We start from the raw sequence: 288,358 nt of genomic DNA, 5'->3' as shown, positions 1-288,358 counted from the left end.
ATTTTTGTGTTCAGGCGAATACTTATTCTCCTATTGGTCTGTCCAATGTATGTGGCAGGACATGATGCGCAGGGGACTTCATATATGCCTTCGTTTTCCAAGTCAATTTTATCTTTGGGGTTTCTTAGGATGGCTGCTATTTTTCTGTCTGTTTTGAAGGCAGTCTTGATGTGATACCTGTGTAGTATCTTATTGATTTTGTCTGTAGTACCTCTTATGTAGGGCAGGACAGCTGTTCCATAGGTCTGTTCATCTTCTAGGTCTCCATTATGTCTCCGTGTGTTTTTGTGGATCAGGCCTGTGATTTTGCTTTTGTGGAAGCCGTTGGCTGTCAGTACTTTAGTCAGGGTGCATAGTTCAGTCTTTATATGTCAGTCTTGTCTGCCAGGCATTTGGTTCTGGCAGTTAAGTGTTTTGGCCACGGAGTTTATCTGTGCTGGGTGGTGGTGGGATTGGGCATTGAGGTAGCAGTTGGTGTGTGTTTTCTTCTGGTATATGGTGTGTCCTAGTGTGCCGTCTGTTTTTTTTTTGTAGATTAGTACATCTAGGAATGGTAGTTGTTTGTTTGTTTCCGTTTCCATGGTGAATTTGATTTTGGGGTGTGTGCTGTTTAGGTGTGTTAGGAAATTGTTTAGGTTTTCTTTCCCATGGGCCAAATAACAAATGTGTCGTCGATGTATCTTAACCATATGTTTGGGTTTGTGGGTGGCATTGGCTAGGGCTCTGGATTCGAATTCTTCCATGAAAAGGTTTGCAATGGTGGGTGACAGTGGTGATCCCATAGGGGCTCCTTCAATTTGTTTGTATCTTTGTCCTTTGTATATGAAATATGTGTTGGTTAAGCAGTGTTCTGCTAGTTCCATGAGGTGTTTTTGATGATTTCAAGAGTTTCTTTTATCGGGACTTGGGTGAATAGTGAAACCATGTTGAAACTTACAAGCAGATCTTTTTGTTCTATGTGTAGATCTTTGATCATTTCCAAGAGGTGGTATGAGTTTTGTACATGTGAAGCTGCTGCTTCACCATGGGGCTGTAGCTGCTTTGCTAGGTATTTGGCTAGGTTTTGTAGTGGTGCTCCTCTGGAGCTGACTATGAGTCTGAGAGGTATGCCTTCTTTGTGTATTTTTGGGAGGCCGTATAGTTTGGGGCATCTGGAAGTTTTTTCTCTTGGGATGATCGTCTGTTGGATCTCTTTGCTCATGTTGCTGGTTATGCTGGTTGTCTTCTTGGTTATTTTTGGTTATGTGGTTGGGTCTGTGTTTATGGGTTTGTATGTGGAGTCTTGGAGTAGGTCTGTCAATTTTGTTTCGTAGTCTTTTCTAACCATTACTACTGTGGCATTACCTTTATCTGCTGGAACTATGATTATGCTGCTGCCGTTCCTTAGGGCTTGTAGGGCTTTTAGTTCCTCTTTGTGTAAGTTGCTTTTGGGTGGTTTAAAAGCACATCTATAATGATGTGGGAAAATACCCGAACAAAGATGAATACCATACATATAAATACCCTTTCAACTTCCAGCTTCTCATAGGTTTTGTCTGGCTGTTTAGTCCCCCCGTAGAGGTCTGATATTTATTTTCTTAAGTTTTCATGGGTATTTATATGTATGGTATTCAGCTTTATTTGGGTATTTTCCCACGTCATTATAGTTCTGCTTTTGAACCACCATATGAAGTCCCCTGCGCATCATGCCCTTCCACATACATTGGGCATACCAATAGGAGAATAAGTACCCACCTGGATGAACACAAAAATGCAGTAAAAAAGCTGGAACACACTTCCTCACTAGTCCAACACATGAAAGTGCAAGGGATTTCGTATTCTCCTTGGTTTTCTAACTCGATTTTGTCTTTAGGGTTTCTTAGCATGGTGGATATTTTTCTGTTTGTGCAGAATGTTGTTTTAATGTTGTGTTTTTGGAGGATCTTGCTGATTTTGTCTGTAGTGCCTTTTATATATGGGAGGAGGGCTTTGCTGTTCTCTTGTTCTCTGTCTTGGATTTTGGTTGGGGTTTCTTTTTGGATTAGGTGGGTAATCTTCTTTCTTTGGAATCCATTGGCTGTTAGTACGTTGGTGAGAGTGTGTAGTTCGGTTTTTAGGTGTTGTTCGTCGGCTAAGCATTTTGTTCTGGAGATGAGTGTCTCGGCTACGGAATTGATCTGTGCTGGGTGGTGGTGTGAGAGTGCGTGTAGATAGCGGTTTGTATGTGTTTTCTTCTGGTAGATGGTGTGTCCTAGGGAGCCATTGGATTTTTGTATACCAAGACATCTAGGAAGGGAAGTTGATTGTTAGCTTCTGTTTCCATGGTGAATTGTATTTTGGGGTGTAGGCTGTTGAGGTGTGTGAGGAAGTTGTTCAGTTTTTCTTTCCTGTGTGGCCAGATTATGAAGGTGTCATCTACGTAGCTGAGCCAGAGTTTGGGTTTGTGATCATATTTTTCTAGAGCTTGTGTTTCGAAGTGTTCCATGTAGAGGTTTGCGATGACAGGTGAGAGGGGTGATCCCATGGGTGCTCCTTCTATTTGTTTGTATTTTTGTCCATTGTAAGTGAAGTATGTATTGGATAGGCAGTGGTTGGTCAGATCTAGGATGTGCTTGGGGGGGTTGTATTTGTTTTGGATGGCTGTCAAGCCTTCTTTTATTGGCACTTGGGTGAAGAGGGATATGACATCGAAGCTCACTAGTAGGTCGCTGGGTTGTAAGTTTTGTTTCTTTATGATCTCAATGAACTGGAATGAGTTTCTTACATGTGAGTTGATGGATTCTGCATAGGGCTGTAGTTGTTTGGCGAGAAATTTAGGTTTGTAGAGGTGAGCCTATGGAGCTGACTATTGGTCTAAGTGGGGTTCCTTCTTTGTGTATCTTGGGGAGACCATAAAGCTTAGGGCATCTGGATGATTTTGATACACAAGGCTCCAGAGAAAGAGTTGGAATATTTCGCAAAAATACAAACTCTCCACTGACATGGTAGAAAGTTGGCCTGACATGTTTGTATTAACAAAATAAAAAAACCAAAAGTATGAAGTTATTAGAAGAGACCTTAGAGTCTTCTAATGCAAGCCACTGCCCAAGAGAAAACCCTTTACCATTTCAGACAAATGGTTGTCCAATCTTTTAAGTTTTAAGACCAATAATAAAAATATTACCGAACAAATTAGAAACAAGAAAAAAGAAAGAATAGAAGAAGCTGGACATGCAATAAAAAAAGAATAGAAATGGGAGGGGGGGGGAGAGAGCAAGATATAAAGAAAGGAATAAAGATATACAGGTAGCCTTCAACATATGACCAATCATTAGTAACTGATTGAAATTATGATGAACCTCCCTGGGGTACTTACAATCCATATTCAAAGTTCTGATACTTGCCCTCACATGACTGGACTTTGGGTGCTCAGCAAACAAGCCGAATTTACTGACATTTGCCACATCCCATGATCATACATCTGTATTTTTTCAGTTCATTTTTGGCAAAACCACTGGTTCACTTAACAATTGTAGCATTCACTTAATGACTGCAGATTCACTTAATGATTGCAATTATTTTTTTAATGACTGCTGCAAAAAAGTTAATCAAATTGGGTTTGATCACAGAGGCAGCCTGATTTAGGACCATTATGAATTACAATTGTGATGGGTAGGCTCCATTATAGTCATAATTTGAGAATGATCTGTAAAGAAGTAGCTTCCAATACTCCTCATTTCACTTATAAGTATATTTTAGTGCCCCCCTCCTCTCTCGGGGTAGGAATGTTTTTAAAGGGTTTTCACCCACCAATAAATATAGATTCTGGTTTTCTCAAATCAGCCAGTTTATACATTTCAGCAAACTTTGTCAATTTTATAAATAATTTCTTCATGGTAATCTTTCCATTTTTCTGTTTACAATAAACTTGCCCCAGTAATCATATATTGAAATACTCTTTTATGACTGTTTATCCATCAATCCTAAACGGAAACTTTCTAGCCTCAATTGAGTATTAATCTTTAAGATCCACTAGCCTAGCTCATGTTGACAGTCTGTGATCTCCTGTATGCTGCTTCCATTTGTGGAACTTAGGTAAATTTGTCCTATGGAGAAAAAAATTATTCTGAAGGGAAATATAGTGACAGAATTTTCAAATATTTCAAGACTATGCAAAGTTAGGGAAGGAATAATTTATCTTTCTTGTCTACTGGGAATAAGGCAAAGAAAAATATTTTGATTTAAAAAAATTGCAAGAAGCTAAATTATCATTAATATTGTAACAAAAAATAAATCTTCCAAACCAGAAGAGCAGGTTGATGATTCAGAAACTCATTTAAAGAATTTAAAGGGTAAGACAGCTCAGATTTACAATGGCTGGGACCATTACAAAGAGGTAAATCACCAACTTTTGATGGGGTTTGCATTTAGGGTGGCTCTTTATTTTTTAAAACTTTATTGAGTCTGTTCGGAAGGACATTATGACTTTCATTTGCTTCCATCTTCCATGAAGCAAGAAATCATTGCTGAGTTTTTATAAGTATGAACTCTGGGAGTTGGAAAAAAGGAATGATTATATGAGATCTCTTATTTAATGAAAGCCTGATAAAAGAGGAAAAAACTGAAATGTAGTTGATAGAAATGGGGGGGTTTCTTTTGTCAATATAGTTCACGTGTGTCAGATAATATATTTGATTCTGACAACAGCCTTATGTTCCTATGAGAAATAACTATTTTTAAAAATACAATGGAATGAATTAGAAATATTATCTCAATAGAGAAATCCTGGATTCATATTCATATCCTCTGCCGTTTTAAAAATCACTTTCTTCCCCCCTTCCTTTGCCTCCAGCTTCAAGATGGAGAATAATTACCCTTCTCACAAGGGAGTCAAGCAGCCTCATTAATGGTTTGTAAAGTGCTTGGCAATCATCAGACTAAGGACAGAACCTTGACAAATTATTTTTAGCCATTGAAGAAAGCTCAGTTTCTAGAGATACTAGAGGCAGAAGGAGGATGTGTGTGTGTGTGTTGTTGTTGTTGTTCTTCCATCAGTTAGATGCCAGTGCAGTTGAAACTTCCTGTGCATCTGCATATTCCTTCAAGCAATTATTTGGTCTCCCAGTTTTCTGGAAAGATAAAGTATATGTAGACTGCAATATGATACATCTATATTAATGGCTACCTTGATCACTTGGAATGGATAACCAAAAAAAAAAGCAGGACAGTTGGAAAGAGAATATGAAATAACATTTTTGGTGGGAATACATGAACATTGTTGAAATATATATATTGGGATTACAATGGATAGGTTTTTTTTCAGCAAGGTTCAGAGATCTCCATCAAAATTGTTGTTTAATATTGCTGTTTCCATTGTTGTGCTTTTGGATAGACCACTAGGGAGAAAACATTGTATTTTGAAGGGGAAACCCAACATCTGAATTCAAGTTTAAGCTTAAACCTGTGGGCAAATTAGTATCTCCCAGGGATGCATGTGCAACCTCTTTTTACCTCTCTGCAGCCTGACCTATTTCACAGGGGTGGTATGGGAATAAACACGCTCAATGTTGTATACATTATCATTATAATAGCAGGTAAAAAAGGCCAGAGGCCAATAGTCTCCTTCAGTTATCCTATTTTCACCCACACCCAAACCCTCTTCAACAGGCCATTTACATGAATGGTTTCTACATTTGTAAATGAATTTTCTTTCTTTGTCTTCTTTTCTGCAGTCTCCTGCACATTAATATCTGAAGTGTCTCAGGTCTGCAAAGCAGACAGAAGGAGAGGCTTTTGAGAGGGCTGGAATTTGATCCACTGGTTGTGTCCCATTGGTTTCAATTTGCAAGTGCATAGTTATTATCAAATATTCCTCCTAGTTTGCTAACAAAATAGCCATTGAAGATTTACGGGGGGGGTGGGGAGGATCCTAGTCAAAAACCAATACAACTATCTGGATCCTTGTCTGGATTAAAGCAGTAAACCATCCTTCTTTTGTACAACACTGTGCTTTGATGTTATGGAGAACAGATTTTGTTTGTTGCATCAACCATGTTTAACTACAGTTAATTTAAACCACCAGGAATGCAGAGTTCCCACATCCTGCTAAGCCATAAATCATGGCTTACAAATCAGTATCTTGAGCTCATCTATTGCATTAATCCAAAAGCAAACAACCCACTTTATGACTTATTGCAATGGACAATCTAGCTACTCTGATCTGTACCCTTGGTTATGATTTAACCGAGCTAAATCAAACAGGATGTGTGAGCCCCTGCAAAATGTTTTATAAATGCATATCGAACTTATGGCAATCAAAATTAACTCTTAAATCTGGACTGTTTCCACAAACCAATAAGCAATAGTTTGCCTAGTTATGGCTTAGTGAATAAATACTGTAATACTGATTGGTTATAGTCACTGTGACCAAATGTGGTCTAGTATTAAAGACACCAGGCTAGAAAAGAGGCGTCTATGATTTTTAGTTCCACTTTAGCCAGCTGGGTGACCTTGGGCAAGTCACTTTCTCTCATCCCAATCACCTCATGGAGTTGTTGTGTGGAAAATAGAAGGAGGAAGTTGTGTTGGATACATTCACTATCTTGAATAGAATAGAATTCTTTATTGGCCAAGTATGATTGGACACACAAGGAATTGTTTGTAAAAAAAATAAAAATAAAAGTGGGATATGAATAAATAAGCAAAGGTAGTATCAATAATCAACTGGAGAATCACTTGAACACCATCAGCACCGACAAATTCACCATCAGTCAGTTGCAAAATATAGCCCTATTCCATACCTCTAACATCATCAAACATCCACATCTGCCTATTCCTGGTCCTTGGGAAAGACTTGATAGGTGGACAAAAATGCCAAATCCAGTCTAAATATCTGGATGACTGTGTAACAAACCATATAATGGTTAGGAAAAAATTAATATAATGCATTAAGCCAAAAATAATCAGACCACATTATGGCTTAAAAAGAAGTATCAGCATCTAAAGGATGTGACCACAATTGTCTTTTATGCAGCTGTGCTGTTTGTTTATTCTTATGCATGGGAGTGAGCTGAGGTACAAACTGAATTTTGTTGCTTGCTTTGGGCTCAAGAGTTTTTAAATGGTGACTCAACTATCCCTGAGGCTGTGTGTATATGTACTTTTGAAGTGAAACCTTGAATTGGTTCTGCAATGATCAGTATGAGCACTTGGAGGCCAGCTTCCTTAGTTACAGAAAACCAGCTTATTGAAATTCACTCCTACTTTAAAGATGAAGATATATTTCCATGATATGTTTTGGACATGGCTAATACAGTTTTCTTGCAACCATGGCAACTGTGGTCATTTGTGTCCTGAGAAGAGAAACCTACCTATACTAGTAACATCTAATGTAAGGTTGCCAAATAGCCACAGTTGCCATGGTTGCAAGAAATATATATTGGAAATATACCTTTAACTTTAAAATAAAAGTGAATTTTAATAAGCTGGTCTTCTGGGTGCAAAAGTATGGTATTTACTGCTACTTCTAGTGGCTCAGATTTAGCTGACCTTACTCATTTATTCTTCTTTCACTTGTGCTATTATGCAGAATGCTTCTTCTCCCACAATGAATTCTGTTTATTCCATGTTGATATGCTTGACTGCCACTGGAAGGAAGTATGTTCTTGTTCAGGTGCTTTATCTGTCAAGGGGAAACCAATAAGCATAAGTCAAGTCAACCATTGCCATACTTCACTTGCCCTCCATTGCTTCTCCTCAGCTCTCACTCGATCTTCCTGCTACCTCTTAACAAGCCATTTTTAAAAAAATCCAGGGCCGGTACAGTGAATTAATCAAATATTTTTATGAACATAAATATAAAAACCATATTTTCTATAGAGCAAACAGGATTTTGTTTGAAAGAACCTAGAGAGGAGACAAGTAGCCCTTTTAAGATTCTTCTCCTTTCTCCAAAGTTTCCTTTTCATTTGTCTGTTTGGAAAAGTCCCATTAGACATATTAAGCATGAACTAGGGATGAACAGTATGGTTATAAATAGGACAGAAAACAATCCCTCATCCAATCATAAAGGCTATTGAAGAAAGGACAATGAGGTTAATTTATATCAGAATAGAATCCCTCCTTAATCCCATGGGAGAGAAATGTATGGAAATGCAGAAACTGTGAGGGCAGAATCTATCCAAAATGTGTGAAATTAAGGGAAAAATGGAACCCAATCTATGAGAAATCAGAAGGAATGTACCCCTTTTAAGAGAGATTTAACCTGGAAATAAGGAGAAACTTTCTGACAGTGAGAACAATCAACCAAAGGAACAGCTTGCCCTCGGAAGTTGTGGGAGCGCCATCAGTTGAGATTTTCAAGAAGAGATAGGACTGCCATTTGTCAGAAATGGTGTAGGGTCTCCCACTTGGGCGGGGGGGTGGACTAGATGACCTACAAGGTCCCTTCCAACTCTGATTATCTGTATCTGTATCTGTAAACTCCATTTAATATAACAAACTGACTGGGTTTTTCACTTTGTGGTAGTCATGATTTTGCCCTGGGCTCACACAAAAGATTAAAAAAAACATAAGCATTGGTTTATAAACTCTAAAATTTCTTGTCATTAATAGTGAAGGGCAGGGGTGGGATTCAAATTTTTTAACAACCAGTTCTGTGGGCGTGGCTAGTTGGTGGGCGTGGCTTGGTGGTCATGTTATTGGCTGGGCATGGCCAACTCAATATCACATTGAGGCATGCATCTCCTCGCCTGGCCTCTCAAGACTGTGAGATGCTGTAACAGTCGTAAGTGTGAAAAATGGTCATAAGTCACTTTTTTCAGTGCCATTGTAACTTTAAATGGTCACTTCACACAAGCAAAGTACTAGCAAAGGAAGGGAAAAAAACTCCAGAGAAGTTCCTGAGACAGGAAGTCTAGTCCTGCAAAGAATGTAATAAGGGTTAACGGAGAGGCAGTTTCTGTAAGCAACACCAGAATGTTTCCTTCCTACCTTCCTTACAGGATTAGACCAGTAATTTCTTCTAACAACTGGTTCTCCGAACTGCTTAGAATGTTAACAACTGGTTCTAGCAAATAGGTGTGAACTGGTAGAATCCCACCCCTGGTGATGGGCACAAAAGTATCAGAAAGGCTTGTGCCTCAGAGGAGATACAGAATGACTAGACTCCAATATGAGGAGCATACATCCTTTGTTATAAAGGACAGCCCTTTATTTCAGAAAGCTATTCTTTACATGTACTTATTTTTCAAAAATTCACTTTTGTCCTTTAAATTGGTCATTTAACTTTTGATGTACAAATCATACCACTTAATGAAGTCTTTCACGTTTATGTGAAAAATATGGAAACTGAATTGTGTTTTTAAAATCAATGTACATATACTGTTTGAGTCTATTTTTTTTAATTAGAATATGCATTTTTGTAAAGCATTGTTTGGTTTTACTTTTGAATTTTCTTTTCTATAGCGAAGTTATAAACATAAACAATTTTTTTATTCTCAAGAACCTCTTTCAGATTTTCCCCTTTGTCAGATTTGTCCTTTCTTTCCAAGAAAGTATTGTCATCATGCCCTACATGCAAGTGTCAACTAAACTATTGTACCTCAAACTAGTCAACATAAGTTGACTGAAAAAATAGTCTTGGCTTTGCAGAATCAAGAGAATAGATTTGGCTCGAAGTACCAAAATATTGGAATCAAGCATGAGATAGAAGCCACACTGTGGGATGGAGAAAGAGTCACACATATACTGTAGGTATGCTGTTGCTGTGGCAACCAGTCATGAGAAGATGAGAGATGGAAACATCTACTCTGACATTTTCTTCCTGTTCTTCTTACCTCTTCTTCCATGTATATATCACCCTGTAATCAGGCAAAAGCTGGATGGAGTAGGAGGCATAATATAGGAAGAAGGCTTCCCACAACTTTTTTTTTTTGTGGTACCCAAAATAAATGTTCTCTATTGCTAGTATTTTCAGTAAAATAAGAGAACAATTACCCAAAATGCCAATTCCAAAAAGAAAAGAACATTTAGTTCTTCTAAGTATGCCCACTACTGCTCCTCTTATAATAAAGGATAGTATTGTGAAAATACTATGTAAAAATAGGCTGGATTCACACAACATATAAAACCAATGTAGTTTTCTCTCTTAAGGTTTGGTAGGATGTGTCAGTCTCATCACCATGAAAACCAAGGCTATTGTATATTATTCAATAAACTACAGTTAAGCAAACCACAGCTTACTATACTTTATAATAAGAATATAACTATAGAATTCTGATTGTTTTTTGTTTTCCAATCATACTGAAAATGGGATACTGAATTGTTTAATTTTGAAAACAGCTACTATTTGGGTTTGTTTTTTTAATCTATGAATATGCAATTCTTTCAGTACATAATTAAAGAGATCCTTCTAAATTAGGTAGTGACTGAATGCCCTGGCTCCTTATTTAATACTTATCCCTAGTTTCTAAGTCAGCAGTAGAAAGCCCAAGAGCCACATAAGATGCCTCATCCCCTTTTCATGGGTAATGGACATACCAAGATTTTGCAAAATCGCTTAGGCTGTTATATTCTGTTCAATAAAGATGTTTAGGATTACAACCATAAAATTCAAGTTTTACACATGCTTAGCATTAAATAGAAATAAGCTTGGAACATGTATGCCCTAAACTGGTTTGTTTTAGATTTTTGGTATTGGCAGATATCAGATCTATCATACTGATTTTTTCCTTTACACTTCTAGTACTATTTTCCTTTCAGATTACCCCTCCTTCTCTCTTTCTCTACTGACCTAGTTTTCCTCCATTTCTGGAAAGTAAAAGATATGCAGCTAGTATAGTACTGCAAGGTATCTCATGGGAATCACACCCCCAAGACGTATGTTAAATTAGTAAGTCTCTACAAATCTAGGAAATTTAAAGAGAGAGAAATGTAGTTGAAAGAGGTATCCTCTAGTGGACATGGGGCTTTGTCTTTTCAATGAAACTGTTTTTTCCGCCCATTTCTATCCTCAATAATAAAAAAAGGATGTGTCAAAATTGTACTTGGCCTAACAAGAGGTTTATCTGAGTAAAATTTGCAGTTCACAAATTCTTAATTAATACACAATTTGATGATATTTATTTATCTATTTTAATCTATTTTATATATAGTACATCCACACACACACACACACACACACACACACACACACACATTTTACACATCCCATCTACCCAAGAAATTCTGGGAGGCAAACAATAATTAAAGATTAAAACAAATTATGTAGATCAATTAACAGAAAACTGGGTCAAGGTCTCTAAAAATCACATTGTCAACTAATCTAACAATCTATATCTACACCAGAGTTCCATTAACATCTGGAAATGTAAGTAAGCTGGAAATGTGTCACTGCATAAGTGTCTCATGACATACTGTACTCATGAGTCTTATCCATTGAACCTCAAGCCATTCCTCAATTATTTATTCATCACAAAATCCAATTCATAGGCTGATCACTCAGTAATAATAAAATAATAAATTATATTGATTGATTGATTAGCTCAGTAGTCAATTCTCTAGTCCTCATAAACAGTTGACTCTGTGAATGATACTGTAGTGTCTAAAAATTAGTATGAGCATTTTGGTATATTGACAAGCCAATGACTCACATTTTACTGTATATGAGAATAGGTAAAGGTAAAAAGGTAAAGGTTTCCCCTATTCAGCCATATCCAATTCTATAGGCTGTGCTCATCCCCATTCCTGGCTGAAGGAGCTAGCATTGGCCGAAGATGTTTTCATGGTCATGTGGCTGGCATGACTATACAACAAGGCATGTGGAATGCTGTTACTTTCCCACCAAAGTGGTACCTATTAATCTACTTGTATTTTCATGCTGTCAAACTGCCAGGTTGGCAGGAGCTGGTGCAGGAATGGGGGTTCACCTCATCATGCGATGCTTGGGTCTTGAACTGCTAACCTTCTGGTCAACAATCCCTCATCTTAACCATTAGTTTATCCAATTCTGTATATATTTGTTTATGGTTGACTACAGCTAATGCAGGCCTTTGATGACAGGAAAACTGTTTCTAAGATTTTGTCATTTTGTGGCTATTTCATACATGCATCAGTTGACCTTTCAATTACTAACTGATTAATTTGAACTGAGATGTTTTTCATTATAATAAATGATAATAATTTCCTCAAGGTCACTTATATGGGTGATAGAGGAATATGTATGTGCTAAAGGCATCTACTGCTGAACCTTGAGGTAAACTACAGTATCATTGTTAAAAGAAGTATGAGATTTTGCCATTCTTTTCAATTTAGTTTCGATAAGATGTACAGGACAGTATCTGTGGAGATTTTCAATCATCAGCTCATGGTTGTCCCAAAGTTGTTTTTCAAAAGACAACTGGACTTTCTTCGTTTTTCCTTGAAAATGTTTCCCTTCTCATTCAGCTGAAGAAACTGTTGATTCTTCAGAACTGAAGGTGCTTCTTGAATGAGAAGCAAAACATTTTCAAGGAAAAAACCAAGAAAGTCCACTTGCCTTTCGAAAAGCCCCTTTATGCACAGGAAATTCTTTCCATTATTTATGTTGTCATCTGACAAGTGTCTTGGAGCAGGAAGATTAAATTCTTAATTATCATTGCTAAAATAATTGTTAAATTTACTCTTCATTAATTTATCTAATTATATTTTTAAATGTACATAAGTGACTATTCATCACATCTTCTGGAAATAAATTCCCCAAGTTAGATACTGCATGATGAAATATAACTGTGACTTTGATTTTGCACTAAGCAATGAAATGGTTAATTTAATTTTCATTTAGCTTATTGTATAAGTATAACCATGCTTTCTAAACTGAGGTTTGAGATAAAAATTCAGGCAATTGTGCTCTGTTTTATAAATTGGATGAATGAACCATAGCATAATAAAAGTGTAAGCTGCATGTAACTGAGAAGGCTGAATTACAAAGTGAGTGGGCACAATTACTTATGGAGCAAGGTTTAGTTCAGGGTTGTCAAACTGGTAGCCCACGGGCCAAATGCATCTTGTGCAGGCTGCCCATGCCCAACCCAGCTTCGCGAATGGGAAAAACATTGCGAAACATCAGGTGAAGGCAATATGACAAGGCAAGTTTGACCCCGATGGTTTAGTTGGTTTCTTTTTCATTTTTCTTTTTCTTTAACCATGAGAAGTCCATTTACATGTTCCTTTGTTTCCCATCTAAAAATACTAAGAATCTTATCCATTTTCAGTGATCATAGGGGGGACTTTATATATAAAGCGTGGTTAAATCAGAAAAAAAATATTTTTAAAAAAAAACCTAATGGAGTTCTTGAGTTCCATATGATTAGTGAAACCTGATGTGTCTTAATTGGTACAAAGTTCCAAGCATAAAAGGCTACTAAAAGGGGCTTGGATGTATACATACATTATAACTACTACTCATTTTATTGCTCTTAAAATTTGTTCATAATTTATTCAGGTTGTTGATTCAATTTCCTACCTGATATGTGATACTTTATATTTTTAAATATAATACATAGAGCTGTTTTTAGCATTTGTCGGACATCTTAATCTCGTAAATTAGTCAAGCGTAGGGTTTTCTTCTTTGTCCTATTATTATTGCTTTTTTTAATTTTTATTTTTCCATCATCTTCTTACAGCTGCATGTGAGGGGATATAATTTTTGCTTTTAGCCCAAAATAGCAGCTGATCACAGCTGCATGCTCCTGGATACAAAGGGCATCTCTGTGCCAGGCACCCATGTATATCCCTAACAGTCAGGTCTTATGGTAATGTATCAGAAATAAAAAAACTGACCTTTGCAGATCTATGAGAAGATCTGTTTTGACTAACAATGCAAGAATACAGGAGACCTGCAGACACAATAGAGTAACTTATTTTCTCCAGACCTTTTGAGAGTATATTTACAATACTGCAAAATGTTAACATGGAAGCTTGTTTTGAAATTAATGTTCATTCACAGATTGAAATATGGACATATTGTTTGTGTGTTTCTGAACTGTATCCCATGGATCTGTAGTTTTAAGTAACTGGTTAATCTATTTGTACAGAAAGATCTATAGCATCCTTCAGAAAAAATCCTGTGGCAATTTGCATTACACAGAAAAGTTAACATGCAGATACAAGGAATCAAGCCAATCATAAAGCGGAAAAGTAGAAAATGCAGTAAGCCCTTAAAAGCTAGATGACAATTATCAGTAGAACAAAAATTATGTTGAACAGTAAAGGATTTTGCCTGGTACTTAAAGAACCTAAAAGTCCCAAAGAGATCTTTTTGGGAAGATCATTCCAAAAGGATTGTATTACTATTTGGACAAGGACAGTCTTAATTTTATTTTTGATAGATTAGTACATTGCATAGACAGGTTATATGCATACCTTTTTTGCTATAACGATAACGTTGTGAAATAAGTTAAACTGAGATATACCTGAAATAATGGCCCAAAGTTACTCAGTGAGCTTCCACAATTGAAGGAGATCTTGAACCTGGGTTTCCCTGGTCCTATGCTAACATTTGACACCTAGTGAACTACTACCTTGTTAACTAGTTATGTAAAAATAGTGATGTAGAATCACAAACCATTATTTGAAAACTGTAGGAGATATACAATTAGCTATATGTTGATTGATTGATCACCATCAACTCAATGTCAACTCTTAATTAATAAATTGATTTTCTCCATGTCAGTCTACACCTAACATAGTTTGTCAAGTCTTCCAATCAACTATCCCCATTTGAGTCCATCCACCTTGCTGCTGGTCATCCTCTCCTCTTTCCTTCTACCTTTCACAGTGTAAGGGCCTTGTCAAAAAAAGTTCATTCTTCACATAATGTATAAGTAGAATTCTTGAGGCTGATCTTTGTACCTTTAATGAGAATTCTGTATTGATTTGTTCCTTCTTCCCTTGTGTCTCTCCTGTTCAATGTTTCAAGAGAAATTAAATTACTTGTCCCATCTTCCCCAGTTACTGCCCATCTAAAGGACCTTAACATTGTCATTTCCAGCATGGAAAACTGGTTGGGATGATGAGAACTATAATCAAGGGATCCAACTCCTGGGCCACAGACCAATATCAGTCCGTGACATGCTAGAAACCAGGCTGCACAGCTACAGAAGAGTGGCACATGAGCAAGCAAAACTTCATCATTTGTCACTGCTCCACAGCATTAGCATCACTGCCTCAGCTCCACCTCAGATCATCAGGCATTAAATTCTCATAGGAGCACGAACTCTGGTATTAACTGCGTGTGTAAGGATCTACCTAGGCTGCGTGCTATTTCTCCCCCCACCCACCAATCTGTGGAAAAATTGTCTTTCACAAAATCAGTCCCTGTTCCAAAAAAGGTTGGGGACTTCTGCTATAATCCATATCTAAGGGATCCCACTTTATGGTGTGGTAGTTTGTTCGTCAAATAATTCCTCTGCCTTTTCCCTTGAGGTACCAATGTTGCATTTTCAGAAGCAGTGTGCAGCTAATTTTTTGAACTACCCTGTTTCTCCAACAATACGTCCTCCCCCAATAGGAAGTCCCAGCATGTTTTATAGGCATGAAATGAAATTAAGCCCCTCCCCCCAAATTAAGGCCTATATTAAAACATGCGAAATGGGGGGGAATGGCATGGGGGGGCTTGCTGTTAGGAAGTACTTTTGTTGCACACCTGGATATGGTGCTGCCTGCGTTGACCCTGATACAAAGTGCCCCACCAACGCCGAGATCAACATCCAAGCCATCGCCGCCTGCCTGCCCGAAGATGCAAGGGGGGGATTAAGTCACCCCCGAAAAGACGGCCTAGCCATTTTTTCGGGGCTCAAAAAAATATAAGACACGGCCTTATTATATGAGAAACACGGTAGCAAAAGCCTTAGCAGTAATGGTCAACTCTAACAATCAGCTATGATTAAGGAAGATTAACTGTTTTAGTCTGATGTTCAGATTAACTAATGGAGGTTTGTACCTAGTAATCCAGAATGTTTTTTTTAAATAATTCACATGTACCATACTATTTTCTACTGTTGTATGAAAATAAAAATGGTTTCTGATCCGCTTTATCACATAAACAGGAAGAATTTGACAGAAGGTAAGGACAATGTTTCTCTCTTCTCTTTAGCAGGTTGCTGGATTAAGCATCAATGGAAGAAAAACTTCACTGGATTACTCAATATTGTAATATTGGAACTGAGATCATAACAGAGCAGAGATTCCAAGGAAGAGAAAGAAAAGATAGAATGATGTCTCCATATATTTTAAGATGTTCTATCATGCAGAATTGCTAGCAATTTTTTGTTGCCAGGATAATTTTTTTTGGTGAGGCTAGCAAAGTCAAGAGGAGACAATAAATTAGCACATAGGCAAACTAATTATCTTTAGGCCAATCAGCTTTTCTTTAATATTATTCAGGGGATTAAAACTGCACTTGTATTCTGTTCTTTGATATAGTTTGATGCTGTCTGTATCTTAAAATGGAACGTAATCTTAATGTAAAAAAAAGTAATAAAATAAATAATCAGCAGTTTGTGTGATGAATGAACCCTGTTAATGTTTTAGGTTCTAAAGTTGATGTGAATATGTTTTCTGTAAGTGTACTTTGTTTGAGACATAACTAATTCAAATCTTGGACTTGCCAAAAACCTGCATATAATACCTTATCTTTTGATTGACAAGAAAGTGGGTTTTTTTCTTTTTTATATAACAGTTTTATTGCTTTGGTATAGAAAATATAAATATAAAATACAAAGAAGAAATGTAAGAAATATTGCAAACAAGTATGACTAGAATGCATGATAATGAAAGTAACAGTTAAATGTGACAAAACTGTGGATTGTAGTAATGCAAATCTCTCTTGCATTACTGATTCAAATAGGAAGAAGATGCTTCAAGATAGATGATTCCTAGCACTGTCCATCAAAATGTTTTGTATAAATGTTTTGTATGTTGTGCTTTCTGGCTTAATAGATTTTTTGCGTAGAAAACAAAAATGGAAAGGGCGAGAAAGGGTCATGCACAAGTTACTAAAACTTAATTATTATCTATATCTCTATAGATTTTGTGAATGATGTAAAACAATAGAATAAAAGCCGCATTTGTAAGGACCCAAGTTAAGATGGAATATAGCAAATATTTAGGTGTATAGGACTGAATGATACTCCTTCTTGTCCCAAATTTTTAAAAACATCAAAAATCTGTTGGAGTATTAAAACTGTGCTATATATGAGTAAATAACCTTTGTTGAAGGAAATTGTTTATGACTTCAATACTTCAAGGTAAAAACACTAAAACTTTAGGTAAATTTCTGCACCCAAGAGTTCTTACTGTTTGGAAAATTATACCTTACACAACAAAAATATTGCTATTCTAAACACATTTTCCTTAATATCTGAGTATCTATCTTTTTTCCACAACTTGGACTACCTATTACATTATATAAGCTCTTAAATTTGGGGTGGTTCAAGAAGATCAGTTCTAAAAGGAAGAGGATAGCTAAGTACCAAGCTCCAAAGTTGAAGAATTATTTTTACCTAGCATGTAAAAATATCAAACATGATTTATTATTTTGAATTGGCATGCCCAATTTAAAAGAGGAAAATCTTACTCAGAAATGCTTTTTTTCTAGCCAAACAGGAACTCAAATGTGATGTTTGACAAAGTGACATGAAGAGAAGAGAAGGGAGTGTTGGCAATTAAATTTCACAACTCTTTAGTAATAAGGAATATTCTTGCTGCAGCAGCGATTTGATTTATGTATTCAGATTCAGCTTGCTAGCTCAAAATTAATTGAGCTGTTTGCTTAGCTTTCTTTTTAAAGTCAAATCTCTCCTACAATATGACATTAGTTGAGAATTAGAGAAGAGCTGTTCTTTGCACCATAATAATTTCCAGGTCTGAGAGTTAGCAAGACAAATATAATGCAAGTTTTGAGAGAAAATAGATGTTTCAGTAGAATACATTTATGTTAAGCAACATGATAGAGAGTGAACACTAGAACCTGTCCATTTGTAGGAAATATAATGCTTTGAACTCAGATGGTAGCCTAAGAACTTGATGGCTAGTCAAGGATGTAAATCTTCAGCCATCTCACCATAATCAACAAAGCTGCATGTTCTCATGAGAAAATCCTCTTGAAACTCCAGGATGAAACTGAATCTTGTTTAAAGCAGCTGGATTTTCTTACTATCTGTATGTAAGATTACTGCTATGATGAGTTTATTGATAGAAAAGGACAGAGCCAGAGAAAATGGAACAGGAGCTCCGCCTTCCCTTCTGGAGTGGAGTGACTAGAATAGTAATAAAGAGATGAAAGAAGGGGGAGGGGAAGAATTTAAAAAAAAAAAAAACCTAAAGCTGCAACACAGAAATTTCTTGCCTGCCAGTCCTTTGAGGATTATTATCAAGGTATTGCTATGTCAAAGAATGTTGTAGTTCTGCACTTATAGTTTAGAATTTGTGGCCTTTATTTTAATTAAAAGTAGATTAGAATACATACTTCTGGATTGGTTGTTGGTACTGCATATTTCAATTCAAACTGGTGCTGATAATTAATAGTACTTCTAGGATTTTATTTGTTTATTAAACAAATTTATATGGCTGCCCAACTCACACAAAGGCAGTTTACAACATTAAAAATCCATAACATCATAATCCCACCCCCCAACCTACAGCAGCAATAACAATATTAAATCAACCACTTGATTATCTCCATCTTCATTTGTGGTCCCGAGTCCCAATGATAAAACCATGTCTTCAAGGGGCTTTTGGTAAAGCAACAGGGTGGAGGCCAATTGTACCCAAATGAGACAAGACTTTGGCATTAGAACTCAGCATCAACATCCAAAGTCTCAAATTACCCAGGAAGATGATAGATGATCAGGGAAGAAATAATAAAGTCCAGCATTGATATTACATGGTCCACCAATGCTGATGTTGCTTTCCATGGAATTTCTTCTTTTCTTTCCATTTAAATTATTATACAACTGTGCTTTAAATCATGAGGCCAGTAAGATGTTGAATCACTTGTTCCATCAATAATATTTTGGATAAATCACAATTTATGAGTTGGCAGCTTTATGTATCCATATTACAATTTTCAGATGTTGATATTGTATGTATAACATGGGCTAGTGGCATGACCAGCTGTGACTCAGATGCCAAGGAAACTGTTCTGAGAGTCTCAGGCGGACATGTCCAAAGTAATTGTGGGCACTTAACACCAGAGGCTAATTTTGATCAGCAATCATCAAGAGTATCTTCAGTCAGAAGGCATGGAACAAAAGATGGAGCATGATCCAATCTATGAGCAGTGTTCCGAACTAGCAAGCTCGTAAGCCTGCGAACCTGACTGGCCTTTCCACAAGCAGGCTCGTAATCCTGCACATTTGATTGGTCCGTTAACAGCGGGTCGTGATTGGTCATTCTGGACTGATCTGATTGGCTAGTTAACGGGCTGCCGCGATTGGACGCTGCAAGCGCGGCAAACTTAAACCATTGACGCTTTGACAGCAGCCAGCTCTATAAAAGGAGCTGCTGCTGCCATTCTCTTTGCTCTGTTTCCTGAAGTCACAAATAAAGAGTTGGAGTCACTATTCGATGTCTCGTCTCCGTTATTGCGCCCACTCTCTGAGATAGAACACTGGCGATGAGGGTGGGATGCGGAGACGATAAGAGCTGACTGAACACTCGCGAAGTATTGACAGAGCACGTGGCTGACAACGTGCAGAAAACAGCAGAATGACCAGCAGCGGAATACCACCCGCTCCGTTTGATCCAGCTAACGAAGATTGGGACTCATATATGGACAGGTTCCAAATGTTCCTGGAAACCAACAATCTGAAGGATGCTATGCCTAGCAAGAAACGCGTGGTGTTCCTAACGCATTGCGGACCCGCCGTTTTCAAAATGGCAAAGGCGCTAGCGAAACCGGCTGAAGTCAAAACTATGGATTGGGACACCCTCGCTCCCATTCTCAGGGCTCATTACGCCCCAGCAGTTCCAACCCTCATCAGAAGACACGAGTTTTACCAGAGGGACCAATGGGAAAGCGAGAGCATCGGGGACTTTGTAGCTGACCTAAGAAATTTGGGTGGACTATGTGGCTTCGCGAATCTGGAAGAAGCCATGAGAGATCGGATTGTCCTGGGTCTAAGAGACCTCACCATCCAAAGCAAGATTATGGCAAAAGGAGATATCGCCCTCGCAGATGCCATAGCGGATGCTACTGCAGCAGAAGCAACCAGGAAGTCAGCAGCCCGAATGCGCCGAGCGAATGGGTCCAACCGCCAACTCGCCAGCGACATCGCAACACCCCCAGAGAGACACACAACAACAGCCCACCACGAAGACATCGAGTCCTCATCAGAAGGTGAAGAGGAAGAAGTCAACAGACTCAGATCAGAGCGCGACCAGCGAGACCAGCGAGGTCGTAAACCCAATTTTCAATGCGCCGGTTGCGGGGGAAACCACCCACGAGCAGATTGCAGGTTTCTAGACGCCATCTGTCATTCCTGTGGTAAAAGGGGCCACATCGCCAAGGTCTGCAGAAGTAAACGAGTATCCAGCCCCAAGAGGAACGAAAATACTTTCCGGCAGACAGCGGGCAACCACCCATCAAACCGGGACCGCTCAAACACCCAGTGGAGCCCGTACAACAGAAACCGAATGCTTGCCACCACTACCAGATGAGAGGAGGCACATCAGACCATCACCATCGGCCACGCCTCATCAGTGGATGCAAAAAAAATCCGGGTAAAGGTCACCATCGAAGACAGACCGTGCATCACGGAAGTCGACTCCGGGTCGTCCCTATCAATGGTCTCCTGGAAAACTCTCAAGCAACTGATCCCTGACATCCGCCGCCAGGATCTCAGCACCCAGAGACTTATATTAAAGGACTACCAAGGCAATCGAATCCCGGTTGCTGGTTCCAGTCACGTCCAGGTCTCGCTTTAAAGACCACACCGCAACTCTACCTCTCACCGTCGTTGACAGAGACCGACCCAGTTTATTGGGATTACAGTGGTTCGCGCCATTAGGAATCGAATTGGCAGGCATCAACCAGACTGTAAGCGAAGACTGGGAGGCGGCCCTCATCCGGGATTTTCAAGACGTCTTCACCGAGCAATTAGGCAAGTACAAGGGGTCCCCCATTTCGTTTAATCTCTGCCCTGATATCGCACCCATCCATCTAAAGCCACGCCGAGTTCCCTTTGCTCTCAAACCAAAAATTGACGAGCAATTGGACAAATTAATAGCACATGGCGTGTTAGAACCCATCGACCACGCCCGATGGGAGACCCCAATTGTAACCCCCATAAAACCTGATGGATCCCTGAGAATCTGTGGGGATTACAAGGCCACCCTGAATCACGCGCTTCAACAGAGCGCCTATCCCAGGGGTGGGCAAACTTTTTGGCTCGGGGGCCTCATTGACTTTTAAAATTTGACAGACGGGCCGCTACCTGGTGTCGAAATGCCTGTCATTACAAGTCAAAATCAAATGAATGCAATCATTCAATCATTCACATCAAACCTTAATTCTTCGGCGGGCCGGATTAAAAAGACCAACGGGCCGGATGTGGCCCTCGGGCCGTAGTTTGCCCACCCCTGGCCTATCCAGTACCCGTGGTCCAACACCTTCTTCATTCGCTCGGGGGCGGAATTGTATTCGCTAAGCTTGACCTGGCCCAAGCGTATCAGCAGCTGCCAGTAGACGCAAAGACCGCAGAAGCCCAAACTATAGTCACGCACAGGGGTGCCTTCAAATGTAATAGACTCCAGTTCGGAGTAAGCGTAGCACCTGGCATTTTTCAAAGTTTGATGGAAAGGTTGCTACAGGGCATAAAAGGAGTTGTACCCTATTTTGATGATGTATTGATAGCCGCCCCTACACGAAGTCAATTAGAAAAACGCCTAAGAACTGTCCTACAAAAGTTCCAGGACGCAGGACTCAAAGTCAAGAAGGACAAGTGCCAATTATGCACTGAGAGGGTTGAATTTCTTGGTTACCTTCTTGACAAACAAGGTATTCACCCTACCGAAAAGAAATTAGCAGCTATTAAAAACGCTCCAAGACCCAGAAACAAGACAGACCTCCAAGCCTTCCTGGGCCTCATTAACTTTTATAACATCTTCCTACCCCAGAAGGCGACTGTTGCTGAACCCCTGCATAGGCTCCTCAACAAGAAGGCTTCCTGGTTTTGGGGATGTCAAGAGGAGCAAGCTTTCCAACAAGTCAAAGACCTTCTAACATCTGATGCAGTGTTAATCCAATATAACAAGAAACTACCCTTGGCTGTGACTTGTGAGGCTTCACCTTTTGGAGTAGGAGCCATCCTGAGCCACGTTCTACCAAATGGTACGGAGGCGCCTATCGCATTCTTTTCAAGAACTTTGTCTAAAACTGAAAGGAACTATAGTCAATTAGATAAAGAAGCCCTTGCTATTGTATCCGCAATTAAAAGGTTCCACGAATACGTATATGGACGATCCTTTTCCATAATCACAGACCACAAGCCATTGCTTGGCATTTTAGCAGGGGATAAACCAACTCCCCACATCCTATCACCGAGAATGACACGATGGTAGGAGTTCTTAGCTGCCTATGACTACCAGTTAAGACATCGACCGGGGAAAGCCATTCCCCATGCTGACGCCTTAAGCCGTTCACCATTGCCTGAGTTCCTAGACGACCCAGCTCCTATGCTATCCACGTTACAAATTGAGATGCTTCCCTCACCTCCACTAACTGCGCAGGATATCGCATTAGAAACAAAAAAAGACCCTTGTCTGACGCGAGTCCTCAGCTGGGTGGAGAGGGGATAGCCAGAAATCGAACCCAACAACAAGTTCAAACCCTTCAAAAACAGAACAGACAGAACTTTTCTCCCAAAAGGGGTGCGTGTTATGGGGAGACCGAGTAGCCATTCCAGAAAAACTTCAACGCAGAGTCCTGAAAGTGCTGCACGATGGACACCTGGGCATCGTACGAATGAAAGCACTGGCAAGGAGCTACGCCTGGTGGCCAGGTATGGACAGACAAATCGAAGCCTGGGTTGCCACCTGTAGCAAATGCCAAGAAACACGTTCAGCTCCACCAAAAGCATCCCCAACGGAATGGGAAACGCCCAGGGGTCCATGGTCCCGCATCCACATCGATTTTGCGGGACCTACAAAAGGACATACTTTTCTAATAACAGTAGACGCCTACTCGAACTGGCTCGAGGTGAACAAGATGAAGACCACCACCACAGAAGCGGTCATCAAAAAATTAAACAGACTGTTTGCAACGCACGGATTTCCAGATGTCTTGGTTTCTGACAATGGCCCGCAGTTTACCGCCTTGGCGTTTGAACAATACCTAGCGGACCGGGGGATACGCCACACCTTGACATCACCTGCTCACCCAGCGGCCAATGGCAGGGCTGAACGAATGGTTCAGTTTACTAAAACAACCCTACACAAAATGGACCAAGGAAACATTCACGACACAGTCACCAGGATGCTCCTTCTCCAACATATTACACCGAACAGCACCACAAACAAAAGCCCAGCCGAACTCCTGATGGGCAGAAAACTTAGATCACATCTGGACCGCCTACACCCTGCCTACACCCCAGAAAAGCCCCTGGGTTCCAGCAGCAAACATCGCACATTTAAGGTAGGAGACCTCGTATTCGCTAAGAACTTTACAGGTGACCCATTGTGGGTCACTGCCAAGATAACACAAATTACGGGCCCCCGTTCCTACTGATTAGAAACCACAGATGGAAGATTGTGGAAACGCCACATCGACCAGCTGCATTCAAGGCTGACAACTACCCCCTCCACGAACTCTGAAATCGAAACCAGAGGGGGAAGGGAAACCGAGGATTTTGAAAACGAACTAACACCTGCTCCAAGACACGCAAACCCACAGTTCGCACAATCAAGCCCAGCATACTCACCTGATGTAGAGGACCCGTGGCAGATGGTCACTTCTCCAGGCAACAGCAGCCGAGCGGGGTCAGCGAGTTCAGAGGACCCAGACGACAGGAACGAGGGTAATGTTGAAGGCATCCCCGAGTCACCTCCAAGGATACCCAGCATAGAAGCCAGGTCACCGTTAAACAATCCACCAGAACCAGAATCCGAGCAAAGGCAGGTTGAACAACGCAAATCAGGTAGACAGGTGCGAAGACCTGCCTACCTGCACGAATACATCACCCCACCCCTGAGACGGAACCTAGAGGGAGGGGTGTTCAACCTAGCAGGCTCGTAAGCCTGCGAACCTGACTGGCCTTTCCACATGCAGGCTCGTAATCCTGCACATTTGATTGGTCCGTTAACAGCGGGTCGTGATTGGTCATTCTGGACTGATCTGATTGGCTAGTTAACGGGCTGCCGCGATTGGACGCTCCAAGCGCGGCAAACTTAAACCATTGGACGCTTTGACACCAGCCAGCTCTATAAAAGGAACTGCTGCTGCCATTCTCTTTGCTCTGTTTCCTGAAGTCACAAATAAAGAGTTGGAGTCACTATTCGATGTCTCGTCTCCGTTATTGCGCCCACTCTCCGAGATAGAACAAGGAGAACAATAGTGTTCTGCTTGTCTTCTTGACTGAAAAGGGTATTCCCAATTTTGATTGGCTTCACTGGCATAGGGTTTTCTTAAAAGCCATCACTAGCTCGGTTTTTCTTATTGGAAAACTGAAATCCTGGACTCTCAATCTGAGACTGTGTTCCTTTGCCATCCAAAAACTCTGTCTAAATATCTGGCCCCATATTGCCTATGTATCCACCCATGTCATCTGAACCTCTGGACTATGACCTGGCTAGTCTTCTGCAAAGTCTTTCTGAAGACTTTGATCACTTGAAATTTGTTGTAGACAAACTCGCCAGGGATTTAGGACTTTTTGAGTAACATATGCACCAGAGGTGATATTCAGCCAGTTCGCACCAGTTCGGGCAAACCGGTAGCGAGAATTTGGCATGGGTTGCCGGATTGGTAGTGACTTCTGGCTGGCCATGCCCTAAAACGGTCCCAGCTCGCTTGCTTGCACCACCCACCCTCTTGCTGCTCGCTTGCCAGGCCTGCACGCCGCTCACCCCGCCCATCCGAAGCCCACCTTATAAAAACACTTCGCCACGTGGCCCTATCACTTGCACATGCTAGTCTGTTCTGCGGCTTGCCTGCTTAGGCTGATTTGAGTCTACTCTGAATTGAATCTACTCTTCCCCAATGGACCTTCTGGCCTCCTCCTGCCTACAGGACCAGGTAAGCACTGACTCGTTAGCCCCCGCTGCCCGGCCCCAGCCCTGGGCTTCCCAAACCCCCGGCACTCCTTCCCGCCCCCTGGCCTCAGCCCCAGGCTTCTGAAACCAGAGTCTGCTCCTTCCCATTGCCCGGCCTTGCCCAGGGCTTCCGGCAGCCTCCGGCGGCTGTGGCCAACATCCCAGGGCCTTGTGTAGCTGGCCAAGCCGCAGCAATTGCTTGCACCGCGATCGCCATGCTTCCGAAGCCCCAGCGCTTCTTCCCACCACTCAGCCTCACCCTGGGCCTCTGGCAGCCTCCGCCAGCCATGGCCTACAGCCCAGGATCTTGCATAGCTGGCCAAGCCACGGCGATCAATTGTGGGATGGCCACTACTCATTGTGGCCGCCCTCCCCCAAGGGCTTCTAAAAGCCCTCAGAAGTCCTTGCTGGACAGATGGGGCCTGTAGGCCCCAGCCTAGCCAGCCTTGTTAAACTAACCCACCTCCCTCTCCCCCCAGCCTCCAGCAAGCACCTACTTCCTTCAGAAGCCTTCTCCTGATTCTCAAATGGCTGCTTGTAAATTTGCCTCCTCCCTTGCTTGTGCTGCCTGTCTCTGCATCCAGCTCATCAGTGAGCAACTGATTCTGCTTTCTTCAGTTGGGTAAGTAAGTGGGCTTATTTTTCCTCATGAGTTAAACCAAGGGTCTTCAAATTTGGCAAGTTTAAGACTTGTGGACTTCAACTCCCAGTATTCCTGAGCTAACATGACTGGAGGAGGAATTCTGGGAATTGAAGTCCACAAGTTTTAAACCTGTCAAGTTTGAAGTCCCCTGATTTAAAAAAAAACAGCAAGTGTGTTAATTTTTTTTTAAGGAAATAGTCATATAAAATTTAGGAAATTTTAGCTGCTTTTCTATTTTTAGAAAGCAGCTGCTTTGTGAGATTGTCATTGTGTGTGTGTGTATGGAAGTTCTTTTAAATTGTGTGAAATGTTATGTGCCTATAAATTAAAGCTATATTTTTAGATTTTTCCAGCTGTATCTGCTTTGTGAGTGTGTAGTTTTCAGTTGTGTGGGGAGTGTGTTTTCAGTTGTGTAGTTTTGTGGGTCTGCTTCCAATCCAGTCATGTTACAGTGTGACTTTTCAGTTGTGTAGTTATGATAATAACATGTCCTAGCATTTTTTGATGTTGATGCTTGCAGCATGCAGGGGACATTTTACGAGAAGTCCAGCTGCTTTTATGAGACAAGCAACTTTACTTTCTGAGAAAATTAGTAACTTCTTTTGGGGTATAATACTTTGCCATTATTAAAGCTGGTTTTAACATGTTGAGATTTCTGGAGCTAAGCCTGCTTCATGGGTTTCAAGTATTCATGAGTGCCCCGCTTTTGTTCTTGCCTGGGTCTTTTGTCTTTCCTATCATGGTGGTTAATTCTGCCAGGAAAGAGGAAAGGGACTTCCAGGTAATTCCACCTTAATAATGGCTGCACTTAAGTGTTGCTTTTTGTTGTGGTGCTTTTTTGCCTGAGGGTTTCTTAAAGGCAGAAGGGCTGAGATTTCTGGTGTGAGGTTTTTGGTCCTTGGGGAAACAATCATGTATCCAGGGTTTTTATTGCAGTGGCTTTGTCTGAGGATTAAGTAAAAAACTGGTTTTTATCTGCAGTATTTGGGGGGTGGGTATGCTCCCAAAGTTATCTATGCATTAACAATGATCAAATACTAATAATATTTGCTTATCCTTTTTACTGAACCTTCGTTATATAATTGATGTTTTCTTTTATACTTTTACATTTCTAACTTCTGTTTCTGTGAGTTAGCCATTGATAAAAGAAATCCTATGTTAAAAAGTATTCTAAGCCTTCTCCTTGATTTTAAATTTGTAATTGTTAATTTATTCATTTCTGCACATTCTAATATTTTTATTCATTTTCATATCTTTGTTTTTCCACTGTTCTGCAAACACAATTCTAGCAGCTGTTAACATGTGTAAAATTAAATATGTATTCTACCCAACAAAATATTTCTTGTTTTGAATCCATATGTTGTTTTACCATTGTTTTAACCATGACACCACTACAGGCTACTTGCCTTATACTGACCTAAATACTGAACCTAATTCATATATTCAGTGAACTGACTGAGGAATAAATTTCAGAAAAAGAAATCAGTATTGCTCTGTGAATGTACCTATGAAATTCATTCTTATTGATCTAACTTCTTAGATGATGTTGGAAGAATTATCCTTCTGGGTTCAGTTCCAAGTGGGGAAGAAAGACACTGGAAACATGGTGATTGGGGACCTCTGCATTAGGGCAAAGTGGGTGAAATTGAAGATATACACCATTTTTATCGTTCTTATGTAAATACTTGTGTGTACCTGCTTTATTTGTGTATACTTGTTTTATTCTTATTTAAGTAGTAAGTGCACGAAATTAAAAACTTAACAAAATATCTTCTTTCTGCAGGTCATTCATTAGGGCAAAGTAGTCAGTGGCGTTGAAGACACACAGCACTTTTATCATTCTTTTTTTTTTTTTTTTTTTTGTAAATTTTATTTGAGTTTTCACAAAGAAATACAAATAAAACATCTTTTTGAAAGGAGCGTAATCCCGGATTACATTTCTTCGTACAGACACAAATTCAATTTCATGCTCATTTTTATATTCTATTCCATATCTTATTACTGTTTTACATTTTCTACATAGCTTCTCCCCTCTTTTAGTTAATTTTATTTTATTTATTTCATCCCAATTCAAATCATTATATTTATACTTTTTGTCTGTCCTGTTTCAATTTCATATTATCTTTTCTCATTAAACTAAGTTTCTCCTGTAGTTGCTGATTGGAGTATGACACCTTTATATCTTTTAATTTTATCCATTAAACTCTTATTTAAGCTTCAATATATACCTTAAAGTTATAACATTCAATATAATACATAACTTCCATTTGGATTCTGCTTGTAAATTCTTAAAATACACACTATATTCTTAAAAAAAAGATTATAAATATATGTAGTTAAAACAACACATTCCATTCCAATTCATTTCTATCATTAATGTTAATATTCATTAAAATCTTAACTTCTTTAACATTACTTTTCAGTTAAATATCATACTTCTATGAGAACAGTTATAAGCTTTCCATAATTAATTCCACCCCCTCACTTATATTTTATAAAACATTAACTAATTAAAATGTTCCCGTCCCTTCCTAATTCAATTCTCTCATTTATTTTATTTTATTAACAAACATTTCATTGGATTACAGTGACTATTTTATCCCTCATTTTAATCATACATTGTTTCCAATTTTCTAAAATTATTTCTATTACTAATATAACAATACGATCTTATGTACCTTTACAGAATCCCTTTTTCAGTTAAATTTTCACCCATTATCTCTAAATAGGCCCTGTTTCTCTATATCTTGTTTCTGTCCTTTGTAACTTCTTTTCCTTTCCTTCTTCCCTCTCTTCTTCTCTCTCCCCTTTTTACCCCCTTGTCTCTCTACCTCTATTTCTCTCTTCTGTATTCCCCTCTTCTGTTGCTTTCCAATATTATACTTATTTTTCGAACCATTTTTCTTTTCTTTGGCTGTTTTTTTAAGTCTTAAATTCTCCATTCTCTTCCCCCCCACCCTTTCCTTTTTCTTCCCCACATAGAATTACTTGTTCATTAAAGATGGCTTCTTCTTTGTCCCAGTCTTCTTGTTTTGCAGACGTTTCTTGTTGTTTCTCATAGTTCCAAATCTCCATTTCTAAGAATTGAAAAACAAAGCCAAAAGAACCTCTCCCTTCTTGTGCATCTTCTTTGCACTTTTTAAGTTCCATTTTCAATTCATCCAGAAGTAGTGCCATTGTATAAATTTTTAAACAACCACCCGATTGATTTTAGTCATTCAAATGCAATAACCGAGAATCCAAAGATCACCAAGTAATCCAAATACACGCAAACTGTTTCTTTTTGCTTTTTTTTACTTTCTCTTCCCTTCCTCTACTATTTAGTTGCCAAATTTCAGTCAAAATGTATCTTTTAGCAGTCTTGTTGAAGTTTTACTGTAGATTCCTTTTAATTCCAGGCAGTCTCCTCCCTTTTTTCCAGATCCTGCCCTTTTATTCTTTTTCTCTCCTTTCCTGCTTATAAAAAAATTTTAGTGTCCAGAAATCTTTATTATCCCTTTGACATTTTATTTTATTTTCAGCTTAATTTCCTGTTGATGTCAAAGCGGATTTTTTTTCCGATTTCTTATTTAAGTCTCTTAGTTGTCAGTATAGGGAAAGGGAGAGAAGAAGAAAAAAACTTTTCCCTTTTCGCTTTCCTTCGCTGCTTCCAACTCTTCTTTGGGAACGATGTTATTTTTTTTTTAGTTTAAATTCCAGGATACCTTAGTTGTTGCTTTTGCAATTTAACCCGGTCAGCCAGAACTTTCAGTTCTTATCTTCCTCCTGCACATTCTTTTCCGGTCGAGTTCTTCTTTGAGGTGGCCATTTCTGACCACCGCTGCAACTGCCTTCAGGAAAGGGAGTAATGGCCAGCTGAGGAGGAGAGATGCGGCTCTCCTCAACCCTGCTGGCAGTCTCCCCCCTCTTCACCACCTCTACGGGGTGGCTTAGCCCCGAAACCAGCCTGCTCGGGGTGCTCCAGCGGCAAGCCCAGACCAAAACCGTGCATGATCATGGATTTCTGTCTGTTGCCGAAGAAGCTCAAACCGGAAGTCCAGCACTTTTATCATTCTTATGTAAGTACTTGTGTGTACCTCCTCCATTGTTTTTTGTACTTGCTTTATTCTTATTTAAGTGCATGAAATAATAAAATAACTTTTTGTATATCTTCTTTAGGACAAAGAAGTCAGTGATGTCGACTTGGCTATGCCCAGCCAGTCACATGACCGCCAAGCCACACCCACCAAATAAGCCACACCCACCCAATCACATGGTCTCTAGGCCACACCCACCAAATAAGCCACACCCACAGAACTGGTAGTAAAAAAAATTGAATCCCATCACTGATATGCACATATGCCCTGTGCGCCACTGTCTGCATTTGCATAATCCTGAATAAAGCTTTTTGCAAAATATTCCTGGGTGTGTTTGTGTGTATGTATGTATGTGCACATGCACATGTATGACCTGGCGCAGAACAGCTATCTCTATCCACCAGGAATTTTCCATTTTCATGCAATTGGTGACACTTATGCATAGAGTGATAGGATCAATAATAGCCCCAAATTGTTGGGGTTTGCCAACAATATTCTCTCTTTTCTGACTAAGGCATTTGTTTTTCTAAATCAAACACTATCGTTTTCAGGGGTTCTTGGAGCTCTCTGAACTTGATTGTTTTCTTGCAGACGTTTCATCCCTCTTAACTATGTAACATCATCAGTGCTAGTAAGCAGTGCTGTTTGCTGTCAGTTTATATTCTGGTGTATCACCTGTCTCTGGGTGGAGGCGGTCTTAGAGATTCTTTGGTTGGGCTGTTTGGTGATAGCTCTTTGCAAGTGTCTTGATTGGGGTATTGCTCACTTGATTGTTGGTCTGAAGTTGACTTTAGAATTAATCTATGCTGATCTACATGCTGATTACTGGTGGAGAGGTGCTGGAATCTTTTTCTTTTGGGGGCTGGTTGATTATCTCTTTTACATGGTCTATAGATGTTGTTAATGTCTATGTCTCTGTTGAAAACAAGCAAGCTCAGAGAGCACCAAGGACCCTTCATTTCAACCTCAGTTACAAATATTCTTTATTGATAGTATCACTTTCAAATCAATACATCTCATTTGATTTGATAGGAAGGAAAACTACAACTAAGCATAATTACCATTGCTGTAAACGTAACAATCTTCTATTTTCAGAAGTTGTCTATCTTTCTGGGACATGTAACTGGATTCTACCTCTCAAGTCCCATGGCTGCTGTAGTGTACACTCAACACCAATTCTGTTCATTGCCAAACCAGTACAATCCAGGCTGGAATATATTATGTCCACTTCAGGGAGAACACAGGAGATAAATAATATAGGGATATCAAAATCAAGGCCCGTGGGCCAAATACAGCCCATGAGGTGCTAAAATCCAACTCACAGGGCTGGCCTGGAACTATCAAAGGACTAGCCCACAGTGCCTATGGTGGCTAAAACAGGCTGTGCGTGCCCCCCCGCCTCATTTTCACCCTCCATGGCCTCCTGCACCACTCTGCCAGCTGAAAATGGGCCCAAAAAAATGGAGCAAAATTGAACTAGAAATGGGCCAGGAAAAGGCCAAAAAATGGCCTTAAAAGGGCCAGAAAATGGGCTGGCAATGGGCCAGAAAGGGGCAAAAAAACAGCCCAAAAACTGGGCCAAAAATTGCAGGAAAAATGGACTGAAAACAGGCTGAAAATGTCCAGCAGAATGCTGCAGGAAGCCATTGAGGGTGAAAACAATGCATAGGGGAGCCAAACCGCAGACCACCTGCACCCCGTTTTGGCCAGGAGTGTGCTGCAGGAGGCATCCAGCTCTTCCCCTGCCCCCCACCCAGCAGCCCGTGGAGGAGAACTACAATGCTGATCCAGCCCTCAAAGAAATCCAGTTTGACACCCCTGATATAGAAATTGCCCTTATTGTAAAATACCTATTCAGATACATGGAAATCAACTATTTAAAATATCAAAAGCAAAGTTTCATTTTTAAAATGTACCATCCAGTTTTGGCAGTGAATTACCTGCATTTCCATCATATTGTGATATAGCTGGAAGTCCAGTACGCCTTTATCTCAAAGCAAATCTCCTTGATCACCTTATGATTTAGCAGTTCAAAAGCATGCAGATGTGAGTAGATAAATAAGTACCACTTCAGCAGAAAGATAACAGCATGCAATTGCGAGTAGATAAATAAGTACCACTTCAGTGGGAAGATAACAGCATTATTGGATAGGGTGATGGGAAACACTTTCTTGATATTGTTTGGGCACTACATTTGGAAGAATAAAGGAATAGCTGAGAGCTCTCTCTTTGAAACTATCCTTCCCCCGCATGAAGTTTTTTTTTATATTGTTGCCTTCTGATGCTTTAACTACAACATTCATAATTGCCCAGAAAACAACTACCTTGCTTAGTAGAGTTTGTGAGAGCTGCAGTCCAATAAATCAGAACATAGCCTGTTGTTGAGACCTGTTCTAGAGATTCAGTGACTTAGTTCCAACAATGGAAGAAGCTATCACACAATTCTTTGCTTTGAGTTAACTATACTGTGTGGCATCCTCTCATTTTGATTTAAAAACCATGATTTAACACGTATGATCCCACTGTCATTTTCCTAATAAACTGCAGTTCATAATTTACCAAAGTATGAAAACATAGTTCATACCTAAAGCATTGGGTAAAATGTTGAAAGAACTTTCTTACTTGAACTGACTTTAAGAATTCTGACTGACCTTTTGAGTAGGCCGCAGGATTTGTGGAGGGGGGTGTATTTCATTTTCATATCAAAATTTGAAGCTGTGGTCTAAAAGTCCAAATAAATAATTGGTATGGTAACAGGAAAAAAAACCATACCACATGCTGTTTTAAGACAGAAACTGTCAATTGTTATATTATCAGATATGGCCAGGTCTTTCCATGGATACTATGGGGCCGTTATACAGCTTATATCTAAGTAGCCACACCAAGTAAGTGCACAAATATATGTAATAACAACATAGATTGAATCTGAAATTGATCATTCCTAGCACAAACTAAATGAAATGAATGAGATTTAAATGAATCTACTCTATGCATTCAATTTTAAAATACATTTTAAGCACTAGATGTTAAATGGTAGATCCTTTTATTTAAACCCAAACAATTCCAATAATATATTGACTAGAAGAGAGAAATAAGAGATATGACAGTCTTAAGCATAAGGTATATGTGAGGCATAAGATTTTTCAGCAACTCACTTAAAACCTGTGCGTTAATCAGCAATCTAGGATTTTGGAGAGAAATGCAGGGAGCAAGTGCAATCGAGAGATCCGAAAAACAGATAAAGACAGGTAGGATATTGTATCAAGATGGAACTAGGATCAAGAAAATGTGAGCAGCCTTAAGGGTTCCAAGATCATGGATAGATCAGTGAGAATTACAGCATACCTCAATAAAATCTCATCTTATCATCTCATTCTTTTTCTATTTCTGCCTTTTCCTAGTACAATGCCCTCCAGATATAGTAGAATGTAATTTATGTCATCTTGTTTTCAATTACCTGTGACCTGGAACATAGTGGCAGAGCATATGTTTTACACACAGAAAGTCTCAGACTCAATTCAGCCCATATTCAGTAATGAAATATATATAAAGATTAACTATGGCTTTGCAAGGTTGTAAATAAAAAATAAAAAACTAATAATTTTAAAAGTGAAATAATAAAACCAGGATTTAAGATTTACATGAAACTTCTAGGTGATATCCTCCATCTCCACGAATATTATCAATATGCCATTTACATATCTCCATCCTGGGTGAAGTGAGTGATGCAATGGAGATTCTTTTGTGATGCATGGAAGCTGGATGGTTGGGGAACAATAAGAACTCTGGATAGGGAACAACAAACTTCAACTGAACCCCCAATAAGTCAGAGTGGCTGTGGGCGGGCCCTTCTGTATCCTGGAGTATATCATCACTGTAACAGGGGAGTGTCCTTTTGGACTCACAGCTCCTACTCAAAGAGCAAGTAGCGGCCCTAGCCAGGAGAGCCTTTGCTCCATGTTGTGTGCTAATTATATTAGATAGGGAGGCTCTCCACTGGTCACTCATGCCCTGGTAATCTCCCAATTGGATATTGCAATGCAATAGATGAGGTTACCATCTAGATGAGGTTACCATCTAGATCAGGGATCCCCAACCTTTTTACGCCGCGGCCCGGTACCGGCATCAGCTGGGCGCCGCGGCCCGGTACCGGCATCAACTGGGCGCCGCCATCTTTTTTTGACGAAAAAGTGCTTCCGGTGACCTCACCGGAAGCACTTTTTCGTCAAAAAAGATGGCTTTCTACCCAGAAAAGCTCACCGGAAGCGCTGGCGCCGCCATCTTTTTTTGATGAAAAAGTGCTTCCGGTGAGCTTTCTACCCGGAAAAGCTCACCGGAAGCACTTTTTTACCAAAAAAAGATGGCGGCGCCCAGCAACCAGCGGCCCGGTAAGAGTTGTTCCGCGGACCGGCGGTTGGGGACCCCTGATCTAGATTATCCAGAAGCTTCAGCTGTGCAGATCCAGCAATAAGAACCATACTGGGTAACGAAGAAGAACACATGTAACACCCTTGCTACACAAACTGCGCTGGCTTAGCAGTCTGCTTCCAGATCCAATTCAAGTATTGGCCAACATCTTAAAGCCCTACATGCCATAGGACCAAGTTACCTACAGAACCAGTTTCATCCCATCCCATCAGCCTGTTACACTCAGTCTGGCAGGGAAGACCCCGCTAGTCAAAAAAAATTCAGTTGGTGGGCTCTAGAAGGAGTGCCTTCTCTATTGCTCCCTCCACTTTGGGAAACATCCTGCCCCCAGAACTGGGGAAAGCCCCCAGTCTCTTGGCCTTTCATAAAGGGGTCAAAACTTGGACCTGCAGCCTTGCCTGGGGGCGGGGAGAGCACAGAGGATCATGCAACCATGGGGCTGGCTAGTCCTTTGAGAGCTCTGCCACCTGTAATATTCCAATGTTAAATGGCCATTATATGATTTCCCCCCACTTTTTTATGTTTAATTTTTTAATCATAATGTTAATTTTATTGTATTGCAAACTGCCCAGAACCCCTCTTTGAGCAATTAGAAATATGAAATTTTACATATAGATGTACATACACTGTTGAATCAAAGCTGGCTTCTTAAACATTAAATTCTCCAGAATGCACTATAAAAGCATACTGTAATAACATTAAAAATATAATTGTACAATTATTGTGAATTATGTAATTTGCCTCAGGAACCAGGTCATGAAACAAATGTCACATCATATCACTTGCATGATGATGTCATTATAGCTATGAGGCCCCGCCCTCCTATGGATGCTAACAAGAGAGTTCTTAGACTGAGTCTGTTCTGTCAACCTACCACTTAATTTATGACTTCCCAATGGTAAACTAAACCAACCAATGGTTTAATTTGACATAGACTGTCTTTTTGTATTCCTAAATCCTTAGTTGCATGACACCCACCTCTTTTTTTTTTTTAAGAGAGAGAGAGAGACAGTCAGCGTAGCATATAGCTTCTCTGTTTCTCTTGGTAAGCTTCCAAAAATCTTACAAAATGAATCAAATTAAGGACCTTACTAAATGGCAGCAGAAAGATTGTGGGTTGAAGCCCAGGTTTGCTACAATCATATAATAAGTACAGAACTTATAGGGTGAGAGATATTCCTGTTTTTGGTATCAGTACCAATCTGCTTGTGAGGAACCCAGATATGGGTTACATTAATTGAAATAATAAATATATAATTGGTTATATTAATTGAAATAATTAGAATTAGAATTCTTTATTGGCCAAGTATGATTGGACACACAAGGAATTTGTCTTGGTACAAATGCTCTCAATATACATAAAAGAAAAAATACATTCGTCAAGAGTCAAGAATCATAAGGTACAACACTTAATAATAGTCATAGGGTGCAATAAGCAATCAAATCATACTAGGAAACAATCAATATAAATTGTAAGGATATAAGTGACAAAGTTATAGTCATACAGTCACAAGTGGGAGGGGATGGGTGATAAGGAGTGATGAGAAGATTAATAGTAATAGTAGTGCAGACTTTGTAAATAGTTGGACAGTGTTGAGGGAATTATTTGTTTAGCAGAGTGATGGTGTTTGAGGAAAAATTGTCTTTGTATCTAGTTGTTCTGGTATGCAGTATTGCATCATTTTGAGGGAAGGAGTTGAAACAGTTTATGTCCGGGATGTGAGGGCTCTCTAAATATTTTCACAGCCCTCTTTTTGACTCTTGCAGTATACAGGTCCTCGATTGAAGGCAGGTGGGTAGTAATTGTTTTTTTCTGCAGTCCTAATTATCCTCTGAAGTCTGTGTCTGTCCTGTTGGGTTGCAGAACCAACCAGACAGTTATAGAGGTGTGGATGACAGACTCAATTAATTCCTCTGTAGAACTATTTCAGCAGCTCCTTTGGCAGTTTGAGCTTTTTGAGTTGGCACAGAAAGAACATTCTTTGTTGTGCTTTTTTGATGATGTTTTTGATGTTAGGTGTCCATTTTAGACCATGTGATATAATAGAACCTAGAAATTTGAAGGTCTCTACTGTTGATACTGTGTTGTCTAGTATTCTAAGTGGTGGTAGTATGGGAGGGTTTCTTCTAAAGTCTACCACCATGTCATGCCCTTGGTAGAGTCGGACTCTGAGGGAGAGAAGGAACAGCCAACAGGGTATGGAGGTGTGGCTGGCTCCAGAGGTTGTGGAGGATGCTGGGGAAGGGCAGAGGCCGGCTGGGCAGTCAGAGGAAGAACCCATCCCCTCTGCATCCTAGGACATGCAGGAAGGAACGGAGAAGGAAACAACTTGGCTTACAAGAGAGGAAGCGGCCATGATCCTCCTCATTGGTTGTCGTTGGGGAGACTAGTATGTAAGAGACATGATTACAACACAGCGTTGCCAGAAGCAAAGCGTGTTTTATCTTGGGCTGAAGTTATCTTGGTTGGTGTCCTTCCAACAGACTGTGCCTTGTTATCTCCTTGAATTTGGTAATACTTATCCTGTTCCATTGAGGAAATTTTGTCATTGTAGTTTGTTTGGTTTTTTATTTCACCTCTATCTGCTCATTAAGTTCGGACTGTATTGCTTTCTTTTGAAGACTATTTTTGAGTTCGTTGCATCTCCAACTGAGAATTATTGAACAGTGGTGCCAAGTTGGAGGCATTAAAGGACATTTATTTATGTTTTGGATTTTGTTACGTTTGTGTTACACTCCAGGTCATCATACACCATTTCTACAGTTTTGAGTGTGTTCAGTTCCAGATTGTTCCAGTGATACGACAAGGCAAGTTGTACAACCTCCTATCTGTATGTAGATTCGTCGTTGTCTCGAATGAGAACAATCATTGTTGTGTTGTCTGCAAATAAATACACATATATAAATACCATACTAAGTAAAGGAAATAAAAGTTCTCTGACCTGCTGATTACTTTCTAATAATCAAACTCAAAGTACTTCTTTTCTCAGCTGAGTTTCCATGCACTATTAAAAGATGTTACAAAAGAAAAATATTTGGGGAAATAAGGAGATATAGAAGAGACCTGCAGAGGATGTGAATGGTATTGTTATCTTCAATTCCATCAATTTTTTGGCTATACTATAGAAATAATTTGCCATTGCTTTTTTGCTTTTGTTTTTTTTTAATTTCCAGCATAAAATCCTGGCATTTCCTAGTAGTCTCCCATCCAAATATTATTCAGCTGCAACTCTGCTTAGCTTCCAGACAAATCTGAGAAGATACTGCCATCTGCTGAGACAGAGAAGAACAGGTTTTTTTTAATGGACCTTCTTATGGAGAATCACCTTATAATTGGCAACAAGTGAGTCTCCATAAGCAGAGAGCATTCTTCGTTGCAACTTGTTATATCCTGTGCTTGTTGACCACAAAGAAAATAGAAATAGCTAGCATTCTCATCTTTTATGAGGTTTTATGTGTACATGTGTAAATGTACATTTGCATACCTTGCAGTACAGCAGTGTTATATCCACAAACCTTGCAGTACAGCGGTGTTATATCAGTGATGTAAACCTGATGTTATTTTGTCAATTCCGAGCCCTAGAATTCAGCACTGCAGTTAAGGTTTCCTTGCTTGGGATTTGCGTGATGTAGGAACTTAGCCATCATTATACATAGTATATGAATGCCACTATTAAAATAAACTGTACAGAGCACCATATCCATAATTAAAGTAAATTGTTTCTTTGTTGCATGCTCTGCCTTGGTTCATGCAACATACTAAACCAAAATGTGATTTGTATCTCTCATAAGAATATAAGTGTGATTCAATAACTTTTAGCTGAATCCCGAATAGGAGTCCCATTTTTTCTCTAAGGAAGATATTACAACTTTAACCAAGATATGAATAACAGAAATTTGGAACGTATCTCACTCATGCTTGAAAATTCATTAAAGTGTGGGAAAACATCTCAAATGAACCACTATCACCAGAGTTTTCAAGTTGTCACACGAAATGGTACAAAATTCACCTATTCAGGTATGGGTCATTGAATGATGACATTTCAAACTGTACACAAGCATGGGTGGATCCATTCAAATCTCATGTGAAAACAAGTCAAGTCATCTGTCTATTAATGAAGCAGCCAGAGACAATAGAGAATCCTTTCTCTGAGAAATGTGGATTCTTTCTCTGCCAAGGCAGAAAAAATATCATCTCCAGAGGGGCAATACAGCTCCATTACCAGGAAGAAGTCCCCCTGGGGAATTGATGAGCGGGTAAAGGCCTGCCTTCTCTTTCATTGCCTCCTTCTTTCAGAGGAGAAACAGATGTAGAATAACTTTCTCTAATTTTCCATCATGGGAGGGAGGGGAAGGCAATTAAAGACTGCTTTTCATAAAGATTTGAGTCTGGGGTTCTATCATTCCAAGCTGCTGCTGGACTTGTACAGTTGAATACTCCTACATATAATAAATGTGTAAAAAAAAATAATGTAGAAAGGGAAAAGATGGCAGACTAAGCTGTGATCATGTGCCTCAATGTCAAAAATAAATTTGTATTTAAAGGACAAATCAGTTCTACAGAGGAATTATTGAGTCTGTCATCTGTACCTCTATAACTGTCTGGTTTGGTTCTGCAACCCAACAAGACAGACACAGGCTTCAGAGGATAATTAGAACTACAGAAAAAACAATTACTAACCATTTGCTTTCCATCAACGACCTGTATACTGCACAAGTTAAAAAGAGGGCTGTGAAAATATTTACAGACCCCTCATATCCCGGACATAAATTGTTTCAACTCCTACCATCAAAACAACACTATAGAGCATTGCACACCAGAAGAAGACACAAGAACAGTTTTTTTCCTGAATGCCATCACTCTGCTAAACAAATAATTCTCTCAACCCTGTTCAACTATTACAAAGTCTGCACTACTATTAATCTTCTCATCACTCCTTATCACCCATCCCCTCCCACTTGTGACTTTATGACTTGTTGCTTGTGTCAGCTTTGAAATTCAGCTGCCACATTTTTTTTTAAGAGAGTTGGAGGAGTTGAAAAGTTCAAGGTTATTCTCTATGGCGTATTAGGAAATTCCAGTGGCAGTTAATTGGTTCTCATGATTTATGAAGTATAGAAGTGGGAGGAGAGAAGGTGGATTCTGTGTAACGTGAAAAATTTTCACTTTGGGAAATTGCCTTTGACATGCCAGATCTGTTTCTAAATAAATCAATTGGAGAGAAAATGTCTCAGAGTGATTGATATCATGGATACTTTCTGGATGCCTTACAGCTTGTATCCTAATAATTTTATTGACTGTTTCCTATTATGATTTGATTGCTTATTGTACCCTATGACTATTATTAAGTGTTGTACCTTATGATTCTTGACTCTTGATGAATGTATCTTTTCTTTTAAGTATACTGAGAGCATTTGCACCAAGACAAATTCCTTGTGTGTCCAATCACACTTGGCCAATAAACAGCCAAAAAGTTGTCACAAACATGAATGAGATTTGTCTTTTTGAAAAATGTAATTAAAACATTTTTTAAAAAAAGAATTATATTCTATTTTAACAAATCTGATACATGTAGGCTTGACTTATAACCAGTTGCTTAGTGACCATTCAAAGTCCCGCCCTCCAAAGGTACTTACAACCCAGTTCCAAAGTTCCAATGTCCACCCACACCCACACCAGAGATCACATGACTGCAACTGGTCCATATTTACGGTCCGTCTGCGATGTCCCCTGGTCAGGTGATTTCATTTTAACACTTTTGCCAAATAGTGAACAATGGGTTCACTTTACTGTCACAGCACTTACTTTACAATCACTTTTGTCATTTTATAACTACAGTGTTCACTTAATGAGTGCCACACAAATTTATCTGGTCATGTGATGGCTCGTATAAAATAGGCAGTAGGAAGAACAGAGGCAACACAGAGCAACATTCAGCAGAAACTTTATTTAAAAATAAACGGTTGCCGCAGCTGCCACAAGCTAACAGGACAGCCAGCTGACAGGCAACAGCTGATGCCATTTGACAGCTCCATTTTATAGTCAGCTGTCAAAAGGCATCAGCCAATAGGAGTGGTTGCATTCCCACTGGAAACGCAGACCTGAGTGAGAACTGCTCAGAAAAGTCTTAGAATGCAATACTCCTTTCTCCCTGAATGAAGCATGTGTAGTCTTTTAAGTATGTTGGGCGCCTGCACAGTCGACCAGATCTTCTCAGTTCTGCTTGGGCTGCCGAAGGATGAGGATCCTCTGCTGGGCATGGAGTCTCCGGTGATGGCAGCATGAGAACCTCGGCCTCTGATGACGCAGGGTGTGGTGTGGTCGACTTCTCGGGTAGGTCGGCATTGTCTTCGGGACCACGGGGACTTGCTTTGGGCGATGTTGGGCTCATAGCGATTAAGTCGTCTGGAGGGCCACCTGTGGGAGTAGTCCAACGCCCCCTCAATTGATCAACATGGCGGCACCAAATGCGGCTGTCCTGTAACTGAACCCTATATGATTTAGGGCCAGTTATTGCCACAATTCAACCAGGTAGCCATAAGGGGTGGCATGCATAGTTCCTGGCATAGACCTGGTCATGCTCTACAAAACTTCTGGCCTGGCTATTGGAACCCAATGGTGTGGCAGGGGCATAATTTGGATGGAGTCTATCCAGGGTAGTCCTCAAACATCGGCCCATCAGAAGTTCTGCTGGGGAGCAATTGGTGGCAGCACTGGGGGTAGTGTGTGAATTAAAGAGGTACCTAGCTAGTCTAGAGTGCCAATCAGCAGGTCCAAGCCTTTCCAGGGCCTCCTTTGTAGATCTGACAGTTCTCCTGGCTTGTCCATTACTAGCTGGGTAGAAAGGAGCTGTCAGGGCATGCCTTATTCCTTAGTAAGGAATACCTCAAATGCATAGGATGTAAATTGAGGGCCATTGTCTGACACTATGGTGGTTGGTAGGCCATGGGTAGCAAAGGTTCACAAAAGGGCCTTCACAACTGCTTCAGAAGTGGTGGTGGGCATTAAGGCTTTGAGAAGGAATCCACTATCACCAAGAATGTTCGCCCCTGGAAGGGGCCTGCCAGATCAATATGGAGTCTAGATCAAGGGGACCCTGAGCTTTCCCATTTTCTTGGAGTGGATGCAGGAGGGGCAGGTCTGGTGACCTGACACGGTTGGCAAGTATTCACCCAACTAGTAATCTAGGCACCCATGCCAGGCCACCACATGTAACTGCATGCTAGCACTATCATCCTAACAATCCCAGGGTGACCCTCATGAAGTACCTTTAAAACAGGAGTCTGAAGCTATGAAGGAATGACCACCCTGCTGCCCCATAGCAGGTATCCTTGTAGAGCTGACAATTCTTGCTTGTGGATTTTAAAAGGCAAGAATTCAGGTGAAAAGGGGCCTTTAGGTCACTCCTTTCCTACCCAGTCAAGGACTTAGGATATTACCTTGTCCTTGGCAGATTGGGCAGCGATGTCAAAGAATGTGATGGGCAGGTTGAGGTCTTTGATCAGGAACACAGCATTGATTGGTGCTGGGTCTTCCACTGGGGTAGGCAGGAGGCAACGGCTGAGAGCATCTGCATGGCTGAGGTGCTTGCCTGCTCGATGTGATAACATGTAGGAGTATGCTGCTAGAAACAAAGTCCACCTGGTCATCCTTGGAGACAAAATCTGAGGTGTTTGCCTATTGCCTGGCAGGAGTCCCAAGAGGGGGTTATGGTCAGTGATAAGTTCAAAATGGTGACCATAGAGGAATTTGTGAAAGTTCTTTACTGATGCAACTGTGGCTAAAGCCTCCTTGTTAATTTGGCTATAGTTACATTCAGTTTGAGAAAATATTCTTGAGAAAAAGGCAATTGGTGCCTCATAGCCGTTGGATAATCTGTGGCTAAATACAGCACCAATGCTGAATGGTGAAGCGTCTGACACCAAGACTAAAGGAAGGTCCTTGTTGAACTGGACCAAGACTGAATCTGAAGTTAGCAATGATTTGACAGCCTTGAAAGCAAAGGTTTCTTTAGGGCCCCAATGCCAAGTGGTATGTTTATCTAAGAGTGTTTAAAGTGGCTCTGCTACAGAAGCCTTGAGGAGCAAAAAGGAGGCATAAAAATTAAGCAGTCCCAGAAAAGGCTGAAGTTCAGTCTTGTTTGATGGGGTGGGGACATCGTGGATTTCACATACCTTCTATTCTATTGGGTGGATGCCAGAGGTGTCAATTTTGTAACCCAGGAATTCAACTTGTGGTGTGGCAATGATGCACTTTTCCTTCTTTAATTTGAGGCCTGCTTTTCTGAAACAATCGAGAACCCTTCAAACTCTTTGCATTAGTTGAGGTTTGTCAGAGGCAGAAATTAATATGTCATCTAAATAAGGTATTCTTGTAATAACCTCTCCATTAATGACTGAAAAATTCCTGGGGCCACATTGACCCCAAATTGAAGATGCTTGCATCTGACGGTGCCTGTGAGTTACGATGGTCTGTAACTCAGCAGCTGTGTTGTCAACAGGCAGCTGCTGTTATGCTTGGGACATATCTAATTTTGCAAAAATGGTCCCTGGTTCGAATGAATGCAGAAGATGTTGGTTCACTGGGACTGGGTATGCACTGATATGCAAATATTTATTGATTGAGTGCTTATAATCAGCGCAAATTCTTAAGATGCCATCTTTCTTGAGAGGTGTGACTATAGGTGTTTCCATTTTGCAAAGTCCACAGGCTCTAAAATCCCCTGGGTAATTAGCTTATCCAGTTCCTTGTCCAGCTTTGGGCAGATGGCAAAAAACACTCTGCGAGGCTTCGTGCGAATTGGAACTGCTAGGGCAGTGATCCCCAACCTTTTTTATGCTGCGGCCCGGTGCCGGCATCAGCTGGGCACCGCGGCGTCCCGGCATCAGCTGGCGCGCCATCTTTTTTGATGAAAAAGTGCTTCCGGTGACTTCACCGGAAGCACTTTTCATCAAAAAGATGGTAGCGCCAGCGCTTCGATGAGCTTTTCCGGGTAGAAATGGCTTTCTACCGGAAAAGCTCACGAAGCGCTAGCGCCGCCATCTTTGATGAAAAGCTTCCGGTGAGCTTTCTACCCGAAAAGCTCACCGGAAGCACTTTTCATCAAAAAGATGGCGGCGCCAGCAAACCAGTGGCCCGGTAGGATTTGTTCCACGGACCGGTACCGGTCCACGGACCGGTGGTTGGGGACCCCTGTGCTAGGGGGTCTAAATTGAATGAAATTGGGGTTCCCACATAACACCTAAGGTTCTCGCTGAATACATCAGCATAGTCGTTAAATAAGGCATCCACCTCTTGGTTGTTAATAGAGTGAATGCCTCCTATATAAAAGCCAAGGGCAGGGAACCAGTCCAGCCCCAGCAGACTAGGAAGGACCCTATCTACTACAACTAAAGGCAAGTGATCCTTAAAATTTTGAAAATGAATGGAAAACTTGCCTTTTCCAATGACTGGAATAGGTCTGCCCTGGTAATCACGCAGAATTAGATGGCAGTCTTGAAGCCTCTCCTTTGCCATGTGAGGGAGGATTCGCTTCAAGGTGCTCATGAGATGATGGAGAGTGCTGAGCCAGTGTCTACCTCCATCTTGTAAGGTTACCTTCTAAGAAAATAATGATACTTATTTTGTTAGATTTTTTTGTTTAGTGAGTTAGCTTGGAAGCAGTCTTCTACTTGCTTCTGGAAATGTTGTATTGGCTGAGGGAATTGCTGTTGGGGCTGGTTGAAAGTTTTCCCAGCCTGACAAATTCTGGCCAAGTGACCTTTCTTTTGGTATTTTAAACAAATGGCATTCCTGAACTTGCAGGATGCCCTGAGGTGATATCCCCCACAATTCAGCCAGATAGGATGAGACCATGGGGGCTGATTGGTGGTAGACCAGTTTTTTTTCTCTGAGAGGCTTTTGGCTATCTGAGGCGATTGATATCACCAGCTTCGTCAGAGCTTTCCTCAGGGAAGGCTTCATCATAGTGAACAGCTGAGCTACGGTGGCTGACAGGGTTTCCTTGAATCTCTGCCACTGAGAGCAGAGCAGCTTGAGATTCTTCTATAGCTATTTTAAGGGTGAGATCACCTTTAGCGAGAAGGTGTCTCTGCAGTCTTAGGTCCCTCACCCCACAGACTAATTGGCCTAATAGCATATCATCAAGGTGGTCCCTAAACCCGCAATGTAAGGCAGCTGTTCTCAGCGCTGCCATATACATGCTAATCGTCTCTCCCTAAGCCTGGGTCCATCTTTTAAAAGCATGATGCCTGGTGATTAGAGAGTGTTTAGGGCAGTGGTTCCCAAACTTTTTCAGTCCACCACCCCCTTGGTGCTACAAACTCATCCTCGGTGCCCCCAACCCAGGGATGAGATTCAAATTTCTATGGCCGTGGCCTAATTTGAGGGTGTGGTTTGCTGGTCATGTGACTGGGTGGGTGTGACTTGCTGGTCACGTGACTGGCTGGCATGGCTTGCTGGTCACATGACCGGGTAGGTGTGGTTTGGTGGGCATGTGACTGGGTGGGCGTGGCCAGGTGACTGGCAAACCAAATACAAGTGGTCCTCAATTAATGGCCGGTTGTTTAGCAAGTCTTCTAATTTATGATTGGTCTCCCCAGAGCTACTCGACCTGTTTTTGGAGTTTTGACAGCCATGCACACACATACACACACACTCCCTTCTAATCCTGCTGGAGCAGGTCATTGGACTAGAATTGGCAAAGCATCTCTGATTAGATTCTAGTAATGAATAGAATCTAATCAGAGATGCTTTGCCAATTCTTGTTGATTTGTTTTATTTGTATTTCTTTATTTTATGTTGCTGAATTGCATTGACATGTGTGTCCCTTCTTGTGCACAATCCAGAAGCTTTTGTGATTCTTCACAGCAAAAATTACCAACCTCTGGCTTTGCTCTACTTTTCAAACATGCCGCCACTGCTGCGTTCTAGGTGCTGGCCCTGCAGGTCCACCCCATTGAGCCCACTGTGCCAGAGGAACCTGCCCAAGCAAGTCTGAGCGGAGTGGTGCACCAAGTCAATGGGGTGAGCCTGAGAGAGGGAAAGAAAGAGAGAGAAAAGAAAGAGAGAGAGAAAGAGAGAAGGAAGAAAAGAAAGAGAAAAGGGAAAGAAAGGAAAAGAGACAAAGAAAGGGGGGATGGAAGGAAGGGACAGAAAGAAAAAGAAATAAAGAAGGAGGGAGGGAGGAGAAAGATAATGAGATATCTATTCTAGTCCAATCATCTGCTCCAGCAGGTTTAGAAGGGAGTGTGTGTGTGTGTTCTTGTAATTTACTAGTACATTTTGGTTTTGCCTTCTTCAGAATTGACACTGTAATACATTGGGGAAACGTAATTTTTTAGGGTGGAGATCCAGTCCAATGGATCCTGTTTAAAGCCTCAACAAAATGTGAGAGCTTCCATGTTGACCATGTTTTGCCCACAAAACCTTTAATAGAAGCCAAAGATGTTTCAGTGTGCTGGCAAAGATGTTTCAATGTGGAAAAGGGCCTCAGTCTAAACTAGGCCTCATTTCAATCTGATGCATCAGCTCTCTCTCTCTCTCTCTCTCTCTCTCTCTCTCTCTCTCTCCCTCCCCCTCCCTCCCTCCCTCCCTCCCTCCCAGACTGGCTTTGCTCTACTTTCCTGATGTGCCTGCGGGGCCAGCGCTTCAAACATGGATGGATGGATAGAGAGAGACAGAGAGACAGAGAGAGACAGGTAGGTAGATAGGTAGGTAGGTAGATATATTGGTAGGTAGGTAGGTAGATCTATATTGGTAGGTAGGTAGGTAGGTAAGTAGACAGAAAGGCAGGCAGGCAGGCAAGTAGGTAGGTAGGTAGGAAGGCAGGCAGACAGACAGACCTTTTAGATGGATGTATGGATAGACAGACAGACAGACAGACAGACAGAATGCAACAGCAGCGGCACTTTGGGAAAGTAGAGCAAAGCCAGAGTGGGAATTGAAATCCACACAATTTGCCAAGGTTGAGAAACACAGGCTGAATATATCAACCCAGCCATTATGGTTTAGAGTTTAGCATGCTGTTTGATTCTGGCTTAGTCATTAAACCATGGCTAAGATCTTCCTGCTCCTTAATGCAGCTGCCCCTCTGCCCCTTCTCCAGCCCCGTGCCCAATTTGGCATCCAATTTTGCAATGCCAACCTCCCCGGGGCAGCGATGTTGCCGACTTGACCTTCTTTGCTTCGACCCAAAGTCCACTTCCATAGGGCCAAGCAAGGGGAGGCACTCTGCACACACTCAGAGACTCCCAACTTCAGGGAAGCGCTCCGCCCATCTTTATGCTCCACCCAGAAGAGGAAGGCGTGAGGAAACAGCCCAGACCGGCAGTGGGAATGATCGCTTGGAAAACAAGCAAGCAAGCAAGCGCAGGGCTCAGTTGGAAGAACCAGGCTGCAGAGGGAGGCTAGGTTCTAGGTCCAGCTCAGCCATGTAGAGCTGAACCGAACTGAGCCATGTGCCTTGGAGAGCTGCAGCTGCACCCACCCACATCCTGCGCGCAAGCCCAGCTGTCTGGAGAGGCAGAGGCTGGCCGGGCACTGCACGCTCCCTTGTTCTCCTCCAGGGAAGGGGCCCTAACGCCGGACCACTCACCCCTTCCACTACACGCCTTGGGAGGGTTTTGCTCTCTGGCCTTCTGGCACACCTCCGCCGCTTCCACTGGAGAGGGCAGTCTGCAAGCTAAGGTGCCCCCTTTCCGCCACCTCCCCCCTCCTCCCCCCCAGGCTTGGCGAGGCTCGCCGTGCGCGGGTTCCGCATTTTAGACGCCACATGCAGGTTCCGCATTCGAGCAGTGAAACAGTCAAGGGGGTGAGCCTGCAGGCCGGCACCTCAAACGCCCCCCTGCTGCCTCTTAGTGCCGCCCTAAGGCATCCCACCACCCACCAGGAGGCGATACTGCCCACTTTGGGAACCACTGGTTTAGGGGAACAATGATTACAAAGGATTTCCTGCAATTCCTCCCAGGGCACAGTCTTTACTGACTGAGGAGCCAGCAACACGGTAGCAGTATCAAATACAGTAGCTCCACAAAAACTTCAAAAGTAAGCCTTTTTTCTGTGGGCAGTGATCTCGGCTAGGTCGGTGGCGTCCAGGAAACAGTCGAAATGATTTATATAGGATTTCCATGTCTCCGATGTCAGTCTGAAAGGCGAGAATGCGGGGGTCATCTCATCTGCAGGTCGTGGCGGTGCTGCTGAGAGAATATTTCCTTCATGCTCGCGAACAGTGACAATCAGCTCGAATAGTGACTTTCAGCTCAAGTAGTGACTTACAGCTCAGTGACTGTGCTCAGGTGCCTCTTTAGCTGAATCCCATCCTCATCACCAGTATAAAATGGGCAGTGTGAAGAACGCAGAGCAACATTCAGCAGAAACTTTATTTAAAAATAAAGGGTCGCCACAGCTGCCGCAAGCTAACAGGACAGCTGGCGGACAGGCAACAGCTGATGCCGTTTGTCAGTTCCCTTTTATAGTCAGCTGTCAAACGGCATCAGCCAATAGGAGAGGTCCGCGTTCCCACTGGAAATGCAGACTTGACTCAGCAAAGTCGTAGAACACAATAGCTCGCTTTATGACCATCACAACTTTCAACTGTAGTAGGAATATGCATATTAAGGATTACCTTTATGCAATTTAATTCCTCTTGGAAGCCATTTGTGGACTATAATTCTGCATGTGGATTTGTATCACACCTGAAATGTAAGTTACTCTAAAAATATTACATTATGCCTAATTTTTTGTATTGAGGATAGCTTTGTCAAATCAGTAATTAGCAAAGGTAGCAAGAATGTAAGTACAGGTATGTGTGTATATATTATTGGTTGGTTGGTGGGTTGGTTGGATGGTTGGATGGTTGGTTTGGAAAATTTATATAGCTGCTTACTCCGCCCACAGGTTACAAACAATAAAAACACAATATAGAAAATAAAATAAACATAAGAAATAATAAACCCCCTCCTAACCATTCCGGCGACAACACAGACTCAAATAAGCCATGTATAAGATATATAAGAATTATCAATTATAATGAACGTTAGTAAAAGTTTCTACATAACCATTTATTCCAATAGATGATTCTTAGTATATTGGTTACATTTTTAATTGTTCTGTTTTCAGTAATACTTAAAATAAATTTAAGGTATCTTTACATTAATGGTACTTTTAAAAAGAAATTGTAATTTTTCCCCCAAAAAACCACTCTTTTTATTTCCTCTTTCCTTACCATTTCTTTCTTTCTTTTTTCCTATGATTGTACAAGAAGAAAATGAAAAAGGATTGTACTTGACATGTTTGATTAGACTCTTCTTTTCAAGTACAGAGACATTTGGTTACAAGATTTTTTTCAGTCAAGTAGCATCCTGAAGTGGAACACTCAAACCCCTGATGTGGTACTTCAGTGAACACTAGGATTATGAAGTTCCTGTCCTTTGGACAACTGCATTATTCTTTTTTTTAACAGAAAATGTGCATGAGTAGGTAACTTGAGACTCCATACCATGCACACCTCCCAAATTCTTTTTAACCACAGATTGCCAAAAATTTCTGTCATGATTTTCCACAGTTCTAAAATGTATGGAAGTAAAGGTATATGTGATATGTTGGAATTAATGTAGCTTTAAAACAATCCCTATCTGCAAAATGGAAGTGATTAAAATTTATATAATTAATACATTAATAGTTCTCTCTCTCTCTCTATTTTCATCATTACTTCATTTATTGAAGCCCTATATGTGGTCATTTGTATCCAATATTAATATGGATGCCATGAGACAAAAGAATAGTATACTGAACAATACTATTTACAGATAACAGATAATCAGAGTTGGAAGGGACCTTGTAGGTCATCTAGTCCAACCCCCCGCCCAAGCGGGAGACCCTACACCATTTCTGACAAATGGCAGTCCAATCTCTTCTTGAAAGTCTCAAGTGATGGCGCTCCCCCAACTTCCGAGGGCAAGCTGTTCCATTTGTTGATTGTTCTCACTGTCAGAAAGTTTCTCCTTATTTCCAGGTTAAATCTCTCCTTGTTCAGTTTCCATCCATTATTCCTTGTCTGGCCTACAGGAGCTTCAGAAAATAGCTTGACCCCTTCCTCCCTGTGGCAGCCCCTCAAATATTGGAAGACCACTATCATGTCTCCCCTGGTCCTTCTCTTTACTAGACTAGCTAAGCCCAAATTATTATACAATTTTTATTATTGTATAATATAGCCTACAAAGAGAATACAAAAGTAAATAGTAGGGAAATTCAGGTAGGGGAAATGGATAGTGGAGGAAAGCAAGGGGAAAAAAAAAAAAAAGATATCGACTTTCAACTTTCTATAACAACAAATCTTTCTAATTGGTAAAACCCAAAATCAAAGTTTCATTTTTTTTTCCACCAAGCACAAAATCTAGAAGTGGTTTCCAAATAGAAAACCACAAAACATATTTGTATTATTTTTTCTTTAATCAAAACAGTCAATTTAGCCACCTCGGCTAATTCCATCAGTTTTTCCATCCATTGTGGGGATCAAAGTGTCCTTTTTTTCCATTAAGCCCAAAACAATAATGAAAAAAAAACAGATTTGCTTATTAATTGTTTATTTTAGTTTAAATATGTCAGTAACGTTGTCTTCCACAATCTCATCTTGAAATGAAAGAAAACAAATGCAATTGCTGATGAGAAGGTGATTTGGTTTTCTTGATCATCTCTTTTGAATGATGTGTAGACATTGTTTATCTATGATCCTGTTGATGACCAATTTGTCTGAATTTCCGGATTCCAGGAATGCTCTGGAGTTTTTGGTTTGGTCTGGAATATTCATATTTTCCTTGTTTAAACTATTGTCAAGTATATCCATGTGTTGTGAAATTAAGGAATTTTTATCATGTCTTCTAAACTGCTAGTTGGTGTTCTTGATTAGCTTTCTTTTTTCAATTCAGGTTGTACCCAGTTAATAATTCTAGCACCATATCATATAAGGCATAAACCAGTATTAACATCTTTGATGGTATTTCCACCACTCAGTTTTGTCTTTAGCAAACTTTTTTCATTCTTTGGATGTATTCTTTACTAACCACTGACAATTGCCTGGGCAAATCCCTGCAGTCTTTCTGAGCAAGATTTCAGAAATAGTTTATTTAGTCTGATTATAAGTCTATTGTTTTGTTGAAAAAAAGGTATATTTTCAAGAAAATCCCTGCAGTCTTTCTGAGCAAGATTTTAGGAATAGTTTATTTAGTCTGATTATAATTCTATTGTTTTGTTGAAAAAAATGTATATTTTCAAGAAAAAAATTATGAATAGACAGACATGCACATTTCTTCATGTTTCTTTAAAAAAATGGTTTAATAAATTTTACAAGCAATATTCTACAAAGTCTGTTTGAATCCCATTCCTATCAAGGCATGCGATTTTGTAGTCTAAATCTATCTAATTACTTGTGAATATGCAGAAAGAAAGGCAAGAATATTTTTATTAATTACAGATTTTTCTCCAGAACACAAATGGTGTTCTCTGTGTTGTAATAATAAGGAATTTGTAGGATGATTGGATGATAATGATTTTTGAATGAGAGGGATGAAAAAAGTAAATATGGATTACCATTTGTCAGAAATGGTATAGGGTCTCCTGTTTGGGCAGGGGTGGGTGGGGTTGGACTAGATGAACTACAAAATCCCTTCCAACTCTGTTAATCTGAATCTGAACCTCTCAGTTTAATTTTATATCTTTATCATTCTGGTCACCTGCTGCCACATAGTGGACACTAATGGTACTATCATTTTGTCACTTGAAAATTCTGAAATGAAAATCAAGCTCTTAATCATTATCTTTATGGTAGTTTTACAAAATGAAAGTGAAAGCATTATTTGCATTCTTTAATGATAGCTGACAACAAGCCACCCAGAACAGTTCTGCTCATGTAAAGTAATCGTACTGGGAATATATCATAGAGTAATAATATACTGTACAATACATTACTGAAAATTAGGTCAAATTTTGAATAGATTGTAGCAGATCATACTTGAAATATTGCATACAGTTTTGGTTGCCACAATATAAAAAAGATGTAAAGATGATGAGATGATGGAAAGAATGTAGAGAAGAGCAACAAAGATGATTAGGAAACTGGAGGCTAAAACATATGAAGAATAATACGTAGTTGCAGGAATTGGGTATGTCTAGTTTAATGAAAAAAGGCCACAGAGGATTGGGGATGAGATGATAGCAGTGCTTCATTATCTAAGGGGCTGCCACAAAGAAGAGAGGGTCAACCCTCTTCTCCAAAGCAGAAGGCAGAACAAGAAACAATGGATGGACACTAATCAAGGAGAGAAGCAACCTAGAACTAAGGAGAAATTTCTTGACATTTAGAAAAATGAATCAATGCAACAGCTTGTCTCCAGAAGATGTAGATACACACACACAATTTTAAATTTTCTTTAAAACCTCAAGTGTATGTATATAGACCTAATGTTACAGCTTTCACACCCAGACAAAAAAACAAACAAACAGGCTACCAAAAAAAAATGAAAGCAGAAATTTGCTGCTATCTGGTTGTCATTCAATTTTTCCAGCCTAGATATAATGACACCGTGGTTAATATGGTTACTGGATCTAGATAATTTGTGGTTAAGACAGTATTTTAAAGGATGCTATCCAAAGGTCAATTTAAACATACTCAACTTAATTGGTGTTCTGTGCATCATAGACTCTTGACATATCATTAGTCAATCATCACTTCTAAACTCCAGACAAAGATATGAGTAATGTCCCTCAAATAGCAGCATTTCTTTTTCCCATTATTGTTACACACATACAAGCAAACATACTTTTATAAATACATGAGCATAATGGGAACATAGAACAGTTCAAAGGGTGACCATACATTATATTTCACTTCAGTGAGAGAAACTATGGTGAAATCATGCTGCCCAGTCCTCTACAAAGACAACTGGGATATCATGGCGTCTTCTGTTTGCACGTCATGGAAACCTTAGACAGCCACCATCTTGAATCATTTTAATCAGATGCTCTAAATGAACACAAACATAATCTCCAGGTTAAGATGATCCAAGATGGCAGGAAGCTTTTCAGATCTAGATAATATGCTAAATCTGCAATATCAGTTAAAGTGGTACACTAGGAAGGGGGTTTAAATAACACTGTTGTGTAGCCTTGCTGAGGTTTCCAATAAAGCATTTAGTCAAGCAAGCCAAGATATACTGTCCAAGCCAGGACTGCTACCAGGGGAGACCTTAAGCAAGTTTGGAATCCATTCTTCCAATTGACTTCCTCCTGTAGATTGCTGAGAGCAATTCTTAAAGTACCTGTTGTTGTTTTTTTGTAGTCTTATTTTTTTGTGCAGTTAGGAGATGGGGAATGTACAAGGAAGTTTCATATGGAAGACACTGTTAGGAATTTTTCTCAAGTGGAATAATCTGTAAGTCATCACCTGATTCCTTAAACCAGGATTATCAAACTCGTGGCATCACAGTGGCGTGATAGCCGCATCACATGAGGTATCAGGACTTTCCCCCTCTTTGCTACACCAGGTGGGGGCGGAGCCAGCATGTGACACATCCAGCCTGCAGGCTGCGAGTTTGACACCTTGCCTTAAACCAAAGGTATGCCCTTAAAGAACCTGCTTCCATTGAACCTAAAATTGCTAAGGTATCAGAAGGTTCTCTGGGACAAAAAAAAGGTGAAATCAAAATTCATTTGTTTGAAAACTTGAGGAAGAATACTTGAAAAAAGATATGTGTATATAATAGCTTTTTCTTTAAAACTCCTAGTTGACTGAGTAAGGAGAAAAGAAGAATAGGAAAAGACAGAAAGTAAAGTATTAAAATGCAGAGAAAGTTAATGAGAAGGGCAGCCAAAATCAGAGGAGATGGCAAATGAAGACTGACCACCAAGCTAAGGACACGATAACCTACTGTATCTAGCCTCAGGCTAATTAATGTAAACATTAAATCCTCTGCATATAGAAAAATAATTCTCTTGCATGGGAAAATTTAAAATGTAGGAATTATTATTATTATTATTATTATTATTATTATTATTATTATTATTATTATTATTATTATTATTATTATTATTATTATTATTATTATTATTATTATTATTATTATTATTATTATATGCTCTATTCAATAATGCATACCAAATAAAAAATATACATTAATTCTTAATTTGGAGGATGAGGATATTATTCTTTCACGAATCTTCCCTCTGAAAGAGTTACAATTGGCTGCCATCAGTCAAGTTAACTGCTCCACACTGTTTGTCCAGCTGAGGGGCTCTAAAGGGTTCTTCCCCTACACTCAGATCTAGCAAAAATCCAAGAGGAAGTGCTTTGATTTTCTTGATCAAAGCTCAAAAGCAGAGACTCTAAACTCCCTCCAAAAAAACCCTTAAAGATCTGAAATAAAACAAGAGATAGTTGTACAGCTGTGCAGTCCTGCCCATGAGGAATGATTTAGTGGCACATTCGCTTTTCAAAACAATGCAGATAAAAGTCCAGATATGAAAAAGAAAAACACATGAAAGTGACACTTTATACATACAGCATTCAAAACATCGCTGAAATGCTGTACCCTCTAATTGAACTAGTTGCCTGCTATCCACTGGGTAAGAAGATTTTTTCCCCTTAATTTATGGTGAATACACTGCAAAAAAACTGAAATTAGAGCATATTTGGCTTCCTAATTAGATACTTTTAGAAAGTTCCAAACTCAAGAGGAAACCTCTGATACTTTTTGGAATTGGAGAGCTTTTTAAAGCAATTGTTTAGAACTTGTTCATTTAATAGTGGTTATTTATTTATAGCAGACTTGGGCATTTTATGGCCTGCAAGCAGGGGTGGGATTCTACCAGTTTCGCACCTATTCGGTAGAACCGGTTGTTAACATTCTAAGCAGTTCGGAGAACCGGTTGTTAGAAGAAATTACTGGTCTAATCCTGTAAGGAAGGCAGGAAGGAAACATTCTGGTGTTGCTTACAGAAACTGCCTCTCCATTAACCCTTATTACATTCTTGGCAGGACTAGACTTCCTGTCTCTGGAACTTCTCTGGAGTTTTTGTCCCCTCCTTTGCTGATACTTTGCTTGTGTGGAGTGACCATTTAAAGTTACAATGGCAGTGACAAAAGTGACTTTTTTCACACTTACAACTGTTGCAGCATCCCCACAGTCATGAGAGGCCAGGTGAGGAGATGTGTGCCTTGATGTGAGTGATATTGAATTGGCCACGCCCAGCCAATAACATGAGCACCAAGCCATGCCCACCAACTTAGCCATGCCCACAGAACCGGTTGTTAAAAAAATTGAATCCCACCCCTGCCTCCAAGCATATCCAGCCTGCTGGTGGTCCCAATCTGACCCATGACACTGATGGTGTTGGCTGTGTTGGAGATATTAGCAGCAGGGTTTGTGGGGCAGTGGTGAGATTCAAAAAAAATTATTACCGGTTCTGTGGGCATGGCTTGTTGGTCATGGCTTGGTGGGAAGGATACTGCAAAATCCCCATTCTCTCCCCATCCCCACTAACCTTCTTTCCAGCTCCGTTTATTTTATTTATTATTTATTTTTATTTATTTATTTGATTTGCCAATTGTTTACAAGATAATAATTATAAGTGTATACATAGTTGTGAATACATGAAATGGGTACATATAAGAAAAATAAAAGAAGAATAAGAGAAACAATAGGACAGGGACGGTAGGCACGTTGGTGCGCTTATGCACGCCCCTACAGACCTCTTAGGAAAGGGGTGAGGTCAATAGTAGACAGTCTAAGGTTAAAGTTTTTGGGGTTTGGGGAAGAAACTACAGAGTCGGGTAGAGTATTCCAGACATTGACCACTCTATTGCTGAAGTCTTATTTCCTGCAATCAAGTTTGGTGCGGTTAACTTTGAGTTTGTATCTATTGTGTGCTCTTGTGTTGTTATGGTTGAAGCTGAAGTATTCATTGACAGGTAGGACATTGCAATGTATGATTTTATATACCATGCTTAAATCAGACCGAAGACGGCGTAATTCAAGGTTTTCTAGTTCTAGAATTTCAAGTCTGGTGGCATAGGGTATTCTACAACGAGTAGAGGAGTGGAGAACTCTTCTTGTGAAATATTTCTGGACTTTCTCAATTGTGCTAATATCAGATACGTAATGTGGGTTCCAGACTGATGAACTGTATTCGAGTATTGGTCTAGCAAATGTTTTGTATGCTCTGGTTAGTAGTGTGATATTACCAGAGAAAAAGCTACGTAGGATTAGGTTAATGCCTTTTTGGCTATGTAGTTGCAGTGGGCTCTAGCACTTAGATCATTAGAGGTGAGTATTCCAAGGTCCTTTACAGAGCTTGGGTCATCAACAAGATCTTGACTATTCAGCTTGTATTTTATTTTCTGATTTTTTTTGCCAATATGTAAGACAGAGCATTTATTTGTTGAGATTTGAAGTTGCCATTTGTTTGACCATTCTGATACATAGTCAAGATCTTTTTGTAGGGTAGCAGTATTGTCTGTGGTATTGAACAGCTTTACATCATCAGCGAAAAAACGCAATTGCTCTTAATATGATCACAGAGGTCATTTATGTAGAGTATGAAGAGAGTTGGTCCTAGAACACTGCCTTGGGGGACACCACTATTGACAGGTACAGAATTTGATAGGACGCTCCCAATTTTGACCATTTGTTGTCTGTTTGCCAGGAATGCTTCTATCCAGTTATTCAGTTGTCCAGAGATACCATAGGATTTTATTTTTAGGAGTAGTTTGTCGTGTACCACTGAATCAAAGGCTTTACAGAAGTCTATGTAGATTGCGTCTATTGCTTTGCCCTGGTCGAGTTGTGTCGTCCATATGTTTTTGCAGTGTAAGAGTTGCAGATTACAGGATAGTTTTTTTCTGAAACCAAATTGTTTATTGGAGAGTAGGTTGTTTGTCTCTAAGTGGAGGATGATGGATTGGTTAATAATTGATTCCATGACTTTACAGGTGACGCAGCATAAGGAGATTGGTCTGTAATTTTCAACTAGGCTTGGGTCTCCCTTTTTGAAGATGGGGATGACTGTGGCTTGTGACCATAGGTTAGGCAAGGAGCTGGTCCTGAAAGATTTTTCAAAGATTATGCTTAGAGGTTTGGCTATGGCAGTGGATAGCTTTTTTAAGAAGTAGGCACATATTCCATCCGGTCCAATAGATAGAGATGGTTTTAGATTGCGTAGTGCTTTTTCAACATTGTCTTCTGTAAAATCGATATGTATTAGATCATTGTTGTTATCTATGGTACGGCTAGGAAATACTGGGCATGATCCATTGCTGTTTACAAATACTGAGCCGAAGAATGTGTTAAAGATGTTGGCTTTAATGGTGTCGTCGTTGCAGTCTTTACCATCAGGTCCTATCAAGGGTGGGATAGACCTTGAGTCTTTTAGTTTGTTGTTTACAAAATTGTAAAAAGCACGGGTGGAATTGGTGCTTAGAAGGTTTTCCTCTTGTTTAATGTGATAATTGATGCATTCGGTCTTTATCTGGTGGCATAAATTTTTGTGTCGGCTTTTGAAATTGGCAACGTGACCAGATTTGTTTTTCCGCCAGAGTGATCTCTTTTTGGATTGAAGTTTCCTTATTGTTATGGGTAATCTGCTTTTTTGTTTTGTTTTGGGAGTTGTTGTTGGTACATATAGTTTGATGACTCTTTTGACTTCAAGTAAAAATATGTTGTAATGGTCTTCAACAGTGTTGCATCCAGTGAATAGAGATTGCCAATCAAGGGATGAGAGATCGTTGTCTATAAGATCATAGTTGCCTTTTTGAAGTTACAATTGGGGATTACATCATTGTGGTGATTTTTGTGTGGGCGTATGTTGAGACAAAAGTCAATCATATTGTGGTCACTGCTGGAAAAGGGTTCTTTAGTTTGTATTCCGTAAATTAAATTCAAACTATTGCAGAAGATGAGATCGAGGCAGTTGTTTAGTCTAGTGTTGTTGGTTACTAGTTGTTCCAGTCCCAGATTTGTAATAGCATTGTAGAAGGTTGTGTGTATGATTTCAGTTGTACAATCATTTAGGGTCCAGTCAATATGAGGTAGATTGAAATCGCCAAGAAAGATAAAAGGGTATGGGCAGGATGCAGCCCATGTTAGTAATGTATTTAGCTTGTTTACATGTTCGATGTCATAATCAGGTGCTCTGTAACATAGTAAGAATCGAATTGTGATATTTAAGGATAGTTCACAGATGATGGTCTCAGGAAGAGCAAGCTCCTGGGTAACTTGGATATTTTTAGATGTAAGGACTTTTTATAGAAGATAGCAACACCACCTCCTCTACGAATTTCACGATCTGATCGGTAAACATGATAGTCTCTTACTGTGGTAATGGAGTCAGGGAGAGATGCATTGAGCCATGTTTCACAGACAAATATAATGTCGAATTTAGCCATATTTAGTAGGAGGAAAAATTCAGGTATTTTATTCACGAGGCTTCTTGCATTGAGTAGTTTGCATTTAAGACCAGCCATAGTTGGAATTGAGGTAGTTAGGGGCGTGCATGCCTAGTCTTGGGTGATGGTGGATCGGTTGAGGTAGGGTTGTGGTTGAGGGTTAAAGCTGAGTTGCGGGTTGTGTGGCTTACTTTTGATACAGTCAGCATGGTAGTCAATGTACAGGTCCTTCTCTCCATTGTCTAGACGTTTTTTGAGTTCGGTGCGGAGTACACGGGAGCGGGCACGTTGCTGTATGGTTAGGTCAGGGCGACAACGGAGGTTCTTATGGTTGGTGTTGGTTTTGGCGAGTGAATTTATAGTGTAAATGAATTTACTCATTGGATGATTCCAGGTATTGAATAAATTGCTTGGTTAATCCCAAGCAGTCATGATGAGCGTATTTTTTACACAGAGAACATTTGATGGAGTTTTCATTATCCTTTAGATTTTTGTAGCATTTAAGGCATGTGCAGGAGTCTTGTGGTTCATTGGTGGGGATTATCTTCTCTTTAGGTTGTGGTTTGGCATTGGATTTTCTTTTTGGCAGGGTAGGTTTGTTAAGATAGTACGTTGATTGAATTAATTAAAGGAACAATTTTGGGTAATCTATATAGCCAATATCAGACCAATCAATCAATTGCAGTAATCTCTCTAGTCAGATAATATTCCTGAGCAACAATCAGCCTAATCAATTAATTACTCTAATCACTAATCAATTAATTACACTAATCATTAATCACACTGTTCATTTAAATTCACTAAATCATTGGTTTTACTATTCAATTAAATTACATGAATCTTGATCTTTTAAACTAGTCAGTAATCACACTATTTGCACTAAACACTCTAATCACACTAATCAATTAAAACAATAAATCAATTAAACCATTAATAAAATATTTTATAGAAATTGATTATCTAATCGTTGATATAGGTGATGAGGTAGAAAAGTTGTAAGTTTTGAGGTAATGAATTAATCAGTCTTTGATTAAAGTAATGAGGTAGTATTAAGAGTCTGCAAGGAAAGGGTTAATTGTTTTACTAGCAGCTGTAGTTGACTGAATGAGAGGAATTTATTGCTCTTTGTAATAGCAGATTGCTATTACTCTGTAAACAAAAGGTTGTAACACAATGTTCAAAGGGTTTTTGAAATAGAGTAAAACTTGCTGAATTAAACACTTTGTCTACAATCAATATGTTTCTGAATAAGATTGTTTTGCAATAGTTTCTTAAAGCTCTTCAAGTTGAGTAGTAGTAAAAATACAGTCCAGAAGTTTGGGTTAACCAATCCAATCTGTCCTTTACTTTTAACTAAATCTGACAGTAACTCCAGATCGTTAATCGCAGCTATTTTCCTCCTTAGAGTCCCACTTTCCAAGGAAAATTCCACTGCAGAAATTGGAGTGATTTTTTTACCAAGATTAAGCACGCTGTTACAAGATCTTTCCTTTCTTTTTTACTTCTGTCACAGCTTTGATTTAGCCATGCTAAGTCTCTTTTTAGTTCGGATGGAGAGATTTTCTTCGAGTCAGTCTCAAAAGCATTCCTCTGCCGTCCAGGGTGACTTTTGGCTACTAAGAGCCTCAGGGCTTTTTCCTCCCTCGTTTTTTTTTTTTTTCTGCCAGCTGACCAATGTGGCGGTGAAAACTGCGTGGGGGATATTAAAGGAAATGCATTGTCTGGCGTGGAAGATAACTTCTATCAGCTGTGTGAGGGATTTAAATGAAGGTAGGTTGTTAGAACTCCGCAGGCAGGCTCCGAGTGAAGGAAAGGGCTTCACTTCTCTGGGGAAGGAGAGGAGGGCTCCGGATCTGTTAGCAGGAATATTTGGGCTCCACAGCTTCAGAATCTAGCATTTTGGGGCTTGTTTTTTGGACTCAGGTTTACTCATGGTTACTGGTGTAACAGCAGCTTTAAAAGTGGTTTCTGGTGCAGGTGATGGCTTTATAGGGAGATAGTGGTCCAGGAGCGAGAGCTTCACCTTCTTAGTTGGGCGTCGCCATCTGTGTAGGGCAACCAAAGAAGACCCAGCCAATCAGCTGGGACTCAATGGGAGGCAGATAATAGAGGGGTGCCAGGCCAGTCAGAGGTGGTATTTGCCGGTTCTCTGAACTACTCAAAATTTCCACTACCAGTTCTCCAGAACTGGTCAAAACCTGCTGAATACCACTCTGTTGTGGGGGCAGCAATGGTGGGGCAGCAGCAGTGGGAGGTGGGGTCTCAGCAGCAGAGACTGGGTAGCAGAGATGGGTAATGGCATCAGAGACAGATAATGATACAGCATCTGCAGCAGGGGACAGGGCTGTGGCAGGCCAGCACCCCTCCACAACAGTCCCAGTTTCTCAAATGGCCCCTTTTGAAAATTAATTGCCCATCCCTGACTTAAAGGCTGGTTCCAACTTTCTAATGACCAGGTACTTGAATCATGAAACAGCTTGCCAATTACTACTGTACTGTAGAAGAGCATGACTTTGCACATATAACCTATTTAACTTGTTCAGAAGAGAGGCATTTTACCTACTTTCTGAATGCACAGCGCAGTTTTATATACAGGTAGCTCTTGTTTAGGTAGCTCTTCTTTGCTTCTCCTAAGGCCATTTTGGCACCTCAGCGCTCCTGTAACTGGCCCTGCACTCTGCTACTAAATAGGCAGCCAAGATTAGTGCCTGAAGGACCCCATCTCGTCACTGGGAGTCCAAGTGCCCCTCAGCAGGCAGCGGGCGAGGCTTCACAGGGGACCTTGGCAGAAAATGGGCTTCACAGGGGACCAGTCTAGAGGTCAGAGCCGGCTCTGCCTTAAGGAGGCCAGGGGCATAGTTGGGGTTCCTGCAAAGAGAGGCTCAGGCAGGCCCAGTCCCCATGCAGCGCCACGATACATGAGCTGCTTCTTGTGCTGCATGGCTACCCGGATGGCCTCTTAATGGGTACCCCATTAACCTGCAGGTGGGTGCCCCTTGCCTCTCCCCTCCCAGGCCCAGCCACTCCTCACCTGGCCTGAGAAGGTAAGACCAATGGTGGGGGAGGGAGACCAGCAGTTCCCGGCCCACCATGCACAGCCAAAGGGCCACAGTGAGGCTTGACCACCTTTTAGGCCTGCCTCTCCTGCAACTTGACTGAGTGGGTGGATGCAGAGTCCTTCCCAAACACGGATTTTGTCCACCGGCCTGGCTTCCCTTTCCAAGCCTGCTTTCGGTGAAGCTGAGCACTGGTGAGGGCTGGCTTTTGCTAGGTTTGTCTGGATGTCGGGGGACAGACAGGAGCCTGGGGAGGAAGCCGATTTCCCACTGATAGCTGGACAAACCTAGACAAAAAGCCAGCCCTCATCTGTGCCCAGCTTCACCTACAGGGGGCTTGGAAAGGGAAGTTGTGAGCTTCCGCCTGCATCAAGCGACACTGGGGAGGGAGAGCACAAGCAGCGGGAGGAGGGAAGCCAGGCAAAGGGGCGAGCAGGGAGCATCCGCAGCATGCTGTAGCACATGCACTTTCCCTCAGCCTAGCAGACTTTCTAAGGGAGAGAGAGAGGGAGAGAGAGAGAAATCCGATTCAACCTCTGTCTGTCTATGTGAGTGTGTGTGTGTGTGTGTGTGAGAGAGAGAGAGAGAGAGAGAGAGAGAGAGAGAGATCCGATCCAACCTCTGTCTGTCTGTCTGTGTGAGTGTGTGTGAGAGAGAGGGGAGAGAGAGGGAGATCTGATCCAATCTCAAAGAGTTATATGAGGGCTGGCAGCAATGTGCTCTCTCTCTCTCTCGCTCTCTCTCTCTCGCTCTCTCTCCCCCTTCTTTCTTTCAATCTCTCTCTCTCTCTCTCTCTCTCTCTCTCACACACACACACACACACACACACACAGGTTAGATCATTTTTCCCTCCTGCCCCACCCGCCAGAGACTCCTGGATTCCATCCCCAACCCCACCTGGCCTATACAGGAACCACCCACGCGAGAGACATAGAATTGGTCACATCCATTCAGTCACATGACCCCACCCAGCCATGCTCACCCAGCCGGTCATTGGTAGAACCGGTTGTTAAATTATTTCAATCCCACCGCTGGTTTGTTCTCTTTTTTGTAAAGTATAGCTTACAGCTAAGTTTGCTGGAGAAGCGTGTTATGTGTCATCCACTACTAGTGAGAGCTTTAAAACTATAGAATTAGTCTTGCAATATTTTCTTCTACCTTTTAGAAAAAGGCATTTACAGGCCTAAAATTTGAGGTTCCTTCACTTTTTTGCTTTGCGTGGCTGAATTGATTGGCCAGTACTTTCACCCCCAGAGCCTAATTTTAATAAGCATGTGGTCTTGTGTAACTGCACATGTATAATTTGTATGACTACCAATTCCGTAATCACAGCTCTGCACTATGGCTTGTTTCAAGTCTCCTGCTATAAACAGAAATATGATTTTCAGCTGCTCCTACGTTTAATACACTGGAGTACGGCATTTGATTGTCTTATAAACAAAGCAAGGATCATGTTGTCTCGGTTAATGTATGACCTCAGAGCAACAACTGCGTCTGGAAACAAATAGCATAGTTATGACTAAATTTTACATGCCTGTAATACAAAAGCATTTCCGCTATAGATTTTATCCTGATGCCAAGTAGATGTGTTGTACTGCAAACTCTCATTTTCCTCTGGGGATGATGAAACATCTGGAGATCGTTGCCTTAAAGGTGGCTGCTGTAAATATGATACTGAAGAAAGAAATGTCTTGAAACAAGTTGCTACGTTCATACAACCTTGCAGCTTTCTTTGCAATTGCAAAGAATACTATTTGATAGCACCAACCTCCACTATTTCCAAGCCCTTGTGTTTGGTTCTGCTTTTGTTGAAGTTTTGCTTCTTCCCAAGATTTTACTTTAAAATCCCCTTTCCATTATAGCTATGGAATATAATATTTTATTAGAATAACATGGTTCCTGTAACTATGGGTGCTTTCACAAGTACAGAGTTCTTATGAGTAGTCAGAAAGCATAGTTTCCAAAAAGTTAGACCCTTGCCTCACTTTGTAAAAATAATTCTTTACTTAATTATTTATAATTTCAGCCAGCATCCAGTTATCTGATCTGAAAGCTTAGCAAAAGGAAAAATGATAAATTAGTCTTCTCTAAAAGTATGAAAATGATAATGCGACAACAATAGGCAAACTAGCAAACTCAATCCCACAGAACCCCTTCACACAAGGAGAGGATCAGATATTGCCTTGTGCCTGGATGGTTACTCCAAACAAGGAAACTACAGGATAGCAGTCATACCAAGTAGGCATACCAAGAGCATCAAGCTCTCAACCACAACAGAGCCTTTAAGGACACTAGGTTGGACCATCTCATTTTCTAATTACCTTTGGATTTACATTTATTTTACAATTTAACAGAGATCTTCCAAACAGAAAGCTGGAAAAGCTACCTGATGAGTAAAATTTCATCCCAAAATAGAAGAAAAGCAAACAGCAGTTTAAAGAATTGTTTTTAAAAATATAAAATAAATAACAAAAAAAACTAAATGAAAATTTAATTTAAGAAAGCTTTAAATGCAATAAAGGACCAGGTGAATTTAGAAAATTTGGACTTTTGCTAAGGTTTTATTAAAAAATGAATTAACAGAACAAATTTTCTGTGGGAATACAAATGGTTTAGACTCAAGAAAGACATTATTAGTTGAAAATTTAAAACAAAGCAAATGAAATCTGAGATGTCGTGAATATAGAAATGGGCCACTAGAAGAGATTAAAATTCTAGGCAGGAAAAGCAAAATGGACTCTATAAAATGATAGACAAAGGTACAACGTTTCAGATATTCCAGGGTATTTTTGATGCACTGGAAGAGAAAGAAATTTGATATCAATATTTGCTGCACCTCTAGATGTATTTTTTGAAGAAATTTATAAAGAAAAAATGACTAACCTTATAAGCTTAATAGTTAACTTTATAATCTTAGTACTTCTTTGGTCCATTTACTAGTATTATACTATTTTTTCTTTTTTTCCTCTTTGGTTCGTTTGTTCTTTTGTTCTTTTAAAAACGATTAAAAACATAATAAAACAACAACTGGAAAAAAGCGAACAGCCAGACATGTCCACAAAGTCATTAAAATTTCTGCTTAATCTGGAAATTTTATATTTTATTAAAACTGAAATGCATTGTACAGTGCAATAATTAATATAAGCTAATATGAAAAAACAGCAAAAAAAAGTTATCACACTTATTATCTTGCTTCCGTGTTTTCTTCTAGCATCAGTCTTAGAGGTCCAAACCAGTGGCAACAATTAAAGTACATGCCAAAATTTGGCAGTCTCAGTTATCCAAACATGCTTCATCTATTCAGTAATTTGCTTCTAGTAAAAACTCATGGCCATGATATATTTTATTTATATATTATGATATATATTTATTTATATATCCTGATAAATTGTTTTATGATTAATAAGTTGTCTATTTTATTAAAGAAAGATACCTGAAAGGGATGGTACCAATTGAATAAAACACTTACAAGATCTGTTCTAACTTTGTGAAATGTTTTATAGTTTATAAAAATTATGAGATCAACCAATGACCAGAAATAAACTCCTGTAAATATCCATATGCTAACTTTTAAAAACCAGGGACACTTATAATCAGAACCAGATCTAAACTTAACAGATGTTTTACAGAATGACAACCCTTCTGTCCATATTGTTCATTTTCATCATCCCGAGTGAGATGATGAAAACATTTGTGTTGTCATTTTTTAAAGCTTTTACAGGTTTATTTATTTGTATCCTGATTTTATTATTGTTATAAATAATTCAAGGCAGTGAACCTATACAACACCCTTTCCTCCTCCTATTTTCCCAACATCAACATCCTTATGAGGTGAATTGCTGCCATAGATCGATCTCTGGATCCCTCTCTGGACACAAGTTCAGCGGAGGAAGGTGAGTCAGCAGAGGAAAGCATGGAGCTAGGAGAGTACAAGACTGATGGAGCAGCTTCAGCTGGGACAATTGAAGGAGTGACAGGCTGAGGCTGGACAAGGCCAGTCACAGCTGCAGCAAGTTGGCCAGGAAGTTCCAGGATACATAGAGCAGAAAGGAGACAGGCACAATGCCAGTCAGCTAAGCAACTTGCGAGGAGGCAACCTCACCTCTCATGAAAGACTGCACCAGGGTTGCCTACCTCAATCTGCCCTGAAGACTTGAGCATTGCTGGAGCAAGGTGCCGAGTTCCATGCCTAATGTGCTTGTGTGCTGTATATCCTGACCAATTTGAATCACAGGCTGCTTTCCTGGACTCTGTATGTGCCCATTGCACTCGGTTATCCAATGACTGTTACTGAGCCTGGCATCCAGACTTGTGCAACAGGGTTGCTTTCCAAGGACCTGTTTAGGAGGTTAGAATAAACATCTCTAGAACTCTTGCTATACATGCATGTGGGGAGTGGACAGCACAGTTGGATTGAGAGAGAATGGTTGATTCAAAGGCATCTAGCTGGCTTTCATAACTAAACAGGATTAGAACTCACAGTCTCCTAGTTCCTAGCCTGGTGCCTTAACCACTAGACCAAACTGTCACTTTTAGGCACCAAGGACCATATTCAGGTTTTGAGCGATTTGCTAGGATTCCAAGTCATCCCCCCCCCCCGCCCAAAAAAAAGTAGTCCAGTAAATGTAAAGAAATTGGTGGGGCCAAGAACAAACAAATGTGATTTAAAATAAGGTACCTTATGTTATTAAAATTAAATTAACTTTATATTGTTAGCATGGTAGCTCATTGGTCAGATCATTTTCTACTAATATATGAATTAATGACATCTTAGAAATCTCTGGGACTATAGCCAAGGATTTAAGAAGTATACAAGTTTTGTATCTCTGACTTATGCTACTTCTGAAGCTAAAAAAAGAAAAGAAGAAGAAGACAGATTTTCCTGTTAAATAAAATATGCAAGTGCATCAGGTCTGGTACAAAAGAATGTAGGCAGAGTTGCAAGCAAATCTGTATGTCTTTATTCACATTCTCGTTGAGGCTTCCTGGTGAGTTTTGTGATGAATTGTCTTTTTAATTGCACACTAATTAGTTTACCTTCAGAAATTAACCTTTCCAGGAAGGATTGGCTGCTGTGATAGTAGCATGTTAAAACAATTGGCTTCAACCTGGTGCTCTTCAGTGGTCCTGCTAGCTGACAGTGATGTATAGGACACCTCCACAGGTCTAGTGTTAGCCCTCTGCATGTTTGTGGTGCAATAATATTATCTTTCTTTGGCTGCTGAGCCTCATTTATTTCTGTGCTAAGATTTAACTGTTAAATCTTTCTAAGATTTGCCGTTTGTTACCATGAATCATATTAATATCTCTTTGCGAAGGCTGAGTAAGATTTTTAGACTGAGCTGGAGAAAAAAAACAAGAAAGAGATTTCAGAATGGATTTGCTACAATTTGCTTAAAATAGTAATGTTATTGTAGCAAAAGTAGAATAGTGAGGGTTTTTCTCAGGAAGATATGAAAGCATGGGGATGGAAATTAATGACAACTGAAAGGATAGATTTTGCATTAAAAAAAGCTTTGGGGTACAGTTTTCAATGATCCCTAATTGGAAAAATTTGTCTGAAATCCTGGGAAGCTGCTGTCAGAAGAAACTTGAATTTCAGGCTTAAGTGAACCAAGTTCTCAGCACTTTAGCAAAAATTATTTATTCCTCTATTGGTTGCAAGAAAAAGTGTGTTGGGAAAATAGTAGCAGAAAAAGAAAGACAAGTGTTACTCTCAATGTTTCACCAATTCTGTTCCCAAGCAATTCTTGTGGCTTCAGAAAAAGCATTAGGGCTATCTAATGATGATCTTCCCTGCTGTTAATTAAAGGTAATCCTTAACTCATGCTTAACAACTGCTCAAAGTTATGACCTCGAAAATGCTACTTCCAACCCAGATTCAAAGTTCCAGAAATGTGGCCATGTGACCTGATTGACAATGTCTTGTTCCAGAAACCAGCATTTACTCTTTACAGTTTACCTATAGCAACTTAACGACCTTCATGTTCATTTTGACTGCCACATTCACCCAGGATTTGCTTAACAACTGCTGAAAAAAAGATCATAAAATTGGGTGTGTTCATGTGATAACTTCTTAACGACTGTCAGAATTTACAACTGAAGTTTTGCGGGCTCAGTTATGGTAGAAATTCAAGGGCTAGTTGTATACCTTATTCTGCTGTGTATTTTGCTGTGTATTCAAAATGAATAGTGATTAACATATATGTGTGTGTGAGTTTGAGTGTGCCTGTGCTTGTGTGCAATTGTGCTCACAGTAAAAAATTACAATAAAGCTTATCTTATCTTGCCTTGCCTTACCCTATCTTATCTCATCTTTTATCTTATCTTATTCACATCTATTCTGCTCCTGTTTCCAAGCTTTCCACTGAAAAAAAATTAACTAGATAATCCCATCAACTGGGATCACATATCATGCTAAATGTTAGTTTGATAAAGATGTATCAAATAAGTCACAATTATCTGCGGTCATACAACATGTTAAACAAAACTGAGTTGCAATATCAGTGTCATAGGAGGAACGAAAGTGCTAAAACTCTAACAAGGATGTAAGATCCTATTCACTTCCAATTTGTTGAGTATAATCAGTCTTCATTGTAAAAATAGATGTTTCCAAAAATGTTGGAACTAAAGCTGCACAACTTCCAGTCTGCATGTTTTTTAGAATGAAAAACAAGTTTTCACTTTCTTCCAGGCCTTCCCAGAATAAATTTAGAAAAAGTCTATTTTTATTGTAAACTATTTAAAGAGATTTCAGCATAGTAAACCATATATATATATTAAAATAAATAACTCCCTTGGTTATATTGTTGTCTTCTTTTAATCAATATTCATTTGTTATTGAGTTAGCCATGTGTTACATTATTATCAATATTCTTTTAATGTAATCCAATTTTGTGATTTGTTATTCTAATCCAATGCTTTTCAACATGAGCCATGTTAAGACATGTGGACATGTCTTAAATGGCTAAGGTTAAGAATCAATAAATCTATGTTGTGTTCTATCATAAGAATTATTTTTAAAAGAGAGGGAAAGAATCCCTAATTGTTATAAATTTGTTCTAAAACCTAAGATATTTCCAAAAACTCTAAGTTAGAAGAGAAAAATAAGAGGATTATGTTCAGGATCCTGCCAAGGTATCCAAAAGTGGAATTTAAATTACCAGTGATCTTTATCAAAAGAGTCATTGTCTGACCTCTAGTGGTGATAGTGGAGATGTGCACATACTTGTTTTGGAACTAAGAAATACTGCGTAAGAAAAACTCTTGCCATATGCCATTGTATTTTTGTATTTTTTTTTAGTATTTATTTGATTTGTCAGTCGCTTACAAGATACAGGTATAAGAATAAACATAGTTTTGAAATCATGAGATAGATACTTATAAGAAAAATAAAAAAGAACAGTAGGAACGATTGGTGCACTTATGCATGCCCCCTACAGCAGGGATCCCCAACCTTTTCGACGCCGCGGCCCGGTTCCGGCGTCAGCTGGGCGCCGCGGCCCGGTTCCGGCGTCAGCTGGGCGCCGCCATCTTTTTGATGAAAAATCACTTCCGGTGACGTCACCGGAAGTGATTTTTCGTCAAAAAAAATGGCGGCGCCAGCGCTTCCGGTGAGCTTTTTCGGGTAGAAATGGCTTTCTACCCGGAAAAGCTCACCGGAAGCGCTGGCGCCGCCATCTTTTTTGACGAAAAATTGCTTTTTTACCAAAAAAGATGGCGGCGCCCAGCAACCAGCGGCCCGGTAAGGCTTGTTCCATGCCGGTACCGGTCCGCGGACCGGCGGTTGGGGACCCCTGCCCTACAGGCCTCTGTTTATGTACTATTATGTAAACTATTGTTTACATCATATTTCCACAGTAAGCAAGATGCCTCAAGAAAGCCCATACTCCAGACACGAGTATAATAAATCTAGTCCTATTGTAGCTTTAAAACAATTGGTATTCAAAGGCATGACAAGTTTGAGTGCAGTACTAGAAGGGGTAGATAATGCATAAAGTAGATAAAATAGATTAAAACTGAGGTTAGAGAGTTAATAGCACTAATACATGCCTCCATCATTAAAAATCAAGAAGAATAAGCTTAGACAAATTGAGTCAAACTTTTAGAGAACTTTACCTACATTAAGAAAAAAAGCAACCATTTTTTCAGTTTTCTGTCCTCTGAATTATAAATGAAAAATATTGGAGAATACTAAGTCCAAAGTGGATAATAGAATGAAATTCAGCTTGTTCATGGCTACCAGTAATTCATTAGCTATGGGAGCAAGTTTTCATATTAAAATGAATCCTTCAGGGGACATTAGAAATTAGCCTTCATATTTGATGGTTTTTCAGCATCCCCTGAAAATCCAATATTACATTAATATGTTACTTGTTTTCTATTATGAATCTCAATAAATTGCCATGTACTTACTAACAGCTACCATTATATTTGCCCTTTGCTATATCAATGCAGTAGGTTTAGTTACCTTTTTGGTCATTGACAACCCTCAGTGCAAACTCTTTATTCAGAAAAAGCAAATCTCCCTGCTTGGTCAATTGGAATCTATCTTCTTTTCTGAGGACGGGGGAGGAAAGGAAAGAAAAGGAAAGGAAAGGGAAGGGAAGGGAAGGGAAGGAAAGGAAAGGAAAGGAGTTAAAACACTGCAGTTTTAGAGGGACAAAGGTTGAGGGAGAATCTACATACAAAAAGCAGAAAGAGTACCTTGGGTTAAGTTTAGTGTACATTTTCCCCAGAGGTGGTATTCAGCAAGTTCTGACCAGTTGTGGAGAACTGGTAGTGGAAATTTTGAGTAATTTGGAGAACCGGAAAATCCCACCTCTGACTGGCCCCGCCCCCATCTATTCTCTGCCTCCCGAGTCCCAGCTGATTGGCTGGGTCTTCTTTTGCTGCCCTGCACAGGAGAACAGAGCTGGAAAACAGGTTAGTGGGCTGAGTAGAGAATGGGATTTTGCAGTAACCTTCCCCCTGGAGTGGGGTAGGAATGGAGATTTTACAGTATCCTTCCCCTGCCATGTCCACCAAGCCATGCCCACAGAACTGGTAGTAAAAATTTTTGAATCCCACCACTGATTTTCCCTGTCACTGATCAAGTTTCTTTCCTTGTCTCAGGGAAGGAAGATTCAGACACTCAAGTTAAAGGAAGGGTTCTTACCATGTTAGATACTGAAGCCCAATACATCCCATTTTGTTATGTTGGTTTTTTTTAGAGTGGAAACAAAATGATGCTATTGCCCATGGGAAAAAAAACTAAGAAATTTGCTTTTTATTGACCAGTAAGAACTCAGGATGGCAATGGGTGGGGGAGGTAAGTCTTCCCTCATTTTATCATCACAATAACTGTTCCTTTTTAGGCAGCGAAGTACCTTCTTCTGTCATTGGTGAACACATATATCTTTGAGGAAACTTTTTGAATTCAAATGAATTAAGGCAGGTAAATTCTTAGAAGTCTGCATAAGCCTGCATTTATGCTATATTTTAATCACTGTAACCAACCAAAAGTTACAACAATGAAGAAACATTTTACATAAACAGATTCAGAAATTTCTAGGAATTTTCTTTTTTTTTTCCAGTTTCTAAGGAAATGGAAATATAAAATGATATGGCACACTGGATACAAACACTCCTAAGAAGGGGAATCTAATAAGAAAAATATGGACTATATCAGATTATACACTTTTGTTTTCTAAATTTTCTGCTTCTCAAGCATCCCTGATTAGAATCTAATATTTTTAATTGCTTCTCAATATCCTGATTATTTTCACCATATGGATTTTTTTATCATGTTCCCAACTCTATTTTTAACATTTGCTCAAGAGCATTGACATGGCACCAAAATGAAAGAAAACATCTTCCGAAAACCCAAGCTTTTGGCAGTTTTCACCAATCGGATGCTCTCCAAACATGTTGGATTTCAATGGTGGAAGATTTGGAAAGTTAAAATCCAATTCATCTAAAAGTGCCAGATTGAGGAAGCCTAAATTGTGTATCTTTTCTAAGAAAGGTCCAAATGTGTTTTTAATCAAGAAAATATAATTTTTCCAGAAGAGTTAAAATACAAGAGAGCAATAAAGACAAACAACATGCAGCATTTCAGTCACCATGGAAGGTGATTTGATATCAAATATTTTTCCTGTTAGGAGTGATCCCTCCCCTTGATAAACAATGTTGAGATAATCACAGATGATTCTTACTTCAGAAGTAGCCAGGAAAATATATGTATCTACGCAAATATCCATCCACCCACCCACTCACCCATCCAGGGTTAGTGGCTGGTGAGGGAATACGAAGCAGAACATAAAACAGATACAATTTCATCCTCCAACAACTCAAGTTACTCTCTCTCTCAGCCCAAATTACCTCACAGGACTATTGTTGGGGGTGGGGTAGGCAGAAGAAGTACTATTAGGTATGTTTGCTGCTTTGAGTTATTTATAAAAGTAATAAAAGTGGAATAGAAGAAATATTTTAAAAATCTCACTTTTGATACTTTACTTACTTCCTTACTAGAACCAGCCTTCATTCACTGGAATCATGTCTGTTTTGAACAGAATATACAGTATGTTTTGGACAGATATGTCAATAATTCTGTATGTTTAATTACATTTTCTTCCAAGATAATTCTGCCACTGAACTCAAGTTAAGCATTTATCAATAAAAAAAGGATCCTAGAATGAAGCTGCTGAATTAGAATGTATCTTGTAATATAATCTAATTACTATGGTCTTGCTTTTGATAACTACAAAAGCTAAAGTAGCATAACGCATCTACTGTAGAAGGATAATATTACCACTGTGGACTACGGTAGAAAATGGCTACTTTGTTTTTACCTCATAGATCTTTGTGTAAGAAATGTAAAAATCTTACCTCTTATATTTTATGGCCTCATTGTTTAAAACATTCCCAATTCTCCATTCTTCTTATCTATATAGTAAAATGAACGTCCACCAGCATTCCTATGCTGGCTTGGATAGGCATGCTTGCATCATGTTCTTGAAAGCAACATGATAGATAAAGAGGGATATATTTCATCAAAAGATTGTGGCAGAATATTAAATACATGAGCTTCTTCATAGATAATTATAGATTATGTTCTTGATGTTCTTATTTGAAAACTAACTCAATAAGTAATGGAAAAGAGAGGTTTTTTTAAAAAAATAGTTCATTTAAAATTAACAAAATGCAGATTAAACTAAAGTTATAATGAGGTAGCATTTGTTTATTCATAGAGATTGGATGAAACTGATTTGTTTATTGATTCTCAAAGTTTAGACTTTGTATAGGCTTGTTCTTTTCCTCTGGTAGAAAAATTAAAACCAGTAACCCTAAATTATATATACTACTAATATTGTTAATAAAGCAATTCCAAAATAATAAGCATATTATTTTTTTATCATCACAGTAAGCTAATCTGAGAAGGCACCCCACCAACTGAATAAACAGTTAAAGCTTCCAGAAATTGCATCTCTGAAATCAGATAGCAAATTGCCAAACATTAGGACAAGAATTTTCTACTAATTTCCAACAAGGAACAAAGGAAATCAATGACTTAGCTTTCAAATAAGCTTTGCACAACTACCGCACAATTGCAAATCCATTTTTACTTTTTACCATATACTTCATAAGAAAAATCAAGCCTATTACCTATAATATTATGGTATCTATAGTTAGAAACAAACTATCTTTCATTATATAGAAAAGAAATCAAAAATGTATATGTTTGTGCTGTAGGATCATCCTTATTTATGAGCTTCTAGATAGCAGAGGGGAAAAAAGCATGGGCTCCAAGATCACCACAGATAGAGACTGCAGCCAAGAAATTAAAAGACGTTTGCTCCTGGGGAGGAAAGCTATGGCAAATCTAGACAGCATACTAAAAAGCAAAGACATCACCCTGCCAACAAAAGTACATATAGTCAAGGCTATGGTTTTCCCAGTTGCAATGTATGGCTGTGAAAGTTTGACCATAAGGAAGGCTGAGCACCAAAGAATTGAGGCCTTTGAACTATGGTGCTGGAGAAGACTCCTGCGAGTCCCTTGGATTGCAAGGCGATCAAAACCGGTCAGTCCTAGAAGAGATCAACCCTGACTGTTCTTTAGAAGGCCAGATCCTGAAGATGAAACTCAAATATTTTGGCCACCTAATAAGAAGCAAGGACTCACTGGAGGAGAGCCTAATGCTGGGAAAGATTGAGGGCAATAGAAGAAGGGGACAACAGAGAATGAGGTGGCTGGATGGAGTCACTGAAGCAGTAGGCGTGAGCTTAAATGGACTCCAGAAGATGGTAGAGGACAAGAAGGCCTGGAGGAACATTGTCCATGGGGTCAGGATGGGTTGGACATGACTTCACAACAACAGCACATTCTTTGATAAAGTGGTTTTTATCTATATTTATATCTATATCTAATCTATATCTATATCTATATCATCTATATCTATATCTGTCTCTCTATCTCTCTATCTCTCTATCTCTCTATCTCTCTATCTATCTCTCTATCTCTCTATCTCTCTATCTATCTATCTATCTATCTATCTATCTATCTATCTATCTATCTGGTATTCAGCTTTGTCCGGGTATTTTCCCACGTCATTATAGTTGTGCTTTTAAAGCTGTAACACAGTACAGAAGCCTGATGATGGCAGATGAGATTCTGCCGAAACGTTGCTACAACTTTAAAAGCACAACTATAATGACGTGGGAAAATACCCGAACAAAGCTGAATACCATACATGTAAGTACCCGCGAAAACTTAAGAATATATATATGTATGTATGGATGGATGTATGTATGTATGGATGGATGGATGGATGGATATAAGTATATATGTATATATGAGAGAATATGCTTAATCTACAAACCACAATTAAAGTATGAGCCATGTCTTAGTAAAACATGTTGAATTTAGCTATTACATGCTGGTCTTTGAAGCAAATGTATGCCAGTTATTTCCTGTGTATTGTTCAGAATCATTTTTCACATTAAGAGAGAAAGAAACTTTGCTAATGATTTCATATGTGACAAGGTGTTTGCAGCTTTGTTGGAAAATTTTAGCACTTTAAACAAAGAAGATATGTGGAAAACAGAATGTTTGAGAAGAAAAGTTTATGGACTGTTAGCAATAAAGGATAGCCTTTTTCTTGAATTGTTGATATTGTCTAAGATGGATTCTGTCATATGATTATGCTTATGGAAAGCAAAAAGGACTGGTTTCTGAGTAAACTTAATTAGAACCAAATTGTAAAAACAGAAGCTAAGCTGGCAATTGTTTCCTTTGTAATAAAAAATATTCAAGAAAGACAAAAAGAAACATTTTATTTTAGATCATAGGAGGGAAATACCACAGTTTCCTTCCAATTTTATTTTATTTTTTTGTAAGAAAGATAGAGAATATATATTTCTCCTTTGAAAGACAGTTATACATGTATAGCGATTAAACAAACTGGGAAACAATTCTTTGTATATAGCTTCTGGCTACATCTTAGCCCACCTTGCATATAAATTCCCAAATGGACTCTATGATCCAATATAAACACGTACATTGATCTGTTGATGTGGCTAATTACAAATTTAATATTACTGCTCGTCAACATGTTGCATATTAAAGGTTTTAATTCTTGTTTTTATTTGTATATAATGATTATGGGTTTCCCTTTCCTACCATCATCATTCACTTCCCTCCCCATCACCCACCAATATCATTAAATAGAGCTATGCTGCTGGGAGAACTCATTCGAACATTTTTTCTAATATCTGACTTTCAGTTAGTACTTGATTTAATTTTTGATTGCGTATTTTTTGCTGTTGCACTGATATATTGCAAATCTTGTGGCACCATAGAAATATAAAACAAAAATATATTATAAACTCTTAATCTGCAATAAAATTGTCCTTCCACACCAAAGATTATGCTATATACCCACTCATATTGGAATTTGCTTAGGTTAAAGGAAGATTTTGTTACAATATGTTTTCTTTAAAATTAAAATGAAAAGAAACAATACTATAAATTAAAATGAAAAGAAAAAGGCAATGAATGAAGAATGATAAGAAAGAAAAAATAGACTAAATGGAAATGGGGACAAATAAGAGGCATTTATTTTAAAAAATGCATTATTTTATTCTTAGCAACCTCGTCATCTCAACTTTCTCAACTTTCTCAAAAGTCTTTTTTCAAGGAGATCCAGTTGTTTTTTTTGAAGATTTGTCCTGAAGACATTTCCTTCCTGGTTTTCTCTTTTATTTCCATATGGCCTCATTTAAGGTAAATTCCTTGCAATTTGCCTAAACTGAGTCCATGGAGCTATTAACATGCAGATGTTAACAGCACAGATATAGGAAAAATAGCACCTTGACAGCCTGAAGTTAAAATTCCAGGCTGATTATTAGAGTTAGGGTTAGGGTTTGTGAGATTTTTGGTGCTATCTCTCTGCCTGTCTGCCTCCCTCCTTATCTCTCTCTCTCTTTTCTGCCCCCTCTGTTCTACCCTCTCTGTTATCTGCAAGAAAATAAAAGAACTTTTCCTGAGGTGTGGGTTTAGGGAGACCTTTCATTTCAAGCTCATCAGAGATTGATAAACCAAAACAGCCAAGGGCATGTGAGCGCCTTTGTGTGTGAGCGAGTCTCTCTCTCTCACACACACACACAAGTTGGCAAACATAGACACCACTTCCCATGTCCCAGCCAGAAATCATTGTTCCCATTTCTCTACTGACTTTATGTTAACATTATAAATGAAGACTTTTAAGAAGTAATCCTTCCAAAAAAAAAAAAAAACCTCCCCAAATTATACTATGCTCCCTCAACCCCTCCCAGATTAAGGTGTCTGAAGCTCTCCTTCTCTCCTCTCCAAGGCCTTACTCTTTTAACTTGCTTTTATCTAATTTATCACTGACCCTTAAACAACACATTCAAATAAGGAATCTGCACCCCTTCCCTCCTCTTTTTTCCTCCAATCTTTCACCCTCCCTTAACTTTTTTCCCCTTCTGGAAATAATGCCTCTGACATTCATTAAACAAAGATAAAGAAACAGAAAATGCTTCCTCCGCAAAGTGGCCATATAACTAACCGACAGTTCTGGAAATTTATTTACTAACTGCCCACATAGAATGAAATCTCATATTAATCTACTCCTCTGCCTGTTTCCAAATTGCAATTCATAATCAAAACCACAAAGTAAAGCAAAAAGGTGAGGAAATCTTAACATAGATGATTCCCTGAGCAAAGAACTTTTCTGCAGCATCTCTTCAGGTCAACGGGCTCCAAGTCTTCTTCTTTCCCTTTTCTTTGGCTATCAGAAAGATGGCTTGCATTTAAGGCCATAACCTGACTGCTAAACACATTGCATTAAATAGGAAAGCCTCCTTTTGTGGAATGTGGTTGTAAAATGTAATTTGTGGCCAGGCTTGAAGTTTTACTCCAGGCGGGTTAACATTTAATCACATCTCACAGTTGTAGTCTTTTTATTTTCAAGATGTTCCAAAGCAGAATATAATAAAAGTATGAATTTCTTCAATTAGGATTTGGAAAAAAAAAAAAAAAAATTGAGGGGCGGGGGGAAACACAGCTCAAAAAAATCTTGTTGTGGATGATAGATTTGGATTATACACTTTTCTTTCAAAAGCTAGATCTCAGAAATTTTTGAAATGAAGTTTAAAATTTCAACAATACATAACTATTGTCCTTGCAAACAAAGTAAAATTAATTTTTTCCATCCTATTACTTTTTATAGTAAATACCACTGTGTTTAAGTAAATACTTATTTTCTAATATTAGAATAAATATAACAATTGTTAGCATTTGTGTGTTCAGAATACCTCATATTGATAAATTTATGTATGTTAAGCCATGTTTTGTTTAAACTTAGTTTATTGAATAAGTTATACTTGGTAGTTTTCATGCCACATAGTAACCAAAACCAATCAATCCATGTTAGAATTCAGTGTGATATGTGAAGTGGGCCATCTTAATCATCCTTATCTTATAACATAGATTCATATTCATCCAATGAAGTAGGGATTTGAGGAAAAATTGAGAAGGCAATAGCTTTCCAAAATACCCTGATACAAATGTCTGCTTTCAAATCCTAATACTGTAAATATTGATTTCCTATTTGTCCAACATGTTGCAGACCCACCTGTGCCTTTTTCCCTATTGAGTAAAAATGTCCTTTGAATCCTGTGGAGAAGGAAAAAGCTGCTTGATGACAGGGAGTGACAAGGCCTGTGGATAATGAGGTGATAAAGCAGTTCCTATGTTTTTCTCGAATCAGCTTAAAATAAAAATTTAAAAAATCAGCACTTCCGTTGTAAACTGATAAAATGAACTTCCTCCAGCTGAACAAATGCATTCTGATAGGTATACTGCTCTTGAATTTTCAACATATTCTTCCACACTATTTGGATCACTTGACTGGTACATTTTAGGCTTCTATTTAAAACAAAAGTAGATCTTAAAGATCTATTCTAGCCCTTCTTCTTTTTTAGCTTAGCTTACCGTGTTTCTCCAAAATAAAATAAAAACTTTAAGGATGTGAAAAGTGTTTTATGAGGATTCAGAACTTTCAAAAATATTTTCTATAGATATGGGAGTAGAAATCAGGTGGCTATGTTTATAAATTTCCATTTAACTATTTCATTTCTCTTCTGTAACATTTACAATGCTATTTAAAAACCCACCAAAGTATGATCAGTTAGGAAATGCCCAGTCTGTTATCTTCTCATTTTGAGAAAAGCCTTTATATAGAAGAAACTCCTTCATATAGCAGTTCAACCTAACAATTCTACATAGTTTGACAACTATAATTATCAGTCAGAGGTAGAGATTATCCCTTCTTTTAACAATTGGGGTCAAAGAATATTGAAAGACTGAAGCCAAAATTACAGTAAGTTAATTTAGTTAGTAAAGATACCTAGTTCTCTTTTTCTCTCGATAATTTGCTTTACTGCAAAATGAATTTTTAAAACCAAAACAGTCCCTCCAACACACCCCACATGCTTAGTTGTAGGCCCATTTTTTTTCCAATTTACCATGGTTAAGCAAACCATGGTTTAGCATCTTTTATAAATGCAACACGTATATATGAACTATAGGCTCCAAAATTGTCTAATGAACTTCACAACTGTATAGGAAGACCGAATCAATTTCCTCTAGCTCCCAATCTACCAAAAATTCACTGAGATACTGCATTAAGCTAAAATGAGGTGACCCTTTGTTTGCCTAATTGAGGTTTTGAAACCCGGCCAATGTGGCTTGTAAGTCCTCCGTCCTTAGTTGAATAAACCCAACAATACATGTTGACTAAATCATAGGTTAGCATGACTTTTAATGTAGTTTTCATTGACTTGGTATATGCAAATTCTATGCTACATCAGAATTATGAGAATCCTACACATCTTAGAAGACACCAAATTGAAATCTGTATATTGAATTGTTTTCACAGAGATTACATGCTATTGTTATAATGATGTTGCATACTTTTTCTCTCCTATGGACTCACTATAAACATAAGTTTCCTTGTATTGTCATTTTTTGTAGTTTCCAGAAAACAAAAGAATCTAATGCACATTTTACTCATCTAGAGTATTTTATTTTTAATTCCTTAAAATGTATCAAGAAACAGGCTAGTCCCAAATTCAGTTCACTAGTTATTTTGCATCAAGGCACAGAATTGGAAATCAGCACACATAGGAAATAGCCACATTTGATTCTTCATAACAAACAAAGTATATTACCGAAGTAATGAAACCATTGGTTTTAATAAAAAGAATGCTAAAAAAAAACTTTTAATATTTACAGGGCAAAATTTTGGAAGTTGGAACTCTTCTAATATTCTGCAAAAGTGAGAAGTAAGAGGTTGATTATATCATTAAATGTTGGAAAACAATATGAAAATATTCATCTTGTACACAATTCATTTGGAATATTCTTGACCACATAAAAACTACAAATGTTCAGTTCAATTCAATATTCTTGACCACTTAAGGACTACAAATTTTCAATTCATTTCAGTTCAATACAAACAAGTTTGTAACCAGTACCAAAAATTTATGCTGTCTCAAAACATTTAACGTTGCTTGAAATATGAAAGCTTAGTCTAACATTCATATGTTTTCCACAAATAAAACAGGGTTGAATCTCATTTTAGTGATGCTTAAATCCCAGGATCAATGTAAGAACTTTATAGTGCCTAGGTTTAATTCTACTCGTTAAAGCAAGCCTAATTTAACTAAGAATTCAGTCCTGATCCAGCAATCATTTTGTTTTATATCTACAGCAGAAAGGGGGGTTACTAACTTAACACAGAGAAAAATCCTTCTTTAGTCTGATATAATCAATGTCTCTATTTTAAAAAGTTGAATACACACTTTTTGTTGTTGTTTAAAAATACATTTTTATTTATTTTATGTACTTAGGGTTCCAGATTGCACGGTGAAGGTTAAACAGTATATACAGTTTATATACAGCATATGCAACTTAAATTCATTTACATGAAGCCTACTTTTATTCCCTTTCTCTTCCAGCTAGCTTGAAGAAGATAACAAAGAAAAATACTTTTTTCTTGTGTACAATCTTCCAGTAACAAGGAATATTTCAGTAGTGTTGTATTACAGTTTCCATCATAACCAGTTGTCCAACACTTCTGTATCAGAACAAAGGAGAAAACGCTAGTTCACTGTGCTTTTGTTTTGTTAGCTGTGTTCCAAGACAATCCTCTCACTTCTTCCTAAACACAGTCAAGAGGGAGAATCAATTTGTAATGAAAAATACTGTTTATTGGAAAAAATAGTTTTATTCTTCTTAAAATTTACCTGTTTCTAGTTCATAGGATTCAGAGAATTATGTTTGGGAACTTTCCAATGAAAGTTCTACCCTTCAATCTAAATTCTTTCAAATTCAGATACAACCAACTGGAATTAGTAAAGCAATTCACAGGATGCTATTTTATTTGTAGGTACTGATCATTTCCTTTCTTCAGGCATGGAGAAATGTAAATATCTTTAAATTTCAATTTCAGAGGAGAAAGGGAGACTTACAATGAAGATGTATGCTCCCTCTTCCCCTTAACCACTCAACCTTACTTTCCTGACTTCTACATCCTTACAAGCTTCCTTCAAGCTGATTTTCCCATCTTTTTTTTTTTTTTTGAATGGCTTCAAATGACTTAAATGAAAACAGAAGTTCATTCTACCTCGTGCTATCTAGCAGCTATGTAAAAGTAACTGGAAAAGATATGTGTAAATCTTCCAATCAACTCTGTTCTTTACTCTGCAATGAAACAATCCCTGGAAAAGAAACCCTCTAAACTAGAGACGTTACAGTCTAAAATAACTCTACAATAGGTAGTTGTTTTCTTTTCCCTTTTACAGAGAAAGTTTTCCATTATAAAAGGTTAGCTGACTCAACAGTACTACTAATCTTGATAAATCCTTTTTTTTTTTTTTTCATCTTGTGCCGATCTGGGATACTCCCATTACAGGCCAATATGAATTCTAAAGAGGTTATCATCCTCTGGAAAGATCTATGACATAGGAGAGACTTGTTCCCAAGAGAGAGCTTGCATTTACTGTACTTTTGTCCAAACATCAGTGAGCACTCTACCTTACGAGCTGTACTATAGAAAAAATTAAACTAAAGAAATTCTTGCTGGAAATGTGAGATCTGAATTAGTAACAATGCTTCCTCCTTTTTTATCTGAAAAACATGTTTTCTTTTAGTTAATTTATGTTAATCTCAACCAAATATCAGGTTCCTTACTATCTGCATATGATTATTTTTTATGGTAGAAAGAATATATAAGAATAGAAAGAAATTTCTCATGATTACGGCTTTGTTCTAAGGTTTGTTGGATGCATATCATTTTCCACAATATCTCAACAATGTAGGTATTGACCACACAATAATTTCATTTGTTAATCTTGCTTAACACATCTTTCCTTAAAAATAAGAGGCCTATTTTCCAGTAGTTATCTGAGGCCATATTGCCAGCAGTTTGGAAGAAACCAAACAGTGTATTCGAATTTAAGATGGCATTCAATCATGTTTTTAGAAATATGTTTCACTGAAAGCAGCAAATCAGTGCATATCACAGACACTCCAGGATTTGAAAATATTCATTTGAACTCCAGATGACCTCTTTAAAATATATTTATTTCCTGGGATTAAAAAGTCCTATTCAACAATGCAACTGCAGAATTTTCGGCAAGAAAGGCCTCCAATTATTCATATTTACATCCATCAGGTTGCACTATGCAACACAAAATATATCCTTACTTTCAACTTATTTAGTTGAACAAGATTGATAATTGACTCCTCTAAGATTTCAGACTGATCTAAAAGAAATAAGCATTTCAAACCAAACCTTTTGGAACCTGATCTATAAGATACACTGGATTTTTTTTAAAACTCTCTAGAAGGAAACATTAAATCACTTCTGTATATCCAATGTCACTAGGAATCAACCTCAGATCAAGACAAGCCTCATCTTTTACTCCATTATAAGTGTATTGAATATGTGATTGTAGCTTCTCCTGGCTAACTAAAATCTAACTTTTAATGCCTCTCTAGTGTTTTTTTTTAAGATCTATATGCCTGAAATAAAAATAACCATAATGGTATAGCTGAAATCACACCTAACCCTCAATCAGGATTTGCAGATCAATCCCTGGGTTCTTGGCTTGCAGATAATGTTATAAGTCATATATAACCTTTAAATTCAAAACTAAAAACCATAATTTAGTACAACATTGCATGGGAATCACACTAATGTCCACTTTTGAAAACAAGCTTTAAAGTTTAACTTTTTAAAAATTCCCTGTATCTCTATAAGGAAGTGTTTACATGCATGATATTAAAAGTTTTGAAACTTTATATTTCTGTTGTAATTGTGAGTGCCTAGTGGCTCGAACATACAACTGATTGGAAAATATTTTTTTCACATTCTATGAAAAAATGTACTAGTATTTACACATGCATACAAGGGAATGTGGTTTCATAAAATGTTACAAATCACTTTTCCTCCATACCGTAAATGGTATCTATTTGTAGAAAAAAACGTCATTGCTGCGGAGAAGACTGATCTGAGATGTCATGCAAGGAGATCAAAATCCAGTTGTTGTAGTTTTGTTAATATCAATTGAATTAGACTACCCTAGAAAATTTTGAAAAACATGCCAATAATTCACTGAGTAGCCCTGAGTATTTTGAATGCAGTATCAAAACATGACATTAGAGACAAAGGATTTTCATACACAACTCTGAGCCTCCTTGCAATACATATGAATGCTTTGAAGGTAAAAATAGAAAAAAAAAAAGTCAGATTTAAACCCACTATGCATGTTAAGAAATGTGGGATTGTATTTGCATTATACTTACAAGATCAAATGTACATTCTGTGTCATGTGTGAAAATATTCCTATTGATGCTCTGAACATCCATTGTGAATGCAGTCTAAGCTGATATATCACAATGATTTATACACTTACACCCATACAAATCTCACACATAAAGCAGCTCCATTCCATTAAAAATACAGAACTTGATGTACCTGCAAAACCTGTTCTCATATACATTTCAGCGGAGGGATAATTTAATTTTACAATATTGTTTGTATGTTTGGGTATCTATGTAATTGTTTCTTTATAGGCAATGCATAGGTGCAGCCCTATACATGTACTGTAAACCACATAAGCAACAAGACATCCACAATATTTAGAGTTAAACTATCCTACTCTGCAATCAACAAAGGTTTTTCATAAATTACTGAAAAACCAGCATAGCAATTCTGCAGCATGTTTATAGAAAGATCAGTCTCCAGTTTCAGTCAGACTAACTCACTTGAGTGTGCAATTTCAGTATTCTTTTCATTGTTTGAAAATGTATTTTTCACATTAATTTGCACATACATATACCAGGATTTTACTATTCCTAATATTTGTATTTGTGTGACATACACAGTTCTGCCTGACATGTACAAACAAGTGTGAATACCACTACATCATGTTTGCATGTCTTAAGGGGCATTTTCATTTTTAAGAACTATGAACTAGCAACTGTATGAGCATTTCAGCACAAAAGGGAAGGATCTCTACTGAAATGACTGGGAACAATTCATCTCGAAATCACTTGCTAGAGGTTTATGTGACAGAACATGGTAGTATCTTTTACACAGAATAGAATGAATGTGGGAAGCTGAACAGGTTGGTTTGACTGAGAAGCAGAGTGAGGTTATTTTGGCTTAATATATAAAATGATTTTTTTCCCCTGCCGATTGTCCTTGCCTCTTTTTATTTATTACTTTTCTAATATTTTAATAAAGATGGTAAGCTTATTTGATGTAAAGAAGGAGTGGGGTGAGCAACACTGCAACTGATCCAGAGAACTAGAAGGCAGTTTGTATAACACAGTGCTGTCTGCAGAAAATCAATGCAAGCTTGGTTGTATTGGGGAGGGAACAAGTATGCCTTGCACCACGGGGGTGCAATTTCTCTGTCTCATACACACTCACACCCACATATCCACACCTCTCTTCAGCAGCAATACCCTACAACAGATGGGTCCTTCAGACCTATTCCCGAATACAGAAACTGGATTATGGTGGAAATATAAGATTGGAAGCGGTCCCCTTTCTCCATTTCAACCAATTCTTTATAGATTATTTTAGATCTTTTTCCCCCCTCTTCATTTGTGTGGCTCCTATTTGCAAAACCCAGTGAGAAGTTCAGGAGAGAAACTGAAGAGGTGTGTCAATATTTGGCTTCCATCGAATTCCACATTCTTTTGAATAGTCAGCCTGCAACTAATACTGCATCCTGCTTGGCAAACACAGGGACTCCCTCCTTTATTCTAAGCAAAACTGAACTCATATTTTGAACACCAAAATAAAATAACTGGGCTGGGTGAGGGGGATTTGCAGGTGAAGACAACTGGGGAAAAAATTCCTTTCTCCTTTGCTTTCTTTCATATTCTTCCTGTCACTTTTCTAATCCATCATGAAGGAATTCCAAAGATAATCATCTAGATTTCCCCCCCACCCTGAAAACTCTTTATTTTTATCATTCTATATTCTTGGTATATTTGAGTAAAACTGATTCATATCAAATAAATGCTCAAAACTGGGGGAGGGGAGAGAGAGGAAAGGAGGGAGGGAGGGAGGGAGGGGGGAGAGCTGCCAGCCAGGAAATTCTTAATTCAGCTCTTTCACACAAAGCTTTAAGTTATGTAATGCCCCCAGGAACAACCAGGTTTTCTCATTCTTTCTTTGTTGCTTTCAAATATTTGGGACTCACACAATTCAATGGACAGCTCTTCTGCATAAACACAATAAATGGGGACTGCATAAGGATACCGCATTGCCTGAAAATAAAAACCAGAATATTTCCCTTTCTTCACTGAGAACAATTTTGACAATAAAACATCTCTCACTTAACAAAAATGCAGGCTTATAAGGTGAACAAAACTAACCTAGTAATCCTAAACAGGTTTATTTAGAAATAAGATTCTGTTGAGATCAATCCTTCTTACTCCAGAGTAGATGAGAATATAGTATAACAACCTAAAAAAAAAAGTGTAATTTAGCTGCAAAATTTAAATACCATATAATTAACCAAAATGGGGAATAGTAGAAATTGCAGTGTAGAATTTTTGTGATTGTGTTCTGGATGAGTCTTTTTTTAAAAAAATCATACACATTTCTATACATTCCATATTTGGTTTGTTTCATTGTTGCACTTAGAAATCAATTTGTAAAATTCAAAGTGCCGGAATTTCTTTCTAGATAAAATCTAGCATTTCAATCAATTCATTTCACTCAGCCATCCCAGTAAGATTTTGTTCCTTTCTTTGGGAAAGCCTATTTTAATAATAGATGCAGACAAATATTGGTTTGTAATTCCTAAATATGTTACTGTTTGACTGCACAGTTGAGAATAAAGTCAGTTGATGCATAGCTTACTTATAGATAAAATCATGTAGACTTAAGGGTTTAAGGTCCAGTAATTCCAGAAGGACTTACCTCCTAATTAAATTTGTTTTGCACTTTTAAACAACGTTTTTTGCCTGTGGTCTTTATGGATTGTGTAGCAAGGCCAGATCTATTTAGGGGCAACTGAACTCTTTCTTCCCTGAGATAAGATTTTGAAACTGAAGAGATACATATCTCTCTTACAGTCATAAGGGTCTTGTACTCTCAGAGATGAAGATTTCAATCTGAATTTGGTGATGATTTGATTTTGGTGACACAGAGAAATCTTTAGAAGACAAAGGGGTTTATTACAAATGAAACAATGAAGAACTATTTGCATGAGGGAAGGAGATCACTTGTTTTCTCTGACAAAGACAAAAGAATTCCTCTTTTCTACATTTCACTTTGGAGATCAAATTGTCCACCTGTGTTTCATTCAAATTTACCCCTGGATCCAATTTATTCTTTACAGCAAATGTTTAAACATTACTTTGGGCTACTAATGTCAAGGATCTATTAACCAAAAAACAATTGCTTGAAAAGCTGCAAAAATTTAAACAACTTTTTTTTCCCTTCATGCAGGAAAGATAAGGATTTTGCTTCTACTTTTGGTTTAAAATAATTTTGCCCTGATTTTCTTTATCGAAAGCGGGGGGATAATTTACTGTGGAGACCTTTCTTTTTCTCAAAGTTCTGGTATTGGGGATAAGATTGGCTTTGCTTAAGTTTTAATCAGGAAGTGAATAGAATGGGGAGGGGAGTGATCCTTTGATGAGTTTAATGTGCTGCAGTTGAGAGGCCTTTCCATTTCTCTTCCAAATTAAGGAAGAAAGTTGGGGGCTGGGAAGAGAGCATACTTTTAACTCTGCTAATGGGGGAGGGAGAGAATAGAAGGGTCTTTCACTTGGAGAGGGGAGGGGAGCCTTCTCCAGAAACTTTCTCATTCCCTACAACAACACCCCCCACAGCTTTTCCAAATTTCACAGTATAGAACAAACCACTGCATGTTAAAAGGAAAGGAGACCAGATTTTCTCCAAACAGCCTGTATCTTCTTCTTTTTAACTATTGTTATTGCAGCTTCCTACAATATAAATGTGCAATATGAACAAAAACACTGTATCCCCAACTAAAAGCATAAAAGTTAGATATTTATACTCAGCTTTATTTTCAAGTTACTTTCTCTTACTGTCATCATTTCTTTTTAATCATTTATTTTGGCCCCCTGTAATCATTGTCAAGTAAGATTTTAAATTTATATTTTCAAATGTGTGTAATTTTATTAAGAATTACTGATTAGATGGGCTCTTTAAAACAAAGCCACTTCTATAAATAAAGGAATGTCAGAAATGCCATGTGATGGAGATTTTCAGGATTTTTTAAAAAACAACGAGCTATTTGGGAATCAAAAGTCCATTCTTTTGAAAACTTTTAAGCTTCAAACTTACAGCCACTTGTACATAATTAAATCCCATAATTCCTCCTGAATAGTTATATATTTGATTGCACTTTTTCTATTTAAAAACATTTTTATCTATTTCAGCCAGTCTTACTTTGGGGCAAATGAGTTTAAACATCAATTGCTATTATCACCTGACTTGGAATTAAAGGCCACTGAACCCAAAAAGGTTATTTCCAAGTATATGTACTTAAGATGGCGAGATCATTTTCCTTTTCTTTTCAGAATATATTCTATTTTAACTTTCCCATCCACACTGTTCCCTCTACCAAAGACAAATCGTTGCACACAAACTAATTTAAAATCTTCCATCTAGACATTTTCAAAACCATATCCCCGGAATTTCAGGCTGGGAGGCATGGGGATAGCATGGCCCCCCAGCTGCCAGGTCCAAAGTGGGTGCGTTTTGGAAAGGATGCAGGAGTCTTTGACGCATAGGGACGACGCAGGACAGAGATCCCCATCGGAACCCACGACTAATGCGGGAGTACATGGAAAAGTGCCCATCAAAGTAAATGGATTCCTTACAGGCCCCGGAGTGGTACTGAGCAAGCGTTTGCAAGGCGGAGCGCCCCCCTTTGGGGTCTTCTTCCTCGGGATCTTGGGGGGCCTCCCCTTGGCCTGTTCGACTCGACTTCTCCTGGCACTTCTTTCCGAATCGCTGCTTCCTTTCAGCGGTCTGTTGGCCAGGCTGAGAAGGCCAGCTTTGGAAGTGGGGGGACACCCTTTGGCCTGCTCGGCTCTGCGCAAGACTTTCCCATCCACGTTGAACCCTTTGGCGTAGCACCACAGTTTCGATTGCCTGATAAGCCGGTCGAAATGGGCCCCTCTGCCTGACCCTTCCTCGGAGGTCTGCTGAAGCGCGGCTTCTTCGGTTTTATCACGTTCGCCGGTTCGGACACGATCAGGAATGCTCAGAAAATCGGCCTCTTCGCCTTCCTGGACACCCAACTCCAACGACTCCCTGACGCCTCCGTTCTTTGGCTGCGGTCTTTCGCTAGGGCCTACCGAACGAGCATGCCGAGTCTCCGGTCTGTCCTGCTGAAGCGTAGTGGTGGGAACCGGCTTGAAACTTTCCAAAGTGGAGGCGCGCAACGTCCTGGCCCAAAAGATCAAGTTCGGGTCGGGGCGTAGTGCTTTGGCCACGCTGGGGAGGACTTGGGAAGATGCATTTTGGGGAGGGATGCGGGGAAGGGCGGCCTGTCTGTACCGCGTGCTTTGCACGGAGTCGCCACTGCATAGAGAACTACTTTCTGATCCGGAGGAGCTGCCGTCTTCGCTACTGCAGGAAGATTCGTCCTCCTCTTCGTCGTCGTCTTCCTCCTCCTCCTCCTCATCTTCCGAAGAATCGCTAGAACTTGCCGGGCTTGACGCACCGCTGGAATCTGAATCACTAGAAAAGCCAGCCGATGTACCTTGCCTCTTGGAGCCGGCGATAGAGGCCGAGCGACCTTTCTTGGCCAGGCATCCACAAGTGGAGCGCTTAGGGCGCCCGATCTCCGGCTCGCAAACCGGTTGACCGGTTCCGTGCGCCCTGACTGCCGAGTGTAAGAATTGCAAGTCCCCTGGGTAAGCGTTGAGGACGCCGGCCAGGAGGTGCGCTCTACCGTTCCGGCTGTAGCTTTTGGAAGGCGGCGCGGCTTTCTCGTAACTCCTAGCAAATGGAGCTGCGAAGAGTGCTTCGCGCTTGGCGCAGCCTGCATCCAAACTGGCACGAAAGGCGTGGTGATCGGGTTCGTCATACGCCGGGAGTAACCGGGGCCGATCGAACAGGACCTCGGCTTCCCTCCTTTTGACTTTCCTCTTCCTCTTCCTCTTCCTGGGGGTTAAGGCCTTGCAGGAGGTGCAGAGGGCCTCCAGGTCGGTCTTGGAAATGAGCGAACACTTGACGGCGCGTATTGGCACCGACTGGATGGCTTTGAGAGTGCGCAGCTCCTTCAGGTCGCACCGGCGACTCTGGATGTTGAGGCTTTCCATTTTTTTGCTCACGGCGGCCCGAGGAATGTCCTTAAAAAGGTCGCTGAAGACCTGGGTCAGAGCAAACATCTTCGTGCCGTTAATTTGCAGGTAACCCAGGTTGATGCCGTCGATTTCCTGATAACCAGCTTGGAAATCTCCATTGTAATCCATTGAAGTGGCAGCGGAAGCCGCAGCTGGAGCCATCCCGCAGGTCAGAAACATGTTTAAAATAAAAATAAAAGGTAGGCAGGGAGGACGCCAGTGGGGAGCTAGTAGAAACGGCTCTTCTTCCAACCTCTTCCCATTTCCCATCTATCCCCTTCCCCAAATCAAGCACTCGTCGCTGAGTGAGAAATTTTCCTTTCAAATGCATCTCTTGAGAATGCAGAGCTGCCTCCTCTTTTCTCAGCGCTTTATTCTCCACTCTCTAAACATCCCCAGAGAAGTCCAAAGGAAAAAAATGTCCTCTTCCCTCAGTTATTTTTCCTCCTCCTCCTCCTATCTTTTCTTCTTGGAATCAGATTATCTCACCCATCTCTTAATCAGCCCAATCTTTAAAAACAGGCAGGCAAGCCTTTGAGCAAAGGATCATTGCTGAGCTGCAAAAAGCAGGGTTTTCAATGCCCCCCAGACACCAAACAAAATCCATGGCATGGCTACCTTTTTTTCCTGCTTCTTTCTTTAAGAGACTTGAATACAGTATATTATAGGAAACACCCCACTAAATAATTTTCTCCAGAGTGCATGCTGATTGGGTACTTTAACCTGGTGATGTCACAAAACCCCCAACATTTAACACACCCCTGTGTTAAACCTATATATATATATGTGTGTGTGTATGTATGTACACACACACACACACACACACACACATATACATATAAACCCATTTCATTTAAAAGTCAATCCGATACCCTCCAAGCTGGAAAGGAGTTTCATATACTTCATACATGTTCAGAGAAAATGAATGGGAATATTTTTATATATGTATCCAAACAGGTGTGATTCCATATGTACGTTGGCTTGTTTTCCTGAAACTTAATCGTTCTAATCTTATTTTTGAACTCAAATCTGGAAGACAACTGCAGTTATTACCAATTTTTATAGAATATGTTTATTGATCTTTTCATTTTTTTCAATGAACTGAATCGTTTTCTCTCTGCATAGTCTATAGGTATGTGTGTATAAAACTAAAGGCCTAATTTTAAAAATAATATCTCTTTTTGGAAATGATTTTTGTATTACGGGTGTTGGTATTTTTATTAATTTTAGAATTTGCTCCAATATTTTTATTAATGTTAGAATTTGTCCCAAAATTTTTCTGCTCAAGAATGCCATGCGTTCATGTTTGTCTACAAAAAAAGCTTGTGATACAAGCAACAATTAGCCAAATTTTAAAAATCGATCTTCAACCATTACAGCCTTTATTTAATATTTAAAGATTGGGAGAATGCTCTTAAGGATCAGGGGAATTCTCTTGTAAGATGTATAGATATCCAACTCTCAGAATAATTTTGTTTTAGATTATTATTATTATTATTATTATTATTATTATTATTATTATTATTATTATTATTATTATTATTATTATTATTATTATTATTATTATTATCCTAAGAAGATTATTGCAGTTTTCATCAGTTTATAACTTAAGTTACAATCTTGCATATAATATCCTACAAGTAAGCTGCCTTAAATACAATTGGATAAACTCTTGGATAAATATTCATAGGATTATGTTATATTAAAAACATATTTAGCACATAGTGGAGGAGGCTGAGTTATGCCTGTCCTACATGACATGAAGTAAATGAAAGATCTGTAAAAACACAGAATGTGAGTTTTGTAAAAAAAAATAAAAATAAAAAATATGGATTGATTTTCAGCTCTGTAGCCAAAGCCCAGAGCAGGATATATACAAAACTTAAAATTGAAAAATCCAGTGTGAAAATAAATTCATTTGAACCTGAATAAGAAAAACATTGCTTTCTGATATTACATTGAACGTGCTTTCACACTTCAAACCCTTTTAAAATAGAAGAAAATTAAACGTATCCAGGTACATATCAGATTCCATACATACATTGCCTGATTCATAGCTCACATCAAATATTTTACACACATTGATCTTATCTTTTGCCTGAGTTAATTTCTTTGTAGAATTCTTCATAACATTTTCGTTCTTAGAGTTGCCCTACACACCTTAAGTGATTTCTTCTGTTTGGTAAGTACAAACTATGCTCCTGTAAAACCAATTGCCAGCCAAGCATTTGCCATTGTGTAAAGTATGTCTTTTAATCATTCATACCAATGATGCTTTGAAATTAGAAGTTTTGGCTCTCATAAATATTCTACAAAATCTCTTCCCAGTTCTTTATTTTTAGCGTGAGGGACTTTCCCATCAGATAGGTAAACGTTTGACACTATTTATGAATGTTCTCAGCTTTGATACCTATATGTCTTATAAATCTGCTTCAATATGTAAGGTGTCAAGGGTTATTGATATACATTTTGGCATATGATTCCCATTTGCCTCTGTTGAGCCTACAGGTTGTTGGAGTTAAGAGAAGCACAATTCTAATTGAAGAACTCTTAGTCATATTTACCTTGGTGTAAGTTTTATGTATTTCAGTGAGCTTTAGTTCTGAATAGACCTGTATCATCCTGAACTTGCTAGTTTCAGAGGAATTTATTTTAAGTAAATGTGTTCAGAATCATTAGAATGTTGTAACTTAGGGATACCCAAGCAATGTTTTGTTCCAGTGAAGGAGAATGCATAGGTGATAGTTTTAATTAATCCTATCAAGCCAGTGAAATTGCAATGCAGGACTGGATTTCTAAATGTGCATTTCCTACATCAAGGGTGAAGAAGCTTGCACAAGAACGATAATGTATTGTGTCACAAATTGCTGGAGCAGATGGGTTGTGCCCCTGTAGGAAATTGGGATGTTCAAGCTTGCACACTAGTTGCTCTGTATCCTGGAGGGTGTCAGTTCTCTGTTTCTCTAGCCCTCCTTCTAGACTGAAGTGATAGGCCACAATATAACACAGGACTCAACATACTTTAAACACATTTTACTGAGTTCATCTGGATATTAACCTACTGGTGTCTGGAAATACATTGAATGAGAAAGAAGATGAAGATTTTGGAATTTTTGGTCATACTTCTGTCTGTGCATCTATCTCTTCCTTTTGCAATCATTTATGATAATGGTAAACTTTTGTTGAAACATACTCTGAAGAAAATGAGTTTTCTTTGTACCATAAGGGAATAACCCGGTAGTTGATCTTAATGTTGTCATTTTTACCTCTAAACTAATGCAAGTTGAGCCATAACCTGGCACAAAGTAATGCTGAACATGTTTACAATGAGGATGCACAAGAGCATCCTAATTTTTTTATTCATGATTTGGAAGAACTTGTCCCCTTTCTAAGAATGTGGTAGTGAATCATAAATTTGTATTCTTTCTTTCTTTCTTTCTTTCTTTCTTTCTTTCTTTCTTTCTTTCTTTCTTTCTTTCTTTCTTTCTTTCTTTCTTTCTTTCTTTCTTTCTTTCTTTCTTTCTTTCTTTCTTTCATACCTCAGCTTTCAATTCTAAAGAATGGCTGCTATTCCACTGATGTAGGTTTTAGCTGATATCTTTGAAAGGCTTCTAGAGCTTTCTGTTGCTATTTTTGGAGGTTATTAGTATCTAACTATCTTCCTTCCCTATTGTAACAATGTTTACTCCAATATCTTCTCTCCATAGGTAGACATTTTTCTTCAGAAAATATTATCCACATAGGATTCTTTTTCTTTTAAAAATAATTTAATGGAGATTTGGCAAGAAGTTCAGTTTTACTTGTTAAAAAAGTAAATTTTGAAAAGGAATCGAAATTTCTTTTTGGCTCAGAGTATAAAGTGAGCTACAAACATCAAGCAATATTGAAAGAAAATGCAATAATAAAATTTTCATTTTGCAAAATATGTTACAGTCTAAATCTCTTTCGCAAACAAGATTTTAAAAATGATTAAAATATATTAACATAAAGCCTGACATAGACATCATTGCTTCTGTCTTCTCTATTGAGTTCACTTAAAATTGTGATCCTATTAGTACAATTCTGTCGTCTCAGAAATAATACTGAAATCATTGGGGCATACTCTAGATAAATATGTATAAAATTGCAGCCTGAGTTTCCTTAATATGTAGGTATCCCTTTGTTGTAACAATATTTAGAAACTAACCAAATGATGGTGAATAAAAATGCAATCTTAAATATTAAAGCTTAGTATTATGTCTCTTAATTGAAGCAATTCCTGGTAAGTGACAACTTTGTGAATCATAAAAACAAACAAATAGTAGTGTAAAACAACAATCATAGAGTCCAGCATTTGCATGTTTTTCTAATCATTTATGTAAATAACCCTCCAATTGGTGTTTCCATTGTTTCTAAATACATCCAAAAAACGTGGAAATCAGCAGAGGAAACCTTTACGGCATGAAGAAAGCTACGAAATCTAAATAGTTTTAATTGCCTAAGAAATTCCCTCTTATCTCTCTCCAAATAAAAATCAAATCCTAAAATTTATACCAATCCTTTCATAGAACAGAAAATATTCAGCTGTGTTACACCCTTTGGGTTGAATTGTTGTGATTCTGGCCGATTAAAAGAAGACTCCCACTGCCCTGTTTTTTTCCCTCCCCTTTTTTTCTTTTCCACACAGAGCCGATGAGGGGAGGGGAGGAAGTGAAGGGCCTGTCTTTTTTTTTTTTCAGAAGTGAGAAGATCCCTGATGTTTTTTTTTGTTTTCCTGGGAAGCTGGAGTTGTAAACTGCTTTAATTTTGCAAGCAGCCTGAAGAAGTGGAGTGACGCCAATTTACTTGCTGGGCACAATTCCTTGGGAAACTCTTCTCCTCAAGGTAACTGGAAATCTTGCAACTTGTGCCTCCATCTCCCATTCACCTTGCTTTGCCTTGCGTAGCATATCTTTCCAGAGATGGAACCCATTGTCGTCCCAAATATTGCTTTGTAGGCACTTTGAGGGGTCCCTCCTTGATGAAGATGTCCTATAATTTATAGGTAGGAAATATGAAATGTATTTTGGTGATTGTAAGTAGCATACTTTTAAAAGGAACACATTTCTCAGCAGTGTCCACTTCTTATCAACATCTATTTAGCCAAATAATGGGTACATTTTTAAAAACAAAAAATTGCTCATTTCAATGTGAGTATAATTCTGCTGTTCTGATATCAGTTGATTGGAGATTGTACTGGCACACAATTCAGTAATCTACATTTTGTGTCTTACTTCCTGCAAAGGGTCAGACCTGTGTGTTTAAGCCTAAATCACATAGAAAACAGAAGATGTTAAGAGCAAGATTCGGTTATTAAGCTCATATAATAAAAGTAAACTCAGCTGTGCAAAATTTTCCTGAAGTTTCATAATGCAGGAAAATAAATAGTTGGTGGGGGTTTACAATCCCCTAGTTCTTAAAATTAATCTGCAATTCCTTTTTCCTTTTTCTTGAATAAACTAGGGCTTAGGCACATAGCTTATTTATCCAATTTGGTCATTAAATTAAATCATTTGGAGAGAAATCTACATGCTCTTCCTTAACATTTTCTGTATGAGATGTTTCAAATATTTAACCTAACAATGTGACATGCAAAAGCCTGACAGACACAATCTATACACATCTACTGGAGTGCTAGGGTTGCATTCTTCTGCTAAATGTATCCTTGTGCCCAGCTTTAGTTTTCCTCTGTGTATTATGTGAAGTATCCCTTAGGAGCCATAGAGATCTACTGTGTGCATTGATAGTTCAGGATCACACTCTTCAATGTTAGTCCAGATGTCTAAGTGTGTGTCATTCCTTATATGTCCACCACGTTAAGCAATTGCTACAAAATACACTACTCCAAACTTATTAAGAGTTTGGGAGGATTTAATTTGATTAATTGCTAATATCCATCTGTTTCTGAATCAGTTTTTCCAATACAAATATATCAGACTACAAAACAAAAAAGAGAATAACTACAGCTCAGGGTTGAAATGAGAGGTCCTTAGTGCTGTCTGAGCCTGGTTGTTTTTTTGTTGATATTTCATTACCTAAAGGAGGTAGCATCATCCCAGTTAGTCTAATACGCATGTTACCTAGTTTGGATAATAAACACCTGCAAGAAAACAAAGCTCAAAGAGTACTGAGGACCCCTCAGGCTGAAAACCTTATCACCTCCACATCATTTTAAAAAATGTGCAACCTGAATTGGGCATTAGAACAAATTTTAACATCTTTTGGCATGAGTCAATTTTTGACATGAGAGTTTATTTCACTTTGGGATTTCACATTGCACATAGATCGATAGCTTATACAAAATCATAATACACTGCTTTAGACCCTTATAGATGGAAACAATCCCGAACAAATTCATTAGAATAGTTAACTGCAAATGATTAATTTCCCAAATAAAGGGACCAAACTATTCATCTGTGTAGATATTCCAGCTGTATAGTGTTTCATATGAAAACAGCTGTTTTGCGTCTGTTTGAAACAAAGAGCAGAACTTTCGTTGTCACGTTTCATTTTATCATGTGCATTGCAAAAATGAACAGTGGCCATTTGTTACTTCAGTGTTAGTTTCCTGCAAAGAATAAAAAACCTCATATGCTCAGGTGGAAGGTAAAATAGCCTCACAAAGGGTTTTACGTAAGGTGAAGGAACACAAGCTGTATGCCCTTAAAGGCAGCCTTCCCCAACCTCATGCCTTCAAGATGCTTGGTTTGGGATTAAGGATTTATAGTACAAAACATCTGGAGGGTAGCAGGATGGGAAAGGTTGCCCCAAACTGCTCTTTAAGCATGGAAGTTAAAAATTAATTCAAACTGTGAAAGTTTTGCTTTGATGGGTAACTTTAAAGCCATGATATAACTTGAAAGTTAAACAGCTGAAAAAACAGTAAAGTTTATTTGGATTTTTAAGTAGTACTCTCTCAAGTGTTTCACATACATTAGTTCTGTAATCTGCAAAGTCACCATGTAATGTAAATCAGTATTGTTATCCATGTATTATACTTAACCATTAGTGTCTTGCCTGTGGCCATGTAGCCACTTCTTGGTGACGTAAGTGAAGTACCTTCAACCTATCCCATTAAGCTAGATCTTGGAAATGAGGAATCAAAATAGAAAAGAAAATTCCACATAAAGGAATTGAAATAATTTTGTGAGTTTTTTTTTTTTTAAAGATAAGGGTTCAAAATCTTGCCCTGGATATATTCAGATGTCAGTGTGACTCTCCTGATATGTTAAGTAAATCAATCAGCAGCTATCTTTCTAGGATTTGTTTAAGGAAGACAAAGATACCAGTATAATGAATCTTGGATGTTGTAATCAACATTGTTTAGACTTTTTGATAATGGATGGTTTGGAAACATCCATCTGAAGAACCAATCTATGCTTGGCTGTGAAATTCAATGGTGACCTTGTGCTGGTCACCAACTCTCAATCTAAGTTATCTCACAGGTTGTAGAAATGATAAAAAGGAGGAACAGATAATGTCCACTGCTTTGAGCACCTTGGAGTCAAGGTAGGGTATGAATGTAATAAAACCACACTTTTTTTTTAAGCTGTAAAATAAAGAACAGCAGCCACTGCCAGTAAATCAAATTGTTGAAAAAGAAATATTGGAGTTAATTGGATATTTATGGAGGTCAGATGAGCATCTGCATAAAGCTACAGTCAGCTACAGTAATTTGTTGTCTAGAAAGTGTGAGCAAAGCGCTTCTTGCTCTTGGGTGACCTAGGACCTTTCTTCCAATGGGCAGTCTTATCCAGAAAGGATTTAGGGATTGTTTTCCTCTCAGTCATACTATTTACCTTCTCTGGCAATACCTCTCCATTATCAGAGAGAAATCTTTTCTATTATCTGCTGACGGTGATATCTGGAACCTTGAGATTGAAATCATGTGCTACAACTCACAGTCCACTGAAAATCATTCCCAAGTAAGTTTTCCTAGACCTGAAGCACAAACAAGACTTTCTGTCTCTGTAGAAACAGTATTAAAATATAAAATTCACGTAACTGAGGGACATTGACTTATAAATGTTATAAATCTCATTGGAGAAAAGCATAATGCTGGGAAGGATTGAGGGCAAAAGAAGAAGGGGATGACAGAGAATGAGGTGGATGGATGGAGTCACTGAAGCAGTTGGTCCGAGCTTAAATGGACTCCAGAAGATGGTAGTGGACAGGAAGGCCTGGAGGAACATTGTCCATGGGGTCACGATGGGTCAGACATGACTTCGCAACTAACAACAACAACAAAGATGAATAAAATGTCTGGCCAATGTTAAAAAACATCAGGAAGTGATGCTGAGAAACTTCTCTAGGGGACTAGTGTATGGCTGAGATTCCCTAGTAAGTGGAATCTTCCCTTGAAAGCCATATCCTTAACTATATTATAGAAAAGGCAACTTGGATAAATATCATACATTAAGAGAGAACATAATATTTGGGGAAGCATGTCTATTTTAGATTAAACCTTTAATCTAAATAGACTGAATGTCAATGTAGCAGACAAAACCGAGGTATATTAACAAATAATTCAGTTCTGGTTAATAATTTTGTAACTATTGTAGATCAACTGCAGTTACAGGGCCCAGCCTCATGTTCAGGTTTTTTTTTATAATTATCTAAGCCAGTGTTTCTCAGCCTGAGTAACTCTAAAATGAGTGGACTTCAACTCCCAGAATTTCCCAGCCAGCACCGAACAACATCCACTTTCCACATATGGCTGAACTATGAACTCTTTACATGCCTTTCCATTGGACACATTGATTGGGAGGGGGGTATTGTAATGTGGAGGGCACATGTTTTATTTCTGGTGGCTCAGCTAAGAAGACGAATTAATATCATGCCATTCAGTTACATATAAGCCTATCTGTTCCGATATGAAACTTAATTGGGGCCTTTGTAAAGGGGGGAATTACAGCTTCTACTGGCTCTGTAAAAAAAGAAAATAAAAAATGGTCTTTTTAAAAAAAAAATGGCCTTGATTTTGAAAATCTAACATTTTTCTAACACAGAGTTGGAAGTGTAAATAATCTATACTGGAGAATCGATTTATTCGGTGAAATAAGACTTTGGCTGGTCATAATAAATTGGATTCCAATAAAGGAGAATATTTGTGGCTCGGGATTGAAATGAGGGTTCCTTGGTACTCTGTGATCTTGGTTATTTTCTTGCAGACATTTCATTACCCAAACTAAGTAACATCATCAGGGCTAGTAAGGAGTGGAGTTGACTCTCAGTTTATATTCTAGTGCTTGCCCCGTCAGTGTTGGTTGGGATGGTCTTAGAAATTCTTTAGTTAGACTGGATGACACTAAACAGGCCAATCAAAGAACCTCTAAGTCCACCCACACTGATATTGACAGGCAAGCCACTAGAATATAAACTGAGAACCAGCCTTACTAGCACTGATTATGTTTCTTCGAGTAATTAAACGAATGCAAGAAAACAACTGAATGCCCACTGGACTGAATAGTTTAAAGCTATAATCTGAAGATCACTAAAGTGGTTTAAAGCTATATGATTTCCATGAGAATCAATTGAATGTTTTATCTCTGTCTCTTCCTGTATATGCAGATGTAAATATTGAAGATATTATGCAGCCTTATGTGTGTTAAGAACTACCTTAGTAGATCTGTCAAAGCAAAAATATAGCAAAGGACAAACTTAAGGGAACAGGAACAGGATGTTCCTTCCTTGAATTGGATCCATAAGAGTACCAATTCTCACTTCTAGCAATCCAGTAATACAGTAGATAATGAATTTGATAGTCATGTATGTGGACAATACTTGATGGTACTTATTTGTCTGCATGTTTCCTAGTTGTGTTAATAAAATGTGGTACCCAGAGGTTGGGTGGGGTTTTTTTGTTTTGCATAAAATGAGTATGCAATGTTTTTATGTTTTGGACTGGGAATCCCTGATGCTAATATCAAAATAAGATAAACAGAGGATCTTAAAGAAACATTAAAATCTTATTTACAAACTAAAAATAAATAATGTTGCAGAACAAATTGATCAAGCAAAATAGCTTAATGCTAGCTCTAAAATGTTGTTCTGTAGGATTTGAAGAATTTCAACACGAGGGAAGTTTCAGGTAAATATTATTCCCTTTTAAAAGGCTTAGCTGGAGGCAAACTGCTTCACCGGCAAAAATATTTATGGTATTTTTGAATTCCCTTATGTGGAGATTTTTGTATAAATACCCACAAGGTCATTTTCAGAATAATACAAAATAACTCACCCTTCCCATCATTTTCCTGCTGCATCTGTTTCAATGTTCAACTTGCCTATATTAGTTTAATTTTCCCATTTTGAATTCTTCCCTTTTTAGCCTTAAAAAAATGAATTTACTATAAACAATCTCCAGACTGAGGTCTCCCTCTCTGTCAGACTGGGCCAAGATAAAACTAAATTTGATTTAATTAATTAAAGTGAAATGATGAATTAAATATACTTAATAGCTTTCACATTCAATGTAAAAAGTGCAGTTTGGTGGCACCTTTTGGAAAATGTCAAGGGCTTGTATAGATGTCTTTTTTTTACCTGGAACCCAAAATATCAGAATGAAATTCTGGGTCTTCTCAGAAATATCCCATCTCCAGTTAGGGAGGAAGGAAGGAGAAAACAAGTTTCTGTTCTCAATAATTCTTAGATTTGTTGTTATTGATATTGTGTGGTAGACTGCTGCCTGTACTACACTACTAAGCACAGTCTTGCATTACTAAATTACTAAAACAAAACATATGCATTAAAACGGATTGAGCTCTGTCATTTTGTTTTCAGTGTAGACACATTTTGTGAGGAAGTTGTTTTCATATATACGGAAGAAAAGATACATAGTTAGAAAAACATTAATTGTCTGGCTGCCTACCAGAAGTTTAGAGGTTCAATGCAAGTCCAGAAGTAAAATAAGTCTAAGAAGCATTTATTTGATTTTTTTTTGCTAAGAAAACAATAGTAACGGCTCTACAGAAGACTGTTTTCTTCTTTTATTTAATAATAAAAAAGCTATAAGTTTAGATCTAGTACAGACTTGGGAGTAAGTCCATGAAATCCAACCAGTCTTTATTCCATATAAATGTGCAACAATTGATCTCAGAACCCAGATTTCAGGTGTAATTCTACATTGATGATGAGACTTCTGAACAGGTAAGTCTTAAGGAAATTTCTTAAGCATAGAACAAATCAAAGATCCATCCTAATGTTTAATCCTGACATGGATAGTCTCTCCTCTATTGTTCTTAAGTGAAACAAATGCTCATTTAGATACAGTACATCTTTCTATTGCACTGGAGATAAATTGAACAATATATCATTGGTCATATACAAATAGCTCAATCTTCAAAAACATCGAATTAAGGCTACAGGAGGGGAATGAAATATATGGCAGCTGATGAAATCAAAGCAACTCACTGCTTTTTTCCTTTCAAAAAGGATTATATCATTAGACATATATAGTTGTTTGAAATCAATATTGAGTGAAACTTTAGAATCACGTTTCCTATTTATTTATTTTGTAAGTAGTTAGCAGTTTCAGTAGCAAACGTTTGGCTGAGAAGATGTCAGCTCTTGAATACTGACTGCTCCTTTTTATTTGGGAGTGTGATCATTTGCTGTAGAAAAAAGGCTTGCTTCCAATAAAATATGTTTAGGATTACCTTGTAAATCTTCATTTCATTTTCATTTTAGGATTGTTTATCCCTTTTATACTTGAAAAAGTGTTTTCAGAAGAAAGTTGTCAAAGTCTGCTTCTTTTTCAACCTGCAAATTTGCACAAGAGGACAGTAATATACCAAACATCACTTGGCACCGTATGCTATACAATAAAGGAAAGAAAAAGAAGAAATATTCCTACTCTAAGCAATTTTCAACATAGCATTTTACAGTGGGAAGGGGTAGGAGCAAATATTTTTTCTGCTTCAACTACAATTCATTATGCACTTGAGAAATTCTCTGTACCAAGTCCCTGAAGAGAATTAAAGGAAAAAACAATAAATAATTGTGTTTCTGTGAAATGCTTTACGTCACAATCAAATCAGTTTCCTATTTCAGGAGATATATGTTTATGGAGGAAACAAAACATACATTAAAAAAAAAACTACTGTAACCTGTTTCCAACCTGTTTCCATCTTACATGTTTTTCTGGGAATTTTGTTTTTATTTTTTTTCATTTATATTTCCCCCCATAGTTGTTTTGTAGGAATAGCTTTATTGTCCACCACCATTACTAACATAATTATCTCCTTTCAAAAGAATGAGTTTGTACATTTCCAAGGAAAAATATTCATGCATCAGTCTTCAGGACAGGGGTAAAAGGAACTGTACCATTTTTCTGCCTTCCTTTGACATTTTCCATATTCTACAGTGATTTGTTTCTCAGCTTTTAAAAAAATGGACTCTTTCCTAAGAAAAGTAACATTTATTTTTGCAAGAGAAGACTTGCAAATTTGATGTCAGATGAGAAGGGAACGATTATGGAAGCAATCATCTAAAGCATATTATTTGAGGTGATTAAGAAGTAATTATTGTTCCTTATCTGACTAATAAGAAAATTCTCACATCATTTTACAACTTTTTCCTATCAAAATTGTATTCACAAGTCATTTGGGTTGCAAATATCATTCACTTCAGAGAGTTATTTCTGATTAGACTTGTATAAGTTTGCTTTGTCACAGCTTAATTTTGTATTTATGTCCTCAGAAATAAAATGTATTCTTCCAAATAAATGGCAGGATTAAGACATTCATTTCTCTATTTTAATATTTCCTATATATCTATCTGGATTCTTTTTAATTGAATAGATGATATATGTTCAGTTTTAAAGACGGTTTCTATTTTTGTGTACTCCATTACACAATTTGTTGTTTTAAAGTATTTTACATTAGCATTCTTAAGCTGGTACCTGGACTTAGAATTTTTAGTCCAAGTACATTTAAAAAAGATCCTATGTTGGGGTAATATTTTTTAAGATCTTTTTTTAAAAAAATCTTTACATCAAATTTTAATATTTAAAAAAGAACTTTTGACATTACCCTTATAACCATTTGCTGCTCCTTATGCTCTGGTGGAATTGCTACCAGTTCACTAGTTGTTGTGTACTGCATTATAAAAGATGCAATGAAAACAGGGGATCTTAAGTTAATTATGATTTGTCCCATTAATTTTAATAGGACGTTTCCATGCATGGCTAAGCTTGGTTTTAACCTCATGAGAATGACATGCTTTTTGTATCTTACTTCTGAACATAATACCTCAATATTTGATGGGGAGGTATGTTTCTAGCTGATGAATGAACTACTAACTTAAATATTAGTACCGCTTGTGAAGATTGCAATTTTGCAGATCCAAAATAATAAGCTTTCATTTGGAAATATGAAAAAGCAGTAATATTCTAAATTATAAGTTCTGTTGTCTAAAAAATTATTTTCTCTCCTTGTTTATTCTTCCCAGTTAGATTTGTGATTTGCTTTCTTTTTAGCCTGTTTCTGTTCATCTGCATTTTATGTACTTTAAAAAGTCACCAGTTTTTAATATAATGAAATATATAAATGTTTGATTTAATAGATATTTAAAAGTACTTTCTTAGATCTAATATAAACATTTTTTAAAAAATAATGCAATTGTGGTATATTAAGAAAATAAATTTTTTATCACTTGGGATGTTCTTGAATGATTTAAATTATGTATTTTTGTTAACAAAAAGTATTTTATTTTGCAGAATGGGTCTTGGTTTGTTATGTCCTGTGGCAAATTTCAGTGTGCTATAACTCTGTATGTTTTATTAATGTCTTATTGTTTTGTAATTTTTAAAAATAAAAATTTTATGATCTATAACTATGCAAATGTGTTTATCAACAAGATATATTATAAAATGCAAATTCTATATTTTTGTAGTTCTTTGTAGTCCCTTATTTATCAATTATATTAAATTGTCATCTTTTCATCTCTGGAAATGTATGAGAATTGTAAGCAATAAACATTAATATCGCGATTATAGATGTATTATTTCTAAATTCTTTATAGATTTACCTCTATAGGTATAGAGATAACATCTCTATGCATTATGAGGCAACTCTTAAGACACAAAAACTTATACATTATTAGCAAGATATTTTGTGCATTTTCTTAAAGTTTTTAAGTGGTTGTAAGAACCAAAGAGATGCATATGCTTCCATAGAACTTCATCTTTTTCATTCTACTAAAGGTATGGCTTGCTTCTTTTCTCCTTTCTTCCCTCTTTCATTCTTTCCCTAGTATTTCTCATGCCTTTGTTTTGATTGACAAGGCTGTTAATAGTTTGAATGGATTCTTCTATTTTTCTGTTTTCTATAAGTGCCTGGTATAGAATTTAAGGGGTGATCTGTTGCCTATTGACCTGGGATGGCTATACATTGACCCCCGTGACCTTTGCAGTGAACCTTTGACCCACCCAGAACACTTGAGCTGAGCTTAGTCCAGTTTCAATTGGGCAAAGGATGAAGTTACTGGACTTAGAGGAAGCAAAGAAAGAAGATACAGGGAGGGGGGCAAGAAGCACATTTGCAGAATGGGTAGGAGATGGGATGGAGGGGGGAAAAGCTTTTAATTGATAGCCATGTGTCTTTCAGACATCTAAAAAATATCCTGGGTCTTCAGTTTGGAGAATTTAAAAACCTCTCTCTGGAGTCCTGTGACCAACTTTGCACCAGATAGTTAAAGAATGTGGACAAACTGGGAAAGTATCAGGGAAACTCTCCAGGATAGAGCAAGTATCCAAAAGGTAAGTCAACACTGAAACAGATTGTGATTCAACTCACACTGGTTTGTTTAGCTTAACATTGACTGGCAGTAACTCTCTAGGGTTTCAAACAGGAAAAAGGAGATGCTGGGATATGAATATAAAACAAATATTCCAAGAATTGTAATGCCTATGAAATATTGAAAAAATTGGGATTTTAATTCAAAATTATTTATTCAAAATACAGTCAAATATATTTATTTCAAGATGAGACAACTCATCTTGGAAACCTATAAAGTAGTACAGAGGGGAAAGAACGTATGCTGAGAACCCCCCAATGTTTTAAGAATAGGGCAGGCCAGTTGGCAGCAAACTCTGGCCTCCTCCTCTTTGGCAGTGCTACAATTTGCTCTTTACCTATTTTACTTACTCCTCTCAAATCCTTATGTTCCCCTCACTGTCACCTAAAGGGAGGTGGGAATTCTAGCCTTTCTCTTTCCAGTGATGTCAATTCATTAGCACTCTGCCCAGATAGTATTTGGATTCCCACCTCCCACTATCAATTTAAATCAGTGTTGTCTTAAACTACAAAGAGATTTGCCCAATTCTGTAGTAAAGCATTTCCATGTTTTTATTGTTTTTCCTTTGCTTTCTCATTCAGATCCTCCCAGTTGATCAAACATTAATTTGCCAATGAAGCCTTTCTCTTTCCGATTGACTTGCTTGCATCTCCGTGCATTCTCTTTCATGACTTTTTAAGGTAGAAAGTACCTCCCACAAAATCCTTAATTGATCTTCTCCTTATCTGACACAGAATTATGAACTCAAATTATCTTTTGAATTTCTCAATTCATGTGTCTCTTTGTTCTTCCTTTTCATTCTTTCTTTAATGCACGGACAGCTTTCTCCTCCCATCCTAATTGTTTATCGTTTTTTGTCTCTCGTTTGTTATTACAAATGTAGGCAGAGGCAACTTCAGTTAATTTTGTATCCTGCTTACCACTGAATCAACACCTCACTGATAATAAATTAGTTGCAGTGCATTTTGCTCCTGTTCATGGTTCTGGGTATCCAGCATGCCTTCTTCTAAAAATTAGCAAAGAGGTGAATAAACTTGGAAATTCAATTCTCTCTTGGGGACTAAAAAATATCAGTCCGTGAATTCATCCTTTCTGAAGATCCAGACTTTCTTGCTTTATCCTGGATTATTGTTCCAGGACCCAATGTTTAGACATAGAGAGTTCTGACCATGAAGACATAAGATTTCAGGAAGGGGGGCATTTGGGGAAGATCTGGATTTTTGGAACCTGCAGATGCTTTTAATGGTGAGACTTATGGGTAGCAAGGCTGCACCTGGCCTGTGGACAATAGTTATCTACCCCTAAGAACAAGGGACTTCACTCTTTTATGATTCTTTTTACGTTTAGAAAGGTGTTGAATGAGGGACAATTTCTTGCTAAATCGAAGAGCAGATCTCTGGAAAAAATAAAGTAATAAGTAACAAGAATGAGAGTGAAAATAGAATGATTGCAGGGAAAGATTGAGCTCCACATGAAGAACTTTTAGAAAAAAAGATTAATCTCCAAAGAAAATAAATCAAAAGAGGATGTAGGGAAAGAGGATATGGAAACTGCTTGGAATAGAGTGAAAAGAATTATGCCAAATAAGAGGATGGGGCCTAGTGGGAAGCATGAAAAAAAGATAATTGATGGATGATGAAGAAGACTGTAAATGGGGGAAAAAAGTTGCTAAAAGTGAAAAAAAGAAAAATACTGTAAAATATGTATGTTAAGACAACTGTAATTCCAAAAAAATGTCATCAAAGGCAGTGAGAAATAGTTAAGAGCACAAGAATTGCAAAATGATTTTATGAAAGTAAAAGAAAATAGATGAAAGAGGCTAAATGAGGACCTCCAGCAGAGTGGATGAAACTAAGAACAAAAATTAATGAAATTATATGAGGTAAAACTAACATGAGAGAATGATAGATGGAATGTTTCAGAGGATTGTATAGAAATTATATATAACTGTGTATATAGCGTATATAGCTGTGAAGTGGAAACAAATGCTATTAATGTTAAGAGTCCAAAGAAACAAATAAAAGTTTGTTGAATGCTGTGACAATCTTGAAAAAAATATTAAGAGTGTAGAAGATGCAACTGGAAATATTTTTAAAAATGAATATAGTTTGCTTATAGAACGGCATATGATCTGTTTCATGTGTATATAAAACTGCACCTGTGCCTGATCATTATAAAAATGCAGTCATTGTTCCTGATTACAAAAGAATGGACAGCAGGAGTACAAGCAGAGGGATTAGCTTGTTAAGTGTGCCAGGGAAGATGTTTGGCACAATTCTGATTGAAACGGTATGAAAGGTGTCAATGAGCATAATTTAGGAAGTAATGGTGTGACTTTAAGTTCCCTGTGAAGGTCAGGATTTACTTTTCATCAGGTCACTGAGATATGTATGATTGCGAGGAAGAAACTTTATTATAAATTTGATGACTTTGGAGAAGGTGTATAATAAATTAAGTAAATCTCAATTAGAATTTTTGATGAAAATAATGTTGTAGGGGAATAAATTCTCAACAACTGATCCATCACTGAGCATTCAGCAAGACATGTATATAACACACTTATTGATATTTAATGTACTTATAGTGGGTGTATAAAAATACTTGTTAGATGTTGGTTGGAGATTAGAATGTGTTTACAACTTTGTTTACAAACAATACATGTTATTAATTGAGAATCTAAATGTTTTGCTGTGAATGTCAGATAGATACTACGATAGAGAGAGAAAATGAATTTAAAAATGAAACAATCAAAAATAAAAGGAAAAAGATTTTGTGGAAATGTATAGCAAATTAGTCATTGACCACTATAATCCTTTTTCTTGCAGAGAAGAAATCACTGGGATACCAAGTTGGAGAAAGGCTTAATAATATTAACATGAAAATTATTTACCTCCCATTCTGAATTCTAAAAAAATTGGACTAGCCAAGATTTTGGGTGGGAGAAGAGAAACTAGGAGTTATTTTTACCTTGAATATATACAAATTAGAGGCTAAGAATTTTATGTATTTATTTCTCATTGAATAATCTCAGTACAGTAACTATTTCAATAATAGACTTGTCCATTTTTACTGTATCGCCTGTTTAGACTTGTAACATGTTTAAATTTTACCAGGGGTTTCCAAATTGAAAAGATCTTTAGCCAATTCAATGCCTTGCTGTTGGCTGTTTGAAAGCCAGAGTTCAGAAAATACTTTGACCCTGCTTTTTTTATTATATTGTTGGTTCTATAGAGATCTTAACAGCCTGTTCATTTACCCTCATATAGTAAAATATCCAGGACATACTGATCTCATTTACACAAGTTCTTTGAGCTGACCAGCCAGATTCCCATTTCTTGCTATTAAGTTTTGCTATACAGTTCCACAGGGGTGGGATTCAAATTTTTTAACAACCGGTTCTGTGGGGTGTGGCTTAGTTGTTGGGTGTGGCTTGGTGGTCATGTGACTGGCTGGGCAAGGCCAACTCAACATCCCTCACATCAAGATCCGCATCTCCTCCCCTGGCCTCTCATGACTGTGGGGATGCTGCAACAGTCATAAGTGTGAAAATTGGTCATAAGTCACTTTTTTCAGTGCCATTGTAACTTTGAATGGTCACTCCACACAAGCAAAGTACCAGCAAAGGAGGGGAAAAATAACTCCAGAGAAGTTCCTGAGACAGGAAGTCTAGTCCTGCCACAAATGTAATAAAGGTTAACAGAGAGACAGTTTCTGTAAGCAACACCAGAATGTTTCCTTCCTGCCTTCCTTACAGGATTAGGCCAGTAATTTCTTCTAACAACCGGTTCTCCGAACTGCTTAGAACGTTAACAACCGGTTCTACCGAATAGGTGCGAACTGGTAGAATCCCAACCCTGCAGTTCCACTTTCAAAGCAAGACAGAAATTAATATCTTCTGATTGCCATTACTTAGAGAGTGAAATAAAAATATCAATTACTGTGATTGTGAGGACCATACGAATCAGATTTGTTTAAAATGCCGCTTTACCTTCCAAGGCACTATTCCACTTTCTGGTGATGTTTCCATTAAGCATAGTTCTAGTTTTCACGTTTTCAGCAAATTGTCTAGCAAAGTTGTCATAGCAATCTGAACAGAAATCTCTCTAATCTATACTGCCCTCAAAGAATGGAGATCACTTTAAACAGGGATGCTTTCACAAGGGTGGGAAATACTGAACTAATGAAATAGGCCCAAACATTGGGCTGCACTATTGCTTGCTTAGGCCCTTCACTTTAGGCATATTTCTCTCCATGATCTCTAGGGAGATCTTTGAAGAATATCATTGGAAAAAAAGAGTATAATCCAGTATTTTTCAACCATGGCTATTTTAAGATGTGTGGACTTTAACTCCCAGAATTTCCAGTCAGTATGGCTGATGGAGTATTCTGGAAATTGAAGTTTACAATCTTCAACTGCTAAGTGGAGAAACATTAGAGCAGGGCTGTCAAATTCCTGGCCCTTGGGCCGGATGCGTCATGTGCTGGCCACGCTCACACCCAGTTTAGGGAAGGGGGAAAGTCCTGATTTGTCACGTGACTCCGCCATGACATGAGTTTGACACCCCTGCATTAGATTAATCAATCTTTTTCCAGTTCTCGCAAAGCTCTATATTCCAGAGGCTGACTAGATTCATGGAAAGGTTCCTTATGACTGGGAAATCCTCCATTTTTACAATCTGAGCAATTTTATGATCTGCCTGCCTGCCTGCCTGACACTAGCAATTTTCAACCAGCTGTTGAGTGTTGCTAGTGTTGCTGAGTGACTAAATTAGCAGACCAGCAAAATACTATGGACATAATATATTTAGATTTCAGCAAGGCATTCGACAAAGTAGACTGCAACCTACTTCTTAGTGAGCTAGAAAAAAGTGGAATAGATAGCACCACCACTAGATGGACTCGCAACTGGCTGGCAAACCGTACTCAACGAGTAGTCCTTAATGGGTCTAAGTCTACATGGAGGGAAGTAAGCAGTGGGGTGCCACAAGGTTCCGTCTTAGGCCCAGTACTCTTCAATATCTTCGTTAACAACTTAGATGAGGGAATAGAAGGGGAACTTACCAAATTTGCAGATGATACTAAGCTGGCAGGAATAGCTAACACCCAAGAAGATAGGCTCAAGATCCAGATGGATCTTGACAGACTAGAACACTGGGCCATATCTAATAAAATGAAATTCAAAGTAGAGAAAAGTAAAGTCCTACACTTAGGCAAGAAAAACCAAAAGTACACATAAAGACTGGGTGAAGCCAGGCTCAATAGCAGTAACTGTGAGAGGGATCTTGGAGTCTTAGTGGACAACCAGCTAAATATGAGCCAGCAGTGTGCAGCAGCAGCCAGAAAAGGCTAATGCAATCCTAAATTGTATTAACAGGGATACAATCAAGATCAAGTGAGGTACTAATACCACTCTATGAAGCCTTAGTAAGACCACACCTAGAGTACTGCATCCAGTTTTGGTCACCACATTATAAAAAAGATGTTGAGACTCTAGAAAAAGTACAGAGAAGAGCAACCAGGATGATTAGGGGCCTGGAGGCTAAAACATACATTGAATGGTTGCAGGAACAGGGCTTGGCTAGTCTAATAAAGAGAAGGACCAGGGGAGACATGATAGCAGCCTTCCAATATTTGAGGGGCTGCCACAGGGAGGAAGGGGTCAAGCTATTTTCTAAAGCGCCTGTAGGCCAGACAAGGAATAATGGATGGAAACTGAACAAGGAGAGATTTAATCTGGAAATAAGGAGAAACTTTCTGACAGTGAGAACAATCAACCAATGGAACAGTTTGCCCTCGGAAGTTGTGGGAGCGCCATCACTTGAGACTTTCAAGAAGAGATTGGACTGCCATTTATCACAAATGGTGTAGGGTCTCCCGCTTGGGCGGGGGTTGGACTAGATGACCTATAAGGTCCCTTCCAACTCTGATTATCTGTATCAGCTCCTTCTCAAAGAAGGAAAAGGGGGGGAAGTAAATATGCAAAGAGAAAAATTAATTTAAAAAATGCAAGCCTGCCCTTAGCTGCCTTTACTCAATAAGTGCTAGCTATAACTAGTTTCCATACAAATAATATGTACCATTGATAGAGGGGGAGATCTAATTGGATGCTTCCTGCTTGAAGGAGCAGAAAAGGAAACGCTGAAGGAAATTACATTTATGAAGACCTGTAGTTCTCATTGCTGACCAGCAGAGGTCACTGTTTCCTGCCACAAAATTCCACCTCTGGAAACAATTAAAAAAAAAGAGGAAACAGGAATTGCCTAGACTGCATTTAATTTTCTTTCTCTTTTTTTCATCCTGGAATCAAAACACTACAAAGTCATGATTCAAACCATTTCTCCTTTGAATTCATCCATCAGAGTAGTAGAACATGATTTAAAAAATGGAAATTTTTTCAATGTCAGCCAATCTCTTTTTTAAATCCTGCTTTCTACTTTCCTCTCAGCCTTCAATTTTCCATACTGTCCAGCCAAATATTTAAATCTTAGTTCTTTTCGGGCTGTTCTGGAGGTCCTCCTCTTGTTTAGTTTTTGTTTATTTGCCACTTTTACAAAGAAGAGAGAAGGGGGGAGGGAGGGAGAGAAGGAGATTCAGATTTTATCAAAGATTTCACTTTGGTATAGTTTGGTTTGATGTAAAGATCAATGTATCAGGCTAGAAACCAAGAGACCATGAGTTCTAATCCTATCTCAGACTTGAAGCCAGCCAGGTGACCTTGAGCCAGTCACTTTCTCTCAGCCTTAAAAAGGAAACATGGCAAATCACTTCTAAAAAGTCTTGCCAAGAAATCAGCAGGGACTTGTTCAGACAGTCTCTGAGATTTGGACACTATTGAATGGAAGAAGAAAAAAACAAACTGTTACTTTGACTGCCTGAAGATTGAATAAAGTTGGATATGTAGTTCAATGTTTATGGAGAGTCACGGATATACAGGTAATTCTCGACATATGACTACAGTTGAGCCAAAATTTCTTTTTTTTTTTTAATCAAATTTTATTGATTTTTTAAAGACAAACAAAACATAGGACATAAAGGCATAAAACCTCCTTTCTAAAAAAAATTACTTATAAGTTTTAACAAGGCAAATAAAACATTATTTTTTAAGGCATAGTTCCACATTATCACATTTCCATTTAAGCACATATATATTTTTTCCAAATTTCTCATTATTTCTCCCTTCACTTTTATTTAATTATATTTCTTTCTATCAAGGTTTTATTAATTCTCAATCAAATATAAACATTTATACAGCATAGTTCCAAATTATCACATTTCCATTTAAACACCTATATATCTTTTCCGAATTTCTCATTGTTTCTCCCTTCACTTTTATTCAATTATATTTATTTCTATCAAGGTTTTATTAATTCTCAATCAAACATGAGCACACAAAATACAAAACATAAAACAAGACATAAAAACATAAAACCTTCTTAATTATCATTTGTACATGTCTTTTCCAAATTTCTCATTATTTCTCCCTTTAGTTTTATTCCTCCAAGGTTTTATTAATTCTCAATCAAACATAGCTAACCAAAACACAAAACATAAAACATAAAACTTCTTTTGAAAAGTGGCTTAGCCCTGGGTTACATCTTTTTTTACAGACCTAAAATCAAATTCATGCTCACCTTATATACCATTCTTATCTTATTTATCATTCTATATTTTCTATATAACTTCTCCCTTCTTTTCACTCTCTTAATTATATTTTGTTTATTTCATCTTATTTTAAAATCATTATACTTGCATCTTTTGTCCGTTCTTTTCCAATTATCTATTTATCTCTTCTCTTTAACAAAAAAATTTCCCCTGTACTCACTTTTAAAGTGTGACGCCTTTCTATCTTTCCCCTAAAGTAACACTTAAAGTAATACATAATTTCCGTTCGATTCTGCTTAGTACATTCTACATGCTGCATTTTAAAATAAAAAAATAATAAATTTATAATATAGTTAAATATATAATTTCCATTCTAATTCTAATTCTACTTAATACATTATTTTAAAATAAGAAAATGAAATAGTAAATTTATAATAACATTAAAACAATAATGAATTAAGCTATAACTAAACATTAATCATTTTACACATTCTCTTTAATATTTTATTAAATATTGAGATCTATCATTATTAAACATTTTAATATTTTAATATTTTGTTAAATCTTATAATATTCCAATAGACTATTTCGAATGCAAATACTACAATACTATCTTATGTACTCTTGCAGAATCTTTCTTTAATTATACTCTATCCTTTATCTCTGAAAAAAAATCTGCTTTTTTGCATCTTGTTTCAGACCTTTGTGGCTTTTTTCCCCCTTTTTCCCTCCCTTTCTTCTCCAGTCTGGTCTTTTTGCCCCCCGCCTCCTAACCTCCACCTTTTTAACTTCCCCTCTGTTGTATTTCTCTTTTCTGTTGCTTTCTAACATTGTACCTTTTTTCACCTTATTTTTCTTTTTCTTGGTTGTTTTATTAAATCTTAAATTCTCATTTTTCCTTCCTCTCTTCCTATTTTCTTTCTTAATTGAACTTTTTTTGTCCATTAAAAATGGCTTCTTCTTCTTCTTCTTCTTCTTCTTCTTCTTCTTCTTCTTCTTCTTCTTCTTCTTCTTCTTCTTCTTCTTCTTCTTCTTCTTCTTCTTCTTCTTCTTCTTCTTCTCCTTCTCCTTCTCCTTCTCCTTCTCCTCCTCCTCCTTCTCCTTCTCCTTCTCCTTCTCCTTCTTCCTCATGTATTTGCTGATATGTAAAAACCGCCATTTCTAAAAAGTGGAAGACAGCTCCCAAAGAATCCTTGCCTTCTTGTTCTCTTTCCTTTAATTTTTCATATTCCATTTTTAATTCAACCATAGATAGTGCCATTGTAAAATTTTAAGAACAACCCAGATGTTTTTAATCTTAAAGTAATTCCCAAGTGTCAAAGTTATCAAACAATCCAAACAGACCCAAAATATTTCCTCTTCTTCTCTTTGCAGTTTTTCCTCCTGGGGCAAAATCCCAAAGTATATTTTAAAGCCGTATTACAGTTAATTGCTGATCTTATAATCTTCAAGGCGTCTCCTCCAACAAATTTTTAAAGGTTTTTTTAGTCCTCTCCTTCCCACTTATAACAAAGAGCTTATTTTTACCTTAAAGAAGCAGGTTTTTCAGTGCTCATTTGCTTTCTCCGTAGGGAAGGGGAGTGAACTTTCCTTTCAGCACTTTCACCATTTTAACAACTTCTTTTGGAAACAAATGTATCAATCCAAAAGTCAGGTTTCCAAGGTGTTTAAAAGTATCTTAATGTCCCGGTTCAGCCAAGAAAACTTCTCCTTTTGATTCTTCCTCCTGCACAAATCTTATCCGGTTGAAGATTCCTTTGTGGCTGCCATTTCTGACAGCCGCTCCACCGCCTCAGGAAAAAGGAGTCTAGCTGGCTGGGGAAAGGGGTTGCGATATCCCCAGACCCCTGCCCGGATCTCCTCTATCTTCCGCTGCCCCTCCGGGGTAGCGACAACCCCCAAATCCAGTTGGATCGGGGGTACCTCAGCGACGAGCGCAGCAGGGACCCGCAGAAAAGCGGATTCCTGCCATCGCCGAAGCCTTGCAACCAGAAGTTTGACATCAGTTGAGCCAAAATTTCTGTTGCTAAGCAAGACAGTTATTAAATGAGTTTTGCCCCATTTTATTACCTTTCTCGCCACAGTTGTTAAGTGAATCTAACTGTCATGCCCCTGGGGGAGACTGACTCTGAGGGAGAGGAGGAACAGCCAACAGGGAGTGGAAGTGTGGCTCTGGAGGTTGTGGAGGAGGCTGGGGAAGGGCAGAGGTCGGCTGGGCAGTCAGAGGAGGACCCAGGCACGCAGGGAGGAGAGGATAAGGGAGAAACGTGGTCTACTGGGGAGGAGAGGGCCTTGATCCTCTTGATGGGCTGCAGCTGTGACAACTGGATAAGAGGACGGACATGCGTATGGGCGTGGATATATCTCTTGTATATTGTTCCTCTCTGAATTTGGGGTTCTTCCCAGTATGTGTTCTGATATCTGTGGACATCTTCAAGCCTTTATCTTGTCTGGTTTGTGTTGATTTTTACTCTTTTATAATTTAAATGGCATTTCCTCCTTCTTGTAACTCTTGTGTGGGAGGTTTTTTTTGTCTCCAATCAAGGATATTTGGAGCTTGGAAGAAAAGTGAAGAAATAAAAGGGGCTTCAACTGTTTTTTTGTGACTGTGTTTATTTTGTATCCCACCCTGGGTCATCTAACTTCTCCACTGACTGCTTGTCAGAAAAGTTGATCACATGACTGGAAACACTGCAACCATCATAAATATGAGTCAGTTACCAAGTTTTGATCATGTGGCCATGGAAATGTTGCAAGAGTTGTAAGTGTGAAAAAACGATCATGGGTTCCTTTTTTTCAGTGCCTTGTAACTTCAAATGGTCACTAAATGAACTGTTGTAAGTTGAGGACTGCCTGTAGTAGTAGAGTAGTTAAGATGTTGAATAAGGCGAAGATTCAAATCCACTTTCAAACTTTGGGTTAGTCATATTCTCCCATTCCTTTTTATTGTGTTGTGGGGAAAAAAACTGAGGTAGAAGAACTGAAAAAGAAGTATCGTGTATGGGATCTTAAGCTCCAGGAAGAGTGATTGGCTATAAATATACCAGACAGTGAATACCTTCCCTTGTCATTTGGAAACCCAGATGCCCATAATTTAAATGGAATAAGACTATTGCAGGATGGAGTCAGGCATCTATTATATCTGATATACTTCAGGAAATTCTATTTAGTGTCATTCGAATAATCATTTTCTTGTATGGAAGGGATAGGTTGAGCAGGACAGGTGAAGAACTAGATGAAAAAGTACATCCAGCCCAGAAATGACCAGCAATTTCAAATCCTTGACCTCTGATCCTTTATACTAGAAACCTTAACAGCTTGCCTATGTGAAAGATAAGTTATATGATGTTAAACTGATTGGTTGCCCAGCTGACAGCTCCCTATTGTTTCACTGAGTTAATAAAGAGCTTGTTTGTTAATAAAGAGTTAATAAAGAGTTAATAAAGATCACTCTGTTTCTCTTCCATTCAAACCCACAACACAACACTGGCAGTGAAGGTGGGATCCAATGGACATTGAGACCAGAAAAGAGCTGATCGCTGTCCCATCAAAGAGCCAAACGTCAGAACAATCTACCGTTCATTGCAGCACCATTATCGACCATCAACACACCAGCTTCAGCTTGCCTGGATCACATCAGTATACCAGAAATGGCTGCACTAATGCCGTTATCTCCCTTCAACCCAGCCAACGAAACATGGGACTCTTACATCGTGCGCTTCAAGTGCTTCCTCGAAGCCAATTATATCACCAGCATTTCTGACAATCAAAAGAGGGCAATGTTTGCCAGCTACTGCTGCCCAGACATTTTCAAGATGACCAGAGCTCTCCTCACTCCAGCGGCCATTCAGACGGTACTCTGGGACATGCTGCAGGGCAAGCTGAGAATGCACTACACACCCAAACCATCAAGAATTGCCCATCAACCTGCATTTCACTATCGAAACCAAGCAGAAGGTGAATCGATAAACCAGTACATTGCTGCCCTTAGGAAAGCTGCCTTATACTGCAAATTTAGAGAGTTGGACAATATTCTATTAGATAGAATAGCTTGCGGAGTAAGAGATGTCAAATTGCAGCAGTGTCTACTTGCTAAACCAAATCTAAATCTACAGATGGCACTCAACGAAGCAAAAGCCATGGAAATGTCGAGCCAATCAAAGGTGGAAATCCAAAAGTCAAATAGCTCACCATCTTCAAGAAAGGCAGTTACTATCCACCATGATGATTTAGAGCAGGAAGAGTCAACTGACGATGATGACATCTACAGCATAACGTCATCAAGGAAGCAAAGCACAGTTTTCAAAAGAAAACAGACAGCCTGTATGGGTTGTAGCAACCACTCAAGAGCAGAATGCAGATTCAAAAATGCTATCTGTCAACAGTGTGATAGAAAAGGACACTTTGTTAAAGTCTGTTACACCAGCCAACCTGCCAGCCAACCCTACCATCAAAGGGCACAACAGAAGTCACAGAAGAAAGGAGAAGACTGCTATGCTGTCTCCAAGGGCACCTGCCAAGCTGAGACCTTCATCGGGCAATCCTGCCTCATCCATTCAAAGAAAGTCCATGTGACAGTCCTGATCTAGAGTTCTCCTTGTCGGTTGGAAGTAGATACCATGTCATCAATGACCACTGTATTGTGGAACACCATTCAAAAACTGGTACCAAGACTCTCCAAAAGCCAACTGAGATGTCAGCACCTCCACCTGCGAGACTATCAAGGCAACAGCATTCCAGTCATTGGAGGTGGAACATTCCAAGTCTCATTTAAAAACTTTGTAGGGCCCTGTGGCTGATTGTGGTCAATGGCTCCCTGCCAAGTCTTTTGGGGCTGGACTGGTTTTCCTCTCTAGGCCTGGGAGTTACCAGCATCAACTCCATCAGTAGCGCCAACATGGAGGCCTGATCTGGGAGTTCGGTGATGTTTTCAATTGAGACCTGGGCAAGTATACCGGGACATCCATCTCTTTCAACTTGGACCCTCAAGTTGCCCCAGTACGCCTGAAGCCACGCAGGGTCCCATTTGCTCTATGTTCCAAGGTAGATGAGTAATTAGACAAGCTGATTGCTCAAGGAGTCTTGGAACCTGTTGATCATGCAAATGGGAGATTCCCATCATGACACCTATCAAGCCAGACAACTCAACCCATATTTGCATGGACTGCAAAGACACGCTAAACGAAGAGCTACAACAGAACGCTTATTCAGTACCAGTCGTGCAACACTTATTGCACTCCCTGGGCGAAGGCAAAGTTTTTGCAAAACTGGACCTTGCCCAGGTGTACCAACAATTGCCTGTAGACAATGCCACAGCAGAGGCGCAGACCATTGTTATACATCATGGAGCTTTTAAATGTCACCACCTGCAGTTCGGGGTGAGCGTGGCACAAGGACTGTTCCAGAGCTTCATGGAGTGCCTTTTACAAGGCATTCCAGATGTCATGCCATACTTCAACGATGTCCTAATCTTGGCAACTGACAACAAAGAACTGCTTAACTGACTGAGAGTGGTGCTCAGCCAATTGCAAGAGGTAAGCCTCAAGGTCAAGAAAGAAAAATGTAAAATTGTGGTGCCCCAGGTAGAATCCCTTGGCTACCTTATAGATGCCTCAGGTTTGCACTAAGGCATAGATCCAAGCCATACAGAAAGCTCCAACACCAAAGAATAAAACAGAGTTCCAGGCATTCTTGGGACTCCTTAATTTCTATAGTGTCTTCCTGCCACACAAGGCATCAGTAGCTGAACCCCTGCACTGGCTATTGGACAAGAAGACACCATGGTCCTGGGGCTGGAATGAAGCCGCCATGTTTGCTGCTGTAAAAAAACCTGCTGTCATCAAAAAACGTCTTCATCCAATACAATGAGAACCTCCCACTGGTTCTCACATTTGATGCCTCACCATTTGGCGTAGGAGCAGTCCTAAGCCATAGGCTCCCAAATGGAACAGAGGCTCCAATTGCATTTTATTCCAGGACACTGTCAGCAGAGAAATTATAGTCAGCTTGATAAGGAAGCTTTGGCTCTGGTCACAGAAGTGAAACACGTCCACAACTATCTCTATGGAAGGCACTTCAACCTGGTAACAGATCACAAGCCATTGCTGGGCCTTCTCAATGGGGATTGCCTAACTGATAGGAGCCTCTGTGGCACAGTGGTTAGACTGCAGTACTGCAAGCTACTTCTGCAGCCAGCTGCCTATAGTTCAGCAGTTCAAATCCCACCAGGCTCAAGGTTGACTCAACATTCTATCCTTCTGAGGTGGGTAAAATGAGGACCCAAATTGTTGGGGGCAATATGCTGACTCTGTAAACCACTTAGGGAGGGCTGTAAGGCCCTATAAAGCGGTATATAAGTAAGTGCTATTGCTATTGCCAAATGCCGACCGTCCTGTTACTTTGCATGACTCATTGGACAGTTTTTCTGGCAGCTTACAGCTACAAACTCATTAACCGATCAGGTAAGTCCCTGAGCCATGCTTCCATGCCTGCTTCCAGCCACCATAGAGAACCCGTCCCCAGTCGCCACCATCCTCCTTATTGAGGAACTGCCATCCGGACCCATTACTGCAGCTAAAATTACCAAACAATCTGCAAAAGATCCAGTCCTCACCCAGGTGCTCAACTGGGTGTGGAGGGGATGGCCTAAGGAGTCTGTCAGAGCAGACTTCCTGCCTTTCCACACCCAGCAACACAAACTAACTGCCCAGAAGGGCTTTTTACTCTGGGGAAATCGGGTAATCATCCCACAAAAGCTGTGGCAAGCAGTCCTGAGGTCTTACATGTAGGCCACCCAGGCATCATTAAAATGAAAGCCCTCACCCGCAGCTCTGTTTGGTGGCCTAATATGGACAAAGCCATTGCAGAGTGGGTCACCTCATGCAAATCATCAGGAAATGAGACCAGCACCACCCTCCACTCCAGTGCGCAAGTGGGAGACACCAAAAACATTCTGGTCAAGGGTCCACATCGATTTTGCAGGGCCGTTCCAGGGTCAGACTTTTATGGTGTCGTTGATGCGTATTCCAAATGGCTGGAGGTGGTCTTGATGCCATCAATCACCTCAGAGGCCATCATCAAGGCCTTATTGAAATTGTCCATGACCCACAGAGTACCAAATGTCCTGGTGTCCAACAACGGACCACAATTCATGGTCAACCAGTTCAAGCTATTCCTGGCAAGCCATGGCATGCGCCATGCTCTGATTGCACTTATCTGTCCTGCCAGTAATGGGCAGGCAGAAAGAATGATGCAATCAGCAAAAGAGACACTGGCAAGAATGGGCCCTGGCAACTGGCAAACTCGAATTGCCAAGCACATGTTAGGCCAGCACATCACACCAAGTGCCATGACTAACCGGAGCCCAGCCTAACTTTTAATGGGTCACCTGCTAAGAACTGATCTAGACTGGCTACACCCTGAATACTCTCCAGAGGCACCCCCTGACTCGACCAACCAACTTCGGTCATTTGCTATGGCCGACATAGTCTATGCACACAACTATGCTGGGGATGTCCTCTGGATTCCTGGCTGAATTGTGGCAATCACTGGACTGCAGTCATACAGGGTAGAGCTGAAGGTCACCCGCATATGGCGTCGACACATTGACCAACTGAGTGGCCATTTGAGCACCTCCATTTACCACCAGCTGGAATGGGCTCCACCCAAAACAAACTCTCTGCTGGAGATACCCAAAGACTTTGAGACTTCACCGAGATCAGAGCCCACAACAAACCAAGATGATGACATGATGCAGGTACCTGGAGAACCAGGAGTCAGTCAACGCGGAGTCCCTGTCGAACCGGTTCTATCCATGCTGGAGATGCCTGAGGCCGATTTCCAGACAAGGCCACAGGACAAATCAGGAGCAGCAGCAGCAGCCAACCTTCCTGGTCAAAGTGCTGTTCCAAATGAACTGCGCAGGTCACGGTGGATTTACTGCCACCCCACGTACCTGCATGATTATGTCTGTTAGAAGGATCAATAATCTGTCTTGGTGGGGAGGGGTGTTAAATATTGTAAATAGTTACTTAAACCTTCAGCTGACCTTCACTCAGGTCTACTGTTTAAGTGGGAGAGTTGCTTTAAACGGATTGGTTGCCCGTTGACAGCTCCTTATAAAAGGAGTGCGGTCAGCCATACTTTTTGCTGGTTGTTTCACTGAGTTAATAAAGAGCTTTAGCTGAAGATCGCTCTGTGTCTCTTCCATTTAAACTCACAACACAACAACTGAGGTCTTTTTTCCAGAGCTAACCTTTGAAAATAAGACACATACAGGAAGAAAAAACATGAAATCACTCTTTTTGCAAGGATCTGGACACTATCCCAAAACATTTCTATCATTTTTGGCTATTTTTTATTTATATATATGTGTGTGTGTGTATGTGTGTGTGTATATATATATATATATATATATATATATATATATATATATATATATATATATATATATATATATATATGTATATGTATATACACACACACACTCTCACATCACCACCCAGCACAGATCAATTCCGTAGCCAAGACTCATCTCCAGAACAAAATGCTTAGCCAACGAACAACACCTAAAAACCGAACTACACACTTTCACTAACATACTAACAGCCAATGGATTCCAAAGAAAGAAGATTACCCACCTAATCCAAAAAGAAACCCCAACCAAAATCCAAAACAGAGAACAAGAGAACGGCAAAGCCCTCCTCCCATTTATACAAGGCACTACAGACAAAATCAGCAAGATCCTCCAAAAACACAACATTAAAACAGCATTCTGCACAAACAGAAAAATATCCACCATCCTAAGAAACCCTAAAGACAAAATCGAGTTAGAAAACCAAGGAGTATACGAAATCCCTTGCACCGCTTGCCCCACCACATACATCGGACAAACTAACAGAAGAATAAGTGCACGCATTGAAGAACACAAGAACTCAATCAAAAAAGAAGAACCGACCTCTTCCCTGGTCCAACACCTCAAAGCTACAGGACATGAGATTGACTTTAAAAATACCAGAACTATCGTCAAAACCGAACACTTCAACAACAGAATAATCAGAGAAGCCATAGAGATAGAAAAACGCCCACACAGCATGAATGAATGATACCTCCTGCCTACCAGCCATTTGAAAACCCGCCCTCATGAACAAACGAGTACCTAACATGAAGAATGACACCAGACCCACACGCACGAGGGCCACACAAGATGCTACCACCACACTTCCACGTAGAAAGCAGACTCACCCACACAGAAGATGAGACACGACCACGGACCAGAAGCCGTACCGCAGCTGCATCACTACCCGCTTCAAACCCCTCCGACCTATACATGAAGCGAACTGATGCCCACCATGAAGATGTGGCACGACCACGAACGTGAAGCCAAACAGCAGGATCACAGCGCACCAGCTCAAATCCCCCAGCAACTAAGACTAACCTGAGCACAACTAAGCCCCCACCTGAACAGAACACACCCCAACCAATCAGAACACAGCCAAACCCCCAACCAATGAGAACACACCCCCACCCAATCAGAACACAGCCAAGCCCCCACCCAATCAAGTCACACCCCACTAGCAGTTAAAAGGAAGAAGCAGCTGCAAGCTCACATTACTCTGAGAAGCACAAAGCCGAAGACACAAGCCTGAATATGATGAATGAGACTTCATCAAAACGTTGCCTATATACTTCAAATTTTACGCAGGAGAAAACCCGAATAACCAAAAATCCATATACATATAAACATATAAACATATACATATACATATAATACATATATATATATATATATATATATATATATATATATATATATATATATATATATATATATATATATATATATATATATATATATATATATATATATATATATATATATATATATATATATGTTTTCTGAGGTTCTCATGGTATTTGTATGTGGATCTTTGGTTATTCGGGTTTTCTCCAGCGTAAGATTCAAAGTATCTAGGCAACGTTTCAGCGAGGTCCCACTCGCCATCTTCAGGCTGGTGCTTTCGGCTTAGTGCCAGTGCAAGCAGTGTGTGACCGGAGCTGCCATCTCTATATATACAAGTGGTGGGGGATGGTGTGCTGGGCTGGTTGGCTGTGCTGCAGCCTCTTGATTGGTTGATGGAGTTGATGTTGGTATAATGGGCTGTGTAATGGCCTTTGTTGTAGAGATATCCTGGATCTTATGCTGTCATCTCCTGGGTCGTTAGCCTCTTGTGTTTTAACAGCTTGGGTAATGGGTTGTGTGATGGGCTTGTGAGTTCTTTTGTTGTGGTATCCTGGGTCTTGCGTTGTAAACTCCTGGGTCGTTTGTGTTTTGATATCTTTTCGATTAGCCTCCTGTGTAGTAACAGCTTGGGTAATGGGTTGTGTGATGACCTTGTGAGATTTATTGCTGTGGTATCCTTGGTCTTGTGCTGTGATATCCTGGGTCATTTGCTGTGTTGTGACTTCTTGAGTTCTTGAGGTGTAATTTCTTGAGTTTTCTGATGTGATGTCCTGAGCGGGTGGCTGTGATGTGGCATTTTGGGTTTTAATATGGCTTTGAGTTTGGGGTCTGGGTCTGTGTTCGTTTGGCTTCGAGTTCGTGGTCGTGCCACATCTTCATGGTGGGGGTCAGTTCGCTTCATGTATGGTTCAGAGGAGTTTGAAGTGGGTAGTGATGCAGCTGCAGTGCGGCTTCTGGTCTGTGGTCGTGTCTCATCTTCTGTGTGGGTGTGAGTCTGATTTTTACGTGGAAGTGTGGTGGTGGCATCTTGTGTGGCCCTCATGGGTGTGGGTCTGGTGTCATTTATCATGTTGGGTACTCGTCTGTTCATGAGGGCGGGTTTCCAAATGGCTGGTAAGCGGGAGGTGTCATCTCTTTTATTCATGCTGTGTGGGCGTTTTTCTATCTCTATGGCTTCTCTGATTATTCTGCTGCTGTGGTGTTCAGTTTTGGCGATAGTTCTGGTATTTTTAAAGTCAATCTCATGTCCTGTGGCTTTGAGGTGTTGGACCAGGGAAGAGGTCGGTTCTTCTTTTTTGATTGAGTTCTTATGTTCTTCAACGCGTGCACTTATTCTTCTGTTAGTTTGTCCAATGTATGTGGTGAGGCAGGCAGTGCAGGGGATTTCATATACTCCTTGGTTTTCTAACTCAATTTTGTCTTTAGGGTTTCTTAGGATGGTGGATATTTTTCTGTTTGTGCAGAATGCTGTTTTAATGTTGTGTTTTTGGAGGATCTTGCTGATTTTGTCTGTAGTGCCTTTTATATATGGGAGGAGGGCTTTGCCGTTCTCTTGTTCTCTGTCTTGGATTTTGGTTGGGGTTTCTTTTTGGATTAGGTGGGTGATCTTCTTTCTTTGAAATCCATTGGCTGTTAGTACGTTGGTGAGAGTGTTTAGTTCGGTTTTTAGGTGTTGTTCATCAGCTAAGCATTTTGTTCTGGAGATGAGTGTCTCAGCTACGGAATTGATCTGTGCTGGGTGGTGGTGTGAGAGTGCGTGTAGATAGCGGTTTGTATGTGTTTTCTTTTGGTAGATGGTGTGTATGTAGATGTATGGTGCAAATTGTTAAAGGCAGAATAATCAGAGAAGCCATAGAGATAGAAAAACGCCCACACAGCATGAATAAAAGAGATGACACCTCCCGCTTACCAGCCATTTGGAAACCCGCCCTCATGAACAGACGAGTACCCAACATGATAAATGACACCAGACCCACACCCATGAGGGCCACACAAGATGCCACCACCACACTTCCACGTAAAAATCAGACTCACACCCACACAGAAGATGAGACACGACCACAGACCAGAAGCCGCACTGCAGCTGCATCACTACCCACTTCAAACTCCTCTGAACCATACATGAAGCTAACTGACCCCCCACCATGAAGATGTGGCACGACCACGAACTCGAAGCCAAACGAACACAGACCCAGACCCCAAACTCAAAGCCATATTAAAAACCCAAAATGCCACATCACAGCCACCCGCTCAGGACATCACATCAGAAAACTCAAGAAATTACACCTCAAGAACTCAAGAAGTCACAACACAGCAAATGACCCAGGATATCACAGCACAAGACCAAGGATACCACAGCAATAAATCTCACAAGGTCATCACACAACCCATTACCCAAGCTGTTACTACACAGGAGGCTAATCGAAAAGATATCAAAACACAAACGACCCAGGAGATTACAACGCAAGGCCCAGGATACCACAACAAAAGAACTCACAAGCCCATCACACAACCCATTACCCAAGCCGTTAAAACACAAGAGGCTAACGACCCAGGAGATGACAGCACAAGATCCAGGATATCTCTACAACAAAAGGCCATTACACAGCCCATTATACCAACATCAACTCCATCAACCAATCAAGAGGCTGCAGCACAGCCAACCAGCCCAGCACACCATCCCCCACCACTTGTATATATAGAGAGATGGCAGCTCCGGTCACACACTGCTTGCACTGGCACTAAGCCGAAAGCACCAGCCTGAAGATGGCGAGTGGGACCTCGCCCGAAACGTTGCCTAGATACTTTGAATCTTACGGGAGAAAACCCGAATAACCAAAGATCCACATACAAATACCCCGAGAACCTCAGAAAACATATATATATATATATATATATATATATATATATATATATATATATATATATATATATATATATATATATATATATATATATATATATATATATAATGTTCTGTCCCACCTGTATCCACAGATGAAACTTCAAGTTATATAGTTCAAATACTTTACGTAAACAAAACCAGAGACAGAAGATTCAATTGCTCTGTTATCACAGTCCTTTGGCAATCCTCCTAGAATCTGTCCGGCAATTCTGTATAGTTTGTAAATCACAACGCAGTAATCAGACGCAAATCTTCCAAGGCAAAACTCACTTTGTTTCCAGCAAAGATTTCAAAGTCGTGCGCTCCCTTATATCCTCTAAGAAAGGGCGTGTCAGTCTCATTAATTAATCCTTTGCTGGACGTCTCTTTTCTAATTGAGATTGATGTCTCAATCTTCTCCTAGTTCTGGCATCCAGCCAGCATCCGGCAGTTTCATCTCCGCTTGAAACTTCTGACACGCTTTCCTGATTAACAGTTAACAGTCCAATAAATCAGGTTCATCTCTCAAATCCAACTCCTCTCCCTCTACTTGACTCCCCTCCAAGTCACTTAATAATGCAGGCTCGAATCTCAGTGCCAAATCTTCTTCCTTGCTCGAACCCACATCTGCTGACTGATCAGGTTCAAGTCTCGGAGTCCCAACACTATCCCTCACCGCAGGGTCCTTCCCCCGAGTCTGACGAGCTGGATGCAGTTTCGACGGGAAGTGTTCATGGAACCTCCGGATAAGGTCCGAAGCACGAACCGTGGAAGCATCCACCCAAGAGAGAACCTCCACGCCATCTGCCATCCTCCCGACGAGGTACTGAAAGCGTCCTTTCAACCAGCGAGAATCCTGAACGCTGACAACCGTATCATCAGCGACGGTCTCATCGCTGGGTACCAATGGAGAAGTCGCACCTTCGGGAGAACGGAGTGTACACAATGGGGAGTCAGGAACCAGAAGGGAACGGTGGAAGACAGGATAAATGTGCATGGAATGCGGCAGGGTGAGTCGATATGCAACGGGATTGATGACCGCCTCAATAGGGAATGGACCAATGAAGCGGTGGTCCAACTTCTTAATCGGGCGATCGACCCGAACGTGCTTTGTGGATAACCACACCTTGTCACCCACAGCTAGCGGAGGTGTCGCCCAACGTGAACGATCCGCAAACCATTTGTAGTCCTCCTTCGCCCGTTCCAGTTGTTGAGCCACTAATCGGTCAACCGACTGCAACTCCTCGAGAAATTCTCACGTTTTTGGGACCGGGGAGTCCACAATTGACAACGGGGAAAATCGTGGATGGTAGCCCACGTTCACATAAAACGGCGTTACGCGAGTAGATGTATGGTGCAAATTGTTAAAGGCAAACTCCACCAAAGGGAGGTAAGTCACCCAATCGTTCTGGCAATGGTTGACAAAACATCTCAGATATTGAGTGAGGATGCCAATAACTTTCTCAGTCCCGCCATCAGTCTCCGGATGATGCGCCGACGCCAAACACACCTGCACTTGTAATGCCGTCATGAGGTTTTTCCAAAACTGAGTGGTAAACTGGACACCGCGATCCGAAACCACCCTGTCCGGCAGACCATGTAAACGGAAAACATGCTGCAGAAATAACTGGGCAGTAGTGCGGGCCGATGGCAACTTCCAACGAGGGATAAAATGAGCCATCTTGGTGAGCATGTCAAACACCACGAGTATACCCCGATGACGAGGGTAAGTGCGTCAAAAAGTCCATGGAGATTGCCCCCCATGGTCTACCCGGAGTCAGCAGCGGTTGAAGGAGTCCAGGAGGCGCACCCGACGCGGCCTTCGCTTGTCGACATGTAATACAAGAGGCGACATAAGAAAAAACGTCATGTCGGACTCGCGGCCACCAAAAAGTCCGTGTGATGAGGTGAAGAGTTTTAAAGAAGCCAAAATGGCCAGCAGCAGGATTGTCATGACATTGAGTCATGATGAGGGCTCTAAGCGTCCTGGTGGGTACGTACAATAGTCCTCGATGCTGTAGCAAGCCCTCCTCTAGAGTCCATGGGGAGTCAGGTCCAATTTCCCCCATTCTTTGTTGTGACCAAGCGTCGACGCGCTGCACCTCTCTTACTCGAGCCCTCAAATCCACCGGTTCCTGAATAACAGCCAAAGCTTCCGGTGGCAGAACCGTACGTGGAGGAAGAGGGTTCTCGGGACTATGGTACTCGGGTTTATGAGATAGGGCATCTGCCCTCTGATTTTGTCCACTGGGAACGTATGTGACTGAAAAGTTGAACCTCGCAAAGAACAACGACCACCGAATCTGTCGTTGGTTCAACTTCTTGGCAGTGGACAAATGTTCCAGGTTACGGTGATCCGTCTGAACCTCCACCTTGTGTCGAGCCCCCTCCAGATGATGTCGCCAGGTCTCGAACGCAGCCTTGATGGCCAGCAACTCCTTTTCCCAAATGGTATAATTGCGCTCAGAAGTTGAGAGCTTCCTTGAATAATATGCGCATGGGAAAAAAGGTGTGCCATCTGTTGGGGCTTGTAGCAACACCGCCCCAATAGCTATGTTGGAAGCATCTGTCTCAACCACAAATGGACAATTCGGATCAGGATGCCTCAATATCGGTTTGGCAACAAAGGCTTTCTTTAGAGCCTCAAAAGCCCGTTGCTGCGGAGGCCCCCACTGAAACGGGACCTTCTTGCGAAGGAGCTGGGTGACGGGATCCATCAGCTTGGCAAAGTCCGGGATGAAGGTCCTGTAGTAATTAGCGAACCCCAAGAGACGTTGCACGTCCTTTACTTGATGAGGGGGTTCCCAACTACACAAGGCCTCAACTTTCCTCGGGTTCAGGGCAATGCCCTCGGGAGAGATGATGTGCCCCAAGAACTCTACGGAAGTCTGGAAAAAGAGGCATTTCTCCAGCTTCGGATAGAGTTTATGCTCCCGAAGACGTAATACCTGACGGACTTGGCGAAGGTGGCTATCCCTGGATCGAGAGTAGATCAAAATGTCGTCCAGGTACACCACCACGAACCGATCCAGCATGTCCTGTAAAATGTCATTCATTAAGTGCTGGAAAACCGCGGGAGCGTTGGTCAATCCAAACGGCATTACGGTGTATTCAAAATGTCCGTATCGGGTGCCAAACGCCGTCTTCCACTCGTCCCCCTTGCGCATCCGCACCAGGTTGTAGGCCCCTCGAAGATCGAGCTTGGTGAACACAGTGGCCTCCCTCAACCGCTCCATCAACTCTGGAATGAGCGGCAAGGGATAACTATTACTTATGGTGATGGCGTTCAACTGGCGGTAGTCACAGCACAAACGTAACTCCCCCATCTTCTTTTTCACAAAAAGAACGGGAGCAGAAAGAGGAGACGACGATGGTCTGATAAATCCCTGGGCCAAGTTCTTATCCAGAAACTCTCGAAGAGCAGCCAATTCGGGCTCAGACATGGAATATAATTGCCCCTTGGGCAGTGGAGCATCAGGTAAAAGGTCCACGGGACAGTCATAGGCTTGATGCAGTGGTAACTGATCCACCTCCTTCTCGCTGAAAACGTTGGAGAAGTCCGATAGCTCCGGTGGTATGGAAACAGCGGGGTCAGCGATGTCCTGACCACCGCAGATATGTCTCAGATGATCTACGCACTGGAGACTTGGGAACGAAATGGCATTCTGTGCCCAAGCCACCAAAGGATCGTGCAATCGTAGCCAGGACACGCCGAGAACCAAAGGGAGATGAAGGTCCGAGGTGATATAGAAGCTAATCGCCTCCTCGTGGTCTCCGATTACCAAACACAGTGGCTGGGTAGCAAAGCGAATGGGCCCCGACTTAAGCTCATGCCCGTCAACGGTTTCCACCTTGATGGGTGGTTCCACAGCAACCAAAGGGACATCAAAGCGAGTTGCGAAGGCCCGGTCCATAAAACTAGTTGTAGCCCCCGAGTCCACCAACACAATCGCAGGAATCCCCTCATTCCGGGACTGTAGGAAAACCTGCGTGTCCAAAAGTAAATGCCTGGGAGGGCCAGGGTTCACCTCAGCCGCTTCGGGTGGTGGGGAGATACGTGCCCTACCTAAGGTTTCCCTGAGGTTGGGCCCACCCCATTTTTCTGATGGCCCAGGATTCGATTCTGGCACTGGTCTTCGTGTCCCCCTCCATTTACAAGAACTGGCAAAATGTCCCGGCCCCCCCACAATAAAGGCACAAACCTCCCTGGAACCTTCGCGAGCGTTCCTGCGCTGTCAACCACGGGCGGAGTGCACCCAACTCCATCAGCTCCTCGGTCCTGGTCACAGTATTGTGAAATACCAAGGGCGCGGGTTGTACTGGAGGTTGCGGCCGTGAGTGAAAGGGCGGTTCCGGAACTGGTTGTTTGCTTTTGCGTTGATGAAGCCGGGCGTCAATACGTAGACATTGTATGACCAAGGCATCCAGGGTTAGAGCCCGCTCTGCATGCACCAGCTCATCCTGGATCTCGTCAGCCAAGCCCTCCTGAAAGGCATCCATGTGGGCTGACTCATTCCAAGTAGAGTCCATGCAGAGCAGATGAAACTCCGCAATGAATTCTTGCAAAGGACGTTTCCCCTGACGAATGTCCTTCAAGCGTCTGGCCGCAGTTTGGCTTTTAATGTGATCCTCAAACATGACACGTAATTGCTGCTGGAAACCCTGGTAGTCAGTTAGTAAAGGGCTATCTTGTATCAGCAGAGGAGTAGCCCATCTAGCAGCCGGACCTGATAAGAGGCTAATAATAAACCCCACCTTAGCCCGGTCATCCAGAAAATCTTCATGCCTCAAGGACATAAATAATTGGCATTGTCCCATAAACGCCGGAAACATATCGGTCTGTCCCGAGAATTTATCTGGCACAGATACCGGGCATTTCTTAAGGGGAGGAACTGGGGGAGGAACAGGGGCCTGTAGCTGTGAAAGATGATTTACCAACTGTGTTACCTGGTGTTGCAGAACCTGGTTGTTCTGTAAGAGTTGGTCAATTTGTTGTTGTCGTTGCTCCACCAGTTGCTTCAATTGGGTTGGGTCCATCTTGGTTTAAGATGGTTTAGTTTGGCTGGAAACAATAATGTTCTGTCCCACCTGTATCCACAGATGAAACTTCAAGTTATATAGTTCAAATACTTTACGTAAACAAAACCAGAGACAGAAGATTCAATTGCTCTGTTATCACAGTCCTTTGGCAATCCTCCTAGAATCTGTCCGGCAATTCTGTATAGTTCGTAAATCACAACGCAGTAATCAGACGCAAATCTTTCCAAGGCAAAACTCACTTTGTTTCCAGCAAAGATTTCAAAGTCGTGCGCTCCCTTATATCCTCTAAGAAAGGGCGTGTCAGTCTCATTAATTAATCCTTTGCTGGACGTCTCTTTTCTAATTGAGATTGACGTCTCAATCTTCTCCTAGTTCTGGCATCCAGCCAGCATCCGGCAATTTCATCTCCGCTTGAAACTTCCGACACGCTTTCCTGATTAACAGTTAACACTGATTAGGGAAGTAGATTCAGTGGACTCTGAATCCTCCAATAAATCAGGCTCATATCTCAAATCCAACTCCTCTCCCTCTACTTGACTCCCCACTAAGTCACTTAATAATGCAGGCTCGAATCTCAGTGCCAAATCTTCTTCCTCGCTCGAACCCACATCTGCTGACTGATCAGGCTCGAATCTCAGTGCCAGATCGTCATTGTAGTTCTTTTAAAGTTGTAGCAACGTCAGCAACCCCACATCTGCTGACTGATCAGGTTCAAGTCTCATCCTGATTGGTCACAAGTTTGCTGTGTTCTGCTTGATGGGTGTCTCTGATATCTTCTGTCTGTTTTTGGCTCTTTTTGTATCTTGATTGGCTGGCAGCATTGTGTTACTTTAATGGAGGCCTTTAGTTGCAGCTTGGCTCGGGTAAATGGACGGCTATCATTAGTTAGGAAGCTGGGTTTCATCTGGGTGCCTGGTTGGGGTGTGTTTGAGCTGGAGGTATCAGGGGATCTGTTTGTGCCCAGGTGTTTGCCTGGCTTGTGGTCTGGAGATTTTTGTTTGTGAGTGCAGGCTTCAGTGCGGACAGGCCTGGTGGAATCATCTCTTCTGTTCCACTTTCTGGAAAACTTTTTCCAGCCTGAGAGTCTACTGATGACTCTGTAGCTAGGGTTTGAAAAAGTGGCAGGGGTTTGGTGCAAAGAGCCATGATTCCACCAGGCCAATGTCAATCATTTGGAAGCCTGCACTCACAAACAAAAAAATCTCCACACCACAAGCCAGGCAAACACCTGGGCACAAACAGATCCCCTGATCACCTCCAGCTCAAACACACCCCAACCAGGCACCCAGATGAAACCCAGCTTCCTAACTAATGATAGCCGCCCATTTACCAAGCCAAGCTGCACTAAAGGCCTCCATTAAAGTAACACAATGCTGCCAGCCAATCAAGATACAAAAGAGCCAAAAACAGACAGAAGATATCAGAGACACCCATCAAGCAGAACACAGCAAACTCCGAGACCAATAAACACAGACCAAGACTCCCAACCAATCAGGATGAAGAAAAAGCCATTCTGGCACAGCAATAGGCTGCCCCAAATTTAAATCTGAAACCACTGTAAAAGTCTGACCCACAGACGGACACACATAGAAGCCTGATGATGGCAGATGAGATTCTGCTGAAACGCTGCTATACAACTTTAAAAGAACTACAATGACGTGGGAAAATACCTAATCTAAGCCGAACACCATATATATATATATATATATATATATATATATATATATATATATATATATATATATATATATATATATATATATAGTTTTGTGGTACTTACATGTATGGCCTTCAGCTTTGTTCGGGTATTTTCCCACGTCATAGTAGTGGTGCTTTTAAAGTTGTAGCAACGTTTCAGTAGAATCTCATCTGCCATCATCAGTGCAAATGCCTGGCAGACAAGACACACATAAAGACTGAACTATGCACCCTGATTAAAGTACTGACAGCCAACGGCTTCCACAAAAGCAAAATCACCGGCTTGATCCACAAAAACACACTGAGACATAATGGAGATCTAGAAGATGAACAGACCTATAGAACAGCTGTCCTGCCCTACATAAGAGGTACTACAGACAAAATCAGTAAGATACTACACAGGTATCACATCAAGACTGCCTTCAAACCAGACAGAAAAACAGCAGCCATCCTAAGAAACCCCAAAGATAAAATTGACCTGGAAAACCAAGGCATATATGAAGTCCCCTGTGCATCATGCTCTGCCACATACGTTGGACAGACCAATGGAAGAATAAGTACCCGCCTAGATGTACACAAAAATGCAGTAAAAAAGCTGGAACACACTTCCTCACTAGTCCAACACATGAAAGCCACAGGTCATAGCATCAACTTCAATAGCACCAAAACCCTAGCCACTACAGAAAACCCCAGCTACAGAATTATCAGAGAAGCCATAGAGATTGAAAAAAGACCTGAAAGCATGAATAGAAGAGATGACTCTACCAGACTGTCAATTATCTGGAAGCCTGTACTCTCAAACAAAAAATTCTCCACACCACAAGCCAGGTAAACACCTGGGCACAAACAGATCCCTCCGATACCTCCAGCTCAAACACACCCCAACCAGGCACCCAGATGAAACCTAGCTTCCTAATAAATGATAGCCGTCTGTTTACTCGGAGCCAAGCCACACTAAAAGCCTCCAATACAGGAAAAACAATGTTGCCAGCCAATCAAGACAAAAAAAGCTACAAAACAGACAGAAGATATTCGAAACACCAATCAAGCAGAACACAGCAAACTCCAAGACCGATAAACACAGACCAAGACTCCCAATCAATCAGGATGAAGAAAAAAACATTCTGGCACAGCAGTAGGCTAGCACCAAATTTAAAACAGAAATGGCTGTGAAAGTCTGACTCATAGACGAACACTATATAGAAGCCTGATGATGGCAGATGAGATTCTGCCGAAACGTTGCTACAACTTTAAAAGCACAACTATAATGACGTGAGAAAATACCCGAACAAAGCTGAATACCATACATATAAATACCCGTGAAAACTTAAGAATGAAAATATATATATATATATATATATATATATATATATATATATATATATATATATATATATATATATATGAATAGGTATATGTATATATATGTGTGTGTGTGTGTGTGTGTGTGTGTACACACACACACACACATATACATATATACATATACCTATTCCTATACATATATATATATATATATATATATATATATATATATATATATATATATATATATATATATATATATATATATGCATGCATGCATACATACATACATACATACATACATACATACATAAGCAATTGTGGAAAATACAGAAAAAATACAGCATAGGTACATAGAAGCTTTTGAATAGTAATGCCAAGACATCTATCACTTACCTGGTACTCTAGATGTTCTGAAATACAGCTTTCTTTCTTTCTTTCTTTCTTTCTTTCTTTCTTTCTTTCTTTCTTTCTTTCTTTCTTTCTTTCTTTCTTTCTTTCTTTCTTTCTTTTCTTTCTTTCTTTCTTCTTCATCTTTATTACCTTTATAAGTAATTCAAGGTGATAAACATAATACTCCTCTCTCTTTCTATTTTCTGTTAGGTAGGTTGGGTTGAAGGAGAGTGGCTGGCCCAAAATCACCCAGTCAGCTTTCATGTCTAAGGAACTCACAGTCTCCTAGTTTCTATCTAGACCAGTTCTTAAAACACAAGTTCAAATTGCTCTAATACAGCTCCCATAACTTCACACGCCTAAGGCTATATTAGAATTTAGTTGAAAGGGAAAATTTTTGTAATGTGTGGAGGAAAAAAAATGCTTCTCTGTAAATGTCCAATTAGCACATGAAAATTAGCCAGTTAAACTTATACTGAGCTATGTCCGTTAATGGAATTAAATAAATAGCATTTAGTAGCTAACACATCTAAAGAGCAGCAGAATTGGGAAAACTGCCAAAACAAATGATTGATTATATTCATGTTTAGATTCAGTGAAGGTTTTAAGCATCCTGATAAATTAGTTGTTCTTATTTTTATTGCATTCAATAATGATCAAGTTAGTTTCCTCTAAATCAAAGGGATTCAGTGGCATATATGTTGTCTTATAAGATCCAAGTGTAGATTTACACCCATAGGTTTTGTGGGTTTTTTTGTCAGTTGACTTTTTAAACTATGTTATTGGTCATTGCTTTTTGTTTTGCCATTTTTGACATAACTACCTGGGTTTGACAAAACGTATGTTTTCACTGGTCGATTTTGTTTGTGTCTTTAACATTTAGAAAACACGTTCTTGATTTTTTTATCTTTCTTAGTGTGAACAGAGCAGGAGCTAAAAAGTGTTAAGGATTTAAACCACCACCACTGAAACTGAAATAACCCCTCGCGAAATATAAGCTTCGAAAGTTCCTAAGAATCAAAATGGTTACCACCCACCTTCCCTTATTTGACCCAGTCATTTTTATGGGATTTTCCCCTCCCATTACAGCTGCTCAATTCGAGTCAAATTGAGTAGCTACCAAACCCTGGAAACTTACAGTCTACTGGGAAAGAGAGAAAATAATTAGTCAGAAATTAGTCACACATTGCTATACTGCTGGAAGAAGCATAATGTGACTGTTGAATTTTGGTGAGTCATGGCTCTATTTTTTTCCCCTTTAGCTTCTTGATGGTGGAGTTGTCTTGGCTGAGAATAAGAAATGTAGCTCAGCCCTACCACTGCATGTTTTACAGTTTTAGTTTGTGGATTTTCAGTTTTATAGTTACATTAGTATGTATATACTTTTTGCTACAACATTTGTTTTTTATTTGATATGAGTGTCCTGCTCAACCATTTCAGCCACCGTGGTCATCTAGGAATTATAAGAGGTGAAGTTCAATACATTTGGGGAACATCAGGTAGGCCATCCTGTACTTAGGGGTAAGGAACTTGAAGCTGTAAAGAAACTATTGAATTAAACCTGCCAGCAGCTTTTAGTAGACGAGAATGGAAGTTCAGAAACATTTGGAAGACTAGTAATTTCTAAGCTCTGGTTAAATATAGGTAGACTTACAATAGTTCGGTTTAGTGGCCATTTGAAATTACAACAGCACTGAAAAAAGTGACCTATGACTGTTTTTCACACTTATGACCATTGCAGCATCCCCTCAGTCATGTGATCAAAATTCAGATGCTTGATAACTGACCCATTTGATTTAAAGTTGCAGTGGCCTTCGGTCATGCATCCTTGCAATAAGCAAAGTCAAGGGGAAAGGAAGTTTCATTAAGAACCATGTTAACTAACTTAACAACTGCCATAATTCACTTAACAACTGTGGCAACAAAGATTGTAAAATGAGGCAAAACTCACTTAACAATGGTCTCACTTAGCAATAGAAATTTGGGGCTCAATTATGGTCATAGGTGGAGGACTACTTGAAGTTGACTTTGGAAGATACAACTGTATCTGACTCATGGTTATCCTAGATCCCTAACCACTGGCCACCATTGCCAATTGTAGTCACTGCTGGATATAAAATCTAATTGACAAAATATGGAATGTGGAGGTGGAAAGTCCTTGTCTTTTCTTTGTATAAAATGTCCAAGCAGGCTATCTGCTTGGCAGAGTCACTGCAAACCAATATCTAATTCATTGGTCAAACAAATGCCCTGGAAAGCTGAAGATATAGATGCAAGAAAAAAATATCACAAACAATTACAATTACTTCCAGGTAACTGATATTTGTGTGCTGTGTGCTGCTTCTGAAACCTGGAGGTTGTATGGGTCTAGATTTGGAGTATTCTTTTTTTTTTCAATACATTTTTTATTTTTATTTCTTTAAATACATCTTTGGGTGAACAGTGTGGTTCCAGGTCTTTTAACATTTTAAAGTAAACATGACCATAATTACATATGCCTACTATTAACTTTCTTATCTGATTTAATATTATTACATATTACATTGTTTTCATTCAATTTTCTCATATGTTACTTTGTATCAATCTCTGTATTCTTAATATCATTTTTAATACATATTCTCGTAGTCATCATATTTGCAAAATTTATCAAATTATATCATCCAATTAATCATTCACAAATTTATCTTAGTTTATATTATCCAGTATTTATCCCCTTTTTAATATTAATTTTGCCACCATTATATTTTTAAAACAAAATCCCTCTCTAATCTCATTAAATTACACAAATCATACTTTCCATCTTATTTTCATTTAACAAATTATATATTCTAATAAGAATATAATCATTTTTATCTATTATCATATACTATATCCATATATATTCTCCATCAAATTCCACATGGCATTTCCTTCCCCATATTATCATATTGGTTTTTTTACATATTCCATAAGCAATTATAAATCTTAAATAACAATCCTATAATAAAATGTTGTTTTCATATTTATTCCAATTAAGATATTAATCATTATTTTTATTCTAATTTATATTTTATATATCTTTAATAATAATTCTATAATAAAATATTAATTCCAGGATTGTCAAAATCAAAAATTATATATCTTAACAAATAAAGCACCCATTCGTGTGGAATCCTTATCCTTCCCTTTTTCAACCATCATCTCTTGCTCTCCTTACTATATTATTTATTCTGTTCCTAGCTTGCCTTCCATTTTCTATCATTTTTGACCCTTTCTCTTACTCATTCCTCCTTTCTCTATTGTATTCCACTGTTTCTTTTTCCAGTTATCTAATTTAACTCCTGTCCTCTCCAAATCTTCTTTCTGTAATTTCCTTTCCTGTTTCTTTACCCTCAAAATATTCTCCCCTTGATTTATCACATCAATCATTAACATTTTAAATTTGATTTCCTTTTTGTCCTTTTGCTTTATTTGTTGCTCCCTTTGCTCTGTTTTGCTGGTTCCTCTTTTATTTAACTCCTCCTTCTCCTGCATTTCTTGTACTTCTGTAGTTTGCGTCGCCATTTCCAAATTTTCTTCCATGTACTGTATTTTATTCCATATGTCCAAGCTTCTGTTCATCATTTATTTTATAGTTTGAAGTTCCAACATTATTTCTTTGCACATTTCACACATTTTTATTTTGCTTTTTATTTTTGTATCCAGTTATCCAATTGTCCTGCAGTCTTTATTTAAATCAGTGTCTTTCTTCAATCAATAAGTCCAATATGCTTAAGTCTTTAAATCCCAAATTTAATCAGTCTATTCCTTTTCAAAACTCCAGGAGTGGTATCTTCATATATTCCTCCACCATAGATTTAATGTTCCTACTTTCTGGGGTCTTCTTGTAATACAGTTCCTTTTATTTTCCTTTAAATTCACACTTTAAATAGGTCATAAAGTTTAAAGCAGGGGTCCTCAACCACCGGGCCGCGGACCGGTACCGGGCCGTGGAGCACTCTCTACCGGGCCGCAAAGAATTATTTTTTTAAAAAAATGGCGGCTTTCTTCACCTTCGGTGAATGCTGCTGGGATCGGGGATCAAGGACACAAATGAAAGAAGGGGAGGGAGGAAGCAACCGAAGCCTGTCCTTCTCTCTGGCTCAGCTCTCTCAGTCGCTCTCTCGCTCCTCACCAGCCCAGGAAGAAACTGCTTCAAAGAAGCGGGGGGCTTTTCCTGTTGCCGCAGCGCCTCCGAGCGCCCATTTCTCCCCACCCCACCCCGTCCGCCCGCCCGCCCGCGCGCACGCGGGGTTCAACCCAGTGCTCCGTTCTGCCTGCCTGCCTGCCTTCGTTAATGGTTGAATCGGAACAGCTTCGGCTGAATAAAAGAGGCGAATAGTTATTATTCTCAGCCAAAGCTGCTCCCAAACAACCAGAAACTAAGGCAGGCAGGCAGGCAGGCAGAACGGGACACTGTGGATTGAAGCGCGCTGCGCGGGGTGGGGGTGAAACGGGCGCTTCGGAGTAGCTGCGGCGACAGGAAAAGCCCCCCCCGCTTCTTTGAAGCAGTTTCTTCCTGGGCTGGTGGAGGAGCGAGAGCAAAGCCTCCTTCTCTTCTCTCTCCCCCGGTCCTTGCAAAAATTTTCTGCTTGAAACCGGTCCCTGGTACAAAAAAGGTTGGGGACCACTGGTTTAAAGGATCTACAGGATTTTTCTTTTAACAAGAGGTGGCGCTGTTTTTTCCGTTTCTTTAAACTTTCATCAAATTTGCCAACGTTTTGAAATGTTAGCTAATATTTTCTTTTTTTCACAGTCAATTTCAACATTTTAAATAATGCCTATTCAATGCCAAATCCTGTGCAATCACCAATTCCAATTTTATATTCTTTTTTGTAAAAGTTTTCTCTTTCAATTATTTCCCTTCCATTTAAATTTTAAAGATTAAATTATTTCTAAATTTTTCTCTAACTTTAAAATCACTGCCAGTCCCATTCTTTGTGAGATCTCTTTCCTGTTATTTTTATTGGGGTTACCTTTTGAGTTCAGAAGTATTTTCACCCAGTTCACACACCATTCACTGACTTTTTGCTTCAGCAGAGTCTTAGATTTTCAGACTTAGGTCTTCATGGCAGCCATTTTGACTGCCGCTACAGCTCGTCTTCAGAGGAGGTTTTCCTTGCCAGGGAGGAGATGCAGTTCTCCTCTACCTGTCAGGCACTCCCCCTTTCTTCACCACCCCTCCAGGTTGGTTCTGGATTCTCCGATGAGGAGAGCTCAAAGTGAAGCCATGGATGATCACAGACCTCGCTCCAACTGCGATGGAAGTACAGCCAGAAGTGGATTTGGAGTATTCATTGTAGGGTGCTAGAACCATCAGTGAGATATGTAGTGTTTTTTTACATTTCTTCAACAAACTGAGGTTTATACAATGAGAATGGCATGGATTGTGTGAATTTTAGAGAATAACAGTGCAACCAGTGTCATCCAGAGACATCCTTTCATTATTAATTTCCTTGCCTTGAATTAAAGTTCAAGAAAATTTTGGAATACTGAGGCTTTTTACTATATTATTTTAGAAGCAAATAAACACTATTTTGTGGGAATCAAAATGTTCTCTCTATCTTAAGTTATTACAGAGATTGAGATTTTGTGATTTCAAAAATTGGTCATACAGGGGACTAAAGATTCCAGGCAGAAAAGGAAAAGGAAAAAAAGTTTTATTTGTGATTAATGTGGAGATTTACAAAATGACAAAAATGCTATAACAGTAGAAATGCTTCAGGAGATTTTCAAAGAATGAGGCCAGAAATTAGTAGCTATAATGCCAAAAATATCAACAATGATGGCTGACATTTGGATAGACAATGTCCTAAAAATGTTAAAACTCTTACAAGAATTCTTGAATTGGAAATACTAGATAATAAAAACTGTGGATTATAAGACAGAGAAGATAGTCAATGTGGAAATATAAATAACAAGCTAAAAGAAGCTTGATAAGGATTTTTTTCCTGGATAACAAAAGGAGCTTGTTAAAATTTTGAAAATCAAAGTGAAAATACAAATGGGAAACCAAGACAGTGACCTGGATAATGACTTTTTATTGGATGTTAAAAAAAAAGGTTTCTAAAGCTTCAAAGAAGCTCCTGCAATAAAAGAAAGAAAAATTGAAGAGAAACCAAACCTTACAATAATATGTAAATGAATCAAGACTTGAAGAAGTAAGAGGAAGAAATATAAAGTTGGTTTATTTGGTCAAGGATAAAATGAAACGTCTTTTTCTAAAGATGTTTCTGGTAACACCTTACAGACTTTTTGCTGACATCAGGACTGAAAAGTTGATTATTTATAGATTTGCATATACCGGTAAATAAGGGATGGGTTGTGGAAAGAAGAGATTTGTTTGTAACCTTATCGGGGAGGAGAAATTATTAAATTATGATATCAAATTTATTTGTACTTGCTATGATGCAGATTGAAAGTCAATTGTTTACATTTTTTTCTTTCTCTTTGCACTTTTTATTTCTTTTTCTGATTTTAATTTGTATTTCCTTTTACTACTATAATTAAAACCTTTAATAAAAATATTTTTAAAAGGAACTCAGAAGATCAGCTATAGACAGATAATCCTAACAAAACGATATCCATCAGGTCACACAGAGTCAAGAGCATCAACTACAATTGCTGCACCTTTCAGCCTATTTTCTTTTCCCCTACCCCAAAGGCATTCAGGGTTTCCAGAATAATAGCTGCATAATCCTGTTGCAGCAAAAAGTAAGAAAATATGTTGACATCTTAAAGACAAATCCATTTGCATTAGCTTGCATGAACTGCAGTCCACCTCATCAGATTAAATGGATTCCAGCCCAGAAACTTTAAGACATAATAAATCTTTTAGCATTTAAGAGTTCTAAGACCGTTGTTCTTATATAAAGAATTCTTATATTCCCAATGATCAACAAATCTAAACAACAAAATAGACATCACAGTTGTTAAATACCTCTCTCAAAACAATGGTATTTCTTTGCTTGTTAATTAATAACTCCCATCTACCAACTAAAAAGCAACACTCCCCTCATCTTGTGCCACAGTTGCACCCTTTCCTGGAACCAAGAAGCCCTACTTACTGGTCACTGAAGCCTTAGCCACCTCCCCTTTGGATTACAGCAACATGGCCATTGTGGAAGTGTCCTTGAAGAATATTCAGAAGCTGCAGTTAGTGCAGAATGAGGCAGCATGGGCTCTTAACAATGCATCTTGTTGTGCATATATTATACCTGTGCTCCATGCTGATTCTCATCTTTAAGCTCTTCATGGCATAGGGCCAGACTATTTGCAGAACCATTTCTACCTGTCCAATTCCATCCAGCAGAAAAGGCATGCTGCACTTCTTGTTGGGTTACAAATAATGACCTCAAATGTCATCATTTTGCTTGCTGTCCCTACTTTAAGAACAGATTATCCCTAACCCTGCAGGCCTTTTGGAAGATTCTTAATACATGGTTGTATTCCTGGCCTTAGAGGAAAGATTATTAGTGGGAGCCTGTGATTTGCTAGTTGGTTTAGTCTAGTTGGATCTTTCTACAGCTATATATAGGGTTATATTTTATGTTATGCTTTATATTGTTTTTACCTGTTACCAAGTGTTGTTTTGTTGAGTAACTACATAAAATTGAAGAAATAAATAATAATAATCTGGATTCTATGCCTTCCTCTGAGGAAGTGGTTTTCAACAGGAAGCATCAAGCAGGCATTGACAAAAGTCTTGTTGACATGCTGTAATCCATGCTACAATAGAAAAGGTGGCTGCAGTTTTTACCAAATCATCCATTACATCCACATGATTTGCTCTTAGAACATAGAATATAGAATAATAGGGATGGATAGGACTTTGGAGGTCTTCTAGACCAGGGGTTGCCAAAATTTTGGACCTCAGGGACCACCATAGTCATACTTTTAAATGTACCATTAATATGATTTTTTTTAAAAAAAAAGCGAATATATTAAATATAAATGTTCTATTTTTATATTAAATATAAATGTACTATTTAAAAATAATTTTAATGTATAAATATATATATATTAAATATAAAAATGCTTATTTAATTATAACAAAAATATATATAACAAGAAAAGCAGAGGCCCTCACAAATCTGGTCTGTCATTTCATATCTCCCTCAAATCAGAGGAAACCTCTCCCTCCTTTGCCAGGTGTGGCTGCCTGGAGTTGGGGTGGGAAGGAGGGCCCAGCTGGAAGCCTTCCCCCCACCCGGGTCTTTAACTCCTGGCGTGCTTCTCCTCTACTGCCTCCTCCTCCTTCTCCTCTAGCACCTCCTTTTCTGGATAGGGTGATTATGAACTAATCTGATATCCCAGCTGCTCTCTTTCCCATGGTAAGACTTGGCATGTGGAGAAATGAGCTGGTAGCTGCTACTTGGTGGTCCTGCGGGCGAGGCGAAATCATCCTGGTCTCAGTTAAGACATACCAGTCACAAACCCAGAGTCCAAGCCGAGAGGGGTCGCTTCGCCCTGCCGGGAAGAGCAGCGGACATGGCCGCAGGCATGCATGGTTCAGCACAGTGGGCAACCTCCACTCTGGGCTGACGAGTCATGTGCTGAAGACCAGATGGCTGTTTGGAAGGTGGGGCAACAGGTGGCGGATGGACTCATGCGCGGGAGATCGCAGCATAGACCTGGCCTACGAGGGGGTGGGGGTGGGGGGGAAAAGAACCTCTGAACTGGTGTTACATCCTGCCTCTTGCCTCTGTGCATCGAGGAGGTTGAGCAGCTGCCAGCGATGCCCTCAGGGGAAGATGTTGCAAGGGGAAGGCTCCTTAGGAGCTTCTCTTCCTCCTCTCCAGAAGTGCTCACACGCAAAGCGCTCACCACCCCTCTGGCCCCTGATAAGCCTCCTCCTTCCCACTGAGCATGTGAGCGCTTCTGGCGAGGAGGATGAGAAGCTCCTGAAGGCAGGGGCACGGGAGATTGTGGCATCGGAGCCCTTCCCGGGTGTTTCCTGGCCTGCAAGGGGAGGAATCTTCTGTGCCCCCCCAGGAGCTTCTCTTCGTCCTCGCCAGAAGCGCTCACACACAAAGCGCTCACTGCCCCTCTGGCCGACAAGCCTCCTCCTTCCCGCTGGCGAGGAGGAAGAAAGGGTTGAGCCTCCCCCTCACAACATCTTTGCCTGAGGACACCTGCTTCCTGCGGCTCAGGAGGTCCACACTCTTCCCGCTGCTGCTCGGCCTCCTCGATGCACTGAGGCAGAAGGCAGCAGTCATGACACAGGTTTGCTAGGGAGACTGCAGGATTGCCCCACCTCCCCACCTCAGCATGCTGCGGCCCACCAAAATTTTCTCATGGCCCACCAGTGGGCCGCAGCCTACTGGTTGGCAACCGCCGTTCTAGTCCAACTCCGTACTTGAGCAAGATACCTTATACCAGGGGTCCCCAACCACCGGGCCGTGGACCGGTACTGGTCCGTGGAGCACTCTGTACCGGGCCGCAAAGAAAAATAAATAAAAAAATGGCGGCTTTCTTCGCCTTCGGTGAATGCTGCTGGGATCGGGGATCAAGGACACAAATGAAAGAAGGGGAGGGAGGAAGCAACCGAAGCCTTTCCTGCTCTCTGGCCCAGCGGCTTCGGTTTCCTCCCGCCTCGTTCCTCTCTCAGTCGCTCTCTCGCTGCTCCACCAGCCCAGGAAGAAACTGCTTCAAAGAAGGCGGGGGGTGGCTTTTTCTGTCGCCGCAGCGCCTCCGAAGCGCCCGTTTACCCCCACCCCGCCCGCCCACGCGCGGTTCAACCCAGTGCTCCGTTCTGCGTGCCTGCCTGCCTTCGTTTCTGGTTGATTCGGAGCAGCTTCGGCTGAGAATAATAACTATTCGCCTCTTTTATCAGCCGAGCTGCTCCGAAACAACCAGAAACGCAGGCAGGCAGGCAGGCAGAACGGAGCACTGGGTTGAACCGCGCACGGGCGGGCGGGTGGGGGTGAACGGGCGCTTCGGAGGAGGTGCAGCGACAGGAAAAGCCACCCACCCCCCGCCTTCTTTGAAGCAGTTTCTTCCTGGGCTGGATGTTAGAGGTCCATCGTAGCTCTGAATGATCCCTAAACAAGGACTACAGGAGCTTCCTAGGGAAAACACACTGACTAAATGCTCCTCATTCAATTCCTGTTTTCACCAAACAGAGATAAGAGAAACATCTGCATGAAATTTTGTAGCTACACAGCTGGGCAAGACCTAGAACTAGAGAGACTGCAGTCAGGTGTCTTTAATGCTAGTTGTAGGGTAAACATAAAGTTTTGGGAATGGAAAATAGAATCTCCTCCCCCCCCGCCACCGGTCCTTGAAAAAGTGTTTCTGCTTGAAACTGGTCCCTGGTACAAAAAAGGTTGGGGACCACTGCCTTATACCATTCTGGACAAATAATTATACAATCTCTTATTAAAATCCTCCTGTGATGGAACATCCACAAACTTCTGGAGACAAATAGTTCCACTGATGAATTGCTCTCATTGTCAGGAAATTTCTCTTTATTTTTAGGTTGGATTTCTTTTTTAACAATCTTCTCCTTGAGTAATAGAACTCCAAGTATTCCTTGAGTAATCTTCCACTCCTCAGGGCCTTTGGAGGTCTCTGTAATAGCCCCTCAAATATAGGAAGAATGTTACCCCTAGTTCTTCTCTTTGTTGAACTGGACATACCTAGTTTCCTCAACCATTCATTGTATAGTTTAGCCTCCAGACTAGTTATCACCTTTGTTGCTCTTCTCTGCATCCTTCCTAGGTCTCAACATCTTTTTTTATATTGTGGTGACCAGAACTGGACAGACTATTCCAATGGTGGTCGTATCAGTGCAATTTAAAACAATACTATTGCTTGTTGGTGCAGCCTAGGATTGCATTGGTGGCTGCAGCACATTGTTGTCTCATATTTAAGTAATTATTAACTAAGATGCCTAGATCCCTCTCCCTCTCTCAGTCAACTGCTGTTGAACCAGGTACCACCTATTCTATGCCTGTGCATTTGATTATTCTTGACTAAGTGTAATATCTTATTTTTCTTACCATTGAATTACATTAAGGCTCATTATCTGTCAAGATTCTTTTGCATGTTGACCCTATCTTCTGAAGTTGGCTGTTTATCGCTCCCTTCCCTTCCCAGTTTTGTAGTCAACTGCAAATTTGAAGTGTTCCCCTTCTATCCTCTCATCTAATCCATCCATGGAGGTATTGATGTATACTGGACCTAAAACAAAACCTCGAGGTACCCCACTGTATACTTTCCTTCATTTAAGATGTAGCTACATTGAGGATTAGAAGTTGAGTGCAGTTGGTCAGTTAGTTGTAAATCTATCTGGTAATGATATTGTCTATCCCATATTTTTCTATCATACCAAAAAGTAGGCTTTGATCTACTCTGTCAAATGCTTTACAGAAGTCTAAGAAAATTATGTCTACAGTATTTCCCTGACCCACTATTTTAGTCCCTTTGTCAAAGAAGGCAATAAAGTTTGCCTGACATGATCATGATGTTTTTAACAAATCCCCATTGGCTTCTGAAAATAGCTTTGCTTCTTCTAGGTGTTTGCAAATCGTGCTTAATTATCCTGCTTGATTGTCTTTTGCAGGAATTTGCCAAGTAGTGATGTCTGATTGGTCTGTAGTTTTCCTGGATCCATTTTTTTCCTGAAGATTGGAACCATATCAGCCCTTTTCCAGTCTTCCTGTAGTTTCCTAGTACTCAAGAAGTTATCACGTCTGCCAGTTCTTTCAGAACCCTACGATGTAAACCATCTGGTCCCGGCAATATGGACTCATTCAGGGTTGATAAATGTTCTCTTACCATTTCCTTGCCTATATTGATTTGTATTCCTGTTCTGCCTTCTTTTGAGATTTGAAAAGGTTTTCTTCTCATTCTACCCTGAAAATGTTTCCTGAACTTGAGATCTTTTCATGCAAAGCATATTCAGAACTATATTCTTCCCAGACTTTCCTGCAACATTATGTTAATAGGCATTTTTGTTAGTGAAATATAAAAGTTAAAAAGCTCTTTTCTGATGTTCCATTAATCAGTCTTCAATAGGCAGCTCATAACCACCTGATCGCTTTGCCACATCCGCTCTTTATTTCCCCACCCCCCATTCTGCAAAACCACACAAGTAGGCAAAATGTTCTTTCTGAGGCTTTAGGATGAATCTCTCTGAGTGTTGTATATGCACAAAGAGAGATGCAAATATACTCTACTACCCCACCTTCAAACCATCAATCTTTTCCTGTTTCAATTTGTCAGTGAAAACTTTTAGAGGTTGCGTAGATTCTAAGAAATGAAAAGAAGCTGAGAACCAAGGCTGGTGTTTTTGGTTTTTGTTTTTGCCTAAAAAAAGAAGAAGCATGCCCTGGTTCAGTCGCTGGTTTGTACAGTTTTATCAGCCCACCCCACCCTATCCTATCCCATCCTTTTTTCTTTTCTTTTTTTTTTTTGGTACAAGGGAAAAAGCATAACTAGAATGTTATTTCCTTTCTTGCTTTTACTTATCCACACATATACAAACTAACCAGATGCAAACAAATAGCAAGGCAGACTATTAGTCACACGCAGGTTAGATAAACATGATTCACCAAATAAAATTGTAATCACTGACTCATATTTCAATTAACTTTTGAGTTTGATGTAAAAGTAAGACTCTAGGGTACAAGGCAATGCAGGGAGTAGTGCCAGGCCAGGCACGGATGTTTTGAAGCCCCAGAAGAAGGCAAATGAGGCTGCAAGTGAATGGATAGGGAGGATGAAAGCTAATGGGACCTGGAGCAAATTATTGTGAAGAAGTGGCGAGAGCACAAGAACGCAGGCCCCATCATCCACCCCTTTTGTATGTCTGTCAAAAGGTTGGAGCTTGCATTGTGATGCTTTGTCTGCCATCTTACCAATTTTAAGACACACACTATGTGAACATTGCTGGCCAATCAGCTGACTCCGTATTTGGAAATCTAGTCATGATTGTGGCTCATGATTAGTCTTGGGATGAAGATCATCAGGGAAAACCAGGGCTATAGTGAAGACTGGAAAGTTGAAAAACATTATTGAAGAAGGTAACACAAATAAATTATGTACTGGTTTCAAACACATTGCATGATAATATCCATATAATCACCAGGATTCAAGCTTAATTTGGAGCAGTTTTATCCTTACTTTAGGTTACATGTCTTTTTATTTATTTACATACTAAATACTTATATGTAATCTGTAATCTGCCTAATACTCTATCATTTGGTCAAAATGAAATGCTTTGGTATGCTCTTTTCAACAGTAAGACCCATAACTGAATATCTTTTGAAAAAGTACCACTGTACTGCAAATGAATCAGAGTTAAAGGTTTTCAAAGCAATCTTTTGTGCTCATTTACTTTCCATTCTTTAGAAAATATACAGAAGGTACTAGGAAGTCCTGTCAAATTTAATGTCTTTCTGAGAAGATAAAGAAAAGTTTGAATGTCACAGAAGTGATCCTTTTTAAGTCCAGATTCATCTGGATACCAACTTAAATCCCAAACAGCTAATCACAGTTAATGGACAACACTAAACACTAAAAATATAAAAAGGCCCCTGCTAGACCAGGCCAAAATTTCATTTAGTCCAGTATTCTATGTCATACAATGGCTAGTCAGATGCATACAGGAATCTCACAAGCGTGAACAGGAGAACAATAGATCTTTTCTACAATTCCCCAGCAGTTGGTATTTAAAGTGTGCTGCCTGTGATTCCAGGGGTAGTAAAAAAAAAAAAAAAAGCAACTATCAAGGCATCTAAATATTGATAGCCTGTTTCTTCATGAGCATTGTTGGATTTTTGAGAAAAGTTGTAGTATGGTGTTCAAGATACCTTATGGAGCTAGTATACTCATCAATCAATTTCTGGAACTAGGTTAGTTACAAAAGGATTTCTGTGACTTGCATGACCGGTCATAAAATTTCAACTTCCCCAAACCCAATGTGTTTCCAAAATGTCTCTGCCTGTGCCCACCTTCACCACCACCCTGATTTCTATTATGTTCACCTCATATATGTCCTCCTAACCAGTGAACGTACTTCTAAACAAAGCATTCACTGTCATATGTAGTCAGAGACATTCATATAAATATGACTGTTTGCAATACATCATGCCAGTTTCCTCTTGAAAAACATTAGAAGTTTATAGAACAGGAAGCCATTGCTATTTGTAGTGCATTACCTATTTTTAAGGACATTGCTGATCTGATTTACTGTTTATGAATCCATGTTTTCAAACATACACTGAATTATATTATTAGTACTGTTTTATATTAATAAGACTATTTAATGATCCATTAAGGTTGATGGGTAAGGAGGGAAGGATTAAGCATCCAGATTTTTTCCATCTCATATCCTTTTCCATGTATATATCTCATGTTTTCCAGCACCACAGCTTGAATAATATTTATAGCACAACAAGTCTCCATATGTTTTGTATTTCAGACTTCATGGAACTCAATGAAAGACATTTAGAGGTTCTCAGCATAGTTGTTACCCAGATTTCTGCAATGTGTTGAAAGGATAGAGTGTTGATTGCTATCTCATACATGTGTAGACTACAAAGTCTTCCTCTTCTTCAACATCTTTAAAATGAGACTTTTCTTTGGATCCGTAAGAGACTTAAGACTGAACTGATTTATTGCTTGATCATTTGGTAACAAACTAAATATTTAAGCAATTAACATAGTGAGTGAAGTCAAGCATCACCATTTCAGTGCAGTTGAACTGAATTAAACACACATTTGCTCTTTTAAAACAGATGCTTAAGGATGACAAAAATGGATGTTCAAGCTCATGTGTACTAAATGTAATGTTTGTTTTTACCTTACATTAGATCTATTAAAATTTTCTAAATCTGCTTACTGATGTCTAGTAGTCATTTAAGTTGTTGCAATCTGGTAACTCTATCTTATACTGTATGTGATTAAATTCCAATTTTGATCAGAAAATAAATAAAAACTTTTGACTCCACTTACTTTCTTTTGAAAAATAATTTAATTTTGTCCTAAGTGAAGATGTAAGAATTTAGCATGCTGTCTTGGTTGACCTTGCCAGCTAAACATTTAAGGTGTTAATTAAAACACAAATGAACAAAAAGCTAATAGCATAAGGCCCGCTAATGTACTACTCTTTAAACTAAAAAGTTTAAAAAATTAAAAATTAAAATTAATTGCAATCTTGGAGATGTTGATTCTTCCCTCCTTAATGCGGAAGAATATAGAAATGGGCAGCTCTGAAAGTTTTGGACTTATGGTATATAATTAGTACTTTCCTGAGTAACTGATTTCCATAGGATTGTAGCTGTTGTAATCCACTCTTTAAAGGCCACTAAGGCTGTCAGCATAACTTTATTACAATCTGTAATTAATCACATATAACAAAAATGCATAAAACAACACAAAACACAATTTTTAAACTTATTTTAAAATGCTGAAGTAAAACAGTACTTTCTAGGATAAAGCAATGATAGTTTAAGAAATTTTGCCACACTTCTAAAAATGTTAAAGTTCCAATCATATAAAATCATTTTTGGAACAGGTGAAAGTTCTAACAAGAACAGGAATTATGAGGGTATGAGCATGAGCTACCATAAAAAGGACATTGAAAAACATATGAGGGACTTCCGGTTTGCCAGGCTTCGGCGGCAGCAGGGATTCGCGATCCTGCGTGATCCCTGTTGCGCTAGCCGTCTTGGTGCCTCCGATCCCGATGGGTCTGGAGGATAAGGCTGCCCCATAGAGGCAGCCAAAGATAGGGGGGATCCGGATAGGGGTTTGGGGGTATCGCAGACCCCCTACCCAGCCGGCAAAACCCCCTTTTCTCAAGGCGGTGGAGCGGCGGTCAGTAATGGCCGCCACAAAGAAGCCGGCAGCTGGACAAGATAGTGCTGGAGGAAGAAGGAGAAAGTTTTGAAGTGAAAGTTCTTTGGCTGAACCGGGATCTTAAGATACATCTAACATCCTGAAAACTTTGATTTTTTGAACGATACTTTGTTTTTAGAGGAGATTTTTAAAGCGGCGAATGGAAGTGCTGAAAGAGAAAGTTTACTCTCCTTCCCCACGGAGTTAACAAATGGACATTGAAAAATCTGCTTTTTTATAGAAGGTAAAAATTTAAAGCTCTTTGTTACAAGTGGGAAGGGAGAGGACAAAAAAAAATTTATATTAAGATCTTGTTGGAGGAGATGCCTGGAAGATTTTGAGACTAGAAGTTAATTGTAATAAGGCTTTAAAATACAGATTGGTTTTTTTTTTCAATTGATATTACCCCAGGAAGAGAAAGTGTAAAGGGAAGAACTTTGTGCTCTGTTTGGACTGCTTGATGACTCTGGGACTTTGGGGAACTGTTTTAAGCTTTGAAATATCTTGGTTGTTTTAAGAAGAAGAAGAGGGAAAAAGAAAAAAGAAGAAAAGGTTTATAATGACTTTATCTGTTGATGAACTAAGAAAGGAATATGGAAAAACAAAGAAAGAAGGCAAGGACGCTTTGGAAGAAGCCTTTCACTTTTTAGAAATGGCGCTTGCTATTTATCAGCAAACACAGCAACTGATGGAGGAGGAGGAGGAGGAGGAGGAGGAGGAGGAAGAAGAAGAAGAAGAAGAAGAAGAAGAAGAAGAAGAAGAAGAAGAAGAAGAAGAAGAAGAAGAAGAAGAAGAAGAAGAAGAAGAAGAAGAAGAAAAGAAGAAGAAGCCATCTTTAATGAATCCAAAAGTTTGATTAAGAAAGAAAGGAGAAAGAGAGGAAGGAAAATGAAGGACTTAAGACCTAAAAAAACACCCAAGAAAGAGAAAAATAAGATGCAAAATCAATATAATGTTAGAAAGCAAAAGAAAAGAGGAATACAACAGAGAGAGGAAGCTAAAAAGGCAGAGGTTAGGAGAGGGGGGGGTAAAAAGGCCAGGTGGGATAAGAAGGGAAAAGGGGGAAAAAAGCCACAAAGGTATGAAACAAGATGGGAAAAAGCAAAAAATTTTTAGGGATAAAGGGTAATGTATAACTTTAAAAAAAAAAAGATTCTGCAAGGTACATAAGATAGTATTGTAGTATTTGTATTAGAAATAGAAAATTAGAATTTTATAAGATCTAAAAAAAGATTAAAATATTAAAATGCTTAATAATGATAGATTTTAAGATTTAATAAAATATTAAAGGGAATGTTTAAAATATTTAGTTCAATTATAGAGTTTAATTGACTATTGTGTTGATGTTATTATACACTTATTATTGCAGCATTTGTTTTTGAAATAGATAATTGGAATGTTACAAGATTTAATATTTAATTATGTACTTAATTATTTTATAGATTTACTATTTTCTCTTTTTCTTAACATTTAGTAGGTAGAATGTACTAAGCAGAATCAGATTGGGAACTAGGTGTTATTTTAAATGTCAATTTAGGGGAACGATAGAAAGGCATCATACTTCGATTAGTGATTTCAGGAGAAATCTTTTTTTTTTATTATTATAGGGAATGAGATAAATGGACAAAAAGAATGGACAAAAGAATGGACAAAAGATACAAGTATAATGATTTAAACTAAGATGAAATAAATAAAATAGAATTAAGAAGAGTGAAAAGCGGGGAGAAGTTATATAGAAGATATAGAATGGTAAATAAGATAGGTAATGGTATATAAGATGAGCATGAATTTAATTGAAGTCCATATAAAAAGAGGTAATCCGGGGCCAAGCCACTTTCTAAAAAGAAGTTTTATGTTTTTGTGTTTTGTGTGTTTATGTTTGTTTGAGAATTAATAAAATCTTGGAGAAATGTCAGATGAGAATAATTGTAAACAAGTCAGAGGGAAATATGAATATGATGACTATAAAATGAATAAATATAGAAAAGAAATGTAATTGAATAAGACTAAAGAGAAATAATGAGAAATTTGCTAAAAGATATTTATGTGTCCATATGGAAATGGGATAGATTAGAATTATGTTGTATAAAATAATGTTTTATCTGCCTTGTAAAAATTTATAATGGAAAGAGGTTTTATGTGTTCAATGTTTAATGATGTTTTGTTTGTCTTTAAAATTAATAAAATTTGTCTCAAAAAAGAAAAACGAAAAACATATGGGCTAGAACAGTGGTTCCCAAACTTTTTCAGTCCACCGCCCCCTTGGTGCTACAAATTCATCCTCAATGCCCCCCACCCAGGGGTGGGATTCAAATTTCTGTAGGCGTGACCTAATTTGAGGGTGTGGCTTGCTGGTCATATGACTGGGTGGGTGTGGCTTGCTGGTCATGTGACTGGTGGCGTGGCTTGCTGGTCATGTGACTGGGTGGGCATGGTTTGGTGACTGGCAAACCAAATACAAGTGGTCCTCACTTAATGGCTGATTGCTTAGCAAGTGTTCTAATTTATGACTGGCTACTCGACCTGTTTTTGGAGTTTTGACAGCCATGCACACACATACACACACACTCCCTTCCAACCCTGCTGGAGCAGGTCATTGGACTAGAATCGGCAAGGTATCTCTGATTAGATTCTAGTAGTGAATAAAATCTAATCAGATATGCTTTGCCGATTCTTGTTGATTTGTTTTATTTGTATTTCTTTATTTTATGTTGCTGAATTGCATTGACATGTGTGTCCCTTCTTGTGCACAACCTAGAAGCTCTTGTGATTCTTTGCAGCAAAAATTACTGACCTCTGGCTTTGCTCTATTTTTCAAACATGCCGCCACTGCTGCGTTCTAGGTGCCGGCCCCACAGGTCCACCCCATTGATCCCACTGTACTGGAGCGACCTGCCCAAGCAAGTCCAAGTGGAGTGTTGCACCAAAGTCAATGGGGTGAGCCTGGGAGAGAGAGAGAAAAGAAAGAGAGAAAGAAAGAAGGAAGAAAAGAAAAAGGGAAAGAAAGAAAAAGGGACAAAGAAAGGAGGGGATGGAGGGGGAGGGGGAGAGAGGGAGAGAGAGAGAGCCCTGATGCATCAGATTGAAATGAGGCCTAGTTTAGAGGCCCTTTTCCACATTGAAACATCTTTGCCAGCACATTGAAACATCTTCGGCTTCTATTAATTAAAGGTTTTGTGGACGAAACATGGCCAAGACTGTAAGGAAGCTCTCACATTTTGTTGAGGCTTTAAACAGGATCCATTGGACCAGACGTCCACCCTAAAAAATTACTTTTCCCCAATGTATTACAGTGCCAATTCTGAAGAAGGCAAAACCAAAATGTACTGGTAAATTACAAGGAGAATACACACACACGCACAGGCGCGCACACACACACTCCCTTCTAACCCTGCTGGAGCAGGTGATTGGACTAGAATAGATATCTCATTATCTTTCTCCTCCTTTCCTCCCTCCTTCTTTATTTCTTTTTCTTTCTGTCCCTTCCTTCTGTCCCCTCTTTCTTTGTCCCTTTTTCTTTCTTTCTCTTTTTCCTTTCTCTTCTTCCTTCTCTCTCTCTCTCTTTCCCTCTCTCAGGCTCATTGACTTCGTACACCGCTCCTTTCGGACTTGCTTGGGCAAGTGCCTCTGGTGCAAGGGGCTCAATGGGGTGGACCTGCAGGACCTCGCCCCGAATGCGGCGGCGGCGGGATGTTTGAAAAGGAGAGCAAACTCTGGCTTTTTGCTCACTCTGGCTTTGCTCTCCTTTCCCAATGCTGCATTTGGGGGGAGGCCCCGCCACCCCGAAACATAGCGGTGGTGGGATGTTTGAAAAGGAGAGCAAAGCCACTCTGGCTTTGCTCTCCTTTCCCAACACTGCATTCGGGCAAGGACCCGCCGCCCCAAACATGGCGGCAGTGGGATGTTTTGAAAAGGAGAGCAAAGCCACTCTGGCTTTGCTCTCCTAACGCTGCATTTGGGGTGAGGTGCCCAGGATCACACCATTGATCTCCTTGCACCAGAGCGTGCAAGTCAATGGGGTGATCCTGTGGGGCCTCGCCTTGAACATGGCGGCGGTGGGATTTTTTCTCACCCCTGAATTGTGCCCTGCTGCTCACCTCCAGCACCCTCCTGCCACCTCCTAACATGCCCCTGCCGCCCCCTTGCCTCTCAGCACCCCCTAAGGCATCCCACCATCCCCCAGGGGCGGTACCACCCACTTTGGGAACCACTGGGCTAGAATTTCAGATTCCTCAAAATCACAAAGGCAAGTTCATTCTGAAAAGAGTTACCATTATATCTTCCCTCCAATATCATGGGCAGCAAGACATTAAAATGTGGCAAAGGAAGTTCTCCAATATATAGGACAGAGAATACTAAATAGGTAATTTTGATGATGTGAAGAATGTATTCCTCCAGTGTAAGTTACTCAGGTCAATCTGATCTGTTATACTGAACATCGATTGTCAGATCACAGCTGGAGTCTAGATCTTAATGACTCTTTGGTCTGCAGAAGCTGCATTGACATAGGAACTTTCTAGATACTAGTTTTCCAGGAAGAGAAAAATTATTACTAATTAAAAAATTATTCAAGGTTGGCAGAGAATCGCTGAAAAAATAAAGCTTAAACCAGGAGATGGTGGGTGTTGTGAATGAATAAAAAGTAATAAACCTAAATGCAAAGCAGGTTTTGGAAGCCTGCACATTTGATTGGTCCTTAAACAATGAACAAGGATTGGTTCATAACAAGCCTCTGATTGGCCAAGCTTAGGACACTTCTTATTGGTTATTAGTTTGAACTTGATGCACTTAGTATTGGTTAAATGGGTAACAGCCAACCCTATAAAAGGGGCTACTGCTGCCCATAGCTTGCTCTGTTCTGTTCTATTTACTGTTATTAAAGAGTTGAAGTCACTGGTCAGATGTCTGGTCTCCATTATTCTCCAAACTTAACACTGGCGATGAGGATGGGATCCGGAGACCGAAGAGCTGACTAAGTTACAGAGCAACCAACAGAGCACGTGGTCGAACACGCACCATCAACGGCAACATGACCAGCGGTGCCGTACCACCCGCTCCATTCAACCCAGAAACCGAAGACTGGGAATCGTACATGGATAGGTTCCAGATGTTTCTGGAGACCAACAATTTGAAAGATGCAACAACCGGCAAAAAAAGAGCTATCTTTCTAACTCACTGCGGGCCTACCGTGTTTAAAATGGCAAAATCACTTGCCAAGCCAGCCGAAGTAAAGGAAATGGACTGGGACGTCCTCGAGCCTTTACTACGGGCTCACTCTGCGCCCACCGTGCCAACCTTAGTCAGAAGACACGAATATTACCAGAGGGACCAACGGAAGGGCGAAAGCCTTACCAATTACATCGCGGACCTCCGCAACCTTGGAGGCCTCTGCGGATTCTCCGACTTAGAAGAAGCCCTCCAGGACCGCCTGGTTCTGGGCCTAGAAGACGGCACACGATCCAGAGCAAAATTATGGCCAAGGGGGACATCAGCCTCACCGATGCCCTTAAAGAAGCCACTGCACCGGAGGCGACCAAGAAGTCGGCAGCCCGAATGCGCCGCACCAACGCACTGCTACGTCAACTCGCCAAAGATACCTCGCCTCGCTCAGAGAGACACCAGGTATCGACTCACCACGAAGACCTAGAATCCCCATCAGAAAGCGATGAGGAAGAGGTCAACCGACTCCGAACGGAACGAGACCAGTTCACACAACCCTCATCCCGACCGTGTGCAGGATGTGGGGCAAATCACCCACAATCCAGCTGCAAATTCCTCGACGCACTCTGCCGCATTTGCGGAAAAGAGGTCACATCGCAAAGGTTTGCAGAAGCAAACAAAACTCCAAACCCCGACAGGCCGAATGCCAGTCTTCAGAATTCTTGGCACACCCCGAAACAAACTGAATCACCAATGGGGAAGCCACTCCTACAGAAACAAACCGTCCACCACTTCCACCAGGTGTGAAGAAACCAGGCGGGAAGAGACCCACCAAACAATTACCATAGGCCACGCTACATCCCTTGATGCCGGGAAAATCCGAATAGAGGTCGCGATCGAAAACAAACCTTGCATCATGGAGGTGGACTCAGGATCATCTCTCTCGATGGTGTCCTGGAAGGCGCTTCAACAGCTCATCCCGGCGATTCGCCGCCAAGACCTAAACCCTCAAAGGGTTATCCTCAAAGATTACCAGGGTAACCGAATTCCCGTTGTCGGGTCCCGCCGATTCCAGGTCTCTTTCAAGGACCGTACCGTCGCACTGCCACTGACTGTCGTGGACCGTGACCGGCCTAGCCTTTTAGGCCTTCAATGGTTCAGACCACTTGGAATCACTGTAGCGGGAGTCCACCGTGCCGAGAGCAACGATTGGGAGGAAGCCCTCGTGCAAGAATTCCAAGACGTTTTCGCGAACGGACTAGGCAAGTACAAGGGGACCCCAATCTCATTTAGCTTGAACCGGGGTAGCACCCATCCGCCTTAAGCCGCGGCAGGTGCCGTTCGCCCTGAAACCTAAAATCGATGAACAACTCGATAAACTGATAGAACAGGGCGTGTTGGAACCCACCGACCACGCCCGATGGGAAACCCCAATAGTGACGCCTATCAAGCCTGATGGGTCACTGAGAATTTGCGGAGACTACCGGGCCACCCTAAACCACGCACTCCAGCAAAGTGCATATCCAGTGCCGGTAGTGCAACACCTGCTCCATTCCCTGGGTGGCGGAAAGTTTTCGCTAAACTAGACCTAGCACAGGCTTATCAACAATTGCCTGTAGATTCAGCCACCGCGGAGGCGCAAACTATCGTCACGCATAGGGGCGCATTTAAATGCAACCGGCTCCAGTTCGGGGTGAGCGTCGCCCCAGGAATCTTTCAGAGCTTAATGGAAAGGCTGTTACAAGGGATAAGAGGGGTCGTACCGTATTTCGACGATGTACTCATCGCCGCCCGAACAGGGACATTCTAGAAAACGACTCCGCCTAGTTTTACAAAGGTTCCAAAACGCAGGCCTCAAAGTCAAAAAAAATAAATGCCAGCTATGTACCGAAAGGGTGGAGTTTTTGGGATACCTCCTGGACAGTCAAGGAATCCATCCCACTGAGGACAAACTAAAGGCAATTAAGAAGGCCCCCACTCCAAGGAACAAGGCAGATCTACAGGCGTTCCTTGGACTTATCAATTTTTATAACGTCTTTTTACCCAATAAAGCAACCGTAGCTGAACCATTACATAGACTCTTAGACAAAAAAAGCAACGTGGGTTTGGGGACAACGTGAACAAAACGCTTTCCAGCAAGTAAAGAAATTGCTAACTTCTGATTCGGTACTTATGCAGTACAACGAGACTCTGCCGTTAACTATTACTTGTGACGCCTCACCTTTTGGCGTTGGAGCAATCTTGGCCCACGTCTTACCGAACGGAGCAGAAGCTCCCGTCGCATTTTTTTCACGAACTTTAGCTAAAGCTGAAAGAAATTATAGTCAGCTGGATAAAGAAGCTTTAGCTATTGTGGCGGCAGTTAAAAGGTTTCATGAATATGTGTATGGGCGTGCGTTTACAATAATTACTGATCATAAACCACTACTGGGGATTATTGCGGGTAATAAACCAACCCCGTATATATTGTCCCCCAGAATGACCCGCTGGTCTGAATTCTTGGCGGCGCATACAACTACACCTTGCAGCACCGCCCGGGAAATCAATTCTCCACGCTGATGCATTGAGCAGAACACCGCTTCCAGAATCGGTTGAAGATCCAGCCCCAACCATCACAACGTTGCAAATTGAGACTCTACACGCACCGCCATTGACGGCGAGAGACATTGCCCTCGAGACAAAATGAGATCCGGTCCTGCAACACATCTTACGCTGGGTTGAGCGTGGGTGGCCAACAGAACAGCTATCACCTGAATGGGCGCCCTTTAAAGCACGCCAAACCGAGCTGTTTTCTCAAAAGGGTTGCATCTTGTGGGGCGATAGAGTCGTAATCCCGGGCAAACTGCAACAAACTGTTTTAGCGGTATTGCACGACGGACATCCGGGCATTGTGCGGATGAAAGCACTCGCACGAAGCTACGCTTGGTGGCCAGGAATCGACAAAAGAATCGAGGCCTGGGTCGCCACTTGTCAACGTTGCCAAGACGTCAGCAACGCCCCACCTAAAGCAAACCCAACCGAATGGGAAACCCCTAGAGGACCTTGGTCGCGTATCCATATTGACTTTGCGGGGCCTACGAAAGGGCACACACTTTCCTTATTACAGTCGATGCCTATTCAAATTGGCTCGAGATCCATCGAATGAGCACCACTACAACGGACTCAGTTATCAACAAATTAAACAGGTTATTTGCCACACATGGTTTTCCGGACGTCCTCGTCTCGGATAACGGCCCACAGTTCACAGCATTACCATTCGAACAATATCTTGCTGACTGGGGCATCCGCCATGCATTAACCTCGCCCGCGCACCCTGCGGCGAACGGGCGTGCAGAACGCATGGTACAGTTCGTAAAAAAGTCCCTCCACAAAATGGAATTCGGAAACATCGACGAGAAAATCAATTGAATTTTATTATTGCAGCACATCACACCCCACAGCGTTACTAACAAAACGCCCGCCGAACTTCTTATGGGGCGGAAACTAAGATCGCACCTCGACAGGCTCCACCCCGCATACGCACCCGAAAAGCCTTTCGGCTCCAGCAGCAAATGCCGAGAATTTAAGGTAGGCGATTTAATCTTTGCCAAAAACTTCTCCGGCGACCCTTTATGGATACCCGCAACCGTCACCCACCTCACAGGGCCTAGATCTTACCGCCTGCTAACAGACGATGGGAGGGTGTGGAAACGCCACATAGACCAACTCCGTTCGAGATTACCACCCAGCGCCCATGGCTCCCGGGTTCACCAACTGAGGGGGAGGAAATATCGAGGAAATTGACTTCGATATAACGGATAGCAGGCCAACGGAAACCCTACGGCCCAGCGTAGTACCGGGATTGAAACGGGAGGGAGTTGACTTTTCCATGGGACTTGAACACGGGGGAAACCGAACTGCGAAACCCCGAAGAAACATTGATTGGCGGAAACAACAACAACAACGGAAGCAGCACAGAATCACCATGCAGCGAAACGGAACTTAATAAAGATCATCCAAACGCTCCACCGGAACCGGACTTAAGAACAAACCCGGTGGAGCCACGGAAATCATCCAGACAGACCAAACGGCCTGTCTACCTTGAAGATTTTGTTACAGCTCCCCTCAAATGGAACCCAAGGGGGAGGGGTGTTGTGAATGAATAAAAAGTAATAAACCTAAATGCAAAGCAGGTTTTGGAAGCCTGCACATTTGATTGGTCCTTAAACAATGAACAAGGATTGGTTCATAACAAGCCTCTGATTGGCCAAGCTTAGGACACTTCTTATTGGTTATTACTTTGAACTTGATGCACTTAGTATTGGTTAAATGGGTAACAGCCAACCCTATAAAAGGGGCTACTGCTGCCCATAGCTTGCTCTGTTCTGTTCTATTTACTGTTATTAAAGAGTTGAAGTCACTGGTCAGATGTCTGGTCTCCATTATTCTCCAAACTTAACAGTGGGGGGCGGGGTGTTGTTTGTTTGTTTTGATGCCTTTGAGTCAGGGTTGATTCCTGGTGACTGCCTGGATATGCATTTTCCTTGGCAAGTTATTTGTAAATAGTTTACCACTGCCTACTTCCTAGGGCTGGAGAAGTGACTGGGCCAAAGTCTTCCAGCTGGCCTTTTGCCTATGGCAAGACCAAAACCCATGTCTTTTGGTTTATGGCCTAATACCTTAACCCAGGGTCTCCAAACTTAGCAACTTTAAGACTTGTGGACTTCAACTCCCAGAATTCGTCAGGCAGCATGCTGGCTGAAGAATTCTGGGAGTTGAAGTCCACAAGTGTTAAAGTTGCCAAGTTTGGAGACCTCTGTCTTAACCAGGGGTGGGATGCTACCAGTTTGCCCCGGTTCTATAGAACCAGTAGCTCTGAAGAGCAGCCCACATTGAAACGGTTCAGTGTCTGCTGCTCTGTTTGACGCACCCACTCACATGGACTCTTGGCTGTCCTTTATTTCCTGCTTTTTCAACCTCAGCTGCTTTGTGCGGCACAGCTGAGGTTGAAAAAGTAGGAAAGAAAAGGAGTTTGAAACACTGTGCACCCGCACACAGCGCTTGTCAGCTGTCCGGGCAGCACAGCTGAGGTTTTTTTGGAAATGGTCTACAATGCGTGCAAAATGCACTCTCACCAGGGGTGGGATTCTACCTGCCGGAGAACCAGCAAATTGTGCCACTGGCTGGCCCTGCCCTGCCCTGCCCCACCCACTCATTACTTACCTGGCATGTGCACCATCAAACTTGCCTGCTAAGTTGCTATTTTTCCTTTTTTTCTTCCCAACCATCTGTTCTGCTTTGCCGGGAGATTTAGATTAGTTAGAAAACAGGAAATTGTTGCATTTCTTGCTTTCTAGCTAATCTAAAAGCAGAGCTAAACCTCCCTTAGGACTGAAGCTTCTATTTTTCAGTGCAGACTCAGGTAGCCAATGGCAGATAGATAGATCTCTAAGTGAATGTGTGATTCTGTGAGCAACTCAATCGACCTGCCTGCTTTGCCTGATTTTGAGTAAAAGTTGCTCTTTTTTTTAAATAAAAAATCAATATTTACATAAATATTTATAATACTTACATACAAGCCCAGCCAGTCACATGACCACCAAGTCACACCCACAAATTAGGCTACACCCACAGAACCGGTTGTTAAGAAATTTGAATCCCACCCCTGGTCTTAACTGATATACCATACTGCAGAGGTCATGTTCAACCGGTTTGTAGCGGTTCAGGAGAACTAGTAGTGGTTTGGTGTGGGCCACTGAATTGGTGGTGACCCCTGGCTGGCCACTCCCCCAACCCGGTTGCCCAGTTGCTCACTTGCCCCGGTCGCCCTCCTAGCTCTCCCTACCACATGGCAGCCGTGGCGCAGCTCGGGCGGATGTCCTGGGCTGCTGCACATGCACACTGCCACCTCCAGCCACCTCTTTTTCAGTGCAAAAAGTCTCCTCCATCCGCCCCTTTTTTGCTGCGAGAACCCTGTAGCTGCCGCTCCGCTTCTCCAATGGGCTGGCGCATGTTGTGCTTTTTTTGGTGGAGCTAGAGAACACACGTCAGTTGCAGGCTTCTTGCAGCAAAAGTTGCTGATCTCTGTCTTCGTTCTGCTTCTCTAACGGTCCGGCGCCACCCTGTTCTATGTGCTGGTTGCTCGGACTTGCCAGGATCGACACATAGAACAGGGCGTGCTTTTTTGGGTGGGGCTGGACTCCAGCCGCATCAAATAAAGCATGCAGCAGCTGCAGACATCTTGTGACAAAGGGGGCGAGAAGCCCTGGGACATCCACCCCCACACCTGCTGGCTGGCCGGGCTGGGCCGGGCTGGAAGAGGTGTGTCTTCCGGGAAAAGAAAGAAAGTGTGCTGCAGGAGGACAGGCACCAGGCAGGATGTACGGGACCACTTAAAGATTGACTTTAGGTGCGTCCCCATGGAAGAAGCTGAGAACAGAGAGCAAAAGGAGTGGTAGCGGGGGTGACAGGTGCGTGTGTGTCCCTCCACAAGGAGTGTGAAGGAGGCAGACATTGTGCCTCTGAGGAAAAGAAGAGGTTCCGAAGCCCTGGCTATCACCCGGGAGGGGACAGCAGAGGGAACATCACATGCCCCTGTCACACCCACTGCCACTACTTTTGCTCTCAGTTCTCAGCTTCTTCCAAGGGGGCGCTCTTAAAGTCGATCTTTAAGAGCTGGATGACGTATCGTTAAATCACTGCCAACTCATCATTCGGAGAGGTGTAGCCCCTGAATACACAAGAAGTCTTGGGCAAAGTTCTCTGACTTTTAAAATGCATCTGTGCGGTGTGTTCCCCCTTTCACGTTCCTTGTGCAACGCCGGGAGCACCTAACCTGAGTGAGAGAGAGTAAAGTTGGCTGCTATAGGGAAAGCGCCTTGGCTTCCCCTCTTTTTCCTCACAGTCACCCTGAGCCAGTGCAGTTCTTTACTTGGGCAGCCAGACAGCCACAGCAGCACCTGAAGCAGCATCGCAATAACCAGGTATAGTAAGATTTGGTGGTGCAAATTTATCACTGAGAGGCTTCTGACAAAAAACAAAACAAAAACCACCCCAAAACAAAACCCATTTGGCAGGCAGACTCGGCAGGCAGTCGCAATCTTTAGTTGGGCTTTTTTTTTTGTCAGCCCAAGGACAGAGGGGGGGGAAGGTACGAAGGTAATCACCCTGTCTCTGCAGCATCGGTCATGTGACTGAGTGGGCACAGCCAACTTGACGTCCCTCACAGCAAGGTGCCGCACCACCTTGCCGAGTTGGCCATGCCCATCCAGTCACATGACCACCAAGCCATGCCCACCAAACAAGCCACGCCCACAGAACCGGTAGCAGAATTTTTTGAATCCCACCACTGCCATATTTGCTTTCTAAACTAGCTGATACAGGGAGACCTTTGATTCCAGTGGAATCACTCTAGTTTCTGAGTGAATTGTTGAACTGAAATAGAAGAAGATACCCAGAATAGCCCTGCTGGAAATCTAGACTGAGTTACATCTAAGAGCTTTACATTATTATATGCATGTAAAGGTATGTTGGCAGGTACACGATTCTTTTAATGGGGAAAACAACCAAACAGTGGCCTTAGCAAACTACTGTTGAGTTTATCAGGAATAGATTTAACATGTTCATGCCAGATTCTAGAAGCTTGACTTATTGGACAAAGATATTTCACAGATGAAATCTAATCTATATTGTTATGAGTGAAAAACTGAGCATGAAATTCTGAATATGAGGTCCTATAAGAGTGAAAAATGATATATGGACAATTTTACACTTTACTCTTTTATCCTATACAAACTAATATGTTTGCAACTTCAAGTTGATTGAATAAAGATCCCAATAAACTATAAATTTTGGAATTTTTCTTCTGGCTACTACAGAGAAATTAGTTACAGCATGCTAGGATGTTTAGTGAAATATGGCATTTCTCTTGACCCCAAATGACACGACTATCCATTGATCCCACCCAGTGTTCTGCGATATCAATTCTATATATCAGTTGGGAGTTTCCCCCTTATTCTATTGTCATTCCTGAAACGTATATGAAGACATAAAATTTTACAATATTTGAATTGGTATCCACTTTGCGCTTTCACCACAAATAGATAGCAACATAGAATTCAGCTTCCTTCTTCTCGTTTACTCACTCCTAACCCTTTGAAATCATTCGTAGAGAGTAGCTGTCATTGTTTCCTCTGCAACCTCCTGTCCACCTGGGATAGATAGCTACAGAGGTCATAGTTATACCCAGGGAGCTTGACAGACATGATATTAGTAGCAACAGTGCTCTTAATGGCAGTTGTCAATAAAAGGCCCCAAACTGAAGTTAACAACAAAAACATCATCAAAAAAGCACAGCAAAGAATGTTCTTTATGCGCCAAACTGCCAAGGAGCTGCTGATCCAGTTCTACAGAGGAATTATTGAGTCATCTGCACCTCTATAACTGTCTGGTTTGGTTCTGCAACCCAACAGGACAGACACAGACTTCAGAGAGTAATTAGGACTGCAGAAAAAACAATTACTACCCACCTGCCTTCAATTGAGGACCTGTATACTGCACGAGTCAAAAAGAGAGCTGTGAAAATATATACAGACCCCTCACATCCCGGACATAAACTGTTTCAACTCCTTCCCTCAAAATGACGCTATAGAGCACTGCACACCAGAAAGAACAGTTTTTTCCCGAAAGCCATCACTCTGCTAAACAAATAATTCCCTCAACACTGTTCAACTATTTACAAAGTGTATACTACTATTACTGTTAATCTTCTCACCACTCCTTATCACCCATCCCCTCCCACTTGTGATTGTAGGACTGTAACTTTGTTACTTGTATTCTTACAATTTATATTGACTGTTTCCTAGTATGATTGTTGATTGTATCCTATGACTATCATTAAGTGTTGTACGTTATGATTCTTGATTCTTAACGAATGTATTTTTTCTTTATGTATACTGAGAGTATACATAAAGACAAATTCCTTGTGTGTCCAATCACACTTGGCCAATAAACTATTCTACATTCTGAAGGTAAGGCTTTATAGTTACCAGATCCAGGGACTTCACGATATTTTGGCCCAGGGAGAATATTGCTACTCTTGTTTTCACCTATGATACTAGCAACAGGAGTGCAACATTTAACTATGTCTCTATATTCCTAGTGTCATCAAAGTTAGATTGTTTTGAGTAATTCATAGACTAATAAAGGCAGGATCCAAATCTAATACATAAATAAATGTCCAGGTGAAATCAAATGTACACTTGCCTGGTTGTCAAACACAATGAAAATGGCCCTTCAACTGTATATAGTTGGCCTAGTAATATCTATATATTTAAATCAATTTATAAACAAATGTCACTCCAAACATTTAAGGCAGTGTACAAAACACTTTAATAGTGTCAAATAGTATAGAAGAAATTTATGCACAAGGAGGAAAACAATACTTTCTATCTGAATAATGGGTACAGATCTTTTTTTTTTTAATGGCAGATTACTGGTGGTGTCTCTTATGCAGTGTCCATGCTCATTTCATTCAAAATTCCAAATGTAATAATATATTTTTCCCAGTTGTCCTTTTCTTCCCTGCCTCCATACTTTCTCTTTTTGTATGCCCTTCTCTCACCACAAGAAGGGGGGGATGAATTATGTAAATTGGAATTTAATCCCTCAAAAGGCAAACTCACAGTTCAAGTCCAAGTGTCTTTTTGTGCAGCCAGATGGAAAGCTGATCTTCGGAATCCAGCTTTTTTTCCCTCCTTTTGTCTAAGAGCTGAATAAAGCTTTGGTTGTTTTTTTTAGTTAAACAGTGATTAAAAAATACATTTTTATGTTTTAAAACTTTGTCACTAAATGTTAACAAATTAAAAAAAACAACTAAAGCCTCTACTTTCCTAACATGCAGTAAAGCCAAGAGTATTTTCAGCAATGTGGTAGGCATCAGCCTATATATCATCTGCCTGTGTGACTTTCAAAGAAATGCAGTAGAGGAGACAGAATCCCAGCAGGGAATTTCTGCCTTCTTGTCCCTTGATGCAACGCTTGGACAGGTGCAGCACAAAAGGTCCTAAACTTGTGGTTATTGGACCATTTGGAAAAGCCCTTTTTTTCTGATATAAAAGCAGGAAGAGTTTTTAAAAGATCAAAGAAAGTGTGAATGTGTATGTGTGTACATGTTATGTATATTAGAAAGGTGATAATCTGCAATGTCTGTGTTGCCTAGCTCTTAATGAAAAGTGTTGCTGGTAAATGGCAAAATCTTATCACAATTGTAGGAATATGCTTATAGTGCCATAGAATTAAAATACAATTATGGAACATTCTATAATTTCTTTCATCATAGGCCTGAGAATCGGTCAGTTGATAGCAGTTTTACTTAGCTTTGAGTTACCGGTGTGAATTGAGCTAGTGTACACAATTGAAGTATTGCATGAAGAATTTTTTTATCTGAGGCACAACAATTTTTGATGGAATAGATTCACTGTGGCTACTCATCATTAGAAGTCCAATTGGCATTTTTAGGGAGAGGCAAATGATGCCCCTAGGACCATGATATCATTAGACAAATGATATGAATAATGATATTATTGTGGCTTGTTTCAAGCATCTGTGGCTGTAACTTAGATTTCCCACCTTTCCTCATTTCCAGTAAGGGTCTTCTTTTGACATTTGTTTGTTGTTGTTGTTTGTGCCTCAAGATCAGTATTGATTTCTGGCAACTGCCTGGACCAGTTCCTGAAGTTTTCCTAGCAAGGTTTTTCAGAAGTGGTTTCCCATTGCCTCCTTCCTCGGGCTGAGAGGTGTGACTGGCGCAAGGTCACCCAACTGGCTTTGTGATTAATGCAAGGTTAGAATTCATAGTCTCCCAGTTTCTAGCCTGGTACCTTAACCAGTATACCAAAAGACTTTCATATATCAAAATTTAGTGATTTTGAAAGTTTGGAATACGAGCAAGCTCCACTAAAGCATGCAAATGTGAGATTTATGATATCTGTAAATCAGGAATGTAAACTCATTGAATATGTACCATAATTAGGTAGATAATTTTTGATGTTTGTAATGATGTTCATAATAATGACAATGATTATGTCCTTAGTTCAATTATCTCATTTAAAGCTTGTCTGGCTTGGGAGATCCCACCAGCATAATCCTTAGTTTATTGAAGACTTATGCCCTCCATATGCCCACAATAATAAGATGACATCTCTTAATAATGCAGTAAAGTTGTAAGACTGCCACTCTGGGAATACCTAATGCAGTTTACAATTAAAAGTAATCAAATACATCAACTGTAGCATACAACAAATAGTGTTACAAATGTGAAAATTCATAAGAGAAAATCACAAATAATGTAGTGCATCATTAAAAGATTTCTTCAACAGAAGACTAAGAAATTAGCAGCTCAGCTTAGAAATCAAACAGGAAGGAGCATTACTAAATGAGTAAAATTGCATAAGGTTCATATTCAGAAAGATGAGCTTTTCTGAAATGCCTTTGCATAACTAGAGTTCCATCACCAAAAATAGCCTCTTTGTAACTATTCAGAATATAGAACAAAATATCTGATCAAAAGTGTAGAGACTCTCTAAACAAATGCAATACAATGGAATTCATAAGTGATAAACCAAGCTTTTCCTTCCATGGCAACATAAAGAGGAGGAGTTGCATACATTCATTCCACTGTCAAATATCTTAAGAGGTTGCTAAAAAGTTAAGTATTTCTTTGTAGCTGGACTGATTGATGGAAAACCTTTTGAGTTGTAAGCTGCTGATGAATAAGACATGACAAGTGTGAAGCATGCAAGTAAATGTAAAAATAGCAGATTCAATGTAATGTACGGTCAAAACAGAAAGCTAGTCTGGAGTAGTGGTTAAGGCCTGCTCAGGTCAGAACCCAGGAGAATAGGAGTTCTAGTCCTACCTTAGGCATAAAAGCCAACTAAATGACCAGTCACACTCTCTCCGCCCTAGGAAGCAGGTAATGACAAATAACTTCTGAAAAAACTTGCCAGGAGGTTGCAGGGACTAGTCCAGGCAGTCATCACGAGTCAACACTGACTTGAAAGCACATATGTCTGTGCATGCATGCATGCACACATATACAGAAGTCAAAACCGGGTTTTACATTAAAAAAATCAAAGAGCTCTACTTAGCAGAATGAAGAAAAAATGAGGCCACGAAATGTACGAGGAATGAACCAACCTAATTTAAAACACTTATCTAAAAACATTAGCTCAGTCCTTTATGACTATTAACTCCAAATCTAAAATTTCCTGATAATATCAAGGTGCATTATCTATTCATTTATTGTTATAGTTAGATATTTCCTTTTTTCCAAGAGAATGAAATGGCTTACACAATTCATCTTATCTTCATCAAAACTTTGTGATTGAAGAGAGGAAAGGAAATACCCTATGAGCTTTATGGCTAATTGAAGATTTGGATCTTATTAGGTCTATCCCTTATACCTCCTGCACTGTTATCTCAAGTCCTTGCATTGATTCATGGAAACAAAGGCTTTTGTAATCAGATACATGAAATAAACTGAAAATATAGCAGGTGCAAAAATACAGAGGATGATGTTGCTTCCTAATTAAAACTAATTAGGAAAGGTAGCAAAAGACTTCCTGATTAACTTGAGTGCTTCACCTGTCAAAGATATACTGGGCAGCCACATGAAATAAGTTATATTATACTTTGTTCAAATGCTTTTATTTGTTTATCAAAATATAAAATCAGAAATATAAATAAATATCTAATCAGCAAAACCCAAAATCAAATTTCAAATTTTTTTCTACCTCAAGCACAAAATCCAAAAGTGGTTTCCAAGTAGAAACAAATTAATTGTGTTCTTTTCTTTAGTCAAAGCAGTCAATTTAGCCATCTCTGCTAATTCCATCAACTTTTACAGCCATTCGTCCATTGTGGGAATCAAAGTATCCTTCCATTTTTGTGCATAAAATAATTGTTGCTATCAGCATATATAAAACCAAGATTCCAGATCCTTTATCTATTAGCCAAGGGTCTTCAAACTTGGAAAGTTTAGGACTTGTGGACTTCAACTCCCAGAATTCCTGAGCTAACCTGACTGGAAGAGGAATTCTGGGAGTTGAAGTCCACAAGTCTTAAAGCTGTCAAGTTTGAAGACCCCTGTATTAAGCCTTAAAAAGGTCTCTGGTTTTATCTTTATATTCACTTTAAGAAACATTAAGTAGCATATTAAGATGTGAATCCTACTCCATTCTTTCTTTGCTTTGTCACACGTTCAGCATAAATAATAATAAGTTCCTTGTTTAGATTTACATTTCCAACATACATTTTATGATACCTTTATACATTCTTGACAATTTCTCTGTTGTTAGATATCAACAGTACATCAACTTATAAATTTTTCTTTTAAATTATAATTTAATATGAATTTTAATTCACCTTTTCCCATTGTTCAAGCATGTTGTATGCAAAGTTCTTTGTCCACATACATACAGTAATTTACACACTAATTCTCCAAGTTCAATTTCAATAACAACTTAGAAACCTTATGTTCATCACAACTGCACAACAGAATTTCACAAAATCAAATCCATAACTTTTTAAAGCTAATTTAAATTATATTATATTATAAATATGCAAACCAATGGCAAACATGTCCTTCTGATTCCAATTCCTCTTCAGATTTGAGGATAAGGTCGCCATAATTGAAAGATATTATTTGTCCATGAGTAAACCAGTCTTCCCTCGCCAGTATTTTTTTTCTAAAAGAATCTTCTAGGGCAGGGGTCCTCAAACTTGCCAGCTTTAAGACTTGTGGACTTCAACTCCTAGAATTCCTCAGCCAGCTATGCTCCACAAGTCCACAAGTCTTAAAGTTGTCAAGTTTGGAGACTTCTGTTCTAGGGCAACACCTAAAGGGGCATCTTTGCAGAGAAAAGTTATATTATACTTTGAACAAAAGAAAGCAAGCTTGTGCGTCTCCATCTATTTCTCACTCAGTTCATCCTCTACTGCACTGTTCTCTTTGAAAGTTATTACTCCCAATGCAGCAGTCTTTAAAAAGGGAGCTTCAAATAGATCCAGAAGGTCTTCTTTAAGGTCTCATGTTTAACCTCAAATTGTGGTTTGTTCCTTCATGCAGGGGATCATTCCAGCATGAATAGTGGTAAGTCCATGGAACAGAAGAGTTTGTCATAAACCACCAAAACTAATAGGGCTTTCTCCATTTGTTTCTAACCATGACACAAACAAGATTTTTCTCCTGCTATTATTTGCTTTGTCTTCACTTCATTCTCATGAGCTGTCTCTAGGTATACATACCATTGCTAAAAGTAGCATTTCTCCCATTAAACTGATAGTATTCAACAACAGCCAAAAGCTATGAAATATCTTCTATGCTTTGTCAGGCATTATGTCAGAACTGGAGGCAGATTATTAGAGAAGTGCTTATTGGTAGTTTCAGCTCATAGTCACATCTTCAGTCCTTGGTCAATTCAGCTGCTATTATTCTCACATTGCCTTCTCAGTGTGATGTGCCCAGTTCTTTGACAAAGCAATGCAGCTGAAGTTGACCAGGGACCAAAGATGTGACTATCAGCTGAAACTGCCAATAAGCGGTTTTCTAACTATCTGACTCAATTTCTGCCTGACAAAGCATAATGCCTGACAAAGCATAGAAGATATTTGGTGGTTTCTTTTGAATCTGTATTTTTTTAGCACAGCAAAGGGACCCCCTTTTTGCTTCTCTGTCCACCTTTATGCAAAAGCTTTCCTTTCAGATGTGTGTGTGTGTGTGTGTGTGTGTGTGTGTGCCATTTCACATCCACTACAGCAGAGATCCCAATCCCCGGTTTGTGGTCAGGCATCAGTCTGCGGCATGCCAGCAACTAGGATGCACAAACTAGCAAAGCAGGCAACACACAATTCCATGCCCCCTCCGGTCCGCAGAAAAACCTCTTTCCACAGAACCACAGTTCCTGGTGCCCAAAAGTTTGTGGACCACTGCACTACAGAGTGATGGAAAAAAAACAAACCAGTAGCTAGTAAATTAAAATGATGCAGAGCAAGTCAAAATTGTACTATAGTTCAACTGACAGCATAATAAGTACTTTGACCCTACGTCCTTGCTGTTTGAAAGCAAGGTAGCATAACATAATAGTGAGATGATATGACTAACCCCACACACCTCCCAACTGCTTTTTGAACAAAATGTGGAGGTATCTGGGAAGTTGGCATTTCTTGCCAAATTCTAAATAAAGTGCTGCCTGTGACTCACTGTCGTTGTGATGCCAATCATTTTTTTATGAGGAACAGCATGAGAAAAAGCATAATGATGATGCACGCAATTTACAGTCAGACCTGCTCTGTTTCTAGTACAAGGTTGTGATTATTGATGACAAGCTTAGAGGAACAGTAAAACGAGTAATCAACCAATCATTTTGCTTATTATGTGCTACACATGTAATCAGAACAGCACTATTTCAACAGTAAGCCAGAACAGCAGGCAAGCTAAGAATCTGTGGTGGAGGCAGTGAGTTTCATAGCAATACAGTTTCCTACAAACTCAATGGATAGTATTTTTGTTCATTAGAAGGGAAAGATCCATAAAAGTGACCAATAATTCCATCCCTCACACGTTTGATTAGTCCTTTTTAAAAACCATCTAAATGGGTGACACAATGAAATCTGATGCTGGGAAACTCCATCATTTAACTTTATGTTGCACCAATAAATACTTCCTTCCACCAGTTCTTAATCTTTCCTTATTTTTTACCAGGCAACTTGAATTCTAGTGTTGTAAGAAATGGAAAAATAACATGTTTCTTTTTCATCATGAAAGATTTACAAACTGCTGTCATGTCACCGCTTATCTTTCTTCGCAAAAATCTCATCAATTTTATTCTACTGCAAATAGATGCTTAAGAAGAATCCAGATCCAGGACAAGATTGAATTAACATTTTCTCTCTCTCATTTTTCTCTCCCATAATTTCATTTTAGAGCAACTGCCCAGATGCCAAGACATATCCTTTACCTCATCCAGTGCCTACTCCAACATATTGGCCTCATTTACTTTCCCGAATTTTCAGCCAATATATAAACCAAAATGAAAGTGAGAATTCAGCCAGATATTTACTTATTAAAAATTTACTTTGACATTTTGATTAGTCCTAGTGAAGTGTATCTCTAATTTCCTTGATATTTCCTTGTGATTGAACACAGCTATCTCAAATTTTGTCTGTTTTGGGATATTTATACATTTGGTTCATTTTTTTTTTTGAATGGCTATCAGCCAGATGTTATATAATTTTAAACTGTGTTTATTAATTACAGTTTTCTGTTTTATTGCACATTGTATAAACGTAGATGTTATACCCTATGGGTTGCAAAAATAAATTATAATTGATTGATATAAACTAACGCGTTCTTTCCTTTTCCCCTCCCCCGTAAAGATTTGTTTATTCGCTGCTTTGGCCAAAAGGTGGCGCTGATGACGCTTTTATCTGTCAATCGTTAGATAATAGGTTTTTAAGCGAGTGTAATATTCCTCCTGTAATATTCCTCCTCCTTCCCCCCCCCTTTTCTTCTTTTTCCCTCGTCTATTGCCCCATATTGGACAATAAACAAGAGAGGGAAAACGGAAGAGAGAGAAAGGAGGGGAAAGTATTCCCGTACTTTAGATGCTAACTCCTTCTCCCCCTCCTTGCCTTGAGGAAGCCGGAAAAAGAAACAAATAGCAGCCCCCCCCCCTCCTTCAGCATGGTCACAGAAAAGCGGGTCGCGGGGTGCAAATGGGGGAAGAGAAAGGCAGCAATAAAGCCGAATAAAAGGTCCCACACCCCTACATTCCAGCGCGCCCCGGCCGGCTGTCCCCGAAACTAAGACTTCAGAACCATAATTGCTGCGCGGTCGGCAGCAAGCAGCCAGGGCGACGTTGTGTGCGTGTGTGCGCGCGTGAGCGTCGGGTGTCGGTGAGTGTGTCGGTGTGCCTGGGGACCAGCCACCGCGTCTGCCCGAGCTCAGCGCCAGAGATGCCGCCAAGCTCCCCTTTGCAAATAACAATGTGGCATTTTCGTCCGGGGGGGAGGCGTCCGAGCCTTCTGCCTTCTTCCCCGTCATAGCGGATTGTGTGGGGGCATATCTTTTACATATCAAGGCGGGTCGGGGGAGGAGAGAAGGCCCGAGATCAAGAAGAGGAAGAAAAGGACGAGGAGTAAATGCGTGCTTGGAAACAGCCGCGCCAGCAGTAACACAACAAGGGGGTGGTGGGGTGGGAAATCAGCAAAAAAGAAACTTATGGAAGAATGAAGGAGATGGTGGGCGGCTGCTGCGTCTGTTCTGATGAACGCGGCTGGGCAGAGAACCCCCTGGTCTACTGTGATGGGCATGGCTGTAACGTGGCGGTGCATCAAGGTAAGACCCCCCACCTAGCCTTTCCTCCCCGCGGATACCTTGGCCAACACCTCCCCCCCCCTCCCGTTCCCCGCCAAACCCCGACTCGCCTTCTAACTCTCCGGGCACTTGCCAGAAGTGGCTTGGCAGATCTGGAAAAAGACCGTGGGGTTAAACCGGGACCACCTCCTCCCTCACTGATTGCCTCCCTAAAACCTTCGCAAGCTTTCAGTAAAATAAAAAAGCGGCGGGATTGGTTTTCGACATGGAGGAAGAAGAGTTGGAGGCGGGCTAAAACATACATCATCATCCCCGCCGCCACCACCACCACCATCATCTTCATCATTGTTATTGTTGTTGTAACCGAGCATTGAAGGAATTCTAGCGCCTTTTGTTCCGTTGGGATACACTTGACAGGGGAGAGGGAGACGGATGCAGTGCTGTGCAAAAAAGAAAGAAAGAAAGAAAAAAAGAAAAGGGAGAAAAGATTTGAGGAAAAAGGTTAAACGTGTGGTAGCCTATGTATGTTGCCTATGAAAAGCATGATTTTAGCCTTCTCCACTGACTATCAGTATGCCCGTGTATATGCTCCTAGTTATTGCTTTGTTTTGCTTTCCTGTTCATTAATTTTTAATTGCACCACCATATAAAGACGGTGAAGATGGGATACATCTGAATGCCAACAGACTCCAGAAGCATAGAGGGGACAGGGAAGTGTCAGTTTGTAATGGATGTTGTAAAAAATATATTATTTGACGTAGATTCAGAATGGCAGTGACCTCTGACTGTCTCCCTCAGCTTCCTTCCGGATTAGCTGAGCGTCTATTATTAGCTGCCCTGTAACATTGGGGATTTTTTATTGTTTATTTCAATGTTTGGGGTGGGGTGGGAGAGGGGGGACTTTTTGGCCTGCAATTGCAAGTGAAGCAAAACAGAAAGTCCCAAGGACCAACCTGGGAATATACTTCTTTGCAGAGCCACCTGGTGTAAAGAAAGCTGAAGAGTGTGTGTATCTGTGTCTGTGTGTGACAGAGAGAGAGAGAGAGAGAAGAACATTCTCTTATTACCACTTTCTAGTTACCTGTAGTAGATCATTAATCCTGGACATATCAGACTGAGGTAGAAATACCTCAGTTACACCCTGCCTCAGAGCTAGATTTATCGTTGTAGCCTCACATCTGAGAGCTAAACGACTGAAAGGGGAATGAGCATAGTTTAGAATTCTTTGCTGTAGTGAATAGTCATTTTAAAGGAGAAATCTTCATTTGGTCATGTACTGGACTTCAGTTTGTGGCAAACCCATTGTTCTGGAACATTCATTTACATAGGAGAATAACGGGGGCTGCCTTCTTCCCTAGTGTCTAAACTTCATCTGTGATAGCTGAAATTTAACTTTTGTGAATATTCTCCCGGTCCACAAATGCTGTCTTCACTTGGCAGAACATATTTGTTTACATAGACTTTTTAAGTTTGATGGAAGTTGGAGGAGGCGCCAAACAGAATTCATTTCTTTTTTTCCCTCTCCTATAAATCTTACAATATAATAAATTTATATGACCTGGTTTTATAACTGGCATCTTTTAAAAGGGGACTGTCACAGGAGATGGGAGTATCTAATCAATTTTGGCTGGTCTAGATAAATTTAAGTGTTGCTGGATCTGGAATGAACCTAGATGGGAAACCACCAGAACATCCCAGGACAACTGGAAGATTGGGGGTGGGTGGGTGGTGGAATCCCAGAAAAACATAATGGCAACATATATTATGCGAAGATCACAGTATTTATATATTGCATATATGCATATTTACATATAGTACTTACATAGGCATATAATTACCTAGAGTCAAGCTTGACTTCAGTGGGCATGTCAACTATTATCTAACTTAATGAATGGTTTGTGCAATACCAGTGATCAATGGAGGCTCACCAAGTGATCCACCACAATCTTACGATATTTGTTACCACTAAAATATTCAGAACTCTGCATTCTGACCATCAGCTGATTTCCAAAAACGAATCACTGGCCAAAAACTTGTTTATGCAAGTGCATGTGTGGATAATACATAGGTAGTGAGTACTTCAATTCAAAAAACTGACAATAGTGAACAAGAATGTAGTAAGAGACTTTAAGTCTCATCACGCAAGTAACAAAAAGAATGAGTTAGAAACTAAAATAGTTAATATCAAAACATAGGATTTTAGTAAAGATCTTAGTGCTGTAATGATCAATATATTTCTATTGAAGAACATTGTTGACCAGTAAGCATGAGTTACTACAATGCCATGGGATATTAATGTTTAATTATGAATTACTGTTTAGTACAACATTTAGTTTAAATATCCTCTTAAAATGCAGGGGATGGAATACACAAATTCAACTATAATCTCTACATTACTTGCTAAAAAAATGTGAACTCCTGAGCTTTTAAAGACAAAAATGTAGGGGTGTGTGTTTAATTTGGCGTTTCCTGCATTTTCCAAATATTTATCTAGTAGTTCTGAACAGCAGAAAGTTTCAGATATAGTGATCTAGCTATACAATGAATTACACTTTATTCATATTACATATTATATATTTCACAGCATAAGATTTAACTTAGGTTACAGCTGATCATTTTATCTAGTTGTTTCCACAATAAAGTTTGAAATGAATCCTTATTTAAAATCAAGTCTATTTTAGTAGCTTTGATGCTAGCTCTTGAATATCCAACACATAAAAATAATTAGGCATACAAGCAAATTTGCAAAAAAGAAACGTATCAGGTGAAACAGCATCTATAGGGAAGGTTAAAAAAAAAGTTGGTGGTTGCAACAGTCCTGTTTCTTTTTATGTTCTTCAATAAAAATACACCTACAAAAAAAATATGATATTTATCACACTGCTAGAACCACTAATTTGACCTTTTGAGAACACCTACACCCATGTGGCTGGTTAGCTGACTGTTAGGGAGAGCTGTTGCAGCTAGATGTAAAGTTAAGTTATAAATACATTCATAGTGATTAACAGTTTGTAAAAATGTTGACTAGATGGGTAACATTTTAGATTTCCCCTTTGGCCATAGAACTTTGAAATATTGGTAATGCAATGTAAAAGCCCAGGATTTTTATTTAACTTATATCAAGGTGATGTATTAGGATGGGAATGCACATTTTGTTACTGCAATACCATATTTATTTATTAAAATTGTATAGTTACCCCGTCTTAACATATGCTCCTAAAAATGCCTCCTAAATGGGTAACATTTTAGATTTCCCCTTTGGCCATAGAACTTTGAAATATTGGTAATGCAATGTAAAAGCCCAGGATTTTTATTTAACTTATATCAAGGTGATGTATTAGGATGGGAATGCACATTTTGTTACTGCAATACCATATTTATTTATTAAAATTGTATAGTTACCCCGTCTTAACATATGACTGGGTGGCAAAATCCATTACTGTGCTGGTTTTGCAGGAAAAGTTTTCTTTTATCTCAGACTGTCATAGGACTGTCATCTTAAAACTTACATGAAGGTGTAAAGTCATCATACTGGTAGTTACCTTATCTGCACTACAAACATCTTTGCATAAGCAAATAAAGCTGTGTAAAAAGACGTAACCTTTGAATTGTAATAACTAACTGGTGGCTACATGACTGTCTATTTGATTTAGGAAACATATTTGCAGCTAGGCTATATAACTTTTGATGGAACTAAAACCCTTCTTTCTTTCTTTCTTTCCTTCCTTCCTTCCTTCCTTCCTTCCTTCCTTCCTTCCTTCCCTGTTGGCAGTTAACCCAACTTTTCCCAGATGCTGATTAATTTAGAAATAATTCTATAATTAAAATTCAAAATATTTCATAATAATAAGGAAGAATCAGAGCTCTGCACATCTGTTCACTCTCTAGGCAAGATGCTTATGGATGGGTGTCTTCCATTTTTTGCTACTTTCTTTATCTTTTTAGATTCCGGCTTATTAAAGTGGAATTGGACAAAGGATTGTTCTTTACAAAATAAGACACATGATCATCAAGTTAAAATTCCTGGCCTCACTTTTCACAAATTGGGTGTTTTTTTGTTTTTGTTTTTTTGCTGCTGCTGCTGTTTTATTTTTTAATGTGTGCCATTTTTTAAAAGAATGATCTGGCTGAAATTTTCAAAGAGCACTAAGGACCCGTGAATATTTTAACATTCTGAGAGCAGTAACCTGGTTGTTGGCAGGTGTTACTCACCTGTTAGGTGCCCTTAGGTACCAAAAGATTTCCGGTTAATGTTCAAACTATCGCTTTTGAACTCGAAAGGCCTATATGGTTTGGCGTCTAGATACTCACAGAATCAACTTCTTCTGTCTGTATCAGTTATTCAGTATGCTTTTCCTAGATTATACAGGGAGAGGTTTTGGGTCATTACTGCCATGAGTTTACCAAAAATACATAAATTTTAAAAAGGGATAAAAACATCCAATTTTAATAGGCAATTAAGGACAGAGGTACTGTTTTTCAGTCACTGCTCCAGCTTTATGAAATACTCACCTCCCACTTCCTTTTAACTTTTTCTCCATGCCTTTTAGTATTCTGGAAGCCATGAAATAGAGTTTTTTATTTTTCATTATCACAATTACTATAATTTACCTTTGTGTTGTTAAAACTTCGGTTAGTTATGGGTTTTTTGTATTCAATTAATTATACTTACAGAAAATGTTTTTTAATGTTAAGGAAGCATTTTTTAAATTGTTTTATAAAATGCCATGAGTTTGTAGAATAAATAAAATAAACATAATAAATAATGACATCAAAGGTACAAGTAGTAGACTGGATGGTGCATTCATACAATCTTGGGCTGCAAGTATCTCTCTGGGGATTGTGCTTGATATCCTGTAGGTTCCCTGTTCTGCCTGCTTTTTAATTAAAAAAAGATGGAAAACTGGGATGCAGAAAAGTTAAACTTCAACCTCAAATTATGTATTTATTTAAAGATTGCCTCTTTAGAAAACCAAAACGATAAGATATAATTCAGCATTTTATTTGGAATTGTAAACAATTGCCTGTCAGAAAAGATCAAGATAATTTGGGGTGCTAGAAAACATCAGGAAAAATTAAAAGAGTACTGAGGAGCAGCACCATCAGTTTATCTGCTGGTAAATTAGTGGCTTGTATTGTAACTTGCTATGCTCTTGCAGCTGCTGTTTGATAAACAAACAAATCCCCTTCCCATAAAAACCATTTTATCATAACATTAATAACTTACTCTCAAAGCTACACATCCACTAGTCCAGAAAGTTAGCTAAGACTGGAGAAAATCATATTGATCAGGTGTGCATTGTCTAGCGGAGTTTTAAAAATAAGTGTGTGCCCCAATATGATTCCAAAGAAGGAAAATTGATGAGGCATTTCCATCTGAATGGTTAGATAGATTTTCATCCTCAACCCATTCCTTCATCAAACAACAACTCAGAGGTAGAGGTAAAGGTCAACAAATTGTGTTTATTAATTATCTATCTTTTAACTAGTGCCTAATTAATGAAAGCTCGAACTGTTTCCATTTCAGTGTGCAAAGAAAGAAAGAAAACTCAGGTTTCTACAAAAGCTATCATTCATTATAATAAAAACTGTTCTTAATAATTTCTTTTTAATTTCTCAAGAAATATGCTTGATACAAAGTCATATGTAAATAAATACATGATCCTAAAGTTTGATTTAATTGAGCTGCCAAGCTAGGCAAAGGGACTTCTAGTTAGTTTATCGCATTTCTATTCTTTCACAACTGAAAAAAAAACCCGCTTTCATCAGCTTACAGTGAATCAAAAGATGTGTAATGATAAAATACCTCAAATATCTAACTTGCGAGGAACAATTAAGTGGCAAGGTAATTTAAACATCCTCCAGAAAAGTTTCATCTTCAACACCTTCTGGAAGGTAAACAGCATCACAATTAAACATACCTTCAGTGGAAGACTATTCCAGAGGAAGAGTAGAAAAACAATACTTTGAGGTTTCAACCGCCTTGTCCTTCCCAAAATGGAGAATAATCAGCTGAATCTCCCACATAATCAAAAGTCAAGCAACTTCTGTGGAGCCTTTGTGGTCCTATAAGTAATTTGGGGCTGAGCCTTGAAGGGCTTTATATATTAAAATTAGCACTACATCCAGGAGCTAAAAGGGAGCCAGCGCAAGGCCTGAAATATAGATGCAATATGATCCTACCAGCTATTCATAGTGATGATCTGATTCATTGCATTTTTCACCAATTTTTCATCATCCTTAGTGCAACTCTATACAATAGTCTAAAGAAATGGTGATGGAGACGTGCCAATGAAGCAAGGTTCTGATATCCTGGATAAGATCACAACTAGGGCATCGCTGTTACTGGGCAGATGCCTTTCATTTGCTGATAGAGCAGAAGCCTTAAGTCCAGGAGGATCTGCTCCTGTAGGGATAGTGCAGCTCTGTCTAGAATTACCATTGAGGCCATAGGGAGAATCTGAAAATACAGTGTTACTAGACTTACATTTTAGCCCATTCTTTCCCATCTAAGCCCATATAGTCTCCAGGGATCTGGACAAACCTTTGACAGTATCTTCAGGGTGACATGAGGTTGCAATATAAAGCTAGATATTATGCCCAAAGCACCAGCTGGCCTCCCCCAGTGGCTTCATGTAAATATTAAATAACTGGGAGAAAACTGACCCCTGCAATCCCTCACAAGTGAGCAAACACCGTGCCAGTATCTGCTCAACTCTCACATAGATTCCTCTATTGCTTTTATGCTCTTGTGTAATGAGCCAGTGTAGTCTAGGAAAAGGATTTGTCCATGAAATTTCATTGAGTGAAATTCTTTTTCTTAGCCTAACTTACTTCATGTAATATTGTGAGTAGAAAATAGAAAGAACGAAGAAATGTGAATATCCCTATCAACTTTCTTCAAAAAGAATAAAGGTTAAGATTAAAAACATACAAACAGGACAATCCTATACATGCCCATTCAGAAGTTAAGTTTCACCTTTTTCAATGAACATATTCACAGATAAATGATGGCCTCAGATATGTTAAACTGGCAGATGCTCAAGTTTCTGGAAGTTATAATCCAAATATATGCAGGGGCTTCTTTCTAGGAAACGGATGCATGTAGTTGCAGAGTAACTTTTTAGGATCCCATCTTTTTGATATTTGTTCCTTGTAGATTAAAGCTGTTATCCTCCTTTGAGATCCTTGTGTTTTTCATGTAGGATGCTGGGATTATTTATATGTTCATATCCTTATGGGCATATTTATAGGGTTTTTTTTTACTAGTTTTTCCTTTTATGGTAAAGCAACAGTAAATGCAAATAGTAATAAAGGGAGGGGTAGAGAAAGGAAGTAAGAAGGGAACATGAAATTTGAAGAAGAGATTATTAATAACAGATCCTACTGGATGTCAGTTTAAGTAGCACATTTTAAAATAAAGTTAAGCAAAGTTGGGAATCCAGACCTGGGCAATTACCCAAACTAATAAAATAGCCAGGATTTTCAAACATGGAAAGGAGAACTTTAGTCTCCTGATTAGTAGCAGAGATGTGTCTTCCAGTACAGTACTGTAGTAATGAGTCTGGCAACCGTAGTTATTCCCATGAACCACTTATCTTCACTATGACATAGATCTCAGAACTTAGACATAGTATTGATTAATAAGAGTGAATCCGTAAACTCTGAACTCGCCTTGGAAACAAGGTTGAAAAGATGAGAATATCAGTCTAGAAATGAGGCATCACAGGAAGAGTCACATTATAACAATCAGGATCTCTGTATTTTTCATTCTGTCCTATCAGGATGGTTTTTAAAATTATTATTAATTAAATACATCACTGGTATTTGTATTTTTAATTGATTAATCTTTTCAATCTAGTGCCCTTTATTCTTTTTCCTCTGCAATTATACTTATGTTCAGCTTCTCTGCCTGCACAACCTGGCCGAAATAGAAAATAGATGTAGATCTATATATCTGGAGAGGATACTAATTTGCAAACAACTACCTTAGTTAGTGTATAGGTATGTCAACATTTGTGCATAAAGTTAGAGGGAGAAACTGTTGTTTCTTCTTTTATTTATTTGGATGCAAAATATTGAAGCACATACAAATGAACATTAAAAAAGATTACTCGATGCACATATTCAGCCCATGAAATAGTATTGAGCATAAGAAATGAGCTCACATTTGTTTGATGGAATAATCTACTCTTAATTTTGTCATAATCTTACATTGTTTTGTTTGTTTAAGTTGCTTTTTTAAAAAAAATATTTTAATAACCTTGCAAATCACTAGTGGAGCGGGTTCTACTTGTATCCATAAATCCAGATGGACAGCTCCAAGCATTACTATAATCTAATGGTTATCCAAATTTTTCCACATATACAGATAACTTCCTATGGACAATTCTAGATCTTTGATCTTGGACCATTTAATAGTTATCCATATTTTTGCAGTCCAAATTTAGAATTTTTACATTAAACCACACTTAACATAGACTTGCCAATGCCATTCTGCATATTGTAGCTATTTGTTAATAGATTATATGATCTTTGTATTTTTCCAGTATATTTATTTTTTGAAAAGCCACACATACACCTTCTTAAATTAACACAAAGCAAATCTGCAAGGACAAGCTAGGCTACAACAGAATGCAGCACGGTGCAATGTTAATAATGATGGATGGTGATCTTGAACAATAATCATTATTATGAAAATAGAAAAGTTACAACTATAGGCTTGGAATATTTTTCTCAGTTTGATTTCAGAGAGAATGTGAGAGAGTATGATTTTAGAAAATACTGTTTTTCACTTAACCACAGCAAGTTAGAATGGATTGATCAAGATGACTCATACATCTACCAGCTGTTTTTCTGCTGCTGAAAAATAAAAATCTCTTCACTGCCATGATGGGAGGTTCATCTTTACCTGTAATTACCTAAGCAAAATGGCTCTAAATTATTATATTTTCATCTCTATATTCACATACACAAATACACATATAATGCCCATGCTCTTAACTATTTCTACTATATGTGAGTACGTTTGTGTGTGCACGTTCAATCTGTTATACTTCTTTGTGATTTTTTTTGTCCAGGTTTAAAGCAGTTTATATATAATTCTGTGATGGTTTCTCATGGAAACCACTTGGACTGCAATCCTATACAGGTAGTCCTCAACCTATGACCACAGTTGAGACTATATGTGGTAACTAAGGTGGTTGTTAAGTGAGTCATGCCTAATTTTACAACCTTTTTTCCATGGTTAAGTGAATCCCTGTAGTTGTTAAATTAATCAGCCATCATTAAGCAAAACCAGCTTCTCCCATTGACTTTACTTGCCAATAGTCAGCTAGGGAGATTACAAATGGGGATTGCATGGCGCGCGCACACACACACACAGGATCCTGCAACTTTTGTAAATACATGCCATTTACCAAGCACCAAAATTTTGTTCATGGCACCATGAGGATGCTGCATTGGTTGTAAGTGCAAAGAAAGGTTGTAAGTCACTTTTTTTTCACTGCCATTGTCATTTTGCATAGTCACTAAACAAATAGTTGGATTCCCTGTATACATTTATTTCTGAATCCTCTTGAACTTTGATAGAAGTTTCGTTACAATCAGTGTGCATAACATTTCTTTATTTAATATAGTTTTATTCTGGTTCTCATTAATACAGTTCCTGAAGAGGTTGCAATACACTTTTGCAGTACAAAATAGAGACACTAGATATCATAGAAGGGAAAAAAAGAAAAACAAAGATGAAATCCAGACCATATGGACAATATTCTTATAGGGAAGAAGGTTCCTATATGAGAGTGTAGCTGAAAATGATTGCCTGAGGTTCTCAAAATTCACAAGAAGAGTTTTCTGTGTCATCTTAGCAGTTGATTTCATCTAGGGCCTTCAGCATGGTGATGGAGGGGAGAGGTATGTGCATTAAAAAAAAAGGAAGATTGTACACATGACCAAAATCCACCCTTGTGCATATGAAAAAGGAGCATGGTTTTGCCTGATTATAGCCACCTTCTTGGATTATATATTTACTTACATCATTCCATTTTTAGGACTGTTCATCTTGCATAAGCAACTTTGAACAACAAACAATTAAAAACATAATATAATGCAAAACAAAAATGAAATTAGAATAAAATAAAAAAGCAGCTGCCTCTGGATGTTCTAACTCCATCTGTACTAACAAAGACTAGACTGTAGGGTATTGCAGTCAGAGCATTAGATGTCAATGAACAAAGCCATGAATCTGACTCAGTTGAATTGTGGCTATTATTGAATTGAATAATGGGCACAGCCAAGTGCTCAACTTTGAAAACTGATCTAAACAGTTCATGATACCAATTTCATTTCCTTAAATTTCTGTCGTGTATCCATTTCTTACAGATTCATTTGATTTAGTAAGCTCCTGCAAAGCACATCTTTTGTGAATGTTTCTATGTTAATTACAGCTTTGGCACCAGGATTTTGTAGTTGCAATCATAGATTCTAGTGTCTACCCCTAATGTGAGAATGATGGGATATTCCAATAACTCTTTTGAATATTTTTTTTCTGTACAAAGCGGAGATGATTGCATTGTTAAAATTGTGGGCTCTTGCTGGATTTAGAACCTTGGCAATTGACCAACTTTTGCTATCTTTTAGAATTTCTGGCATTTTCAACTGGCCTCTAGATGCTATTAGAGTGACATCTCTTAAATATGACAGAAATAGATCTGCTGCACGACATTCGATAAGAAACAACATAGTATTTCTCACACGTCTAAACTGTTGAAAAGAACTCAGTGAAGCTTTAAATGTTGCCTGACCAAATATTAACCTTTCTGGTTGCAAACATGGAGTAGGAGTAGGAGTGGAGATTCATGTATTCATGTATTTCTAATTCAATCAATATTTCAGAAGAATGTCTTGCCTTTGGAACCATTCTGAATCACATCAAAAGAGTTGAGGTCCAATATTGTATATATTTAAAGAAAGTTCAACCTAGATTTGAAAAGCTCTTCTGTAGCTCCAGTACAGGTTACTTGCACTGGATGTGAATAATTAGATCCCAATTCCCTTCGTAGCAACCAAAGCATATAGAGGCAAGGGAATTATTTCTATGCACATCAGAAGTTTCAATGGATAACTGGGAAGACAGAGTATATGAGGACCCAGATTGTTGGAGGCAATATGCTGACTCTGTAAATCGCTTAGAGAGAGCTATGAAGCACTATAAAGCAGTATATAAGTCTAGGTGCTATTGCTGTTGCTATATACCACTGCTTTTTCCCTCCTGTGACTCTGACATGATGCATTAACTTAAAATCAGAGATTTTGTTGTGTAACACAACAAAAATAACTCCAGGATGGTTGCAGGGAATTCAGAGCTAGAATATTCTTAGGGTATGATTTTTCAAAGACATCTAACAAGGGAGAATCCATCAACCATTCTAAGCTTATTTTATCAAACTGTTCTACCATCAACTAAAATTCATATTTCTTGTAACATAAATTTGTTGAATTTATCTCTTCAGATGTAGTAGAGAACAAGTTTTGCTGTCCATCAGACATTTGAAGACTGACATGATATTCCTCTCTTCAGTCTTCCAGGTCTCTTCTCCAAATTAAACAAAACCAGATACTTTAATTTTTGTTCCTTACCATTCGATTCACTATTATGATTATCCTTCCTTTAAATTATAAAGGACATAGGTGAACCCAGTTCAACCTATGTCCTTTATAATGTCTAAGGCCTCAAATTGGACCTAGTAATGAAATGTATGGCTAATGCAGAATAATGTGAAACTGTCATTATGGCGTTCTGAAAGCTTGTACTCCATTAAGGTAGCCTGAAATTGCATTAGCTATGTTTGCACATACATCACACTGCTGACTCACTTTTAGCAACAGAGCAAACCAAGCAAATGTACATATTCTAGCTTAATCTGAGTACTATTGAGTACTATTTTTACTTCAGAAAGGAGGGTGGGGGGAAATAAGAAAGGTCTTTTACTTTGATTTATATCAAGGTTTGCTAATTTAATTCAGGCTGTATTTTAGGTACATCAAGGCTATTCCTATATACAATAAAATAAATATATGTAGTGCAAAGTATGTCAGTTGTCAAAGGCATAGATCCCCAAAATAATTTTCGATAGAAGAATTATTATGGGTATTTAGAAGAAAAAATAACTACAGATGTTGTTAAAATAAGCTGCCTGCTAGTGAATGCAGCTGACTGTTGCTGATATACAGTTTATTAATTATAATAAATACATAAAATTCCTATTTTAGAGTTTCACATCCCACAGGGTTCAATTATTTGGACAAGCACAGTTTTAAATAGTAACCTGGAGGAATCTATGGAAGCATTAAAATTATTTTACAAATAAAATTGTAAGATTGCTTGTATCTTTATGATTTATATTATTTTATTTAGCTTCCTACATGATTTGATTGCTTATTTAGTATCCTATGACTATCACTAAGTGTTGTATCTTATGATACTTGATGAATGTATTTTTAAGTACACTGAGATCATATGCACCAGACAGATTCCTTGTGTGTCCAATCACAGTTGGCCAATAAAGAATTCTATTCTATTCTATTCTATTGTATTCTATTCTATTCTATTTTGATTCCCCTTCTCTAATTTGAAAATTGTAATGTTGATATTTTATATTTTATTAATTGCATGTTTTCCTTTCCATTAGATCCAAATTAAAATAATCTGTTAAAAATAGTAAGATTCAAGTAGATTGATTTAAATTGCACTGATTTGAATGGGCCTTTAATGGTCAATGCATCTGGATCCGATGCACATATCATTTTTAACAGTAGATTTCTCTGATGTACAATATATGTCTTTTTCATCAGAAGCTGATTTTAGAAATATATTAATTTTTTTCTGAATGGTTGAACCTTGTAGATTGCGCATCTGCCCTAATAATTAGATCTAGAGATGAAACCTTTCAATTAGTTGAAACAATTCCTATTTGGGTGATCATAGATCACAACATTGTAACGATAAAGTGATCTCACTGAATAAATACAATTGGGATTTCATCACTTTGAAATTATTTCTTAAGGCAGGGGTGTCAAACTCAGAACCTGCAGGCTAGATGTGGTCTGAGGCAGTGGTGGTATTCAGCCGGTTTGCACCACATCGGGCGAACCGGTAGCAAGGATTTGGCATGGGCTGCCAAACTGGTAGTAAGTTTTGGCTGGCTACGCCCCTGATCTGGTCGCCCTTCCACCCAATGTTCGCATCACCCTGCCCGCCTGACATTCACCTAAGGTATTTCTTCCTTTTTTTCCCCTCCTGACAATCAGCTGTACATATGATCAGCTGTGCCGGGATTCCCCTTGCTGAGGCCCAGGAAGGCAAAAAATGGCTCATTCCCCTCCATCCACTTTTTGCCTTCCTGAGCCTCAGAGGAGCCTTATGGAAGCAACCCCCCCCCCCCCGAGGCTCTTCTGAGGTCAGGAAGCTCCCAAAATGGAGTGTGGAGGGGTGCTGCGTGCCCCTCCCATGCTCTGTTCCTTTTCTTCCTGAGCCTTAGAAGAGCCTTATGGGAGCAACCCCTCCCCAAGGCTCCTCTGAGGCCCAGAAGGCCCAAAAATGGGTGGGGAAGTGACTACAAAAAAGAAAAAGAAAAAGGCCATGCCCATCCAGTCACATGGTCATGCCCACCAAGCCACGCCCACAGAACCATTAGTAAAAAAAATTAAATCCCATCACTGCTCTGTGGGGTGCTTAAATAGCAAAGGACCTACCCATGGTGCCTCTGGCAGCCAAAACAAGGCGTGGGGGTTGCATGTGGTCCCAACGCAGTCTGTTTTCAGCCTGGATAGCCTCCTGCAACTCTTTGCTGGTCAAAACGGCCCCCCTGCACCCCGTATTAGCTGGTAGGGTGCTGCAGGAGGCATCTATCCTGTCTTCCCGCCTCTTCCTTCCCCAGCAAGCCTGCGGAGGAAAACTACAATGTTGATTCGGCTCTCAAAGAAATCCAGTTTGACACCCTTGTCTTAAGGGAATTTAGGTTTATTAAGTATGTTCAATTATTTAAATCTTGATTTGGTTAGACCCCTGTACTCTAGAAAATCAATGAAAAATCAACTGTGTTTTTTGTTCATAGTTTAACACAAATTTTGGCAGAGTACTTTCTGGAAAAGCTGTGAGTTCAGAAACTACTCCTAAAAAATCACTTTTATTGTCTGTCAAGTGAAGACGTCTCTTTAAACATTTTTACTTATCTTGATTTATTCTGTTTATTAACTGATACAGTACTTTGGATCTTTATGTATTTATGTTCCCTAGGACATTTTTAAATGATTATTTTTTATGCCTTTTATATCTTGTAAGTTGCTTTGGTTTCTTTGCATGGGAAAAACAGCACCATATTTTCATCAATCAATCAATACTTTTTTTTCCCAGTGTAGTACCTTTTGTTCTGTTTCCTCTCTGTTCATGATTTTCCTCACTTTCATCTGTTTCTTTCAACAGGAAGGAATATTAATAACATGTTCAATGAGATTGGGATCTTTTTTCCCTTCTCCTTGCTAAAGAGGGATGCAGGACTCTCTTGTTTGCCAAGGCTTTAATGCTTTTATTCATTTTCTGTTTCCTACAGTTGTTTGCCTGGCTTCTCTGGGAACCCCTTGCATAATTTCCTTGAGATACATAACCTATATACTAATGTTAAATTTTTGATGACTACAGAAAGAAAAAAATTACCCCATTTGTTACATTTGCATCTATATAGTTAATTAGACTGCTATCTACTCTTTTTTCTATTCCAAACATAGAAAATGCTTGTGGATTTGACCCCAAAATAATCCCTGGCAGGATTCTTCTATATATAAGGTTAACCAAATAAATGTTTTTGGGAAGTTTGCTGACAAGGCATTGTCATGCTTTCCTCTGCTTTCATTTACAGTAATTATTATTTTGCCTGTATAACTAGAAGTTGTATATAGTTATTATGATTAATATTAATTTTTATTAAACAAAGTTATATGACTACCCATATACCAAAAGAAACTCTAGGCAGCAAACAAGAATAAAAACAAAGTGATTAAAAAAATCACTCAAGTAAAAAAAGACAATACTATCCATAGATCAAATACACCATGCCTGTCCCATTAACTTTCAGGCTATTCACACCTGCGGGAAAACCAGGTCTTCATTGATTTCCTGAGCCCATTGCCAGATTTAATACTTTTCATTCAAAAATCCAGCACCTTGTAAATATTTTTGATTACAATTTTCAAAACCCATGAGCTTATAGGATTTGGTGTTAAAAATTTCTAGTAGACTAATCTGTAATACTTAAGCTGTTTTGCTAAATTTTAGTAACAACATACAAATTTGGATAAACTTCGTAGTAACTTACTGGTAAATAAAATTTGGGTATTTTTTTTCAAAGGAGGTTGCAATATGACAGATTTACGTCATTATTGATGCTGCAAGCTAAATACAACCACCAGCATGAATTGTGGCCTGCCAGTTCCTTGATGACCTTTTGTTTTGTGCTATTAAGGAGCCCGCAAAAATAGGAAACTTACTCAGTACAATACTGTACATACATGGCTGGTTGACTCTATTCAGCTTGGTGGATCACAAATTGTACACACTGATGTTTTGAGAGTCCAGTCAATTTGCTAAGAGCCTGGATAATATAGAATTGTATTTCATCTTAGATTTATGACTGAAATAGGAAACTACCAAGCATACCAAGAAAAATATATAGCAACCCAAATTTCATTCCTCAATTTTCTTGTTTCTTCTCTTAGCATGCTATGGAATTGTTCAGGTTCCCACTGGACCGTGGTTCTGTCGAAAATGTGAATCTCAAGAAAGAGCCGCCAGGGTGGTGAGTACACATCGAAAACATGTCAGAAGAACAGAATAAAACTTGCTTATCCTAGTATAGTTAGTATATGGTTCTGAATAATAGTTAACCACTTAAATGTGAAGGGTACACAAATGGAACATGGAAACAGAGTCCTACAACAATTGTTTCACCCTGCATCTGGAGCATTGGTGGCTTCTGAACTAGGAGCCTCTGTAACATTTTTAATAGCTGATGTCTGTATTATTAGATAGTTCACTTACACTCAGATAGGTCTAATCCTAAATGTACCACTTAGAGGGCATATCTCCTATCCATGTTCTATACCCCTACATTTCTGTCATATTCGCTTCCTAATGTAAAAATAATGTCACTTATGAAATGCACATACCTAATTTGATTTGTTTAAAGGGGGAAACAGTTGCTTTTTCTTAGGAAATAGTTTTCTTAGGAAACACACATACGCTGAAGAATCTTTTCAATTCTAGATTTGCCAGCATTTCAGGCATGATCTTGTAGCTATGAGAGGCAACTTTGATTTTTTTTTTCAAATGAATTTGATTTTAAAGTCATAAAGGACATGATGACTCACTTTTAGTTATATTATATTGATACATTAGCAACATTTTCCATAGAAGTTTTAAAGGACCCAGTCACTAAGGTAAACAAGAATTGGTTTACTGTTAAACAAGGAGCAAAAGGCCCAGGAAACTCTGGACTATATAGTACCCAAGACACAAATAAACCCACTGCCATCTACTGGCTAAACTAAGAAATTATTCTACAACTTGTTCCTTCTGAAATAGCAACCTCAGATGATTCCTTTTAGTCTTTTGTTGGCTACTGCAATTTTGCTTGGGGGAGGGGGCAAATCTCATACTTAGCCAGAAGTCTTCTGATGATGTCCTCCCCAGATTTAAAACATGAATAGATTTTGTGCAAATAATGAAATTGTCATGGATTCTTGACAAGAATGGCCAAAAGTTGTGTTGGCCAGAAAATGGCTCTAAAATGGAATGAAGGGAGAGAGGAGGGACGGAGGGAGGATGAATCATGAGACAGATTGTTTTGTGAGAGGGCTACATTTGTAAAACTTCCTTTGAATCAAACTCAATATAATTTAGAATAGAGAGGCAATAGTAAAGAAGTAATTGACCTTCCAACAGAATAATTTCAGAGCTTCCCAATCTATTCTACAGTCTAGTAAACCTGATTATCTCCCATTCAAGTAGTAACCAATCCCAATTTTCATGATTATAGAAAATTGATGAGCTATATAACTGAGGAAGTGGGTTTTATCATGAAAAGGAATAAGAGGATGGCAATAGTTAAGCCAAGAACTTCAGGATATAAAGAAATATATAGGGAGCCGTGCAGCAAGGAGGAGGTAGGATGCTCATCTGCTTTTTTGTGTGAGCTAAATGGAAGAGGAGCTTAGTTGCTCTGGCTTCTTGTTGTGTTGCTATTTTGATTCATTTGCTTTCTGCCTGGGAAAATTAAATAATTGCAAGAAGCAATAAGTGGAGAAAGGAATGAAGTATCTGGTAATCCTAGCTAAGAGAGATAATAGAAGTAAATATGTCTTAAGTAGAAAAAAATGGAGTACCTTTAGACCAGCACTCAAGATGGAACTAACTCTGAACCTTAGGAAGATTGCCTTTAATATTAGTTCGAGAGTGTAATTGCTACTTATATTTGTAAGGGTTGAAATGAAATGCTCTTAGCATTATATCTACAAGAATGACTGCATATTTTCCCAGTGGAGGAAGACTTTTCTATGTGGATTCATAAGTTAAATATGTCCCTGGCTATTCCAATAGAAATAGATGTGGGGAAAATTCTGCTCCCTGGATTCTTGTTTATTTATGGCTAGTATTTCACCTAACTAATGGGCATGTTCAGAATGGAAGACTTTTATAAAAATGACAAGCTACCTTTGGAGTAGATCCATTTTGGCAATGGAGAGACCATAGGTAAAGAAAAGAGGTCATGTTACGTTGAGAAATTCTCCATGTTTGTATGTTTGGTATAAGTTGTTATCTTCCTCCTTTACAATCAGGAAATGAACTATATATATTACTAAATAAAAAGAAAAAATGTGTCAATTTCTCATCAATCTGGTATATTTAGGTCAAAGATAATATATATAGGAGTACTCTTGCATGATGAGTCTGATTTACAGTAGAATAGAATAACACAGATGGAAGGGACCTTGGAGGTCTTCTAGTCCTACCCCCTGATTATGCAGAAACCCTACACCATTTCAGATAAATGGTTATCCAATCTCTTCTTAAAAACTCAGTGTTGGAGCATTTACAACTTCTGGAGGCAAGTTGTTCCACTATTATTTGTTCTAACTGTCAGGAAATTTCTCCTTAGTTCTAAGTTGCTTCTCTTCTTGATTAGTTTCCACCCATTGCTTCTTGTCCTACCCTCAGGTGCTTTGGAGAATAGCTTGACTCCCTCTTCTTTGTGGCAGCCCCTGAGATATTGGAGGACTGCTATCATGTCTCACCTGGTCCTTCTCTTTACTAGACTAGACATACCCAGTTCCTGCAACCATTCTTTATATGTTTTAGCCTCCAGTCCGCTAATCATATGTGTTGCTCTTCTCTGCACTCTTTCTAGAGTCTCAACAACTTTTATACAACGTGGCGACCAAAATTGGATGCAGTATTCCAAATGTGGCCTTACCAAGGCATTATAAAGTGGTATTAACACTTCATGTGATCTTGATTCTAACCCTCTGTTTAGGCAGCCTAGAACTGGGTTGGCTTTTCTGGCAGACGCAGCACACTGCTGGCTCATATTTAAATGATTGTCCACTAGGCTTCCAAGATCCCTCTCACACTTACTACTATTGAGTGAAGTATCACATATACTGTATCTGTGCATTTTGTTTGTCTTGCCTAAATGTAGAATCTTGCTTTTTTCACCATTGAATTTCATTTTGTTAGATAGCGCCCAATGTTTTCAAATCTGTCAAGATCCTTCTGTATCTTAAGCCTATGTTCTGGAGTAATAACCTTTTAAGATATATCATTCTCCTTGTTTGATTGAGGACAAAGGAAATTCTTCCTAAAAATAAAGAGAAAATAAATATTAATTAGAATTAAAACAAACTTTAAACTTGCCAATTAAAAATGCAAGTATCTACTCAAAGGCAAAAATAGGAAACCACAAAAGGCAGTATTTACGATCCTGGAGAAATAATACTAAGGGTGGGGGGAGGTAATGTTTATGCTAAATTTTCTACTTGAATGCTCAAGTTTCAACCTCCTAAGTACAATGAGATAGTAACAAGGTAGACACCACTACTGGTAATATTCTAAGTGCCAACTATAAAACCAGTTTTGCTGCTCCAGTAAAGAAAGCAAAGAAGCAGTAACTATTTCAACAGCTTCTATTAAATCCACTTACTGAATTGTGGCGATAAGGTTTCTATGTAGAACTAAAGTAAGCCAACAATAATGCTTAATAAAAGGCAATCAGACATGAAAACATCTGTCAGATTTCTTTGGGAACCAAACTATTTAAGTATGAAGAATATATAGACACCTATGGCAAACTAATTCATAATTATTGGCTCAGGCGATAAGCATTCAGCCTGCTACTTTATGTAAGCTATGACAAAACTTGAAAGGTAAAAATGTTGTACGCTTTCTTGTGCAGAAATTAATATTTTTGATAAGGCCTCTCAGCCTTTTTTGAAGTAACAGAATAGAAACCAATCAGATTATGTCCTGATCTGAGTGTGGAATTTTTAATTATGTTGAAATACTTTCATTTCCTTAGATTAGAATCATATCCAGGTCATAGTTGTATCAAATGTGCTTTTTCAAAAGACAACTGGACTGTTTTTTCCCTTGAGGAAGAAGTTTTATTTCTCATCCAAGAAGCTTCACTGATTCTGGTGGGAGGCGATGGAAGGATTAATTCTGACAGGATGGGGAAGAGGGGGTTGGTAGGATCATAGTTCTTTGCATTTATCTGGTCCTTAGCACTTTCCCTGAGAATTTTTGGGGACCCTTGGGTTTTATCTGTGCCCTAAGGATCACCTGTATTGTTACCTGTGTAAATGGGGGTGAAATCTTCTTCGAAATGCTGAAAGGACTGAGTTGTAAACAGGAGATAGGCAGTGTCTTATCTCTTCCCTTCTTTTGAGAGAGTGCTGCTCAATGTTAACATAAATGGCCTCTTTTACCCTCTTTTAAACCAATGGTGCTCTCTATCCAGAATGTGGACTTTGCTGTTTTTGTTTATTTATAATAATTGCTATAAAAATCATTTATAAATTATTTAAATGCAGCTTTTCTGTCTTTTACCAAACTCAAATGTTAACTGTAAGCTGTTTCAAAAAATAGCTTATAACTAAGGGAGATTACATGAACTATGCAGTTATTTTATCTTTCCTCAGTTAACAGAGCTTATTTGGTACAAAGAAGAGAAAAAGAAAAAAGTCAGCCACTACAAGGTTACAACTGGAAAATGGCATTCTTTGGATTTTGCCCCTTCCTCCAGATATGCACACAAATAAAATTCCATGATATAAGCTGAGTGTTTGCACAATGCAAACTTCAAAGAAAAAGAAAATACTCTAGGTGCTAGTGAAAATGTGTGTATATGTTATGAACTAGGTTGTTTTAGATAAAATCCTTTATCCAAGGCATTACAAAACAAACCAATGGGAACAACTTATAAATTTTATTTTACAAAAATAGTCAGATAACCAAATAAAACGAGGCATTTTACTGTTTGTTTCATAACAGGAATACAATTTCAAAATAAATGTAGTGCATTAGGGCAGAGGTTTTTTCTTCAGCAATGAAACATTAATTAAAAATAAATCCTGGGATCCCTAATAAAGAGTAGAACTTTACTGATAGAAAATTAGCCATGTTTGAGAAGTTTTATTTATTTGCTCTTAACCTATCATGAAATTTCATCAAGTTCTTGCAGAATCCTAGTGTTGTAGTATTGAAAAACCCTTATTGCATCCTAGGGTTGCAGCAGTTACTTCTGGTTATTAGATTCTATATAAAACAAGCACAGGCGATCCCTGTTTACTGACCACAATTGGATCAGCAACTCAGAGTCACTAAGTGAAACTGATTATGCTTATGATTTTATCTCACCTTTCCTCTGCTTTACAGATCTGTGAAGGTCGCAAATATGAGGATTGGTTACAAAGTTTTATTTTATTTATTTTTATTTATTTGATTTGTTAATCACTTACAAGATAATAGGTATAAGTATAAACATAGTTATGAATACATGAAATGGATACATATAAGAAAAATAAAAGAAACAATAGGACAGGGACAGTAGACACATTGGTGCGCTTATGCACGCCCCCTACAGATCTCTTAGGAAAGGGGTGAGGTCAATAGTAGACAATCTAAGGTTAAAGTTTTTGGGGTTTGGGGAAGAAACCACAGAGTCAGGTAGAGTATTCGTAGACATTGACCACTTGGTTGCTGAAGTTGTATTTCCTGCAATCAAGTTTGGTGCGGTTTACCTTGAGTTTGTATCTATTGTGTACTCTTGTAAATTGTTGCTAAATGAGGGAGTCACTAAATAAGGATTACCTGTACTATAAATCAGTATGGTTTGTGTGTGTGTATGTATGTATGTATGTCCCCAGTATTGTGTAAAAAATAATATAGGGATTTGTCTTAATTCATTTTCTTCCTTCATTCATTTTGTGCTTTCTGCACTAAACAAACTTTACTTAGAAATACCCTTTGAAATGGTTCTTTATCTCTGTTTTCAGAAATGTTTTGGCTGGTTTTTTTTCCAGAGAAAGAGCAGGAAAAGAGGGTAGAGTGCATCAGCACTGTCTGAGTTAACTTTAATCCATTTTTGCTCATTCCCATTGAAGCAACACCCATGTTCATTTTCCAAATCAGCACAATCAATTTGTGTCCTACATGCTCAGGCAATACCAACTGTTTATTAGCCACAAAGAACCTTGAATTAAGTTCAAATATATTTTTGCTGGAAGAATCACCCCTCAGCTTCTGTTTTGCTGGCTAAAGCAGAGTAACATGTATGAAGTAATAATATGGGCACACATGCTTAGGGAAATGATGCTTACTTCTGAATGTCTATAGCTGGATCCCAAATGTCAAAGATTGTACTTTCCAGATATAATAAATCCAAGATTACAGATTAACAGAATAAAAGAGTTGAAAGGGATCTTGGAAATCTTCTAGACCAACCTCATATTCAAGCAGGAAACCCTATACCATTTGAGATAAATGGTGTCCAGTCTCTTCGTAAAAACCTCCAGTGTTGGAGTACTCACAACCTCTTGAGGCAAATAATTCTCCTAATTAATTGTTCTAACTCTCAGGAAATTTCTCCTTAGTTCTAGGTTGATTCTCTCCTTGACAAGTTTCTATCCATCACTTCTTGTTTTGCCTTTAGGTGCTTTGGATAATAAATTGACCCCCCTCTTCTTTTTGGCAACCCCTCAAATATTGGAATACAGTATTGCTATCATGTCACTCCTAGTTCTTCTTTTTATTAGACTAGACATATCCAATTCCTGAAACCGTTCTTCGTATGTGTTAGCCTCCAGTCCCCTAATCATCTTTGTTGTTTTCTCTGCACTCTTTCTAAAGTGTCAACTTCTTTTTTATAGTGTGATGATCAAAAGTGGATGCAGTATTCTAAGTGTTGTCTTACTAAGGCATTATTAAATGGTACTAACAAGATGCTGCTGCTTTTAGGAATTGTAGGAACTCTCATTCTTCATTGTCTTCCCAAAGAATTTGGCTCCATTAGATAAAGTAAGCTCAGTTTGCTTTGTAAAATAATTGACTTCTGTCCTTGGGAGCTGAATTGACCCCAGGGCACTTCTGGGCAAGGTGAGGATATTCATGGGTAGTTTTTATAGTCTTGTTTAAGCAAGGAATAGATGAGCGAGTTGTCTGGCTGTCTGGCAGAGTATTTCATGTTTGCAAATTTCTTGATGTGAGGCCAACTGCCATAAACTGACCCCTGACTCTTGTTCCTCTTTTTTTTTTCATTTGTCTCTCAAAGAGACATGCACATCCTTGTGAGAAACAGGCCTAACTTTCTAAATCCAATTCCTCAAAAATCATTCTACCCCAAAAATCTCTCTCTCATTTGTTGCTTGGCTCTTCCTCCAATGTGTATACAGGCTTGTGATGCCCGTCTAAACCTGACACTTTTCCTATAGCCTTTTTCCTTTTGGGGCAAGGAATCCATATATGCGAAATCAGATAACTCTCCATTGTGGCTAAGATAAGGGAACAGAAATTCTGGAACAACAATTCAAGGAGTAAATTTATTTGCCTTACATTGATCCTTGTTCAATTAATACTTGTGTTAAATGAGTCAAACTAAAATATTGCAGAATTAGCAAAATAAGAAGATGTTTGGGTTTAGATAGTTTGCTTGACGTTTTTAGGGCCACATTGTGAGTTAAGGAGTAGAGTATGGCTAAAAGAAAAAATTATCCATAACTTTCCTAGTTGAAGATCAACCTGTCACAGTGCTGAAAATAATATTTTTTCCAAGCACTATCTTATTCGTATTTCTTTATTTTAAAATCTGTTTGATTTCTAAGTTGGTCTCTAGGTTTTATAATACATTTAAATGTAAATTTCCAGCAAATTTTCTCTAAAATGTGTGATTTAAAATATACTTTAATTTAGTTTTATAGAACTAAGAGCTGCCCCAAAGAAGAACTTTGGATGTTCTTCTATCTGATTAAGAATAATGAGAACTATAATTTTCTGGAACCCTGAAAGTACTGCATCACTCCTAACCTTGGGTCTTTTTGTTTTTTGTTTTAATGTACAGAGGTGTGAGCTATGTCCTCATAAAGATGGAGCGCTGAAACGGACTGATAGTGGAGGTGAGCTTACTTTTGAAGATACCAGGGTAGTCCAGATACCATTTCTCAATCTAAACAAGGAATATTTGCTTTTGAGCTCCTTTTTACATCTTTTCCTTCTGCCACATATCATGAGCACAATGGCATGTGGACTTAAAATCAAGGTCAAAATGGTAGCACAGTGATAAAGGTCTTTTGTCTGTAAGATGGACATTGATATAAATTTGATTACTATAAGTAAAAATAGACACACAAAAAAGAATAAGCCAAAGAATTAAAATTCAGCAGAACTATTAAGATCAGTATTAAGAGACATATCATGATTGGATTTCAATCATCCGGTGCCTTTCAGAATAGTTCCACTTTTTAGATTTCTGAGACTCATAGGCAAAGTTACTGTCCAGCTCTCTAAGGCAAAGATTTTCCAAAAGGTGAATGCAGTTCCTGAAAAACATTTCTCACTCTCTCCAAAATTTCCCAAGAGAAAAGGACACAACATTAAGACAGATACAGTCTTGAAGTTGATTATCCTGCAGGTACCTGAGAATCAAATTATTTTTAGTCAAAACCAGCAATTTGAATTTGTACCTGGAAGCCTATTGGCAGTCAATGCAGTGCCTGTAACAAAGGTTTTATGTTTGTTGCAGCAATTATTCCAAATGCTTGCCAACTCCATTATTATGAAATGACAGTACTGACACTTCCTGACTCCATCCCCAGAACTTAAGGAGTTATGTCTCACTTGATCACCATTACAAATAATAATGAGTATATTTTTGGTTCACCCGATGCCATTTTTTCAAGAAGTGTTTAGATTAATCAAGGCTCCCTTAGAACTGTGAATAAATGAAACTTGGAAGTATGAGAAAGAAATTATGGCTACTCTGGAATCTTTGAGAGGAATCAACAAAGATGTCGTTTTCACTGTGACAATAAATCTTGTATATTACCAAAAAATTCTTGCATTCAAGTTTTTATATCATCAAGTCAATTGCTTGTTGCTGGAACTATAGTTTTAGGCATCTACAGCTATGAATGCATATTTGAATAGAAATACAGTACTTCTCACAAAGTTGGAGAAAATACTTCAATCAGGTTATCTGTTTATTTGTTGAGTCTCCAGGTGCAGACTGGTGATGGTCAAATTCAAAACCCCAACCTTCTCCCTTGATAGGATTATATATTTTGAACTAGATTTTGGCTGTATCTTTTTCTCTTAGAAAGAAAATACCCTCTGCACCAATAATTAGCATATGGGAGAACACCTAGAAGTCTTTCCCCCAATCTGTGTTCTCTCTATAGAGATAATTGGCTATGTTTGGAGGAACAATGGTTCATTAAAGGCCTTGCTTGTGGTCTGAAAAATGTAGTTTTATTACCTCAGTTAAAAATCAGACCATAAAAGCTTTATCCCCCACAGAAACCAATTATGGTTTGATTTATGCTTTTTTCTGATATATTCCTTATTTTCTCCATATCATTTTTGTCCTTCCGGCATCCAGGCTGGGCCCATGTTGTCTGTGCTCTGTATATCCCTGAGGTGCAGTTTGCGAATGTTCTCACTATGGAGCCCATTGTCCTTCAGTATGTGCCCCATGACCGCTTCAACAAGGTAAAGGAGATCTATCACAACTTAGCTAACCCACTTCTATTTTGAAGCTTTGGGGCCAGGTCACACATTAAATTATATCACACATTAAATTAAATACTAGAGTTTCCCTGTCTTTTGTTTGCATTACTGTTCTTTTTTAAGTGTGGGTACCCAATCCTGTTTCAGTAAAAATGAGTAGAGATTTCTCCTTATGGTGTCAAGTAAGTGTGACCATATGGAAACATCCATGAATTTTCTGGGTCATAGAAGAAACGTGGTTTCTCAGTGCTTCCTTCTGGGTTATTTTACCAATTTCCCAGTCTCCTAAAATACAAATCTGGTAGTTTTTAATAGTTTACCATTTTAGCACTATATAGGCTCAACTCTGCTTAGCTTTCAAACCCAGACAAGACTGGCCAAGTAATTTAACAAAATGTCATGGCTTCCCATTCTATAGCAAACTTTTTAAAAACCTTTTTAAGTGTTTCTTTCTCTTTAATAATTTCATAAAGAAAATATAAGGAACAACAAATTTGAAACGTAGCAGTGTAAGTTTTAAATCTTCCCCTTACAAACATAGACATATCAACAAGATTGTATTCCCATGTGCTTAGAATAATATTCTCTCTCTCTCTTTCACACACAAGCAAATACAAACACACAGAGATACAACTGCATCTTGCTTACAGAATTGTGGAATTGGAAAGGAGAGAGAGAGGGGGGGGAGGGAGGGAGGGAGGGAGGGAGAGAGAGAGAGAGAGAGAGAGAGAGAAGAAAATTAATTAAATCATCCTTGAGCTATTTGCTTCTTAAAAATCTCCAGAGATACAGAACCAAACCTCTGTAGACTGTTCCACCATAATACATATCTTACTATCTGATGATCTTATGTTCTCAGGCTAAGTTCTCAGGCTCTTTTCAGAGACCATATTGATTGGCTATGAATTCTGTGGCCCCTATATTTGAAGGGCATCAGAGTATCATATGCTGTCACAAGTTATTATATATCACCAAACAATGTCATTCTTAAATTTGCATTTTGGGATCTCCACCAAGAGGCATATTAGAAAATCAAATGAAGTTCTATTGTTTTTGTTGCAGACTTGTTACATCTGTGAAGAACAGGGCAGGGAGAGCAAAGCAGCTTCTGGAGCCTGCATGACTTGCAATCGTCATGGTTGTCGGCAAGCCTTCCATGTTACTTGGTGAGTCCATAAGTATATATTTCAAAATCACTTTCTTCCTCCCCAATTTCTGTTCCCCAACCTTTCAGTTTCTTCTGTCACTTTTATTTATCAATGAAATACTATTAGCTAGTAAGAGTGAAGAATTCCTCTGATTGGTTGTAGCTTCTTCCTGGAATTTAAAAGTCTTTATGAATGTTTTCATTCTGGCTTATTTCTCCTCTTCAGTTATCTTTAAAAGACTGCTTCTAATGGAGGAAATTGTTGTATCCATTTCCCGCCAACCTACCCTCCCTACATCCTGTTATTCACCCAATGAAAATCAAAACTCTCCATTTTCATTTCAAATCTGAGATTGGGGTGGCCATCATTTTGATTATCCTTAGTCTTTCGTTTTAAATAACACATCCTTTGTCTTTGCACCAAATATGAAAAAAAAAATTAAGTAGTTTTTTTTTTAAAGAACTGGGGTGGGGAAAAGGACAGGGAAAACCTTCCTAAGGGAAACAATAAAGCAGAAGAATATTTAATGCTGCTTGACTGTTTCACTACTGCACCCCATTTCTTACCTAGTTGGCATAAATATGAGTTAGGAAAATGACCAAGAAGGAGACTTCTGGGAAATCAATGAAAGGCAAAAGGGGAAATATGCATCCTGCCCTTGCTTTCCATTTTGCTTTTCTAAATCTTATCCTGTCCTTCCTTTTTTATATGAGGCCCACATTCCTAACCTAAGTTCATTAACAGATTTCTTGTTCAGCAAAGAAATAGATTGCAGGACAGAAAAGGCATACATTAATAATCTTCTGATGAAGGACAAGGTTCAACAGAAATATATATAACCCTTCTAGGTTTTGTTCCTCCTTTTTATTTTTATTTTTTGAAAGAGTGGATTAGCTCCACTTTTCAGAACAGAGGTCAGTTAGGTCAATTAAAAAATTGAATCTTCTTTTGCTTGACATATCCATTGTTGGTTTTTTGCATCAACATTAGCAAGGAAAATATTACCTGTTAACAAACACAATAAATCTCTTCATTGCTAATTTATTTATTTATTAAAGCATTATACTCCACCAACATGTACTATCTGATGGCAGTTTGAGTAGATTGTATCTCCTCTCTAATGTTATCAGTCATTACATAAAATTTTGGATGTCTGTATGCAAACAAAGAAAGTAAGGCAGTACTACAAGTCTCAGATTTTCATTTACAAATCAGAATGTGAGTTGGCAGTCACCAAGACAAGAGGAGCAAGGAGATCTATGTATTATTTTTTTAGCAGTTTGCCCTGTAACCATGTCAGGGCTGATGGTTTGTTATTAAAGCAGGGGTGAGAAAGTGTTTGGAGTAAATTATTTCTTTTATTTATATAAATTCTTTAAAAGATCAAGAAAGTTGAATTAGTGAGTTAGGGAAATCAAAACCTAGTTTGATTGGGATGCCCCAGGGCTCAGTTTACATCAGTTCACTTCCATATTTCAGTGCTCAAATGGCTGGACTTTTGTGTGAAGAAGAAGTCTTGGAAGTTGATAATGTGAAATACTGTGGCTATTGCAAGTACCATTTCAATAAAATGGTGAGTCATTACTTCTTGTTATAATCGTAAATAAAATGTAGATAGTTACCAAGGTCGAACAGAAGTTATGGATATAATAAGCCCGGGGATTTTTCATTGTACTTTATTCCTGGGTAATGATCCTTTCCCAACTATTGGTCACTAAGATCAGAAGTTTAAATCATAGAAAGTTCACAGGTCAGTTTCAAGAAAGGAAACCAATATGGCTGAATATGTAGGAGGAAACATTGTGGATATTACAGAGAGATTAACATTATTAAAACAGGTATGCACAATTTCTTCCAAGTCAAACATTCCCTTTGGTTTTTGAGAGGCATCTTGAAGGCTGCACTGTTAACAAGTGATGCAGGTTAAAGAAGTACGCAGAGAACAAACATTATTTAACATTTTAATTAAATGTATAAGTACATGAAATGCAATTGATACAATTACAGCATATATACTGAATCATATTCAGGTTCTGTTACATTAAAAACAACACTTCTATGGCAACTTTTGCATAGGTTCAGAGGGACAAATCTAACAGTTGGAAATGGTGCCTGAAACTGGATCTTGGGTTGTACATCTGTATCAAAACATCTTAACTGAGATAAAATCCTAAAAAATACTGGCTATTGAAAGTAAACAATTGATTTTAGTAAGATGATAGTGATTTAAGAGAGGTTTTTTTCCAGTGACTGCAATTATACATTCCTTTTGCTAATACATTTTGGTTTTGAAAACCTGCAGTACTGAAAGTATTAGATAAAACTTTTTTTTAAAAAAAACAACCCTTCACCTACATGAAGGATTTTTATCATTCTCCAGCATTAATGCCTGCTTCTTCCATTGAGCCCCATCTTAAGTGAGAATGTCATCTTAACCTAGGTAATCATATAACCTAATTTAAAAACAGGAAGAGAATGCTGTATCCTAGGGTTTGGGTTTTTTTTTTGCAAATTATTTGTAGATCTTCCCTCTGCTACATATTTAGGAGCACTAACATTGTTCTTCTAAATGTTAAAACTATTTATTTTGTGGACAAGATAAGCAGCCAATAACATTAATCCATTTTTTGGAATAACATTAATCCATTTTTTCTTTAGCCATCAATTTGCTTCCCTAGTCATTTAATGTTGTTGTTTTTTCCTGTTATTTTTAACATTTTAATAGCATAGCTTAACTGAAGATTTCTCAGAAAATAGGGACCAAAATAAAACCTAATGGTGCAGCCATATTAGTTTACTTGTATCTGCCAGGTTCATGAATAAGGGATTATATCGGCTAAATTGCATAAGAATATCATTTTAAAGGTAAAACAGCATATTAATAAGAAATTAAATCCTGCTCAGTAACAGCAATTTCTTTCAGCATTAGTTGAATCCTTTCATACAAAGATTTTTAAAAAATGAGATTAAAACACTACTAAAAAGGCATGAGAAAACAAGAAAGCACAGTCTCCCTTTCTCTAATATATGTTTTACCATTTTTCTTTTCTGGTTCATTCTTGTACATGAAGAAAGTTGGGATAAAAGTCATCATGTAAGAGTCTGTTTGCTCTTAATCCCAATTTCCTCTCCCCCATTTTTTCTTGTCATGAAATTAGCTTTCCTCTAGAAATAGAATATGATGTTGTTTTATGTTTGTATAAGCAGAATTATGGTATCTGGTCTATAAAGCTAAGTGTGTTGCCTATTCCAAATCTATTCTTGCCAGATATATATTGCTACTTTTTTGGTTCCTCATGAAACTTCCAGAAGTGACCAGACAGGAAGGAGAACATGCAGTCTTCCCTGAACATTTGTAAAGGGGTTTATCTGTTCATTACTTGAACTTTATACTTAGAAAACAGTTGTCTTATCATACCAAAAGTTGAAGGAATGTCTCCAGTTTATTTGAGAGCCCAAAGAATTTTTGGAAGTTCTTTACATGATGCCAATGCTGTGTCTTTCTACATCAAGAAAATTATCAAATCCCTATATCTAGAAAATTAATGTTTCAGGGATAAAGTTTGGCATGATCTCATTGCCCCAAGAATATTCCATAACTGACCATAAAGATTACTCTGCTCTGGTGTGAATGTGGCTTCTAGTGCAAATACGTTGAATGCTTGATTCAGAGAATGGCTTCCTGTCCCAAAGAAATATCTCAACTTTTAGTTCTGTCCTGCATTCTACATAGGCAGATGCTGATTACCTTAAAGTAAATAAGTAAAACATTTATAGACAGAAATAAATTTGATCTTCTACCACAGAATTAGTCCAGACAATGCTGGGATGACGTTGCTTTTTGGGTGGTTCATGTACAAGGGTCTCAGGGAGAGACCAATACTCAGGGCATACCAAATAGCCCAAATATCCTCTTTGAAACAAAATATTCTGCCCTTCATTACTCATTATCAAGTGCACTATTGTGGATATCCTCTGAAGTAATGTTTCAGATATTAACTTGAATTTTATTTTTTAAAGAATTTTTTATTTTTAGACAAACATACACAAACAAAACATAAAACATAAAACCATCTTCCAATTACGTACATACAGTGTGTCGGTTGGTTACAAATTCTTTGTGCATCTTCTCCATAGTCCTCGCTTACAATTGTTTGTATAGATTCTCATATTATCAATCAAATATATATGTATACATTATTATCAACTGTTAATCATTTATTTGACTAAACTATTATTCCTTCATGTTATGCGAGATATTCAAAATTTTAAATTGATTTATAATATAACAATTCATATTATCATCCTAAATCCATCCAATAATAATACATCTTTATATTATATTCTGTATAATTCTATTCTATAATTCTATTCTCCTTATATTGTAAAATTCTACATATTTCATTACCATATTTTATTTTCTAACCATTGATAAAATAAATCCCATATCTTATAAAATTGTTTAGCTTCTTGTTCTCTAATTTCAAATGTCAATTTACTCATTTCAGCACATTCCATTATTTTCTTAATAACTTCCTCCTGCATTGGTATTTTCTCATTTTTCCTATTTTTAGCAAATACAATCCTGTTAATACATTTACAATCAAATATTTCAATTCCCTACTGTATATTTCCAGTAAGATCCCCAATAAAAATATCTCTGGTTTAAAGTCTATATGTTTCTTTGTCATTTTTTCCAACCATGTGTGGATTTTAGTCCAATATCTTTTAGCTTCTGCACATATCCACCACATATGGTAATATGAACCCGGTATCTGATGACATTTCCAACATTTTTCGGATTTATTCTTAAACATTCTTGCTATTCTCGTCGGGGGTAAGTGCCACCTGTAAAACTTCTTATACAAATTTTCTTTATATGCTGTTGACATTGTCATTTTATAATTTTGAGACCGCAGTTTTTGCCATTTTTCTAAATCAATCCCATGTCCAAAATTTTTCCCCCAAGCAATCATTGTTTCTTTAACTTGTCCTTCTAGCTTAACCTCTAATAAATGTCCATATAGTTTTTTAATCACCTTTTCATCAATACCTATCAAAATTATATCTAAATCAGTCATTTTATCATAAAACCTTCTGTTTTAAGATCTTTGTCATATCTAGAGTGTATTTGCACATATGAAAACCATACCTTGTTCTTCTAGTTCTTGCAGAGTTCTTCGCCCTTTTCATTCAATATTTCACCATATCTAATTGTTTGTTCCTTTTTATATGTTATTGGATATAAAAAAGCTTCAATAGTCGATAACCAGACTGGGATTTTTAAATACTGTTGCTTTTTAGTCTTCTCCCAATTTAATAACAAAGCCTCTCATATATAGTGTCTTCTGAAATACCCTTGTGTTTTAGTTCCCTTGTATCATAAGAAGGTATGCCATCCCAACAACAAATCTATTGTCAATAATCTAGTATTTTTTAATGTTATCCATTCCTTAACCCACATCGAATTTGTTGCCTGATAATATAACTCCCAATTAGGCAGGCCACAAATCCTCCTCTTGTTCTAGCATCTTGTAACAGTTTTAATTTTATTCTCGCTTTCTTTCCCTGCCAAATATTCTTCAACACTATTTTATTTAAATCTTCAAAATAATCTTTCCCTAATTTAATTAGAATTGTCTGGAACAAATATAAAATTCTAGGTAATATATTCATGTTAATTGTTGATATTCTCCCTATTAGAGATAATTGTAAATTTTCCCATTTTGCCAAATCTGCCACAATCTGTTGTTTGAGTTAAGATAGTTATTCTCTTTAAGTGTACTGCATCTTGCTGTCAAGTATATCCCCAAATACTTAACCTTATTTGTGACCTGGATTTTCAAAACATCTGCCAATTCTTCCTTTTGTCTTACTAACATATTCTTTGTTAAGATCTTCATTTTATCTTTATTTTCAAACCAGCTACTTTTCCATATTCCTCTATCTTTTCTATCAATTTAAGTGCTGTATCTAATGGATCCTTTAAAATGAAAACCAGATAATCTGCAAATGCTTGCAATTTAAATTCTACCTTTTTAATTTTCATTCCTTTTATATCTGTTTCTTCTCTGATATTTCTATTTAACACTTCTAAAGTTAACACAAACAACAGAGGTGACAGTGGGCAACCTTGTCTTGTTCCATTCCTTATGTCAATAAAATCTATCAATTCCCCATTCATACAATTTTCCTTAATAATCTCGTATAATTTTTTTTCTTCTCTTTATTTCCATAGCAAATTTGCCCTTGGTCATCTATTAATTGCATTATTTTTCTTGATTCTCTCTCCTTTCTCAATTTGTATGCTAACCATCTACCTGGTTTATTTGCATCTTCGAAATAGTTCTGTTTAGCACCTCTAACTTTTTGTCCTAGTTCCTCCTTTTCCATTAGCCCCATTTTGTGTTTGATTATGTCCATTTTTAATTTAATGTCCTTTTTTTGTGGCAGTTTCTGTAAAGTCTCTGGTAATCATCTAATGCTTTAGAGGCTTGTCTTTTCATAATATTTCTTTTCCTTGTGTAGTCTATTATGAAGCCTCTGGCATAAGCCTTCATTGTGTCCCAAAGATTTTGTATTGATGTATCTTCTTTTTTGTTTTCTTTAAAGAAAAAGGCCAATTCTTTCTCCATTTTCTGTACAAAGTCTGTTTCTTTTAATATAGTATTGTTTAAGGTCCATCTAGATTTTCTTCTTTGTCCTTTCCATTTAATTGTCATTGGATTGTGGTCTGCCTAAGTACTTGTTTTGATATCAATTTTCTGCATATTAGAAATCAATTCTATTGACATCCATATCATATTTATTTTAGACCATGATGAGTGTCTATTTGAATAAAAAATGTATTGCCTTGTTTTAGCATTTCTTCCTCTCCATGCATCTTTTAAATTTATTTCATCTGTCATTTTAAAAAAGGATTTTGGAAGAGTCTTTCTACTTTGCTTTATTGTTTTCTGTGTTTTATAGTCCAATTTGTCATCTACCATTCCATTGAAGTCTCCCATCATGCAAATATTAATCTAGTCCAATTCAATTATTTTCATATGTAATTTTCTATAAAATTCTTCTGGATTATCATTTGGAGCATAAATTGCTATCAAAACTATTTTCATATTATTGTCCATTATTTCCACCATCAAAATTCTTCCATCATCATCTGTGTAAATCAGTTCCACTGGAATTATATCTTTAATATATAAAACCACTCCTCTTTTCTTACATCATGTCAATGCAGTAAATATTTTCCCTAACTTTGGCTGTATCAATATTTGTTCATGTTGCTTTTTAATATGTACTTCTTGTAGGCAGATTATGTCAAATTTTAATTTCTCTAGTTTATGAAATGTTTTCCTTCTTTTAATAGCTGAATTAAGTCCATTTATGTTAATTGTAATCAATTTTTTCTCTTCCATGGTTATACTTTATAAGTAGGTTTTGCAGCCCTAGTAGATTTCGGTTCTCGTTGTTCTCTAATTTCCACCTTTCTGCCTACTGCACCTTCTTCTTTTCCAGTCGCTGCTTGACATTTTTCCTGAAATTCAATTAATGACACTTCCCTATCTGTCTCCTCCTCTTTCCCTCTAAGATATTCTACATAAAATAATTCTGCTTTCTCAATTGAATCTATTCTGTGTCTTTGTTCTTGCCATGTAAACATGAGGCCTTCTAGTATCAGCCATCTAATTCACACCTTTTTTAAGTAGTATTTTGGTCAAAAATTGATACTCTCTTCTCATCTCTCTCACTCTTCTGGGTACTTGTTTCAGGACCACAATCTCCTTGTGTTTATATTTCAATGTTTTCTCTCTTGCCATCTGTAGTATTTGCATTTTAGTAGCTTTCTTTGTAAATCTGATGTGGACTTGGCAATTTATTTCTTATTGCATATTTTGTAAAAACTCAAAACACCTCATCTATTCCATCCATCATCTTCTCTTTAGTTATTTCCAATGCCTCAGCCAAAATTTCTGTCATTATTTCTGCCAAGTTTTCTCCTTTTTCTTCCTCTATATTTTGAAATCTGAGATAAAATTCTGATCTGTTGATCTCCCATCCCAACATTCCACTCTTATCTTGTTCGACCACGTTTAGTCTACAGTCAATATCTCCAATCTTCTTGTCTCTTTGTTTATCTTCTTCAATTTTTTGGTATCTGTCCTCATACTTCATCATCATTTGGTGGATATTCTCAACCTTTTCTTCTGTTTTTCCTGTTCTTTGTTCAATATTCTCTGTTCTTTGTTTGATGTTCTCTGTTCTCTTTTTAATATTCTCTGTTCTTGCTTGTATGTTTTGAATTCCTTGCATAATCATCTGCAACGTCACTCTTTCCTGTTCTTTTTCTTGTTGCAACATCGTCTGTATTGATCCTCCAGACGGTGAAGAGGAAGAAGTTGGTATTGAAGAGCCAGCCGCCATTATTTTCCTGCTCATTTCACAATAATTATAAGATTTCAAACAATACAAAATCTTCAGGTTCTTCTACCCCTTAATCCACTCGTATATTGAACAAATGTAATTCCAAGTAAGAATAAAAAAGGAAAACAAAGTAAAACAGAGAATTCTTCAGGTTCTTATACACCTTAATCCAATCAATTAATTAATTAGCGGGAAACCAAAAAAGAAAAAGGAAAATTGTCAGGACAATCAGTATAAAAAGAGAAAAGAATAAAATTATTCAGGTTCTTGTACACCTTAATCCAATTAATCGGAGTGGAATGGGCCAGACAATACCATAAACAGTCTCCAAAATAAAAAAGAAAGGGTCACAAATAGATCCAATATAAAAAAGGAGATAAAAAAGGAAGAAAGGAGGAAGAAAAAAATCTATTCCCTTAAAAAAGAAAATAATAACAATAACAATAATAATAGAAAAATAAAAAGGAAAAATTAAAAAAGTTTCCAAAAAGCCAAAATCACAGATGTCCACCAAAAATAAGTAGCTAAGGAGGGGATGTAAGTAGAGGATAAGCCAAAGCAAGAAAGCCAACTTTCTATCAGAGAGAAAAGAAAAACACACTGCAAATGTATAATGTCCAAGGCTTTTTTGTTAAGTTCCAGACAGATTTTATAATTCTCTTCCTAAGGATCTTATAATCTTCTTTCTTTAAATTCCAACCTTTCTCTCAATACCAGACTCCAGCCGCTGATAGTAACCCAGAAGAGCACCTGGAATAACATTCTTCCATGCATTTCCCTCTATCTTATCAACAGGCTCAAAGTACTTGAAGAAAAGCCTCAGTTCTTTCTCAGCTTTATCTAGTCTTCAGAAAATGAAGGGAAAAAAACAATGTTTCCAAGCCTCTGAGTGGCAGTGTTACTTAGCTTCCTCTACTTTCACTTCCCACCCTTATCCAAACAAAAGAGTTAAAAGTATTTTAAAAAGCAAAAATTAACTAAAAACTTAAAAGAAAACTTTAAAAAAAGATCTTTAATATAAAATATTATAAAAGCAAAAAAGAAAAAAGGGAAAAAAAGACCAGCCCAGTTAAAAAGTTAAAAAGCATACATAAGCAATCCAGCAATAGAATAATAAAAAAAAACCCAGTAAGTTTGATTTCCTGTTTAAAATCGCCGCTTAGCCTCTTCTGTCTTCAATTTTTACAATTTCTTTCTTTTTCTTAGGGTGTTCTCTCAAATAATAGGATTTTAAAAAAAATCATCTCACCAAACCAACACACTTGCTCTTCTATTCTCTTCCGTCCGGAGCTGTCCCAGCTTCAGCAGCTTCAATGACCGCCTCTTTGCTGCCAGAAAAAAGAGCTTCTCCTGGATCTACCAGGGACTTTGTGATGTCCCCGGGATCGACAGGGTATGCTCTTTTTTGTCACCGTCTCTATGGGACAGTTTAGGTCCAAAAGGACCGTCCAGCAGCAAAGATAGCAACAGACATTTCCAGATTGCACGTTGTACCGCCGCAACGCCAGCCCCGCCTCTCCTTGAATTTTATTTTTTGTTTGCATTTTTCCTTCATTTAATATTATTAAGTGTATAGTTCCAGGGAAATTTGCTTTTACAGATTTTTTAAAATATTGCTTTCAGGACAATCTGTAGGAGGGAGGGAGGTAAGACAGCATTCCCAAGGCCTCATTTTCACCTTGGATTAACTGTCCAAGCCAGTTATTATTAAAGAACTTAATAACAAAACAAAGGGAAAATAGTGCTGAATTTGAGTAGGTTGCCTCCCTTGTTACCAAGACTTATAAGAAATGTCATCATATTAAATTACTGTCTTCATAGGCCTGGCCAAAAGCTTCATTGGTATATATTCCTTTTTTTAAATATAAATTTTATTTGGGTTTTCACAAAAACATAATACAAATAAAACATCTTTTTTTGAGAATAGCGTGATCCCGGGTTATCACTTCTTGATACAGACACAAACTCAATTTCATATTCATCTTTGTGTTCTATTCCGTATATTATTACTATTTTAACATTTTCTCCATAATTTTCACCTCCTTTGGTTTTCTCAACTTTATTTTTAATTATCTCATATCTAAATTCAATTATATATCTTTTTCTAAGTTTCAATGTGTTTCCAATCATATTTATACTTTTGTCTGTCCTATTTCAATTTCATATTATCTTTTCTCATTAAACAAATTTTCCCCTGTAGTTACTTATTAGAATATGACACCTTTATATCTTTTAATTTTATCCATTCAACTCTTATTTAAACTTCAATTTATGCCTTTAAAATTATAACATTCAATATAGTACATAATTTCCAATCGAATTCTGCTTGGTACATTCTTAAAATACACACTATGTCAAAAATACACTGCTCAAAAAAATAAAGGGAATACTTACCGTATATACTCGAGTATAAGCCGAGTTTTTCAGCCCATTTTTTGTGCTGAAAAAATCCCCCTCGGCTTATACTCGAGTCAGATTCCCCTCTGGAAAAAAAATGGTGTGGAGTCGCTGCTGCCGGAGCGGCCCCAGTCCCGCCGCCTCGGGAAGGGAAAGGCAAAGCGCTTTTTGCCTTTCCCTTCCCGGCTGGGGCTGTTGGGAGTCGCTGCCGCCTGCCTTTCCCTTCCCGGCTGGGGCTGTTGGGAGTCGCTGCCGCCTGCCTTTCCCTTCCCGGCTGGGGCTGTTGGGAGTCGCTGCCGCCTGCCTTCCCTTCCCGGCTGGGGCTGTTGGGAGTCGCTGCCGCCTGCCTTTCCCTTCCCGGCTGGGGCTGTTGGGAGTCGCTGCCGCTGGAGCGGCCCCAGTCCCGCCGCCTCGGGAAGGGAAAGGCAGGCGGCAGCGACTCCCAACAGCCCCAGCCGGAAGGGAAAGGCAGGCGGAGCGACTCCCAACAGCTTAGCCGGGAAGGGAAAGGCAAAAAGCGCTTTGCCTTTCCCTTCCCGAGGCGGCGGGACTGGGGCCGTTCCGGCGGCAGCGACTCCCAACAGCCCCAGCCGGAAGGGAAAGGCAAAAGCGCTTTGCCTTTCCCTTCCCGAGGCGGCGGGACTGGGACCATGCCGGCGGTAGCGACTCCTGACTCAGGGGGCCTCCGAGGGAGGGGAAGAGAGTGACTCCTGCCTCCCGCTGTCATCATCATCTTCTTCTTTTGGGTTAGTGAATCAATTAAACCTTTCATGATAGTGAGATCGTTTCCCAAATTAATTATTTTTATTTTTGAAATTTACCAGTAGCTGCTGCATTTCCCACCCTCGGCTTATACTCGAGTCAATAAGTTTTCCCAGTTTTTTTGTGTAAAATTAGGTGCCTCGGCTTATATTCGGGTCGACTTATACTCGAGTATATACGGTAAATAGCACAATGTAACTCCAAGTCAATCACACTTCTGTGAAATCAAACTGTCCACTTAGGTAGCAACACTGATTGACAATCAATTTCACATGCTGTTGTGCAAATGGAGTAGACAACAGGTGGAAAGCATAGGCAGTTAGCGAGACATCCCCAATAAAGGAGTGGTTCTGCAGGTGGTGACCACAGACTACTTCTCAGTTCCTATGCTTTCTGGCTGATGGTTTGGTTACTTTTGAATGCTGGCGGTGCTTTCACACTAGTGGTAGCATGAGATGGAGTCTACAACCCACACAAGTGGCTCAGGTAGTGCAGCTCATCCAGGATGGCACATCAATGCGAGCTGTGGCAAGAAGATTTGCTGTGTCTGTCAGCCTAGTGTCCAGAGCATGGAGGTGCTACCAGGAGACAGTCCAGTACATCAGGAGACGTGGAGGAGGCCGTAGGAGAGCAACAACCCAGCATCAGGACCGCTACCTCCGCCTTTGTGCAAGGAGGGACGGGAGGAGCACTGCCAGAGCCCTGCAAAATGACCTCCAGCAGGCCACAAATGTGCATGTGGCTGTTCAAATGGTCAGAAACAGACTCCATGAGGGTGGTATGAGGGCCCGACGTCCACAGGTGGGGGTTGTGCTTACAGCCCAATACCGTGCAGGACGTTTGGCATTTGCCAGAGAACACCAAGATTGGCAAATTCGCCACTGGGGCCCTCTGCTCTTCACAGATGAAAGCAGGTTCACACTGAGCACATGTGATAGACGTGACAGGGTCTGGAGACACCGTGGAGAATGTTCTGCTGCCTACAACATCCTCCAGCATGACCGGTTTGTCAGTGGGTCAGTAATGGTGTGGGGTGGCATTTCTTTAGGGGGCCGCACATGTGCTCACCAGAGGTAGCCTGACTCCATGTGCTCACCAGAGGTAACCTGACTGCCATTAGGTACCGAGATGAGATCCTCAGACCTCTTGTGAGACCATATGCTGGTACGGTTGGCCCTGGGTTCCTCCTAATCCACGACAATGCTAGGCCTCATGTGGCTGGAGTGTGTCAGCAGTTTCTGCAAGACGAAAGCATTGATGCGATGGACTGGCCCGCCCATTCCCCAGACCTGAATCCAGTTGAGCACATCTGGGACATCATGTCTCGCTCCATCCACCAATGCCACATTGCACCACAGCCTGTCCAGGAGTTGGGGGATGCTTTAGTCCAGGTGTGGGAGGCGATCCCTCAGGAGACCATCCGCCACCTCATCAGGAGCATGCCCAGGCATTGTAGGGAGGTCATACAGGCACGTGGAAGCCACACACACCACTGAGCCTCATTTTGACTTGTTTTAAGGACATTACATCGAAGTTGGATCAGCCTGTAGTGTTGTTTTCCACTTTAATTTTGAGTGTAATTCCAAATCCAGACCTCAATGGGTTGCTAAATTTGATTTCCATTGATAATTTTTGCGTGCTTTTGTTGTCAGCACATTCAACTATGTAATGAACAAAGTATTTAATAAGAATATTTCATTTATTCAGATCTAGGATGTCTTATTTTTGTGTTCCCTTTATTTTTTTGAGCAGTATATATATAACAATAGTAAATAAAACACTCATTCCATTCCAATTCAATTCTATCATTAATATTAGTTAGAATCTTAACATCTTTAACATTTCTTTTCAATTGAATATCATACTTCCTTGTGAACACTTACAAACTTTCCATAATTAATTCTTTTTTCCCATATTTCTTTTCACTTTTATTTTTTATAAATCATTAATAATAATTAAAATGTTCCCATCCTTTCCTAATTTCATTCTCTCATTCACTTTATTTCATTTATTTATTAACAAACATTCCACTGCATTACAATAAGTATTTTATCCATCATTTTAATCATATATTGTTTCATATTTTCTAAAATTATTTCTATTTCTAATATAACAATACTATCTTATGTACCTTTGCAGAATCCCTTTTTCAATTAAATTTCCACCCATTATCTCTAAATAGGCTTATACTTTCAATCCTTATACATTTTCCCCGTTTCTCTATATCTTGTTTCTGTCTTTTATAACTTCCTTTCCTTTCCTTCTTCCCCCTCTTCTTCTCCCTCCCCTTTTTGCCCCTTGTCTGTCTACTTCTAATTCTCTCTTCTGTGATCCTCTCTTCTGTTGCTTCCTAATATTACAATTATTTTTCAAACTATTCTTTTTTTGGGTTGTTTTTTCAAATCTTAAACTTTTCACTCTCTTTCCCCCTTTTCCTTTTTTCCCCCCCACATAAAATTACTTGATCATTAAAGATGGCTTCTTCTTTGTCCCAGCTTCCTTGTTCTACAAGCGTTTCTTGTTGTTTCTCATAGTTCCAGATCTCCATTTCTAAAAATTGAAATACGAAGCCAAAAGAACCTCTTCCTTCTTGTGCATCTTCTTTCTGTTTTTTAAGTCACATGTTCAGTTCTTCTAAAAGTGATGCCATTTTAAACACTTTTAAACAACCACCTGATTGATTTTAGTCATTTAAATCCAATAGCCAAAAATCCAAAAATCACCAAGTAATCCAAATAATCCAAAGCTGTTTCTTCTTGCTTCTTTTTTCCACTTTCTCTTCCTGGGGTTCTATTATTTTGTTACAAAGTTTCAGTTAGAATGTATCTTTTAGGGATCTTGTTAAGGTTTCGCTGTAAGTTCCTTTTAGTTCCAGTTCCTTTTAGTTCCTCCATTTTTCCAGATCCCACCCTTTTATTCTTTCCTTTTCTCTCCTTTCCTGCTTTTAAAGGTTTTTGAGTATCCAAAAGTCTTTATTATCCCTTTGGCATTTTATTTTCAGCTTAAATTGATGTCAAAGTGCATTTTTGTTAATTTCTTACTTAAATCTCTTAGCTGTCAGTATAAGGAAGGGAAGAAAAAAAAGCCAAATCCTTTCCCTTCCCTCTCTCCTTCGCTGCTTCAAAGTCTTCTTTGGGAACAATGTTATTTTTTATAGTTCAAATTCCAGGGTACCTTATGTTGTTGCTTTTTCAGTTTAACCCAGTCAACCAAAACTTTCTCTTCTTATCATCCTCCTGCACATTCTTTTCTGGTCTTCTTTGAGGTGGCCATTTCTGACCACCGCTGCAACCGCCTTCAGGAAAGGGAGTAATGGCCAGCTGAGGAGATGTGCGGCTCTCCTCAACCCTGCTGGCGGTCTTCCCCCTCTTCACCACCTCTACGGGATGGCTTAGCCCTGAATCCAGCCGGCTCAGGACACTCCAGCGGCGAGCATGGATCAAAACCGCACATGATCGCGGATTTCGGTCCGTCACTGAAGAAGCTCAAACTGGAAGTCCGGTATATATTCCTATTAGGGCGTCTAATTTGATTCCTGAGACAGGAAATCCACATGGCATCTCCCCCCTCCAGCCCTCTGATTAGGGCCCTATCCCTGAGGAGTTCCACCATGAAATAAACATAACATAGATGTATTTTATTTTATTTATTTCATTTGTCAATTGCTTACAAGATAATAGGTATAAGAATAAACATGAGTATGAATACAGGAAATAGGTATGAATAAATGGGGATATTATGACAGGGACAGTAGGCACGATTATGCACTTATGCATGCCCCTTACAGACTTTTTAGGAATGGGGTGAGGTCAATAATGGATAGTTTGAGGTTAAAGGAGTGGGGGTTTGAGGATGTAACAACAGAGTCAGGTAGTGCATTCTAGGCAGTGACCACTCTGTTGCTGAAGTCGTACTTTCTGCAATCAAGTTTGGAGTGGTTTACATTGAGTTTGTATCTGTTGTGTGCTCTTGTATTGTTGCAATTGAAGCTGAAGTAGTCATTGACTGGTAGGACATTGAAGCAGATAAGTTTGTGTACTAAAGCCCAAAATTTCAAGCCTGGTGGTGTAGGGTAAACTCCTCTGTGAGCAGAGAAGTTTAGTGCTCTTCTCGTGAAATACTTCTGGATTCACTCAATTGTATTAATGTCCAATATACAGTGTGGATTCCAGACAGATGAGCTATATTCGAGTATTGGTCTAGTATTGGTCTTGTATGTCCTAGGTATTCTTATGTAGATTCTACTTATCACCGAGTTTTCAGCAGATAAATAGCTAGCTCAACCATCTCCAACTAGCATTTTCAATATGTGTTAAACTTTGTCTCTATCAATACCAGTTAAGATTAGGAGAGTTATAATCCCTCACATCTGAAAAATACTCTGCTTGGAAGGCTAAAACTAGTAGATCGTGTCCTTAAGGATAAACCTTTCTCTCATTATACTTGGTATTCATTGCATTCTCCTAATAGATAACTTCCTAAATTTAATTTATGATATATATTTTTTACTATGAAAGCTAGATAGCTAGATAACGCAGAAGATCCCGTGTTCATTAAGAGCATCTCTAAACCATTTTATAAAATTTAGCATCTCTAAACCATTTTATGAAATTCAAGAGTGCTGTTCCCAGTTACTGTCAATGGTATACTCACACAATACAGTTAGCATAGTATTAAGTATAGGATAGTATAGTATAATTAAATGTGCCAATGTTGAGGAGTGACCTATGTTTCTAATTAGAATGTTCTTTCAACAAACAATCGAAGTTTAGGATTAGGAAATAGTATTCCTGGAGGAATAAACAACTGTTCCTAATCTAAGTTGTGGTTTTCTCCTACATGATAAAAAGACAACAGTAGTAGCAGTAGTTTGATTGCTTATAAAATATGACTAATATTGGACAAGAGGGTATAGGAAAAAATTAAATACTCCCTCTGAAAACAAAACTACTGATCTTTTAAGCAGTAACAGATTACTATTAAACAACAACTGCTTCAGAGATCTGTGTTTTTGCACGTTGTTTGTCTTTGAGGCGGTAAAAAAGATTGTTGAGTCAGTCTATTAAGTTTTAGGGCTGGCCAGTTCTTAGGCCAAATATCATGGCCCAGTTTGGATCTTTTTTTTAAAGATTATGCCATGGTCCCAAAAATGATCTCTGGCAGCATCTCCAGCTTGAAGCTTGCTTGACATAAAATGATAGTGAAAATGTCTAGGAGGAAGAGGGTTTTGTAAATTATAAAAACCAAACTGTTATTGGTAGTAGTGGAAGCCTATTAGTTCTTCCTGTTTGCTTTTACTTTTCTCTTCTATTTCCATCTGATCCCACTTGCCTCCAGAAGACATCACGCCATTTTGGAGGTGGCTCTTTTATTGGAGGAAGGAGGAGTCGGTCAGCATCCCCTGCGCAAGAGAAGCATGTATCTCATCATGAGAAACCAAAGAAGGTAAGAGAGAAGAAGACAAATAAAAAAATAAAATACGTATATCAAAGGTTGAGCATAAGTGCACATATTAATCCATGGAATATGTATTTTGCCTTTCTAATACCAAAGCAGATTAAATCAAATAGGTAAACTTTACCTAAATATGATCTACTGTATTGGTTTTCTCCTTTATCTGTCAGAATTACTATTGGTTGCATAATTCAACATCTGGAAAATATTATTTGCTGAAATAATTGGATACTTTCAGGTAACAATGAAGACAACATTTGATTAATTTGTATTACTTTTCATAAACTTAGTTATACATTCAATAACTAGCTAAGGGCAAAAGCTTTGCAGACTCAGCAAGGTTAATGACTTGTTCTATTGTACCAATAAAGAAAAATATCTCTAGCTCAGGGTTGAAATGAAGGGCCCTTTATGCTCTCTTAGCTTGCTTTTTTCTTGCAGATGTTTCATTACCCTAACTAGGTAGTCACTAGCACTGATCATGTTACCTAGTTAGGCTAATGAAACACCTGAAAGAAAACAAGCAAGTTCAGAGAGTACCAAGAACCTGGAGGGAAGTTGCAGATACGCAGAAGATCCAGTTAACTGCAAACCACAGAAATCCTTCTCTGTCTTCATGTAAGTATCACCTTCAAGGTTACAATCCAGGCTTAAATCCACTCTTATAAGTACAAAGGAGATGGAACCAGCCTTGTTAATTTCATGTCTGTTTTCATTTTATTGACTCTCAGTACCTCTGAGACACTTGAGGAGTGAAATAAATACTTTTTGTTACTTTAATCACTTTTTATAAACTAGATACTATTGTAAATGTTATATAGACGTTGTATTATTATTTTCAAAAAATGGTAGTACTAGGAGCAAAGATGTTCCTATTAGAGGTGGCACTGTTATCAGTGTCACTGATTTTCCATTGGCACAGTTTTTTCCAACCAGTCACCCTCTAGAAATAATGTAATTGAAACCTAGAAATTCTCAGTCAGCATGGCTATTTGCCATGTTGTTAGGAATGTTAAGAGACGCAGCCCACATCTGGAAGGCGCCAGTTAAGGGAAACTGGAGTACAGCAATCATCAAATTAATCTGAAAATATTGTATTGAAAAATATTCCATTACAATAGACAACGGAAATTGTTTTTTAAAAGAACTTGAAGTAAATGGAACAACTTGGGAGCCCAGACATTTCAGATAAATGAATGAATTATCTTTTCTTTTTTTAATGAAATCAGCTGTAAAAAAGAACTGAATACATCTACTGCGTGTGTTAACTGAACACATCTACTGAAATATAAACTGTTGAATTCAATGGGATTTATTTCTGGATGGAAGAAATGAAAAAAATGGATGGAGAAAGAATTGTAGAATTGGACTTAATTTTCAACTTTATAAATGGATCTTCAATGCCCTGGGTTTGTAAAAGAAACATTCCCATGTATTTTTTCCTGTTATACTTTTTAATGAATAAGATGTTGCTATATTGCTTTGCTGTACAACAATTTGTACTGCACAGAAAGAAAAATCCAATTGTAATATCCTGGTTTGTTGTGCATCAAGTACGATGTGGGCAAATCGTACTCAGAAGTAGAGCAAAACCGAGAAGCTATAATAGGAATTCAAATTCAAGAAGAAATATTAAAGACAATCCTAGGCAAAGTGACTTTATAATAATATTTGCTCTCACCACTGCTATCCTCTCACTCTCAAAAAAGTCAGAATTAAAGTTTCCAAATAAGTGGATATGATTTACTGGCATGACTTATAAAATTAATATTTATCAGGATCAATATTAGGACCAGTTGCCATGCCTTTGCAACAGAGATTGGGAGTTCATATTTAATCTTGTCTACATGCTTAATCCATTTTAGAAGTCAAACTCACATGTCTAAAAACAGACTACATTTGAGTGTTGCTTCTGCAAAATGTGGAACGTTTTCATTAAAAACTGTGCTGTTTGTCTGTAGATAGCTTGTCCGATTTCCTTGCAATGCAGATTTTGGTGCTCTCCTAAAATCATCTGTTGCCAGGGAAAGCAATGGAAACTGGAAGGGAAAAAGAGAAGCAAGAGGAAACTTGGCTTGGTAAATTTAGTAATGGAACAAAGTATTTAATATGACACCAGACAAAAACAAAACAGAAGGATGAGCTGGATGGCAAGCAACTTGGGGGGAAAATAGGCAATACCTGATAAACTACAAAAGGGCTATATTTACATTAACTTAGAAGGAAAGAGGAGGAAAGTAAAAGCAGTGTCTTCATTTATTTTAATATGATACTAAGAGATAAAAGGTATTTGTATTTTATTCTTCCTGAACTATCTCTTGTCCTTTCATCCCTCTATTGAATAAAATGGAGAGTACAGTGATGATGCACAACAAGATGGACAAAAAGGGTAGGGTGACCCATTGGATTGTAGAAGGAATCTACAATCCAATTATTGTACTTCTATTTCAACAGAAAAATCTGTGTCCAATGTCCTGATTATATTCCCACAGCAACAATCCAATCAAATGGGATGATATTAAGGCATATCTTGCACATCTCTGATAGTGTCTTTATGGTTCTGAAATGATCTGCCATTGCAACATACCCTTGCATATACTACTGCCTTGGACTAGATTCACCACATAAACAATGTTTTATTTAAACATGATTTATTAAAAACTACTACAGATAGTCCTCGACTTAGAATAGTTCATTTACTAACCTTTCAAAGTTACAGCAGCGCTGAAAAAAGTGACAAGACCGTTTTTCACACTTACGACCATTGGAGCATCCCCATGGTCACATGATCAAAATTCAGATGCTTGGCAATTGGTTCATATTTATTTATTTATTCCATTTTTTATTTGTTTTATTTATATAATGTAAAAATTCAATTTCAATCAAACTAGTGTCTGGGTACAATTATTTTTAGGAAATCATAATCAAAATATTAACAATAATGTTCATCACAATGATATTAATTATATAATAATGATAAAATTTTACTTGTCTGCTTTAACAAATCTCCTTTATGACATTAGTCCTTTTTGTATTTCCATATTTCTAACTTCTGTTTTATTATCTAGCCATTGGTAAAATAAGTCCCATGTCGAGAAATATTAAGTTCCATCTTTTTCCTTAATTGTAAGCATTAATCTGTCCATTTCTGCAACTGGTTCATATTTACATCGGTTGCAGTGTCCTTGGGTCATGTGATGAGCTTTTTGTGATTACATTGAAATCAAACACCATCTTCAATGCACATCATGACCATGAAAATAAACACAAACACACATCCTTCACACTGCACACATTGAATTGAAAACCCCGACACCACACCAATACTGCACTATACAGTAGAATTCAACAGAGCTACTGCCCTGGGATAGAAGCTGTTTTTCATTGACTGAAAGTCAATGGGGAAGGTGGATTCACTTAACAATCTTGTTCCTAACTTTAACAAATGCAATAATTCACTTAATATTGTGGTGAGGAAAGCCATAAAATGGGGCAAAATTCACTTAACAAATGTTTTACTTAGCATAAATTTGGGGCTCAATTATAGTCATTTGGGGGTCAATTAAGGTCATAACTCAAGTATTGATTGGATTTGCAGAACATACTTTGCTATAAAACTTTATTTAGAAATTATGATGGCCGAGTTCACACAACACTGTAAAGCTAAACCATTCTCTTGATGCTGGGAATTGCAATGTGGATAATGCTTCTCAGAATTTTCAGCATGTCATGTGGTCTGGGGATCTACAGAACATGACTAGGTAGACCTAAGCTTTGTGTTTTACCTTCAGCAACAATGTGTGTATATGTATGTATGCATGTGTATGTATGTATATATGTGTGTGTGTGCTGTTTTCCCGAAAATACGACCTACCCTGAAAGTAAGTCCTAGCTTCATTTTTACATGTGCTCCCAATATAAGCCCTATCCCTAAAATAAACCCTAATTAAGATCCCACCCACTTCAGAGTGCACGGGTAAAAATTAAGCTAGGGTGGGGATGGGGGAGTGGAGCTACCCCACTACTTTGGACAGCTGTAGCCAGGCCTTGTATACCCCGGCACCTGCCTTGCTGGCCCATTTCTTCTGCAGCTGGCAAGGCTTTTCTGAAGGCCTCTGTAGGTGATAACAAAGGTCCTGATCAATCTGGAGCTCTGTTATTGGCTGCAGAGGCCTTCAGGAAAGTCTTGCCGGCCACAGAAGCTCCTGAAGGCCTCTGACAGCGAAAAGGAGGCCGGGTATGACGCGCACAACTGAACATTTAACAATGTATCACAATAGTTGATAAAGGTTGCTGCCAGCATCCTAGTATTTTTAAAGATATATGATGCTCCGAGTAGCACAGTTTTTTGCAGTTCCGCTGGTGTTATTGCAGGCAGCTGCAACTTCTTGATATATTTTGCAAAATTCTTGGACATGGTACTAAGTGCCCCAATGACAATAGGTATCACTGTTACATGTTTCATCCATAATCACATCGTTTCAATGGCCAGGTAGCAATATTTCATGATTTTTTTCAGTTCTTTTTCTTCGACACTGGCATCTCCTAGTACACCGATATCATTATTATATTTATATTTATTTGCTGGCCATCTCGCTATTTGAGGCAACTCTGGTGTGTCCGTCATGTTTTTTGTTTCCCTTTCCAATGGTGTCTCATCTGAACAAACAATTGAACCAGTAAGGTGCCTTCTCTACAAGTATAGACAGCAGCCCTTTCTCCAAAACAACACGTGCATCAATTAAATTCACCCTCCCCCTGATATTTTTGGCAAGTCAAGCAATTGTAAAAAAAAGAATGCTGAATCTTGTGCAGCTTTCCTTTATCACTATGTTTCTGAGTAACTGATAGTCCATATCCGAGCTTCTCTGATATAGGAAATAAAATATACTTTAGTTCTCCTGACTGGCAGCATCCAAGTTTTCATTTGGCTTAACTAATAATTTGTTTTAAGTTTCCTACTGCTTTGCTTATACATTAATTGACAGTACTGGCCAAGGCAATATTATCAGTAGCTGGACCAACTTCTATCACATTGAAAATACAGAGGTTTTGAAGTTAATCTGATTTTTAAAAAAAAACAAAGTACAAAAAGCTATTTCTGAAATCTGAAAGAGCAAACAGGCCTACCTTTTTAAAATGCTTTTCAGGTGTTACCTTTTTTCCTTTCTGCATTATCAGACAGAATTAAAGTGGTTAAAATGATCAGTATTGTTTTTCTTGCTACATCCTGAAAATACACCAGAAAATTATTTTTTGTACATTTCATCCTTGTTTTCCAGAATCAGTAAAGTTCAGCAAAACGGGATATGAAGTTCAGAATCTGCAACTAGAGGTTCAGGAATTGAAGATACAAACTTGACACCAAATTAGCATATGAAGGAAGAGAATTCCAAACTAGCTTTCTTTTTGAATTTCCAATTTGTTCAGAAAATGTTGTGCCGGGATTTTAATTTTAAAAGCATTTAGTTCTCATGTGAGCCATCTTCATTGGATCCTCTACTCGTACATTTCCTGTTTCGCTGAGATCACATAGTGTTTGTGTGCGTATTTTATCAAAAACTATATATCTCCCTGAAAGCCAATTTGGTGTAATGGTTAGCACCAGGCTAAAACCAGAGAGACTTGAGTTTTTATCTTGCCTTAGGCACAAAACCAGCTTGCTGTTTCTGGGTCAGTCCCCTTCTCTCAACCCCACGAAGGAATCAATGGCAAAATTGTACCCACACAACTGAGCAACTACACCAGTCTGTCCATCAAAACTTTGCCTTAATAAAACAAAATTTTATCTAGAGAAATAGATAAAGAGAAAATGAATAGATAATAAATGAATAGATAATAGAGAAAATGAATTAGCCTAACTTCTAGTCCATGACCTGGGAGCAGACACAGAAAAATATTCACACCAATGTGGTTAGTGAAACTAAGCAGCTCCCTCCTATGGATCTTAAAGACCAGGCAGAATCCAGAGGAAGAGCCTCAAATTTCAAATGGCAATTTAAAGCTGATTGCCCATTCTTTGTATTGCATTACAGTTGGATCCAGTAGCTAACAAGGCTACACATTGGCTTCAATGAAATTTATGCTGTGAATAATTTTATTTATTTTGCACAGACCTCAGGATAACTAAGTTAAATAACCAGTGGGTCCAATGCATAGGGTATGACAATCCATCTGTTTTGAACCAAATTATTGGTGTAGCATCCTGAACAAGAAAATAAACCTCTTAAGTTTGGAAGTTCCTTGTTCAGGTATCATCTACACTGTGAACTCCTGGTTGGTCTAAGGCAGTGGTTCCCAACATTTTTTTTGCCCCGCACCCCTAAAGAAATTTCACTCGAACCTCGCACCCCCTGAAATTTAGACTTTAGGAACTACTGAACGCGTTAAATATATGGTAGGATTGAATCTTTTCAGCTATGTTTGTGACGGCCACTAAATAATGATACTTAACTCTAAAATGAAAACAAAGTTAATCCATTGCATAATAAATAAAAATGCCAACATATAGCAAATATCCTATTATTTACCTGGACTTTTCTCGCACCCCCTGGAATATCGTCTCGCACCCCCAGGGGGTGCGAGCACCCCAGGTTGGGAACCCCTGGTCTAAGGCATAGGTGTCAAACTCGCAGTATCACATTACTGTCATGTGACGTATTGTGACGTTTTTCCCCTTCGTGGAGCTCGAGTGGGCGTGGTCTGTGTGTGATTCATCTGGCCTGTGGCCCGCAAGTTTGACACCCCTGGTCTAAGGCAACACTCACTTTCCTCGACCTAAAAGGCCTACTATATAAGGTTGTTGTAAGGTTTACAAAAAGTCAGAGGCACTTTTCTTTAGGATCCCTTATATGTGTGCCAAGAAAACTGTTTTATGGTTGTGACTGAGCAGAATTGAAAGTTTAATTTCAGATAGCGTGATGGAGGGTTTAAAAAAAAGGAGAAATATTTTTGCACATACTAAGAGCTTCTGCCATCTTTAACATTTGTGTTCCGAAATAATATTTAGCATTGAACCTTAATTAAAGTCATTGTGTTCCAAAACAATATTCCAGCATTGAATCTTAGTTCAAAATTTTCTCTATCATGCAATGTGATTCAGAGGTGCTCAGTTTGCCCCCCCCCCCCGCTCCTTGCACAACCTTCACCCACCCCTCGACACATGTTTTTCCTGGGTAGGCTATCATGTTTCACCAAAGCTGAGGGTGAGGGAGCCTGCATTCAGATAAAGGCTTGTCCTTGTTTGTAGAAGAGGAAGGGCAGCCCATCAGGCAGGGCACACCAACATATCTGATTGCCCAGCGCTGTCTGCTTTTCCTTCGGTGCCCAGACTTACAGGAAGAGTTGGGGACGGAAGGTGGGGGTAAGCCCTCACTGGCATCTGAAGAGCTCCTATTTCACTCACCCTGACGTTGGAGATCTACAAGTTAGTATGTGCAATGTGGGCACCGCCTTCCTGTGCTCAGATGAGAGCTCCCTTTCCTCCTCCCCGTCCTTGCTTTCCTTTTTTTTTTTTTTTTTCCTTCTCATTTAACTATCGGCCTTTTTCTCTGCTTGCTCCAATGCCACCCAACCCCCAGCTGCTTGAAACTCCCAGCACTGAGTGTTTTAAAAAAAAAGAGAGACTGAGACAGAAAGAGAGACTTCTTGTTGGTGAACTTTGGGCAGTGAGATGAACTTGGCAGCCCCAATGCGATTTGCAAATCCAGGCATTCCCAAGGCAATTTCTGCTGCAAAGGAGTGTGAAGCGTCGGGAAGGTAGGGGTGGCCTTTTATTTAGACACACAAAGCATGGCAGCACCCCTTCCTTCTCTCAGATTTTCTAACTATTGACAATATGTGTTATGAGGGTGGGGAGGGAGAGAAGTTTAGCAAAAAGCAGGCAGATACAGAAACAAGTTTGTATGGGTACCTGGGTGTCTGCAATGTATACTAAAGGGAAGTGGAAGTTCTCAAGGAAGGGAAAACAGGTACTTAAGAGCCAAAAGGGAAAATGTGAGGTGGGGAATACTTCTGGATATATCAGAAGGGCTGAGTGAATTTTTTAGTTTGATTCTAAGATACTGCCACTAACATTCAAAGGGACAGGTCCATGAGTGCTTTTGTACCTACAGAGAAGAAATATATACTTTAAGCGTGTCTGTTCGTGATTCTTAGTTCACATGACTTCACCTTTCATGCTCTATTTGGCATTTAAAGAGAATTTAATATTGGCAAGAAGTTTATAGATGTGGGCCACGTATATAATAATGATATACAGCAATGATATCCTTAATGTTACCCTGCCCCCATTTCCTCTGCTCTGACAGGCCATGCCCTCTAGAAAGCTAGTTCATATGTCGTATGTATGTATGTATGTATGTATGTATGTATAGTATAGTATATCTATGATAATTGATCTGTGTTAAGCTATGAGTTTAAAAGGACATTAGAACCAATATTGGCATGTGCCTTTTAAAGCTAAGCCGAAAACCCAAAAGTAGCAAAAAGACAGTGAAGCCAGGATTTTTATATTAATATGAATTATAAATGAAGAACATTAACTTAAAAATGGCTTTTATTTTGTTGATATAAACAAATCTAATTTGATGTTGCAGATTTATGAATATTTTTGGGGGCCAATGTCTACTAAATGTGGTAACAATTCAGTGCATAGGTTTGAACTGTGTATGGTTACCTGGAAATACTGGGAACCAGATATGTGACTATATTGTTTATAAAATAACTGTGTGTTTTCCCCCTTTTTAATTTTTCTTGAATTCAATAATCTGTGGAACCACAGCACCTCCTTGGTACCTGCCAGGCTTTTGCCCTGGTTTCTGTTTATTCCTTTTATATATATTTTTGATTCTGCAAAGGAAATGCCGACTTCCAACATCCATTTATTTCCTGCATATCTCTACTCATCACATATGCACAAAAGCATTATTAAAAAACAAAAACAGGAAGAGCTGCAATATATGCTTTGTTTTGAAATCTGTCTGTGTGCCTAAAGTGAAAGTAGAAGCTAAAATAAGCTGGGATAACAGGAACCATCATGGGAGGTTAGAGGAAGGCATTCAACAGGTGACTATTTTGTTGGGGGGGGGGCGGGGAATCACAACTTGTTCTAAAAATATCAGATTTCATCTCTAAAGCAAACATCATTACCTCAGGAGTAAGCTTTCAGAAGTAGGCCCAGGTGGAACAGACTAAGAGGTGGCCTAGGTCTCTATTGTCAAAGCTTCTTCCTCCAGAAAAGAGCACAACTGGCACAAAACTTCCATTGAACTGTCCAGCAGTAATTATAAGTCTAATGCAACCTCCATGGCATGGACTTGCTCTTTCAGTGGCAATGTGATTCCATCAAGAGACACTAGAGGAGCAGAGAAACAGCCAGCTAGTTTCTGTTTACAGCTCCTAGATATTGGGATACAGCATCGTTCTGTCCCAATGTGGAAATAAATATCATCTCAGAGTAACAAAGGACTGCTTCTACAGCCTCTTTTAAATGTTAAATAGAAGAGACGATAGAAAAGAATGCTGTTGCACTGTCCAGCAGAGACCAGCCATACTCTCACCTTTTATCTTCCACTCAGAAAAAGAGAAGAAAACGGGCTGAACTTCCTTCCCCGGAATGTGGCCCAGAAGAAGAATAACATGACTGATGGTCATGTTCAATGCTCCTGGAAAATGCAAGGGGACCAAAAAGGATATATTTTGTCCAATCAGATCATTTTCAAGTCATCTATCAATGCAAAAATGTAGTTTCATGATTGAACAGTGACTAAATAATAAACTCTTAGGCACAGGGTTTCAACATAATCTGCTATCTGTTCTTTCTTAATATATGGCATAAGTTCTACTACTGAGCATTTTCCAAAAATAAAAATTAGCAATGAATCATCAAGGAATTGATGTATTATAGAAATTGAAATTCACAGCAGCAAATCTTTCTTTTAACCAGGGCACAGTTAGAAGAAAAACTAAAAGTCTTGGAAAAATAATAAAAAATAAAAAATAATTACTAATCCCCAAAGGCTATTTATTTATTTATTTATCTGGTTTGTCAATTGCTTACAAGATAATAGGTATAAGTAAAAACTTAGTTATGAATACATGGATACATATAAGAAAAATAAAAAAATAAAAAACAATAGGACAGGGACATTGGTGTGCTTATGCATGCCCCCTACAGACTTCTTAGGAAACGGGTGAGGTCAATAGTAGACAATCTAAGATTAAATTGGCTGCCTCACAAATGTAATTTGTCCAAACCTTATGGAAATATCCTAAAGTCTTACAAGAAGAATTAGCCCTTTCACACAGATTGGCATGGACAAGCATCTTTACCAAGTAGTTTAACCAATTAATTTGCTGGATCCTTAGCAGGTTTAAGAGTATTATCTGATTTTTTTGCAAATTGCAAAAGGAAATTTTTGGTATCATTTAATTAAGGCTAAAAAAAAAAAGTCACAATTGTAATCCCTCAGGTGCCAAAGGGATTGAACAGTGGTCTCTTGCTCATCTCTTTTGGACCTAACGTGGCTTTGGGTTTTCTGACAGTAAGGCAGACTTTGCTGAAAGCTGGAAGGGGGACGTGTTTTTTTCTTTTGGCAAATGCTCTAGAGTGAAGACAAGACTGTAATAAAGGGCAAGGAAGAAAAACTACTTCTTAGATACACATCCTTCTGCCTGTATCAGCTTTCCCTTACTTGTATTTTTTCACCTGTTCCTAGAAAAGGCAAAACTTTAGCTGTGTTTTTTATCTTCTTTTACAGAGTCGAAAAGACAAAGAAAGGCCTAAACAGAAGCACAAGAAGCATTCAGAATCACCCACAAATCTCATACTGTCTTCCACACCCTTAGTCACTGAGAAGGTAATGAGAAATACATATATTTATAACAGAGGTCTGAGGCTTTTTTTTTTTTACAATGACAGGCAGCCTGGATCTGCTGTAGACTTTGCAGCGGATGTTGGATGTGCATTCAGTTTTCCCCAAAATGCAGGATTTTCATTTGTCTGAAACGGACTGTTTTTCATATCTCTAAAGATGAATTTATAAATGATGAAATTTGGAAATGAGCACTAATCACTCACCTCATTACACTACAGGGTTCACCATAGCTATTAAAAATATAGTGCAGCAAGCAAATACATTGATTTTTTAAAAATCTGATTTTCCACATTGGAGAATTCACTCTTGTTTAAATTTAAATGCAGAGTGAGAATTTTATACACAGCCTTTTTGAGAGCTCTTTTTAGAATAGAAGAAAGATAAAAGAGAGGAGGGGGGGATAAGAAAAGAGAATCATACTCGACATCAATTTGTTTCCGCTTCTAATTGCTTACATTTTCCCTACCCTCCACTTCCTCACTGCCTGGCAAACTCCAAGTCACAAAAATTTCATTTTGCAGCTGTTCGCTGCTAATGATACAGTCACTAAGCTGAGCCCTCCAGTGATTTTAGAAGCATGTCCTAACTCGTTCTTGAAGCACATGTGCCAATTCAAGCCTCCTGTAGCATTAATAACTTAATGGTAGAGTGTTGCTTTCTTTTTGTCTTTTTGCAGTCCACTTGTAAACCAGGAGGGAAATGCTGGTTTGCTAGGATCAAACCCCATATTACTTCTCTATATCAGCCGTGGCCATTATCAGGCAAAACAAGGACATACAAAACCTTTAGGAGAAATTTCATTTCTACATCCTTTTTTTCAAAGAAAGGATTGGCAAGAAATATTTATGTGTAAAAACTCATCTTTCAGTCTGCTTCTTTGTCCTGCCATTCTGGTATTTAATCTGATTTGAGAGAGCTAGATGCTTGCACACAGGCATTTTTGCCCTGAAGCATAATGTGGAACTAATGCATTTTGGGGGTATTTAGGCTGGAAATAGATTTGAAAATACAGTAGAAGGTGGCTCTGAGAAGTGTTGCTTTCCATTATCAGTGGAGTCACTTTTGTCCTATTGTCACTTCAGGCCAAATGGGTTTGGCAGAGTTTGGAAGTTATGCAAACCCTACACAACCTATTTACGGGAGTTGTATATGCTACAAGCAACAATCCTTTTCAAACTACCTACCTGTTTCTTGAATCTTAAGCTTGCAAACTCATTTTGACTTGAAAACAGCAGCATCCATAGCAGACTGCCATGACAGGCTTTGAAAGATGTATGTAAAAACATCACCTGGGTGGGTTTCTACCGGTTCTGTCCACTTCTATAGAACCGGTAGCTCTGAAGAGCAGCAGACATAGAACTGGTTCTATGTCTACTGATGTTTTTGCCCACCCGCCTACCTGGGCTTTTACCTGACTTTTATTTCCTGATTTTTTCAACTTCAGCTGCTGCGTGAGGCACAGCTGCAGTTAAAAAAGCAGGAAAAAAGGGCTTTTTGAAAGGCTGCTTCTCTGCACGAAGCATGCTGATGACGATTTACAGGCGCGCATCCAGCAGTGTGCAGGGAAGTACATCGTAAATCACCGAACCTCATAAATGACTGAACTGATAGTTAACCCTGTCGGATCCCACCCCTGAACATCACCCAAAATACCATAATTCTGTACCTGTATCCATCATCTGATACAGGTTAAGTATAGATAGTCTTCATCTTACAACCATGATTGAGCCCAAAATTTCCCTGGCTAAGCAAGACAGTTGTTAAGTGAGTTTTGTCCCATTTGATGATCTTTCTTGCTACAGTTGTTTAGTGAATCAATGCAGTTGTTAAGTTAATATCAGGGTTGTTAAAGTGAATCTGGCTTCCCCATTGACTTTGCTTGTTAGAAGGTCGCAAAAGGGGATCATATGACCTTGGGACATAAATACATGCCAAACGTGTGAATTTTGATCACATGATTAAGGATGCTGTTATGGTTGTAAGTATGAAAAATTCTCATGTCTTTTTTTTCAGCGCCATTGTAACTTTGAATGGTCACTAAACAAATGGTTGTAAGTTGAGGACTACCTGTAAAAATCCCTTGTTTGTCCTCTTCAATAGACACTCTTGCTTGGAAATGCTTATTTGGTTCTGGGATGGGTGATATCATAGGCAGAACACTTTTAGAAGTTCTAAACAGCTGGTGGTTTCCATGCCTGCCTACTTTACAACAAGGTTTCTCCTGTTGTTTTAAATTATAGGAGATGGTTTGTTTCAAAGAATTAATTTGCCATCCTGATTTGGGTTGGAAGGGCTGACTATGTCTACTGATTTGAAACAAAATGCTTATAATATGCAGAATGCAGGCAATTTGAGAACAGAAGATGCTCTAGAGCAGTGGTTCTCAACCTTGATCTGCAGACCACTGGGGGGGTACACATGGTGTCTACAAAGGCTTGAAGAAATTATATGATTTAAATCTTGAGTTAAGTCTTGGGGGTCCATAGCCAGGAAAGGTATTTCAAGGGGGTCCCTGTAAAGAAAAAAATGAGAATCTCTGTTCTAGAGCAAATATGCCCTAACTAAAGTTTACCTTTGAAAATTTATAACAAATCTAAGCCATTTCAGAGGATATTGTATCTTACATTGCTTACTTCAGAATATGGTCACCAGTCCTTCCTACATCCAGGGCTTCTAATATTTTATCCCCAAATCCTATTACAAGAAATCTGAATAACATTCACTGGTGCCCTGAGGTATTAACTTGATGTTTCAATTAGAGAAAAAGCAAGATATTTTTTGCCCTACAGCAAAGGGTTATTTTTAAATTCCTTGCAACACAAGTTTATAATGGATCTTTAAAAAGGAGTGTTGAGGCTTCCAAATGAAAATTTAGGATATTTGCCAAATAACACAATAAAATCATTCAGAAACGAGAGAACATAATATATGAAACTGGCAAACTGTTCTCTCTTTTCATTTGAATATCATCTTACTAGATGACTGCACAAGACAAACCCTCTTGCAGACTTGTACTTTTTCCTTGGTTTTAGTTCCAAATAGATCTGCTAATAGATGTTTTCTTTCTTTTTTTAATTGATGGTGGAGATACTTGGAATTGGAAGGATGAATTTATAAAATGGATGCTATACATATCCAGTCATAAAATAAAACATGGGATGGGACATGGACTCTGAAAAATGTACAAGGAAAGATTTAGCTGAATTAATAATGCCAATCCCATATCAGTTGCTTGGTCTAAACCTTTAGATGCTGCTGTCCCTCGACTGAAGCAGCCCATTGCTGAGAACTATTAAGCCAGAATTTCCCCATTGTGTGACCTCCAAATGCATTGAACTACATTTCTTATCCCTGTCTAGCATGTTGTCAACCCTTTGAGGTAAGACAGACTAGGAAACTGACACTACAGGTTTGATTGGAACTATATTTATAGGCTATACTAACAGTACCTTGCCTTTGTTTTCCCTGCTCTCCCTCTTACTGTATATCCCATGAATTACAGCAGAACCAGTCTGAGTTTCTTCTAAATATTGTTTGCTTCTTTGTTTTTTTTCCCAGGCTTAAAACATATTTGTGTACCCATTTTAACCATCCCTACATTGCTTCTCCAAGGACATTTGTCTGGCTCTCTGTACATGGAGTAGACATAATTCTTGTTTTACCCATTTGAGGGGCACTTGATTCACGCATTCTCATTAGATTTTTCTTCCCAAATTTTCTGCTGGCTTCCCACACCATTTTGGAAATGTGTAACTTCCCAAGCCAGATGGATCTGGCTAGCCCATTATTCTAGAAGATAGGGACTGGTTAACTTACAGAAGGAATTCCTCAATTTTTGACTGTCTGGCTGAATTAGGTGGTAGTTTTAGTCTACCTAGAACTGGTTTTATGGCATTTTCTTCCTTTTGGCCCATCCTACCAGGAAGATTATTTCATGTGACCCGTAATTTCTTGTCCTTCCTGTCTACACACTCTGCTGCCTTTCCATGAACTGTCTTCCAGCCAGTGAGCTAGCAGTTGTTTGGATAGTTAGCATAACCTTCTATGTTGTCATATAAACATCAATTAATAGGCAAATGAGGAGATATAGATTGGAATTAATCAATGGCCATCTTGTTCCCTCAGCCTATTGATTTGTTAGATATCTTACAGAGAGGGTTATGTGCACTGGCCATATTTTCATGGAAAAAACATAAAGAACAAACCCCCCAAAAAGTCTAAAAGAAGTTCATAAGCCTAAACTTTTTAATTGTTTATATTTATGATTTTGCTTTACAAAAGAACATGCAAGAGAAAAACCAAGAAAAACTACAAAAGCATAATATAAATATCTAAAATTAAATTATATATGTAGATTTATTTTAAAAAGACAATTAGTTACCATATTTTTTAAAGGAATGTGAAGGACTGCATTAAATGGTATCGTTTGTATGGCCATAGTTAAATGATCAAAATAAAGAACAAAGATGAGTTTTGGAAAAAAACAAATCTAAAAGACAGTATTGTAAAATGAAGGACTGTCCTTTGTAATAAAGGACTTGTGATCACGTGTGGTTTATGAGCTCATTTACCAGGGTCAGCAGCAGGTTTTGCTGGAATCTATATGCTAACATTTTCTGCAGAATTTGTTTTCTGGTTCTTGAAGCCTCATCTCTGTTTGTATAACATTTGGAATCCACACACAAACTGGAATGTCCTCAGTGGAGTCTACTCACTCTCACTTATTATATACATAAACTATTTTACCTCAGGAATCCTGCTGCTACTCTTGTTTGAATACTTCCTGGGAAACTGCCATCTGCCTTAGTTAAACCAGCTTAAATTAATTGGATTTAACCCAATTTGATTTTTGCTGGTTGGTTTAATTTAATTCTGTTGCCAGAGTGTTTGCCCAAAAGAGACCTAGTCATTTATTTTATTTTTATTTTCCAGATTGGAAAAACATTTGATTGTCATGAATTAAAACTGTATTTTTATAAAGATTAAGTGGCTAGCTACATCAATGGGCAACAGATCGACATCTATAGTAACACCACTATATTTTTAATGCATTAGGCTTGGTAACAATTCCTAGTTAAAAGTAATGCAAATTGTAAATAATCTTGAAATAAATTTTTCACAGGTTTTATTTACAATGATTGCTGGCACAATTTTTTTTTCAGGCAATTGTTTAATCAAACAGAAAACAATATATATATATATAGCTCAGGGAGAACTGTGGAAACTTTGGTGCTCTCTAAACTTGGTTGTTTCCTTGCAGAAATTACCTTGAATGGGTCTGCAAGCAAACAACCGAATTGTTTGCTTGCAGAGCCCCAAGGACTTCAACATTGATCAAACATTATACAATGGATATTAAAATAGAGGGTGACTGCCTAGTATCCAGTGTACATTATTAACAGCCTGCTTAGACAGTGGGCAGGGTTTTTAAGAATTATACATTTTTGAGGATATCTGGTTGCTTATGACAGCTTTAGATTTGGGCAGCTGGGGTTCTGGGGTTCTATTTGATCCTCAGAGATTTCTCAGCTGGTTCACAACACAATTAATTTAAATTACTATTCATTGTAAACCACAGCTGCATTTTACCAAGATGCTTTAATCTCTCCTCCCATCACCAGCACTAATAAGTAGCAAAGTAAACATTGCTAAGTCAAAGTGCTGGCAAATGAGTACAAAGAGCTGCCCTCAGCTCCTAATCTTACACTCTTCCAATTAGACTTTCTGAGTTCAACAGCTTAAGACAGCTGTTCTCCAATAGCATTACTGATCCTGACATTCCTACTTCAAATCTTCAACCCTCAGTTGCCAAGTTTGTGATAAAAAGGCAAAACATCAACTTTGCTCATACTGGAGATGCAAGAGTTGATGAATTATTTTGGTCTGGATCTGTATTAGTATGGCAAAGTGGCTGTGATCTGAAGCAGTATAAAATATTTCTTGCTCAAAATTACTCAAGGGAGTATATTTACATACAGCCTAATTACAAAATGCATAGCTTGGGTATATGTGTATTTGTGTAAGTGGATATTTTTTCATGTATTTTATTCTGAAAATGATTTTTAAAAGTTTGGGGTAAGATTCAATATTTTAACAGATCAGTATTTATTGCTTATATTGCCAAATTTCATAGTATTCCTATTAAAGGGAAAAAAGCAACATATAGTCAAGTAACAGCTATAAATACTAACCTACTGTACTTACTGGACTTGAAATGATATATCTAGAACAGAAGTCTGATTAAATTTAAGCAAAAATGGCAAATCTCCCTCCCTCCCCCACTCTCCCTCACACAGACCAAACTTAGATACTCAGAGTGTGAATTTTAAAAGGATATATTTGATATGAAGATAGTGACCAGAAGCAATTATAAACAATTTGAATTAATCACCAGCTAGATACATGGATGGGAATTTAGAACTTAATGTTTTAGTGATTTTTTTCCTTTTCATAAGGTCATGTATGGTCATATTAGACCATGAAAGTGGTGATATCAATATAACTGTTACTGGTTAGAATTTTGTAGTGATTTATAATTATTTCTGAAGATGATACAATGGTTTTAGTTTTATATCATTGATTAGTTTTAATTGGTGAAATAATCCTAAATTTTATGACAATGCTAAATTCTAAATTTATTTATGGATATCATATTTTCCACCCATTAAGTCTTTTCCTTTTTTCCTTTTATGTAGTTGTTTCTTTTATTGTTTGAAATAAATGAAATTAAAAAGGCCAGGGGAGAAATAGCAATTTCCTGTAGGTTAGTAGATATATGGTGAATGCAGACAGGAGGTGTAGTAAAAAATTTTTTTTTATATTTACACCAAAAGGCCAGCCAATATCAGGAATTACTGCCTAGAGCAGGGGTCTCCAACCTTGGCAGCTTTAAGACTTGTGGACTTCAACTCCCAGAATTCCTCAGCCAGCTTTACTGGTTGAGGAATTCTGAGAATTGAAGACCACAAATCTTAAAATTGCCAAGGTTGGAGATCCCTGGTGTAGAGTACCAATGTCATCCAGTCAAAAGAATAGAGTGGGTGTGACCCACGGTAAACTTCAGGAATCGGCACAGTGAAGACATAAGTGCCCAGAACTCCTGAAGAGGAACAATAGTTCATGTACTGCACTGTGAGACATTCCCTTTCCCTATTAACCAATCTGATAGTAACAAATCTGAAAGTATGTTCCATCTCAGTAGCTTAATTCATGATAGTGTTTCCTTTGGAACTTCTTCCCAAGATGCAAAATGTCCAAGTCTAGTAAAGCTCCCTGGACATTTTATAAACTTTGAATATAAAGGCATATGAATGGTTTGTTTGTAGGTAGGTAGGTAGGTAAAATAAAGATTTTTAGAAAAGAAGATTAAAACTAATACAAACTATTATAAAGCAAGACAAAGAGAAAAAGAAAGAGAAAGCTAAAAGTATAAGAAAGGAAAAAAGAGAAATAGAAAAGAAAGGAAAAAAGATACAAATAAGTAGCTTCTGATATTCTTTACAGCACTTTTAAGTACAATTGTAAATTTTCCTCTTACTCTGTGGTTACAACATAACTCTTCTTTTTATAATATATCTTGTCTAACCATCAAAACATAAATCAGTCAGTGGTTTGTTCTTTGATGATGCTTCATGTCTGTGATGTTTGATCTTTTAAGAATAAGTGGAGGCACAGAAAGTGAACTGATGGGAACATCCACCCTTTTGTGCTAGTTTTCTAGCATCTTCTAGCTAGTTGACATAGCCAATCTCTAAGCAAATAAGTAATAAGAACTACAGTAATTAGTTACTGTTTAAATGGGGAGGGGGAGCCAGAATTACCCTTTTGATGGCTCATGTGCTTGTGAGATTTGTATCCCTGCTTCTGCCAGAGGAACACATGCTGATGGAGCTACCTCATCCATCCCTTACCCTAATGTTTTCCAAATGACTGGGAATGAGAAGGAAGGTAATAAGAGAGAGAAAAGTATAAGCATATATTTGTTTATTTCATTTATATCCTTCTACAATCAAAACAGACTCTGATGATACTGATATTTTTCTCTTTCGTATGTGCATTATCACTTTGTAAGATGAGAATTTGTTTGAGTCATCTGAACTTAATAGTTCTGGACCAGAGGTGGTATTCAGCAGGTTCTGACCAGTTCTGGAGAACCGTTAGCAGAAATTTTGAGTAGTTCGGAGAATCAGCAAAATACCACCTCTGACTGTCCCTGCCCCCATCTATTCTCTGCTTCTCAAGTCTCAGCTGATCAGCTGGGTCTTCTTTTGTTGCCCTGCACAGGAGAACGGAGCTGAAAAGCAGGTTAGTGCGGTGGGGAGGGAATGGGATTTTGCAATAACTTTCCCCTAGGAGTGGGGTGGGAATGGAGATTTTACAGTATCCTTCCCCTGCTGCACCCACCAAGCCATGCCCACAAAACCGGTAGTAACATTTTTTGAATCCCACCACTTTTCTGGACACTGAAAAACAGTAGGTCATCTCCTTTCAGAGTTGAAGATAATTTGAAAGTGGGATCTCTGTTCACTTCCATTTCCTAGAATAGTTGAAAATAAGTTTACAAAATTTATTCTACTTTGCAGAAAAAGCAATGAAATAAGAAATATGCCTCAGATATTTAAATAAACTACAACTTAACAATACATATTCAGGCTTAGCATTACCTGCTCAGATAAGCCTCTTCTAAGAAGTAATGTCTATCTTCAGAATAGGGAGCAAAGAAGAAAGAGAAACATTTTTTTTTCTCTAGAAGCCAGATAATTTTAATTTGTAAAATACAGTTTGAAAATATAGGAATTAAGAATCAGAGTGGTACCCAGATCTGACTATAGCAATAATCAGACAGAGAAGATGACCAAATCTTACAAATTCAGAAAGCAGCCCCCCGCCAATGAAATGTGCTAGAATATCAAAAGAAAATGAACCAAAAGAATTTGAATACCTAAGGGCCAAAAAGCAGAAAATAATTGAATATATTAATTAAAGGATAGAAAGTGTTAGTAATAAAAACAAAGTGAGAGTATTTCTATGCTATGATCAGTTATATTTTGGGTACTTACGTAATAATTACAAAAAACTAATATTCACTGTTTATTAGTCTCATAGGTTAATTGGTAAATACCATTGGTTGTCTTTCTCTTCCTCCATAATTCGGTTACCCTTTACTATAGTATCCATTAGAGTATCCATTAAAGTAGAATGAGATTCCTTATGTTCTACCATGACTCTAGCTTTAGGAATCAGGGGTTAAAATTTGCCATTAAGAAAATTATGCCTTACCATAAGACAACCTGTTAAGGGGCCCAGAGTTAAAACTGCAAACAGCAGGATATCTCTCTAGGTCAGGACAAAGGTGAGGCCACAGAGAGGCCTACTGCAATAACAACAGAATTAGGGGGCTTGAAACAAGTTGGGATTACATTATATTAGTGCAATTTCTTCTGGGATCAATCACATTTTCCATTTAAATGCATTCAAGTTTTTTCTAAATATGTGAAACTATTGTCTTTATTTATTTATCTTTCTTTCTAAGATTCTAGAAGACAACTGTGATTTTAAAGAAATACTCATATCCCCACATACACTCAAATTCATAACAGATTGTTCTTTATTATCAATTGTACTGAACATGATTCTGGATGTGGGTAGTCAGTTAGGGATGTTAGGTGGGTCTGATAGTAATTTTTGTGATTGAGACTAGCTGAAAAGTGGATCGATTGGTACTATATATGAGTAGTCCCCAATTTCCAACCATTTGTTTAGTGGTTATGAGCTATGAAAAAATTACTAACAACTGGTCTTCATACTTACTACCATTGCAGTGTTCCAAAATGTGGTCAAAATTCAGGCATTTGTCAACCAGCATGTAATTTAGATGATCATCAACCAAAGCTAATTACAAACAGCTAAATTCATTGAATAACTATGTAATGACAGAAAATCATAAAACCAGGCCGATCTTACTCCTCCCAGTTCAAAATCCTAAAGTCACTGCTGATAGCAATCTTTGGTCATCAAGCACTAGCTGCGAGGCAAAAATAGGAAATTTACAAATTATCCTTAGTCAATATGAACTATTGATATTCCTGAGATCAAATTACTTACTCAGTAACTGATGTAGGGCATACTATGTCATTAATGTGATAACTGAGGTAAAATGAGCAATCCCTCTGAATCCTTCTGATTCAGAACAGCCTAGATATAGACAATTGCTCTTATTTGGTTGCATTCCTGAAAGCTAATTTCACAGGTCTGGCCTATCATGAAATCTATTGTCTTTGAAAAAAGTTAGCATTCGGTGTGAGAATATACTGCTGAGCTTCAACTATTAACTTGAAGTGTGGTCTGGAATGGAAGATGTTTAACTGATCAGTTCAAGAGGGATTGTCAAATGAAATTCAGAATAAATTTGAAGACATTCCAAAGATTATTGTAGTATTAATACATGTTTGCTTGGGCATCAGTGGACATGTTTAAATGTTGTGGCACATACTGAATGAAAAGAATATGCATCATTATTTCTCTTTCCCTTCTCTTCCCCACCCTTCCTACCTTTGTCCATCTGAAAATCTACTGTCTTTTCATGCAGATGCACTTGTCTATACTGTAGAAAACCTGATCACTTTGTATATGTTTTACTAAGACCTTTCCTTTTCAATGCATAAAATAATGTTATACTGTTTTTTGAGGGAAGTGGGCACTTTGCAAGCAGATATCTTAAACACTCAAACCTGACCTGAATTAATGCAATTCCAGCCCTCCAAACTCAGAGGCAGATGCAACCAAAAATGAACCTATGTGAAGCTACAAATCATTTTGTCATAGGGTAAGGTAGGGTAGGGTATAGTAGGATACGATAGGGTAGGGTAGGGTAGGGTAGAATATGTATTTTATCCTACATATCCAGACTGGTCCTGAATCACAACTGTAGGTCGTAATGGATTCTGGAATTGTAAGCAACTTCATTGTATATCATCTATGACACACAAATGTTCTGCCCATTCAATCAGTCAGCCTCCTGTTAGGGTGAAATTATTGATGACCAATATTTGTGCTCAGGACTGAAAGGATGGAATTCATTTTATCATCAATAAACAGGACATCTTGAATTTTCTTGGCTTCCCCATTACATTTCCCAATTATCTTACACTGGTTGTGGATGCTCAATCTGGATATAGATTGGGACTGAGATAACATTGCCTTTGATTTCTTAAGATGTGAGATTCACAATTACAGGGCTTCAGATCCCACACTACTCATTATTGTCCAACAAATGAGTCTCCTACTTTGCCAGCTAAATATTCAGACAGTATATTTCTATGTTTGGAAAGGGACATGCAAAGATGTCTATGGAGATTCATATGTATATTCTATGCACCATTGGGATGCAAAGATCTTTGTTGGCCCTTGGTTTTATGGTTATACAGTTAACCTTATTCCCAAGCCCCATATCTCTGCCCAGATATGAAATGTGGAGTTGGTCGAAAGATACAAATTTCTGTCCAGAAATGAAATGTAGAGTTGGTCAAAGGATACAAATTTATAAAGACAAAGCTTTGTCCTTTTTGTTAAAAAGGATGATTGCTTACATGTATTAATAATCCACTATTTTAAGAAGATTGCCCCTCCACCATATTGTTACCTATTATCAGGAATCACTGTCTTCCTAAGTTCTGAGCTTTTGGAACAGATAGAGAAGGCATGCATTTTTATCAAAAGGCATCTCAGAGGTCTTCTAATATGGTTTGCATGCAACAGTGCCAGACATCAACTGCTTTAGGGAAATTTGTGTGTGTGTGCGCGCGCGCATGTGTGTGTGTGTACATAAACACACACCCACACCCACAATATTTGGATTAGATAACCGCCCATCTGTCTTTCAAAGATTATTCGAACAGTTTTTTAATTTTCTCTTTGGATTATTTCCTGATTTATTCTGCCTGCCTTTATCATGAAGAGAACTAGGGAAGGTTAGGTCTGAGACACGTTCTCAGATTCCATTCCTACTTTGACTGTTGCCTTGGTTGTAGCTCTTCTCTTGCTCCTTAAAGTTATTCTTGCAGCCCAGCTGCCCATTATACTTTGAGACTTACAGCCTCCATGCTAATTTAGATAAATATACCTTAGGTCTTCCTCTGTTGGACTATTTGGGCTATTGTGTTTCCACAAAAGTAACACAGATGGAACCAGCCAATTATTATTTATTTAGCATATGATGAGAACATCATATAGAAGAGAAGTAAACATGTACACACAATCCACTTAATTATATACACAACTTCTATGGGATACAGCAGTGGCCTCATAATTGGATGTCCAATTCAACTATCTGTGTGGTTGCCTCTGCATTACTTCTTGCAGATCTTCTAGGGAACCAGAGAACGTACATCATGGGTAATAGTATCTAGCATTCCTTAAGCTTCTTGGGCTTTCTGGCCAGTGTTAAATGGGTGACCACGACCAAATGCAGCCATATTGCCTTCTTGGACCTCACGGCAAATAGAAGTGCATAAAATCAAATAGCAATTAATATCCATTCTATGTTGGGAAATGGTGGGATTGTTATGTTTTGGGACTGCTTTGCTGCATTAGGCAGCATGATGATAGAATCTACTCTGAATTCTTCAGAGTAGGCCTCGAGGATAATGTGAGACCATCTGTCCGAAGATTAAACCAGAAGTGGACTTTGCAACACAATCACCCTAAAAATGTCAGTAAATCCACCAAGCAGAAATTTAAAAAGAAAAAGAAATGGAAGGGCCTAGAATAAGCCAAGTCAAAGCTTGGGTTTGAATCCCACAGAGATGCTCTGGGGTGATTTGGAACAGGCTAAGCTTGCAAGAAACCTCTCAAACATTGCACAGTTGGAAAAAAAATTCTGTATGGAAGAATGCTAAAAATAATTCCTTCCAATAGATTATCTGGTTTTTAAAAGTCAATGAATTCTACTAATAAAAAAAAATGACTGTATGTGCTATTTTATGACATTTTGTGATATTAGAGAACGATCTTTTTAAATGTATATTTAGAATCTCCCCCCCCCCTTGCATATATGCATATAATTGTGAGTATAGATATATCCCTTTCCCCTTTTAATTTTTTAAAGTTGATTATGGGTTTTCTTTGTTGTTTTTAATTTTTTCTTATTTTCCATTTCTGTAAAATTTGCTTAAGATAAATAAATACGGCACTTTTTAGCACATACTCTATTCCATAGATATGGCAGCAGAAAATGGATTTCAGTTTAACCATGAAGAATTCAAAGAGTTCATTTTCTCAGTACAGACATTTACTACATATCCAATGTATCTCCAGCTTAATTGATTACTGGAAAAAAGAGTGAAAACTATTCAACACAGTATTGCTTAGTTTGATTAAATTATAGGCCAGCCTTTTGGAGAGAGTTTTTTCTCTACTCTGTGTTTAAACAGAAAATATCAACAGTAATATTGGGCACACCATGGATAAAATAACGTTTTTAATGTATTGAAGAAAAAAAACCTCTTATGATTGGGAGACAAATTTTATTACCATTGTTTATAAACCAATAAGATGATATTAAGGTCGCAGAACAATAGTAACATAGTGAGTTCCTGCACATTCTTTTGAGATGTTGTATGATAAAGAAATGCTGTATAGAAGAAATGAAGAACAGTTATCACTTGTGCCATCTTCAGTTTCTTTAGTAAATCAAGATGATTTATCAGTTGTGCTCTTCTCTGGTAAACTAGAAAAGTAACTAGAAAGATTCTTGGAAACAAAACTGAAGTGGTCTACATATATCAGAACTGTTAAAGTATTATTACATAGTAATGATGTTTGTTGATTTGTTTTTTCTTTATAAAGGGGAAATTTAGCAATTTTATGTTAAAGTTATCTGGGGTTTTACCTTATTCACCCCTAATTCCTTCCCATTTTCAATATGCCCGTGACTAATATTCATGTAGTTACCTATGGAGTCATTTGGATCAGGGAGCTTTTTCATCACGTGCTAAGTACATTACTGTCAAGAACTTAATGAAACTTGAAACTTGGTTGCTCAACTTAATCCACTGCTTTCCATTAAAAACATGATAGTCCATCAGATCTCAGTTGCTATAAAGAAAAGGAAGATTCTTCTAAGAGATGGGGCAGCTGTATTAACAGCTGCTAATATAGCTATGTATTCACAATCTTCCAGCAGTCCTGTGTAAGCCTTATTGACATATATAAGAGTTGTGCAAGATGTTTATTTACTGTTGCTGTTGTTGTTTACTGTTGTTGGTGGATGCTCCTTAATGTTAAGTCATGGTAAATGAAAATCATCTTCAATTTTCTACCTTAAGTCTGTACATCAAGGCTAATTAGTAAATTGTTTTCCATGAAAGCTGAAAAGTGTTCATTCTCTGTGCTTCGTACTAGTTGAAAGTCATGCAACCAGCATTCTGCAAGTTTATTGTTGTGCTTGGCAGTAATTTTCTTTTTAGTCATGGTAAGCATAATAATGTAGTAGCACAATGCTCTCATGAATGGGGAAGTATCCTATGTACCTGGCAAAAAGCAACATCTTGAGGGCTAATATATGCACAGAAGTTTGTCTTTTTGAGACATGCCAATATAATTAGAAACCAATGCTGGTTCTGCAATGAGTATATATGCCTAAAGAGATTCTGTTTGTCATTTGTCAACTTCTGAAAATCAGAGGAAATACTGAATGAACCCAGAGTGACATCTATTCATGCAGCCTTTCTGTTGCTGAATTCAGTATTGAAGAAAAGATGGTGGCAAGTATGTAGCCCTTGGGGTCAAACAGAGCCAAATATTTTTTGATTTACTTTGACTGGGTAAACTCTTGGAAATTGTGCTGTGGCCATATACTACAGTATATTTATCAGTAAGTGATATGACCAAGACAACCCCTCTAAGAAAAAGAATAGGCAGACAAAAAATATGACTACATAATACCTTCTGTGGTTCATGATTTCTCTATAATGTAACAATTCTAAAAAAAGAAGGAAGGGAAAGGAAAGGAAAGGGATGGATGGATGGAAGGAAGAAAGAAAGAATACCTATTGGTTAAAATTAATTGCCTATAAAATAAATGTAACCTGCATGCGCTATTTCAGCAGATCTAGCCCACTTTGGATTCAGAGGTTGAACAAGTTTGGGCTTGCCACCTGGAATTGTGAGTGCTCCATCATTGGGGGTCTTCAAGAAAAGATTGGACAGCCATTTTGCCAGGATGCAATAAGATCTTCTGCCTTTAGCAGGGAGTTGGAGTCCTCCAAGATCCCTTCCAGCCGCATGATTCTACGATAAATGTTCAAATGATTGCTGTATTGACTGTGAGAGAAGATAAAATATTTGGAGTTTATTTATTATTCTGATATCTGACAGATTAGGTGGGAGGATTTAGAAAATTATGAATAACATGGAGACACTAAGGTGGGGGGGTGTTGGTCCACTTTCAAGCAGTTTTTCAGAATATTTTCACCTGACCGGCAATATAGGCTAACGTCTAGCAGTAGTGTCTTTCACATGCTGTTCTGTGAAGTTGTAGAATTCACTGCTGAATTTTAAAACTAATAGATTAAGAGACTATAATTTAAACTATAAGGGATTTTAGTAATCTGAATCAGCATATGTGAGTTGCTTATAGATAGTGGATTTAATTCAGGTTTTGGGTTCTTCTTCACAACTAAGGTATTTTTATGTAATTATTGTCATGTAGCTGCTCTTTTCATTATAAATTTAGAGCACAAAGGGGGAATGACTTCACCAAAGCCCCTAATTACATTCTTACAGATGTGGGAGTGAGATCAGTCCATTACTAGATTAGTGGGAAACAGGTGCTTCAACTCCAGTTGCCATAGAGAAAGAACAGACAAGGGTATATGTAATATCCTTTGAATGCTCAGATGAAGATTCTGAATAGATCACCTTAATCAACAAGAAATAACAGTCAATTTCATCATAACTTTCAAGAGGAGGTAGGAGTTTCAATCAAAGAAAAAATGGTTAAGTGAGAATAAGCCCATCCTTGCCAAGTTTGCATGTGGGGTTCTCGGTTTAGGCCGGACATTGTCAGCTTTCTTTCAGGGATCATAAAATTTAAATAAATTCAGCTACTGCTAATGCAGCCTTTATGAGCTGAATAATCTGTATACAAGAGGGAACTTCAAGGATTGCTAAGGATTAAACATACTTTGAGGAGGGGGGAGAGAAACCCAAAAGAAGAAAAGCTTCCAAGAGATACCTAATGAGACATGAACATGATCAGTGGCACAGAATGCTACATGACAGAAACAAAACTACAGGGAGAGGAAAGGAGACCTGGATGCTTAGTGTAGTTGAAAATTTGGCACACACACACACACCCAAAAAATCCCTCACTTCACTGCAAAATTTGGTTAATTGTTTCACTTGTAGAAATGTAGCTAAAATAGTGGTATCCACACACTTAAAAGCAGCACCAGCAATTTGTAGTTAGAGAAACAAAAATAAATAAATAAATAAAAGTTAGAGAAAATAAAAATACAAAAAAAAATTCCTCAAAAAACAAAAAAAAATCTTTTTGGAGGGAGGGAGTATCTTAAAGATTCCAAAAAAGATTAGCCAGAAAAAATATATATGACTATATAATATCTTCTGTGGTCCATGGTTTCTCTATAATGACATGATTAATCCCCCCTGGATTGCAGGATTGTACAAAAACTTTTGCCTTTTTCAAAGATTGAATCTAACTAAGAATCTCCATAGACTTCTATTCTGGCTCTTTTTCTGTTCTGGACTGCATCTATTCTGACGTGACAAGTTTCTCTAGAGTTTTATTTATTTTTAACAAATATCCCCATGATGGCATTTTTTTTCTTTTTTTCTGCTCCTTAATTGCGAAAGCAAATAGGCTCAGGTCCTGTAGCCCCTTTTTAGTTGTCCCTTTCAAATGACCACTGTTTCTCTATAGGAATTCTGCAAAGAAAGGTTTAAGCACTAGTCTAACAGAAGCTATGATTCACCATGGAGAAAGGTGGAACAGGTGGGATCAGCTGCATAAGAAAGAAGAGGAAACCTTTTCACAAAGTCCTATATTGATACTATATTAATATCTGTACATGCATGAAGGTTCTGAAAAATTGCAAACATTAGTCATTGGCATCTCTTGCTGCATTTTTAGTTTTTTTTTTCTCCTTCAGATCCTTCTCCTCTTACCACCCCTGAAATGTTCTAACCTCTGTAATGCACCCAAATGCCCTTATTGTCCTTTGCAAGCTGCTTGATTGAGACACATTATTTCTGGTTGAGTTTCTGATTTTTTTCTGATTAAAACATATTATTTCTGGTTGATTGAGACATATTACTGATTTTCTGATCAGTCCCTACTTTGCATCATCAGACATAGCCAAAAGCTGAGGCATCCATTTCGATCATTTGATTTGTACACAGTTCTATTGAAATCAATCTTGATCTAAACCAGAGTCTCCTTATAGGATATATAGGTAGCATAAAATGTAATAAATAAATAAAATTTAACCAAGCAAGTGCCAAAAGATTTTTTTAAATGTCATCTATTTTTGCACCATTACCCATGTTACCATCTCTGGCCACACAGTTGAGCTCCAAAATAATAAAACTGGCCTGGACCTTTGCAGGGGGGTGTGTGTGTGTAAAATTGTAACATGGCTAATTTAAAGCAATTTCCTGCATCTCAGAATATTAAAAATCTTCCCCCAATTGCTCTGTAACCCTTTTGGATTCATGGCTTCTCCTAAATCAAATGCTATCTCTGTCACTTGGCTCTTTAATTTGTATAGTTAAAAAATGAAAAATAAAATTTTGGCTAATTCAGTTTCCCATTGTAAATGTGTCACAACCCATTTCCACATCAATCTGTGAGACTTTTAAAAAATTACATTTTTCAAGTATTTGTATGCATTTGACCTATTTTAAATGGAGCTTTACCTCACACTTATATTTTGCAAAATATATTATTTAGGGTTTTTTAAATTTTATTTTCATAAGTTTACAGATTTGTACATTTTTCCTCCAAACATAACATTTTAACAGTGCTTTAAATATATCATCAAATTTGTTTTGAAAAATATAACTTAATTAAGTTCACATTAAAATGCAAATGAAATCTATTTCCATCCCATCTTCTAGCATGCCTTAAATATGGAGATTCCATTTCATATTTGTTTCTCTCAGCTAAAGTTGGCCCAATCTTTAAAAATTGCCTCATTCATTTTATTTATAAAATATATAAGCTAATATCATCTATAACACAACCTCAAATTAGGGAAAGGGTAAAAAATAGTGTTACAGTATAATAAACCATTTCATCAAGCACACATATACGGTAACTCCTCTTGTTAAAACTGGTGAAGACTAGCTTTTAAGAGGATATTCAGTGTTTAGTCTTGTGCCTCTTTTTATCAAGTTAAAGTTTAAAATGTTATATTTAAACATTTTTATTGCTACTGTGTTTTGCTGCTGCTTTATATTTTTATTTTTCTGTGATTTATAGGTGTTCTAGGCCACCTAGAACTCAGCAGAGAGATATATAAATATTTGAAATGAATATTTTAAAGTAACTTAAGAACTCATAATGTAATTCAGAGTAACTAAAATATCAATAGCAGGATACTAAACATAGCACTACAAATTTAACTGAAAGCCTGAGAAAATATTTAGGGTGATAAAAGCTTATAAGATGTGGCACCAAATGTAACTAAAAATGAGACAATTTTACAACTGGGCACTGTATCAAAAATGGGCTTATAATGAATCTCTAGCAAATGTGGCATTCTCAAGAAGTTTGTTTTTTAATAGGCAGACTAATTTGTATTGTACTTGGATATAAAGTTTGTAGGGCTTGATTTAGGAATCAGTTCTTAAGCCAATAAGGATTCAAGCAATCTCTAAGTAAACAATTCAGTAAATATTAAAATTCCTCTTTTATCAGAGAACTACTACCATATATACATCCTTTCCAATGCATTGTAATGAAGGAGACTCAAAGAGTGTCTGCTCTGCTATATAGGGGTGAGCTTCAAAAATATCACCAACAGTTCTCTGTGGGTGTGGTCATGGTGGGTGTGGCCTAGTCGGCCTCCTGCACCACAGCGGGGGGTTGTTTTCTCCCTCCCCCAGCCTTTGGAGGCTGGAAACGGAGCTTCCAGGAGGCCCATTTTTCACCCTCCCTGAGCCTCTGCACTTACCTGGCATCCAAACGGAGACCCCAGAGAGGGGAGAGGCGGGTGGGGCCAGCCAGGGGTGGGATTGAACTGGGGCAAACCGATAGCAGCCCACCCCTGCTGCTATATATATATAGTTACATGTCAGTTTTAAAGTGGAAATAGTTCACTTGGTAGAATTTTTGTATTGTGACTGTTTTCACCCTAATATAAAGTTGTTAAAGAGAACTTTGGTAGATTTGTTCCTGAAGGGGGAAATACTTTCAGTTCTGACGGCTACCAGAGATCTGATCATCTCTAAGCTAAACTAATACTTAGCTTGGTAGTAAATAGATGCAATTTGTTCCTGATAAATTACTTCCTTTAGGAGGTGAATTGCAAACCTTTGCACTGACTACAGTTTCCAGAATACCTACATTAAAGGTCCAGGCCAGTTTTATTATATCTACATTATATTTTGAAATTGTGGATGCATGGGAATCATTATGGCTAGGCTACTTGGAGGCACATTCAGTCATCTACAGTATACATACTGTACAGTACATACATGCCTTGAAACAGGAAAATGCACAATAGATTGATTTCTTTAAGAAGATCCTGTAATTTGTTATCTGGGTTTGGTGTGGAATTTCCCATTGTGTTAGTGCTACATTTTGTCTACTATATAATCTCCACATTGGCTGTAGGATAGCGGATGAAGCTTTATTCCAGAAATATGGACAAACATTCTGAATCTCTGTCTCTCTGGGCCAACTCCTGGCCCACAGGCCAGATGCGTTGCGTGCTGGCCATGCCCCCGCCCCGTTTAGCAAAGGGGAAAAAAGTCCCGATGTATCACATGACACCACCATGATGACGCCAGTTTGACACTCCTGCTCTAGGCTTTTCATTCTTCTCTGCCAATTCTTGCCTTCACGAGTTGTTCCATGGCATCTCTGTTTGAATGAGGGCACTCTTGTCTGACTCAGATTGTTCGTTGTTCTCTCTTCCTGCTCTTGCTCTCAGGAGACCTAATCTAAACCATGGTGGACAGTTCTGCCTTCAGTGGATTTTGTACACTCTCCCCTCCCTACTCTTACTTTCTCCAGTTCAGGTCACTCCTTAAATGCAACACATTTCACAAGAGAAGATCCTCTTGCCTCACAGGAAAGGATATGCAGGAGTATTGAGAAGAGATTGATTCAGGGTATAATTTTCCCTCAAGGACTAGCATATGCTGGTTTATATTTATTGACTCTGTGTGGTTGATGTTTCTACATCTGTATTCATACTCTAAGGTGTATTTATTTACTCTCTGAATATTGTCGATTTTGCAACTCTAGAGAGTTGATGATGAAGAGCTCAAAACAATTCAGAGGGAGAACAATCATATTTCCAAAGGATTGAAGCAAAAAGCAAAACCCTATTAGTGGCTGGCTGTCTTTTGCCCCACTGAAGTTATTCCAGTTGCTATCATACATCTAATAGATTGGCCAAAATCCAAATGGCTGGGAGCCTGTCTGGCTGGAGCTGGCAGCTGGAACAGGCTGGTGGAATTAAATCTATGCCACAATATTTTAAGATAGAGGCATTGACAGTAGTGCAGTAATGTAGGCAAATGCAACAGCTATTAGGAGTGGATCTGACAGCAAAAGAAAGAAGCAATCAGAAAGGATGAAGAAAGAAGCTTAATGATGCCTAAATGAAAAGTGTTTGCCATAAACACAAAATACTTAATTGAACTGAAAAAGATTTTAATAGAAGAGAAGGAGAAACTTCTGGTCCTCCAGAATTGACTACTATCCTCACTATTGATTATGCTTGCTACACTGCTGGGAATGGTAGTTTAGTTGCATCTGAAGGCCAGACTCTGCACTCCCCCACTTCCCACTTTAGAGCACCCACTCTGAGCCAATGAAATTATATGAGTTTGGCAGCTAAATTCATGGAAGGAAAAGACCTTGTAATGGTAAAGCAAGTTGGAAAACTAAAGCTTCTGATTTAGTTTAAATGATTAAATTTACAGGCAATTGCAATTGTCATTGAAGCCATGTAAAAAGGACACCCCTGAGAAGAATGACAAACAGTTTACTTCCTAAACTGGTTGTTATGTTTGAACTTTAATGGAAAAGTCTGAGCTTCTCACCAGTAATCTCTGAAAACATCTGGGTCTTTCTGTTGGCTTGTTTGAAAATTTAATGAATTTTCCATTTAAGGTTCATTTTGGAGTCACATTTTGGCCCAGCATTAATACATTACTATTATTTCAGTCATCTTTTGGCATTATGGATTTTAAAAGGTCTTTGATGTGGTTTCTGAGTTATTTCCACCCGCAACATGTGCCTCTCTGCATTCCTATAACTTTGCATGTATTGTAAGTAGCGTCCAATATACACTAGCAGAGAGGTACTGATAAGGAGGAAACCCTCAGTGTTTCTCTCTGAAAGGGAGTGGTTAATAAGGTCAGTTTTCTGAATTAGCTTGATATATGGATGATGGGTGGTGATAGGTTGTTGTTGTTTTGCTTTGTTTTCACTTCTTTGAGGAATACTTGCATTACCTTCCATTCTATTGGCCTCTACAATGTTTAGCAGATGTGAAGACTCAAAGAGATTGTTACAGATCCAACTGAATTTATAAATCAACTCAGTCGATTGCAGGTAGTCCTCAATTTATGACCACAATTAAAGTCAAAATTTCCATTGCTAAGCAAGACAGTTATTAAGTGAATCATGTCCCATTTTACAATCATTTTTGCCATGGTTGTTAAACAAATCAGTACAGTTGCTGAATTAATCATGTGATTGTTAAGCAATCTGGCTTCCCCCACTGACTTTGTGAGAAACTCCCTAGGAAGGTTGCAAATTATAATCCCAAGATTCCAGGACTCTGCAACAGTCGTAAATACATGCCAGTTGCCATGCACCTGAAACTTGATCTTGTGACTTTGGGACATACTACAACTGTCATAAGTGTTAGAACTGGTCATAGGTGTTATATTCTGGGCATGGGTGCAAGTAATTGAGACGAGTCAGTGACTTAGTGAACTTCAACTCTTTATTAAGGATCAGAAACAGAGAGCCAAAACCCTTGGGCAGCAGTAGCCCTTTTATAGAGCTAGCTACTGACCTGTTAACCAATGACCTGTGTCCACATGCTTAACTTTTGGCCAATGAAAGATGTTAAACTAATCAGGTTGCTCCGTGAGGACCAATCCGTGAGGACCAAGCCAATCAGGTTGCTCCGTGAGGACCAATCCCAGTTTGCTATCCAAGGGCCAATCCAAAGTGCAGGATTTCAAGCCTGCTTAACATAATGTTAATAAGTTTTATTAAATGGTTTTTTGTTAGTTCATAACAATAGGTTACTTTTTTCAGTGTTGTTGTAACTGTGAACAGTTATTAAACAAATGGTTGTACGTCAAGAACTATCTGTATTCATCCAAAGAGTTATATTCTTGGAGAAATTTATAGAACTTCAGGATTTTCAAGCTCTGCTTTTCATGTACTCATCTGGGATGCATATAGCACAGAACTGATTGCACAGAATTGACATAACAGAGAAAATTCAGTAAATTTTTATTCAATTAATAATATGATTGTACACAATTAGTGTATTATATAGAGAGCGGAATGAGAGAGATTGTCTCCTCAAAATGATATCACCCAAGTAAATTACCCATGCAGGATTATCTCTCATTTTAATGTATAATTGCAATATCTGTTGCAGAGCACCTAAGGTGTACTTTTGGCTTTACCGTTGGTCTTCCACCTTCCACCTTATTATCATTCATTGTTTCATGGAGTCCTTTTAAAGCTTCTTCTCTGAGTTTTTGGAAACGTTGTTTGCTTGGAGAGCTGCAAAACCATTGTAAATCAGCTGATAAATTGCTCCCAGTTGTATATCACAAAATGTGTGAGGCTAAAATGATCTAGAAAAATATTATGAAGTATGATCCCTTATTCAATTAGGAAACTTGAATAGGAACTACTGAAATAATCCTAAAGGAATAGTAAAACAATATTTGTATTGGTTTGTATTGGTTATAACCTCTGGAACAGTAAAATCCAAGTTTCCCTGGCAATTCAGTATTATATAATTTTACATTAATGCTGATATGGGTGATTGAGCAGCAGCTCAAAAATAAAATAGGGAGAGGAAAGCTTGATTGTTTGAATTTTTGCTTAAAAGAAATAAAAAATGCCCAAGGACATGGGAACATGGACATAAAATATTAAACATAAAATATTAATTGCATTAACCATATAGAAATAAGATAATTTAGAAGTTTTGTTTGAAGATACCGTCTGATACAGGTGAGAAATCTTTCAGAGACCAGTTTTAGGGAGGGAGGAAAACAGAAAGAAAAAGCATGAAACATATATAACATGTTAAAAACAGATTGGAGAACTTATTCTTCTTTTCAGTTTTTCAACCTGCTGGGTGTATTTACATATTTGTAGGCAAATCCTATAAATACGCTTGATCTATGCTGCTTCTGGATGATCATAGGGTTAATTTTAATGTTATTTTATCTGCAGTTGATATGGTTATACTATATAAATTTGAAAGAGAAAAAGAGATTGTTGTATGAGTGTGTTGTTTTTTGTAAATGATTATTATAAGGCTATGTATTATTAATCTTGTTTAAATTCATCATCTCTTAACCACATCTCTTAACCACAATGGCATCCTCCAGATTATTTGATATTAAAATTCTGAGAATTTCTAAATGCTTCTGTGGAACAAAATTTATTTTTATGGAATTAAATCCATAGGGTTCAAATGATAAGATTTATTTTTTAAAGCCATTAATATAAAAAAAAACCTTTCCATCTTATCAAGGTGATTCTTGGCAACATTCAAAAATGCATCTGGACTTGACACTAGGAATATTTGGCCAAAAGTAAGAGCTTTATGACAGTGGGGTGAAATGCTTCAGACAACGATGGACTCATTTTAAGCAAAGGCTAACATGCTTTTTTCTGGCAGGTCCTAATTTGAGTTTTAAAATATATGCATCCGTGGAGAAAAACATATTTTTCAGCCAGGATCCAGAATGAGAAACAATTTCTGTCTTTTGGTGATGCAGATCATTGCCTCTTTTTAGACCTTCTGAGCAAATATTTTTGAAATATAAAATAGGCCATACAGTAACAGATGTGAAAGAAATCTTCAACACACCACCTCCTAATTCCCCTATTTGTTCATATTTCAGCAGAGTTCCACCAACCACCACGAGAGCAGTAAAGAACCCTCAGAGATCATCAGGTCGGAGGTGAAAGGCAAAAGATCTTCAAGCCATGGCACAAGCCACAAAACCAAGAAGTCTGGAAGTGGGAAAAGTTCAATAGGTTTTGGCTCCTCCTCATCCAGTGTAACATTTCCACCAGCAGGTGAAGAACAGAAAGAAATAGGAAAAATGGGAAGGGGGAGGTATTAGACTAACATGCTGAATTAGACAGGCTTTATTGAATGGTAAGTGGGCAAGTCTTCTGAAGGGTAGATAAATCTTTACTATTTTACAGTACCCTTAGCTTCTCTTAGGGAGGAGGCCTGTTATTAATTCTCCTCCTGCTGTATATTGACCAGAAGTAAGTCCAAGCAAGTTTTCTTTCTTTTCTTTTTTTCTCCCAAATGTTCTAACTCTTACAGATACAAAGTTAGGCTTCAGGGGTTGTTGGTAGTCCCAGTAAATTTTCATATATTCAAATGAACGAAGTAGAGCTGATCAGTGGATAATCAGATTTCCATATCTTGCAAAGTTTTTTCCTATCCCTGATGACTATCAGAATACAGACGGATGATACAAGAAAAGGAAACACAACATATATCAATTATGTAATTCAACTGTATTTGACTTTTTTTCATTTGTTTAGACAATTGGTCCTTGATTGCCAGTCTCCTTTATTTGACCATTGATAGTGTATTGATAGTGTGGATCAAGATCCATTGCTCTAATTAGTGGCTTTAGGCAAGTGATTATTGCTCTCTCTTTATCCATGAAACAGAGATAATAAGTGTTATATAAGTAGTAGCAGCATTAGTAATTTAATTAAGTAACTAAGGCTAAGACTTTATATGGTACATATTACAATATATCATATTATATGCAACAAAAATGCAATGTGCACTTACAAGTCCAATTATTCCTCCTCATGGTGAACCTAGAATAAGATAATATTTAACTGACATAGTATATACACTTAGTTTGATACCATAAAAATGGTATAGTAAGACCCACATCTAACATTTCCCACTAATCCCAAACATTTTCTATATCTACTACAAGTAATCCTTGTTTAGGGATTAGCAACTCAGTTGTTCAATGAAGCAATCATTAAATGAAACTGTAACCATGCTTATAATCTTAGTTCAGTTTTCTTTTGCTTTATAGACCCACAAAAGTCATATAAATACAAAGATCCAGAGATTACTTTTTCATCACTGTTGTAACTGCAAACGGCCACTAAATGAGGATTGCCTGTACGTAAATAGTAAAATGTGGCCAAATATATTATTAGATCACTTCAAGATAACAGTTTATTTATGATACATAATGGAGATAAGGGTGACAAGGCCCCAGGAATGCAAATGCATGCAATTACTTCACAAAAGCTAATTTTTAGTTTAGTAATGTAATGAGGAATTAGGTAGTTTCAATCTTTTAATTGTAACTTTTAATTGATTTAATTGTGATGAGCAGACAGGGAGCTGTTTACCATCTTTTACTTTATAAAGTGCAAGATGAGATACATGTGAGAGGTGCAGCTAAAACATCTCCTGTCAGCTTGCTGTAGATTTCAGGATTCTGCTTGGTCCTCTTTCAGGTACCTCATGCAGCTCCTTGCCCTTCTCCCAGGATTTTGTAACCTTTCCAAAGCTTGAACAGCAGCAGCCTGAGGAGGAGAAATACCACAAACCCATCTCTTCATCCTCGTCTTCCGCTCACTGCTCTCCATTGTCTGAAGGGCAGAAAAGTGATGTCTTTGAGCAGAAGGTGATCTTTTCAGGTTTTGGCTCCATCATGCGTTTCTCCACCTCAGCCGTGAGTCAGCAGAGGGGACGGGATGCTTCCCCTGTGGACTACAAGACCTCCAACTCTATTGGTGGCACCCCAAGTGGGAGTGGTGGAGTCAGCAGTGGCAGCAGCCACAAGCGCATGCCATCTCTTAGTGGGGAAGAAGTAGAAGTCCTGAAAGAAAAAAAGCACAAGGCCAATAAGAAAAGCAAGCATGGACCAGGAAGGCCCAAGGGTAGCAAGAATAAAGAAGTGCCCGGTACCCAACTGGTTGGGACTCCAGCTGCCTCTTCTTTGCCTTTCTCTGGGGGATCCCTGGCCAGCTCCAGCATCAGTGGGTCTTCACGTTCATTCAGCCATGGATCCACCCTTCCGAGCCTCAGTCTAGAATCACCACTTATGGGATCAGGTAGGTAACATGCTCCTCCTGTGGCCTCTGGCCAGGTTGCTACATGTTTTGGTTGATCCAAGGACTTGTTTGATGAGATAAGAGATGATGCAATGATATATTTACTAGGATTTTTTTTCCTCCTCCAGGTTGACCCTGATTGAGAAACTCTTATTAAAAGCAAGATGATTGGGAAAAAATGTTAATCCATAATGTGGTTGTTCAGCCTTGGCTCACGTGTGCCGTTTGAACCCAGCTTTTTAAAACTCAATTTGTAGCTTAAATTATTATATGAATCTAGCAAATTCATATCTAGCAAATAGTGATTAATCTCAGGAGTGCTATGTTTCTGCCAGCACAAAATCATCTTAGTTTCTTAATTGGTTTGTAATTTCCCAAACACTACTGTGCTTTCGGTATCACTTACTGTTCTTGTAACTCCATCACACCTCTAAAACTGAGGGAAACTTACCGTAGCCGATTCCAGTGATGTCACAATCATATATCCCTATTGCCCTTGAAGACTGAAAATAATAGAAAAAAGCAAGTTTATACACACAATGCATGAAATAAGAAGAATTATCTGTGTCTTATAAATTGTGATGTGCTGCTTTTCCTTTTTCCTAGATCTGACTCTTCAAAGTTCCTCAGTTGTATTGGTTATTGTTCATGTCTATTAACTCATTTAACCTGGATTGTTTGTTTCTAGGCTTATTAATCATGGCTATCTGTTTGCTAGGCAATCAAATAATTCTAAGATGTGTTCCAAACACAATTACCGTTGTGAAGTAGCTTGAAAAGGGAAGGGATCTTATCTGAATGAAATGTATAGATCCCTTAGATTTTCACATAGTTTATAGATCCCTCAGGTTCACCCAGCTTTTCTCACTTGACAAAACTCAGGAGGAGATGATGAACAGAAGTTAGCCAAGTGTACAATATGCTGTACATTGCCATATCTACAATGCTCTGCTTGACTTCCCAATACCACACCATATTTGAAGCCGTCCACACCAAAAGCAAACAAAGTGTCGCCTCAGCCTATTTTTTTTAATGAAAGGAAGTTAATATCAAACTATTAGCCATGTTTCACAAGTTGGATAAGGTTCTTCTGCCAAACATGACCATTTTAATTCAAGCCAAAAAAGTTCTTCTTTGATGTCAGTGGTGCATAGAATTTTCTTCCAATCCTCTGATTTACTCATGTGGTTTTACTAATTGTAGATGGAGAACAAGGTTCTTTTTGAAGAATAGTGATTTTCTCCTTGTAACCCTGTCATGCACACCTTTGTTTGAAGCTTCCCAAAGTATTATATACCAGGGTTCGCCAACCTTTTGGACCTCAGGGACCAACTCATGATTTTAAATAATGGGGACCACTAATATGAATTTTGACTGACGGTGGCTTACTGACGTTGGTGGGAGAGAGAGAGAGGGAGGGAGGAAGGGAGAGAGAGATCTGATCTATCTGATCTAACCTCTCTTCCCCCGTCTGTCTGTCTGTTTCTCTCTCTCTCTCTCTCACACACACACACAAACACACACACACACAAACACACAGAGCCAGGGGTGGTATTCAAATTTCTTAACAACCTGTTATGTGGGCGTGGCCTAATTTGTGGGTGTGGCTTGGTGGTCGTGTGACTGGCCAGGCATGGCTTGTATGTAAATATAAATATTTATGTAAATATTGATTTTTTTTTATAAAAAAAGCAACTTTTACCCAAAATCAGGCAGGCACATGGAGTTGCTCACAGAATCATTCAGAGATCTATCTATCAGCCATTGGCTACCTGAGTCTGTCACATAAAATTTGCTTGCCGTGAGTCTGCACTGAATAACAGAACCTTCAGTCCTAAGGAAGGTTCGGCTCTGCTTAAAAGCAGAGCTGAAGATCTAAAGACTAGCTAGAAAGCAAGATATGTAACAATTTCCTGCTTTCTAGCTAATCTAAATCTCCCGGCACAGCAGAACAGCTGATGGTTGGGGGGGAAAAGCAACTTAGCAGGCAAGTTTGCCAGGTAAGGAGTGAGTGCGTGGGGTGGGTTCCCGTGGGCCATGTGTGCAGCACAGCCTTGTGTTCCCACGCAGCCTAGATTAATTGCTTTGGGGGGTGCTCTGAGGGTGACATTTCTTTGCGGACCATCAAAATTTTCTCACAGACCACTAGTGGGCTGCGGCCCACCTGTTGGCAACTGCTGTTATATACTTTCCTCTTGATGTGATCTTGGTTGACTGATTATTCTTGGGAATGTGGCATTGAATAGCCCTCATTGTACATAATCTGTGGACTATTGGATTTCACACTCTTTGAAACCATATTAACCTGGTGAACATCAACAATTGTTTTTCAGAGGTTCTCAGGAATCTCCTTTGTTCAAGCCATGATATACTTCCACACATTTGTGTTGTGACTATCAAACTTAAATACTGAATATATTACCTAGAATTTTGTTCTTTAAATAAGACAAGACCTCCCACACTAACACTTGTTTATCATCTCATTGATTGAAACACCTGACTAATTTCTCATTCAAATGATAATCCTATTTCAAAAGATTACCTAATAATACTTTTGAAGTATCACTGTAGGATAAAATATATTTGTATGCGATGTTATTATTTATTTAAAGCTTTTTTATTAATTGGCTGGTACTAGTTTTAATTTTTAAAAAATTAGCTAAGATTCTCAAAAGCAGCCTCATTTATGCTCCATTGCCATTTTTCTGTTGTTTTTGTAGAATCTGAACATGCACAACTCATTAGAAAGAAGCCAGACAGCAAAATCCAATGCATTCAATTTCTTCCTTTGTCTCAGTGGTCTGGCTGCCAAGTACACCTATATAAAGATTGCAGCCCAGTTGATATGACTGCTGTTAATCTTTTTGAAGCAATGCCTTCTGCTTCTCTGGCATCTCTACATAAGTTGAAATTGCATGTTTTCTTGATCCTTGAGAAGGTAAAAAAAGCAACACAGGAGGAAAAAGATCATTCAGGTAATGGACTGTTCTTAGGATAATTACTTGTGAACTTTGCAAGAAAGGGTTAAGAGTAGAGAACCCCAAGGCAGAGCATGTTATGGCTCGCTTACTTGGCAGCTGCTTTGCCGATATCTGGCTTGCTCTCAAACACTTCTATTCAGGCCACAGTAAGTAGAAAGAAGAAAGAAGAAGAAGAAAAAAAGGGAGGTGGGAAGAGTTGGACGTTAGCATCTTTCTGGTTTCCTAGTGACTGCAGCCTTTTAATTTCTCTACTTCAGGGCAGGGGAGGAGCCAAGGAAGAAAAGGAGAGAGAATTCAGGATGTAATTATTTTTCAGGGCGGAGTTGTTACAAACCACAAGCCTTCTATAATCTCAGCCTCTGGCAATAGATTTCTTCCCACCCACCCTTCTTTTCCCTCCCTCTATTGTGTTCAAAGAAAGGGAGGCTTTTTATGTCTGGTGAGTCTGCCTGACAACCACAGTCCTGATTTTTGACATACATTACACTGATCTCTGAGTGCAGAATCTTCAAGTTCTCAGATGACTGAAACTGTAGGCCAAGGTTTATTTTTAAACCCTATTTGTTGCATGCAGGACATTGCATTTGAAGTAGCATCCAAACTTGCACTCCAATTAGACAGATACCATGAGAATGCCAGGATCCATTTAAATGAAAGTGGGGATAGGGGCAGATGCTTTTCTGCTTGCCAAATTCTTGTCATCCTCTTTCTACTTTTTTAATGCCCTGCATAGTTTGCTGCGTAGGCAGCAGCCATTTGTATGGGCAGAATATTAATGGAGAGTTATTTCAAATCTGAGCAGGCAGAGCAAAGAAAGTGGTGTGGAAGGTGCTTAAGAAGAAATATTAATAGTCTCAATCTTACTTAAGATGTCTGAACAAGTGGGTTATAATAACTGGGACGGTTGATTGAATCTATAGGCATAAGGTGCAAGAGAATGTAGTGATCTCTCTTCCATAGTGTAAGTAACGTAGTAAAAATGTGGGAAATTGGGTTTCTTTTTAGCCAGTACCCTTGTTTATTTCCTTCATAAAATTGTTGCTGGATGGGTTGAATCTATAAAATTATGATTCTATATAAGAGAGCTGTCTTGGTGTGATGGTTAAGGCATAGATTGGAATCGTGAGACCATGATTTCTATTCCTGCCTTAGACATAAACCCAACTGGGTGTCCTTGGAGCAGTCATGTTTCCTAGCTATGTCTGTATGGAACCCCAATTCACATATATTTGAGCCAATAGTATGGATGCTGAAAGCTGCAATCCAGAACTATCTTCAGGCATCCCCTGCCAACACATAAAATTCTCATTTTATCCTGGCTCCTGGGCCCAAGAGAGCAATTACTTATCTCTGCTATCCCTGGTTTAGCATCTGTGTTCAAGATTTTTTGCATGTAGGGTTTACAGAAAAAAAGACAAGAGCGGTGGCTGCTTCCCCAACCTTCTGCTAGAGAAAAGGAAATTTTATTTTGGAAGGTATGAAATCAACTTGGAGTTTATGTTCTATATTAGCATACTCCTAATACTATTATCCGATTGGTCCACACATACTGCAAGGTGATTGGTTGAATAGACCACCGTGATTGGCTCGTTATGAATCAACCGCGATTGGCCGGACCAATTGCGGGAGATTCAAAGAGCTGTCATTGGCTGGCGAGCCGCAAGCAATCCCTATATGAAGGGCTGCCGCGGCTCCAAGATTTTGTACTGATCTATAAATGAAATAAAGAGCTGAAAGTCACACTGGTCTCGAGTCTCCTTTCCCGCGATCTAACAGTTTATATGATTTGAATCTAGTTAATCACAGCTTCTTCCTATCCTAAACATTCTGTAATCAAACATTGTCTTTCCACATTGAGCAGGTAGAACAGGAAGACAGCTATATATTGGAAAAAGAGGGTGGTAAATTTACCACCCTCTTTTTCCAATATTTTATTTTTATTTAAATAAATAAATAAATAAATAAATAAAAATATTGGAAAAAGAGGGTAGTAAATTACATTTGAATTTTTCAGCTGCAGCCTAACTCATTTTCTCAGTTTTCAATGAAAATGGGAGCCATGCATACCTCAGCCTTTAGTTCTTTAGATAGCAAATTCTTAGTATGGATGTCTGTAAGATGGAGTAAAAGTATAGTTGGTATCCATGAATGAACCATAGATAAGATCCTCAACTTTTATAAATTAGAAAGAGCTAGTCCCTATTCTTTCTGAAAGGTACTTTTATGCCATTTTTAAGAAAGGCTACATCCAGGGGAGTTTAGCCAATAAATAAATAGTTGTAGATATTTTTTATACATACTTAGTAAAGGGATATCATTTTAAAAAACTTTATATCTATTTTTTAAAAAATATATTTGTTTTTATAATCACTAAAATGTGATCCTGGAAGTGTAGGCAGATAAAATGTATGACAGCCATAAAAGTTGTGGGAAAAGTAGTTTCAGACAAAATTATAGAGTTATCCTGTATTGTTTGGCTTGAGAGAGAGATATAGTGGAAGGAAATTGAAGTTGATTATACTTTAGTACCAGTGCAATTTATGAAGCTCTAGAAGGGTGTGAGAGAGATGTATGGATAGGTGGGGTGGGTGGGTGGGAGGAAGGGGTGGGGAGAGAAAAAGAGAGGGGGGGAGCTTAGTGATAAGCTGTCAGATGCATTTAAGGGCACTTTCATGTAGATTCTGACCTTGTTCCTCAATTTTCTTTTTCTACTCATCATGATGGAAAAGAAGCATGTTCAGGCCTTAGTCACCCTCATCTGACAAAAATAGGGTACACCAAGGAGCTTTTTCCCAGGTCTTCCCTGCTGGGTTTCATCTTCTTACTAAGCCATCTAGAACCATCTACACAAAAAGTGGCCAGTACAGTAATCTCCTTTAATTTTTTACCTCATTTATTTTTATGATAAGGAAAAAAGTTTTCAACAATCTTAATCAATACCTTGAGGTGGAAAAACTGCCTTTGGAGCAACTGAGGAGCAGGGAGGAGACAAACATTGCAAGGCCCCCAGAGCACTTTAGCTGCAGCTGGAGGGGAGGAATTACAGGAGCTTTAAAGAAGGAATCTCTGCCAATGAGCAATTGCTCTCCCTCAGCTACATACAAGAGGCTGCAAAATGGTCTTGATCACATTTCCAAGAGCAGAAATCAAGCAAATATCCATATGTACCTAGGCAGAGGTGGTATTCAGCAGGTTCTGACCAGTTCTGGAGAACCAGTAGCGGAAATTTTGAGTAGTTTGGAGAACTGGCAAATACCACCTCTGACTGGCCCCACCCCTCATCTATTCTCTGCCTCCATAATCCCAGCTGATTGGCTGGGTCTTCTTCCAGGAGAACGGAGCTGGAAGGCAGGTTAGCGGGGTGGGGAGGGAATGGAGATTTTACAGTATCCTTCCTCCACCACGCCCACCAAGCCACACCATGTCCACAGAACCGGTAGTAAAAAAAATTGAATCCCACCATTGTACCTAGGATAAACCAAAAAATGATGGTGCATGTCTCAAAATACAAAACTCAACCTTTTGTATATACAGCTTGTGATTTGGATCACACCATCGCCACACACCATTCCATTATTTCTTCCACCCCCACAAGTGCTCCTGCCAAGAACTAATAGTTCAGCTTCTCAAAATCTGCATAAACTCGACAGCATCTTAAGGAGATAGAAGAACTCTTAAATTGCATTCCATGGTGGAAGAAAAACATGGAAAATCTGGCATTTCCTTGATTTGCTATTTGTCTGACCAGGAGAACCTCTGTCTCAGAGTACTACCAACTTTTTTTTTCATTAGTCCATCACTGATTTCAGATTGTTTTAATATTTAGACAGCCTTCTTGAATTTTAACCTTTTAGGCCATAGCCGGAAAAAAATGTTCTTACTTCATAGCATTGAAAAAGAAGCAGCAAACCTAAGGTATAATTTCTCAAAATTAGACATACAGTATCTGTCTGAATAACCCTGCTATTCAAGCTGCTAAGTAACCAGTATTATTGAAATGATAAGTATTTTTAATCAAAGTGCAAACAGATACAGAAAATGCAATTTCAAAGATGAACATGAAATTTCCAGAACTTTTGTGAAGTTTACAACTCAAATAATGTAGGAATTGTATTACATCTACTGATTTTTTAAAAAAACCAACTTAAAAAAAAAGTTGCATTTTTTAAAAAATACCATTCACGCATCTTCACAAAATCTCCAGAACCGTAAAGCCTACAAACTTGAAATTTGGCATGTATGTTCCTCTTGGCTTCTAGGTGCTCAGAAAGGATTTTTTGAAATGACCACCAGAGCATTAGTATTTTATATATTGTTATTAACCCGCTTTGGTGCTAAGGAGTTTTACCCCACCTCTCCATCTGAAAAGAAATCTGTTCTAAATGCAAAACAAGCAGAGGAGAGGAGTTTCAATTTCAGTTTTAGTTTCACAGCACCAAGCAGCTTTAGTATAGAACAGTTGAGCTAAGCCATGCCCAGGCTCCTTGCTGTCTCCTTCTTGCTCACACAGCAAATACTGTTTCAGTTTCCAAACAGCCCTCAACTCTCTCACACACTGACAGGATGCTAGCCAGATGAATACCAATGGATCCTGATAGGCAGAGGCAGACTCCCCTCCCCTTATTTTCCTCCCCCAAAATTAAGTCCAACCACATAGTTTCATAGTGAAGTACGGGTATTAAGCTAGTATATATATATTTCTCCCCATCTTTGCTAAAAAAAAGAAAAAAGCTCATATGGACTATGGAATTTTAGCCAGTTTTTCCAAGATGAAGGGAAGGCCTTTTAACTCAGTGCGTGCTTTTCATTCAAAAGGGCTCATTCCTGGCATCTCCAGGTGGGACTGGGAGAAACTCCAGTTTGAAATCCTGAAGAGTTGTAGATCGCTGGAGAAACTGGTCTGACCTTGCTGTAAGGCAGTTTCCTATGCAGATAGTTCTCGACTTACGAAAACTAAGCCCAAAATTTATGTTGTTAAGTGAGACAGTTGTTAAATGAATTCCCCCCCCCCACTTTATGAGTTTTCTTGCCATGGTTGTTAAGTGAATCACTGCAGTTGTTAAGATAGTAAGTGAAGTGTTGCAGAGGTGGTATTCAGCAGGTTCTGACCAGTTCTGGAGAACCGGTAGTGGAAATTTTGAGTAGTTCAGAGAACCGGAAAATCCCACCTCTGACTGGCCCCGCCCCCATCTATTCTCTGCCTCCCAAGTCCCAGCTGATCAGCTGTGTCTTCTTTTGGTGCCCCGCACAGGAGCTGGTTAGTGGGGTGGAGTGGGAATTGGGGTTTTGCAGTATCCTTCCCCTACCACGCCCTCCAAGCCATGCCCACCAAGCCACGCCCACAGAACCGGTAGTAAAAAAAATTGAATCCCACCACTGAAGTGTTAAGTGAATCTGGCTTCCCCATTGACTTGGCTTGTCAGAAGGTCGCAAAAGTTGATCATGTAACCCCAGAACTGTCATAAATATGAACCAGTTGTCAAGCATCCAGATTTTGATCATGTGATCATGGGGACACTACAACAGTCATAAGTGTCAAAAATGGCCGTAAGTCACTCTTTAAGCACCATTGTAATTTTGAACGGTCACTAAATGAATTGCTGTAGGTCGAGGACTACCTGTATTCTAATTTTAAAATATGGGATTGTCTTGCTGATAAACCATGTGAAGTCAAATTTGTGGCAAAAGGTGAAGTCATCAGAATAGCATTGTTTTGTCATGGAATGATTCCCATCAACCAAGCTCAGCAACAAAGGAGAAAATAGGCTAGATTTTAGTGATAACACATTGTGTGTGCAAATAATAATCACATCCTATACTGCAAGTTTTCCTTTATTTGGGAAAACTACCTGGAGACGCTCATCATTCTTAGTGATATCTTGAATGGTCAATCGGCAGTATATACATCTTATTTCTGACTCATACTTGCAGAATAATTTTGTTCTGATCTTAATCAAAGAGACAGCTAATAGGAATGGTAAAAGCAAGAGTGTTTCCAATCAGCTTCAAGACTATCAATCTTATTTGATATTTCATATTATTAAGAGTTATAATTTGTGGTAGTGATGTCGTGAATACTGTCCTAAATGTCAGTTTGTTAATCTACGGACTAAGTGGAGATCATACGACTTTCCCATAGCACCTGATCAATACTATCTGTTCACATGAGCATGGTCATTGTTAGAGATGCTGAATGTTTTCCAGCAATATCTGAAAAGCAATGTGATCCTAAATCCTGGTAATGTGTATCTACCTATTATTCAAACAGCTTCAGAAACACTTCATCATTGTAATCAATCATGCTCAGTAGGCTTATTTGCTAAAAGGCATAATAACTTTTTTTAAAAATGGGAAGAGACAGTGAAGAAAAAAAGGGTCTGTACATCAAAAGTCAAATCACAAAGTCCTTGACAACTGAGAAATACAACAGCATTTGTATTTTAGAGAAATTTATACAGAGTAATGCTACATAGTGCAATACAATGTTGTTCTTAGGTCCCAAATACACAATAAGCCAACTATGGAACATTAGAAGTGACTGATAGAATCATAACAGATCCCACCTCCCCTCTTTCTTATCCTATTCTCTCCTCCCTCCCCATCTTTTTAGTTAGGGCTCAGTAATTGGATCTTTATAGTATTTTATTCATATCATCTAGGTTTTATTTTTTAAATATTTTAAGCCCCCCAGAATTAACCCATGGTAAGATGGGCAGTCAGTGTATTTTATAAATAAATATGGGAATTATTTATGCCTTGAAAGAATCTAATCTCAGCTGATCATGTGCTAGAAACTGGAAATAACATTGGCAGGTCCTGATGGAATTGTTTCACAAAGGTGAAGGAGTAAAGCAAAAATGTAGACAGAAACGGGAAGGAAAATGAAACAATAGCTCTAAGCCAACTCTTAACAACAAATATGGGGGTGGGAGAGGTTGTTTTTTGTGTATGTGTGTGTTTCTTGGTGATTGATTGTTTTGTCTCAAGCCCTACATTGATATTTTTCTTACAGGGATCTATACCAGTAACAAGGATCCCATTTCTCACGGGGGCGGGATGCTGAGGACTGTGTGCAGCACTCCCCTCTCCTCTAATCTTCTGGCTCACCAAGGCGCCTCATCACTCCCCCAGCTCACCCGCTCACCTTTTGCTGGCACCATCCCATCCTCCTCCTCTTCCTCTGTCTCTACTACCCAGGTAAGGTCTTTAAACATTAGTCACTAATCATTTATGACATCTCTTATGATGAGAGAACTTCATTTCTTCTCAAATCACCCATAGTCAAAAAGGCTGTCTTACTTTCTCAGTGATTACATGTTTGTATATGTTTGTTTTTAAAAAATGAAATAGGAAGTAACCAGGCATAACTGATGAACTGCATTTGTGGTTTATTAATAAAAATTAGGCTTCTCTTAAAGTAGGAATGATTAAATTGTTCAGGTTTGAGGACTGCATCTCTTTCATTTATGTGGGTGCTGTGGGGGTGATAATATAATTGGAGGGTATATATACATATACGCTGAGTTAGATTGGAGTAATGGTTATGGTGCTAGGGCTAGAAACTGGAAGGCTTTGAGTTCTAATTGTCTCTGAGGTACAGAAGCCAGCTGGTGACTTGGGGCTAACCCAGCTCATAGGATTGAGGTGAAACCTTTATGTACACTGTCTTGTAAAAAACAAACATAGGATATAAATCTAGTAGTTAAATAATAAATTACACTGGTAGGCTAAACAAAGGGGTAGGCATCCTGTGTACGGAGCATGTCCTCCAGGGTCTAACAGCACTTATCTCATGAAATTCAATGACAATTTAAATTATGCCACTAAACAAAGATATTAGCAGGTTTCAAAAAAGAGGCTATTCAGGTAGGTTGTTTCCAGGTATTTGTTGTTCTGTTCAATCAAGTCTTTGGCCAGTGGCAAGTTTCAATTCCTGCAAAATTCTCTCCTGCATTGATATAGTCCAGATGATCCAGGGTGTGCTAGAACTGTTCCTTTTGGCTTTGCATTTAATAGCATACATTTATTTGTATATATTTACTCCAGACAAAGGAGGATGGGCAGAGCCAAGTTTCATCCCACATTTTTGGCTGAAAAAAACCAAAATCATTTAAATAAACATTCATTTAAAACATAAGTGAACTTGTGTTCCTTAGATGAAATGAGACTAATGTTTTGAAACCTTTGCAGGCAATGTATCAACTGGCTGCTTCTCCACTAAGAGATAGTCCTTTCACCATTATGAAGGACTTTTGGAAAAGCAGGAGAGAAGACACTGTTCTTAAAACAAAATGATTGGGTTTTTCGTTCTCCTCTTCCTTTGCCTTTTTTCTTTTTCACAGGTCTTCTCACTGGCTGGATCCACATTTAGCCTCCCTTCCTCACACATTTTTGGAAGTCCGCTGACCTCTGGACTGTCATTAAATCCTCTGCTCAACCAATCTGAAAGCAACAGAACAGGTATAGAAATAAAATAAAAAAAAAGGTGTATGCAAGCATGAATCTTTTTAAAAAATGGCCTTCCAAAAATCAGGCCTATTTATATACTTACTTCTCTTTCTTGCTTTTTAGAAGATTCTGAGATCTTTGGAGCTAGTTAGCTTTCCATATGTCAAAGCAAAGGTAGTTTGGGGGAAAAGACAGATTTATTCTCTATTCAGAAACACATTCTTTACAAAGGACAAGTTATCTGGCAACTCAGCGCAGCACATGGCAGACCACCTGATGTCCCCTAGATATTATTTTTTTAAAAAAAATACAGCTCAATACATCAGAAACATGACCTGAGGCTCCTAAGAAAGTTAATCCAGCAGGCCATGATTAAGTGCCAGGAAAATGAGATATGTTACAGGGTGACAGTGATTGCACAAACCTGCCATCTGCTGGCATATGAAACCAACAGCATCCCTTGAAACAGGTAGAGGCAAGCCTAGAGTTACATAATGAAACTGAGCTTTATAGGAAGAACATTTCCATTTTAAAGAAGTATAAAGGCATAGTAATAGTGTAAAATATGAATTATATAAATATTATATATTCCTATGTAAATAAGATTTGGAAAGAGGGAGATGTAGGGAAATAAGATTTGGGGAGATCTCCTTTCTGGAGCCATAATTTGAAGGATTCAGGCTGTGCAACCTTAGATTTTGTGGGACAAGAGGTAAACACAATCAGGAAGCTCCTAAGGCCTGTTCCTTGACATTTGCCAACAGTACCCAGAGTTTGATGGCCATATTATTCCTCTACCTCACTGCTTTTTCAGCTATCCTTTCTAAGCACATGTGACATAAGATGTCATTAGTCTTGTGTTTTTCCTCCGATAAGAGGTACTGAAGGGATCAGAAAAAAAAGGCAGATGAATGATAGGGAGTGTGACCATGCTGGCTGGAAATTATGGAAGTTGAAGTCTAATACATCTAGAGGGCACCAGATGTCTAAAAGTTTATATAAACCTTTTGCAAGAACTGCAAAAGAGGAAGGGAGTACAGTTGTCTGAATTGTAACCAAAAAGAAAAAAAAATCACTCCTTGTGTTTCCATTTCCAGAACCAGATTTAGAAGACTGCAATTTTGGCTGCCGAGGGTCATCACCCCAAGAAAGTCTTTCTTCCATGTAAGTTTATTTTACCAAAAAGGATATACGGAAGGCAATAATGGAAAGTCAAGGATAGGATGGCAGACTGTTTCACCTGACAGGCTAGAGCAGGGGTGTCAAATTCAAGGCCTGGGGGCCGGATCCGGCCTGCAGGGTGCTTAGATCTGGCCTGCAGGTCTGCCCTGGAAACAGCAAAGTACCAGTGAAAATGGAGCTCGGGAGGGCCGCAAGCATCCCTCCCGAAATCTGTTTTCCCTGGCAGAGGGTTGCAGGAGGCCATCGCAGCTGAAAATGGAGGTCGCAAGAGCTGCGTGCAACCTTCCTGGGCTGTTTTCACTAGCAGAGGGTTTCAGGAGGCTGTTGCAGTCAGAAACAGAGCTCATGAGCCTGTTTTTGCTGGCAGAGCACTCAGGCCACCAAAGGCACCCCGACATGAATAACGTCAAGCTGGCCATGTCCGCCATATCCATGCCCACTATGCCCCCCCCAAGGTCATGGCCCTCAATGAAATTGAGTTTGACACCCCTGGATTAGAGAGTAGAAAAAACAGTACCAGTTTACTTTTAAAAAACAAAACTGGTTTTCCACATTAGCCATCTGTCCACATATGTTGGATTACAACTCCTGTCATCCCCAGCCACTTGAATATTCTTGTTTCTGTGCTATAGATATTTGCCTGACTCTTGTTAGCTTAGAACCTTTCTAAGTTAAATGTTCTCCATCCAACCCAGAGTCAGTAAAAAGCAATGAGGAAGCACAAAGCAAAGCACCTGCTCTTCCCATTTCTGATTCCTATCCTGCCTGTACTGTATTTGTTCCAAGTCATTCCTGAATGGTGATGTCTCGATTTATGCATGTAAGCGAAGCAAGGTGATTCATTTTCTCCTCTTGACTTTTGTTATCACCCCGTGCCATCATATTCACCAACCAGTAGGAAAAACCTCCATCAGTTAGATTCTGGTTTTCTCACTTGCATCTAAGCATGCTACAAATAACGATCTCTTTATTCTTCCTCATCCCCATGACATGGCCTTCCTCTTGTCCTCAGCCTATGACTGAGAGAGGCTAGAGACATTTTTGCTATTGCAAAGTAATGCTTTCCCTCTTAAACCAGCAGCAACCCATAACAATGTCAAGGTGAGTAAAAGCGGACGTGTTTCACCAACTATTCTGGCAATGGCTTAATCAGCAGATATGAGAGTAGAGAGGTGCCCCCTTTTTCCTGCAATTCTGAGGCTGTACTATTTTTTTTTCCTTCCATTTTGGGAGCTTTTTGCAGTCCAACTATTATTTGGCAAATGGGTGAGTAGTACAGTAAAGCAGGAAATCCTCCCCTCTCACATTTTATCAGGCAGTCCTTCCCATATCATCAAATAGTTCACTTGTTTTGACTGCAAGTTTATTGCTCTTTAAAAACTCCACAGGGAAGCTGTTCTGAAAACAAGCCTGCTTAGACCAGAGATAAGCAGGATGACTTAACTCTGTAGAGTCTTACTATACAATACTTCACCTCACCTCATCTCACCAATCAGAAGATTTTTTTTTAAAAAAAAGCATTAGATTTCAGCAAAAGATAAAAGGCAAAAAGACAAAAAAGGAGGATTAGGAAAAGAGAGATTAGGATAAGGCAAAATCAGAAATTCAAAGAGGGAAAGGAAAGCAGGAAAGAAAAAAGGAGGGGAGGAATAATTTCCAATTTTCTTCAGTAGATACATATATAAAATACATTAATCTCTTACTCTAAAATCAATAATAATATATAACATCTCTATAGTCATAAATAGTTCTAATTTTCAGGTCCCAAAATTAAATTTTCGATTCTTTCATTTTCTAGCTGGAAGTCCAACAGTAGTTTCTAAGAGGAAATAAAGTTCAACAAAGTATTTTCTTTAATAGTCAGTTAATTAAATATCTTATCCCGTCAATACTATTACTTTCCACCAGTTCATAGCATTCATATACAGTACTTTATATTATATATGAATACTGTGTAGGCTTTAACTTAACTGCATAAGCAAAATCAGAGTACCATTATCTGATGGTAATTTAGAAGAGGAGCTGTAGAGGATACCATACATAGGAATTTTATGCTGCTGGCAATGGATAACATCACTTTAGCTCTGTTGATCTTTATCTGGTCTTCTATCCCTATCCCACATCCCATCTGGGCCTCTCCCAAGTTAGTATACGTGAAATAAAGAAACATAGAAACAACCAGGATAAAAATATCCCTATAGACAGAGGAAGGAGTGTACCCAACATGATTGTGTAACTAGGAGGCCTGTAAAGTGGGAGAAGTGAAATGGACTAGTTGCTAAGTAGCCACTTGTTTTATTTCTGGAACGCAATGACTAAAAATGATAAATAAAAGAAATGTTAATAATTCCTCCTTTACATTTTCACACAATCTCTCTTCCCCTCCCCTCCCCACCTCTCCCTTCCAGGGGTGGGATTCTACAGGTTCGCACCTATTCGCTAGAACCGGTTGTTAACGTTCTGAGCAGTTCGGAGAACCGGTTGTTAGAAAAAATTACTGGCCTAATCCTGTAAGGAAGGCAGGAAGGAAACATTCTGGTGTTGCTTACAGAAACTGCCTCACCGTTAACCCTTATTACATTCTTGGCAGAATTAGACTTCCTGTCTCAGGACCTTCTCTGGAGTTTTTTCCCCCTCTTTTGCTGCTACTTTGCTTGTGTGGAGTGACAATTCAAAGTTACAATGGCACTGAAAAAAGTGACTTATGACCCTTTTTCACACTTATGACTGTTGCAGCATCCCCACAGTCATGAGAGGCCAGGGGAGGAGATGCGGACCTTGATGTGAGGGATGTTGAGTTGGCCACACCCACCCAGTCACATGACCACCAAGCCACGCCAACCACCTAAGCCACACCCACAGAACCGGTTGTTAAAAAATTTGAATCCCACCCCTGCTCCCTTCTCTTCCCTCTCCTCCCCTCCCCTCCTCCTGTACCTTGTTGAAAGCTTGGAGATGTATCAAAACAGGGGAAGATGATGGGTATGGAAGAAACTCAGGAAACAAATGCTAATAGAGAAAGCAAAGGCTAGAAGAGAAATGACTGAGGTAGAATCTGTTCAGTGCCAAAACAGAATAGTGCATGTGTCTGCCTCTGATCCAGCAGGTTCTGACCAGTTCTGGACAACCAGTAGTGGAAATTTTGAGTAGTTCAGAGTACTGGCAAATACCACCTCTGACTGGAGATTTTACAGTATCCTTCCTCTGCCACGCCCACCAAGCTACGCCCACAGAACCAGTAGTAAAAAAATTTGAATCCCACCACTGCTCTGAACACCCCTAAAGTTATTACTGACCATATGTTTGAGGCAGGTAGTGAATAAGTAAACAAGCAAGAAAATAAATACTGGTACAGTTATTGACAACAAGGAGAAAAATACTGTTACCACTCAGGTACAAGGTTGGGATAATTATATATATTATAGATATGGTAACAGAGGCAGAAGAAAATTGGTTCAGTCAGATCATAACCATATCATTAAGTGCTGGGTTTAGTGAAATAGGGGCATAAGGATATGAGATACTAGTATGCTCAACACTTTTATAGCTTGTTTATCAGGCTGTGTTCACATTGCTTTCTGTGTACCCAATAACATCTGAACTGCAAGGATGAGAGAAAATAATACACCTGAATATTTAGGGGAACTTTGCATTATCTGCAGTAGAACAGGAAAGATTTCTGATTCTTAATTGTTTGAAATAGCTTTATATGTGCCCCACTCTTACCTTAAATTATGTTGCTAGAATGAAGAACATTTGGAGGTAATCAGAGGTGGGATTTCAGTGAGATCTTCAGTTCAATTATGGTGTTCTTGGGTTTCAAATTCTTTGCATATAAAAGTTTGTCTTTAGTTCTAAGTTACATGTGATGACACTAAAAGTTTTAGTTAAATTCAAAATGGCTATATGTATTTTTCCTAAAAGATGTCTGTAGTTTTATTGTCCTTGAATTCTTGAATTTTGGGTGTGGTTGTTTCTGTCTTTTCTGTATCACACATGCAAACACACACATACACATACAGGGAGTGTCAGCTAAATTCATCTTGGTATCTGGAATTATCTATGTTTTATTACTTCTGTAACCAGAAAATTTGCTGTTGGAGAAGATTGCAGCATCTGGAGAATCATAGATACCAATTAAAAGAAGACACCAAATTTGTAGGCTTGTAGACTGAGATAATTGAAATAAAGCAGCCAGGCAGCCTCAAATACTCAACAATTAAAGATATTATTGACAGGAGAACAGAAAACCGGTAGCTTTTGATTATGGCTGACAGTAACAAAATACCTGCAAAACCCATGTAGAATCTGCATTGTATACTTTATTCTCAGAATTTAGCTTTTCCGTGTTTCTGCCTTGGACCCCAACTTTTGTGGCTTTCCAGTCATAAAGCTAGGACAAATAGCTATTGTGAAACCAAGAAGTATGTTGATTATTAATGATGCTTTGTCCTGCACTATAACAGGTCTCCCATCAGTAGCCTCCCTACTCTCTTTGACCAGACAGTATCAACTAGCAGTGGACAACTGGAAAATGTCCCCCAGGCCACACCAAACATTGAGCAGCTCCTGGAGAAACAGGGCAACGGAGAAGCTGGTGTCAATAGTGAGTGGTGGAAGGGGTCAATGTGTTAAGCCAAGGTTGTGTACATCCTTGTTGGTCTTTGGCCACATGTTTTTAAATTGTCAAGGAAGGCTGCAACAGATATGGTGGATCAACCTAAGAGTGTCATTGGATTGAGCAGGCATGGACTTTTAGTCTTCCCAAATTCCACCAAGACAAAAAAAATAGGCCTAATGTTAGGGAATCTTAGAGGGGCTAGGGAATAAATTAGGCATCCTAAAACTCTGCAGACAATCCCACCAACCTTTGAAAACTAAATTATTTTGATCCTGCTTATTCCAAGGTTGCTCTGAATTCCGCAGAAAGTATACTGGAAGTCTACTTTTAGCTTGCAGATCACAACTGTACCCTTGTGGTTAAGACCAAGGTGACCAAAGAGAGGCAAAGCTTTTCTCAAGTAAGCCTCTACAGCAGGGGTCTCCAATCTTGGCAACTTTTAAGATTTGTGGACTTCAACTCCCAGAATTCCTCAGCTAGTCATGCTGGCTGGGAAATTCTGGGAGTTGAAGTCCACAAGTCTTAGAGTTGCCAAGCTTGGAGACTCCTGCTCTACAGTACCTTCCATTCATCTTTGCAATGGGGCAGCTTTCCCCATAATTGTTCCATCATCAGAAGGAAAATGGTAACTTGATGCCATCCACACAGATGTGTCCTTAAAGGAAAGAGTTTAAGGTCATTCTTCCAATTATGAAGGTGAACATTAATAAGTTAAGTCTTTTTTGCCATCTGGGAGGTTTTCTGCCAATCATAGGGATAAAGAGACTCATTGATTAGTTTTACTACAATTTCCATCATGCATCATCATTATGGACACTAGGTGGAGATCTGGGATTTGTAGTTTAACCCTAATGGGAGGTTTGTGGTTGGGATCAGAGAGGTAGACTAGGAAGATGAGTTCAAATCTTCCCACACTCTTGTGATAAACTGTAGATGCTTTTCTCTGAATTCTTTTTTTGAAATAGTAATTTTAAAGGGAGGGGAAAATCCTATGCTATTATTTTTTTTCCAATGGACACGTTTTGATTTCAGAATAAAAAAAAATCCTCGTACTTTGATCATTGTACTTTTTTCTAGATACAACTTCTGGTCATGTATTTAATCAATAAATGGAAGAGGTCTAGAAGCGTAGCCTCAGGCTTCACCCCTGTGATCCATCTCTGTGGTGGTCCTGTCTCTCTGATTTTCTTATCTTTCTTTCTATCAAAGAGGTAGAGACTGCTACCATGTACGGCTCTACTGAGTCATAATATGTTGACCAAACTCATAGATGGAATATAAGAAGGAGTTTATACTGCCTTTACTGGCTTAGAAATTTCTAATTGCATTAAACTACTCCTTAACTGCTTAATCATTGTAGGCTGTTGAAAGCTAGAATAACCTGTAGCAATTGAGATAGACTTAAGGTGCAGCTCTTTGGACTCTGTTCAATTAGTGTGGTTAGTGTGATTATAGTTTTTCAGACTTTTCATTTTATTTTACCCTTAAATATAAACACTGTACAGGCAAGTACATGTAGTCAGGTTAATTAGACTATAAAATATGTAAGTATCCCATTATAATCTAATTTTGTTTAGACTTAAGAATTACATTTGTTACATTTGCTCTGATAAAACCTTATTGAAACGTGTTATACTTTATTGGATTTTTCTTGTAAATTTTAGCAATGGAAAAACTTTGAGATAATGACATAGCAAGTATAATTAACATAACGTTATATATAAATTTTGCTTACTAAAAAGAAGCCAGAAAAACATGCCTTAGCACATTAGAGTGATTGAAGCCATGTTCCTTTTTACAATGCATTAAAAAGGACTGGGACTTTGATTGGCAAGTCATGCCAGTCATTTTAAAGCTGGTGGCCATTACTGCGGATGCTCAGCTCATGACTATTTAATGACCGTAAATGTTCTTGTAAATCCATTTCATATGTACTGTGTTTTAACAGTGTGTTAACATTGTTATCCTTCCTTTTTCCATTGTCAACTTTCTCTCTTTTCCTTCTCCCGCTTCCAATTTCTGTAGTCGTAGAGATGCTCAAGGCACTTCATTCACTACAGAAAGAAAATCAGCGCCTTCAGGAGCAGATCATGACTTTGGCAGCTAAAAAGGAGCGCCTGCAGCTTCTAAATGTTCAGCTTTCTGTCCCCTTCCAAATGGTGACCACCAGCAATGGCCCCTCAAGCCAGACCCAATACATCCTAGCTCCTAACAGTAAGCAAACCTAACTGTAGTGGCTTTTGATCTGTGAAAGAGGTGTTACTGCTGATATCTGAGCAACATCGGACAAAACCTTCTGAATCATTAGCACTAGGGATGGTTGATGCCAGTTTCTTTTTTTAAATGTACTTTTGCTGTGTACTCTTTTAATGGGTTTGGTTTTAGAGTTGTTGTCATGACTGAAATGTTTTGTGAATTGTGTCCTCTGTTCTGAACTGCTTTGCAATGTAGGAACCTACAATAGATCATTAGCAAATACACTTTAAAAGTGAAAAGTAAAACATAGTCCAGACAGAACACCCACCCACCCCCAGGAATAATATAGTGTGATCAAGATAAAAACCTTTTGAATTAGTACCATGCTGACTCCTTGCTGAAAAGATGCTCAGGGGCATAGTGGAATGTCCTTTTGATTCTTTCTCTTCCCCTCTAGCCTGCAACAGTGACTCACTTAGTATCAGCAAGAGCTCCCCATGCAAGAATAGCTTTGGTATCGAGAATGCACTCTCCACTTCCTCTGAGGTAAGAAGCATCTCCTTTTCTGGTCTTCATTTTCACTTAGCAGACTATCATGGTTCACAAATTCTGAATGCCGCTGAAGGAGACTGTGACTGAGAAGAATGTGCAACCTGTTACTGAAATGCATGGGTACTTGTTAGGGATATACCCTAGCACAGTGGTCCCCAACCTTTTTGTGCCAGGGACCAGTTTCAAGCACAAACACTTTTTCAAGGACCGGGGGAGAATCCGAGTTTGGTGGTTTGCTTGCAGACGTTTCATTACCTGACTAGGTAACATCTGATGTTGTTACCTAGTCGGGTAATAAACGTCTGCCAGCAAACCACCAAGTTCAGGGCGCCTCGGCCCTGCCTCCTCAGCCCCATCCCTCAGGTGTCTCCCTCCTCAGGTGTCTGCCTCGTTCCTCTCTCAGTCGCTCTCTCGCTGCTCCACCAGCCCTGGAAGAAACTGCTTCAAAGAAGCCGGGGTGGCTTTTCCTGTCGCCACAGCTCCTCCGAAGCGCCGTTTACCCCCCCCCGCCCTCCCTCCCGCGGTTCAATCCACAGTGCTCCACCTGCCTTCTTCGTTTCGAGCAGCTTCGGCTGATAAAAAGAGGCGAATAGTTATTATTCTCAGCCGAAGCTGCTCCGAAACGAAGAAGGCAGGCAGGCAGGCAGAACGGAGCACTGATTTGAAGCGCGCGCGGGCAGGCGGGGTGGGGGTAAAAACGGGCGCTTCAGAGGCGCTGCGGTGACAGGAAAAGCCACCCCCGGCTTCTTTGAAGCAGTTTCTTCCTGGGCTGGTGGAGGAGCGAGAGAGTGACTGAGAGAGGAACGAGGCGGGAGGAAACCGAAGCTGCTGAGCCAGAGAGCAGGACAGGCTTCAGTTGCTTCCTCCCTCCCCTTCTTTCATTTGTGTCCTTGATCCCCGATCCCAGCAGGATTCACCGAAGGCGAAGAAAGCCGCCATTTTTTATTATTTTTTTTATTTGCGGCCCGGTACAGAGTGCTCCACGGACCGGGACCGGTCCGCGGCCCGGTGGTTGAGGACCCCTGCCCTAGCAGAATGTGCACAGCAGTCAGGCAGTCAGGCGAATATGAGAGAAAGCGTTTTTTAGTTTACACACTCAGTAAAAACGGATACACTGTCTTAGTTGAATAGTTTATTCCATTAAGAGTTTAGCAGGGTCAAACAGTCCAAATATCATTCACTAGTGTTCAGTCAGTTCAGTCCGGAGATTGTTCAATTGCAAAAATCCAGTGTCGAAAAAAAAAGGTCAGTTAACTTACAATGTCAATCCATAAATCAGTCCAGTAAATATCTTCTCACAGTAGATTAGATATGCAGTATTCAAAACTCTTTCCTCCTTCAACGTTAGCAACAGGGAACACGCAGAACAATCAACCATCAATCCAGTAGCAATCCAGGTTCTCTAGCTCCCTCTTATGGCAGTTTCTCAACCGCACCCAAATTATATCATTTAGAGTTTAAAGTGAAAAACACATTTAAACTTTGCTATCATGGTTTATATATTATTTACCCAAACAACGTTAGGTAACTATGGTTATTCCTAAGAGTACTGTATTTGCACATAAATTATCCTCTTGAAATATCGGTGCATTATTCTCCCGGGTAATGTTCCATTGACTTTGCCCAGCTCAAACACTAAAGTACATTGGGCCAATTCTGATGCCAGAAGCTTGGTCATATTTCTCTTTAGTTTTGCATCTTTGTTCTGGGCCTAAATTGCTAAGTCCTGAAGTACTGGGTGCACTGTTCAAATGCCCAAGATTTTTGCCTTCTTTTTTTTTTTTTGAAAAAAACAGACTTAATTTCTTTGCTGCAGGATACTTTGGTAATTTATTGGTGATGTTTGTTCAAATTGGAATCAGAACAGACTTGGTTAAAAAATAAAAGTAATTGTGGTAGTAAAAAATTCAAGATAAATTCTTTAAAATTATGCATTTCCCATTCCTACACATATTCCATCCTGTAAAAATACAGAATCCCATTTTTTGGTAGAGTATTTGGAATATTTGTTCTTTTTAAAAAATATGTAAAATTGCTGGAGATGATTCCTATTGCTTCATATTGATCCTCCTTCCCTCCATCCCTCCTTTCTTTCCTTCCTTTTCTTTCTTTCTTTCTTTCTTTCTTTCTTTCTTTCTTTCTTTCTTTCTTTCTTTCTTTCTTTCTTTCTTTCTTCCTTCCTTCCTTCCTTCCTTCCTTCCTTCCTTCCTTCCTTCCTTCCCTCCCTCCCTCCTCCCTCCCTCCTTTCTTTCTTTCTCTTTCTTTCTTTCTTTCTTTCTTTCTTTCTTTCTTTCTTTCTTTCTTTCTTTCTTTCTTTCTTTCTCTCTTTCTTTCTTCTCTCTCTCTCTCTCTCTCTCTCTCTCTCTCTCTCTCTCTTTCTTTCTTTCTTTCTTTCTTTCTTTTTCTTTTCTTTCCAGGATCTTCATTCAGGATGCCCAAGCAGGAGCAGCTCCTCTCTGTCCTTCCACAGCACACCACCACCTCTACCCTTGCTGCAGCAAAGCCCTGCCTCACTTCCTCTAACTACTGGGATCCAACAGCAGCCACCGCTACCACCTGTGAACGGCCTGAGCAGAGCCATGGGGACTGTTCATGGGGGAAGTACCACAGCTACTCATAGCCTTGTGGATGGTCTCCTTGGCAGTCTGGCAGGAGGGCAACAGATCCCCATCAATGGCCTCCTAGGAAGTTTAAATGGCACTTTGGCCACCCAGACCCAGAATCCAGTACTGGCACAAACCAGTGGTCCTCCCGGTCTGCAGCTCTCCATGAGCCAAAGCAGGTAAGAAAGAGGGAGGACTACAAGAAAAAAAGCCAAAGCTTCTAGGAGGCAGATTTTTAAGAACTTTTTTTGCCCTAAATCTGGAGGTCTATTCCACTTTATTTTTATTTACTCCTGATATTTTTTCACTGCCATGATCACATATTTCTAGGTGGTTTATAAATCAAAACAAAGGAGCCATAAGAGCCACGCAAGTAATGACAGTCAGAAAGGCAGCAAATTTAAAATAACTCATGCTGGAAGAATAAGAAAAGTGTGAGTTTCGTCTTCAAACACCTGTTCGAAAAGTTGTGTTTTAAGTCCTTTCCAAACAGCAATTTGAAGAAAGGAGCCAATAAGATACCACGGGGAATATAATTTAGAGGGTTAAAAGAGCAGAGAGAGGCGTTGCTTCCAGACCTCCATCCCCTTTACGTTGCAAACTGAACAGTCAGGCTGGCCAGATTCAAATTAGAGGGTATGGTAGATATCTTGAAGCTTTACTCTTTGGGCTTTATAAGCCAAATGGATCACTACCTTCGCAGCACCCATAAAATAGGCTTGATGCTGCAATTAGCTTGTACCCATCATCAGCACGAGGCCTGCTACATTTTTTTTCCCAACTTCAATACCAGATGGGCTTCACAAGAGACCCATTAAACCAATACGGAGACAATGAGAGCAGGAGCATGACACCAGAGCTTCTTGTTCCAAAAAAGCATTGCAACTGGGGGAATCAGCCAATTGGGCAAGGGCACCTCTGGATTACTAATTCCATCTGCTTATCTGGGCACAGCCAAGAATCAGTAGCATCTCCAAATTGCAGGCCTGCTTCTTCAGGAGAAGTGTAGGGAGAGCATTCAATCACCACGTAGCTGCTGGACAAACAACCACTCGGTCTTGTTGCAATTTTTCCACAACTTGCTTTGTTCCATCCAGACTCTTATAGCCCCATCCAGTCATTGGACAAACAGTTCCACAGCTGCTTGTACTTGGCTCTGAATGAAAAGTCGAACTGGTATCATATGGATGATATCTCACCCTAGTAGTTCATAGGTGACCTCTCCCAGCTTCATGAATGGATAAGGGTCAAGCCCTATAGCATAGTGTATAAAAGAGGATACAGGCTTGAATGTTGATTCCCCTGTCCATACATTGACCAGTATTATCCAATAAAAGTAGTAGTATTGTAAAACCATATTCTAGGTGGGTAGCATGGTCAGTGAGGTCAAAAGGTCAGCAGTGAGGTCAGCAGTATTTGGCATGATTTTTTTTCTTTCTAACTCTTCTGGCATAGGATGTGAGGGAGAGTTGCTACAATCTTTGTGCAGCTGATCATGTTCATTTGGTTCTGATCAATCAAATGGGACAAGGAAAGCAGCGTTAGCCAGTCTGCTTCACCTTTATCAGCGTTGGATATTTGGGGGAAGGGTATACACGTATAAGCAAAAGTATTTTAAAGTATTTGTAAAATGTAGCCTGAATACTGTTATTCTGGTTTCCAGTATGGCAAAGGACAATTAAAAAATAACAATAATATTAGAAGGAGGTAATGCTCGTAGCATTTGATGCAGCAAGAGAAATAACTGAGCTTTCCAAGCCCCCAATGTCTTGATTCTGAAGTAGTGGAACTCAAGTGGTCTTTTGCAGTAGTGCTGCATTGCACAAACTGCCCAATTCTTTTTGTCATCTTTCTTCCAGTATACCTAATGTGACTCACTTATCAGAACAGCAGCGGCAGCTACTCAGTCAGCCTGAGCTTCAACTGCAGCAATTGCAGCAGCTCTTAACATCACAGCCACTCAACCCGGTAAGTAACATTTCATCAGACAACTGCTGAGGGACAACTATTATCTTAAACAGCAGGGCACCAACTCGAGGTATAGGGTTTTCAAAAGAAGACAATGTTTTATCAACATCACAGAACAAACTAGAATCAGACTGCTGTTCTTACTTCCTTTGGTCCCTGGACTTTAGACAATACTCAGTTTCCATGTTCAGTGTAATAAGAATTTTCTTTGATAGCCAGAGCAGACACTTCTCATCTCCCTGTAGCTGCCAGATGAAGATAGGGAACAGATACTGTGAGAATGTGTAACAAGAAACCAGAAACCATGATTTTCTGATAAATGTGAGGTTACAGGAATAGATTTGAGCTCCTGAAACCCAGACAAGTAGTAAAGGGCAGCAGTGAACTAAAGGTTGCTGAAGTGCTAATTCAAAGTCCCGAATGTGTTTTTTTTCTTTTAAACAAATTTTATTAATTTTTAAAAAACAATACATAAACAAACTAAACGTAGAATGTAATAACATAAAGCATCTTTTCTGAAAAAACCAATAAGACATCTTATTTAAAGACAGAATAATTCCAAATTATCACATTTCCATACAAACACAATTTAATATATATATTTATCTTGTCTATTCAACTTCATATCTTATCCCAACTTCTCTTTATTTCTCCCTTTCCTTCTACTATTCAATTATATTTCTTTTGCCTTAGATTATATATATTCTTTATATCCATCTGTCTTATTTACAATTTCATTATTCTCTTCCAATGTTCTTCTTACATTCTTCTAAAATTTGATTAATTCAGACATAGACAAACAAAACACAAAACATAAATATATAAAACTTCTTTTTGGAAAGCGGCTTACCCTGGGTTACCTCTTTTTGTACAGACATAAATCAAATTCATGCTCACTTAATATACTATTTCATATCTTATTTAGCATTCTGTATTTTCTATATATTTTCTCTCCTCTATTCACTCTCTTAATTCTATTATGTTTATTTCGTCTCAATTTAAATAATAATTATACTTGTATCCTTTGTCCGTTCTCTTTCAAACATCTATTTATCTTTTCTTTCTAATACAATATTTCTCCTGTAATCACTGGTTGAAGCATGACAACTTTCTATCTTTCCCCTAAATTTAACACTTGAAATAATATATACTTTCCACACTGATTTTGCTTAGTACATTCTAAGTAATACATTTTAAAATAATAAAACAAAAATAGAAAAGGAATTGAGTTTATAATATAATAAAACAATATTCAATAAAATATTAAACTCTATTGTTAACTCTTAAACATTTTATACATTCCCTTTAATGCATTATTAACTCATATAATAGTTCAATTTTCTAACTCATATTTCAAATACTAATATCTACAATACAATCTTATGTACTTTTGCAAAATCATATTTTTTTTAATAACTCTTACCCTTTATCTCTGAAAAAAATCTGTTTTTTAGCATCTTGTTTTAAACCTTTATGACTTCTCTTTCCTTTTCCCTTTCCTTTCTTATCAATTGTAATCTTTTTGCCCCCCCATCTCTCAAATTCCACTCTCTTAATCTTCTCTGTTGTGTTTCTCTTTTCTGTTGCTTTCTGACATTGTATCGATTTTTCATCTTATTTTTCCCTTTCTTGGTTGCTTTTTTAAGTTCTGAATTCTCCATTTTCACTCCCCCTTTTTTCTTTTCCTCAACTATGACTTTTTGTCCATTAAAGATGGCTTCTTCTTCTTCATCCCAGTCCTTTTGTTGTTGTATTTCTTGGTAAGTAAAAATCGCCATTTCCAAAAAGTGAAAAATAGATCCAGAAGAGCCCTTGCCTTCTTGCTCCTCTTCTTGTAATTTTTGATATTCCATTTGTAGTTCTTCCACAGATAATGCCACTTTCTATTTTTTTTTTAAAAGCAACCCAAATGTTTTTAGTCTTTCAAAAAATAGTTGCCCAAAGGTCACAAAGTCACAAAGCAGTCCAAATCAGAACAAACTGTCTCATTAACACTTTCTTCTTTTTCTTTTTTGTTTAATTTCTCTTCCTGGGGTAAAGTTCAGTTACAATTTCAAAATGATTTTTTGGAAGCCTTATTGCCACATATTTCTAAGTCTTATAAACTCCAAGCAGTCTTCTTCAATGGAATCTTAGAATAAGTTTTTTACCTCTTCCTTCCCACTTATAGCAGTAAAGTTTACTTTTAAATTCCAATGTTCCAAAATCTTTTATCCCCTTGGCTTTAATTTTTAGGTTTATTTACCTTCTATGCCTAAGCAGGTTTTTCAGATTTCCATCAGCTATTTCTGTAGGGAAGGAGAGTGAGAAAAAATAACTTTCCCTTTCAAAACTTTCTTCCGCTGCTTGCAATCTTTTCTGGGAAACAATGTAGCATTGTTTGAATGTAGCAATCAAAAGATCAAATTTCCAGGTTTTTGAAGGTTCCTTGTTGTCCCGGTTCAGCCAAAGAAAAACTTTCACTTTCTTCCTCCTGCACGATCTTGTCCAGCTGCAGGCTTCTTTGTGGCGGCCACTGCCGCTCCACCGCCTTAGGAAAAGGGGGTTTTGCCAGCTGGAGAGGGGGTCTGCGACACCCCCAAACCCCTGTCCGGATCCCCCCTATCTTCAGCTGCCTCTACGGGGCAGCTATATCCTCCAAATCCGTCTGGATCGGAGGCACCAAGGCAGCGAGCGCAGCAGGAACTGCGCGGAATCGCGGATCCCTGCCGCCGCCGAAGCCTGGCAAACCGGAAAACGTGTTTGGTTTTTTTCAAGAGGCAACTGGACTTTCTGGTTTTTCTTTGAAGATATTTTGCTTCTCATCCAAGAAGCTTCTTCATCTCTGAGAAGCAAAACGACTTCAAACAAACACAAGAGAGTTTAGTTGCCTCTTGAAAAAAGCACCTTTGGGACAACCATGGATGACTGAGAATCTCCATAGACATTCTGCTAATTCAGAGGTTTGCAGCCCTAATCTGTCAGCCTATGAAAAAACAAAATTTAATCAAGCAGTTGCTTACTCATCATCCAGACTCTTTTCTTTTTTCAAAACTTGAATATGTTTGTATTGATAAACAATTTAACCCTTACAAATAATGCCTCATTTCTGCTTAGTATCAAAAGCACCTTCAACAGCACAGAAGCAGGCAAAACAGACAAAAGCAGTTGTTTTCATAGAAGAACACTCCAAAAGCATTGGGTCAATTTTTCTTTAGATTTTTTTTTCCAGCTCTCCATAAGAAAATCCCATAAGGCACATATCATAAAAACAGCAGTATTTGGCATGATGTTTTTTTCTTTCTAACTCTTCTGGCATAGGATGTGAGGGAGAGTTGCTACAATCTTTCTGCAGCTGATCATGTTCATTTGGTTCTTAGGAGCAGCAGACATTGATATTCCAGATGATTCAACAAATTCAGCACAAAAGAGAATTGCAACGGCTCCAGATGACCGGTTCCTCCATGACAGGCCTTGGCCCAGTGACCACCACATCCCTTCTCCACTCCAGCAATAATGCACCATCAGCTGCCAACAGTACTCTCCTGGCCTCCATCTCCCCTCAACAGCTTAATCCTGCCAGCTCACTGATGGCTTCCCCACCGCTCAGCACCCCTGGGAACAGCCTGATGTCAGCTGCAGGAGCTGTTATTCCACCTGTCCTCACAGCCCAAACAAACCCTTTCCTCAACTTGCAGGGTGACAGCAGCAGCCAGAAAGGAATGGTGAGCATCTTATAAGAAGGCCAGAAGCAAGGTATTGCCTACCAACAGCTGAGCTACTTTGGTGACATAGCATATTCTTAAATACTTTGAAAAAGACGTTTTCTGGAATTAGGACCCCATCTAGCTCTACTGGGTGGAGGGAAGTCTGTAGGGAATCTAACATGGATATGGAACAGATTTGGATATATGATTTGGCCAGAATTCTAGATAATGAAGTAAATGTTGGGAAACAAAAAAAAAAAGTTTTGAAAATACAGCGGAATGCATTCTATCAAGAAATGGGTTAATGAGCAGACAGATGAAATGGGAAAGAGGCTGGACAAGGCTAAGTGGGGATTCTGGAAATGAAAAAATGAAAAGTATATTTAGAAGGTACCTGGGATTAGAATCTCAGAGGATTGTTTCATATCTGTTTTTCTCCCCCCCCCTTTTTTTTTTTTTAATGTATTGTTTGGCATATCACCAATTTAGACAGTGCTGTTTTTGCCATTTTTCCCCCTCCAGAGCATAAATGAAAAGGGAGGTGCCTCAGTGCAAGACAAAGGCTAACTTTTGGTGATACTGGGCTGCTTTCTCTGCCATAAGAAAACAGTCTCCCTGAGCCTTGGATCCCAAAACGTAGAGCAACCATATGAAAGGCTTCCGAGAAAGTCTTCCTTGCCACAGTCACAGTGACACCAAGCGGAGGCATGCCAGAAGTCTACGTTCCTCGGTTCTGAGCCTGTCATTTAGTGCCCTTCTAAAAGAGACTGGTGGTGTGAACACCCCCTTTCCCTTGTTGGCTTGGTCTATTCTGCTGCACTTAAAACGTTGCACTCCAGATGGAAAGGATGAAGCAGTGTTTGCCATCCAAGAATATCCCCTCAAAGATGGGGCATATGAGCTGGACACAACCACAATCACCTGGTGATTAATGTTATTTTTTTTCAGAGCATGTTATTTCCAAATCAGAATTAAGACATCCACCAATTTTCCCTGTAAGAAGATCCAGCTACAGGAAACCAGGTTCAGATGTTTTTGAGGTTTCTAATAAGTAAAAAGGAAGGGTTGGAAAAGTGGTGTTTGGAGGTCCATGTACATGAATCCTGCACAAAGGAATTCAGTCTCATAAGCATTTCAGATGTCTACATCTTAACTGACTCCTGAGGTACAGTTTAGCTGAGAAAGAAAAGCTAGTCCTGCATAATTGAGAACAGTTACCTTGGTTTCCCCAAATCTCTGCCAGCCACATGTCTTTAAAAAAAAAAAACTACCTGAAAGAAATGGCCTCACTTTTTCGTTTTTGACCAAGGGATTCATCTTTCTGTCCTTCAGAAATCTTTACAGACAGTGTATGCTTACAAATAACCCAGAGTCAATGCTGAGCTATTACCAGCCACTCACAAAGAGTTTCTTGTTCTCTGTCACATCAGCCACTCAAAAGCCCAACACCAAAGAGGCAGAACAAAGGTTTTGTCTAATGGCAGGAGCTATTCCAACCACCTCCAAAATCAGCTGGTAAGAACATCTTTTCTGTGAAACAGATCTCACTCATATCCCATTTAAGGTTTTCCCTTCACTGGAAGATCTATTTCCATCTCCATTTTGTAACCAGATGGTTTAGCAACAGTATGAATTTCTTCTCCTTCCAGGGAGTGAAAAAATGAAATGGAGATCAAGATCAGATATTATGAGGAAACCAGCTCAGTTTTGTCTTTATTGGATAAATCCAGATCTCTTAAAGAGCAAGATTCTGGGTGATAGAACCACCTAGGGCCCTTCAAAATTTTCCTGCTTCCATGAATATGCAGTCATTTTAGGCTTATTCTTGCCACCTGCTCCAATTTGCACTATTTTCAGCCATTGGTGGTGAGCAAGTACTTACAGTCCCATAATAACCACTGTTCTATAAAATAATGTTTCGGAGTTTTTCCCCCTATTATTTGAACAAAGCAAATGTATCTCCAGATAGATGAGTTGGACTCTTAAAAAATAAGACACTGAAGTAATTTTTTCATGATTTTTTCTTTGTTTTGTTTTATTCATACAGATATGTTTAGCTCCAAGCTTTGAGTGTGTGTGTGCATACTTACCCACAGTTTAAGGTTTGTTTGCTAATATTTATGAAGTTGTTTAATAGCTCCTAGAAACTGTCAAAAACAGTTATAAATATTCCAAATGACAACTGGGAAGTTTTCTTTCCAGTCATGGCAGCTTTGGCACAGGTTAAGGAACAGATTGAACACTTAACTCAGAAAACTAATCCGCCTCAATGCACTTACTCTTTAGATAGCCAATTCATCTTTAAAATGTATCCAGGCCAATGCATTCTGGTTTTATTTTATCTTTCATTAGCACTGTTGATAGTATTTTTTAGGTTTTTATTCAGCTGCCATAATATAGAATGGCTATGAGTTGTGATGGAAGTAATTTGAAGTGGAGGCTAAATCCAACTTTTGTTCCCCTTTTCAGGCAACTAATGGGCAAGTATCTACAGAATTCTTATTGAAACCTGCAACTGAATTGCAAAAAAATGTTGTTCTATAGCACCAGCAAAATTCATAATCCTATGACTTTTGTCTTATCTTGGCGCTGGGGGAAAAGATTTTTACAACTACAGCTTCTCTGCTAGAATTGCGAACATGATTTTAAAAAAATTATTGCCATCAATAAATGTTTGAGATAGAGAACTGCACCGTCATACGGAGTAGTAAATCAAATTGATTATTAAAATATTTTGGAAAAGAGTTGTTTAAACATACAAAAGAGGTAAAGCATTAGCTGAAAATAATGGCCATTCTAGTTAAAATATTGTGGAGAAAAACACTTTTCTTTGCAATGAGAGCAAAACTAGACATTGCAAAAGAAAAGGAAGGTTTGACCCCATATTTTCATTGTAATGATAATAGTGGATTGGGAAAAGACATTTGGAAAAGAAAATTAAAAGATGGGAAGGAACTGTATTACACTGCACATTTGCTCATTCAAGAATTGCATTTTAAAATCTGATATTACTGATTTCTTGCTAGCCCACAAAGCTTTTGCAGGAATATTTTTTCTCCTTTAAGCCTTTTTCTGTTTGTATTGTGCTTTGAGCCACAAGGTGGATAATCTGTATTCCTCCAAATATTGGTGAACTTTAATTCTCAAAAACCTTACTCAATATAATCAGTTACGGACAATGCGGGATCTGGGGTTCAGGATCCCCTGAAGAACCTTAAGTTGCCCACCTTAGGTTGAGGATGACATAGTTATACAAAACTCTCATTGCACAGGATCACAACACTGCATTAGACATGTTTTGTAATTTTAAGTGCTCGGAAAGTGGGAGGTATCAAGCCCCAGTGAGCCCAAGTTGAAAAAAAATTTAACATCAGAAATATAGTTCATCTTTATATTTATCATGTTTCCTCTGGAAATCCAAGGTGAAATACATGAAAATCACTCTTTTCTTCACATAACAAAAGTATGAGATAGATTGGACTGAGCAGTAGTGATTATGGTCTGCTATTGCCATTGGTCTGAAATCATCCTCTGAAGTTTATGGTTGAAGGAGAATCTGGTCTTCCTAACACCTGAACCATTAATCTGCAATGGTTGTATGAACTAAAGTGAAAAATCAATAAGGAATAGATAATTCAGCCTTTGGGCAGCAGGTGATACCAAGGCTGAATTCAATTCATGATCATATGTATCAAATGTTCCTGACAGGCAATTCATCTGGTTAGAGATATGTATTCATGTACTTTAGTTTGTCCCACCTAATCTCTATAGGTTAATGTAGAGGACATAGAGAAGGGCAGGAGGAAGAATGACAGCCAGGGCAATAATCAGACTGGCATATCTTGAACTTTTTCTCACAAGTTAGTTTGAGTTAATGTCTCAGTCCTTCCATAGCACGAAGGTAAAGTAAGGGAGGGAGAAACATATATAGATTTGCAGGTTTCTGTAAGTATAGCTGTCCCAATGAAAGTAGCTCTGTCCTATATAGCATTGCATTACAATTGACATCCATGTAATATCCCTATTGAGTCCCCAGTGAATTGTAAGTGGCAGAATCCACAGGATAGAATAATAATAATAATAATAATAATAATACCATTGTTCAATAATACCATTGCTTCTTGCACTCAAGGCTACACATTCAGCTTAGAAGCACATTTTCAGGATTATAATATACACAGTTAGGGTATATTTAAGACCCGTCTGCACCCAAAAGATTAATTAGGATGCTTTCGGAAAACATCCTAAGAAAATTCCATTTTTGGGGAGGTTCCAAAATCTAAGATACAAACTTCCAGATCATTATTAGATGGGAGAAAAGTAAAGATCTTTACTATCATATAGTGGTACCTGGATTTTTGAAGCCTGAATCTGACACCTGTATTACTTCATGACCAGACTGTTTCTTAACATATTATATGGAAGAGAAAATAAGCAGCTGGTGTTTAGTGGTAATTTGAAAGGCTGAAAAGGACCCCTCTTGGATATTGTAAGGAATAAGTGCTTTTACAAAGCTCCATTTCTCTTCCCACAGATATAAAATAGAGAACTCAGTACAGCAATTTCCTTCAGTAGTAGAAACCTTGTAGAGCTGCATTAGACATTTTGGCTGTATAGACATTATATTTACATTTAAGAAAAAGGTTATACTGTGCATCAAGGAAAAAGCCATCTGGAGGCTTGTGGAACAGTCTAGAATGCCACTTACTTGCCTCTCCAGGAATACTGTATGTAACACATAAAAATCAAGTGCAATTCTGAAAAAGTCCCAAGCAAGGACTAGTTCAGATAAAACTAAAAGTCTTTAAAACAGGATTGTTGGATGTGGAACAGTGATTGCCTGTCACAGAATCAAATAAAACACCAGTCACTTAATTTTCAATTATAGAAATCAGTGTGCTCAGCAAATTTAGAACAAGACATAGAAATATGGCTAGAAGATGATAACGACAAATTACTTCTGTATTGTCAAATTACCAGGAATTGTGCTCAAAGGAGTCTATTTTTATTGGATAAAGTTTGTTCGTTAAGAGAACAAAACATACTAAGTTATTTTTACAGCCCGTTGTCTTCTTAACTATATGAATTGGTGGTAACTAGAAGGTTACCTTCAGGTCCCTAGAATATTTTGTATCATACTTGTATCTTCAAATGTTAACTTGAAATTGGCATTTGATCCTAGAATCTAGCTTTGCTAATCACTTCCCTTAAAGAAACTAGAGAACCAAGATGTTATACAATATTGGCTAAATTTGGGAAGAAAGCCCACTGAGTTACTTGAGGCCAGTCATTATCTCTCAAATTAATTTATTCCTGAGAAGTATTGCAAAAAAAAAAAAAAATGGAGGAAAGAATTCCACATTGGCATTCTCTGCTCCTGTAGCAGGCTATAAATTTAACAAGTAAAGAAAAGAAGAAAAGAAAGCACATTCATTGTACTTTGCCATCTCAAAAACATTTTCCCTATTTTAAAATATCAAAACCATCCTGATCCATTGTTCCTATCTTACCAGCAATGATTTCTGCTTCTTTCTGGAATGTTAATTCCAGCCAAGAGGTCTATAATTGCTGGAAATAGGAGTCCAAATTTTATTGAAAACTCTGAGCAATTATGCTTAATATCTCTCTCCCTCCCTCCCTCCCTCCCTCCCTCCCTCCCTCCCTCTTTCTCTCCCTCCCTCCCACTCCTCCTCTCCCCCTCTCCCCTTGTATTTGAAGCCTTCTATTCCCTGGTGTTCAATAGAATTTCTGACAGCTAATCCAACAAGTTCCTAATGTATAAGGGTATATTTCCACTCTGCAAAAAGATGACCACTAGATGGCAACAAAGTTACAGAAAATGCTAACTTTTTGCTAGTGGTTAGGCTTTATAGGTTGATTAATATGTTGAGGTAAGAAGCACTTTTTTGTTTATTTTTAATCTTGTGACTAATAATCAGTGACCATGCAAGTTTGGAAATTCTAATTTATGTGAGCTTCTCAGACTCTTGTTATTGGAGTTATTAAAAAGTGTGCAAAATAAACTTACAAAGCAAACCGTCATCTGAATGAACTGCATGCAACCAGTTTGCGACTTCCAGCTGAAAGGCAGGCCAGGCATGGTTAGGTTAGCATGAATTGGAAATTCAGATTTAAACTACTCTCTGCTGTTGATTTATTTGCATTATATCATATTCTGAGTTTTTAAAATGTAAAATTAAAATACCCATGCTTGGTTTGGTTTTCTGTTTCTGTGAACTGGAAGAATAAACTTAAGTTTAGTATATGAGTGAATGCAGCTAATCTATTGAATTCTGATGCCATGAGAAAAAATATCTTATTCAACCTCTTGATTTACAAACTTCTATTTATCCCAAACAGTAAAAGATGATGCATATTATGCTAGAGATCTTCTCTGAAACAGGAAACAGAACTTAAAACTGTCCAATTGAAGTGATATAATTCACTCTTTATCTATTTCTATTGTTTCTTTGTCTTGTTACAAAAATAACATATGTGATACATATATATTTTTCCTAAATAAGCAGGTAGTAACTGGGAAATAATATGGATGGCAATCTTATGTAAATTTCATCTGTAATAAATTCTGCTAAACTTAATGGGACTTACTTTCAATTTGCATAGAATTATAACAATAGGTTAAAAAAATATATAGAAGGTTAAGCCTCATTTCCCATCCCCAGTGATAGAAGTCCAGTCTAATCTGTTTTAATGAGCAGCGGAGAGGTGCTGTGCTTCTCAAAGATCAAAAACACTTCTAAATTATTCTCAGTATGCAAATCCTACTGGATGATTATTTCTCAAAGAATAGTTATAATGCAAGGGCATGGGGTTTGACCACTTGACCCTTAAGGTCTCTTCTATTTATTTATTTTTTAAGCTTCAAACTGCTTTAGCCCTTCCTCACAGAGGTTGTCTGCATATTATGGTCCATTTGATTGCTCTCTCTGCACATTTTCCAGAGGAACCACCTGTCTTTCAAATTTAGTTGACTGGATTAGTATCCCAGGAATGGGGTTGGGGTTCAGTAAGCCAAACTATGACTTACTTGTTTGCTGCTTGTGTAAACCCCAGCCATGTGGTTTATCAATCATGTTTTATGATTTCAATGTATTATGTGAATTCAAATCAATCACAATGTATGACTTCAACCCAGCCTGAAAGTTGAAAATGACTTTAAATTTTTAGTGACAGAAAGCTATCATGGGATTTAAGATTCATGGTAAAAAGTTTAAAGTGACTAGGAATGTGCTTTGATAGAGCAATGGAGAAGAGTACTAGAATCTCTTTTTGGCAGGAAGAGAACATAAATAATTTTTTAAAGGTGACTAAGTTCCACATTTGGTTGCACTGGGGTATGTTTCTTTACCCATCAATTTTAGTACTTTGCCTGTGTCTAACACTTCCCTTCTCCTCCGTTGTTGTAATTTTTAATTAAATAAAGAAAAAAGATGTGTATATTTTTGGCAATCAAGTTAATGTAGCTAAGATATATTTTTTCCATGCTGCTTGACTGTTCTTATTGTAATAAATATTAATATCAAAATCAGAAAAAATAATAAACCTATCCTGGGTTTTCTTTTAATTATAAACATAAGTGATGACTGTTGAATGGCCTTTTTTCTTCTATTATGGCAAATTTAGGAAAAAAGACAATTGTATCTGAAACACGAATGCGATTATCTTCTTCCAATTTTCTTTTACATTATAGCTTGGAGTGAATTTTACTGTAAGTCTTCCCATTACTGTAATTGTTTCTTTAAAATTCTGCATCAATTTTATCATACAATCTTTTACTTGTTCTGTGTATCATTTTAATAGGAATTTATATGTACCTCCTAATAGGCAATCTTCTATATAAACATTTCAAAATCTGTCATTTGTCTTAAAAACCCTTCTTCTTTCCCAAGGTCACTTTTTTATTCTTCCAACAATGTATAAGTACATCAACTATAGTAAATTTTGCTCTCTGCCAAATAATTCTTGCTGTATCTAGCTTGTTTCAGAAATGTGAATGCGCCATATCCAGATCCAGATCCAGAATTACATTTTACACATAATTATATTTATATCCAGAATAAATTTGAAGGTGAAGCTAGAGGTGAGATTGCTGGGCTTATTACTGTTTATAGCAGGGGTGTCCAACCTTGGCCACCCCTGGTTTATAGCAATAGCAAAATAGCCATAGCATTTAGGCTTATATACTGCCCCATAGTGCAGTGCAGCACTCTCTGGGCGGTTTACATTGTCAGCATATTGCCCTCAACAATCTTCATTTTACTGACTTTGGCAGAACAGAAAGCTAAGTCAACCTCAAGGCCCATTTTTCCCATTTTTCTGCTTTTTCTATTCTGATAATTAGGTATGATCTAATGTTATATGCATTTCTTGTACATAAACAATATCAGCATTTTAAAAAATTTATTGAAAATCCATTTCCATTTTTATCCTAGATATTTCCCAGTATGCTGGTTCCTGATTTAGTCCCAATCATAAGAGGTTTTTCGAATTCCTCCTTCAAACAGAGAGCTCTAATATTAGAAGGCTAGATATATTCTGTACTATACTATTAGAAGGCTTTTCTATATTCTGTACCATAAAGCAGGGGTCCCCAACCGCCGGTCCAGGACCGGTACCGTCCGCGGAACAAGTCTTACCGGGCGCTGGTTGCTGGCGCCGCCATCTTTTTGGTAAAAAGTGCTTCCGGTGAGCTTTTCCGGGTAGAAAGCTCACGGAAGCACTTTTTCATCAAAAGATGGCGGCATGCGCTCGATGAGCTTTTCCGGGTAGAAAGCCATTTCTGCCCGAAAAGCTCACCGAAGCGCTAGCGCCGCCATCTTTTTGATGAAAAAGTGCTTCCGGTGAGGTTACCGGAAGCACTTTTTGTCAAAAGATGGCGGCGCCCAGTTGATGCCGGTGCCGGGCCGCGGCGCCCAGCTGATGCCGGTACCGGGCACAAGGCGTCAAAAGGTTGGGGATTACTGCTATAAAGGATT

General features: G+C 38.7%; 2 protein-coding genes and 2 long non-coding RNA genes across 8 annotated transcripts; 3 read left to right on the top strand and 1 right to left on the bottom strand.

Moving 5' to 3' along the window:
• The first annotated feature begins 47,941 nt into the window (after positions 1-47,941).
• Positions 47,942-169,004, top strand: LOC148129016 (uncharacterized). Its single transcript, XR_015745607.1, has 3 exons — positions 47,942-48,091; positions 102,922-103,073; positions 168,764-169,004. It is a non-coding gene; the product is annotated as an uncharacterized LOC148129016 (long non-coding RNA).
• Positions 85,990-88,975, bottom strand: EPOP (elongin BC and polycomb repressive complex 2 associated protein). The gene has a single exon (XM_026669816.2). The coding sequence runs from the start codon at positions 88,568-88,570 to the stop codon at positions 86,612-86,614; it is 1,959 nt and encodes a 652-aa protein (XP_026525601.1). The 5' UTR covers positions 88,571-88,975; the 3' UTR covers positions 85,990-86,611.
• LOC148129017 (uncharacterized) lies at positions 93,299-102,303 on the top strand. Its single transcript, XR_015745606.1, has 2 exons — positions 93,299-96,243; positions 100,004-102,303. It is a non-coding gene; the product is annotated as an uncharacterized LOC148129017 (long non-coding RNA).
• Positions 169,005-169,605: 601 nt separating the features above from the next.
• Positions 169,606-287,342, top strand: MLLT6 (MLLT6, PHD finger containing). 5 transcript variants are annotated; one of them, XR_003371066.2, is made up of 21 exons: positions 169,607-170,176; positions 185,930-186,009; positions 193,822-193,876; positions 195,358-195,467; positions 196,548-196,651; positions 198,113-198,206; positions 213,551-213,658; positions 224,428-224,526; positions 248,914-249,091; positions 250,526-251,125; positions 261,119-261,303; positions 262,449-262,566; positions 263,652-263,718; positions 268,203-268,342; positions 270,383-270,571; positions 271,011-271,099; positions 273,523-273,887; positions 275,568-275,676; positions 279,036-279,380; positions 279,885-280,286; positions 281,832-287,342. XR_003371066.2 is itself a non-coding variant. In XM_026669822.2 (20 exons), the coding sequence occupies exons 1-20, from the start codon at positions 170,068-170,070 to the stop codon at positions 279,927-279,929; spliced, it is 3,186 nt and encodes a 1,061-aa protein (XP_026525607.1). In that variant the 5' UTR covers positions 169,606-170,067; the 3' UTR covers positions 279,930-280,420. The 5 variants fall into 5 exon arrangements, 4 of the variants coding, with proteins under 4 accessions (XP_026525607.1, XP_026525604.1, XP_026525608.1 ...); XM_026669822.2 differs by lacking the exon at positions 281,832-287,342 and having other exon boundaries at positions 169,606-170,176; positions 248,917-249,091; positions 279,885-280,420; XM_026669819.2 differs by lacking the exon at positions 281,832-287,342 and having other exon boundaries at positions 279,885-280,420.
• Positions 287,343-288,358: the final 1,016 nt, after the last annotated feature.

This window comes from Notechis scutatus, chromosome Z (genome assembly GCF_049901735.1).
Source record: "Notechis scutatus isolate UNSWTSFEM ecotype Mainland chromosome Z, rNotScu1.2, whole genome shotgun sequence".
Taxonomy (NCBI): domain Eukaryota; kingdom Metazoa; phylum Chordata; class Lepidosauria; order Squamata; family Elapidae; genus Notechis; species Notechis scutatus.
Note: the sequence above shows the minus strand (reverse complement) of the source record. Positions and strands in the feature narration are given on the sequence as shown.

Excerpts from the sequence above, each read along its gene's own strand:
- EPOP (XM_026669816.2), bottom strand. The coding sequence starts at position 88,570 with ATGGGAAATGGGAAGAGGTTGGAAGAAGAGCCGTTTCTACTAGCTCCC.
- MLLT6 (XM_026669819.2), top strand. The coding sequence starts at position 170,068 with ATGAAGGAGATGGTGGGCGGCTGCTGCGTCTGTTCTGATGAACGCGGC. Across the intron at positions 170,177-185,929 it reads TAACGTGGCGGTGCATCAAG|CATGCTATGGAATTGTTCAG; the intron begins GTAAGACCCCCC and ends TTCTTCTCTTAG. Across the intron at positions 273,888-275,567 it reads CTCTCCATGAGCCAAAGCAG|TATACCTAATGTGACTCACT; the intron begins GTAAGAAAGAGG and ends TCTTTCTTCCAG.